The sequence below is a fragment of the Populus nigra genome, chromosome 13 (genome assembly GCF_951802175.1).
Source record: "Populus nigra chromosome 13, ddPopNigr1.1, whole genome shotgun sequence".
Taxonomy (NCBI): domain Eukaryota; kingdom Viridiplantae; phylum Streptophyta; class Magnoliopsida; order Malpighiales; family Salicaceae; genus Populus; species Populus nigra.
In genome coordinates, this window is record NC_084864.1 from 1028333 (window position 1) to 1314711 (window position 286379).

The 286379-nt window shown below is 32.9% G+C and overlaps 27 protein-coding genes, 4 long non-coding RNA genes and 2 pseudogenes across 51 annotated transcripts in view; 16 read left to right on the forward strand and 17 right to left on the reverse strand.

The window, feature by feature from the left end:
- Window positions 1–1890, forward strand: part of LOC133670687 (putative disease resistance RPP13-like protein 1) — a 6876-nt gene extending 4986 nt beyond the window's left edge. The window contains exons 2-3 of the mRNA XM_062091255.1: window positions 1–1105; window positions 1580–1890. The exon at window positions 1–1105 is cut by the window's left edge and continues 2779 nt beyond it. Of these exons, the coding sequence (XP_061947239.1) occupies window positions 1–1052 (1052 nt within the window). The 3' untranslated portion in view covers window positions 1053–1105; window positions 1580–1890. The remainder of the gene's footprint in view (window positions 1106–1579) is intronic.
- An 8216-nt stretch (window positions 1891–10106) lies between these two features.
- On the reverse strand, window positions 10107–11219 carry LOC133671443 (uncharacterized). Its single transcript, XM_062092213.1, has one exon. The coding sequence runs from the start codon at window positions 11217–11219 to the stop codon at window positions 10107–10109; it is 1113 nt and encodes a 370-aa protein (XP_061948197.1).
- Window positions 11220–15939: 4720 nt separating this feature from the next.
- Window positions 15940–19768, reverse strand: LOC133671095 (transcription activator GLK1-like). 2 transcript variants are annotated; one of them, XM_062091734.1, is made up of 6 exons: window positions 18974–19768; window positions 18441–18581; window positions 17712–18047; window positions 17543–17596; window positions 17267–17386; window positions 15940–16350 (listed from the first exon to the last, which is right to left on the reverse strand). In XM_062091734.1, exons 1-6 carry the CDS (start codon window positions 19460–19462, stop codon window positions 16207–16209), a joined length of 1284 nt encoding a protein of 427 aa, XP_061947718.1. In that variant the 5' UTR covers window positions 19463–19768; the 3' UTR covers window positions 15940–16206. The 2 variants fall into 2 exon arrangements, with proteins under 2 accessions (XP_061947718.1, XP_061947719.1); XM_062091735.1 differs by lacking the exon at window positions 17543–17596.
- A 23555-nt stretch (window positions 19769–43323) lies between these two features.
- Window positions 43324–44114, forward strand: LOC133670522 (signaling peptide TAXIMIN 2-like). Its single transcript, XM_062091031.1, has 2 exons — window positions 43324–43495; window positions 43800–44114. The coding sequence occupies exons 1-2, from the start codon at window positions 43398–43400 to the stop codon at window positions 43921–43923; spliced, it is 222 nt and encodes a 73-aa protein (XP_061947015.1). The 5' UTR covers window positions 43324–43397; the 3' UTR covers window positions 43924–44114.
- Window positions 44115–45638: 1524 nt separating this feature from the next.
- LOC133670470 (uncharacterized) lies at window positions 45639–48175 on the forward strand. 2 transcript variants are annotated; one of them, XM_062090973.1, is made up of 3 exons: window positions 45639–46066; window positions 46696–47162; window positions 47488–48175. In XM_062090973.1, exons 1-3 carry the CDS (start codon window positions 45902–45904, stop codon window positions 47921–47923), a joined length of 1068 nt encoding a protein of 355 aa, XP_061946957.1. In that variant the 5' UTR covers window positions 45639–45901; the 3' UTR covers window positions 47924–48175. The 2 variants fall into 2 exon arrangements, with proteins under 2 accessions (XP_061946957.1, XP_061946956.1); XM_062090972.1 differs by having other exon boundaries at window positions 45652–46066; window positions 47485–48175.
- Window positions 48176–50758: 2583 nt separating this feature from the next.
- On the forward strand, window positions 50759–53781 carry LOC133671544 (uncharacterized). Its single transcript, XM_062092317.1, has 3 exons — window positions 50759–51057; window positions 51697–52139; window positions 52713–53781. Exons 1-3 carry the CDS (start codon window positions 50893–50895, stop codon window positions 53149–53151), a joined length of 1047 nt encoding a protein of 348 aa, XP_061948301.1. The 5' UTR covers window positions 50759–50892; the 3' UTR covers window positions 53152–53781.
- Window positions 53782–54754: 973 nt separating this feature from the next.
- LOC133671543 (homeobox-DDT domain protein RLT2) lies at window positions 54755–67203 on the reverse strand. The gene is made up of 18 exons (XM_062092316.1): window positions 66408–67203; window positions 65496–65963; window positions 64520–64605; window positions 63768–64196; window positions 63606–63695; window positions 63361–63525; window positions 63047–63269; window positions 62757–62857; window positions 61679–61765; window positions 61430–61582; window positions 61180–61335; window positions 60057–60266; window positions 59280–59966; window positions 58640–59200; window positions 57624–58253; window positions 57396–57500; window positions 56231–56494; window positions 54755–55710 (listed from the first exon to the last, which is right to left on the reverse strand). Exons 1-18 carry the CDS (start codon window positions 66547–66549, stop codon window positions 54958–54960), a joined length of 5310 nt encoding a protein of 1769 aa, XP_061948300.1. The 5' UTR covers window positions 66550–67203; the 3' UTR covers window positions 54755–54957.
- LOC133671545 (peptidyl-prolyl cis-trans isomerase FKBP16-3, chloroplastic-like) lies at window positions 56636–154001 on the forward strand. 2 transcript variants are annotated; one of them, XM_062092319.1, is made up of 8 exons: window positions 56636–56639; window positions 150517–150564; window positions 150645–150958; window positions 151043–151126; window positions 151946–151995; window positions 152570–152618; window positions 152966–153040; window positions 153627–154001. In XM_062092319.1, the coding sequence occupies exons 1-8, from the start codon at window positions 56636–56638 to the stop codon at window positions 153744–153746; spliced, it is 744 nt and encodes a 247-aa protein (XP_061948303.1). In that variant the 3' UTR covers window positions 153747–154001. The 2 variants fall into 2 exon arrangements, with proteins under 2 accessions (XP_061948303.1, XP_061948302.1); XM_062092318.1 differs by lacking the exon at window positions 56636–56639 and having other exon boundaries at window positions 150427–150564.
- On the reverse strand, window positions 74078–74701 carry LOC133671178 (protein DMP7-like). The gene has a single exon (XM_062091834.1). The coding sequence runs from the start codon at window positions 74699–74701 to the stop codon at window positions 74078–74080; it is 624 nt and encodes a 207-aa protein (XP_061947818.1).
- On the forward strand, window positions 78284–81176 carry LOC133670984 (uncharacterized). The gene is made up of 2 exons (XR_009834188.1): window positions 78284–79308; window positions 80658–81176. It is a non-coding gene; the product is annotated as an uncharacterized LOC133670984 (long non-coding RNA).
- LOC133670773 (receptor-like protein kinase HSL1) lies at window positions 91873–95311 on the forward strand. The gene is made up of 2 exons (XM_062091386.1): window positions 91873–94479; window positions 94619–95311. The coding sequence occupies exons 1-2, from the start codon at window positions 91911–91913 to the stop codon at window positions 95029–95031; spliced, it is 2982 nt and encodes a 993-aa protein (XP_061947370.1). The 5' UTR covers window positions 91873–91910; the 3' UTR covers window positions 95032–95311.
- Window positions 99621–101901, forward strand: LOC133670754 (NAC domain-containing protein 73-like). Its single transcript, XM_062091350.1, has 3 exons — window positions 99621–100129; window positions 100210–100399; window positions 100939–101901. The coding sequence occupies exons 1-3, from the start codon at window positions 99980–99982 to the stop codon at window positions 101496–101498; spliced, it is 900 nt and encodes a 299-aa protein (XP_061947334.1). The 5' UTR covers window positions 99621–99979; the 3' UTR covers window positions 101499–101901.
- LOC133671259 (uncharacterized) lies at window positions 102534–111836 on the reverse strand. 2 transcript variants are annotated; one of them, XM_062091977.1, is made up of 14 exons: window positions 111518–111836; window positions 110771–110932; window positions 110440–110505; window positions 110146–110289; window positions 109853–109966; window positions 109041–109142; window positions 108700–108885; window positions 107257–107346; window positions 107046–107180; window positions 106274–106396; window positions 105614–105699; window positions 104534–105134; window positions 103858–103935; window positions 102534–103723 (listed from the first exon to the last, which is right to left on the reverse strand). In XM_062091977.1, exons 1-14 carry the CDS (start codon window positions 111749–111751, stop codon window positions 102734–102736), a joined length of 3111 nt encoding a protein of 1036 aa, XP_061947961.1. In that variant the 5' UTR covers window positions 111752–111836; the 3' UTR covers window positions 102534–102733. The 2 variants fall into 2 exon arrangements, with proteins under 2 accessions (XP_061947961.1, XP_061947960.1); XM_062091976.1 differs by having other exon boundaries at window positions 103858–103938.
- LOC133670362 (uncharacterized) lies at window positions 113738–119786 on the reverse strand. Of its 9 annotated transcripts, none has more exons than XR_009834062.1 (4): window positions 119030–119786; window positions 116077–116160; window positions 115922–116005; window positions 113738–115178 (listed from the first exon to the last, which is right to left on the reverse strand). XR_009834062.1 is itself a non-coding variant. In XM_062090850.1 (2 exons), exon 1 carries the CDS (start codon window positions 119712–119714, stop codon window positions 119031–119033), a length of 684 nt encoding a protein of 227 aa, XP_061946834.1. In that variant the 5' UTR covers window positions 119715–119786; the 3' UTR covers window positions 113738–115223; window position 119030. The 9 variants fall into 9 exon arrangements, 2 of the variants coding, with proteins under 2 accessions (XP_061946834.1, XP_061946835.1); XR_009834064.1 differs by having other exon boundaries at window positions 115922–115991; window positions 116077–116181; XR_009834060.1 differs by having other exon boundaries at window positions 116077–116181.
- LOC133670363 (homeobox-leucine zipper protein ATHB-52-like) lies at window positions 114054–114776 on the forward strand. Its single transcript, XM_062090852.1, has one exon. The coding sequence runs from the start codon at window positions 114054–114056 to the stop codon at window positions 114591–114593; it is 540 nt and encodes a 179-aa protein (XP_061946836.1). The 3' UTR covers window positions 114594–114776.
- LOC133670675 (zinc finger protein NUTCRACKER-like) lies at window positions 124365–127389 on the reverse strand. The gene is made up of 3 exons (XM_062091243.1): window positions 126911–127389; window positions 126308–126704; window positions 124365–125826 (listed from the first exon to the last, which is right to left on the reverse strand). Exons 1-3 carry the CDS (start codon window positions 127035–127037, stop codon window positions 124923–124925), a joined length of 1428 nt encoding a protein of 475 aa, XP_061947227.1. The 5' UTR covers window positions 127038–127389; the 3' UTR covers window positions 124365–124922.
- Window positions 135920–140172, forward strand: LOC133671540 (protein ECERIFERUM 16). Its single transcript, XM_062092309.1, has 4 exons — window positions 135920–136353; window positions 137158–137270; window positions 138614–138718; window positions 139241–140172. Exons 1-4 carry the CDS (start codon window positions 135993–135995, stop codon window positions 140084–140086), a joined length of 1425 nt encoding a protein of 474 aa, XP_061948293.1. The 5' UTR covers window positions 135920–135992; the 3' UTR covers window positions 140087–140172.
- On the reverse strand, window positions 140640–141356 carry LOC133671541 (glutaredoxin-C9-like). The gene has a single exon (XM_062092310.1). The coding sequence runs from the start codon at window positions 141244–141246 to the stop codon at window positions 140779–140781; it is 468 nt and encodes a 155-aa protein (XP_061948294.1). The 5' UTR covers window positions 141247–141356; the 3' UTR covers window positions 140640–140778.
- Window positions 145854–150084, reverse strand: LOC133670513 (prohibitin-1, mitochondrial-like). Of its 2 annotated transcripts, XM_062091018.1 has the most exons (6): window positions 149925–150084; window positions 149231–149418; window positions 148566–148682; window positions 147705–147875; window positions 146379–146591; window positions 145854–146250 (listed from the first exon to the last, which is right to left on the reverse strand). In XM_062091018.1, the coding sequence occupies exons 2-6, from the start codon at window positions 149405–149407 to the stop codon at window positions 146056–146058; spliced, it is 873 nt and encodes a 290-aa protein (XP_061947002.1). In that variant the 5' UTR covers window positions 149408–149418; window positions 149925–150084; the 3' UTR covers window positions 145854–146055. The 2 variants fall into 2 exon arrangements, with proteins under 2 accessions (XP_061947002.1, XP_061947003.1); XM_062091019.1 differs by lacking the exon at window positions 149231–149418 and having other exon boundaries at window positions 149925–150078.
- A 2628-nt stretch (window positions 154002–156629) lies between the features above and the next one.
- On the forward strand, window positions 156630–158646 carry LOC133670438 (transcription factor MYB54-like). Its single transcript, XM_062090935.1, has 3 exons — window positions 156630–157202; window positions 157400–157834; window positions 158218–158646. The coding sequence occupies exons 1-3, from the start codon at window positions 157088–157090 to the stop codon at window positions 158391–158393; spliced, it is 726 nt and encodes a 241-aa protein (XP_061946919.1). The 5' UTR covers window positions 156630–157087; the 3' UTR covers window positions 158394–158646.
- A 5169-nt stretch (window positions 158647–163815) lies between these two features.
- LOC133671322 (uncharacterized) lies at window positions 163816–172686 on the forward strand. Its single transcript, XM_062092042.1, has 18 exons — window positions 163816–164031; window positions 164128–164274; window positions 164509–164599; window positions 164706–164824; window positions 165048–165238; window positions 165360–165570; window positions 165884–166124; window positions 166297–166724; window positions 167318–167402; window positions 167680–167870; window positions 167980–168329; window positions 168560–168656; window positions 168750–168968; window positions 169583–169822; window positions 170684–170893; window positions 171024–171293; window positions 171426–171626; window positions 172195–172686. Exons 1-18 carry the CDS (start codon window positions 163900–163902, stop codon window positions 172357–172359), a joined length of 3588 nt encoding a protein of 1195 aa, XP_061948026.1. The 5' UTR covers window positions 163816–163899; the 3' UTR covers window positions 172360–172686.
- A 1453-nt stretch (window positions 172687–174139) lies between these two features.
- Window positions 174140–176288, forward strand: LOC133670762 (uncharacterized). 4 transcript variants are annotated; one of them, XM_062091366.1, is made up of 3 exons: window positions 174140–174225; window positions 174330–175143; window positions 175270–176288. In XM_062091366.1, the coding sequence occupies exons 2-3, from the start codon at window positions 174342–174344 to the stop codon at window positions 176088–176090; spliced, it is 1623 nt and encodes a 540-aa protein (XP_061947350.1). In that variant the 5' UTR covers window positions 174140–174225; window positions 174330–174341; the 3' UTR covers window positions 176091–176288. The 4 variants fall into 4 exon arrangements, with proteins under 4 accessions (XP_061947350.1, XP_061947351.1, XP_061947352.1 ...); XM_062091367.1 differs by having other exon boundaries at window positions 174149–174225; window positions 174334–175143; XM_062091368.1 differs by having other exon boundaries at window positions 174175–174198.
- A 186-nt stretch (window positions 176289–176474) lies between these two features.
- On the reverse strand, window positions 176475–181053 carry LOC133670941 (small ribosomal subunit protein mS75-like; annotated as a pseudogene).
- Window positions 181054–182133: 1080 nt separating this feature from the next.
- LOC133671405 (uncharacterized GPI-anchored protein At1g61900-like) lies at window positions 182134–186650 on the forward strand. The gene is made up of 8 exons (XM_062092171.1): window positions 182134–182389; window positions 183389–183526; window positions 183622–184476; window positions 184842–185087; window positions 185206–185220; window positions 185654–185794; window positions 185970–186014; window positions 186336–186650. The coding sequence occupies exons 2-8, from the start codon at window positions 183493–183495 to the stop codon at window positions 186407–186409; spliced, it is 1410 nt and encodes a 469-aa protein (XP_061948155.1). The 5' UTR covers window positions 182134–182389; window positions 183389–183492; the 3' UTR covers window positions 186410–186650.
- Window positions 186651–201547: 14897 nt separating this feature from the next.
- Window positions 201548–205920, forward strand: LOC133671199 (uncharacterized). Of its 3 annotated transcripts, XR_009834223.1 has the most exons (7): window positions 201548–201683; window positions 201770–201826; window positions 201922–201964; window positions 202567–204217; window positions 204926–205013; window positions 205281–205497; window positions 205588–205920. XR_009834223.1 is itself a non-coding variant. In XM_062091868.1 (6 exons), exons 1-6 carry the CDS (start codon window positions 201592–201594, stop codon window positions 205315–205317), a joined length of 1968 nt encoding a protein of 655 aa, XP_061947852.1. In that variant the 5' UTR covers window positions 201548–201591; the 3' UTR covers window positions 205318–205920. The 3 variants fall into 3 exon arrangements, 1 of the variants encoding a protein (XP_061947852.1); XM_062091868.1 differs by having other exon boundaries at window positions 205281–205920; XR_009834224.1 differs by lacking the exons at window positions 201770–201826; window positions 201922–201964 and having other exon boundaries at window positions 201562–201683.
- Window positions 205921–206054: 134 nt separating this feature from the next.
- Window positions 206055–209235, reverse strand: LOC133671200 (peroxisomal membrane protein 13-like). The gene is made up of 5 exons (XM_062091869.1): window positions 208967–209235; window positions 207867–208097; window positions 207460–207779; window positions 206973–207065; window positions 206055–206471 (listed from the first exon to the last, which is right to left on the reverse strand). The coding sequence occupies exons 1-5, from the start codon at window positions 208989–208991 to the stop codon at window positions 206250–206252; spliced, it is 891 nt and encodes a 296-aa protein (XP_061947853.1). The 5' UTR covers window positions 208992–209235; the 3' UTR covers window positions 206055–206249.
- A 3160-nt stretch (window positions 209236–212395) lies between these two features.
- On the reverse strand, window positions 212396–218828 carry LOC133671313 (protein NLP8-like). The gene is made up of 6 exons (XM_062092032.1): window positions 218562–218828; window positions 216806–218048; window positions 215560–215604; window positions 214609–215367; window positions 214372–214495; window positions 212396–214044 (listed from the first exon to the last, which is right to left on the reverse strand). The coding sequence occupies exons 2-6, from the start codon at window positions 217745–217747 to the stop codon at window positions 212951–212953; spliced, it is 2964 nt and encodes a 987-aa protein (XP_061948016.1). The 5' UTR covers window positions 217748–218048; window positions 218562–218828; the 3' UTR covers window positions 212396–212950.
- A 17007-nt stretch (window positions 218829–235835) lies between these two features.
- LOC133671106 (uncharacterized) lies at window positions 235836–239148 on the reverse strand. The gene is made up of 4 exons (XM_062091750.1): window positions 237759–239148; window positions 237406–237575; window positions 236488–237186; window positions 235836–236398 (listed from the first exon to the last, which is right to left on the reverse strand). Exons 1-4 carry the CDS (start codon window positions 238858–238860, stop codon window positions 236126–236128), a joined length of 2244 nt encoding a protein of 747 aa, XP_061947734.1. The 5' UTR covers window positions 238861–239148; the 3' UTR covers window positions 235836–236125.
- A 2418-nt stretch (window positions 239149–241566) lies between these two features.
- On the reverse strand, window positions 241567–246572 carry LOC133671444 (cuscuta receptor 1-like). The gene is made up of 6 exons (XM_062092214.1): window positions 246209–246572; window positions 245920–246072; window positions 245636–245794; window positions 244902–245051; window positions 244195–244344; window positions 241567–243803 (listed from the first exon to the last, which is right to left on the reverse strand). The coding sequence occupies exons 1-6, from the start codon at window positions 246570–246572 to the stop codon at window positions 241582–241584; spliced, it is 3198 nt and encodes a 1065-aa protein (XP_061948198.1). The 3' UTR covers window positions 241567–241581.
- A 12009-nt stretch (window positions 246573–258581) lies between these two features.
- Window positions 258582–260229, reverse strand: LOC133670932 (uncharacterized). Its single transcript, XR_009834181.1, has 5 exons — window positions 259780–260229; window positions 259369–259674; window positions 259159–259274; window positions 258982–259051; window positions 258582–258904 (listed from the first exon to the last, which is right to left on the reverse strand). It is a non-coding gene; the product is annotated as an uncharacterized LOC133670932 (long non-coding RNA).
- Window positions 260230–263527: 3298 nt separating this feature from the next.
- Window positions 263528–269346, reverse strand: LOC133671448 (uncharacterized; annotated as a pseudogene).
- A 13155-nt stretch (window positions 269347–282501) lies between these two features.
- On the forward strand, window positions 282502–284300 carry LOC133670933 (uncharacterized). Its single transcript, XR_009834182.1, has 3 exons — window positions 282502–283186; window positions 283793–283964; window positions 284053–284300. It is a non-coding gene; the product is annotated as an uncharacterized LOC133670933 (long non-coding RNA).
- A 1654-nt stretch (window positions 284301–285954) lies between these two features.
- Window positions 285955–286379, reverse strand: part of LOC133670931 (uncharacterized) — a 3034-nt gene continuing 2609 nt past the window's right edge. For all 3 annotated transcript variants that reach the window (XR_009834180.1, XR_009834179.1, XR_009834178.1), the window contains one exon: window positions 285955–286239. This is a non-coding gene — a long non-coding RNA (uncharacterized LOC133670931). The remainder of the gene's footprint in view (window positions 286240–286379) is intronic.

Consider the following 286379-nt stretch of genomic DNA (forward strand, 5'->3'; position numbering starts at 1 on the left):
GTTGCTTATATTTGAAGTCTTTGCCAGAAAACATGCATTCCCTCCTCCCTTCCCTTGAGGATTTGCAATTGAGATCACTTCCAGAAGTTGATTCGTTTCCCGAAGGAGGTTTACCCTCCAAATTACACACACTTTGCATTGTGGATTGTATCAAGCTCAAGGTATGTGGTTTGCAAGCACTCCCTTCTCTTTCATGCTTCAGATTTACTGGGAACGATGTGGAGTCTTTTGACGAGGAGACGTTGCCCTCTACTCTCAAAACCCTTAAAATCAAACGTCTGGGAAATCTGAAGTCTCTGGACTATAAGGGGCTTCATCACCTCACCTCTCTTAGGAAATTGAGTATCGAGGGTTGCCCTAAGCTTGAGTCCATATCAGAGCAGGCGCTTCCCTCCTCCCTTGAATGCCTTCATCTCATGACACTGGAATCTCTGGACTACATGGGGCTTCAGCACATCACCTCTCTTCGAAAATTGAAGATCTGGAGTTGTCCAAAGCTTGCATCGTTGCAGGGGCTGCCTTCTTCCCTTGAATGCCTTCAATTATGGGATCAGCGAGGTCGGGACTCCAAGGAGCTTCAGCACCTCACCTCTCTTCGCACATTGATTCTCAAGAGTCCTAAGCTGGAGTCCCTTCCAGAAGACATGCTTCCCTCCTCCCTTGAAAACCTTGAAATCTTGAATCTTGAAGATCTGGAATATAAGGGGCTTCGGCACCTCACCTCCCTTCGTAAATTACGCATCTCTAGTTCTCCCAAGCTTGAGTCCGTGCCAGGTGAGGGGCTGCCCTCCTCCCTTGTATCTCTTCAAATCTCAGATCTCAGAAATCTTAAATCTCTGAACTATATGGGGCTTCAACACTTCACCTCTCTTCGCAAATTGTTGATCTCGCATTCTCCTAAGCTTGAGTTCATGCCAGAAGAAGGGCTGCCCTCCTCCCTTGAATATCTTAAGATTATCGATTGTCCTTTGCTGGCCACAAGGTGTGAAAGGGAGACAGGGGAAGATTGGCCCAAAATTTCTCACATCCGCAGTATAAAAATTTCTAATTAGAGGATGAAGAATTATGCAATAACAGTCTCCTGTCATTTGTCCAACGTGCTCAGGTATTTACTAAATTCTATTTAGAGGATGAAGCCTTGCATTTGCTTTGTTTTAAATTCTATTTTTGGACCGTGGCATTTTCACAACAACAGATCTTCACCGCACAGCCCATCACCACATTAGGTAGAGATAGGTTCCCAACAATTTGTTCAAAAACGAAGGCGGGCATAAACAGATCCCATCTTAAGCCGTGCATGATTTACAGTGAATCAGCAAATGCCAGCCCAAGTTCATAATTGCTGTTTTCTTATTCTTTTCTGTTGAGGTTTAAAGTAATTTGAGATTCTGTATTCAAAGCATAGTTATTAAGAAATGAAAACAAGAAGAATAATAGTGATCTTGCTAACATTGTATATCAGTTCTTACTTGATAATTCACTGGGATTTTATGAGATATTTAAAAGAAAAACTTTGATCAGAATATTTAACAGATGCTTAATACTAATAGCATTATATTCTTGATGGCTCTATGTTCAGGATTAAACTCGATAGATGGCTACATGCCCAGGATGAAATGAGGATGATGGCAAAGTGAAAAGAAAAGGTAAAACCTGAAAGAGATAACTGCTGGCCAACGATGCAGCATTTCAGAAATCAGGACATCCAAAATGATATATTTGATCCCAGTGCAAGCAACAGATCCAGAGATCTTGACAGAGTCGGATGTTTGCTTGCATGTGTTGTTATACTTGGAACTCTGTATTGCGAACAAGTTTGCCACCTTTTCGCAAACTTGTTGCCAACAATATAAGGAAATTAAGAAAAAAATTATCTAAATTATTTTCAAAGAGTTCTATTAAGATTTGTACTTTGCATCAAATTTAATCTTTAACTTGATTGCCGAGAAGAAGCTCAAGCAGGCTTGATTTGTAATGCTCATATTTCCGCTTCCCATCAATTAGCTGACTTGTTCGTTAAGGTCACAATATTATATTTTGAAGGACAAGTTTAGTGTTTCTAACAAGCACACTCCAGGGGGCACATTAAGATTTAATCACGCCAATCAAGCAACGGCAATATTGACAAGGATTTTTTCCTCAATCAACCAATGGTCACTATGATGATGATAACATTGACATTTAGATGTGAGTATGTTATAATTAAATTAGAATATGCTATAGATAGATTATATGAATGGCCTAGTAGATCTATTTATAGACCAATAAGATAAATTCATATCTGAAAAGAGATCTAGTCGCACTAGAACAGAAAAATAACTAAAGAATACCATAATTTTTTATCTGATCATTGGATCATACTCAAATTTTTACAAGAGTTTCTGAAGGATGTTTTTCTTAGAATAATTATGGAATCGCTACTTCGACCATCATATCTTTAAATTTTGAAAATCTCATCTTAAGATCTTGAATTTGATAATTTTTGTAATTTTCCTTGTTATTTTTAGGTTACTGTTTATTTCACATTTTATTCTTTTTTCTTTTGTAATTTTAGTTTTTTTTTTCTAGTTGAGATATTATCTATTCAAGGCTTTGTAAACCTTCTAAAAAGACAAACTTTATTATTATTATTTTAGAGAGAATAAACTTAACAGACTAAACATGTTCCTACATTTTTTTTTTTCCTTGTTGTGTTCCTTTATAGTTTTATTTAGTACGCTTTAAAATCCAATTTCATATATTTATTATGTTTAAGAGTAAACACAAGACATAAGCTAAGCCCATAGTTTCATTTCCATTTGGCCAAGAGTAATGATCTCCATTAATGTGATTGTCTCTGCAGATATGATTTCTTAGTTGAAGAGTGTGCAGTTTCAAAAGACGAGCAAAATGAAGAACGTACCAAGCACTTCTCAGGCCATTTGGCCACCAAACCTAAAGTGAAATAGGCTATGTAATCTACCCACCAAAGCTATCATAAAAAAGAGTGCATAAAAGGATTGAACAAAATCGAGGTAAACAAGGTATGTGATATATCCGCCAAAACTAGCATTTAGTGCTTAATTAACTGGTTGTTTTTTTCCCCATTAAAGCCATGCGATCCCTCCTATATATAACACAGCAATCATCAAGAAGAGCCTACGAGATATTTAGAGATATATAGAAACACAAGCAATTTGCATTTGCAATCTAAAACATTTTCTCAGAAACATCACAGAAGATATGGAGAAGTCTTCTTCATTCATGTTGGCTTTTTTGGTCGTGCTATTGCTGGCTGCATCTTGTTAGTCTCTCTCTCTCTCTCTCTCTCTCTCAATTAGCGTATATGTTTTATTTTATACTAGATTGGTGGTTGTTCCATGTGACGAATTAGATTAATTTTTTTTTTAATATAAAAGAAAATGCTAAGATGATAGTAGCAATTAAAAATAAGAAAAATTTGAAACTCGGATCTTTGATTTGATTAGATCCAATATAAGAGTAGTTAATTTAATAATATGAAAAAAAACAATGATAATAGATAAATCAAGCAAAAAATAGTAATAATTAACTATACAAAATACAATGTGAGTATCATGAAAATATCCCTACTGGTATTCTTAAAAGGGTTTTATGATTTTATTTCATAACAAAATAAAATTTAAATGAGAATATAATAACTCTATAGAAAGTAAAATATTAAAAAAATTAAAATTTAATTCTTAGCAAATCAAATATTGAATAATGAAATTGAATTTTTTTTATAATAAAGGACAAAAAACCTACTCGGGTCTACCCAAGTAGCCTGACAAATTCATGACTTGTTCATGATATTGGGATAGCCCTATAGAAAGTAAATTGAATAAAATACAAAACTTGATTGTCAAACCAACCCGATATTAAAGAGTGAAATCTAAATTTTTTTTTAAATAAAAAAAATAGAGCTAATCTGGGTTAACCTGTCAAACTCATGACCTAACACATGAGATTAGGATAACCCCATTAAAAAAAATTAAAAAATAATGAAACTAAATCCTCAACAAACCCAATATTAAAGGATTAATAAAAAAGAACCTAAAAAAGGAGCTAAGTCAACCAAACTAACCTTCCAAACTTGCAATCTAGGTTTCTGAGATCGGGATTACCTCATAGAAGATAAACTTAATTAAATTATAAAACCAAACAAAATTTCATGAAATGAGCATCTCATACTTATATTTGATTAATTAATTTAATTTAATTAAAAAATAAATTCTCTTTAAAAAAAGATAAATTTAGCAAAGAATTATATAAAAAAAAACTTAAGATAATCCAAATCATTTTCAAAATTTGCAAAAAATCATACAGAAGGAAAATTAGAAAAAAACAACGGATCTCAATCTCCAATTAAATGAGTATTGAAAGATGAAATGAAAAAACATGAGTCTAAAAAAAGAAAAAAAAAAAGAAAACCCAGGTGAATCTCTTACATCTAGGCTAATCTCCCAAACTCGTAATCCATAAAATTCTAGACCTGATTTCAATTAAAAAATTCAATTCCCAACCAATTTAATGTTGAAGGATGAATTCAAATCTAAAATAAGACAAATAGTAACCAAATCTAAAATAAGGTTGGAATTGAAGAAAAAGTTCTAATTTTATAAATTATTTAAAATAAGACAAATAAAAATAAAAAAACATGAACCAAATCTAAAATAAAAATAAAAATGAAGGGTTGCTCTAACAATTTTGAGGGTCATGTGCAAAAATCAAGGTGGAGAGAAAAAACAAAGAAAAAATCATCGGTCAAATCGGAGGTCAATAAGCAAGACAAATCTAAAAACATCAACAAACGTCGTTTTTTAACTGTAGTATTCTGTCATATATGTCGTCTATTTACTACGGAGTGATGGTAGCGCTAGCACGTGTGATGCATGCACCAACTAATTTTATTTTATATTTATTAAAATACTGAATATTTCCTTATCCAACTTGATTATAACTAAAAAACCAGAATGGAAATACAAAAAAGCCTTTGAACACCAATTAAACAAAAATGTGTTTTCAAGGTAATATAGTTATTTCATCGTGTTTTTAAAATGTAAAAAATCTACTTATTCCAGGTTAATCTGAAAATAACTAATGAATCTTGTAGAAAGATCATATTACCTCAACTAACTAGTTCATCTTTTTTTTTTTTTTTTTGAAGGGTAAAATAACCATTATATTATTTCAATAAACAATGAATCCTCTCACAATAAATAGTTTAGTTTTTGTCAGTGAATCCCTTTTTTTTCCTAGAAGAATACTATGTTGAGTAATATTTTTGAAACATGAACAATTGTAGGTTCACACATGGGAGCAGCAAGAGGCCCAATACCTGTGTTCAGCTGCAATGTCCCGCAAGACTGTGTGGGCAAAAATTGCATGTGTGGAACATTTTGCACTTGTATATTTAACAGATGCACTTGTAGTGTTTGATATGTGGCTGTAACAATAAACTCAATGTTTCAATAAAGTTCAAGCTACTAAGAATCTTGAATTTGAAGAGAATAGCATGGGAAATTATACTTTTTTCTTGAAGAACTAAGCCATACATTAATTTTCTAATGATATTTTATTTGCATTTTAATTTCCTTTTCTTATATTAATGATCATATTTTTCGAAGTAATTAAGGATCTCCTCTTAAACTATGAAAACTTGAATTTCATGAAAATTATTTAAAATTATTTTTTTATGTTTTTGAATCGTTCTGACATGTAAAAATATTTTTTAAAAAATAAAAAAATATTATTTTAATATATTTTTTAGTGAAAAATATTTTAAAAAATAATTGTTATTAGTTTTACGAGTAAAGAAGCATATTTTCGAACGAAAACTACTAAATAAAGTATATCGGTCAAAAGGCTATATAATTATTTGTAATACTACAGGAATTGATTAATCCGTTTTATTAAACTAAAGGGACTGGTCCATAATTAACTCACTTTAAATATTTACAAAATAAATAAATAAAAGTATTGAATGTTTATAAACACGTAGTATATTAAATAAAAAAAATCTAAAAGATTAATATAGAGAGCTGAGAATGAACCGCCTATCGTGAAATTTTAGGTTTTTATATATATATATAAAATCCAGATTTATTTATGAGATTATATAGTACGAAAGTTTGTGTTGCTTAGATTCTGTTCGAAGACCAAATGAATAAAGTTATGAACAATAAATCTGAATTATTTATGCCAATATTATTTCCATGTTGATCTTTTTTTTTTTTTTATTTGCGTGGGGTGTCCGGGCCAGCTTGCGCGCACCACGACTATTCTGCGGGGGTGACAGGCGTGCACATAGAGGGTCGAATCCGGAACAGGGCTGAATAAGTCACACGATTGACCACAGCAGTTAGACCCTCAAGTGCCCATGTTGATCTTTTGATGTTTATATATGTTGATTGATTTGTTTGACAAGACACATAATATAGGGGTAATTATTTTCGGTTCGGTTTATTTTTTATCAAAAAACAACCAAACCGAATTTAAAAAAAAACTAAAACCAGTTCAAACCGACCGTTTCGGTTCGGTTCTATTTTTTTAGAACAAAACCCGGTTCAAACTGTTTGACTTGGTTTTTTCTGGTTTGGCTCAGTTTTTTTGGTTTGGCTCGGTTTTTTCCGGTTTGGGTTCGGTTCAGTTTGGTTTTTTCAGTTTTAGGCTTATAAAGTTTTTTTCTGGTTTTGTTCAGTTTGGGTTCGGTTTCAGACTTATAAAACCGAAACGAACCGAACTTGTCGGTTTTTTTATGGTTCGGTTTTTTCAGTTATTTTTTTCTAGTTTTCTCGGTTTAATTGGTTTTTTGCTCACCGCTAACCTAATGTACCTAATTCCTTACTGATTGGAATTTGGATTTTGAATAAAAAAGAATTGTGAAAGTTAAAATTTTAGAATTGAATTAAAGAGTCGTTGAATAATTAGAAATTAAAATAATAAAAAAAATACTTGTGCAGAATCAGGGCCATCACCTTGTGATAGCTTGTGCAATCGCATGATGGCTTTGATATAATTTTTTTTTTTTTTTTTTAGTGTTATTGAATTTTTCTCGGTGAGACCGTAGTGTGTTAATGATGATGATGCTCTGGTGGCTGCTTTTTTTTTTATCCTTTTTTATTTTTTTTTTCTCCTCTCTGCTTCCCTTTCTCTTTTTTTAATATTGGGTTGGGCTTGGTTGGGCCTCCTTCTCTCTTGTTCTCATCCAATCTCTCTCTTTTTTTTCTATGTTTTCTTTCTCCCTTCTCTTCAGGCTCGATTGAGCCAAGCCATGTTAGGCTCAATTGGACCCTCCTCTCTCCTCTTCTCCTTTCTTTCTGGATAAAGTAGGGCTTTTTTATTTTGACTCTCTGTCATTAAGCAATATTCAAAGCAGAAAACACAAGCAAGCAACTGACATTTACGCTCTCTCAAGTAGTTTAAATCTTTATTCTATGTAAGCATTTGGTGCTTATTTTTTTCTTTTTTTTCTTGAAGAATACTATAATGAGTAATATCTTGGAAATATGTACAATTGTAGGTTCACACACTTGGGAGAAGCAAGAGGCCCAATGCCTGTTTTCAGTTGTAATGTACCTCAACACCGTGTAGGCAAAAATCTCCGAAGTAGAAGAAATCAGGAAATTGAGAGGTCCATTGGACCGATGTTTCAATCAAGTTCAAATTAGTAAGAATCATTAATATGAAGAGAATAATATGGAGTAAAGGGTAATTATTTTTCTTGAAAAACTTAGCTATACATTTACTAATGATATTTTATATTTTGAAATAGTTGAGGATCTTTTATTATCCCCGTTTAGTATTGGAATAGTAGATCACCGATTAAAAAAATTATCCCGAGTCAACTACAAAAAAAATAAATATAACATCATTTTTTATTAAAAAAATTAATTAATTGATGATTGAGTTTTTGACCTGGATCAAGTGTAGATTAAAGAGGTCACCGATCAATCTAGGTTTTTGACCGGGTCATCCGGTTTTTTTTTCCAACTCAAACTAGTCTAGGTTTCAAGTCAACCCGTAAATTTTGTCTGAATTTTAAAACAATGGTTTTTTTCTTCCGAATAGGAAGAAATGTATATATATATATATAAGAGGACTTTTTGAGGATTTATATCAATTATGGTAGGGGGATTTTGGTTTTAACAAAATTATATTATCGATTTCAATTGGAAATTAAATCAGTGTATACACTTACTCGAATGTTTCTTCCATTAAAGTCATTCGTTCCCACCCATATATAATATATAGCATCAAGGAGGGAGAGCCTAAGCAATATTCAGAGCAGAAAACACAAGCAATGTTTCTTACATTTGGGATTCCTTCTGCTATTACTGTAGACCATTTTATTTTCATCAGAACAGGATTTGTCATGTAATCATGTTGTTGTTATTGTTAGTCCATTTCATATTCTTGTCGTAAACTATCTGCGAGTTCCTTGCAGAATTTTCATCCAAAGTTTTTCAAGATAATCATTCATCAAGAGAATTTTCTTGAATGTTAACCTTAAAGAATCTGTAGCACAGATTGGTCCTAAAATAAACGTTTACTGTGCTCAAGGGGCACCAGGTTTGTCTGCAAGGTTTACAGATGATCACACACTACTAGTTAGTCAATTATTTTATTGACATTTTAGGTTCACATTTTTTTCTCTTCTGCTGGAAATACAGAAGCATACTTGATTGGTAATGTTATGAAGTCTGAACTGCTACAAGACATCCTTTCTCTTTTGATTGCTCTGCAGCTGGGCCATCCCAGCTAGGTATTGCTGCTTGTCAAAAGGAAAAGGCATAACCTGTAAGCTATTTTTCGTCATAAATCGATCACTCTGCTATTAACTGAGCACCACCAGTCATTTTCCTTATATTTCTGTACTTGTGTTGAACAATGCTGTCCATAGCAGGGTGGCCATTATGTTTTGGTCTAAGTTACACCGGCTAATGGCAATGTAGATTCTGTGTAAGCCACAGATTGATGTTAGCTTCTTCACAAACAGAAACGTATGATGGCAACCATGCTTGATGTCAAATTTTCTACACTCTCTTTTGTTTTTCAACATACCTCCATGAGAATTTGAGTAGAATAGAAATGAAAACAAGAGATTACTTTTCTTGGTGGTTCTATGTTCAGGATTAAACTCGAGATATGGCCTATGCCTGAAAGAGACAACTGCACTGCCGGCCAAAGATGCAGCAGATTAGAAACCAAGATATCCAAAATGCTATGTTTTGTCCTCTGTCCAAGCAACAGATCCAGAGCTATAAATGAGATCTCAACAGAGTCAGATGTTTGCTTGCCTGTGTTGTTATATCTGGAATTTGGAACTCTGTTTAGCCAACATTTTGAAACATATTTTGTTCTGTAAGTTGTGTTGAAAGCAGTTGCCAGTGTTCATTACCCCATCACTCGATAAAGTGCATTTCAAGAATTAAAGCCTAATTTCCACTGCATTTTGGTGAATTTGGCATTGTCCGGCTTGCAACACTACTACTGTTTTGGTGCTTTCAGGCTCTAATTGCCGGCAGAAACTAATGCAATTTAGTGTACCTAATCCTGTTTCCATTAGAAGCTCAAGAACCTCGGCACAAATTTCCATTGAAATTAACATCTTAGCTTGGTAAGAAATGCCGGGAGGCTCAACTTGTAGGCAGGGAGGGGGTTTTCAGCTTCTTGGGCTAACTTGTATACTTTTTTAGTAGTCACGAAAGAGTTATTACAACTCCAGCCATATATTATAAGACTCCAACAATGAGATTTGAATGAAAGATTTACACTAGAACAAAATAATTTAACCACACAGAACTTCATTTCATGCATTCATGTGCTAAAGTTTTGAAGAACTCAATGGATGCTCAAATTAAAGATCCTTGATAGTACAATGTTTCACTTGAAAGTGAAAAAATGTAGAATCCTCCATCCCTTTTGAGTCACAAACCATGAAAAATATTGCCAAGACCCAAAACCAAATAAGAAAATGACACATGAAATGGGAAATTGATAATTTGACCTCACATCTTAGCCTTGCTCTCAAATATATATCAAAGGCTCTCCCTCTGTAATTCTTTAACTTTTCTTTCTCTACAAATTAACAACAATAACAGTATTCAAGGTAAAGACTCCTCTTGGCTTTCTTCATATCCCTCCTGGCTCTCATACTCCTCCATGGTGTTGAATTCATTAGGGTTCTCATCATTTCCATATGAACCTTGATTTTGAGTGCTTACCTTCCCTGACACGTACTCGTTAGCAGGATAATAATTCTCATTCTTCACATTGCTATAGTACTTACCACCCTCCATGAACCTTGTGTCACTCATTCCTTGTCTCTCAGTATTCTTCACATTGCTATAGTACTTACCACCCTCCATGAACCTTGTATCACTCATCCCTTGTCTCTCAGTATTCTTCACATGGTAATAATACTTACCACCCTCCATGAATCTTGTGTCACTCATCCCTTGTCTCTCAGTCTCATAGCCATTGTTATTATAGTTTGTGGTATAGCCATTGTTGTTGTTGTTGTTGGTGTTGCCATTGTTGTTGTAGTTGTTGGTGTAGCCATTCTCACTATTTTGATTCTCTGTTTCGTAGCTTTCACCAGCTAGTTTGTAGCCATTGTTGTAATAGTTGTTGGTGTAGCCATTGTTGTTTTGATTGCCTGTCTCATATCTAGCACTGCCAACTTTGTAGCCATTGTTGTTGTAGTTGCTAGTGTAGCCATTGTTGTTTTGATTGCCTGTCTCATATCTAGCACTGCCAACTTTGTAGCCGTTGTTGTTGTAGTTGCTAGTGTAGCCATTGTTGTTATAGTTGCTATTTTCGTACTTCTTGTCGAAGGGCACACCATCTAGTTCTTCATTCAAAAGCTCATTTTCATCAACGGCAGTGGTGGTGGTGGTGGTTGAAGTCTCCTTACGAGGGGAAGTTCCTGAGCCCTCACCGAAAAGGCCATAGCCCTTCTCAATCTCGCCGAGGACCGGTGCTGGTGCTGGTGCTAGTAATGGCACATCTGGTAGAAAGTCTACTGCTGGAGCTGGAGCTGGTGCTAATGTAGGTGCTTGAATTGGTACTGAAGAAATGGTGGATTCTTTCCTACCATTGCTTTTTGTGATGCTATAATGTGTGAACTTACTAAAGAACGTGCTCTCTCTAGCTTGGATAGAGGAGAAAATCACTAGAAAAAAGAAGAAAAACACCTGCTTACCAAAAGAAGCCATTAGAGAAATGACTAACAAGAGATCAAGAAAATTTTAATTAGGCTTCTCTTGCTATGTTTGAAGCTTCATTTCCCGTAGTCTTTTATAGACTATCGAGCATTGTATTTTTAGTAGCCCGCACAATTATGCGTGGATTGAGGGAAAATTGTGGGGTAGAAAATAATGGCATGTAGTGCCATGCTGCATGTGCTTTCATTGAGACTGTCTGGCAAAAGACGGCACCAAATCTTCATTAGAAAACAATATACCCACAGAGTTCCTAGTCAAAAAGCACTTCCTTCTGCTTCTCTAGCAAACACAAAACTTAAAGCACTTCCTTTTGCTTTCAAGGAAGGGCCAGTGTGGTTTAAAATCTGGGGTCCTCGATCTCTTCGTAGCAGTTGAGTTAGTTAGGCCTCAGCAAGAAAAGCGAGAAGCTAAAGAGGGATGGTAGGGCATATTTCATCATCATCATTATTACTTTGGTTTGGTCTGCCTTCTCTACTACGAGTGCTAGCACTTTATGGCTTTGTGCAGATAGTAACTCTTTTCTCCTTTTCTCAGAGTTTACGAGGGAGTTATTGCTTTGGCAATTTTACTTTGGATATGGAGGCAACGATGGGTTTCATGGCCTGTGGGCTTCTCAGCACCAATTCCTCTCAATTTTCTCTGTTACAAGAAAGTGGCACAAGATGATGAATTTTAGTAAAATGTGTCTTGTTTGCTGACGTTAAAGTAAAAGATCAACTCAGATGATATCTTGAGTTTATAGTTATTAAGGCAAATTAATCTAAAAATCTATAATTTTGGATTGATCTGAATATGTTTAAGTTTTAATTTGAATAAAAAAAAATATTGATATAATCGAGCCAAACTTGATTGACTAAAATTTTTTATTTTTTAGAATAGTGTTTTTTTTACTAACGTAAATGTCTGAACCAACTTGCGCGTACCTTAATTAATTTCATGAGCTCTGAAGTTAACAATCATATAAGCTTTCAGTAGCTCTGAGATTTATAAGACTTGAACTGATAATTTCTAAAGAGCAAATATAAAATCTGACTAGTTGAACGATACCCAGAATTATCATGAGTATGTTTTGAAACAGTGAGAAGCACACAAGCTCACAGGATTCTGTTAAACAAGTGAACATGAGCATAATGCTTTGTGTGGCCCAGGTGACCAGATATAATTATTGATTAGTTACAGACATGTTTCACACCGCTCTTTGATTCTGTCTTAAGCAAAGTGAAGAACATATGATGATCGGGGCGTGATGATCGGAGCTCGATTTCAAAGTTTCTGACTTCTTGTCTCTTTTTTGACGGTGAAGGAATAAATTGACCCATTGATTTGAGTTTTGGAAGTCTTCTCCTGAAATTGAGGCAGTGTGAAATCGAGGCAGTGTCAAGTTACGTGTCTCACTTTATGAAAATGGGGTAACTGCTCGTGTGTGTGTGTATAATAGTATTATATACATATGTATATATAAGACTTTTATATTTTTTAATTAAATATATTATATATCTAATACACATAGCGATCCAGATGTAAAAAAAATATTTAGATAATAATATTGTTTTTTTAAAAAAAAATAAAAAAACATGTTACTCGGGTTATTAATTTAACTGAATTTAATAAAATTGAATAACCTGATAAAAAAAATAAATAACTACAGGAAACAAATCATAAAAAAAATAATTAAAAATAATTAACTAAAAAATATGCCACCAATATAACATTTAGAAAAAAAAAATAAAGAAAAGCTTACCAAGATTCATCGTAGCTGCACTGTAGATATCTCTCACCACTAAAACAGAGAATAAAGAAAAAAAAACCAATAGCACAGTGATGAAAATACTCTCAGATACAAGATATAAAAATTTAGACTTCAAGGGTCATTAGGTCTTTTTATTGTGCTCTTCAAAAGGAAAAGATGAAAACGCCCTCGTTTCACGTTAAAGTGTTTTTTTTTTTAATCATAAGAGTAGATAGATTATTTTATTATACAATTTTAAATGAAAATACAAAAAAAAAATTGTATTTTACTGTGCAAATAGAAAGCGAAATGTTTGTCCTATCATTTATCAATTTTAAAATGCCCAAATGGTCTTACTGCACAGACAATTTCACCTTAAACCATCATCTTATTAGTTTTTTTAAAAGGGCAAGATAGTAAAAACACTATTCCTGGGACCAGGCAAGGGAGAAGCACGGGCTGGGTTCTGATTTCTAAGGGTTCATGTATGTTGATTGTGGCTGTGCTGGATCAATGGAAGAAGATATGGAATTTGTCTCAAAAAACCCAATGGGTCCAAGTTGTGGGCCTATTCAGAAGAAGTTTCTTTATACAATGGGCTTTTTTAAAGGTAATTAAAAATATTAAATTTAATTAATAAAGTATAATATTTAATTTTTTTATATTATAGATAATAAATAGAGTGTATATATATATATATATATAGAAACCAATCTACTCATCAATTTCTCATGCTTTGTAAGCTCAGAGACGACATGACGTTTAGAATGCCATGTTCTGGTGCTTTCATGTGGGACTCCTATGCCATGTCACCTTCCTCTTCAACGTTTTAATTTTCTCCTTCTGACTGTAGTCAGAACACCACCGTGCGGCACTCTTGTGGCTGTTAAATTTTCAAGGCTAAAACATTATTTTAGCACCTATAGTTTTAGTAACATTATACTTTGGTCCCCAGTTTTTAAATTTATGCTATATTATCAGCTCTTGCTGGTCCTTCATGAATTCAGCTCTCAATTTTTTTGAGGTATGGAACCAATCAAAGTGTTTTTTTTTAATTAAAACTATAATCTTTTTAATTCTTATAAATAAAAGTGTTTAGAGGTTTTTTTTTTTGAACAAATTAAATAGAAAGTATGAATCTTGATTGTGATTTAAAATTTAGCAAAGAATTGTGTGTGTGTATATATATATATATTAAAAATCCTAAATTAGTTTCAAATAAACCTTATCCTCTCCAGATTGACATATTATTAATACACCAATATAAATTACATCATGGAAATTTTGTTATTTAGAACTAGAAAAAAAGGTCTTACTTTAGTATATGAAAGTAATTTGACCTAATTCTTTTGTGTTCTTAATTTCTTATGACTTATGAAACTGGTAATATGAAACTCAAAAGATTTGGAATATATTTTCCATAACAAGAAAAAAGAAATTATGGCAATACATAGTTACCATAAAATAAAATTTTTATCATTCAATCCTTCATCAACCTTAAAAACTAATTTCTTGTATCAATAACCCTTTTGTGTTTCAACTTAATCTCAACCACACTTTAATAAATATTGTTTTTTCACATTTTTTTTACAGAAAATAACCCTCTAAATTAGATATTAGTTTAAAGCTTTAAAAAGATGGCCATCTACGGTTATTTCTCTCCAAAAATAGTATAATAATTGAAAATTACATTAATGATATTCTAGAATTCAATACACTCAGTAATATGATTTTTTTTGTGTTCGGATAACGAGTAATCACATATTTATGTCAGAATTTTATTCTTAGAAACTGGTAGATCAAAGGATTGATGGTAGAAGCCTCGGTTCTTACAAAACAACCCTTTTATACATGGTTTTAGGACCTTCAAATGATTTAGTCAGTGACTTCTAAAAACAAGAATATTTGTTTTTAGTTTTAGTGTGATAAATGCTATGAGAATATATGATAAGAGAACAAAAATCATGAACCCTTTATCTAAGTAGTTCAGAGGGTATGTATAACTCTTGTACCTTGAATCTTGTTGTTTCACTCATAGGTCAAAAGTCTTTTCCTCTTGAAAATATTAACGAGGGAAAAGATCTCTTATATCAATATTTATGTTGATGAGAATTACTATTTTACAACATTAATACTGATAGAAAAGCAACAGACCTAAAGAAGACTTTCATACATCTTTACATATACAACATTAATGTTGATGAGAACAATTCTTTCATAATATTAATATTGATTGAAATATAATTGGTTCTTAAAGGACTTTTATACACCTATAAGTATAAGAAAATGATTATCCTAAGTACTTAATATGTGTGTGTGTGTGTGTATTCTCGAGTCTGAAATGATTCTAAATTCAAGAATATTGGATTTGACATCTTAGCAGGCCCACATGCACTTAAACTCAGCACGTAATTAAATATAAGGAAGTTGGGTTTAGCATATTGCCTGACTCGTATGCTTTTGAGCTCAGTACATAGCTGATTTCAAATAAGTTTGGTCTGGTATACTGTCATATCCACATGCATTTTAATTTAATAATCCGCCAAACTCATGTATGTTGGATTGATATCTTGCCTTTGACACTTCTAATCATGGGCTTCTTAAGCAAATGAATTGTGTATAAAATATGTTGATTCGTCACACGTCAAAAAAAAAATATAATGTGATACTTAGATTTACTTTATGATATTTGGATAGAAATAGCCAATCTTATTCGGTTTCTAAAGCTCCAAACTAATATTCTAGAATTCAAGTGGGTAACTTTCCTTGAAAATTATGATGTTAACTATTTTGAGAGGTTGATTTATGTAAATCTGAAAATACAACGGTGATGATTGGTATAAAAATTAGTTTTAGGGGTTGATTTGATAATTTATTTATTTATTTGAGTAAATGTTTTAGGATTATTTGATTTGGTATCAAGAGAATTGAGTCAAGTTCATTGGCAAGAATAGATTATTTGATTTTCTATATATATAGAAATATTACAAAAACTATATTTAATTTCCAAGTCGATTAATGAACAAAGTTTGTTCTTGCAAGAACAAGAACAAGAAAGCAATACCCAGTTTCATTTAGTCAAGAACTAATGAAGGGAGGGGGCAAGTTAAGAAGAAAAACTCGCTCATTAGATGTATGTGAACATCTAATATATGAAATGTCGTCGAATTTAGGGGTTTTTTTGGTGGTCTTGAAGGCTGGTGATGAAGAAACTGCCTTGGAATTCGGGATGTTCTCTAGGGTTCAAGCTCACGTTGGTGGTATCTTTGGAACTCCTTGCTTTTGCAGCTCCACTAGAACACTATCAGTAGCTGGAGGTTTCAGTCCAAGAGGGAGTGGCAGCCATGGCTTCGATAAAACATCACCAATAGCTGCATCGACACTCTCTTTTGTCTGTTGCAAAACATGTTGCCATGAATCATTAGACAGTCAATAAGTTCACTAACACACAGATGCTTTTTTATTCAAATCTATAACTGAAAATAAATATATAGGAAAAATGTAATATACTGTTTATATTAATAATTTAATATATACGAGATATATAATGATGAAGCCTAACTCTTCACTGCCAAAGGTTGTGATGTTATAACTCTCTATCCTCGTAAATTTATGTCCATTAACAATAGCAGATAAAAATAACAAGAAGAAATTAAAAAAGAAAAGGGAACGAAGAAAATATTAAAGAGAGAAGGCGAATATGAAGAAAAATCTGTAAATTTTTTAAAAAATATTGTTTTTTTTAAGTATTTTTTATTTAGAAATATATTAAAATAATATTTTTTTAATTTTTAAAATTTATTTTTAACATTAACACATCAAAATAATTAAAACAGTCTAAAAATATAAAAATAAATTAAATTTTTGCAAACCTCACGCTCTTCTAAACAAGTGCATGGATAGTTAATAACAAATATATATAATTCATTATTATTTAATGTGATTATACTTAAGCTAAGCTATGATAGAAGGTTTATAAAACTTGTTTATATTGTTTTCTTCCCGCTGCTATTTTCTTCTTTATTTTTTCCAACAATATTAAATATAAATACACATAAAATATTAAAAAGTTCTTCATTTTATCTGGTCTCAACGATAAGAGGTATGCTCGGATCAGTTTTCTCACATCAAAATTAAGATTCTCGTTAATCGGATTTTTAGTAATCCATCTGAGCTGACACATTCATTGGAAATTATTTTCTCCCGCCTTCCTTTTGAAATTGAACCCAAGATATTAAGGTAAGGAGCATAAACTGAAACGTATAAAAGAGGAAAAAACAAGAATGCTGAGAAGAAGAGGGAGGCTCACCGGATGAAAGTCTAAGAAAGGGTCGGGGCCTGAATTATGTCTGGCTGGAACGCCAGTGCCGGGATCTACTTTGTACATGGCATGAGGTGGGATTCCTGGGACAGGAGGTGCATGAAATCTCTGCAATAGATGATCATTTGTAGATTAGTACCCAAAACTGCTTATACACACACACACACACGCTATTAATTGCAACATATGCTGGTGTTCTATATGGATCCAAAAAGATACAGACAACTTTAAAGACTCCAAAAGAGTAGCAATATCGATGCTTACAGTTGCTGGTGGCTGTGGATAGCATGGTGTCCCTGGGTTTAGTACATTTGGACCCTACTCAAAAAGTAACATAACTAAATTAGAAAAAGGCTAGCTATCCCATTTCTTTTCCTTCTTTTTTCTATCCTGTGATTGATTAAGTAGAAAGAAGGAGCTAATTAGGGCATACCCTTTGGTGGGCGTGGTGGTGCCAATATGAAGGGTCTGGCTGGTTCCATGTAGGTGGCGGCGGCAGCGGTGAATAAGGAGAATGAGCTAGATGTTTAGGCCACATATGCATTAGGGACTGGTCCATGGAGGGATGTCCCCATACATGTAACGGTCTGAAGTGGTGGTGCATGGGGATTATAGGAGGGAACCCCATGGTGGGTGCATGCAATGCACTTATGTCCGTCTTTCCACCTCCACCAGACGCGGCAGCGGTTCCATACATTAGCCGTCTTTGACTCCAGCTTGCTGCCTCGGCCTCACGCGCTAGCAAATGTTTCTGGTGCGATCGATATTTCTGCACACAACAGTCATCAAATCCCTTTAATCATATGTATCAAAATTAATCATCCAATATAATAAAATAATCCCAAAACAAGACTTTATATACAAATTCCTAAAAATTTATTTCCAAATGTCCATTTTCTCAGCTATTAATAAAGTATATGCTAATCCAAATAACGCAAAATAAAAATAGAAAAAAGTACTTATATTTAGACAAAGTTTCTATTGGTCTGCAGTGCCTAGAAATTTCTTATCTTTTGAAAGTAAACGAATCTCAAATAGAGTACAGTCAGGGAGTCAAATTGTTGGCTAATGAAATGAAATGTTGAAGGTATAAGCATGTGAAAAATGTAAGAAAAAATTAAGTACTTAAGAGCAGAAGAATTTTCCAGTGTGTAGTATATACTTGAAGATGGCTAGCAATATTATGGCGAGTGAGACAGTCAATTCCCATAAGTTCTAAAATCCTCGAAGGCACTGCCTTATCCACCCCTAGCTGCTCCACTGCTTGCACGAACCTCCTGTGCAGCTCTGGTGTCCAATCCACCTACACACAATTCAAGAAAATTAACCTTTTTCGCTAAACATAAAAACAAAAATTAATAAATAATAAAAAAGAAAACCAAAGAGATTTTTTTCAACCAAAACAGACAGCTCTTTTGAATCTTATGGATAATTCTCAGTCTCCCATGCATCTCGTGATCTCTTTGGCCCCCATGGAGTTTGCTGAGCAGCCATATTGATTGAGAGAGATTAATATATTTAGTACTTAGCACCTAGTCTAAATATGTCAACCCCATAAAATTAATCTAATTGTTTTTTGTTTATTAAGAATCTTAGTTTTTTTTCCTTCAAAAAATCCAAGTTTTTTGTTTTATATAGATGACTGAAGCAAACCCTAATAAAACTAAATAATAAAAGCATAATCAATTTGTTTACCTTCATTTTCCTCTTCCTTTGATTATTGTTGTTCTTCCCTTGTGTTGTTGGCTTTCTTCCCTTTTCACCATCTTCGCTGGGCACCGGATTAACAACCACGGACTCGTCTTTCTTACTCACAATCTCCTCTCCTCTACTACTCAAACTCGAGTCCAAACCTGAACCTGAAAACTTATCTTCCTCATCTTTCCTTCGAATACTATTGTCCTCCACTTTCTCATTCGACATAGATGTGTTTACATCCGATTCCTCGCCTCCGCTACCACTAACTGAGAATTCAGCAAGGATTTCGGGAACCATCTCCAAATTTGGCAACACATCCTTTTCATTAATACTGACGAAAAGATCATCGAAATCGATGCTTTCGAGCAAGTCCCCATCGCAGAAGTCCGGGAACTCGCCATTGACAATAGTAGAATAACTCTCCATCTGTTCTTGGCTCTCATCCTTGGTGGTTGCAGTGTTTCTGAAGGGTGACACAGCTAGCATTAATCCCAAAAAAGAACTCAAAAGGAACCTTAAAAAAAGGTTAACAAGTCTGCACTCTGTATAGATATATCAAATATACTATGACTATGGTGCAACTATATTGGTATAAATATTGACTGCATGAAGAAATTGAGAGGAGAAATGGACGCTTCTTCTCCTTTTCTTCGAGTGACTTGGAGCTAGGGGGATGAAGAGGAGGGAAACATTAAGTAGTATTTGATATGTTGATGTGAATTTAATTTGCTCTCTTTTTTTGCAGTGCAAGTGGAGAGATTGGATATCAACCACAACTTGTGTTGAGATCTATGGGCGGCGTTTGTTTGTTTTTATGTTTTTGTTTGTTTGGGCATGCTAGACTTAATAATATAATGTTTTTAGTATGTGGATGGCTTTTTTTTTAGATTTGGAAATCTGAAAAGTGCTCGTGAGCTTTATGGATGTCTTATATTATAAGAGAGAGGGAGAGAATTAGGAGAGGAAGGAGGAAGAGGAGGAGAGGAGAGAAGGGAGAGAGGATATATAACATTAATTGCAACATGGATAGTTTTATTAGCTGGTCAAACTAAAGGAATGTGTATTTGTTGGTACAATGAAAAACAGGATGTCAATTGATATATATTCAAGGGTATTTAAAGGTTTAAAAAAATTAGATATTTATAATTATTTTTTTTAGAGTTTTGGGTATTTCGTGAGTACTATTTATTATTTAGATGAAATTATATATATATTAAGAGATGAAATTATATTTATTTTATATATAAATATATATGATATTAATGCATATATGATCAATCGAGTTTTGTATTGGATTTGGTAATATTCAAATTTTATATATTATTTATAAAAAATAATTATCTAAAAAAATTAAAGAGGGCAGCCATTGTTGTTGGGGAAAAACGATTCATTACCTAGTTCATTTATTTGGGGTTTTTTTCCTCTAAAATTTTATATCCATTCTTTGCCAAATTGGATATTGTATATATTGATTGCTGGCAACATTTTGTGGTCATATCCTTTGTAAAATAGGAAGAAATGTCACATATCTCAAATTATATATATAAAAAATAGGATGTACATTCACTATAGAAATATCATTCGTGTAATTTTCTTGAACTTTTTATGTCATTTGTGTGTTGTTTCTAGACTTTTAATGGCATATCTATCCTTTTACTAAATCTTTTGTTGATCAGTTTTGAAATTTCCCTAAATTTCTGATAGCATTTCTGTTGTGTTTTTAACATTTTGACATGAGTTTTTTTTTTAAAATAGATATTTTTATTAATTAATTTTAGATTTTTCTTTTTTTCAGTCTATATTAATATCTTTTTCTAGTTATTTTTCTATATGAAGGGAATAGTTTTCCTAATTTGTTTATCCTATTCAACATTATTATGGTTTTCTAGTTTTTTTTCCATTGTAATAGCCTTTTGGAAAGTGTAGACTTAGATGAATAAAAATTGAATATTTTAGGTGTCTTGCCATAGTTATGATATTCTTGGTTTTTGAGAGTTTTGGCTTGCAACAATCCTATTTCTATCTAAGTCATTTGATATCATAGCCCAATAACTTTTAATGATTTCTGTTATGTGTTGTCAAATCACAATAGTTGAAGGTCATAGAGGACATATATCATAACTCAATAATTTCATATGGTTAGTTATTGTATATTGTTGAATAATCATTACTCAAAAAAAATCGCAATCAAAGTTTCCCAAGAACATACATGTGTTCTTTCCATCTGTGTTAGTTGTTATTATTGGAAGGAGGTTCCCCTTGGAAAAGAGTTTTCCAAGAAATATTGTGTTCTTTCCATCTGTGTTAGTTGTTATTATTGGAAATCCTAATGGTGGAGTCCATAATGGAGCAGCCAGCACAAAGGTATTGTGTTAGAAACCATTCCATCTGTAGAAAAATCATTGACAGTCCACATCAAAGTTGTCTTCATCTGGAAAAAATATTTTCCTCAAAACATCATCAATCAAAGTTCTAGAGAGCCACAGCTACTTCAACTCATCAATCAATGCTCAAATGAATTAAATTCGTATGTACATAACCAAGAACATACATTATGTGATTCCATTAAAAACTAAAGATGCACCCTATTAAAATGTTTCCAGACATCACCATCAGAAGAGTGCACCATAACTTCATCCACTACATCATGTGAATGATATCATATCATGTGTTCAACTGTCTTTGGAGATATGAATAAAAATTGCAGTGTAAAAGTGATTAGGTAGTATCTAAGTTTTTCATGTATAACAAGAGTCCTTCACCTATCAATTTTGGGTTTATAACGAGCAAGCCCATAGATTCTGCACTCGATCAAATTTGCATTTTCAAGGTAGTCAAACATGTAAAAGTTTGGACACATGTTAATTTTCTAGCATCCTAGGTTAAGAGGTTTCATCATGGATTTAGTAACGTAAAAGTTTTATTTTAGCCTATTCCCTTCAAGTAAAATGTTTCTTGTTCATTTGACAATTTTGTCGTAACCAGTTTTGCACTGCCTATACTTTGACTTAATGGTGAGCACCTATACAACGAACGATAATCTATTGTGATTTGTACACCCATCCCATAATGGTTCGACAAAGTCCTTTAAAAGATTAAAAAACTTGGTCGCGTTTTTATTTAGTTCTTCATCTATGATTGAATATTCACATGTGTAACCCTAATTCATTCTTGTTGCATTCATAATCATATTTCTATAAGAATTACTATTGTCATCTACAACTCTATGCATGTTATTATATCAATCCTATATAGAATATTGATGACAACATGTATTTAATTAATTATGTGAACTAAATAAATTAACTAACATTGTTTAACTCAAACGTATTCAATCTATTTTAATAGTAATATTATATCACTATCAATTTTCTACAAAAATTCTAATTCTTTTATATTTACCAAAATTTTCAACTCAACAATAAAATTGATAAAATATGAAATATACCCATTAAATAAATCATTATTTATTTAATTACAAAACACCTAATTCATAAAAACGAAATCAATTTCATCAAATTATAAACAAATATAATTTTTCAAAATCTCAAACAAACCCTAACATGTACAAATCATGCATTCATACAACAAATTCCAATGGAAAAAAGTGATAAAACAAGTAAACATACAAACAAACTACATATACTATATCAAAATGCCATAAAAATTAACTTTTTAAAATTGAGTTCAAACAAAAAAATAGTTACTTTTGCTTACTTAATGTGGAGAATCCTAAAAAAATGAATTAGAATAAGAATGCTAACAAACTGAGTATTGGGTGGCTGGATTTACAGTGATGGGAGTTAAATTTATTATAAAATTAAAGGGTTTTGTTGTTATTTGTAGAGAAAAATAAAGAAAGAAAAAGAAATGAGGCAGGGGAGAGAGAAGAGTCGCTGGCTAGATCATAATTTAAATATTACCGACAAATATTAACTATGAGTTTATTTCATCGGTAATACCATCTATAAGTATAACACATTATTTTTTCTTTTTCTTCTTTTTTTGTTCTTTTTTTTCAATGTAATTCAGGCTATTTTAGTCATTTACTATGATGTTTTGGTGGCATTTTTGTGACTTCCTCAAACTTTTGTTGTTTGTGATAATATTAAAATGACGTGAATACATTTTTTAATCATCTCTTTCCATTTCTCTCTTCTTATTTTTTTGTGTTTATCTCTCTCATATTATAAATATCCATTAGTTGTAGTTACAACGTGAGCAACATAAAATCTTCCCTCCAAAGTGATTCAATATTTCCTATAGTTCATCAATATTCCATTGGAATGCAGGGTCGCCATTGATGTTCTGCAGACTGTAACTTGGAGAAAAATTCACTTTGAATAATTTGGCCACCCTTAGTTGATGTTCAACAATGCAAGCAAATATCCTTGTAATTTACGTACGATCGCTTTCTATCAAGTCTAGCCCTTCTTGTCCTTTTCTATAATGGAAGTTACATCGTTTCACTCAGTTGCTAATCCGATGCTTTGAGCAAACTTTATACACGCAACTACTATTAATTTCTAACATAAAAGAAAACGACATCGTTCGTAATCATGGATAAGTTTTCAAGTATAATGAAATATTTTAATTTAGAAACACAAAGATATTATTTACATTTAATAAATAAAATTTTCCTTTAGTTTATTTTAAAAGTTCTAGCCGTTCAAAACAAATGATTTTTGTTTTTATAATTGTTTCATCTAAATATAAACAAAAAAATTTCAAGACTTTTTTTTGAAGTATTATAAAATTAAAAATTAATAAAAAAAATTAGTTACTATTTAAAAAAGTTACAAAATATTTTAAAAATAATAGAGGCTATTAGTTAAAATTTAATAAAAAGTCTACATCGTGGGTGGGTTATGTATTTATCCAAACGTTATTGGATAAGACCATAGCCTTAATTTTTGACTTCACAAAAATCTTTGATCCTCTATGAACACAGTACTAGTACAATGATTTTCTTTATATATATAATGCATACATACATTATATATATATATATATATATATATATAATGCATACATACATTATTACACTATGGTAAGTCTATTTTCCATGTACTGTGCCTCTTTTTGGTGTACATTTGTTCAATCCCGTGACTGACCCCGCTCTCTATTGGTCTCAATGGATTTAAATGATGCACACCGGGTGTGGATCATATATATACATAGAGTATTTGTACTGTATACTATACTATAGATATTGGGAAGCATAGTTTTTTTTATTTTTTATTTTAAAAGTGGTTGGTGCACGTTAAATCAAGGTATATAGTCATCTAACCTAAAGTTATTAGGTCTAGCTTAATTGTTAAACTCAAGGCTATTAAAAACAATTTTATAGGATACTTTAAAAGTAATTTAAATATTTTTTTATAAAAAATAAAATACAATTATAAAAAAAATAATTAGCATTTTTTTTAGAATACTTCAATGGTAGTTTAATTTTTTTTAATAAAAATAGAAAATATTTATAAAAACATTATTTAGGATATTCAAGGATAATTTTAATATTTTTATAGAAAAAATAAAACAACTTAATTAGAATTTCTATTTAAAATACTTCTAGGATAGTTTAAATATTTTTTTTAGAAAAAATAAAAAAATATTTATAAAAAACTTAACTAGGATTTATCTTTAAAATACTTCAAGAATAATTTAAATTTGTTTTAATAAAAAATTAAAAAAACATTTATAAAACAATTAATTAACATTTCTGTTTAGGATATTTTAAGGGTAGTTTAAATGTTTTTTTATAAAAAATAAAAAAATATTATAAAAGAAATTATTTAAGATACTTCAAGGGTAGTTTAAATGTTTTGTTATAAAACAAATAAAAAAATTATGAAAAAAAAATTAATTAACATTTCTGTTTAGGATACTTTAAGGGTACTTTATATGTTTTTTTATAACAACTAAAAAAATTTAATTAGGCATGGCCACCAGAAACCAGACACTTAAAATATTTTTTATATTCTTAAGATTTTTTTTATATTTGAAAAAAAAATTGTTATTGACTCACTGCAAAGCACAAGTTAATATGCTAATATATATGAAATCTTGTTACTTCTGCACGTGGATGGATGGTTCTTAAAAAACTTATTTAGCTACATTGTACTAAGTACATAGTACATTTCATTTAAATATATAAATATTAACGAAATAAAATAACTATGTAGTGCACTAATATTACTGTGTTAATTACACTGTGTATTTTTTTTCACAATTCATCATGGATTGGAATAATTAGATTTAAAAAGAAAATTAATTTGACTCTCAAATTTTATTTTTGCGCTATTGAGCTTTTTGAGCCCAAATTAATAGTCAATCACATCATTTTTTTGGAAAAGAGGATGAAATTGAAACATGCACACGAGGATAACAAGTGACAGCTTCAAATTTCATCCAAAAACGTTATCTTTTTTAGTTAATAAGTGATCTGTGACATAAATTTGAATTTGGTTTCAAACTTCATTTTCCTCACTTTTCAGTTTCTTTTTATGAGAGGAGAGAGAGATATTTGCTGAAATCCAGTGTAGAGAGAGAAAATCATTGTTTACACCTATTGTGGGCACTAAAATGATTGAAATTGAGGTAAATGGGATCCATTTGATGAGTAGAGTCTTATAATGGTTGCTTTGAGCCTCAATATTGCCTAAAAATCATATCTAGGTCAATAATGAGATATTTTACTCATTGATTTTGCGATTTGGATCCATTTTGGTTTATATTGTTAATAGGTTGTTTTGTTGATGTTTTAAAAGTGTTTCTAAGTGTTTTTTGGTTAAAATAGGCTGAAAATAAGTTTTTTGGATAAAAAATCCATAAATCTAAATTTTTAGCCACCATAGTGATGGTCAAATTCTAAGCTTGCAGACGATGCATCGTCTACCACAGTGTAGACAACGTGTTGTCTGCTTTTTTTATGAAAAAAAAAGGTCGTCTAACCTTTTAAAGCGCAAAAAAAAATTACAGGCCCAGACATGTAGACTTGGGCTTAAACGCCTTTGGGCTCTTTCTTTCACAGGCTTAGGGTGTTGGGTAGTGGGCCCACACTTCTAGATTGTTTTTTGACCTTTTTTTTGTATATTTAGATTAACTATATATTTATGAAAAAAAAATATTAAACCTAGTTGAGTCCATAATCCGGATCACAAGCTTGACGGGTTAAGCCACAACATGTGATCTATTATTTTTTATTTTTTTTGTTTAATGAATTTTTTATCCCTTGATTTAAAAAAAATGTAATTTCACTATTGTTATCAATAATTTATTTTTTTTTCTTTAGCTTAAAACCAAAAGAAATAAATTTGACCCTTTGTTATCAATAATATGCTTTTGTTATCCTAGTCCCACACACCTGTCATGGTTTGTTTTCTTTTAAAAAAAAATATTTCATATAAAAAAATTCTCATGCGCTTTGTTCTCATATAAATTTATTAAATGAAAAATAATTATCGTTATCTTCTTTATTGAATTGATACTCATCAACATCTTCATCTTCATTGACTTTTGTAAAATATATCATTTGACTCAACGACAACATCAATAAAAATATTCTTAACGATAGTAAAATTTGAATTTTCTTCTAAGTCGTTAGATAGAGTAACTCGATATGCATCAACTAACTCATCAATTTAAAAGACATCGTCTCCCACATTTATTTTTCTATTGAATTCCTCAACAACTTGGACATAACCCTTGAGTTTAGTTTTCACTACAGATAACCAATTAATCCTAGAACGTTCCTTTCTAAACGAAAGAGTGTATGTATAATAAACTTGTTGGCATTGCCTAGTAAAAACAAAGGCATCGTTGACATTGCAAATTCTAGCATTTGTATTAATTTTAATCAAACCATGGTGAGGATCTACCTTGATTCCTCTATCGGTAGTATCATACCAATAACATTTGAAAAAAACTTTATTAACCTCGTTATAATATTGCATTTCAATAACCTTATCTAACTTTTCATGATAATCAACTTCAAACTTATTAGAAATTGAATAAATTCAAATAATCATTAGCATTTTCTTCCAATTGATAAACCTAATACATAATTAATACAACCGTTAACAGTGAAAGAGAAAGGTTTAATGAATTAAGTATTATAAGACATGAGAATTATTAAGTTGTACTTACATGAGTTCTGAATAACATTGTAAATTGTTCATTTTGTAATTGAAAAATTTAATTAGAAAGTATCTTAGTTTTCTATATGTGACAAGTCCTTCCCCTTCTAGTTTTTGAGTTTATATCGAGGATGCTCACAGGTTTTGCATTAGGTCAAATCTGTATTTTCTAAGTAGTAAACATGCAAAAGTTTGAAAACATGTCAATTTTCTGGAATCATAGGTCAAAGGATTTCTTCATGAATTTAGCAACATTAAAGTTCTCTTTCAACCTATTTCTTTTAGGTAAAATGCATTCTATGATTTTTTCATAACTGGTCTCGCTCAACCCATGATATGACTTGATGGTGAACAAAAGAGCAACGACTGATAAATTACTGTGATTTATGCATTCATCGTATAAATGGCTTGTTGAAGTTTTTCAAAAGACCAAAAATCATGGTTGCGTCTCCATTTAGTTCTTCATCTACGATAAAACATTCATCTATATTACCCTAATTTATTCTCATAACATCCATATATACACACTCTATAACAATTACTATTACTATTACCTATTTGGATTTTTTTTTAACATTTGAACCTATATCTCTGTAGATATGGTCTATCAACGTAAGTATTAGACATTTCACATCAAATTTTCTTTAGGGTATAAAGTTGTTTTCTTCACACCAAGTAGCATGTACAATACGCTATGGTATGCAATATCAGCCATGAAATCTCTAGAAAAACCTTAGAACCATAAAATGCATAAATAAATAAATAAATAAATTTCAGAAACAAAAGAACAAGATATCCGACAACGTTTCCAGAAGTGATATGAGATAATGTTTAATCTTCTATCCGTCAAAGGGTTCAAACCATCAAGAGTACTAATTACTGAGCAATTTTATTCACTTATTTGAAGAAAATCCGTGGCCACATTTATAAGATATTCTTTAAGAGTTGATTTCTCCACATCACTACAATTTCACTTTCATTCACAAAGAGTTTGTCGCAATCTTCATATTCAAGGGCTTAATTCTTAATGACCAAAGGCAATTCAAGGTCTGAGCTCGGAATATGTCTAATGTCACACTTTTTTTTTTCTAATAACTAAAGAATTTTTTAACTAGTTTTTGATCAAGTAATTAGTTTAAGTTTTTATTTCATATAATTTTTAGTAAATCATTTTTTAAATTCTCTTCTTCTTTTTTATCTTACTAGCTATAACATTAAGTGATTGTTTGATATTGTGATTTTTTTTGCTGTTGCTAATTAAAAATGTAGATTAATGAAAAAACTATAAATTACAACTTTTTCTTAATTAAGATTTCAATTAATATTAAATTGTAGTATATGTTGATTAACTAAGTATTTATAAATTTATGATCGAAGCAAAACGTAGACCGCACTACAATATATCACAAAAATAAACAGAGTTTAAGAGACTATTTGGAAAAGTATTTTTAAAAAATTTTAAAAAATTTAAAATTTTTCAATCATTTTAATTTGTTTATGTTAAAAATAATTTTAAAAAATAAAAAAATACATATTATTTTAAGTAAAAAATACCTTGCGTACACTCCCACCAAAAATTTTCAATTGGATGCAACTTTCATTCATGAATATGGAGCAAACAGTATAAACATTAATGAAGAAAACAACTTTTGTGGTTGAGTTGATAAGTATTACTGAGCACTGACTACTAAAAAGGACATTGATGTCCTCCTGGTAATGGTCATATCATATCATAAATAAGGACAAATATGTTACAAATGGGTCCCTAAAAGAACAATAATGGCAGCTGCTGGAGATTATGTTGTAGATGGGAATCTAACTTTCCCTGTCAAAGGCCTTTTCTGCCAAAGAAAAAAGGTCCCCATTTTTCATCCAACTCTCTAAAACAATCCAAAACCCTACTCCTGCTTGAGGCCCCCCTCCCACAGCTTCTGCAACCCAAAGTCTCCATTGAAACTCTCTCCCTTCCCCCACATGCTTGTTTAGACAATAAATAAATAAATAAAATAAAATAAATTGTGATATAGGAATCCCAATCCCTTGTCTTCGTCCCTACATTTAATGAATTCCAATCTTCTTAAAAACTTTTCTTCTTATTTATCATTTTGGCTTTCATGAATTGCTTTCAGAAAAGTTTAGCTGCATTGACAATTATTATTATTATTATTATTATTATTATTATTATTATTATTATATACTAAATTAAATTGATATTTTACTGTAAACAGTAGTTATATATATATATTTTTAATTTTTTATTGGTACACTACAGTAGTGGTGGAAAATTTATAATTTTTTATAGGAAAGAATTTTTGCTCATATCTTTTTTCCATTATTTTCTTTATATTTTGCATATTTTTTACTTTATATTTCGTCTATTTATCACTGCTTTTTGTTTTTATCTTCATTCTCTTGTAATATATTTTTGAATTTTCTCTTTTTTTCTTTAGAATTTTTTTGGAAAAAAATTATTATTTTTTATTCTTTATACTTGGATATTTATCACTCTACACTTGATTTATTTATCCCTTTTTTTCTTATTTTCATTCATTTGTCATTTTTTTTATTGTTTTTTCTTTACTCCGTTTTTTGACAAAATTAATATACAAAGACTAAAATAAAATTGTATTTCACTATAGTAATTGCAACATTATCTCATTTTTCTACTACGTTAAAACTCTGCTTGAGATCTTACACATTCTTACTAACGTATATGATCTTCACTTTATGTTATTATATATAAACATCGGTTTTTTGATTCACAGTTATATTTTTTACTCAATGTCAAAAAATTCATTAATAACACCTACACATTTATTATTTTGCATTGGAAAAAAAAATTATTCGACCCGCAACGAGGTAAGTCAAATAAATGTGTTAACACTTTTTTTTGCATTTTATTGGCATAGATGATTCTCGATTTATTTAATGAAATGCATGCATAGACTTTTCAATTTATAATTATGATTTTGTTTTGTGAAAAAACACCTTGGAAAAGCCTGTGTATTTATTTTTTTTACTAAAAAAAATATTTGACTTGTAATGAAACACGGATCAAATAACAAGTATATATTAATCACAATAATTGTTCTTAAATTTAATTATGAAGAAAAAATTAAGCATACTAAAATTAATTTATTCATACTAAGAGATGCGACGCACTTGCACACATAACGTGATGTCAGGGTCAAGAAGTCGCCACCTAATTGTTTGGTTTAGGGTCATTATGAGACCCAAGTGAATTAGTCTTATTTGAAATTTCAGGATAAGAGACTGGTTGTGACTAGAGAAGGATTTTTCTCTCTTTTTTATAAATAAAATGCAATTTTTTATAAAGACTGGGTTATATGCAATAAGCAAAAATTATTTTTTAAAAGAGGTCATGTTTGGCAAAAACTCATTTTTCCCTCAAATCAAAACTGTCAAAATAGGCTTAAGAGGTGTTTGTCATACATACCCTAAAGCCAAAGAAAACCTTCAACAAAAACATTGTCAACCAAACAGGGTCTTAACCTTTGATCCAATTTTGACCCGAAACTTTTGATTCGACCATAAACCACATCAAAGTCCACTGGTTAGATTCGAAAAACAAATCAAAACCTAAATCAGAATCCAAAATGAAATCAAACCTTAAAAAAAAACATTGAATCTAAAAAACTTTTTATCAAAACAGAATAAAACCTAGAAAATCAAAGAAATACAAAGAACATTCAACAAGAACCCAACAAAGTAGATTTCAAATCAGACCAGATATTGACTATCATAACCTAATTCTGGGTTTTTCCTAAAATTCACTTTTTTTCAAAATAAAAATCAAAAAATAAAATAAAAGCTGGCAACGTGGAGAAAGCAAGCCGAAGAATCAAGTTGCAATTTTTGGAGGAAATTCAAGACCTAATTGTGCCCCATTATGCCAAAAAATGAAAAAAAAAATGCAAATTCAAGGTTAAATTAAATGATTATTGGACAAATTTGCATAAAAATTAACTCTAATGATATAATTAAATTTATAATAGGCCAATTTGATTTAATCATGGGCCAAATTAAATTTTAATTATGTTTAAGAATTAGTTTAGATCAAATTGAAGGATTTAATTAAGTGTAAGGACTTAATTATACTTTAAATGGGTCAAATTAATTTTATTTAGGGCTTAATTGGTGAAAAATTAAGTTTAGGAGCCTAATTTGGGCTTAATTGAGAAGATTGGAATTTCAAAAGATCAAATTTAATTTTTAACAAGTTAATTGATTGAAATTAGGGGCCAAATTGCAATAAAATTAAAGTTTTAGGTCAATTAGGGGTTAAATTAAAGAAATTGACAGCCAAGAACGTTTCTGTAAAAGGCGCCAAACTATAAGGGTTTAATTGACAAAATCCAGGGGCCAAATTACAAGAAAATTGAAGTTTTGGGGTCAATTAGGGATTAAATTGACAAAATCTGAGCCTAAGGACCATATTGCAAAAAGTGCGTAAATCCGAGGTTGAAGTTGAAGTTACGTTGAGACCAAATTGCATTAAATCAAAAGTTTATGGTCAAGTAGGGATTCTATTGAAAGCAATTGAAAGTTGGAGGACTAAATTAAAACTTAGTCAAAACTCCTTCATTTAAACCAAAACGGCGTCGTTTTTTAGTTAAAAAGAAGAAGAAGAAGAGACAAGGCGACGCGTCGCCTGGTCACTGTTCATCATCTTCCCCGTGAAGCTGTCAGGGTAGTAGTTTTGCAGGTGCATTTAATGCCTCGTTTGTCTCCCAAAATTGACAACTCATGCACCAAAATGGCCACCTGAAATCCGTCTATCCCCGAGTATTATCCGTTCAGGCCTATACACGTCAAAACTACTCTGACGATTGGCCTAAAGTAGCCAACTCGAGCAGCCTTGTTCTGTCAAAATTAGCAGTTCAAGGTGCACACTTTGAACCGACGGCTTAAATTCTTCCAATCAAATCAAGGGCTGTAAATTTTTCCCTCTTCCACCCCTACAAATAGGAGCAGATTTCATGTTTGGAGGATGAAGAAAACCGAGTGTAAAGTTAACAAAAAATCAGTCTTTCTCCCATATTTTCATCTTTTTCTGCTTTCTCCTTCTCAGCCACACCTTCGACCGCCACTATTCTCGCCACTGTCTCTCCCACTACAACCTACATCACAACTAGACACCCAACAACCTCACATGGTAGTTGCACCATCTCTCTCTCTCTCTCTCTCTCTCTCTCTCTCTCTCTCTCTCTTTTCTCTGCGAAACTCTTTTTCCTCTCCACCACCGCGACTCCAGCAGTAGTAGCGACCACCCTTTCCAGCAATTCCCACCCTTGCCAGCAGCAGTAGAGGATGCGACTCTCTCCTCATCCACTCCAACCGCAAGCAACCGCAGCACCGACTACGATAGCAGCAACACCAGCAACTCAAGCAGCAGCAACCCTGGCGGCTCAACTCTCCATCGTTGCCACCGCTTGCACCAAGTCGTCCTCCTCGGTCAGACCACCCTCATGCCAGGTAACTTTCCTCTTCCTCTTCCTCCCCCTCTTCTTGTTCTTCTTCACTACTGTTCACTGCGTGAACAGAAGGCATGAATTCTAACTCACGCCCACTACTCATGCAGTGCACGTTGGGTCGAGCTGTATCTGGCCCAGCCCGAAGTTCTGGGCCAGGTCTGGCCCGACCCCAAAGAAATAAATAAAAATATGTTAGGTCGAGTTCAGCCCAACCATTTTGGGCCGAAATCAGCCTGACCTCTTCTGTGGCTGAGTCTGGCCGAGTTAGCTGGGCCAGCCCAGCCCATGTAGATTTTTATTTATTTTTTATTTTTTTAATAATAATATATTATAATATTAAAAAAAACCAAAAAAATTCCAAAAAAATTTCAAAAAATCCTAAAAAAAAGGTGATTTCTCAAATATTTTTCTATCAATTTTGCATAATATCGGGTTGTATATTTATATTGTAAAATACAAATCCGGTATTAAAATACCTGATTTTCTCCAAAATATTTTTTTAAAAAGAGTGTTTTCATGCTTATGGTCAAATTCTAAAAACTTTTCCAAGCATATTTTCACTAAAAAACCTGCATCTTTTTCATTTTTTGAAAATAAAAAAAATAGATATCATAACTAGTTTATGATCATCCATTAGGGTTTGACCAAAATATCAAAAAAAAAATTCAATTTTTTTTTTATCCAAATGTAGACTTTAATATTCGTGGGTGTAAAATTAAAGTATACCCTCAGGTATTAAAGATATAAGGTATAAATAAATGTGATGCTAAAATTTAGACTTTAGAACGGTTAGGATTTAATCCAATAAGATAAAGACTTTCTCATGAAGAGAGATCTGCCTTGAACCTTAGAAAAGATCAACGAATAGAAACTCGACTTAGAAAACAATCAAACAACAATGCAGCTTACCCTAAGTAGGGTGCACTAGGGGTGTGATGCGTCTTACCCTTGCACAACCAGTCCCTTACCTAGACTCTCGCAGACCATAGGTCCCTAGTTACCATAATACTAAGTGGCGACTCCCAAATATTAATCATAATTTTATGATTAAATCCAAAACCCTTTCCAAACACGCAACACCTTACACAGGAGAAACGACATGAGCCTCCGCTGTCGCCAGACGACATCACGGCGCTCATGCCCCCGCAACATTGACAAACCTAGGACATAGACATGCTGGAAATCATGTAAGGATCAATGATCTAGCATTCATACACTTCAATTCTTGCTCAAAAACCACGATTTTGTCAAAATGGATTTCGGTTCAAAATCAAAACTCTATGATCAAAACCTATTAAAAACATGTTATTGATGTAAATAAAATCTAGATTATTGACTACAAAAGTCATCTGAAGGGTTACGTGCAAATAATTGGACCAAAAATTGTCTAAATCATGGGGATAATATGATGTTCTTTCCAAGAACACGAAGAACACTACCTTAGAACCCAAAAGATATCCAGATATAAAATCAACCACTGTCAAACCCAAAAATGGCATTTTAGACCTTTAAAACATTCTTTTTTAGTTCCAACAAATCACATTACCATAACCAAGCATATTTGAATCAAAAGAACCAATAAACAACATCAAATCATCCAGATTATACAAGTTGTTTCAAATCTAAAAACTATCAACTTAAAACAACCTATATATTCATGCAATATGAATTCAAAATTGGTTTTTCTAGATTCATTTTAGTCATGAACAAACCTGACAAATCTAAGATAAACATCATTGCTTCAATATGCATTACTTAAGTTAAACTAAAATATTATTATTTTATAAAGAAGATACAACTTAAATAAAAGACTTTTACTGTATCTAAAACATCAAAAACATCTAAATAAACTTTAGAAAACAGAATCAAACTATCATAATAACTAATGGGGTAACCACAACATTACTTGTCATGCATTTCAAACTCAAATAGACCATATGAACTCCACTTTTAGATTAGAAAGTAATACCTTCAAATTTCTAGATTAGTTGTTACTCTCTTTGCTTTTCTTTGTCAAGTCTTGCTTCTACAAGCTTGCTGCCCTTTCTAAACTTAATAAATCATTGTGTTAGGCTCTTAAATCTTCACGCTTAGAGTTCCTTAATCTTTTCTCTCTTTTTTTTCTCCTTTCTACTTTAATTTTTCATAGGGGTATTTATAGGGTTTTTGAACGGTTCAAACATAGATTGATCAAAACTTAGCCCTTTGATCAAAATGAGAGGGTTTTAGAGGATGTTTTACAGCTATGAGCTATGTACCTATGCTGGCTTTTCAATGGAGCTTTTTTTTTGCCTTTTAATCTTGAGAGAGACGTGGCTAACATTTGATAAGAACCAATTGGCAAGGCTTGAAGTGTGAATACACAAAAAAGATTAATAATTTTATGAAATGGTTATCATAACCATTGATGACTGAGTTAACCACTTTCGAGGTTTCATCAAAGTAACTCCAACATCGTCATTGTTAAAGACCACCTGATCTTGGTAAAACGGGTGCACACCTTTCATTTTGGTCCAACTTTAATTAATATGGAGGTCTGTAGGTAAATAGTGACATGTCGTCTACATTAAACCCTAGAAATTAGGGTTTGTAATTTGGGATTTGACTGATTTTATTTTAGTTCTTATTCTTTCAATTGCTTTTAATTGTACCCGTAATTGCCTCTCAAACTCTTAATTTCATACAATTTCACTCTTGTCAAACTCAATCATCAACCCTAAAGTTTAGCGTCATTTTAATCTTGGTCGTTGGTTTCTGATTTATGCACTTGGATCCTTAATTGATCATCAAACTTTTAATTTTCTTCAATTTAGCCCCTGATTTTATTACACGCCTTGTTTCAATATGGTCCTTGGATTTGGATTTGTTGAATCAAGTTCCTAATTGCCCATCAAACTTCAATATTTATGCAATTAAGCTCCTGATTTGACCAAATTAACTCTTTAAGATTGCAATTCAACCCCTAGACATTAATTTCTTTTAATTAAATCCTAAATTGATTTCAAAAATTAATTTTTCCTGTAATTAAGTCCTTTAAAATTCTCATTGAGCCTTTACCTATCCAAATTTGTATTTTGTTTTACCTCAAATAAAAATATTTTCACCAATGGGACCTTTTGTCAATCAGAATTGGGTTGCTAATTTTATATGTTTTGATCTTCTAACTTTTCCATTTGTTATTTTGGTCATTCACCACCAACTTTGATAATCTTCTAGGCTTTTTTCATGTATATCCTCTTATATTTTAATTTTTTTTTCTATTTCTTTTATTTTTCTATTTCTTTTTTGTTCAAGGGAGACTTCATGATTTTGAGCTCCTTTCATATCTTTACCCTTTCAGGATTTGAATTAAAAATCTTCAAGTAGAAACCCAATCATAAGTTACTGGGACATAACAATATATTTTACTAAAACTTTTCATTTATCACAAATGTCACTAAAAGTAAATTTTGTTGTATTAAATGTTGGATATAGTATATGTTAATTAATTTTGTGATCTTATAATCTGCAAAGAAGAGAGTTTTCATAGGTCTCGTGATGAAATTCTTCCTCTATCTTTTGATATCAAGGGAAAAAGATATTAAAAAATTATACAATATTTTCTTTTATTTCTGAAGTATTGATTCATATGATAAAGAGGATTTTCTTAGTATATTATTATCTTAAGTTTGAATTAATAAAAAAATTTACCCCTAAAAATAAAAATAAAAAATCATAAATTCATTCATTAAATATAATGCCAACAGCTTGTCTAATTAAAAACCTATCAAGAATACCTTTATGATAAGAAAAAAAAAATAGACTTTTTTTTTATTTTAGTATGTATTTGGTAATGTTATGCAAGATATTTTTTATTTAAAAATTTATTAAAATGATGTATTTTTTTAAAAAAATATAATTTTAATATCACTACATAAAAATCATAGAAAAAAACTTAAAAATATTAATTTAATATTTTTGAAATAAAAAATAATTTTTAAAATAAATTCAACTAAAAAACAAAATCTTTTTACTAAGTGGTATCAATTTTGACTGTATTATAAAAACAATTGGGCATCATATTGATAAGATTTGTACTTTATTTCAATAATTTCGAGCAAAGTCTAACGTGGGGTTTTTTCTTGGGGGGTGTACGTATGAAAGGAGTCGATCGATTACTTAACGCTGTCCCTTCTGAAGTGAGAGCTCGCGGAAAAAATGATTTGCATCTTCAATCATGCACATAAATTTAAATATTCTAAGTATTTTTGCATGCCTGTGGTTTTTTTCTTTTTTTATATAAAATATTTAGATTAATTTATGCGCATCTTGATTAATTTTTATAGGTTTTGAAGTTAACGACTAGGTACATTTTGATTAATTTTTATAGGTTTTGAAGTTAACGACTAGGTAAATCTGTAGTAACCATCAATATTAACAACCACGTAGTTTAAACTAGAAATTATAAAAATAACAAATCTCTTAGTTCTACTATATTATTTACTAGATAATTATGTGATTTTTGTTCTTACATTACCTGACCTGTAACTAGAGGAAAAATACAAAGGTCAAGTTGTGGAAGCATGTTTCCAACAAGAACGTGCAGCCATGAATGCCCACATATTAAAATATTTGTGTAAACTAGTTTTATTATTATCGTCTTGTCATTATTATTTTCTAATTATTTAATGGGTTGATATAAAAAAATTTAATGATGCAAGATCTAACTTGAATCAAATTTGTAATTAGACTTAATCTAATTAGATATAGCAAATAATCAATGAGGATAAAAAGTTGTTGATTAACACAAAATTAATTTTAATATAGATAAATAAGAAAGAGATCAGTCAAATAATATAAAGTTAATACATTAGGTTAGCTTGTTGATTGAATTATAATAACACGGGGCTGTAATCTAATAAGGTTTGACTAATTTTTTTGACCTAATATATTAACCCGTAATATTATAACCTATGGTTTTTATCAATCAAATTTAACAATTATAGTAAATAACTATCAAAGAAAAAATAATTCGTTTCTTAGAAAATTAGTATTTTTATCAAGAAAATACTTTCTGGAAAACAAGTGTAACATTAATTAGCACTCACTACCAAGGTTGTCAATTCCGTTCCGTTCCGCCCGGAATGGCCGAAACATTCAATACCAATTCAAAAAACAGAACAAAACGGAACAAATTTCATCTCATTTTAAATCTCGGTCCGTTCCGGATTTTTCGGCTAAATTCCGCCCGAAACGTTCCTGTTCCATTCCACATGTTCCGTTCCGCTCTTGAAAAGCCATTGAATCAAATTGAACCTTATTCAATTTAATTAATTAAACCACCCAATTATAAAAAGCTCTTTTTTATTACTATTTTCTATAACAATGATATTAATAATAACATTGAAAATTATTATTACTATTTTCATTAACAATGATATTAATTTTTTAAAATTAGATTTATCACTAATATATATGGTTTATATTCATGTTGTTTTTTTCATGTTTATACTTTGTAGGAATTTGAGCAAAACAAGAGATGCTTTAGATTTCATTAGCCTTAATAACATTGACCTAACTTTATATTTAAAATATTTGTGTTAAAACATTTTACTTTCATAATATTTTGATATTTTGTTTAAGTTGAATTACTTTAAGTTAAAGATCTATTTAATCTTGACTATTTAGAAATATTTTAAATTTTAAAATTATATTTGTTTGGCATTGTGTTTGTATTGCATAATTTATAATTAATTTATCTTGAATTTGAATTATATTTGTTGAATATATATATATATATATATATATATATATATATATATATATATATATGAACAGTACAACCCCGAAACGGCACGCCGAAACACTCCGAAACTGAAACATTTCGTTTCAATTGAAAAAATAAAACACCTATCAAAATGGAATTGACAACCTTAATCGCTACTAGTCATTATCTACACATAAATAATCTATCAATCATCAGTAGTCCTTTTCTGTCCATTGAGCTCTACTAGTTAACTGAATCTAGCTAATGCATGACAGAAGATGCATTAATTATCTACAGCAAATCATCTACATATATAATAATAATAATAATTGAATCATGAATCATCCACAGCAAATTTAGAACTACTGTTGCAGACAACAGAACCTGAACTCATGTCATCCAACAACGCAATTTTTCTCTTTTTTATATAAATAAAATGTATTTTTTTAAAGATTTGGTAAAAACTCATTTTACTCTTAATCCAAAACTGTGAAAATAGATTTAGAGATGGTTTAGAAACGAAATTGGAACTATGTTCTTTTAAATTTTATTTTTTATTAAAAATTATTTTTTATATGTTTTCATATTATTTTGATGTGCTGATCTTAAAAATAATTTTTAAAAAATAAAAAAAAATATTATTTTAATGCATTTCTAAGTGAAAAGCATTTTAAACCACAACCATTACTACAATCTCAAACAGATCTTAGAAGCTATTTATCAAACACACACTAAATCTAAAAAAAAAAAACCTTTAGAAAAAACATTGCCAACAAAATAGGATCTAATTAACCTTTGACCCAATTTTAACCTTACCGAGCTGATCTAAAATTTTGTGTTCGACTATAAACTGAATAAAAAAAAATCCACTAATTAGACCCCAAAAACAAACCAAAACTAGAATTCAAAACAAAGTCAAACTAAAAAAAAAACACAAAAACTCAAATACTTTTTATCAAAACCCGGAAAAAAAACATGAAGAACATCGAAGAACATTTAACATGAATTTAGCAACATGAATTTCAAATCAAACTAGATATAGACAAACTAATGACATATACATGTTTGAAATCATGTAAGGATCAATAATTTTACTTTCATGCACTTTGATTGTAATATACTTTGATTATCACTTAAAAACCATGATTTGATCAAAATAATTTTTAATTTAAAATTAAAATTTATTGAAAATATATTATTGATACAAAATAATCCTAAATTTATACTTTATTTCAATAATTTCGAGCAAAGTCGGGGTTTTTTTTCTGGGATGTACTTGTGAAAGGAGTCGAATATCGATTACTTAACGCTGTCCCTCATGAAGTGAGAGCTCGTGGAGGAAATGATTTGCATCTTCAATCATGCACATAAATATAAATATTCTAAGTATTTTTGCATGTCCTGTGGTCTTTTCCTTGCATGCATCGCCTGTAACTACAGGAAAAATACAAGGGTCAAGTTGTCGATGCATGTCAACAAGAACGTGTAGCCATGGATGCCCACATATTAAAATATATATTATATAAAGAGGGTAAAAAAAAAAGCCCAGCCGGCATGTTTAGACTTATTTTTTTAATGTTTTTTAAAGGGATGGATGAGAATGCAATTTATCACTTGTAAACCTAGATTTTAGCCATCACTGTGTTGACCGGAAAGTCAAGGCAACGTCTCTATTGGATTAAAAAATCTAATTTTTAAATCATATCAACCGAAAAACACCTCATTAATACCCTTGAAACATCCACAAACAAATATATCAACTCAAAGTACTCAAAAAATGGTCCAAAAACCTAAAATCAAATTGATTTAGATTTATCTTTCCCAATCTAAATCTATTTTTTCAGAAAATATTGAAGTATCAAACAACTACTATCAAGCTTCTTTCATTTCATGGAACTCGTGGACACATAAAAAATCATTTTGATGGTCAAAAATGGCTTGAACAGTGATTTTTCTCACGTTGCTGGAATCCAATAACTCATCTCTCTTCTCTTTATTCGGAAACTGAAAAATAATACAAATAAACTTTTATATCATGATTGATTTTTTAAAAATAAAAAATAAAAGGATCTAAATTGTATAACTTGTGTTATTTTAAAAGTTCAAAGACCTAAATATTTTTTTTAAAACAATCTATATCACGCCACCTATATTTAATATTTTTTTATTCTGATCCATCTTCTTCCAATTCCAGTATCACATGAGTTCATGAACAATACCAGCCATATGACAACAAGGTTAAGGCCTGGATAATAGATGTTCGATGCTACCAGTTTTGGAATCCTGAGATTGAAGGACAGCAACAGAACGTGCACCTTGAAAGACACAATTTGCCATATCGAAGAAAAAATATATTTTTTTCCGATACAGATTTGGTGCCTTTGCTTCTTCTTCTGCGTTTTCTTCTTGGCCATACATACTATTTGAAGTTAAATAATATTTTAAAAAAAATAAAAAAATCAAACTGGATTTTAATTGATTTTTTTTGGATTTATCAGCCAGCTCTTGCTTAATTTTTTTTATCCGGACCGAGTCAAGTCTTGAATCTCTTGAATCTGGAAAAGCACAACCTCAATAATCAATATCACTCACCTTTGGGCTTTATTAGCCTTAAATTAAGCCCAGAGTTAGGCCCATATTTCCTTTGATTCTACTTTGTTCAATGTCACAAATTGCCTATGAACAGATTCACTTAGCATCCAAGCTTGGGCCTCACACAGTCCACTACAGCTTAAGCCCAATCTAAACCTTTAAGTTTTATTTTCATTTTTTCTTATGAAGGTCGTTGATTTTTTCACATTGAGGTACATTGTATCTTTAATAGAAATAATCCTCTCTAGTTACATAAAATAAAAGAATTAAAGTTACTAAAAAAAATGTTGGTTTTGTATAGATGGAAAACATTTTGTGTAAAATACATTCTCATAAGACATTTTACATAGAAAAAAATTAAAATATTTAATAAACAATGATGTGAAAAACATAATGTTAATAGATTGATCATGATGTATTATGATTATGATGAAGTGGTAGTAGTGATTACGGTAATAATAATATGGTGAAGGTGGGGCTAAAAACAAAAACAATGATAGTGAAGACCGTTTGTTTGCTGGAAAATAGTTTTTTTAAAAAAAATAAATTCCAAAAAAATGCATTCCGGGAAAGTGAATTATTTTCCGATGTTTGGTAATATAATAAAAAATAAGTTGGAAAATACTTTCTATTATTTGGTTATGTCATGAAAAATGAGCTAGAAAATAACTTATTAATATTTTATTTTTTTCAAGTTTATTAAAATAATAAGGAACAAATCTTACAGATTAAAAAGTTGAATGAGAATGAAATTAAAAATATATATATAATTTCATAAATTATCTCAAATAAAATAAATAATAATTAAAATAATAGAGATCAAATTTAAAAAATAAAAAAATTGAAAGATGAAGAAATTAAAATAATAATAATTAACATTTCATAAATTATTTCAAATAAAATAAGTAACAATCAAAAGAATGAGAACCAAATTTGATAGAAAAAAAATTTCAATTAAAAAATGATAAGGGAAAAGCAAATAACGATTATAAAAATAAGGGTCAAAATTAATATAAAAATTAAATTTTAAGGCATAAAATTGAAAAATAAATATTCAAAATAATATATATATATATATACAGCAATAAAAAATTTGAGGACCAAAATTTGATATAATCAGTAAATAATATGATATTTTTAAAATTTTCACAACTTCCGGAAAGTGTTTTCCGTCTAAAATAAAAGGAAAACACTTTCCTAAAAACCAAGTCAAATTTTTCTTCGACTGGAAAGTGTTTTTCATTGACCAACTTTTATAATGGTAAACAAATACAAGAAAGTTTGAAAAATAATTTTTTAGAAACTATTTTCTAGAAAACAAACATAGCCAAAGTAGTGGTTACATTGATAATAGTTATATGGAGTAATGTGAATGTTGTGTTGATGATGGAGTAATGGAGTGTTGGTGGTAGGGTGGTAATTATGACGATGATGATGACAACACTAACAATAACAATGATGATGGTGTGAAGTGATTAATCAGTAAATAATATGACATTTTTAAAATTTTCACAACTTCCGGAAAGTATTTTCCGCCTAAAATAAAAGGAAAACACTTTCCTGAAAACCAAGTCAAATTTTCCTTCGACTGGAAAGTATTTTTCGTTGATCAACTTTCATAATGGTAAACAAACACAAAAAAATTTAAAAAATAATTTTTTAGAAACTATTTTCTAAAAAACAAACACAACCGAAATAGCGGTTACATTTATAATAGTGATATGGAGTAATGTGAATGTTGTGTTAATGATGGGGTAATGGAGTGTTGGTGGTAGGGTGATGACAACACCAACAATAACAATGATGATGGTGTGAAGTGGTGATTGTATAAAAAAAAATGATAATTAAAATTGTTGAAAGATATTTTTATTTATAAAAAATTTTATGAATTAAAAATATCTTTTAATAAATGAATTAACTTACAACATTTGACCAAGCTTTTTTTTATAAAAAAAATCAAACAAAACAAATTCCTTCTAAAACTTAAATATATTTACATAAAACCCTTCAACATTAAAGATAAATTTTTTTGAACATACCAAATATTTTATCTGGAAGAGGATGCATTTTCATGGATTGCTAAAACAAAAAAGCAGAAAAATATATTTGTTTCTTGAAAATAATAGACAAGTCTTGACACTCCAAATTGCAAAGTGAGTTGTAACAAAAAAAAAAAGAAACAACAATGAAGATCCCATAAACTCAATGCCCAAAATACCTTTCACATCGCAAAATAAAAAACAAATTCTAACCTAACCAAATCAAAAATCCCAAACTCCACAAGGGTAATTTAGTCCATAAACAAAAACCACATATGAAGGTAGTTATATTCTTGCTCCCTTATCAGTTAAGGAATCTCTTTATAGCACAAACACATCACATTGAACCACTTCATGTCCTTCTTGGATTAAAATTCAAGAACAAGAAGCACGAATTCAGAGAGGAAGATAATGGGAGATTGCAGGCCATTAGGGTTTTTGTTAGGACTTCCTTTTGCCTTGCTTGCATTGATCTTGGCCATTGTTGGTGCAGTAATATGGCTAATTGGGTGAGTCCATTTATTTCCTTTTGCTTTTCTTAATTCTTTTGCTAAAACATAAGAATTTCAAGAATTCTTGGAGTGTGTGTGTATATATATATATTGATTTCATATAATATAATGTAATAATTAAAAAAAAATAGGGTGGAATTTGACTTATGATTGATTTGGAGAAAACCCATATCATAATATTACATATCTTGATATTCTATATAGTTTTTTCTTCTATTTATTTTCTAATAAATAATTTTTTAGTTGATTGACTAAATTATGTTTTTCTTTTAAAAAAAAGTTGTTTTGTGATGGAATGCAGGGCTATATTGAGTTGCCTGTGCCCATGTTGTGTGTGTTGTGCTGCCCTGGCCAATTTGGCCATGGATGTTGTGCAGCTTCCTGTTAGAATACTTAGATGGTTCATTGATGAGATCCCTTGTTAATACTGCTGATGATCTCTATGATCTCAGTTTGTTTGTTGACTGCACGTTCCCTCAATAATCTTCTGCAATTGGATTTTTTGGTAATTTTTTATGGTTTAAAAACAATGATACTTGTAACTAGAGATGCCCAAACTTTGTAGTCTTGTGAGAAAAATTTTGAAATATAACATCTCAATGTCTTCTTAATGTTAGTCCTTGGGGCGTAATTTATGAGAAAAAAATCCTTACTACATTGCTAGACAATAAAACGAGAAAGGAAGGGATTTGATGGAATGTAATATTATGTATTTTAAAATGAATTAATGGGTTGTAATGTATGGTGTTATTAAAACAATCCGCTACCAGATCGACTTGAAACCAGATATCGATTCGAAACTTACATATTGTATGTTTAAGAAATATGCAATGGTTTAATATGGTAAATTATTTTATATGAAACCATATAAAAAAACACAAAAAAATACATATAAAACTTGTTTGAAATAATACTGTTTTGGATTGATTTAGGTTAATCCATTTAACTTGTGATTCAAATTATGAGCAGGTAATAGGTTGGGACGGTTTGGATATTCTCAGCTTCCATGCATTTCTCTCCTACCCAAATTTTGCTGGATTATGAAAAAGAAACTCTGTAGTGATGGAATATGAGTTTCCTTAGAACGTAACTCTGAACTAACATAACCCTTCAATGCTCCTCAATCAAAATCAAATTCAAATTGGTTATGGCATCTAATCTGAAACATTGACAGAAGATCAATGTTTTTTCTTCTTAATTCCTTAAAGATACCCTTATCTGCATTAAGATGAAATTAAAATCACGTCAACATTTCCAATATGCATGTTCTCCTTATGATGTTGAACACCCTCTATCAGTTCTCTTCTGTTCAAAATTAATCAGAGCTTGCAGGCAACCTTGCTTTCTGCATTTCTATGCACAGTTGCATGATCAAATATTCATACATTTTTATAAATGAAATCAGTCAATTAGGTTAAGTCCAACAACTAAGTTAACTCAAGTGGCAAGTGTTCATTGTGTTATCATTTTGGATTTGAATATAAAAAGAAGATTGCTAGGGAAAAGAAATACTCAATCTTGATATTTGGAAGCTAAATCCCAGCATGACTATACATATATATACACACAGATAACCATGGGCCATAGTCTAAAGGTTATGCCAATTAGATCAACTAAGTTACTAGTGCCCAGATTGGAAGTCATTGTAAGTAAAAGTAAATGACAAGCTTTAAATAAGACGTTGTCCCCTCAATCTCTATTTCATTCTTTATTTCACGTTCTGGAAAAGATTCGGATCAAAAGGTTGATCTCTCAAGTTGATCTTATAATTTAAAAAATAAATTAAAATAACATTGTTTTTAAGAAAAAATCAAATGAATAAGAGCCCAGTTTTGATCCGTCCAATTGAATCAATATATCATTTTTTTTTTCAACTCAGACTAATCCTGATCTTATATTAGGTGTGTCCGAGTCGAACAACGACGTCAATATCGATTTTATAACTATGCTTTAATGGAAATAAATTACAGAACCCACTTGTGCTTACACAGTTACGCTCCTAATGTGCCGCCAAAAGATGAGCCCACAACCCACTAGGCGAAAGAAATGGGAAAGGGCTTGTAGAACAGTAGATGCTCTAATGGTAGATAGACTCGGCAATTTTAGGACACATCAAATTCAACACCTCTTTGTTTACACTTTACAGTGATTTCAGTAATTTGCAAGTAAACTAGAAGAAGTTAAAAAGACACTGTAGTCACTTCTGGAACCTTCTACATGTTTCGCAAATCATCAAAGACAAAAACTCCGCAAACATGAAACTTCCACCATTTCCTCCATCATCACCTAACCAAAAAAACAAAGCAAGCAACCTTTTCTATTATTTTTTTTCAAGAAGAAAAACAAAGGTGAGCAAAGAGAAGAAAAGAAAGAGGGGGGAGAGGAGGAGGTAGCAGCAACACCATGGGGGTGGATTACTACAAGATATTACAAGTTGATAAGACTGCAAAAGATGATGATTTGAAGAAGGCTTATAGGAAATTAGCAATGAAATGGCATCCTGATAAAAACCCAAATAACAAGAAAGAAGCTGAAGCCAAGTTCAAGAAAATTTCTGAAGCTTATGAGGTATGTACCTGTCATTTAACACTTCAAGATTAAATTTTGTGATCTGGGTTTGGTGTAAGATTGTATAATCTTAATGAAATTTGTGGTTTTTGTTCATGTTAAGAGAAAAAAGAAGTCTTTTTTTTTTGGATTTTGTGGTTAAAATTCTGGGATTTGTTGTTCGTTGTGTTTTTTTTTTAACTGTTATGATGAGGAATCATCTGTTTGTCATTTGAAATATATGAATTTGATGGCTTCTGTTCATGTTAGATGAAATAAAGTTTCTATCTTTATTGGGATTTAATGGCTAAATTACCGGGATTTGTAGTTTATTTTGTTAATTACTGTTATGATGAGGAAGCCTCTGTTTCCTATCTGAAGATATGTGAATTTGATTGATTTTTTTCATGTTAGATGGAAAGGGGTTCTTTTTTGTTGGGATTTGTAGTTTGTTGTGGTTGTTACTGTTTTCATGAGGAATTCTCTGGTTCTTAATGACTCAATGACTTTTTAAGTTTGTTTATCAACATGGAAACTTTGTTGCGATAACTTTATGTTTTAGTCTTTAATGGCATAAGGAATTTTCTGTAGAATTGGATTTGATAGTCCTTTGATGGATTTTGTGTTGAAATTCAATGTTTTGGATGCAGGTTCTCAGTGATCCACAGAAAAAAGCAGTATATGACCAATATGGTGAGGAGGGTCTAAAGGGGCAAGTACCACCGCCTGGTGCTGGTGGTGCTGGTCCAGGTGGGGCTGGCCCAGGTGGGGCTGGTCCAGGTGGAGCTACATTCTTCTCCACGGGAGATGGGCCAACGACATTTCAGTTCAATCCTCGGAATGCTGATGACATTTTTACCGAATTTTTCGGGTTTTCGAGTCCATTTGGAGGGATGGGAGGTGGTGGTGGAGGCATGAGACAGACAAGGTTCCAAGGTGGGATGTTCGGCAATGATATCTTTAGTTCTTACAGTGAAGGGGGTGGAGGGTCGATGCATCAGAGTGCGCCTAGAAAAGCTCCTCAAATTGAGAAGAAGCTGCCTTGTAGTCTTGAAGAGCTTTATAAAGGGGCTACCAAGAGAATGAAGATTTCTAGAGACATCGCTGATGCAAGTGGGTAAGTATTGAGAACTTTGTTTTAGTATGTTTAGTAACTACTGTTCTGCTGGTATGCTTCTGAAGGATAGCTCATGTAGAACTTCTCTGTGAATTTATCTGACATCAACTTCTTCCTGTTTGATTTTCAACTAACCATTACCTAATAGAGCCAGATCAAACAATAAATGCTTGTATTTCTTACGATTTCACATGCTGCTTATGCTTGTACATGGTGTTACTTGCCAGATCATTTTACAATCTAGTAAAAGCCTTCAAAGCTTTTGGGGTGAATTTTTGGTGCATAGCATTAGTTGTTAAGACAATTTCACTGACCTTCGCAGCAGGACCATGCAAGTTGAGGAGATTCTAACCATTGACATAAAACCGGGTTGGAAGAAAGGCACGAAGATTACCTTCCCTGAGAAAGGGAATGAACAGCCAAATATTGTTCCAGCTGATCTAGTCTTCATTATTGATGAAAAACCCCACCCTGTATTCACTCGTGATGGGAACGACTTGGTTGTAACACAGAAGATTTCTTTAGCTGAAGCCTTGACAGGTTACACTGTCCATCTCACAGCCTTAGATGGAAGGAACTTGACCATTCCAGTCAACACTCTGATTCATCCAAACTATGAGGAGGTTGTCCCAAGGGAAGGGATGCCAATCCAGAAAGACCCGACAAAGAGGGGAAATTTGAGAATCAAGTTCGACATCAAGTTTCCAACAAGGCTAACTGCAGAGCAGAAGGCAGGAATCAAAAGACTCTTGGGTCCTTGAGATCATCAATGCCAGCATTTAATACACTACACCTCCACAGAAATGGAGAAGTTTTGTGAATACAAATTAGAAAGAATGTAGTAGTTGTGTTGGTTCTTCTGAATCCACAACTTGTTATATATGTAATCACTTTTGAGAGTTTTTGTAGCAAGTATGACATCTTTCTAAGACATTGATGTGCTAAATTTTGAGTGTAATAAACTTCTCTATTACAGTTGCGATAAAAACTGGCTCCAGTCGATTGATGGTGAATCCTTGTTTTCTTTTCTAGTTCTGAACACTGAATGCAACCAAACTTTATGCAAAGATGGTGAATGCAAGTGGATTACTACAAGAACAAGACATGGTTAGTGGATAGGAATCCTAGAGGTGAAGGCTTGAGGTACACGAAAAAGCTCCTACGATTATTTGAGCATGACATTGTCAGGTATTCTTAGTTATAGATAGCAAGATTTGTCTCGATTAGTTGTCTCTCAAGTTCAAGCAGAGCTCTGAGGTTTGGAGCTAGAGGTTGGTGCTCATAACTGCCTCTCATATCAACACACTGACAGAGATATAAGACTAGCATGTGTAATATTAGCATATCAATCACCATTAAAAAATGAAAAATGAAGGTCGTCGTCGAATCACTTGTACTAAACAATGTATTTGTTTTGTGTTTAAAAAAAAAATTTCAATTTTTTTATTTTAAATTATTTTGGATTATTTTGATGCGCTGATATTAAAAATAAAATTTAAAAAATAAAAAAAATATTATCTTATACATTTCCAAGTAAAAACACTTCAAAAAACAATCATTATTATAATCTCAATCGCTATCAAAATCTCATGTAAACCAAATCCACGCACCAACCTTGCTTTAAGAGGATTTGAATCCGACCGATGACATTGATATTATCATTAACATTTAACAAATTCAATAGATATTACAATTGAGAATTTAAATAGTTTCAGAAAATGATGTGATCCATTCCAAGTATCAGAAGGTTGTCCTGGACGAAGGGATGCCGATCACAAGTGATCCACCAAAGAGAGGAAATTTGAGAATCGAGTTTGACATCAGGTTTCCAACAAGGGTTACTGCAGAGCAGAAGGAAAGAATCAAGAGACTCTCTGGTCCTTGAGATCTCCATCTCCTTTGAGAAGGACTGTTGCCCTCTTGCTAAAATCTGTGATGCATGACTCTATGGTATTAGTATTTGATAAGTTCAGTTGTGACATCTTTCTAAGATATGATTAGTGCATGGTTTTGCCAACTTCTTAATTGTGGTTTCAATGAAATTTGATTTCCCTTGTTTGCTCTTGAATCCTTCCTTTCTTGATAGCAAAAGGATTTAGCTTGGAGGGGAAAACAATTTCCCTGCTCCTGAAACCATAGTTAGCCGATTCGGCTTGGAGTCTAACCTGGTTCAAGGTCTAGGGTATTGAATTATTGAATCAACTTGGATTTATTATTTATTTTAAATAAGTCGATTCATTTTTAAAAATTAAATTTAATGATTTTGACTTGATTTAAATTTAATCAAATCAATTAAATTGTAAATTAAAATGTAAATTCATTAGAAATTTGACTTGGATGAATGTCAAAACAGTTTAAAATAAAACTCGTATTAACCCACCCGCGGGACCAGGTGGGATTTAATAATAACTATAGGGGAAACATTAATCACTTTCAGGATTTCCAAATTTCCATTCTAAACCTCATGAGTGAATTAAACTATAAAGCAGAGTTACTGATTCCTCTAAAGATCTTTCAACTGGTTACTTCTCCAGTCACTGAAATCACAAGATGAAGATTATGTCCCCATTTTGCTTTTCATATCTGCCCTGATTCCACCCTACTTCATGACCCTTAGAGCTACGAAAGCTGTTGTTTGATGTAACCATGGAAGCACGGGAACTGTTTCTGCATTGAAAAAATCATTAGCAACACATAGATAAGACAGTCTTCTCAGCAAAAACCGCTACACTTTGGTTAGTATTTCAAAACAAAAAAAAAATGAAAAAAAAACTAATGAAAAAACAGAAACATAAAATAAATTTGTTTTGAGTTAATTTTAAAATGAATTTTTTAAAAAACATGAAACACACGAAAATATGTTTTTTATTCTTATTATCTATATATCTCTTCTATTTTAATTTCAAGATAGTAACTAAACACTGTTTTAAATACTTTAATTATGTTTTTCATCTCAAATCCAACTGTTCAAATTAGTGGAATTTATGGAGTTAACCTTACAATTTGTGGTCTTAATGATCATGACATCCCCTCTAGCTTTTGTGTAATGATAATTGAAGGGCTAGCTTGAGTTCATTTCTATTTTATTACAAAAATTCACCATTAATATCACAAATGTTTCATCGGCTTAAAATAATAAGGATGCGATTGTGCACTTTTTAAAAATTAAGTAACCAAACTGTATTGATGATTATATGTATTTCTTTGAAGGAGGGGCAAATTTGTGGTATGCTTAAGGACTCATTCGAAAACTTATAAACTTAGGGTTCAAGATGTAGTTTTGGTGTTTCTATGTTACTAGTACGTCCGTGCTGCTAAAAAAAGAGAAATGAGGTTAATTGTATATTTCATCCTTTATGATTCAAGATTTGTTGATATAGTGCCTTAACTATTTTGTTTTCATCCATTTTTATGCTCCAAATGCACTCAGATATGGTCCCTCTGTCGATTTTTGGTATAAGGATGAAATTGGGAAGATTAGAGATGAAAGGGACTAAAGAATATATAGTAAGAAATATAACATTAACCCAACCCCTAAACTACAAGGCACAAACAAGCCCCAAAGAATCAAAGATTACTCCTTTCGTCATCACATCACTATATACATATATAAAGAGAACAAAAGCAAGCAGCTAAGCACCCCAAACTAGAAAAAACGAAGATAAGCAAAGTGAAGAAGAGAAAGAGAGGAGGAGGAGGAGGAGGAGGAGGAGGAGGTAACAGCAACACCATGGGAGTGGATTACTACAAGATATTGCAAGTTGATAAGACTGCAAAAGATGATGATTTGAAGAAATCTTATAGGAAATTAGCCATGAAGTGGCATCCTGATAAGAACCCTAATAACAAAAAAGAAGCTGAGGCTAAGTTCAAGCAAATCTCTGAAGCCTATGATGTATGTACTTAAAATTTGACTCCAATTGCTTCAATATTATATTTTGTGATCTGGGTTTGTTGTGAAATTGGAAAATCTTGCTGAAATTTGTGGGATTTGATTGTTTTATTTCTTGTGTAGATGTGTGTATGTATTGCATTGTAGATTTTGTGATCTGGGTTTTTGTTTTATTGGCGTTTTTGTGATATTTTCCTGTGTTGGATTCTAGTAGTTTTAGGATTCTCTATGTGTTTTTTGTCACAACTTCAAAGTTTCAATCTTTCATGGCTTGAATAATCATTAAACCTTGTGGGTTCTGTGTGTTGGATCTGTAGACCATCCAGTTAGAAGCAATGCTGAAGATTCTCAATTCACCGAAATTTGTAGACTGATGGTTTTTTTTGTTCATCCTTAGATAAAAAAGAACTTGCTATCCTTTTGAATTTCTTGCATAAAGTTCTTGAATTTTTAGTTTTGTTGTGTTTTATTGTTATCATGAGGAATTAACTGTTTCTTGTTAGTTAGATGTCCAAAGTTTCAGTCTTTAATGGGCACAAGGAATTCTCTGTAATGCAGTTCTAGACTGCTCAAAATTAAAATCAATAGTAAAGATTTATTCTTTGATTGATTTTGTACCGAGTCAATGTTTTTTTTATGCAGGTTCTTAGCGATCCACAGAAAAGAGCAGTGTATGACCAATATGGTGAAGAGGGTTTAAAGGGTCAAGTACCACCACCTGGTGCTGGTGGTGCTGGTCCTGGAGCTTCATTCTTTTCTACTGGAGATGGACCCACATCGTTTCATTTCAATCCTCGAAATGCTGATGATATTTTTGCTGAATTTTTTGGGTTTTCTCATCCGTTTGGAGGGATGGGAGGAGGTAGTGGTGGTGGTGTTGGAGGCATGAGAGGGGCAAGGTTTCCTGGTGGGATGTTTGGTGAAGATATCTTCAAGTCCTATGGTGAAGGTGGAGGATCAATGCATCAAGGTGCTCCTAGAAAGGCTGCTCCAGTTGAGAATAAGCTGCGATGTAGTCTTGAAGAGCTTTATAAGGGAGCTAGCAAGAGAATGAAGATATCCAGGGAGATTGTTGATCCAAGTGGGTGAGTAGTATTAAGAATTGCTTTTTATGTTTATTACCTTTCTCTTGGTTTGCATCTGACTTATGGCTCATTTTAGTTTTAATATCTCTAGGAGTTTCTGCCATTTTTATCAAATTGAGCATCAACTTCTATCCATTTTATTTTCAACAAGTAATGGCATAATGGGATTTACCAGGTAGATCAACAAATCAAATGCATGTTATTATAAGATATGACATGCTGCTTTCTGCTTTAGATTGCTTTTTTCTGTTGTCAGAGATATATTGGAGTACTTGGCAGATCATTTTACAATTTAGTAAAAACCTTACTGAGTGTTTGTTTTTGAGGCTTGACATGATCAAACTACTCTTTGCATGAAAAAGCACTTAAAAAAATTCAATTTAATGTTTTTTTTATGGTTTTGATATGCCAATGTCAAAAATGAAAAAAAAAATCATTTTGATACATTTTCAATTAAAAAGCACCATGCACTGCATTACCAAACACACACTAAAAGCTTTTTCAATGATGTTTTTGTGCAGAACTCTAGTTGCTAGATCATTTCGCTGAACTTGTGCTTCTCTTCTTTTGTAGCAAGCCTGAGCAAGTGGAGGAGATTCTAACCATTGACATAAAGCCAGGTTGGAAGAAAGGCACAAAGATCACCTTCCCTGAGAAAGGGAATGAAATGCCAAATGTTATACCAGCAGATGTAGTCTTCATTATCGATGAAAAACCCCACCCCATATTCAGTCGTGATGGAAATGACTTGATCCTCACACAAAAGATTTCCTTAGCTGAAGCCTTGACAGGTTACACTGTCAATCTCACAACCTTAGACGGAAGGAACTTGACCATTCCTATCAACACCGTGATTCATCCAAACTATGAGGAGGTTGTTCCGAAGGAAGGGATGCCAATCCCAAAAGACCCCACAAAGAGAGGAAATTTGAGAATCAAGTTTAGCGTCAAGTTTCCAACAAGGCTAACTGCAGAGCAGAAGGCAGGAATCAAAACTCTCATGGGACCTTGAGATCAATATTAGAATGGGATGCACCTCCACAGAAATGGGGCACTTTTTGTGAATATGCATTTTAGGAAATTACCAACCAGAATGCGATGCACTTTTTGTGAATGTTATTTATGGTATCTGCCTTTGATAGTTTCAGTTTTGGAAAATTCTACAATGCCTTACCCTTTAGGGGAGCACATCATGCTTGTAATGCTTTTCTTTTTTCACATAATTCAGTGCTTTTATTTTTTAGCAAAACTTCCACTGAGTTCTACAAAACACTCGATGCATTATGTAATTCAGTAATTTTGTTACCAAATTCGGTGATGTTGTTGCAGAAAGTGATTATACGAATCACCAAGTGTGATGATGACTATATTATGGAATTTGGTGACCAATTTACTGAATTGCATAATACAATTGAGTTTTTTAGCAGAACACAGTGAAAATTTTGCCAAAAGCTCCCCGAATTATGCAAAATGCCAGCAAAGGCTTCCTGGAAAGGCATTGTGGAGGCAGCTTTTTCTGTTTTGGAGTGCACGATGCCTTCTCTTTGAGACAGAAGCGGTCGATGTCAAGGGTGTTAAATGATAAGGTGTACTGAACTTTATTACACTAATAAAAATTGGCTCCAGTTTTTTTTGTGGTGAATCCTTATTTTCTTTTCTAGTTCCCTGAGCATTCAATGTAATGAACTTTCAAGAAAAGTATATGGTTGGTTGATAGGAATGCAGAAGATGAAGGTTTGGAGTATACAAAGCTTGTCATGGAATGGTCTGTACTCTATCCTTCTAAGAATGAGAGGTTAAAAGGGCATCCCCAGTATACAAGGCTCCCGGCTAGGCTAGGGGCAGAGGAGGATCGTCTCCGTATGCAGTCTGTTGCACTTGCGCAAAGTGACTGTTTCCATCACTCAAAGCCAGTGGCCTGCTCGTAAAAAATGAGCTCCCCTCGCACTGCGTCAAGGCTCGCCCTCAATACACAGGAGAGACTGGTAGATCTATATGATTGAGGCTCCCAATTTTATTTTTACTTTTTTCTGATTTCAACATCTAAGCCATAGTGTTATTCTTTAAATGGCATGTGAGTTGCAATTTATGATGTAGAGTAATAATATATGATAGTTTCAGTTGTAAATATATGCCATCTTATCTTTCTTTCTGAGATATATGTTAAATGTAGGATTTGGTCTTCTTAATTGCGATTTTAATAACAATTGGTTTCCTTGGATTGGTGTTGTACACTACCTTTCTTTGATAGCAAAAGGTCTAAACTTGGAGGAAATTTTGCTTCCAAACTTCTGAAACAGTAGTGATTTCTCCGTATATGACATCTTTAGTATCTGTAAAATGCTAGCTGTTGGTTTCCTCGGAATTTGTCGGCCATGTCTCTAATCTTTTATGGCAGGTGACCAGAATTACTTCTATCTACAGGCATATGTTAAGCTGACAATATGGCATGATTGGATATGAATGCTAACCTAAGCAAGATTCCCAGATTTCCAACCCAAAACATAACTATTCCAACGTAATCACAATATCGGAAGCACCAATCTACTAACAAGTAAAACCAGTTGCTGAGAAAGAGGGGCAGCTAAAAAATTGGAGCTTTTGGATCATTGCAATTGCCAATGGACCGAAGTACTATTCATTGATATTCTGTTTTCAATACAGTAAAGGTGCTTAGCTATGCACAGTTGCTGCTTCCTCTATAAATAAATTCACTTCAGTTACTGAGTAGGTCAGTAGATTTCACTAAAGAATACAAATTAAGGAATTGACTATTTCTCATGCATCAGCAATATTCTACAATCGTAAGGTTATTTCTCTAGTCAATGAAATCTGAAGATGAAGATTCGGTACCATCATCTGGGTCCCCGTTAATGTATTCCTCAACATCCAAATCCCCTAGCTCATCTTCATCTTCATTTACGGCATCATCATCATCTTCATTGGCATCCATAATATAATCACTTCCCTCCAGTAAGTCATCAGACTTGCCATTAAAACCACCAGCATAGTCATCAATTCCCATATCATCATATTCATCTCCTGATGCCGGAATATTTTCATTTTCATCATCGTACTCAGATCTTTCAGAACTACTGGCATTTTCAGCATCCTCCACAAACCTTGTTTCATCACCATTCCAGTCATCCCTTCCCAAGCAATTTGTTGACTGTTCACGAATAGTTTCTTGAGGGATCTTTCTCTCAGGAATAAAATCAGCGGCTTGCTTGACTGCTTTTTGCCTACTTCTCACACTGCGACGTCCACGCTTACACCCTCCACGGCCACGAGGTCGTCCTTTCCATGACAATGCCTTCCCTAATCTGTCACTGCTCTTGGCTGCACTTCTCTTGCTGGATACAGATCTGGACCCAATAATCCTTGTTTGTGATCTGCCACCACGAGTGCAACCTCGACCCCTGCCCCGGATCCCTTGTTCGCGGCCCAGTCCTGCTAACCCAATCCCTACATCAACCCAATTATCTTCTTGAAATAACCCAGCTTTACGTGAACTTTCAGTGATTTCATGATCTGGGGTGTTCTTCATGGCAGCATACTTGGATGGAAGCTTCTAAGAAATGGTTAAGAATAAAGTCAGTAATATAGAGCTAGTAAACTTTCAATTTTGAAACGAGATTTTTGTTCTAGGTGTGAAAGTTGCTTGCATTAGAATGCTTCTTTGACAAAATGAAACTGCATAATTACCACCGTTCTATGTGTTTTACAACATGGGATGCTTAATGATAGCTCAGCTCTGCTCTCCCCATCAAATTTATACCTTATTCTACGTTTAAAATTATAACTACATTGTTTCAAGAAACATTAAGAACTGCAGACCTATATCCCTCAGTAATAATATTAGCATTACTTACCTCTGGTTTCTACTACTTCAAAATGCACATTTAATGACATAGAGACATGTTAAGGGAAGCAGGACTTCATGACATCAGCCTAGTGTTGAAAAAGGCATTTGGTCTTTTCCTTTTCTTTTTCTTTTTCTTTTTCTTTTGCTCGAACTAACAACACATACAAGTGGTTTTTGTTTATCTCACATCATCCAGGACAAAACTTCTGATACAAAGACTACTCACAATGAAGCTCCTAGTGCTCCTGTCCTTATGAGCCTCCAGTTTTTGATGCAACTTGTATGAGATTGAAGCATCAAATTCAATGACCCTTAGAGCTACAGCAGCTGTTGTTTGTGGCAACCATGGAAGCACAGTAACTGTTTCTGTATTGAAAGAACCATAAGCAGCACCTGCAGCTGGGTCAGATGATCTCAAAAGTTCACTGCTGGTTTCATAGTTCGAGGAAAAATAGTCCCTCTTCATGCCACCCTCCAATAGTGTCAGAATCTGAGGAAGAGAAATGCACATTTACTTCTTAACAAACCCTCCAAATTAATTTCAATGAGAATTGAAAAGGATAGACAATAAGCAAGAAGGAAAAGGAAGGAACACAATTACCCAGCATAACATTGTCAGACAATGAAAAAAATGGTACAAGTTACACAACATTACCAAGTACATGTTATGTTCTGGCATTACATGTTTAACGGATGTAGATTAGGAATACTCTAAATGCAACAAACACAGTGGCTTCAGTTAACTTCCACTCAACATGTCACCTTCATTTTGATGCTAAATAAAGAGCCTATCCAACAAATTCATAAAAAATATATATTCCAGAAGATGCAAAGAATAAATTTCAAACTCTTGCACCTGTGATAGCAATGTGGTTTGCTTTTCACTATTCATTATGCACTCCAGGAACCAGTTATGCACGGCTGTTTAATTGATCTATCAATAATATTCTGGAACCAATTCAAAATCTTGCACCTATAAAATAATGCGGTTCACTTTCATGGTACATTCCATGGAACCAATCATGTACTCAATAAGATGTGGTGAGATTGCTATATAATCAATCCATCAATGGTATTCTCAAACTGAAACTAAAAGCATATTGTTATAACCAGGCATTTATTCTTTCTGTGGATGTTTCTTATGGAATACCACTTTCGTTGCTTTTAAATGTGTCATCTTTTGACACCCAGTGGTATTTTCAGTAAGAAGAAAAAAATGAAGTTCCTCTTTTGCGTTTTGGTTTCAACATGAAAACATAATCGTCATCATTGGATTTTAATATAATATCAAATGCTAAGCAGTGGTTCCAATATCCCAGGCTCACATCTTCATAATCCAAGTAGATAGGAGAGCACAGAAATTCATGTCACAAGCAAGGCCAAACATAAACCTGAAGTAGGTCTTCAACAGACGATGAGGACTGCAGCTTCATACCCCAAGATTTCCGGTAGTCATTGGTCCAAACAGGTTGGAGAGCTTCTGGCAGAACTGAAACCTGCCAACCAAAAGCACACAAAATTTAAGAAAACACAATGAGTGGCAACATGCTTGCCATGCTGTTATTCATTATGGGCAACAAGCATATATCTAAATCAAAAAATAACATTGAAGTACTTGCCTCAATCAAAGCTAGTAGCAATTTAAGCAATCTGATCCTCAGCGGAAAAGATGAGCTACACAAAGCACTGTCAGGGTCCACCTTTAGCTTCCTTTCACAATGAGCCACGTGCTCAGAGAAATTCAAGCCAACCTGGGAGGCATCATATGTCTTGTGGCAAGAAGGGCAATGGTTGTCTTCAGATAAATAAGTTTCATGACAGTAATCACAAACACCAAGCCGTTGTGTGCATCTTTTCTTCCCATACTTCATGGCACCCAATACAGAAGACTTGAAGCATTCTTTCCACATCCACTTCTCAAAATCTTGAAATCTCTTCAAGGCATGATTTTTTTCAATTTCATTCCTTCCAAGCTCGATTGTGAAAGATGTTGAGGTCTCAGACATATCAGAATCTGGAATACAGACAGTGCTTTGTGGACTATCCATACCAGAACCACATTCAATGCCAGCAGCTGTTTCAACAGCTTCAGCTTTGATTGGGCCTTTACTTTTCCCTTCAGTGCTAGCACGTAGCATTCTCTTCCTGAGAGTTTCCTTGAAAGGCACCTCAATCTTGTGCAGCATTGCATGCAAATGGGATTCCCTAACCCCACGTACATCCAAAGATGACAACAGAGCATTAAAACCCTGCATAAATACCATGCAAATGATGAAAAGAAACAATAGAATAACAAGAAATGGGTTTGTGGTCAGTTTAAAAAATACATAGAGATGACTAGCCATTGTTTCATGGTAAACAAAAGTTTACAATGACTTGAACAGGGAACTTATAAATTTTATTAGCTCTGCAGAACACAATTCTATATGTGGCGGCAGCCTTCATTTACTCTCCTTATCAACACCAATTTTAACAAACATAGAGCAAAACATCGCTAATACGCAATCTTCAGTATAAATCATGCATACTGCACATGAATGATCAAAACAACACCATGTATACATATGCACGAAATAATCCAGTATCATATGACTCATACATAGACTTGTGAAGCCCATGAGGATGAAATTTCTACCTCTTCAGAATCAATAACCCTCCAGCGACCATCGTGTAACTCAACAAAGATCCTGCCACAGCCAGGATCATTGCGGGAAGCAGATGTAGTGAACTGCCAGTACCGATTACGCCTGCGATCCTGACCAAGGGGCAAAGATCTATATACATACATCTCTTCTGCCCTGTGACCAATAACAGATTTTAACTGTGAACGTGACTTTTCATTTGCATGTACAGCTTGTTGATATGGCAGATTATCTGTATCAGCAGACAAATCTTGCATTTGCATGTTTCCTTCAGAAGACATGTTAATCAGATAATTCATGTCACTCTGCTGGTCACTTGATCTTTCTTGCTGAAAAGAAGCATTCACGGACATCCCATTACTTCTGTCATCAACATTTACCATAGGGCTTTGTCTACCCTCTGATGCAGAAATTGTAAGGTTCAATTCCATCTTGTTCCCTGTAAATGATGAATATTGTGTCCTCATGACAAACTCTTCCTTCATACGACGCTTATCAAGTTGTGCTTCTGCCCACATTTGCTTCTTTAAAGCATTTGCTGCTTCTAAGCGTTCCTGAACAATTCTCATCTGAGATTAGAGACAAGCATACTGCATTTTTTAAGATTTCACCAGAAGCAAAAAGAAATGTTACCTCAAGAATGACGCGGATAGAGTTTCCTTCAATTGCCACACCAATCAATGCAACAAGTGCACTAAGACGCTCCTCGACACTCAGATCAGAGTATTCCCCATCTGCAAGTCCTTGAACCCATGGCTCACCAGGGTTGCTTTCATCAATATCTACATCTCCTTGCACAGGAGTAGTGCAGATTTCAGCATCTACAGATCGATCAATGGAAGAAGCAACCCCCCTTACCTCATTAGTGCCTTCAGAATGCAGTGAAGTCAAACCCGCACCAACATTCACAAGGCTGACTTGCGGAGTTTTCAGAACATTACCACTTTCCTTCCCATTCATCGAGAGTGTTTTCCCATTAAATTCATTAACTTCAGGAGAATCGTGAGCCTCTTTCTTAGAATTTAATTCAGTACCTAAATCATCAATGTCAGGATCCTCTGCCACATCACTTTCAGAATCTTCATCTCTTTCAGCATCATCAGCATCTTCTCCATCTACAAAACCACTTTTAAATACCCGAATTCTTTCTCTGGCAGCAGAAAGTATTGCCTCAGCATCAGCTGGGTCCTTCCTATATGGAGGACGTACACAATATGTTGATGGAGCTGTTCTCTCAAAAAGTTTAGAATCCCTTGACAAAGCAGCAGCAATTGATGCTTCAGGTGTCTTGCTTGTTGTAAGATCCCTCAGACCAGATTTCTTTCCAAGATAAGAAAAGGCAAAGTGAACAGATAAGGTAAGTTTATGCGATGGTGAGACTAATACAAACAGCTAGCACTATAAAATTACCTGAATCTTGTCTGCTACTTCTAATATGGTCAAACCCTTGCTCCCCTCAAGAGACAGAACATGAAACGAAGCAAATTTAACAGTACCAGGCGTCAAACGATGCCTAGATCTGCGTGGATTAGAAAATCCCCTTTCTTGCATTATGGCAAAAGCATTTTCAACAGCTGCTCCATTCCGTAAATTGTTGATAACATCTTCACCATCATTACCCTGAATTTTAATACCAGGCAGAGCAAAGAAACAATTCACGAAAAATCACAGGAAAAAAATAACAATAGGAATGAAAAGTGAAATCTTGAAATGCATGCTATATCTTTTGGTATTATTTTAAGAAAGTTAATGCACAAATTATCATTTTCATTTTTATTCTGACAAAACGCTACTTCCTGAAAACAGAATCTGCAACTTAGCGATCCAAAGCATTATGAGATTGTGTTCTTCCAAGCTTCTGAAGTACATAAATTGAAATTCCTCAAGCTTGGGATAAAAACTGCAACTCATTTACACAGGCAACTACGCCATCATGAACATGCAGCATCAAATATCATTAGCGCATGCTACATTTTTTGACATTTCTCAAACAATTGTCAACTTAATCAAAACAACAGCACATCTCAGACCATCAGTTGATAGATGTCAGCATCCCCTGTGGTCAAGCAAATACATTTGATCAACAAGTCAAACAATAGAAGTTGAGCTAACCAACCACAAACTTGAGAGAATTCAAAAACTAAAAAGAAATGAAAATAAGGCCAAGCGCCAGCATATGCCCACAAATGGATAAAGAAAACTTAAGAACCACAACAAGCAATAAACTAAACCTATTTCACAATATAACAAATTAAACCTTAGTATAAACTGTTGACAAAATAAGTCGACCTACATGGATTAGAGCATTCTGAAAAACATGAAAACTGATAATCGCCAGCCAGCCATCTAACTTGTATAAAACTATCATAAATGCTCGTCTTTAGAATCAGCAAGAAATTAAAATTAGAAAACAGTCCAAGCTGTCATAACCCATCCCAGTCCCAGCAATGGATAACCAAACCTTGAACATGAGTAACTGAAGGAGAACAATTACTGCATTGAAAAATGATAACCCAAAGAAAAAAGGAACCACCTCATTATCATCACGGAGATATGCCTGCTCAACATTCCTTTTCTTCAGTTGTGGCCCAAAACCTGCAGAAAGACCGAACTGCCGCAATATTTCAGGCCAAGTTAATGGATTTAAGTGCCGCTGCCAGCTAAGTATATCAAAACCCCATGCATATGCCTGACACAGAAGCCAAAAATAATTTAAGATGAAAAAAGGGAGCATAATTGAGGAGATCAAATTGCCACAGCAACACACAACAAAGAAGACTTACCCCTTCAACAATATGAGGATGTCCACCACCAGGATTAGCTGCACTGTTCTGATTTGGCCCCAGACTAGTTGCCGGTGTCCTGGCAACATCTTCAATATCTTTAATGATGGATTTTAATAAAGAAATGTGTATCTCGCCTAATAGCCTTGGTTCCTGAAAGTAGAGGAAGCAGGAAAGACATCTGAATTCCACAAATGTAGGGCAACCCTATATCAGATACCGGTCAGGAAAAGATTCACAGATACTTACATAATCATGAAAAGCTTGGACAAACTCATCGAGAGTGAATGGCCATATCCCAAGAACATCCACAAAAGTAATTAAGAACCTCCAAACCTATAAATTTACAGTTTCATTCAAAATCTTTGAGAGGAACAAAAATAAGAAAAGAAAGAAATGGCTGTGCATTTGGCATTCTAGAAGTGGTGGAATGATGAATTTTCCTTCCAAAAAATCAACTCCTCCAAAGATTTATTATTCCCAAGTCCAAAAAAAACAAGAGAATGTGCCTAGAAACCCTCTATAGTGGGATTTATAGAAATAGGTGGCATAGATATTCTTGCTTGAAAAAAAGGACACCATAACAATAGCAACCACAAGAAACAATAAAATCAACCTTCAACTATATAAAGGAGAGGTGAGATTTTGGGTTGACAAGAGGGATTTGTTTTAAAGGAGACAAAATAAAACAATGCATTGATAATGAGATAATACATATTAACAAGTAATAAAAACTCATTTTATCTCAATTCATTAACACCACCTACCGCACATAAGGTATTTTCAAAATAATTACTTGAAAATTCATCACCCATCTGCCTACAGAAACCCTGTTATTCATTATGTTTCACAGCTATGCATGAGAAAGAGTGTGAAATGTCCCAACAAAATGAATTTTATGCCTACTTGAAGCAAAATACAATGGCACGGGGAACACTGAAAGAGAGTAACATTTGTCCTCAATGAAGCAGCAAAAAAACACAGGAAACAAAATGATTTTTTAACCAACTTAAACCAAAATACAAATGACACACAAATGATCAATATCTGAAATAAAGAAATAAAATGATATTAAAATATGACTCAAAGAAAAACTAAAATTTCCAAATACCTTCTGTTTTCTATAGAGCAGCCGTCACATTCCGCAAAATAATGGCAAATATGAGATGAGATTATGCACCATGGATGCAACATAAGTGTGCAAAGAAGATCTGTGATCATTTACTTAAGGTGTTCTGTTGCATACTTGCATTCCAGTCTTAACTACTACCATCCTGCCAGGACAGGTAGAGAGGAACAAGAAATAGGAAGAACTACAGAAACTCACCATAAGAAGATTTCCTATATTCTCCTCAGAACCATTCCAGGGTTGAATAAGAAAAGGCCTCTTTAAAAGCACAGATTTGGGAGGGAACTCGGTCAGCTTATCTGAAAAGCAATTTAACATGTCAAGCTCGAGTGCAATGAAAATTGACCAACAATAAATCAAGAAAAATGCATGAGCCTTGTAAAACATTTAAGGAAAAAATTGCATGGCCGTAAATCTTCCAAGGCTGTGACTTAATATTTTGCAATGGTATCAGAACTGTATCCTTGATCAAACTAGACATTACCAACCTCGAAATAAATCTAGATTTTGCAAAGTTTCAAAGTCCAACGGAATTATAGAAGGCAACCCCTTGCTGGAGGCAGCTAGCTCCATGAGTTCCAAGCGTTCATCCTCGACAAGCTCCAGTGATTCTTTAGCCATCCTACGTGCAATTGCCCTCTCACTAGCAGCTTTCTGCTTTGCTGCCTCCCTTTCTCTACGCAATTCTTCCTTTTGCCTCATTTTCTCAACCTGAGTACATAAATGGAAAAAAAAAGTGCCCCATTTATCCTCAAAAGGCAAAATATAAAAGGACGGTCTTAAATAGGGTATCTGAACCTACTCTGATAGACTCCTTCTGCAAGAATTTTTGCCTGCGCTCCAGTTCACGCCTTTGCTCCCTCTGGTATCTCTCCACTTCTCGCTGCTTTTCACGCAACAACCTTTCTTCTTCCTTCCGCCTTTCACGGTCATGTCTTTCCATTTCTTTCCTTATTTGCTCTTCTCTCTGAACATACAAGTGACATAACACTGTCAGTATGACCTTATAGATTTGAAAAGGAAAGGCTTGTATGGTAAGACCCAGACCTTTCGGTTCAAAATATCTTGTTTTTCAAGCTCTTTTCGGATCCTTTTTTCATGGGCTTCAACTTCACGCGCTATTCTTGCCTCCTCACTCTGCAAAAAGTCAAAAAGGTGCATTGTTTACAAGTCTACATTTAAAAAATTATGAAATGCTTCACATAATACCTTGCGTTTCCTCTCCATGCGCAAAGCATTCTCATCATGGGTCACTCTCTGATCAGATGACATAAAAGGATTGCCCAATGCAGTAATTGGGTGGGCACCAATTTGCACATCCATACCAACATTTGTAAAAGGGATTTTTTGTGAAGTATTTTCATACTCTCCTGTAGCAGATGGCAAGAGATGGCCCTGCCTGCCTTCTTGAGGCATAAGACTTAAACTAGGCACCTGACTTGGAAAACCATATCCAGAGGACACTTGTTCATTAGCATGCATGAATGATCGGGTAGCAGATAGTGATCCAGTCTTTGTATTATGACCATCCGCAGGTGAGCCATACTGAAAGGATGGGGCAGCTCTTTCATATGCCTCTGCTTTAACAGTTGGCTGCTGTGGGAGGAACTGGTATTCGTGCAGAGTCCTTGTAGTACCCTGAAGAATGAAACACATGATCATGTCATTTATCATCCATCAAAATTCCTATGGTAAGAGGGGGCAGAATAAATTCCACAGCTTACAAAAGATGATATCACCAACTGAAAAATATCACCATCAAAATCCATGGGGCTAAAGTGGGTGGTGTATAAATTCCACAGTTCACAAGAAGATGACATCACCAACAGATAAGCATCAAAACAAAAGAAACTGGGTGATATAAGTATTGCAAAAGCCAGGGAAAAAAAGAGCAACAATAATGGGAGAAAAATAGTTCTAATTTTCGGAAGTAAAAGGATGGAGTAAGAGTGCATCTTCACCTTGATGGGTTTTACATCAGGTCGCTCGTATAGGTTGGTCTCGAAAATCCTTACAGGTTGCTTCTGCTGCCCTAGTGTTGCTGATCCTAGAATCATATAAAAAGCTCATCAGATGCTCAAACTTGACCATTCTCAGCAATGCTATCAGACAGCAACACATAAAGCAGCAAAAAACTGCAGCAAGTAATTTAAAGTTTGAGCAAAACGAGAGAATGATTGATGTTCAACATGAAACAAGATGTAAAATTGAAATTGGAAGCACAAAAGATGTGCTTTTAACATATATAAATATATATATATGAACATTTCACATAATATTGAATATATATATATATATGAACATTTCACGTACTATATATCCCGCAAAATCAATGTCCTTATTCAAGGAAGCTGACAGAACAAATATATCTATGTTTTGGCAACAGAACTTGTGATGCTACTAGACACATACCAGGCATGGAGGGCATAAAAAAATAATGAACCAGAGATTGAAAGAAAAAATAAAAAGCAGGACCTTGTGGAATTGTCTATTGGTCTTTCTAGTTTAAAAATACTAGCAAAATTTTGCTATACAACCACTTCCACCATCATCTCTAATTAACACTTATTGCAAATTAAGATTTCATGCATTCATACTCCACAAATTACAACTGATTCTAACATCTAGTATATTTATAACTTCGTCAGAGCCAATATATCTCACAATTATTCATAATTCAATAAGAGTTATTTAAAGGGCACAAATTCAATCAATTTGATAAGAGTTATTTAGAGGCTCAAATTCGATAATAGCATAAGATGTGCAAACCCAAAACACTTTTAGCCAGGGAAAACAATCTACAATATACTGATCAGAATTGTCAATTACAGCATATTCAGTAATTTCACAAATTTTTCGCATAGCTGCAAATTTCAACATGTAGTCGTCAAATAAAAAAGTCAGAATCCAGGCAACAAAACTCGAAATCAACATTACCTATAGGTGCACCAAAAGCATCTGGTGGCAAGGGGTCAAACTCCATCCCAAGAATCGGACCATCGTCTCTCAGAGGCTCCCCCAACTGTGCTTCAACAAATGCTATCGCTCTAAGCTCAGCTACAGATTGCTGTGGCTCATAATACCTCTTCATTGGTTGCACATCAGCACTAATTCTTGGAACAGCCACCCCTGTTGACCTCCCAACAGCTCGCCTTGAATCCACGCAGAGCCCAGATAGACTTGCTGACCCTGACCCATGTTCATTCCCCACCTCAGTCCCTACTCCCATTTCCACTCCACCTGGCATCCCTGCTGGGGATGGTGACTCCTTATGTGGGCGCTTCACCAATGGTGCCTTCCTGTCCTTCAAACGCCTATGACAGAACCACATCTGCAGCTGCCGATCAGACAGTCCTAATTGCACTGAAAGCTCAGCCCTTACTGCTTCTGATGGGTATGTATCCGCTAGTAAAATATAACCACAAAGTTACACCAAATCAGCAACAAAATTAATAAAATCACCATAAGGTAATAATAATATATATATTAAAAAAAAAAACTAACAAACCATATAAACAAGTTCTGCAAAAGTAATGAAACAACTTAAGTACAAAACTTAGCATTTTACAAACAAGCTTAACATTTCGGCTTCCCAAATCAAAATAACCCACAAAATAGTTAAAAAAAAATAGTTACAAAATCACAACCAAAAAATGAACCCAAGCTGTGCAAATGAACTAAAAAAGAATGAATGAAACAAATTACACAAACCCCATTAAAAACCCCAACATTTCCCAAGCTACCACAGCTTTTCAACTTCCAAAAAATCATAATAGCCCAAAAAAACACAAATTTACAACAAAATCATAAAAAAAAAAAGCAAAAGTTCAAAACTTGAAACAAACAGACCTGCATAAGTTTTCTCCAAAATCTCAAGCTGAGAAGCAGTTTTCATTTTCCTCTTGGACTTACTTTCTCCTTCCCCTGGAGTCTTTTTCTTCTCCTCCACCTCTACACCGCCGCTTCCACCACCACTACTAGCATCCTCCATTACTCAAGATCACTACAAAGCTTCCAACTTCAACAAAAATACCAGATTCTGAAACAAACCCACTTCAGAAATCAACGAATAGATCCAAACCCACCAATTTAAACTTCAGCAAATCTCAAAAAATCAAACTTGACAGATTGATAATTGGATAAAGCTTCAAATTTTCTCTCTCTAAAAGAAGAGTTTTTAGGTAAAGTTTCTCTCTCCAAGAGAAGAATCAATGGTGGTGATGGTGTTTTTGGTTTTGGCGAGTCTTGTGATTTTGATGTGAGGGTAAGATTTAGATTTGATGAGAGAACAAAAGAGCAATTAATAATAAAAAGGATTGTTGTTTTTTGGTGGTGTTGAAAATGATAATAAAGTAGAAGTAGTAACAAAAAATAATGGTAAGAAGATTGATGTTTTGAGGTTTGATTTAATGTTTGAACAAGTGCTTCTATTGTTGTGTTTCTCTCTCTGGTTCCTTCCTTCATTTTGTTTTTTTTTTTTTTAAGAAATCTTTTGTTCTTTTTATTTGATTTTGAGGTTGTAATAATAATAAAATTGGGTATTTGTAGATAGATGATGCTAGAGACTACTTTTGTTTTGTTTTTTGAAATTCAAAGAAAAGAAAAGAAAGAGAGATTGGTGTTGTTGTGTAAGAGGAAGAGATAGAGAGGAGAATTTTTTTATGTCTTTCTCTTTCTAGCTTTGTTGTTCATGTTTTATTAATGGGTAAACTAATTTTCGGTCCTTGTAATTCTGGAATGTTTCAATTCAGTACTCATAAATTACCTTTTACAATATCAACTTTTTAGGTTCTGAAAAGACTGTTTTTTAAAAAAAAAATACTTTTAAAACGTAAATATAACATCAAATAACTAAATGAAAATTGCATATTTTTTCCCGATCTTTCCGGTTTCTCTCTCAAATTCCACACACGAATAATAGACTCAACAACAAAATACTTAGAAAAAGTGGTATCACAAGAACAAATGGCCATGAAAAAGATATTTGGATGCTCTAATGATGATAATGTAAAGCTTGAGAAATTACAAGGACCAAGTAAGACACTAGAAAATCTAGAAGGGTTAGAATATAAATTATCCATTTTTATGTACTGAAATGGTTGTTGTGTGTGTGGTTGTTTGGGTTCTTGGATTCTTTGGGAAAGAGAGAGAAAGGCCTTTAATCCAAAAACCAGCGTTTTTCTTTGAAGTGGATTGCTTTCAACTTGTGTCTTAACTCTTCAAGTACTTATTACCCAAGAAATTGTTTGTGTCGATAGCTGTTATGCTACTCTACCCTTTGGAGTGCGTGGAAGTTACGCTTTGCTGAGATTATAATTTCACTCTCCTGCGGTTATAAAACCTAGATCCACCCGAAAAATCAATTTAGGATTTAAGTACTGGCAAGCTCATCACTTGAGGTTGAAGAAAAAATAAAATAAAAAGTTAACCGACCTGACCTGATAAAAAATCAAGTCGAATTATGACTTGATCTATTAAAAGTAAAAGTAAATTAAAACTTGTTGATTTTTTAAAAATAATTTTTGTCAAAACAATGTTATTTAATAAAAAAAATAAAATAAAAAATCAACTTGGTTTGATCCTTCCGAAATAAAATATCTTAATTAGATATCAGATAGATTGTTTATATTTACACAAGATTATTGGTGTTTTTTTTAATATTCCTAAGCAACAAGTAATGGAATCAAAAACAAATAAAACAAATACTGAGAGGTGATCAGGTCTTGAGTTTGCTTTTTAGAAATTACTAGTTTGAGTTTCACAAGTCTCGGAATCACTAGAGACTTACATTACTGTTAACTTCAAAACCTATAGAATTAGTCGAAATACAAACAAGATAAATCGAACACCCATGTTAATTTAAAAAAAAACAAATAAAACGCATAAACTATATAATAAATGTTGAGAAACTCACTCGATATTTTATGCTAATCTTGGACTCTATAAATCTTCACAATGAATTGGTTTTTATTTTCATTTAAAGATATAATTTATACTTTTTTTACTCTTGATTTAACATAAAGTTTTTTTAGGAATTTCTAATATAAAGCTATCTAAGATTAAATTAAGCTATAGAATTTTCTCCCATCCAAAAGGCAAACTTTTATATTTAAACATACAACAATCAAAGAACTAAAATTAGGGTTAGGGCACAACAAAACCATGCTTTCTCATGCAACTTTTAAGAGATTTCATTTAACGTGCTTGAAAGAACGAGTGGGTTTGTGCATTCTCTTCCTTAATATGGACCTACCTTCCATTGTATAGAATTGAACATTGGACCCCACGTCATATTTCTTTCTTGTTTTTATTATTAGGATCTCCGAACAAACTAATGTTGACGTGAAATTTAGTAGGAGTTGATTTTTAAAAAAATTAGAATAATGGTTAACTTGGTATAATTTAATTGATATTATCAAAACCTAATTTTATAAAAAAAAATTAAAACAATATTATCTTGATTAATTCTAATTAATATATAAAATTTATTACTTGAATTTCAAATCATGTCATGAATCGGGCAAGTAAAATATGGATGGAAGCAAGAATATCTTAAATTCTTTTTTTTTTTTTACAATAAGAATTTTTTAAATTTTAAATGTGTAATTCTTTTTCTTTTTTCTTTTTTGTTTGATTAGAGATTTATATTTTTTTTAAGATTAAATTTATCATTTATCTAGCTGTTAGCATTGCGTTTCAAAAGTGTTTTTGAAAAAAATTAAATTTTTTTTATTTTTTATTTTATTTTAAATTAATATGTTTTTAATATTTTCAAAATATTTTGATGTATTGATGTCAAAAATAATTTTTTAAAAATAAAAAAAAATTATTTTAATATATTTTAAAATAAAAAATATTTTAAAAAACAAATTACATTCATACTTTCATAATTCTTATACTTTTCCAATCTAGACTACCTCAACGCTCATGACTGCCATGAAATTTTCTAACAAGATTTTCTAGGTCAAGTTTTAATGGCAGGACTTTCTTGAATGAGAATTTTGATTATTTAATTAATGGGTGAAATTGGTAGGCCAACTTGTTGCCTACTTCAGGAGCCATGAAGGCTGTGGTTGCTTTTTTCTTTTTTCTTTTTTCTTTTTCTTCAATTTTTTCTGTTTAGGTGTGGAATGTTGAGGATTTTTAATGCAAGAAAAGTACCTTCCATTAATGTCAAAGTTTCTTTAATTATTTTTCTCCACTTTCAAAGTTGTTTTAATAGCATCATGGAAAAATCTCACCAAGAGCAAATTCCAGGGGTTGGATTCTCTTCAATAATTATTTTTATTTGGTGGAACTACTATTTTATCATGGATAAAACACAAGTGTAGTGTTTTGTAAAGATATTTTTAATTAAAATATTTTTTAGATTTTTTTTTATCTTTGATAGAATAAATATATCAAAATAATCGAAAAATATCTTTAAAAATATCAATTTAATTTTCTTCAAGTGAAAAATATTAAAAAAAATTAATATATTTAAAAAATAAATTTTAAAAATAACCATTATTATCATACCAAACAAGCTCTCAATTGTTGGTTGACTATCAAATCAAACAAAAACTTGTAAGGATTGCTCTTTTCAAGTCATAGCGTGTTGTTTATAGTTTTTAGGTTCAAAATAAGGCTTTGAAATAAAAAAACAAATTGTGGAAGACTTTTCTTTCTCCATTTGCTTGCATGTTATGTCTATGTAATAAGGCATGCGCACATGAAAAAGTGTTTTGTTTTTGATTTTTTCACGATATTAAAGGTTCTTCGATCAAGGCACTATTAGGGAACGGAGTGTAAATTGCATATTTGTAAAAAATTAATTTTAAAAAAAATTAATTTTTTTATGTGTTTTGAAATTTTTTTGATGTGTTGATTTTAAAATAATTTTTTTTTAAAAAAATATAATTTTGATACATTTTGACACGAAAAACACTTTAAAAAATAACCGCAACCATATTTCCAAATAGATCCTAAAATAAGCAGTAAATTCGCTATGTCAGTCCGGATTATATTTTATAAATTTATTCCTTCTTTATTTTTGTAGTTAATTGCTAGCTCAAGGATGAAATGATAAATTTATGATCCTAAAAATATTAATTTATAAGAGTTTAAGTGTATATGTTTCATATATTAAAACAGTATTAACATAATAGGATTTGTCATGTGTTTTTCTTTCTCTCCTCGAATGCAACCAAGATTGAAAATATAATTAATTAATTCGAAATGGTATAAAATTCTCAATTTCACTAAAAATTGTAAGCGATTGGAAGAATCTTGAGCCTTATAATAGATTTTGTTTTTACAAGAAAACATACTTATATCCCACTATCTCCTTTCTAAAGGTTTCTAAACTTTAGTGGTAATAAAATTGTTATTTTTAAGTATTTTTTAATAATTTTAATGTGTTAATATTATAAATTATAAAAAATATCATTTTAATATATTTTTAATTATAAATTTCTTTGAAACATTATCAATATTAAAGAATCATCTCAGTCCAAAAGTTTAAATTGTTAGGTGAGATTTCAAGATATAATTTATATTATTCTCTAACACCCCCCCTCAAATGAAAGCTCTTTGGACTTGAAATTTGCACAGATTCACTTTACCTTGTGCTTAATTTTTATCATATAAATAAAGATAATGAAATTCAAACCCGTCATCAAGACTCTGATATCATGTTAAAGAACCATCTCAGTTTAAAAACTTAAACTATTAGATTAGGTTCAAGAATATGATTTATATTATTTTTTAACAACCAAACACAAAAATACATGGCGTGAGTTTCTTTTTTTATTTATATTTTGCACCACACACCATATATTACAAATATTTTTGTTTAAGAAATGCTTTGTGCAACATATTTAATAAAAAAATATGTATTATATGTTTTTGCGAAGTACATTACTTGTACACTCTTTTTAGTCCAGCAATTTCATATTTGTAGAGTTTATATATTAACAAAAATCATTATTTCGTTAACAGAGCAATGAAATTCATGGCTCAGTTCATTTAATCATGTCATAATTTTCAGTTTAATCACGTAATATTGGGTCCTCTTGTGTACAAAAGAGACTGCAACAGGACCATATATATTTACTCCCGCCACACCTGCACCCTATGCTACTGAGTGGTTCATGTTTAATTCAACCCGCAGGAGATCTAAGAATGAAGAAGAACGGCAAGATTTTGGTTTCGTCCCTGTAGTCTTGAGAGAGTTCCACTCAAGCCCTTATAGTTTGAGGATATTTTATTCTATGAGGAGTTAAATATTGGGGGCTTCAGTATGAAAAAAATAATCTTTTAGGTTTGTCCTATTCAAAATAATTATACTAGGTTTTTTTATATATAGACCAACTTTCCAAAATTACTAGTTAGGTTAGCTTAAATTTCAAATTAAGATGATACTAATAGGGTGCTTGGTAGTGTGGTAGTGGTTGTTTTTTAAATAACTTTATTGCCGAAATGCATGCCAATGATTTTTTTTATTTTTTAAAAATTATTTTTGACATCAGCACATCAAAACGATTCAAAACATACAAATCATATTAAATTTTAACAAAAAAAATTAAATTTTTTTGAGAACACGGTGCAAACCGCGCTCCCAAACATAGTTGTTGTTAAACCTTGCCTGGGTGATGAATTGCCTCAAACAATTTCATGTTTGGAATTTGGTTTGAATTAAATTTTTAATTAGACTAAAAAAGATATTGATTTGACTAAAATTAATTAATTCGGCCAAGTTTTTGTGAGTTAATTGACCCATGCTGTTTGGGCACTGTATTCTAAAATAATTTAATTTTTTTATTAAAAATAATTTTTTTAATGTTTTGGATCGTTTTGATGAACTGATATAAAAAATAATTATTAAAAATTAATAATATTATATTTTGATAAAAAAAAACACTTTAAAAAATTATTATTTTAAGTACAAAATGCTTCCGTTTTAATAAAATGATGAGCTCAAGTTGCTTCGATGACTCAAGAGCTGAACTAATTAGCTATGTTTTTTCAGATCAATTTGTGGGTTGGCCCAATCATCATGGAGATTTTATAATTATACTCTCTACAAGTCATAATTGATAGGTTTAAAATATCATATACGTCATGCCATACACGGCCATCAGCTTAGATCTGAAGAATCACATCCATAGCTTTGCCTGAGGTCCCGTCATGTATATCAGGAATTTGTACACTTAAATTACTTGTTTGAAAATAAAAAATAGACAAGAAGGGTAGCCGATACGAATTTTTTATTAACAAGAATAAATTTCTATTAAATATTTTAAAAATAAATCTTCTAATTCTCGAGATTAGTAGTAATCTCATGATATTGAAAGGGAAATCTTCTCCACATCATTATTAATCCCATCTCCATTAGAAATGAGTGGAAAATTATTATACCGATAATGTTTTAAAATATTTTTTATTTAAAAATATATTAAAATAAATTTTTTTATTTTTTAAAAATTATTTTTAATATAGTATTTATAAAATTATTTTTCTATAAATATATGTGGTGTGAGACAAGTTGTAAAATTAAGAAATACTCCTACTTCTCTCCTGTAATGTAAAATAATTACTTCATAATGTTTTTTTTAATATTTATTCAATTATAGATTAAATTATATTTTTTATTTATTTACTTTTTATAGAATGTTTTAGTATTAATCTTGAAAGTAAATTCGGTTATTTCATGTATTTTTATTTGTCATTTTGTATTAGTTTTTTCAGTAATTTTTTTAAATTGATTTTTTTTCCGATTCCATTCTTCCATGTACATTTTGAATAATTTTTTAAAATAACTTATAAAATTAGAATTTATTTGTAATTTCATCCTCTTTTTTTTTAATCTTTTAAATTTACTCCACATTCTTTTGCTTCCATCCACAGAATTTGATTTGCTTGATTTTTGTTGTTATTTTTTTTTAATTGAACCTCTACTAGAGATCCCTTGTGTAAATTTTAGGTTTGTTACTCACAATGAAGTTCGAGCCTTACTTAAACACAAAACCCTGAAAACTTCCATTAATACTCATCTTGGGATCTTTAAATTTTTTTGTGGGATACCATGTAGCTTGATCAAATGGATGATGGAAATAATAGAGTTGTTTATTGCATCCGATCGGGATACAACTCAATCAAATTATCATTTTGAATTACATTATAATTCATGGAAATCTCGAAGAGCATGGACATAATTTTGATGGAGACAAGAAATTAATTGCATGTCTTTAATTACAAAGGAAAACGAAGGTGCTTTACATGTCCAATTTTTTCTCCTTTTCTCTTTCACCATTGTTATAAAACTTGGAAGAACACGCCTTCTGCAGAATGAGAGGCCTGATTTTACTCTTTCCAAGGCATAATGGATGTATATCTTATGGAACTCTGAGCCAGTTTTTCAAGATATTGTTGGTTAATTAATGTAAATGGTATTTTAAATTTCTTTGAATCTGCTTAGAACATGACTCACATTAAAATTTTCATGGGAATCCTGAAAACAAATGAAGAAAAAGGAAGTACTAATTACGCGACAGAGGGCAGCCAATTCCATGGCGTTTGCTAGGGAATGCAAGAAACAAGATGCTGCAGATGACGCCAATCGTAGCAGGCACAACAATGAGAAGGTCCTTCGCCTCATCTGTTGGTGCTGGAAAGAAGCACTTGGCAACATTCTTGTCAAACAATGAAACTGCACCAAAAACCAAGATAGACATGAAGGCATGCAAGACATCAATGAACTTCAGCTTGTATTTAGCGGCCTCTTCCGGCGAAAGTTCCACCGTTGCATCAATAATCCACAAGCCTTTGAAAGTCACCATTCCATACCGGACCTTGCCTCTTGCGTCCCTGAAGCTATCGGTGAAGCATAAGAGAAAGCAAGCTAGGCCACACACGGCTAAAAGACCTGATGTCAAAGTTTGGCTCGTAACGGAGCGACATTGGCCTTCATGTGTTAAAATTGGAGATAGAATCTGGAATGTGAGGACCGAACCCGTGGGGAGAAGCCTGGCTAAATGCGCCGTGCCTTTGAATGTCTTCCTTATGGCCTTTTGCCCTGGTGTTTTTTCTGGTTTTTGCAGTACATTTTCTAAAAAGGGTTGTGCAATTTCTGCTCCTTCTTGCACCAATACATTAATATCCATGGCCTAAATTCACCTCCAATTTCCCTCGCTCTTTCTGAATTGTATGATCGGCACAGAGTTCTGTGGGGAATTGAGGGATTTATTGTGTTAACGGGATGGCTTTAATTTGCATGAAGACAGATAGAAACACAAAATTTTAGGAGGTGGTTTTCCAGTTTGTTGTTAGCCAGAATAATTTAGCTAGCTTATGTACAAGGTTGACGGGATAAATTTTGTTTTTTTCAAGTATTCAAACCTTTTTCATAACTGTTGTCAAAGAAGTTAAGAGATGCAGTTACAATGAATGAGCTGGTAAAAAAATTTATTGTTTAGGGGTTTCCTTAAAATTACAACCTACTAATTTGACTACTCCTGCCCAAAGTTAATAAACCTGAAAAATGTTAGGCTAGTTAATACGGAAAGATCTAAATGAAATTTTTTTTTTGAAGTTTAAAATATGATGTTTTAAAAAATTTGTTTTAAGCCAAACCAAATTATTAACGGGTTGACAAGGCCATAAGTTAACTTATTAGGTTAATCAGTTTAATTTCTACTTAATTTCTTTAAAATTTAATCTAAATTAGAATTAAGTTTTTAATCAATCTACCTTGCTTAATCGAACCAAACTAGATTTATCTATGTTTTTAGGTGGGTTGTTTTCATGGAATTAAAATTAATTATTGATATTAGTTGTATTGAGTTAATATATTTAATAATAGGATATGATCATCAAAGATTGAATACCTTGTTGCTTAATTAGGTATAAACAGGTCATAAAGAAACTAATAATAAAAAAATAATAATTATGGTGACGAGGTAAGAGTAGAAAGTTAATTATTTTAAAATAAAGTTTTTTTTATCAGATTTTAAAGATAAAGATAAATCATTTGGAATTCGTAAAAGAAAATGGTGGTTTTTCTTGTTGGAAAAAAAGGTTTATTAAATTGGAAAATATGGTGAAAACTGAGGGCGACTCACGGTTTGCCACCCGTTTCTCTATTTTTAAATGTGCTCAATATATATATATATATATATATATATATATATATATATATCGAGCACTCTAGCAGCAGGACTGTCATTGTAGATTCTGCCAGACGGTGAAGGAAAAGTTGTCAAAGAAGTTTTTGCCTTTTCTGGCATAATCCAACGTTTCAGTTCCTTAGTAGCCAATGTACAATTTTTTTTTCTCTCCTCTAACTTGGTTCGTTTGGCTTGCAGATCTAGACAGAGGAGAATATGTATAATTGCTTATGCCAATTGAACCACTGTTCTTGTTTTTGTGATGGTTACGGACTTACGGGCACCAGAAATAAATATTGGAGAATGCGTGGATAAATATGTGAGCCAGACTAATCTCTCAATCCTTTTATCTTATTGTTTATTTTCTCTGCTTTCATAATCTTGAGCTGGAAAGCACTTGGAAAGAGCTGAAGAAGTGCATGTTCTTCTGGTAGCTGGAGACGAGTTTCTATCTCAAGTGGCTCTTGCTTTATAAAAGAGTGTTTGTGCTTATTACTTGAAGGAAAAAGCGTTCACTGTCTATTGGCTAACCTTATGCCTTAGATGCATGGAATAGATAGTTTTTATTTGATTTAGAAGTGGTGGCATGCCTTCAGCCAACTTTCTGAATACAGGAGTAACATGTGAATTCATAGCTTCAAGATGGAATCTTGATGGCATAGAAATGCATTTTCTCTAGAATTGCTCCAATCTAATTTTTGAAGAGCAGCTAGAAATCTCTCATTTTAGTTTTTTCCTTTCTCTGAGAAAAAAAAACGTAAGGGTGAAAAGGTGTTTGGTAAAATTAGGATTTGAGATTTTCTTATAGAAGCACTTCGCTCTCCAAGCACTGAGTAGTTCATTCTGAAGTGTTTTCTTTCTACCATATTGAATAGGAGATCAATGAGATGACTGGTGGGGGAGCAGACTGTTGCTTTAAATGTGTTGGTTCGACAACTTGATGGAGCAAGCATAAGCTTGTTCTTGAAAGGTCTCTCTCTGCCAAAATACCATTTCATTTCCATCAATGCTCTATTATTTCTTCCCAGCCTTTGAAAAACAAGCTATATCTACTCACAAGAATCTTGTTCTTGGCTTCTACATCCCTTGCAGTCAAGGTAAGTTTCAACTTATTCGCTCATGGCAAGCAGCCCCCTCTCCCCTCTGTACATGACCTGTTTTTCATGCTATTTTCCGGTGTTGCTGTATCGATAAGGCATGCACTCTTCCTTTGCTACCGATCTCTTCTTCTTAGCATTGCTTATTTTCTGGTGTTGCTTTATCGATAAGGTGCCCATTTATGTTTTGCAGGAGAATCTAGAGTTTCCTGCTTTCGTTACCTATTCTTCAGGGTGTTTTCTTCTATTGCTTTATCCATCAGGAATGCACTCTTCTTTTGCTGGAAAAAGTTTCTATTCAAGTTATTCCTCAAATGCTGTCACTAGCCATCAATTTCCCTACTCAAAAGTTCCTTCAGGCACAAAGCAAGGTTAGAGTTTTGCAGCTCTGATCATGCACCTTGGGGTGCTTTATCTCTTCATCTATGTATTCATGTGTGGTTTGGCGGGTGCTGCCATTGCTTATGAAATCTCAGGTTGGATCATTGCTTTGGTCTAGGTAGCTTACGCAGTTGGTTGGTGCTAGGACAGACGGAAATGATTGTCTTGGCTAGCCTTCAAGGACATTTGGGAATTTATTCGGCCTGGAGATTTGGTATTTCATGATCATAATTGTTCTTACCTTGCCTCATTTTCTAGCCTCCCTTTGCATTAGGATTATCCATCTCCCTTTCATCTGATGTTGACTCCTCATGAACAGCAAATTATCCTTTATTTACCATCTTACTTCCTCTGCTGCGTGGCCAGTCTGGCTGTCCCGTTGGTTTCAAAATCATAAAACAGTGACTAATCCTCTTTTAAAGTCATTAACATTTTCTTTGATGAGATACTTCACCATGGCAGATATGATTCTCCAAGGAACTTGATTAATAGTATGCAAAAAAATGATCATGATTCTTAGGCTCTGGTGTGAGCTAAAGAATTGACAAAATATTGTTATGCCAGATGAAATTAAGCTGTACTGTAATGATTGATTGCAGGCATCAAGATTTCTTCCAAGGTTGTCAATACTCTTCGTGATCGAATCAACAACATCTTCAACTCCTTGACATGGAGGATTGAATTAGGTACATGAGAAAAATCGGTCAAAATTTTTTATCAGAATGAAATTGTGAATGTTAGATGGTTGAATGCATCTGTACCCATTCCTCATGCTTCGTAAAAATAGGTCCCCGAAGGTGTTTAACAGTAAGTTGTAATATGTTTTTTTAAAATAAAATTTAATTTATTTTGTTTTAAATTTAATTTTTAATGTTTTAGATTAATTTAATATACTAAAAAAAATTATAAAAAATAAAAAAAAATTATAATTGAATTAACTTGTTGAGATGAATGATCCAGTATCAAGGTTTTAATAAAAATAAAAGGAACTTACTTGGTATAATTTAATAAAAAATATAAATTAATATGTGACTAGATAAATTTTTTTAAAATATAATTAAAATCTGTTATTTTTTTAACTGTTTTTCAAAGTATTATTATTTTTATAAAATAAAAAATATATGAACTGAACGAAGAAAAACACAGCAAGTCTGGTCATATAAGACGATGTCGTTTAAAAAACCTAAACCAGTCAAAGCAAGAGAAAACCAAGTTCTGTCTTTCAGTTAATGCAACGGTCGATTTTTTTTTTTTTTTAATAAATCCAGCCTCTCTCTCTCTTAAAATCTCAACATTTTTCAATTTCAAGAGAAAACCTCTCTCTCTCTCTCTCTCTCTCTCGCTCTAGTAAGTAGAAGAAAAGAATTTGTACACTTTTAGCCGTTCAAATTCTATGTAATAAGGTTTGATTCTTCTTGTATGGAATTTCAATTTCGATCAAAGAGAGAGTCTTCATCAGGTACCCATCTCTCAATCTCCTGCTTTAAATATATAATTCTTCATCAGGTACCCATCTCTCCATCTCCTGCTATAAATATATAATTTGTTCTTCTTCTCTGTGAATTTTGCTTTATTCTGGTTAGTCCTTGATGGGTCTTTAATTCTTTCTGATTTTTGTGATTATGTTATAGTAATTTTTATGTAAACTTTGCTACGTTTCCTAGTTTGATGTGTTTTTAATTTTATGTTCATTGTAAATTATGATTTCTTGAATTTTTAAAGGGATTGGATAATTTCCAGAGTTAAAGTTTGTATCTTTTAGATTTCAAGGTGAGTGTTTTCTTTTATTTACTTCTTAAAGAATTAGGATTTAGAGAACAAGAAGCCTTTTGATTGATTGGGTTTTACTTTGTCGTTTAAGATTTTAATTTCACTTTATATTTAATCGGTTATAAATCTTTGAAATTGGTTTCTCCTATTCTTTCAAAAAAATCGAACTCGAATTTTTGTTTATGTTTTCAAGCTCTGTCCATGGCTGGCAAATGAATTCCCTATTAACGTTTCCCTCTTGCTCTTGATGCAGGTTAAAAGACCTAATTTTATGTTCATTGTATATTATGATTTCTTGAATTTAGTAAGGGATTGGAGAATTTTCAGAGTTAAAGTTTGTATCTTTTAGATTTCAAGGTTAGTGTTTTCTTTTATTTACTTAAAGAATTAGGATTTAGAGAACAAGAAACCTTTTGATTGATTGGGTTTTATTTTGTGGTTTAAGATTTTAATTTCACTTTATATTTAATCGGTTATAAATTTTTGAATTTGGTTTCTCCTATTCTTTCAAAAAAAATCGAACTTGAATTTCTGTTAATTTTATATTAACGTTTCCCTCGTGCTCTTGATGCCGGTTAAAAGACCTATGCATATCGATAAATACAGTCAATTGAACCAAAAGAGAGAGATCAAATTTAAAACTTGATTGAAGTGGTACGATCACTTTGTTTCTTGATAGGTCTTCTTTGTTGTTTCTTGATAGGTCTTCTTTGTTGTAATGATCATGTTTCAATTTTTAAGCATAAATGCAAAATTGAGCTACTGTTTTTGTTAATTGTAAAATCATGATTACTCAGAATATTTTACAATTAATTGCAAAATCTTCAAAATTTTATTCCTGCACATTGGCTTTCCTGTATTAGAAGATACAATTTTCAAAAAAATATTCAACTGTTCTCCTAATTTAGCAATGAAGAATCAGATTTTTGATAATGAAGATGATTTTTCTCTTTTGGATTCACTGAATGCAGTTGTAACCGGCCAATACTAGTAAAACTATCACTCATAGTCGTTGTTACTAGACCAACGTTGTTGTATTGCTGTTGGTGTGGCATCAGGGAATTATGTTTGTATGCATTTGTCTCTTCCTTTGAATTCTGAATTTCTGCTCTAGGAATAAAGGGAATGAGAGCTAATGGAGCAACATTTCAATGCGCTATTTTGTCTATGCAAACATAAAAAAAGGAACTAAAATAAATAGCATTTTTTAGTAAAATGATTTCATAAATCACTTCTGTAACATCATTCCTTACTTCAAAGTTGATTGTTGCTTTGGAGTGGGACGGGGTTTTGGGGGTCAGTTTCTTTCTTTTTGCTTTTCGATTTCGATTTTGATTTCGCTTTAAAGTCTTACTTCTGATATTATTTGAAGAAAACCCAGCTAAGCTAAAAATATCATGCTGCTTCTTTGAATTGTGGGATTCTTATTTGATTGGAATAGGCAGTTAGGTTGGGAGTGATTTTTGCCTTGCCTAATTTTCTTAAAGAGTTGATGTCTCATAACTAAACATTGCTTTTTCACTGATATTTATCCAAAATCAATTTTGAATCTTCTACCCATCTTCTTTTTCATGTATTTTTTGGGTTCTTTTCATGTATCTTTTTTATATATCAATAATACTTTGCTTGGACAGTAAAATCATTGAGAAATTCGTAGAACCTAAGAAATGAAGAAGCTAACAATCATCACTTTGCCATTCTCATAGGGCCAGGGATGTGATATGATATTTCTGAAAGACTTGTATTTGGAATTGATTTTTTACAAATACATGATTGAATATACTGGTGAACTTGTCAAACCTCCAATAGATCATGGGAGAAAGCGCACTATATACAATTCATTGGTGGTGCGTTTCTGTTGAGAATGTTGCTGCTGTCCTTACTCTTTGTATGCATGTATTTGTCATCTAGCACAACTACAAACTATCATCCTGAAACTAATGTGATTATTTCTGAAAGAGCTGATTGCTGACTGTGTCGAAGTCCTCTACAAAGCTGTTGAGATCGAAGTTTACCTCTTCTTTTCCTTGTTAATGTAAGGCGTGCTGGGACTTGTATGTTTAGATCAAACTTTTATTAATCATAAGGGTTGGAAGTATTGCTCATCTGATTAATCATCACTCGTGTGGGGGTGTGGTATCATCTGTTCATCCTGTTTATGATTAAGTTTTGACACGTAAATTTCATCCAACTTTATAGCATTTTTCCCTCTTTAACTTTTCAAACTTGCTTGCTTGGAGTTGAAAGGTCACATGGATAATATGCTTCTAATATTATTATTTATAGATACATTGATTGTGTGGATGTAGGGAATTATGTTTGTTGGCTTTTATCTCTTAGTTTGACTTCTGAATTCTTGCCCTAGGAATCATGGGAATGAGAGTTGATGGAGCAACTCTTCAATGTGTTGTTTTTCTATGCAAGCATAAAAAATGGCACTACCATAAATAACATTTTTCCAGTAAAAATAACATTTTTTTAGTAAATTGATTTCATAAATCACTTTCTTGTTTTACCTTAAACTCTAATTTTAAACCCTAAAAACACCCTAACCCTAACCCCAAAAAACCCTAAACCCTAAAAAACTCCAAACTCCAAACCCTAACCCTAAAAATACCCAAACCCTAAACCCTAAAAATACCCTAACCCTAAAAATACCCTAACCCTAAAAATACCCTAACCCTAAACCCTAAAAAACCCTAAACCCTAAAAAACCCTAAACCCTAACACTAAAAATATCCTAAACCCTAAAAAACCCTAAACCCTAACACTAAAAATATCCTAAACCCTAAAAAACCCTAAACCCTAACCCTATAAATACCCTAAATCAATCCTAAACCCTAAACCCTAAAAAATCCTACACTCTAAACCCTAAAAATACCCTAAACCCTAAAAAACCCTAAACCATAACCCTAAAAAGCCCTAAACCCTAAAAAACCCTAAACCCTAAAAAACCCTAAACCCTAAACCCTAAAAATATCCTAAACCCTAAACCCTAAACCCTAAACACTAAAAAACCCTAAACCCTAAAAAACCCCAAACCCTAAAAATACTCCAAACCCTAAAACCCTAAACCCTAACCCTAAAAAGCTCTAAACCCTAAAAAACCCTAAACCCTAACCCTATAAATACCCTAAATCAACCCTAAACCCTAAACCCTAAACCCTAAAAATACCCTAAACCCTAAAAAACCCTAAACCATAACCCTAAAAAGCCCTAAACCCTAAAAAACCCTAAACCCTAAACCCTAAAAATATCCTAAACCCTAAACCCTAAAAAACCCCAAACCCTAAAAAACCCTAAACCCTAATCTTAAAAATCCTAAACCCTAAACCCTAAACACTAAAAAACCCTAAACCCTAAAAAACCCCAAACCCTAAAAAACCCCTAAACCCTAAACCCTAAACCCTAAATCAACCCTAAACCCTAAACCCTAAAAATACCCTAAACCCTAAAAAACCATAAACCATAACCCTAAAAAGCCCTAAACCCTAAAAAGCCCTAAACCCTAAACCCTAAAAATATCCTAAACCCTAAACCCTAAAAAACCCTAAACCCTAAACCCTAAACCCTAACCCTAAAAAGCCCTAAACCCTAAAAAACCCTAAACCCTAACCCCATAAATACCCTAAATCAATCCTAAACCCTAAACCCTAAAAAATCCTAAACCCCAAACCCTAAACCCTAACCCTAAAAAGCCCTAAACCCTAAAAAACCCTAAACCCTAATCAATCCTAAACCCTAAACCCTAAAAAAAGCCCTAAACCCTAAAAAACCCTAAACCCTAACCCTAAAAATATCCTAAACCCTAAACCCCAAACCCTAAAAAACCCTAAACCCTAATCTTAAAAACCCTAAACCCTAAACCCTAAAAAACCCCAAACCCTAAAAACCCTAAACCCTAAAAAACCCTAAACCCTAACCCTAAAAATACCCTAAATCAATCCTAAATCCTAAACCCTAAAAAACCTTAAACCCTAACCCTAAAAAACCCTAAACCCTAAAAAACCCTAAACCCTAACACTAAAAATATCCTAAACCCTAACCTTAAAAAACCCTACCTAAAAATATCCTAAACCCTAAAAAACCCTAAACCCTAACCCTAAAATACCCTAAACCCTAACCCTAAAAAACCCTACCTAAAAATACCCTAAACCCTAAAAAACCCTAAACCTTTAAAAAAACACTAAAATAATATCATAAACCTTAGACCTCCAAAAAACACTAAACTATAAACACTAAAATACCCTAAACATTAAAATACCTGAACCTTAAACCCTAAAACACCCTAAACCCTAAATAATAAAATATCCTAAACCTTAAATACTCTAAACCTAGCCTCAAAAACCTTAAATCCTAAAACACTAAAATATCATAAACACTAACCTTAAAAATGTCCTAAACCCTAAAAAACCCTAAACCTTAAACACACATCCTAAACCCTGAAATACCATAAACAAAACTCTAAACCCTAAAAATATCCTGAATCTTAAACTCTGAAATACCCTATACATTAAAAACCTTAAATTCTAAACCCTAAAATACTATAAATTCTAAATTCTAAAAAACTCTAAACCCTAAAAAACCCTAACTATACCCTTAAAAAAAGCCACTTCTTAAAAAAAACCCTAACTCCTAAAATATGTTAAACCCTAATCCTAAACCCAAAACAATTCTATATTATCGCTATTTTACAATATGCTTGACAAAATTGTAAAGTCTTGAAAAAAAATAATTAATGGCTTCTTGTTGTTGTTTTTTTTAGTGGAAATTATATATCACAAAAGAGGATTAATTTTTTCTTATAGTTATTTCTTTCATTTTTTTTTTATGGATCAAGTAATTAAAAATGTTTTTTTCCTCATTTGGTTTTCTAAGTTAGATCCAGGACCAACATTTTCATATAAATTGACTGGAAAAGGTGAAAATATTCTTCTAATATTGAGTGAATTCTATCTGTGCTGGCGATTTGATAAAATTGAAAAGGGTTTAATTCTAGTTGTTTTATAAAACAAAAATTAGGGTTTGGATTTTAAAATAAATATTTTTCTCTCTTTCATGTTTTTTGGTTGGTGGTGTGCATGTCACTCCTTATCATTTATCTAGAATGTGTTTTCATTTTACATGAAAATTTCTGGTCCATGCCAATACCACAATTAGAGCAATTGGAGAGCTGGCCCCAATCAAATTTACAATTTACAAATAGAGAGTACTGTTATGAAACAAATCCTTAACACATGAGCAAATTGAATAATTAAAAGAAATTTAGGGGGGGAAATGGTAATTTAACACTGATATTGTCTTGCCAGGAAATCAATATTGTCGAGCGTCTCAAAGTCATCTCGGTAGAAAAAGACATAAAAAACATCCCTAAGAGCCTCAATCGACAAGATGAAACCTTCCATTTATTAGTGAAGAAAAACCACAGCAAGAAAGGGCCCTTCTGTTGTCAATGGAGCTAATTTAGGTGAAGAACCAAATAATGGAGCTAATTTCTACTTGGTTGTTTTATTAATTTGACTAGGGACAACGTTGTGTTGTTATTCGCAAAACATACCAAAATTAGTTAAATATTTAAATGTACGGATCTTAAACAATTCATCTTTATTATACTGACACTAGTATAAGTCTGAGAATTTATCTGAATTAAAATTATTAAATTCGATCTAGCTCAAGATTTAGATTATGATTTGGATAAGTTAGCTATAGTTAATCTAAAATTATATTATTTTATTTTTTAAAAAAATTAATTTAAAACCCGGTCCAAAAAATTACATGCGGTGTTGATTTGCCGAGGTGGGTCTAATAATACTAGTCTAAATTTGAGTCCGAAGTGATATATATATATATATATATATATATATATATATATATATATATATATATATATATATATATATATATATATATATATATATGGAAAACGACCTCGACCCTGAATACTTGAGCCGGAGGTAAAAGTGAAGTATTATAATGACAGTATATGAAGTGAAGTCACCATCGATCATTAATTTCAGTGAAGAAACATGAAAGGTGCCTCTGTATGAAGAAAATGGAGCAAGCCTTCATCGATTTTGAGTTCCAGTTTCCAAATCGATGCAAAGTGATGGAAGGAATCACTACTTCAATCAGCATTTCTTTGCCGGCACGATTCAGTGAGCCTCCCTATGTACAAATTTGATAAGAAACATGCTGCACTTTCATTATTTTACTATATACTGGTGGCTGCATCTACAATCCGTTTGTTTTCTAGTTTTAAAAATATTTTTGAAAAGGATTGAATTTTTTAAAAAAATTTATTTACTTTAAATTAATAATTTTTTAATATTTTTATATCATTTTAATATGCTAATATTAAAAATAATTTTTAAAATAAAAAAATATTAATTTGAGTGCTAGAAAAATATCTGTGAACATGTCTACTGCATCAACTTTCTCAAATGAGAGTAGCAAAAGTGTGCTTGGTTTTGGTTTTGTTCAGGTGGCTTTTCAAGATTTTAAAAAAGAAGGGCTTAATTTTCAAATGATGTGATTTTACTGTCTTTGTCGAAATTAAAAAAAACTCAATTCAACAACCTTTTCTTCTTATGTCAAAAAGCACCACCAAAAAAGTTTGTCTTTCTTGTAAGCTGGAATCAAATTTTATATATTAGTATTAAATTTAATAAAGTTGGACAAATGAATTCTATAATTTATAAGTTTAAGACTTAACTCGAGTTAGATTTTATATCAAATTAGGTTAAAAGTTGACCGGATCAAACCTGCTCGACCTAATAAGTTAATTCGTAATTTGATTAATGTGGTCAAAATTTAAACGAAACTTAATTAGATTTTTTTTAAAAAATCAAAATAATATTTTAGTGAAATCCATGTCATTTCGGGTAGACCCGACTACCATGTGAACCAAACCTCGAATCTATAATTATAATTATGCTTTTTTTATACTCTATCCATTCCTCAAGCCGAAAAAAAGCATATTGTTGATTCCAAAATGAGAGATTTTATAATGATTTTACTGTTTATCATAAGACTTGAGATCATGATTTTGTAATTACGACTCATAAAGAAGAATAGATGAATAATTAATTATTAGACTAGTGATTGATTGCTACAGCATGCATGGTAACCAAAATTCAAAAGGTGTGTGGTGTCTATTAACTAACAAAGAAAGTGATTGTCTAGTGGGGTTGCAATGAATTTCCTTGGGATATTTCATTTGATAATTCTTGAGATCTTTTCATGAACTTCAACCAATTAAGAATTTCACAAATTTAAGGATAATTCTTTAATCTCGAGTTCAGAAAATTAGGTTATTTTTCTCAATTTGGTTTATTTTCTATGTAAAAGCTTTAAATTTAAGGATATATTTTATAAAATTAAAAATGGAGGACTAAAATGGATGCCATATCTCCAGACATCAATTAGTTCTGTCCCATCCTCAACTTTTCTCATTTCGAACTCGGAGAATTTTATTTATTTTTAAGTGGGAGGATTTAAAAGAAAATGAGAGATGGAAGATACCATTTTAGATCAATCAACGATTTTTATGATATGATTGGAGAAAAATGGAGCAGATGGGAAATAAAGTTTATTTATTTGTTTTTCTGTAAAAGATCTCGAGGTATATATTCAGATTCATTGGTTCCTAAAATTGTAAAATTATCTCGAATACAATTCCTCGTTTTTTTTATTTAGAGAAAGCAATTCATCTTTTATAATGGAGAGAAAAGTTGCTCTTCTAGAAGGTTTAATAAGATGCTGAAGTGCTTCCTTCTATGCACTGTAAAGGTTATTTGGTATTGCAGCTGCATGCGTTATGTTATTTTATTTTATTTTGAATTTTTTTTATTTTAAATTAATTTGTTTAGTGTTTTTTAATTATTTTTATGTGTAGATATCAAAAATAAATTAAAAAATTATTTTAATATATTTTTAAATAAAAAATATTTTAAAACACAACCCCCGCTACATTCCTAAATATACATTAAAAATAATGCATTTTCAAGGCTTGAAGTAGGAGTGAAAGGGAAATAATATCATCATTTTTATTCAATAAAATACAAAAATAAATGAATGACTCATTCTATCAACTATATATAAGAATCGAACAAGGAAAAATCTTAAAAATACTCATATATATATATAACCAACCAATTCAACCCAAAATTATATATAATTTATATTATTTTTTAACACACCTCCATAAGTAAAAGTTTTTTACGCTTGAAACTTGCATAGGTTTATATTACCTTGTGTTTAATTTTTATCAAATAAATAAAAATGGTGAGATTCAAACTCGTGACCGCTTGGTTATTAAAGCTTTGATACCATGTCAAAAAACCAATTCAATCTAAAAATTTAAATTATTAAATGGAATTTTATATTATTTTTTAACAATTATAATTATATAATTTTACTTGTTTCTCGATTAAAAAAAACAATAAAGCTATATATTATTCCTAACCTACCTTATCAAAATACAAAAGCTAATAGCCCACATGATTGAACATGACAAAATCATATCCCAATAAGTGAATTGCTGTATTCCAAAACCCCACGTTCATGAGCTATCACAGGCTTGAAGGATGGTACTTTGCTGCAAGGGAGACAGATTCCATTCTACAGGGCACTTGCGGACATCGTTTGTCAAAAAGGGGATGAGGAGACCTCGCATGTAATTGGCTCACGGCACCATTTATTCACCAAGAATAATCATAAGTGCTCTGTACAAGAGGGAAAAAGAAGAAGAGTTAGATCTGATTTTCAACAATGGCAGCCATTCCTTTTTGGAGCAAATCTATATCAAATTCACGTGTTCGAGTTCTCTGTACTTGTAACTATTCCCTCACTTTGCTTTTTTGACTAATTACTCCCACTAACCCAACTACTTTTGTCTCGAATCGATCATTACATGACAGGAGGGTTTAATCAAGAAACTTGACTCGTCGACAACTAGTTTTGTCTCAACGTGTTCTCTTTTAATGGTCTTGTTATTCTCAAAAAGTTCTTAAACTTTTAAATTATATTTTTTTATGTATTTGTACATGATTTTAAAAGTTGTTATTAAACTCTGTTTCGTTCAATTCAAAATATGAACTTGGAGGAATCTGTACTGTAAAATAACCATTTTAACTTTCTTTTAATGTATCTTCTTAAATAAAAGTGTTTTGGATTTGAAATTTACATATATTTACTTTACTTTATACTTAATTTTTATCAAATAAATGAAGATTATGATATTTGAATTCATGACCGCTTGGTCATCAAGGCTCTGATACTATATTAAAGAACCATTTCAATCTAAAAGATTAAACTGTTAAGTAAAGTCTTAGAATATGATTTATATTATTCTCTAACATGTAGTAGCTTGGGTTAGGTTTTTTTTTATTATCACTTAGTTTTATCCACTGACTTATTCAAGCTGCGACCCGGTTAATTTCATGAAACTTAAATCAGGTTTGGTGGGATTAATTTTAAAGATTTTTTTGTAATGGTTATATTATTCTGGGATTAACTCGATGATTCACAGGTTGATTCATTAATTCAATAACTCGAGCCCTTAATTAGATTATATTCAAAAAGTTATTATTCACATAATAATTATTTCATGCTAAAATAAAACGCTAAATAGCATAGAAACTTATTATGAGAAACAAAATCAGTGACCATCTGGAACAATATTCAGCAACAATATAGCTCGATGCTTCATAATTGGCTTGCCAAAACTAATCTCATATACAGAAGTATCAATAATTCTTCTCGTGTTGGAGAATTAATATGCATATATCCATTAATATTCATTAATGTATATATATATATATATATTATTGAGTTCCTATGCTCTATCAAATATATATAGCTCATTTAAAATTTAATTTAAAATTTATCTAGAAGTAGATTTATCTTTATGTGCTCGTTTCGTCTCTTTAACCAAATTTTTTTTTCTTTATATATTTTCCACTTAAAACATCTAATTAGAGAAGGGGTTTTTTTTTTCCATCACTGAGAAGTAGGAATGTTAATCCAAGCTTTAAAAACTAATAATTTTTTAAATAAAGGCACGAACTTTTTCACTAAAGCAACTTTGAAGAGAGTTTATTTATATATTATGAATGAAATGCCTAATATAAAGCAAACCAATTAAATGTCATTTTTAGTTCAAAATCTAATATTTCATTAAGTTTTCATGATATTTCATGTTTAGTTTGAAAATCTTAATTGAGGATTAACCCAAGACAAAACTTAAATTCCAAATCAAGAAAATTGACAAAAACATCAACTTCAAATTATTTTTTTTAAAGAATAAAAATGACTTTGTTTTGACGAAGTTTTCAAAAAAAAAAAAAGCCAATATATCGATGGCCGGGTTAGGCTTGGGTTGAGCAAATCAACCCGGGTTTTTGGCCAAATTAGTTATATTTTTTTTTGTTTTTTTTTAGCTCGGATCATTTTAGATCTCTTGATAAGCCAGGTTTCGGTCAACCCAACGTGTCAATCTGCGCTATAAAATACCTTGGTTGATTGAATTCGATTCACCATGCTAATCTGGGTTATAAAATAATAATTTGATGATGAAGACCCAAAATTTACATACATCTATAATATTTTTCTTTTCATTTTGTACCGTTGTTTAATTTACTCACATCAGTTTCCTCCATGCTGTGAAAACAAAAAATTATCATTCCACGAATTCTTTGGCCTTTGAATTTGAAGACGAGAAATTGAAGAGTAAAAAGTGGGTTTTCTTTTTGAAAAACAAACAAATAAATTCTATAAAGCTGTCCCTGCATACTGATGAATGATGACACTAACAGCTGCATGCATAATTTCATAGTTACATGATGCCCAGGCCAGAAAAGTCCCATCGCCATTGTTAAGAAACCCAAGTTTTTCAAAGTTTCAAACTTCGAAGCGTGTGGACTTCATGCAGAGGGCAAGGCCCCAGCTAGCATGCTTTTCATTGTTCTGCTCTCCTCATGCTTTCCATCCCTTGCCAAAGACAGGCATGCATGTTTTTCATTGTATACTCACTCTATTTCACATTGACCCCTCTGCAGTACTTTAATTTACTGTTACAAACTTTCTGTTTAATTTTTTTGTCTTTTTTTTAGAATTTAATGTACACAACTACTTTATTTTTGTATTTTTAAAGTATTTTTAAAAAAATTAAAAAATTTTTTTATTTCAAATTAATTTTTTTAGTGTTTTTAGATTTTTTTAATGTGTTAATATCAAAAATAAATTTTAAAAATTATATTTATGTATTTTTAAGCGATAAATACTTTGAAAAATAACTGATGTTATAATATCAAACGAGCTTTTATAAAACCTGACTAGTCTTGGTAGGTTAACTTGGGATTTGACCCGACCCTTTTAAATAATTATTTTAAAATTTTCTCACTAAAATAACATCATTTTAAGTTTTTTAAAGAATGAACGACTTTATTTCAAGGTTTTTCTTTTTAAAAAAGCATTGACTAGTGGTGAACTCACCCTACTAGTATCCATAACCTTGATTTTTCATGTTGATACATTTTCATATTCCCTCAGGATATTTTTTAAACCTGCCTATGCATCTTGTAATTAAATTCAATATATCTAGAGATTGACTCAAGTTAATTTAAAATTACATCATTTCATGATTTTTTTAAAAGAAGTTAAATATCATTTTATTTTTTTAATATAAACCAAATCTTGATTATATCAACTTAATTTTCATTTGATGGATAAGCTTATAAATTGCGATACAATAAAAAAAAAGGTTAGGAAGCAAATAGTGGGATTGATAATTAAATGCTAACTCTTTAATAAGATTGGATTTAGTGGCACTATTTAGTCATGTAATTGAATATATTTTATTGGTTAACTCCAAACCTAATTCAAGAACCCTAGTCTTCAATGTAGGCATAGAGTGAAAGAAACATCCAAAATTCTTTCTTCTATTGTCTCTCCCATTGACTCCATAGTTTCCATTGATCCCATCAAAATCACCCCAATTATCCCATTTCCAAACCTGTAGCAATCTAGCATGTAGGCCTCACTTTTTGTCCCAAGAAAATCCAAGACCCAAAATCTGTCAAAGTTAATTATAACTTAGTCCCTATAGTTTATCAAAACTAATTTATTAGTCTTCATAATTTTAAAAACTATGTCTTCAACCCTCATGTGTTTTTTTTAATGGGTCTTTGTCTAAAGCGTGGTTGGCAGTGTGGTTGCGGGTGCTTTTCAAATAGCTTTTCGTGCCGAAATGCATGCCAATGATGTTTTTTGATTTTTTAAAAATTATTTTTGACATCAGCACATCAAAACGATCCAAAAAGTACAAATCACACTTAATTTTAGCAAAACACAAAATTTCAAATTTGTTGGGAACGCAGCCGCAGCCGCGTTCCCAAACGCTGCCTTAAGGAACTAATTATGGTGTAACACAACTCTAAAACTATTTTAGGGGTGTTTGCGAGTGTGATAATGATTATTTTTTAAAATACTTTTTTCTTGAAAATGTATTAAAATAATATATTTTTTATTTTTTAAAAATTATTTTTTATATCTGTACATCAAAATGATATGAAAATACAAAAAATATTAATTTAAAACAAATAAAAAAATAAATTTTTTAAAATTATTTTTTAAAAAAATTTTAAAACATAAAAATAAACAATCACTAATTATTTTATTTTAGATTTGGATCATGTGGGATATGAGCTGAAAGCACTGGACCCATGACCCTAATTTTTCAAACTAAGTTAGGTGGGGTTCATGTTTGCCACCTTTGCTATGGGCTATTTAACTATTTGTAATAATATAAGGACTGTTTCATTTGATTTGATAAAATTTAGGGACTGATCTTATAGTTTACTCCATCTTCCCCTTCAAAACCCAAATGTCTCAGAGACTCAAACCTCAACACTTTCCCATTTTCCCTCTCTTTCTCTCTCTAAAATAACAAAGGGCAAGACATGTTTTTCTACCTTTCCGTTCTCTTTCTCTCTCTACTCTTCACATCCCACTCACTGAACCAGGACGGCCTGTTTCTCCAGCGAGTCAAACTCGGTCTCTCCGACCCAGCTCATTCCCTCTCTTCTTGGAACGACAGGGACGACACTCCCTGCAACTGGTATGGTATCACATGCGACAACTCGACTCACCGAGTCAGTTCAGTGGACCTTTCCAGCTCGGAGCTCATGGGACCCTTCCCTTACTTCCTTTGCCGCCTCCCCTTTTTGACGTCGATCAATCTGTTGAACAATTCCATCAACTCATCTCTCACCGATGACATTGCCACCTGTCAGAATCTCGAGAGCCTTGACCTGAGTGACAATCTCTTGGTGGGCTCCATTCCCGCGTCACTGTCTGAGTTGAGAAACCTCAAGCAACTCAATTTGGAGTCGAACAACTTTTCCGGTGTTATTCCGGCGAAGTTCGGTCTGTTCCAGAAACTAGAGTTGATTTCACTTGCTGGGAACCTGCTCACTGGGTCCATACCGAGTGAGCTTGGTAACATTTCCACTCTCCAGCATCTTCTAGTGGGTTATAACCCTTTTGCACCGAGTAGGATACCGAGTCAGTTCGGTAACTTGAGTAACCTGGTGGAGCTCTGGCTAGCTAATTGTAACCTTGTGGGTCCGATTCCTGAGAGTTTAAGCAAGCTAACTCGGTTGACCAATCTTGATTTCTCACTGAATCGACTAACTGGGTCGATACCGAGCTGGCTTACTGGATTGAAGAGCATTGAGCAAATTGAGCTCTATAACAACTCCTTATCAGGTGGATTGCCTCTGGGATTTTCGAATTTGACCATGCTGAGAAGATTTGATGCCTCAATGAACCGGTTAACTGGGACAATCCCTATTCAGTTGACTCAGTTGGAGCTCGAGTCCCTGAACTTGTTTGAGAACAGACTTGTAGGGACTCTGCCAGAGAGCATAGCAAACTCACCAAATTTGTATGAACTCAAATTGTTCAATAATGAACTTACCGGTGAGTTACCAAGTCAGCTCGGGCTTAACTCACCATTAAAGTGGTTAGATGTTTCGTACAATAAATTCTCCGGTAACATACCGGGGAATTTGTGTGCAAAAGGTGAGTTGGAGGACTTGATTTTGATTTACAATTCCTTTTCCGGCAAAATCCCGGAGAGTCTGGGAAAATGTGATAGTTTAGGCCGGGTTCGGTTAAGGAATAATGGGTTTACAGGCGCTGTGCCCGAGGAATTCTGGGGGCTGCCGCAAGTTTACTTGTTTGAACTTGAAGAGAATTCATTCTCCGGGAAAGTGTCTAATAGGATTGCCTCTGCTTATAATCTATCTGTGTTGAAGATTTCGAAAAATAAGTTCTCGGGTACTTTACCAATGGAGATTGGTTTTCTAGGCAAGTTGATTGACTTTTCGGCGAGTGATAACATGTTTACAGGTCCAATTCCGGGGAGTATGGTTAATTTGAGTACCCTGAGTATGCTTGTGCTTGGTGACAATGAATTGTCTGGTGGGCTTCCGGATGGGATTCAGGGTTGGAAGAGCTTGAATGAGCTTAATTTGGCGAATAATAAGCTTTCTGGCCCGATCCCGGATGAGATTGGGAGCCTGCAAGTGCTTAATTATCTTGATCTGTCCGGAAATTACTTTACGGGGAAGATTCCGATACAATTGGCGGATTTGAATCTCAATGTGTTGAACTTGTCGAACAATATGCTTTCGGGGGCGCTCCCTCCACTTTATGCTAAAGAGATGTATAGGAGTAGCTTTGTGGGAAATCCAGGTTTGTGTGGTGATTTGAAGGATCTTTGTCTGCAGGAGGGTGATTCGAAGAAGCAGAGTTACTTGTGGATTCTTCGGTCGACTTTTATACTTGCTGTGGTAGTGTTTGTTGTTGGTGTTGTTTGGTTCTACTTCAAGTACCAGAATTTCAAGAAAGAAAAGGAAGTTGTTACTATATCGAAGTGGAGATCGTTCCATAAGATTGGTTTTAGTGAATTTGAGATCCTTGATTTTCTTAGAGAAGATAATGTGATTGGAAGTGGAGCTTCTGGGAAAGTCTACAAGGCAGTGCTTAGCAATGGTGAGACCGTGGCAGTGAAGAAACTAGGTGGAGAGAGCAAGAAAGGCAATACAGATGGCAGCTCTGAAAAGGACGAATTCGAAGCAGAAGTTGAGACTTTGGGGAGGATTAGGCACAAAAACATTGTGAGATTGTGGTGTTGTTGCAATACCGGAGATTGCAAGCTTCTGGTATACGAATATATGCCAAATGGGAGCTTGGGGGACTTGTTGCATGGCAGCAAGGGAGGCTCGTTGGATTGGCCTACAAGGTACAGGATAGCTTTGGATGCAGCTGAGGGCTTGTCTTATTTGCATCATGATTGTGCTCCTCCGATTGTTCATCGGGATGTAAAATCGAACAACATATTGCTAGATGCAGAATTTGGTGCCAGGGTTGCCGACTTTGGAGTTGCCAAAGTTGTTCAAGGAGTCAACAAAGGAATGGAATCAATGTCTGTTATTGCAGGCTCCTGCGGCTATATTGCACCAGGTATTTCACTTGCGTCCAACAGAATTGTTAATATGAAGTGATTTGATCAAATTAAGCTTAGTTTTCGCTTGCTTTAGCTAATCGTTTAGGCTCCAAATCATTACTGTAATTGAATTTGTTTGAACTTGATTTGATGCAGAATATGGATATACTCTCAGAGTGAACGAGAAGAGCGACATCTATAGTTTCGGGGTAGTCATATTAGAGTTGGTGACAGGCAGACTCCCCGTAGATCCAGAGTTCGGAGAGAAAGACTTGGTGAAATGGGTTTGCACCACCTTAGACCAGAATGGGATGGATCATGTAATCGACCCCGAGCTCGATTCACGTTACAAGGATGAGATTTCCAAGGTTCTCGATATCGGTCTCCGATGCACAAGCTCATTTCCCATCAGCCGCCCCTCAATGCGAAGGGTGGTGAAAATGTTGCAGGAAGCTGGCATGGGAGAGAAGCCTCCAGCCGACAAGAATGACGAGAAGCCCTCTCCTTATTACCAAGAAGAAGTCTCTGATCAGGGAAGTTTAGTTCAAGAATTTTGTGTTCAGACTTGACTGAAGTAGTAGCTAGAGAGCCCCTCTACTGAATCTTCATCCATGGCCTCATGGTGTTTGATTTCTAGGGGCAGAGGGAAAGTGATTGACGTAACTATATGAGGTAGATTCCACATGCCCTAGTTGAAAAGTATAGCTATGTTAAGACCACAGATTAAGATGTCAGAAAGATTGTACCTGTCTAGTACTATTTTAGTTGGTGCTATCCTCTTTGGTTAGGTAATTGTAACATGTAGGGCATGTTTGTGAAAATGTGATAAATGAAGTTTTTTTTTTTAAATAGATTAAAATAATAGAAAATATTAAAATAAAAAATTATTTTCACGAAAAGCAAGACAAATCTGAATACCTAACACCCCCCATGAAAATCAGCCTTGTCAAATTTGAAACATCTTTTCATTAGTAACAGCTGTTCTGCAATTGTACAAATTCGAGGAGATTCAATCTTTTTGTCTCCCATTTGGATCTTCCTTCCCTCTGTTTGTTGCTCGCTACTTCGGATTAGATTGTCCATGTCGAGACTGGAATCAAACTTCGATTACTTTTTTAATTTATCTAAAATAACTTGAAATAATATTATTTTAAAATAAATTCAGTTGAGTTGATCGACTCATAACCCAGAACAGATTTGATAACTAAAGATAAAAAAGGATGCAAAAGACCGAGAAAAAAAAGGATGCAACATGAAGAACATGTTTGGAACACAGTGCAAACTGTATTCCTAAAATATTTATTTATTTTATTAAAATTTAATATGATTTACTGATGTTAAAAATAATTTTTTAAAAATAAAAAAAAATTATTAACATAAATTTCAGCACAAAAAATTATTTAAAAAATAATCATTACCACACTACCAATCACTCTCGAATTACGTTCTCAGTCTTGCTAGGCAGGCCAATTCTCGAGCTTCTCTGTTACCATATCATTTACTTGCTAGCTAGGTAAACCCAGAAGGCTGCCGATTGACATAACTGAAATATTCCAAGCAGCAAGAGACAACTTTGGTAGTTTAATGGAGATAGCTGAGTGAAGGTGCCTGTCATGGCCGTCCCTCATTTAATAGAAATGGGCCTCTTCTCCATTAAAGCAAAGCATTGTAGGTGGGGGGTGGTGGTGAAAGACCGACGACTATGTGCTTCTCGGGAAAATGACAACACTGATTCCTCAAGTTCCTATTTCAACAGGTATTAAATGATGGACCGTGTTTGGACTGCAATGATGCCTTTCTATTATAAATTTATTAATCTTGTAACTCTAAAACGATTTAAGATTTAGATTAAATTGGATTAAATAATTTTGATTTCTAGTTGATTTTTTTTAAATATTTTCTTTTTTTATGCAGTATAGTTTAGAGTTTATTTGATATTGTATTAATATTTTTTTATATAGTTTTTTTTAGAAATATATTAAAATAATTTTTTAATTTATTTTTAATATCAGGAGATAACAACGATCTAAAAACATAAAAAAAATTAATTTTAAATAAACTTTTACAAAAAAAACTTTCCAATTAAAAAAACAAATGGCCCTTAGTCTTCTTTTTCTATACCCATCATTATATATATATATATATATATATATATATGATCCCTATTTTTAAATAATTAACAAAAACTAACGTTAGGTTCCTTAAAAGCGCACAAGTAATTTGTTTTTTAGGCATCTCTAGCCCATTTAGCCCAGCTCTTTTTGTTCATAAGCCCATGTCAATTGTGAAAATCCCAATTTTCTTTAAAGTTTCCAGTAGCTTCTTCATTAAGATCTTGTTTGGCAAGATAGATAGCTGTGTTTTTATGAAAAAATTAGTTTTATTATTTTAAATTAATTATTTTTATATTTTTTTGATGTGTTAATATTAAAAATAAGTTTTAAAAATATTATTTTAATAACCACATCTATAATACCAAAAACTAGCTAAGTATAAACTAATATGATGGTCACTGGAAGTTTACATAATTATTAATTTTAGAGCCCGTGTAATTAGTTGAGATACACGCAAGCCAATCCAGACATCCCATTAATAATAATAAAAAAAAACTAGCCAAGTACACAACTACTATGCCAAACATGCCTGTACAGAAGAAAAAAAAACACATGCTTGACCCTTTTATCTTTCTTTTATTCTTTATTCCAGGCGAACTTAAAAAATGACCATGACGTAGAACATTGACATAATCCTGGATCGTTTGTACGGACAACATTTGATTTTACTAATTAAGCTACCTAACTACAACAATTATATATGATAATTATGGGCTGACATGTTTATAAGCACAACCTTAACCAAATGTAGCATATGTTCTTTTTAGTGAGAAGTTTCATTAATCCATAATGATGCACTTCCCACTTTTCTCAACAATTTAGTTTTCAAATCCTACTAGTTATCCCCCCCCCCCCCCCCCCCCTCCTTTCATCATATCCCAAATAGAATTGGCCACCATACTTAATTTGGTTTCTTATTTTTCAATTAATTAGATAATTTTTTTATACAAATTAAGAATAATTAAGCTACTAGTTATATATCTATGTAAATGTTCGGTTAGTATATCAAGATATATAAGATGAAAATAATAAAAACAAAGAGAAAATATATATCTTTACATTTCCTGTTTTGAAATTAAAAAATTTCACTCAAAAATTATTCCAGAAACATTTATATATACTATTTATTTGGCTCCGTCTCTTCAATCAAACATGTTTATGCTTTTATTGTATCTATTTATTTTTTGTTATGAAATGTTAATTAAATGCAACCCCGTAAATGCAACCCAAGAAACTGAAATATTCATAATTATTTTTTTAATTTCTCATCAGCTAATTAACTTAGGACTTGAATATTGATTTATCAAGATTCAAACCTCAATCTAAGTGAAATTCCATCGTTAGACTAACCCCTTCGAATCAAATAAATAAAGCATCAACTCAAAGTAATTAATTTAGAGTGGGGCAGATGATACCTTGATACTTGGACTAGGAATATTCAAAGGAGAAAATATTGATGTGTATATTTGTACTTAATTATGCACATCTCTTTCACTTTATGCTGTAAGCTGGCAGTATACAACACAAGAATGGTCTTTATGCTTTGATTTTCTTTTCTCACAAGAAGGTAGATAATTGGCTTTTAACTGAAATGAATATTGCTTCAGTTAGAGAATACATCAAGTATCGTAAAGGGCACCCCAAATTCTTACAGCCTCGTGATGCACGTTTTGTTCTTCAAAATCTAGGGGAAATTAATTCATTAATTTGAAGGTCGGATCTGTAGGTAGAGTTTCCTTTTTCTTTTTAATGGAATTTGATGAAGGATACTGTAGCAATAATTTAAAAGGAAATTAAGTAAGTTCCCGGGTTTTGATGGGGTTTTTCTCAAATTAATTGGGTTGCGGATTAACCTGAGTTTTTGAATGGATTATACCAAATAAATTCCTGCTTATATTTATTGAAATTTAGTCTAATCTAAATCCCGGTTATTCTATCCATTAAATAATGAAGTAAGTTTAAAAAAAAAAGAGTAATAAAAGACATTAAAGACGAACTATTTATGTGGGAAGTAGACAATTCCATGTAAGAAATTTGTGTTGTCATTTTTTTATTAAATTGCTCTCTCTTTTTTTACAGGAATGTTATAATACAAGGACATATAATTAATTCAGCTCAATAAATCTTTTGGATTTAATTTATATGTTCTTGGAACAAGGGGCTGTACCAAGTATGGAGCACTGTGCTTGTGTCATGCATGTAGGTAAGGGGCAAAAAAACTAAGGAATTTAGCTGAGAAAGAGGTTGTCAATTTACTGTGATAGATAGGTTCCTTGCTTTACATGAGAAGTCTACGTGAAGAAATGGAATTATATATTTGGTTGGACATTGGCTCTCTTAATATTTATTAATTATTATTCCATTTTATCCTATGATATTAAACCTAACTCCTCTTGAATAATCGGGTTAAATTGATATTTAATTAACTTGATATATCAAGTCGATCGGATCAAAACTTAATTTGATATTTTTAAAAATAATATTGTTTTGATTTTTTTAAAATATTGATTTAGATTAATTTTTATAATTTGAATCATAGTTAGATAAATTTTGAGTTAGGTTTTATAATTATTATTTTACTAGTTTCTTTCTTATTTATATATGTTTTTCAATATTAAGGAGTTTATACATTAATTAGCTTTGTTCACACTCTAGGTTGACATTGGAGCTGAAAGATCTCCCTCCCTCCCTCTCTCTCTCTCTCTATGAGGTGGTGAAATAGCTCTCACGCATCAGATTGCCCCATCTCCACTCAACCCTAACTAGCCATGATTAATATTTTATTTCTTTTTTTAAAAAAAAATTATTAATCTTTAAAACTTATTTCAAGAAGAAAAACATGACTTTGGACGGAGTAAAAAGGACCCTAAAACTACATTTATTGTCCTACAAGTTTTCATAAGCATCCCATTTACATAAGCACACCACCAAACTTAAGATCCAAGCAACCCTAAAATTTTCCTTTCTTTGCAACATACTACTACTACTGCATTTTTGGAAATTACACCATATTTTGATTTTTTAGGTATACCTTTCTCTCTCTCTCTCTCTCTCTCTCTCTCTCTCTCTCTCTCTCCTGAGAAAGGACAAAGAGGTGGTAGGGGGGAGGGGGGAGGAGAGGAGAGGAGAGTGTGCATGTTGTCTCATGCAAAAGTGGAGGAGAATTTAATTCCTTCCCTACCCTAAAGATCAAGAGCTATCTATGTCTTGAAGAAAGACAATACATGCTTTAGAAGGAGACAAATTGCTTTTCCTTCTTTTCTTTTAAGCCCTTCGTGTCTCTCTTCCACACACACACACGCATCATACATAGTCTTTGTCTATTTTTGGAGTAGCAGTTGTCGAGGGAGAGAGCAAGAAAGAAAGGTGTGCAATATATGGGCATAAGAGGAAACCAAAGGAAATGACTTGGTGCAATGACTGCAACGATGTGCAAACAATTGAAAGAAGCTCACCTCCACCTTGTAATGCAAGTGTTATTGCTCAAAGACACAAAGAATGCTTGATTCGAAGTTGCCCTTCATGTGGGCACCAAATCAAATGCCAAGACCAGGTCTTTTGTTTTTAAATAATTTCTTTACATGTAGTTTTGTACGTATAATACTTGGTTGGTGATGTATATACTCTTTGCAGGCAAGAATCCATGACTTGCCAGGGCTACCGGCCGGAGTGAAGTTTGATCCGACTGATCAAGAGCTGCTTGAGCATTTGGAGGGGAAGGTGAAGTCTGATACCCGCAAGGTCCACCCTCTAATTGATGAGTTCATCCCTACAATCGATGGAGAGAATGGGATTTGCTATACACACCCAGAAAAGTTGCCAGGTGAACATTCCTTCAGGAATACAACATTTTTTAGCAAGCTCGTTCATGAGATCCAACTTGATTGACATGCTTGAGTGCTTGCATGCAACATGAGAGATAAGGTCAATTATCATTAGGTCCTCTATTGTTTAAGATCCTATCCAGTCAGGCTAGAGGAGGAAAATCATGATATAAATCTAACTACACAACAATACTCCATTACTGAAAATTCTTGAATCATAGTAGAGTAGTTAACCTGTTCATCTCTTTAATTTGAGGCACCCACCAAAACTAAACGTTAGTACTGTATAGCTTTGTTTGCCATGAGGTCCTAGAAGAAACCCACCACCTAACTCTTGTATATTTGTTAGCATTTGGTATTAGACATGAAGAAACCTCCCAACCAACCCTAGCAATACAGCTATATATATATAATTCCTAGAAGGATATTAGCTTCCCAATAATGGAACGTCATTGCTTGATTAGGTGCAACCAATTACATTTTCCTCACGCATGCATGTTAATTATATTGATGATATTGGTCTTTTGTCACCATGCAGGTGTGAGCAAAGATGGGCTAATGCGCCACTTCTTCCATCGGCCATCAAAGGCATACACGACTGGAACAAGAAAGAGGAGAAAGGTGCACACGGACACAGAAGGTGGTGAGACGAGATGGCACAAAACAGGCAAGACTAGACCGGTTCTTGTTGGTGGAAAAGTGAAAGGGTACAAGAAGATACTAGTGCTTTATACCAACTATGGGAAGCAAAGGAAGCCAGAGAAAACAAATTGGGTGATGCATCAATACCATCTTGGAAACAATGAAGAAGAGAAAGATGGAGAGCTTGTGGTTTCTAAAGTTTTCTACCAAACACAACCTAGACAATGTGGTTCTCTCATCAAGGATTCTGTTTCTGTTCCTTCAAAATTAAAGGTGCAAAGTAGTGGGCATGAGGGCTCTAACCTTAAGAATAGTACCACTCTTGTTGAGTACTATCACCCTTCTTCTTTTATATCCTTTGACCAAAGTGGACAGAATAGATCAACAAACCCTAACCCTCCTCAACAGCTACTCTCCCATTTTGCAGTTCATGATGGATCTTCTTTTATCCCCTGAAAAATAAAGCAATGGGAGTCTATGGCTGCATGATATGGTGGCCTATGTAGCAAAATATAGAGCTTCCAAGTTCCAATCTTTGAGCACTGGTGAAATAAATTAATATATATATATGAACTTAGGAGAGGCCAAAAGGCAGAAGACATTGAGAAGAATAAATATCTTTGGCAAAGAACTAGGAGCCAGATTCTTGAGGGTTAGAGAATTGAAGAATATTTCGGCAATATTAATTCCTTTCTTCTTCTTCTTCACTTTCTTTATTAATTCATGCTTTGTACAGTGTGACAAAGATGTAAATTTCACATGGGTTCTAACCCTTTTTCTACGAGAGAATGTTAACTTTGGACCTGTACAAAGATGATGATTCTTAAACTATAAATATTCTGACAGGATTTGTTTCGTACTTTGTTCTGTAAAACCTCTATAATGATTACTCCTCATCTAAGAATGTAGCTCTCTTTCTCTCCCATGTTACCTCGTGAAGTATTTGTTTATTATGCCTTCACAAATTTTGAGCAAACTGTAAAATCTGGAGCTAGTCTGATCATGTTAACACATTGAACACAGCTAGCTCAATTTTAATGCAGAACTCATGGTCCCTTTCGTTTTTTGATATTTACAAACAGTGAGGTATTCATGGATCCCTTTGATATAACATGGGATTCGCGATCACATGGTCCTTTGATTGACAAGAATTAATCCATCTTTTTTTGGGAAAAAGCTTCATTTAACACAAACCATCCGAGGTGACTTGAATCCAAAGCCTCCCCAGATTTCGAAGTCCTTACCAGTTACCACTAATGTGTGAGCATTTTGATGTAGAAAAAAAAATCATGTTACTGTTTTCCATTTCCATGGCCATAGCATCCTTAAGCAAGCTAGTTTCGTGCATCAAAGCTTGGCCTAGTCTTATGCATAACATGTCACCATCGTTTTTTAGCAAAGAGAGTTATGGAAAAACTTGACCTAATCGATCTCTGTAGCAATTAAGTGATCTAAGTTGATAAAATTGATGAACTTGCCTGGCTCTCGAAGGGATCGAAGTTCCAATTTCATTGCACTAGCAATGGGAGCTTTAGGTAAGAAAAGCCCACAACTGTGTGACTGGCTAATTACAGTATTAACAGACAACATGTCAAAGGACTTCACTAGTCCAACTTCAAGCGAAATTAATAAGTCCTTCTAACTTCCTCTATACAGATAAGAATTCTTTTAGTCAAAACCCAAAAAAAATGTTACTTCTTCAGGACAAGTCTTTTGTATAGAGCATAGACATCTTTCTTCTTGGAGCTCTTCAGCTCAAGCAAATCTCCACCAAAACCAAGTTCAGTGAGCTCCTGCTGCATCTTCAGAACGGTTAACCTAACATAGGACCTTGAACCAGCCTTTCGATCTTCACTGTCTTCATTAGCCTTGACATCAGAATTCTCAATTTCTGTTGTCGTGCATTTTTGCAGGGCCATTTTTGGTATTTTTGATTCCCTTGCTATTTCTTCATCAATATCCATATCCTGGACAGAATCCTGACCCGCACTCAGAACTTTCAGCCTTGAACGTTTCCCCCGAGCAATGGTTTTCATCTCAGAACCCAATGCAGTTTCATTTGAATGGTCAGGAGATAACTCCACCTGTGGTGAAACTAGTTTTCTCTGCTGCAATTCCGCATGCAAAGAAGGCCCATTTGCCATTATATTTTCCCCTAGCATTGAGCTTAATCTTTGTTCGCATTTCATTTTCAATGCCTCTAACTCTTGATCTCTCTCTTTAACCATAGCTTCTAGTAAAGCGACCCTAGATATAGCATTGACTTCTGATATACGCAACCTGTCAACTTCACTGGTAAGATCCACCTTTTGTCTCTCCAAGTCTTCAATCTGCTTTTGTGCAGTTTCCATCTGGGCAAGTCTTTCTATTGCAAGCTGAGAAGCATCCCACTTGGAATTTTGAGCAGCCAGTACATCTGATTGTGCTGTTTCAACAAACTTATTTGCCACCTTAACTTCCTCTGCTGTGACTTTACACCTTTCATTAGCTTCCTCAAACCTTTTTGACTCAGTGAGGTACTTCTGCTCCATTTGGGTTCCGTCCTGTACCAGTATCTGAGCTTGCATCTCCAATGCATGAGCAACAGTTTTGACAGACTCGTACTTATCAGTCAAGTTCTTGAGTTGAAGCTTCAGAGCTGATAATTCCAACTCATATTTGTCCATCTTTTCTTGAGCACCCTGCATATGCAAATGAAGCATCCAAAATACATGTGAAAAGATTAAAAAAAAATATACTGTTTTCTCCAAGCTTCTTGAATTTGAAGGCTACTATACGATAGCCATCAGCAAATGATTAAGGTTTTAGAGCAGACCTTCAAGTCCAAATTCAAAGTGGTTATTTTCTGCTCAGCCTCCTCAAGCTTTGCTATCTTGACCTTAATTTCCTTGTCCTGCTGTTTTAAAACTCAAGGAAAGTTGTAAAGGTTTGTAAATAATGTATCAGCAAAATAATCAAAAGCATTGTTGAAAAAGTAATCCCTCTAAAAACTTTCAAATATCCAAAATATCCTCTTGTCTTTTCAGTTGAATTCAAGTTTTACAGTTACAATCCTCTAAATTCTAAGGCTAAGCCCAAGTATTATCCTATCTTTAGGACAAGTGTCTGTCATTCTCCGGCTTCTTCTCTCTTTCATCTTCTGTAGTTTTTCAGGACATTAGTTGTGTGTATTTAAGAGCAGATGGTCTATGTTATGTAGTGTAAAAATTACAATATAGCTCGCAGGCAATGCAAATTCATAAACAGCTGCTAAATATGAAATAAAAGCTAGCAGATACACACAGATAGACTGCTATTTCTACAACCAATATGGCTGGAGGGCCATTCTTTTCTTTATCAGCTTAAGAGGATGCTGTATTCCCAAACCAATCAAGATGTGGATGCAGCGTTTCCTCTTGTCTATATGGATAGATTTAATATGGATATACTTGTATATATCGTACTAATACAAAAACATATATATTTGTGAGTGGAGAGAGGGAGAGCATCACCTTTTCTGCCAAGCTATCGCATGACTCAGCACTCAGAGCTTCTTCTCTGCAGTTTACATCCTCAATTGGATATTCCAGCAGTACATTTTCCTTCTCTATGTTAGCCTTCAATTCATTAACTGCAATAACATACTTCTCTTTCCATTCATCGGCCTTTTTCCATGCTAACTGAGTTTGTCCATGAGAAGCAGCAAGTCTTGCTTCTGCTTCATGAGCCCCTGACATGGTTCCCACCTTAACCTGGTCTTTAACTGCCTTCTTATTCCATGTCTCTTCATATTTTCTCCTCCATTCCAAGGATTCCTGCTTTGCAGAATCCAGCATTTCAAGTGAACTAGAATACCTCTCCTCCAATGAGCTGCATTTCCTCTCCAGATCAGTTATACGGCTCTTGTAACATTCAGAGACCTTATTCAAGTCATTTATAGCATCTTCATAACTCTTTCGATATTCTGTTTTGAATTTCTCACTTGCTTCCAACTTCTTATGAAGCATTTGCATCTTATCTTCCATTGAGCTGCGTTTCAAGATAAGGACATTTTTGTCTGATGAAGCTTCATCAATCAGCTTCTTAGCATGATGGAGAATAGGACCCTGCAAACTGAATAACAACTCCAGACATAAGCTGGGACACATGAAAATGTTCTGCAAGAGGTTTCATAGTTTAGAAAAAAGGTTGGCATATGCCAGAGCCTTTGGATAACTAGATAGCTTATAAATATGGAAGACAAAATCCTCGAGGCTAAAGATTAGCAGCTAGATTAATTACATCAACTTATATAGTGAAGGAATGGGTGCAAATTGCATTTCAAATAGAGAGGAGTTCACCATGTCCCAAACATCTCATGCAAGGGTGATGATATTCGACCATCCTTTTTTATCCCTTCCTTTAGAGGATTATGGAAACCATTATTTGTTGAGCCTGGATAAGACCTCGGGTCACAACACTACATTCAATTCACAGGGGTATTTGGCAAGGTAATCATCCCGTACAGGGATTTTTACTCACAAGAGTAAATGGGCAAGATTATAAGCATTGGTGTACTACTTGCTGAAAAGTGAAAATCAACATAAACAAACCTCTGTTGTAAGAAGGATGACAACTTCTGCCATTTTGCTGGACCATGAACTGATGCTTCATACTCAGATAGAAGACTATCAAGAACCTAAGCAATACAATCACTCTGGTTATTATTCATATATATAATTCATATAAATCTACTCACTGCCACCTATAACGTATTTAGATTAAGAATTTGCATAGTCAAAACAAACAACTTCACAAACAGCAAATAAGGGAAACTCATAGATTGATAAAAGAAATGCTTTGCAGCGCTTTTGAAGTACAAAGAATCATTATTCCCTTATTATGCAATTGCCAGTAATAGAAGGAATCTTGTACTGCACAAATGAAAACACTGGTTCCAGACAAGGATTTCTTTCTGCCTATCTTCCTTTGTTTATTTTCTATAGTTTGTCAGGAAGGTGAAAAGCACCTGAATCATGTATCTAACCCCTGTCTGTCAGTTTAAATTGGAAATTTATGTCATGGGCAAAGCACACGAAATACTTAAAAGTTACAATAACCATGATAACACAAAACACAGAAGAAACCCTTAAGATATTTCCAATGCCTTGGGGACTTGTAGAAATTGAAGAACTTTAGTTAAGTGAACAGAATGCTGGAATTATATGAGAACTTCAAAATAAATAAATGCAGAAGACTGTTAATGCACATACCATGACAACTCTTTCAATTTTTGCATCATCAACTTGACAAGCTGCTTTCAGCTTCCGTTCCATGTTTTGTATAGCATTTAAACATTGTATATCTGCCTCTATAAATGCATTTCTTTTATAATCCTGCATCAATAGCACCACAATCAGATTTCATCTGGCTTGTAACCACAAGGATAGGCAGTGCCATAACAATAGCAAACTAAGATTCTGCACTATTAGTGGAGCAGCTTTGTATTTGAAAGTAAGTTAGTTTTATCCCATTGAGCCATTTAGAGTACAAACTAGAGAGCAGCATCATAAACATCCCATCCTCAAAGAAGACCTGAGGCATATAGATCTGACAAGAGGGTTATCAACAAGGTATACCTGGCTGACTGCTCTTGTTAAACAAAAGGCATAAGGCAATATTATTTCCCCTGGATGGATCCTTCTGTAAGTAAAGATGTTTGAGAAAAATTAACTATTTTGGATTCTATTATTAGCTTTTCGATCCTAGTACAGCAAAATTTTTATTAAACATTTTGTTTAGGTTTTTCTTTTTTATGCCTAGTTTGCATGTCCTTTTCTCATTTGAATTTAGTGACATTGAAAACATTCTCTTGGTTCTTGTGTGATTAGGCTTTTAGATGTCTGGAAAACCTTTGTAACTACAATAGGATGGGGACCATGGCTTGGTACAGTGGTAAAAGTTTTGGATCTGGGTAAGGTCGCAAGGAGGCATGAGAGAGTTCTATGCATTTCTCATTGATTTTTAAGGAAGTTCAATACACACCTCAAATGCCTTCTTACAGAAATTCTGAAGAAGCACTTCATATTTTTGTCTAGCAGAACCAGCTCCGACAGCACTAGCATTATACACAGAAATTGACTTCTGAACTGCTTCATCATGCACTTCTCGTAGGGAAACCTAAAGTTAATGAATTAAAAAGAAATCATAACAACAATAAATGAGCGATAATAAAATCAAATTTTTTTTTCCTTACTTCATCAGCAAGCTTTGTGCGATCAAAAGCAGACATATAAACTTCAATGGCTGTATCGAATGCCTTTTGGCATTCTGATTCTTCTACATTCTGAAAAGGAAATTAAAATATTAAAAAGCAAGGACTGTAGCTTTTGATTAAAGGAGTGCCAATGTGCAAAAAAGGACAGGTATAGTTACTGAAATAAACTTGGAGAAAATGTTGAACTGATTTTTGTTTTTTAACTATAACCACTACGGCATTGTTTTTAGAGTTAATCCAATTTTCCATCATCCTAAAACAATATTAATAACATCTGCACCAAGAAGACCTTTCTTCCAATTTTCAAGCTATTCACTCATCAAGTGTATATTGAGTTGAGCTGGTCCTTCCATTTCGTGGCAAAAATTAGTTAGTAGAATCTTAACCTAGGTATATGTTTTAAACGTCAAGTTAGCATAGAACTGATAAACCATGTTTAGAAAAGTACCATCCTTGATAGTTGCAAAATGACACTTTGTTAAGTATTCCGCATCTGGTATAAAGTCATCTAGTATACTAGATGGTTTAAACTAGATAGAGAGACAAAGCTGTCCTTGTGTCTTATTGACTAGGCCCCACTTGTTCTTGCCTACAATTTTTAAATTTAAACCCTTCCAAACAATTTTTAGTCAAGGCAAAAATCACCACGTCTCCTTCTACCACAAGACAGACAAATAAGCTGATTTTTTAATCAGCTGGTTCACGCCATTTGGTATACTGGACGATCAACTCTGCATATTTTGAGTTTGCCTTCCATTTTGCTCTCAACAGCTAGTTTTATCCTTCCACCATAAAAAGGCAACTCTTACACCTTTAAATGATGACGCAGTCCTAACCTTTCTATAATTTGAATCCACTTTGAGCTAATTCTCTTACACCTTCATTGATTGAATTTTCAAATTTCCTTAAGAATTGGATCAACCTTAACTAAAGACTTGGGCTTTTAACTTAAACATTCTCTTGAGTGTATGTGAGTTTGAGAACTTGTTTTTCTTGAGTGAAAATTTTGGTAAAATGTAAGTGGCACTTAAAACCATTGGGGATTTGGTTGACAGATTTTGGAAGAGCTAGAGAATGAGAGGTTTAAATCTTTAGCCTTGTAAAAATATTTGGTATTGTAAAAGGGGGTGTCACCCTTGAAGGAGGCTAATTGAGTGATAGTAAAAGCACCAGCTTACTACTTGAGGAGTGGAGGCAGTTAGTGCCAAAATACTATAAATATTCGAGTAACCTCTCTTGCTCTACTCTTTTCATAATCACTTGTTACTTCTGTTGTGATTGAATATTTGGTTGAAATAAGCTAGTTTGTTTTTTGTTGTGATTAATCCAAAAAGATATGAAAACTAGCTTTAGTTTAGAACACCTAATTTATCCCCTCACCCCACAAAATATATAGAAATAGAATCTAAACCAGTCACTAACCTGCCACGAGGAAGATATTGTAGGAACAGCCCCTCTGTTAAGAGCATCCAGAAAGGATTTTGTAATACCAGCAAGAATAGGTCCTGTCATAACAGTGCCTCCAACTTGCTTAGGCTTAGTTCTTTCAAAAACAAATTTTGCCAACATATTGAGCCCCGATAGAAATTCTGGCCTAAACTTGTCCAGCTAGACATGAAACATGTTAAGGTATCAGATGATAAAAAGGGATAGACTCATCAAGTTCTTAATCTTCACACAGGACTATAAAAAAAAGGGATAGGCTCATCAAGTTCTTAATCTTCACACAGGACTATAAAAATAGATCAAAAAGTTACACTAACCAAAACTCGATCAAGATGTTGCAGGTCAGCTTCATTGTTCAAAGGGCTGACAAGAGTAAAGCACTCTCGATTTGGAAAAAGAGCTCGAATAGACTCGCGAATCTGGAATTATTACCCATACAAATCAGCAAATCTGTGGGCATAAAAAACCAATCCAATTGCTCAAATGAAATGAAAAAAATCAAAGATGAACATCCTAGAACTAATTAATTCCACAAAGTATGCTTGGTTTCTTTACCATAATGGATTTAGCTTCAAATGAACAAACAGTTTGGATTTAAAAGAAAAAAAGGTATGGAAAATGTATTGGTTCAGCATAAGGGTACAATTCTGTGGAAAAAAGATCCATGAGACCAATTCTGCAGCATAAATCATTAGGACTTGTAATTATCATTAGCAACTTTTCAGGTTCAATATACTTAATGAGATTGTTGCAACAGAAAACAAATGGATTTGCTATAATCAGTGTTTGTCAAGGTGAAACAAAGAGAGGGATTCCAAAAGGTGGTGCACAATTGAGGCATGCCTTTTTCCAGCCAAAAAGAGAGCAGGTCCGTGTCGTAAGTTGTGTCCAGTGCCCAAGTTCCCAGAAAGGTATTAGCACATCATCCATTAATGTTTCTTTGCAACAAACAAATTAATTCTACCTGGCAACTTATTTTTATATTATACGTAATACTTTGTTCCAAGAGTTTGAGCAAGCAGTGACAACAACTCATTACAATTTGCTATTGTATCCAAGTTCCCAGATTGTTGCTTTTTAAAGAGTTCTAGTCATCTCAAACTACAGTAAGATCAAGCCATGCAAATACCTTATTTCTAGCAGCTGCATCCTTTCCACTATCCAGCACTGGTCTCAAGGCCAGCTCTAGGTAGTTGCAGGGTGTTATTTTTGTATTATCCTCTTTCAAATCCAAGTAGAAGTCCTGAAAGTAGCATTTCAAAAAGGCTAGTTAAATTAAACGTAATGCAAAAAATAATGTTTTTAGGCTTCCAAGGTAAGGGAAACTTATGGTCGATGAATTCAAAATATATAATTCAGGATCATTCATGGAACTATTCACAAGAAATGCATAAAATTTAAATATGATGTCTAAAAGATCACCCTCAAAAGCCAAACAAAGACAGGGGAGAAGTGCCCAAGATCAGGGACAGTGTCTTTTTCTCCAGAAGCTTTGACATGAATATGTTTGGTCATTTCAGAGACCAGAGAGAGACAATCGAATGCAGCTTCATCTATAACCCCCATCTGAAAATAATAATAAAATGAGGGACCAAAATAAGCAGGATATCTACAGTTGGGAATAGATGGCACAGAAAACAAGCAAAAGGTTAACCACACACTAGCAGTAGTTACTGCAAACCAAGTTAAAAGGGCCTTTGGTTCAAATATCCTAACCTGGTTGTAAACAAACAAACTTGATAAGAGGATGGCCAAGGATAATATCTGGGCGCTGTGCGTCCCCTGTCAAAAGGAAGCGATTGGAAAATAAATAACATTACTATAACAATCACCAAAAATATTTGGTTGAGAAGTGGGGGTGGGATAGTGATACAGATAACAAATTATTAGCCAGCTTATTTGCCAATTCTAAGACAACCACAACTGGCTGATGATGTACTCAATGCATCACTTCATTTGCATACAATCCACATCAACCAAGTGAGATGAAAATTATGATTGATGCATCTGCCGAAACATAAAATTACAAGCCAAAGAGAAACTTAACTGTTTGATCATAAGCATCAATCCCTTCACAGTCCAGCAGTACAAGACTGTATTCAGTTCCATCCAATGCAGCTCTCTTCAAAGGTTCACTCCATATCCAAATCCCTTTAGTGCAAGGTCGATGGGTTGACCCAACTTGAAATCCAGTGCTCCTACCAAGAAGCTACAGCAAGTTCCCGCAAGTTACACATTTGAGAATTACGTTCAGTTCACATTCTTCACAGATGATATTCAATATAACAGAAATGCCTTCACCAAAACTCCAAAAAAAATATAAACATCTGTTTCATTTATTGCAGGATAATACAAGGAACCATAAAGGAAAACACTGAAATGACTTTTACACCAAAAAGAAAAAAAAAATCAATTGCAAGCATCCATCTTTCCTTTCCCTAACATAGTAGTACTTCACCCCCACCACCCAAGAAATGCCTAGAACCATGATCAACTCTTACAAGTACATGACCATCACCACCAAACAAGCCCAAAACTCTCCTAACCCCAAAAATCTACAAAAAAACAGAACATCAAGTGTTATCCTAGCAATACTCAAGAACCCGACAAGTCATACATTATCCCATACACAACAAGCAAAAACCCCAAAACCAAAAACATAAAAAAAACAAAAACAAACTTTACAAAAACCCAGTAGCCAAAAGTAGTACTTTTGATGATTTTCTTAGTCATTTTTCCTTTTGGACTAGAACAACAGATGACCATGAAAGTTTCCATTTTGGGTTTAATTTACCTGGTTCAAAAGGAAGCTTTTACCCTGCCTTGCACGCCCACAAACAGAAACAACACCGATGGGTCCTTTAATTTGCATAAGAGCATCAACGGCATCTGGGTGCACTTTAAACTTGCCACTTTCATCATAGTAAATGAACTTTATTGGTCTTCCTGCATTGCTTGGCTCTGCATTGTTGGTGTTGTTGCTATCCTTCTCTGGAAAAGAGACCGGGTTTGTCATCTTTTGCATCATTCTCTTGCAGCGTTTTTTGTTCTACAAAAGTTGTTGTGGACTTGTGGGTTTTACAGCAGTGGGTTTCGGTCATTGATGGTGGTTTGTTTATTTGGTGGGTTTTAAAGAGAGTGAGAGCTTTAAAATATAGAGAGATGCTGACAGGCCCATCTGCTTCTACTAGTTTTCTTAATTTGCAAGAAAGGTTTTTCTGAAAAATATTTTTTTTACATTTTTTATATTTATTGCCTTTTCTAACTTGAGAACATATTTCTTGAACCCGCCAAGGTTCTGGATCATTAAACAATAAATTAATACCTTAATAAACTTAATTTTTTTTCCTTTGAAACTATATGTATTAACTTTTTACATTCTATTCCAAAGTCGGCTTTTTGATCCAATCTAGTTCAACTTGGTTATGATAATGTTAATATCTTAATTATTCTAATTATAAACTCGGTTCATATTGAATCTTAAATAATTAAATTTCTAGATCAAATCATTGTATTATATTATATTGTTTTTGTTAATCATGTTTATGAAGATTGATAAAAAAACATGAGATGAAATTTTACACTAATATTTGAGTATCTATGAGATGGAGTTCTTTGTAATGATTCAAATGTTTTGATGAAAACTAGTGTTTGGTTATTACAGGATGTTGAACATGTTGCTCGAAGAGAATAGGCATAGTCATGCGTTTCCTCATGCAAAACACGCACCAATAAGTATTTATTTTCAATTAATATTTTATGTTTATTAAAAAACTAAAATACTCATGTTCCAACCTGATTATAATGAAAAAATATATACATAATAAAAATTCAAAAAAATGCTTAGACAAAAATTATAGAAAATTTGGCTTGTAAGATATTTATGTCATTTTACTATGTTTTCTAAAAGGAAAAATCAAAACAACCTCTAAACATCAGTTCAATATTTATTGTTTTCAAGAATAAATTAGTTATTTTACTATGCAAAAAAATTCAAAAACAGTAGTATTATCATTAATAGCCATGCCAATTGTTTTTATTGAGATGAGCAAAATCATCATTTCATTGTTTCAATTCACAATACTAATGAGTTTAGAGCTATAATAGATTTGCTATAGGAATTCATAAACTCCTTTAAGTTTCTTTTAATTTACAAGAAAGGTTTTTCTGAATTTTTTTTATTTCTATATTTATTACTTGTTACAGCTTGAGAATATATTTGTTAGATCTATAATTTTAAAACTCGACCCGTTATAAGACCTAGATCATGGGTCACCTATGAATTTTTTTAAAAAATTAAAATGATATCATTATGACATAAAACTTCAAAAAAAAAAAATAGGGTTAATGACCATGTTTTAATCGAGTCAAACTAGGTTTTTGACCAGATTAATCAAGTTTTTTCTTTTATTTTTTCTTCAATTCAGATCGGTTCAAGTCCCGGATCAATAGGTTAATTCAATTTTTAAAACAATGGTTAGATCCTGCCCAAGGCATGAATTTGTCAAGGTTTTGGATTATTAAATCACTTATTAACCTATCAAGTGAGTGGATTGGTTTAACACATTAATTACCTTAATAAATTATTTTTCTATCCTTTGAAACTATGGGCGTTGGAATTAAATTAACATCATGTTTGAAACTCATCCATTTAGATGAGTTCGGGTTAATATATCCCTGCTAGAAAGATGACTGCATCAATACCTAAAAAGCAAAATTTTTCCTTTTTGGGAAGAAGCTATCTTTTGCAACATGACTATAGCAGTCGAAGTACCAGGGCATGGTTTTAACCCTGTAAAAAAAGCTAGAAGTAAATGAAGAGATAGTCCTAACGTCTCAAGTTTAGACTCCAATTTGAAATAGGATGTGTCGGCCCTATCACTTGCTCAAAGAAGAAGCTATGTCATGGACCAGTGAAGAGATCAATTTCTAGAGATTGTAAAGAGCATGAATTCATATCATACATGATGACCAGCTAGAGGATTTAGCATGCATGAACTCGTTCAATGCAGAATTATTCAAGAAGAAACTTTGATAGATTAATACTAGTGAGGCTATCATAGATCAGTCAAGAGATCAATCTGTTTTTCTAGCAGCTACAGTTCGTATTGATCGGTTGAACAAAGTATAGACAAGAACCTTCTACCAATTAGAGACCACCATTCCCCACAATAGCAGGAGCAGGTATATATTGGGCTAATTTTGGCCCATCAATTTTGACCCTAAGATCAAAATGCCAATCCGTACTTGCTGCACCCTATAAAAGGGCACTCGAAGATTATCCTTTGTGTCCACGTCTTGAGTTCTAATCTTCAGAAACACCGAAAGACATGAATTCCCATTTACACCACCAGTCACAAAGCCAAGGCAACCGACCTCTCAAACCCAGAAAGAAAAGGCTTGCTAGAGACCAGCTTAACCTCCTGGAAACAAGTTTCAATGCTAACCAGAAGCTCAAAGCAGAGCACAAGACTGAGCTTGCCCGGCAACTAGGCGTGCCACCAAAACAAGTTGCAATATGGTATCAAAATAGAAGAGCCAGGCACAAAAATGATGCCATAGAGCATGACTACATGAACATCCAGCTAGAGCTAGGTAATGTATTGGCAGAAAACATCAGGCTCGAGAAACAAGTTAGCATGCTTAAATTTGAGCTGAACAAGGTTCAACAAATGATACTTTTTGGACCAACCTCATCTGCTGCAACTCACCCTTCAGTGTCAGGATCTAGTGATGAGCAGGCAAACTCAAGTTCTCCTGGAAACATGATCTGTAATTGGGGAGACGCTGGAAATGATGACATATTTCCTGTAGAAGAGCTATATACTTGTTTGATAGGCTCTGACACTCAGTTATGGCCTCTTAACTGAACCAGCGAATCCTCAATCATGAAACAAGTGATGATAGCAGAATGTAGAACTTCTGAAGTTTTTCCAACAACATTAGGTTGTTTGTATTTTATGGTCAAGTCAAGAAATTTTATTCAATGTTCAATCTTAAAGCAAGTAGAATATCAGTAAGAAAATATAAAATTTGATATTGTTCCACTAGCAGTTACAGTTCAACTCCAACCATGCACTTTTTACTCCATTTCCTTGCCAGAGAGCAAACAGAGCTGAGACTTGTGCAGAATAACCTGGCTGTTCAGATGAGAGCAAGTAGAAATATTTTAATTTTACAAAATTAAGAATGCAAGCTTAAGATTTCACAACACATTACAGATTACAACTCAAGACGAAATCTTCAAGCTTAAATGAAAGTTCAAGTAGAAATACCTGCTCTCTTCAGCTAATTGTAAAAATATACCTACTTCTGTCATTATCAGTTGTGGGGCTAGTTTCCTTCATGATAAAATTTGGGTATATGCATGCACTTCACACTCTGATGACCCATTTCTAGTTCTTGAAATTTGAAAAACTTGGCCAGCTGATGGTACCCATGATGCTTGGTTGTCCCTGAGTCAAATAGGGTCCCACTTAATTTAGTTTCTTCCTTCAGCACTTGTATACAGACATGACAAAGTCCAATCAGTTTGACATAAGCTGTGCAGAACTTCTCAACTTGCTTCACACTGCGGCAAGTTGTTCTGCTATTTGTGTAAGAAATTAAGTTGCATTGCCAATAAAAAAGCAAATTTGACTACCAACAACACTGTAGCTAGATTCAGCTCAATCATAATGTAATCTGACCCAAATACGGCTAATCTAACTCAAACTTCAGAAAGGTGTAGAAGACCACAAAAGTATTGCGCAGAGATAATAGAAAAAATTACTGAAATTCTTAAATTTAAAGGTAAAGTTAGAGATAGGCCTACTTCTGAGGAAGAAACAGATTACATATGACAAACAATCATTTATGACTCCTATTTCATGCTATTACAAAAAAGATAACCATAGACCAGAGGCATGAACCCTGAACTAAAAACAAAAACACGTCCCAATTCCCAGACCAGAAGGGAACTAGACAAGACTAGTTGAAACCATCGGGTGAACCACCAAAGCCAGTTATCCTACTCTATTGCTAAATAATTGATATATGCAGGAATCACAAATTAATTTGCATGATCATCAATAAGCGACAGAAAGAAAATATTGTAACAGCTTTTGGCATTACTTGTAGACACACAATTCTCCTGTTACTTTAGAAGCACAAGATTTCAAGATACAGGATGTTGTTCAGGAAAAGGATCATAACATACCAAAGGCAAGAACCCTGAACAGAAAACAGCACATATCCTGATTTTCCGACAAGAAGGGAACTTGAAAAGACTGGTTGATATCACCTGGATGAATGCTATATTATCCTACCGTAGCAGTAAATAATAAAATATAAGCGTGAATCAAAATAACATACCAAAGGCAAGAACCCTGAACAGAAAACAGCACATATCCTGATTTTCCGACAAGAAGGGAACTTGAAAAGACTGGTTGATATCACCTGGATGAATGCTATATTATCCTACCGTAGCAGTAAATAATAAAATATAAGTGTGAATCAAAATAATTAGCAATGACCATCCATAAAGACTCTCAACAAAATAATATAATTTGGTCCACAGCGGTTGGCGTTGCTTGTGAGAACACAATTCTCCAGTTAGATTAGAAGTTCAAGCAAGAGATAGCTCAAGTAGCACATCATTCACCAATTTGAATGATTTGATATTAATAATAGTCAGATATGTCTGATAAGTTTTCATACAAAGAAAAAAAAAACTCTCTAATGAATGATTCTAACATTTGCAATGATGAACACAGATCGTCCACGTGTGTTGTATTCACAACATTCACAATATTTTCTTATATTAATCAGAGTGTGGGGAACAATACGTCATCTTGCAATTAATGCTCCTAATTTTTTATAGTTTCTCAAGTTTCTTGAAAAATTAAATTTGTTTTAATTATGCTTCAGAGTGCCAAGTCTGAAATCCTAACTTCGGAAACCAAGAACCGATTTGCTACAATCTAATCAACTCAGAACACATATCATACAAGAACAATGAATATCCTGCACAGTAATGAAAGAACTAAGCTCTTAATAATTAAGATAGCTTTTTCAGGGTGATCCTGATGCTAATTGTGAACTTCAAATTCACATGACGGGCATGCTTGCATCTGCACTAATAATATTGTTGAAAATCCCCATTAAGAGTTTTATCCCAGCTAGGGAATTAAAAACTTATTCTTTCCAACTCAGATCAAGCTTATACTATAGAAGCACCAAGCTTTTATTCACAATTTGAGAGTTGGTTAAATCACAAAAGCCACATGCTTTAACATGCAAATAGTCTGCTATAAACACAACTTCTTATACCTCCATAATCCAACAATCCAAACACAAAACAACTACGGCCTCAATAAAAAATACAGAAACTTTCAATTCAAGAAAACAAAGTTTACATATTAAATTCTGTTACGAGAGGAAGTAAGGGGTAAGGAGGCTCGGCAATCAAGGAAGAAGAGATCAATAACAGCCTGTGACAATTAAGAAGAAAATATGCTGAATTAGCTAAAGAGGCAGTGTTAGTAATTGTCATAACTGTAAATAAGAAAAGAGCATGTGATGAAAGTTAGTTGCCGTGTTGAGTTGCTTAGAGTTGTTGATTATTAGTTAGATAGTCAGTTGAGATAGTTAGGAGGCTAGAGTTCATTGTATATAAATCATTGTATCAAGAACTTGTAAGGCAGGTAATGAAGGAATAAGAATTATGCAGTTGCAGTGCTTCTCAATCTCTTTTAGTTTTCTCCTTTCTTCTTCTTCTTCTTCTAATTCTCTCTTCAATTCTTAAGTTCTTTAGCTTTGTTAGGGGAGACCTTTGTTAGCCTTATAACAACCTAAACACATTCATACTTTAAAGTGTCAAGCCAGCAAAAAATAAAACCTGAAAATTGATTTTATACGGAATAGAAAAAAAAGGAAAATAAAGACCAATCCTTTTCCATCATAAAGGAGGGTTAAAGAAGTCAAAATACAAATTAAGCAATAAACTTCTAAGAGAACCAAACATTATACATGTTCCAAGAACATTAAATCAGTCCAAAAATAGTTACAAAGCAGGAATAAATTGTACTGGTCCTCGGTACTAAACTAAAGCAAACCTCTGGGAAAAAAACTCTATATGGATGCCTGTTCTTGACTTCTATTTTCTCTGGGGAAAAAAAGTATGTTACAGTTTAACACCGACCTGTAGATGTGATGCCTATGAAGGACCAAAAATGCCCCTTGACATCAGAAATTGACTAAATACAGAGCTCCACTATGAATAAGAGGGATAACGACGAGCGGATAGTAAAGCCTTTAAACTTGTAGCAACTAATCTTTTGAAAGGTCTGCGACCAATCAACAAGTCCCAGACCAGACCATGGGAAAAACATGAAAGAGGAAGAGAGAGGTTGCTAGACTCATTATTTTTTCTCTTTAAACTTACGTCACCTAATTTGCATTATTAATTATGCTGCTTAGGCACTGAATTTTAAATTTCCATTGCTAGGCAGCCAAACACCAGAGAGAGATGATGGGACAATTAGTAATATGACTTAAGAAGGAGCAACTGATCCTCAGACTTTCTAAACTAAGGGTAAACAATATGTAGCTGTGCTGAGAGATCAAACATATTTTATGAAGCATAGTCCACTTTGACACTTCCCAAATCTCAGAAAGTGAAAATAAAACTTCAGTGCAATAATCTACCCTAAACACCAGACTAAAATCTAGGAGTAGTCACTCCTCAACCATTCTGGCCTAGCTGTTGATTAAGAGTGATCCACCTCCACTAGAAAGTTCTAAATCCATCTCCCTTGAGAACTGAACTATAGTGTGCTAACATCCAATACAGTGATGCTATAATACACACCCACACTACTCTCCGAGCAATTATGTTATCATTCATATGCCCTCCAACATTACACATACAAAATTGCACACAAGTATCGAAACATTTAGTTCAAGATACAAACTTCACAAAGCAGCTATATAGTTTCAAACCTTATCAAGCATGAACTAGAATGCAAGAAAGTAACCGCCAAAACCCCCACTCTCTCCACTTGCCATTACTAAGACCCTTCCCAATTTCAGCATATAAAGAAATCAAACTCAAAACATACACACAAAATGTACTTAAGAGAGCTTATATTTCAAGCATCATCAACCATCAAAATTAAACTCAAAGAAAATAAAATGCAATACAATAACACCCAAATACTCATTTTCTTCGATCACCATTACTCACATTAAGAACCCAATTCATAGCAATACATTACAATCACAAAAACACCAAAACATAACCAAGACTGAAAAGAAAGGAAAAAACCTCATAAATTCTTCTTCTTTTTCCTGAATATAAACACATCAGTCTCCTCATAACAATACTCAGGATGCAAATCCTCTTTCGGAACTTTCTCGATCACAAAAGCCTCTCCACAAATCTCCCAGAACAACTTATCCGCCTCCGGTGATCTCAGTTGATACCCCAACAAAACAACCCCATCATCTTTCACCAACATTTCCATGGCCTTCACCAATGCCCCCACACTCTCTTCAATATAGACAACATCCGCCGCGATTACATAATCAAAGGGGGGATTAACCCCATTAATTTGATCCTCATTACTCCAATAAAGAATCGCTGTCTTCAACATCTTGCCAAGAACTTGTTTGTTTCGCTTTAAGTTGTGTTTCAAAGCAGGCATCACAGGGTGGATGTCAGTAAGGACAATGTCAGTGAGTCCAAGAAGGAAAAGGGCCATGCCAGTGACGCCACAGCCGGTGCCTAGCTCGATGGCACGGCGGTTGTGGAAGTCGAGGAGGGTGGAGTAACGGTTTGGGGTGGTGGTGGGGTTCGTGGACAGTGGGGTCCACCGGTCGAGAAATTTGGAGAGGACTAAAGAACCTGACCAAACTGAAGTTCCCACATGGAAGGAACTGTTGTCTTCTTGGAGAGACAGAGTTTTGTCTTTGATCTTGAGGTCTATTCCAGGCGAGCCTGTGAATTTCATGTTTCTGTTTTGTGCTTTTGCTGTTTCTTGATTTCTTCAAAAAAAAAGTTTAAGGTTTCAGAGGAGGAGGAGTTGAAGTGGAGGTAGGGTTCAAGGTGGTTGGTTTTTTGGGAAACATCAAGTTTAGTCCCTAATTTATATATTTATTTTTAACTGAACCTCAAAACTAAAACTTGTTGTCAATTTGGTTCCAAACGTTTTTTTATCAAAACTAAACTGAGGCTTAGTTTATAATCCTTTTCGTTTTGTAAAAAAAAACTGAAAATGTTACCAAATACTGAAAAAATGACCCAATTGAAAAATTTTGGAAACTATTGGAATCTAATTGATAAACTTTATAGGCTATGGATGCAATTTAGAATGAGCATATATATTAAGGATTAAATTGAGGTTTTCCATTGTGTTTTTCGTTGCGTTTGAGTGCTGACGAGTGACGACGATGGAATATCATTACGGGCTTTGAGTTGACAGGGCAGTTGGTCTGGGCTGTGCAAACTGCTACAAACATATTTGATCGATGCATAGATACCAAGGTGAATTTTGTTTTTGTGTTTTAAAAGTATTTTTTTAAAAATTAAATTTTATTTTTATTTTTTTTATTTTAAATTAATATATTTTTGATGTTTTTAGATCATTTTAATGTGTTGATATAAAAAAAATTTAAAAATAAAAAAATATTATTTTGATATTTTTTTCTGAGTAAAAAACACTTTGAAAAGCAATCGCTACCATACTCAAGATTGTCAAAAATATTTTTTTAACACGACACGAAATATACAATATAAAATCGAATCGTAAACTTGAATCGTAAAATTTCAAGAAAAATATTTTAACTAATTATATATTAACAATTTCAATCAAATAGTAAATAATAATATAACACAATTAAAATAAAAGTAAAATAAATGATACAAATGTCCAAACAACTTAAAATACATAATTCAAATAAAAATTCATATATAATTTAAATAACTTAAAAATACGAAAAGAAAAAAAATAAGATTGAACAACTATGTTTTATTGATAGAGTTTCAGAACATTTTCTAGAGGACAAGTCTTGAAACACATTGCAAGCAATTGGTGAGATGATACAACATTCTAAGGTATATCACCAACTTAAAAAAAAATTAACAGAGACCAATACAGTGAACCCATGACAACGAGAACAAAAACATACAAAATGACATCAATTTAATCTCATGCCACCTCACCTTCCATCTTTTTTATATTAGTAACAAGTCCTAGAAATAATGTCCAAATAATCCACTAAACAAGACATGTATTTCAAGTTCTCTCAGAGTCTTTATCATCTCTCTTTGTAGTTAATAAATTGTTAGTCTAAAACACATTATTTCTCTCTCTATATAAGTATTTCTATCTCTTATTTTACTTTTTTGATTCCTCACCATCTACCTCTGTCTTCCCATGGTTTCGATCCTCCGATCATGCCTTCTCGGCCTAAAATACAGTATAAGACGTTCCCATACCCAAATCATCTAATGCTAGTGTTAGTCTACTAAGATTGAAAAAATGACATCAATTTAATCTCATGCCACCTCACCTTCCATCTTTTTTATGTTAGTAACAAGTCCTATAAATAATGTCCAAATAATCCACTAAACAAGACATGTATTTCAAGTTCTCTCAGAGTCTTTATCGTCTCTCTTTGTAGTTAATAAATTGTTAGTCTAAAACACAATATTTCTCTTTATATAAGTATTCTTATCTCTTATTTTACTTCTTTGATTCCTCACCATCTACCTCTGTCTTCCCATGGTTTCGATCCTCCGATCATGCCTTCTCGGCCTAAAATACAGTATAAGGCGTTTCCATACCCAAATCATCTAATGCTAGTGTTAGTCTACTAAGATTGAAATTTTGAGATTTGAGCAACAAGAAAAAGGGAGATTGGGGAGTGGGGACTATATAGTGGAGTGTCAGGGGACTCGGACAAGGAGGTAGTAAATTTTTTAACTTTTGCAGGTTAAAACTTGAAATCGGTCAAACTCATAAAATCGATCCGATTTTAACCGAGTTTGACCAATTTTGAGTTTTAACCCGATTTGACACGTTATATATATGTTGACTCGTAAAATCGTAAGATTTTAAGAGTCAACTCGTGATTTTAACAACTTTGACCATACTCCTAAACAAGCTCTACCTGCCTGCGTCCAACATATTAATCCGATTAAGAAGAGTTAACTTAGTTAAATTTAAATTTAATTGACACAACGGTCAACCCACAACCTTTAAGACTTGGTAAAACTTTTTTGAGACTTGATTTAACCTTTTTAAAATTTATTTTCTTATTAGAAAAACTTTCTTTAAAGAAAATTCTTAAACAAAAATTTACTTTCAATTGATCTAGTCAATCAGGATTCACTCGCTTAATCTAAGACTCGAGCCTTAAATTGGATCATGAGTGGGTCGAGTTTTATAATTATAATCTAAATTTTAAGTTGAAATGTAATTGGTGTGCTATTATAAAAATTATATTATAAAAGTTAGGTTAGTTCATCTAGCCACGGAATTAATCGATTTAAAATCTGAATCGGTATAAGTTAAATAAAAAATAAAAAGAGAAAAATACTTGGGTGACCCACAACCCAGTAGTGCTAGTCAAAACCTGACTCTCAACTCTTTAATTTTTTCATTAAAATATTTTTTAGTTAATTTATTATTGTTTTAATTTTTTTAAAAAAATCTTGAGGGTAAAAGGGAGGCAACTAAAACCCACGACTGAGTTCTCAAGTTAAATTTTACAAAAATGATTTGGTGAATAGATGAAGCAAGTCCATATTAAAGGGAGGTGGGACAAGCATGAGAAAATATTCAAATTTTAAAAAATAAAAAATTATTATTTTAATATATTTTTGAATAAAAAATACTTTAAAAAGTAACTACTATCACTGTATTAAACATCCCTGTAACAAAGTCGAAACCAATAATTATACGATATTTTTATATTTTCACAATGCATACTATTGTAAAAAAAAGTTAAAAATTAAGATTTAAGAAACTTGAAATCAATGTACGAGAAATATAAAATTATTATTACGACGTACATTTGTTTAAATTTTGTAATTAAATTAATTTATTTCTATAATACTAAAATTTGAATCTCACTAGAGCTTTTAAGTTAAAAGGAACTTTTAACATAAAATCAAAACATAATTAATAATATAAAATGGGTTAAATTAATTATAATAATAAATTAAAGTTTTTAGATTAATTTGGTTTTTCCAGAATGATAATATAAAACTGTTCACGATCCATCCATATGAGAAAAAATTTTATGAGAGAGATGGGGGCAGAATTATTGTCTAGAGTACATGAAGAATATTATTTTCTCCATAAAAAAATGCATTTTCTTGCTACATAATAAGCCAGAAATCAAACCCTATCCAACATGGTCCACAGCTATTTTGCCTGCCCTGAAAACTCCATTATGTTGTTCTTGGCGCTAGCTAGCTAGCACAAAAGGCTAACATGAACACACACATCAAATAATAATATTCCACATCTATATATAGATTATGGCAATATTTCACTTTACTTTGACATTTTTTAACTATATATTATTTTGAATCAAATATATATACCTAGCTAGCTAGCTGTTTGCTACATTATTATCAAAAGCTAGAATTTGGAGGTGAGAAAATGCGGTGTGGATGTAAATTTGCGGTAAGCATTGGATTACTTGTAGTGCATGAAAAGCAAAACAAAGCAATGATCATTCTATCATATCAACTAATAAAGTTGGTAAAATCAAAAGAGGGAGGAGGGGTAAGAACATTTTCTTTTTCTCTTTAACTTTTTTTTTCCTTTTCTTTTCATCTACTTTTATACCATTATAATCTGTTGTCCCACAATTAAGGAAGCTAAACAAATGAATAAGAGTTTAGTTGGTACGATATCATGCGGTTAATTTTGTTGCGGTTGTTTTTTAATATATTTTAAAATAGTATTTTTTTTATTTTTTAAAATTTATTTTTGATATTAGAACATCAAAATGATATGAAAATACAAAAAAATATTTGAAGTAAAAAAATTTATTTTATTTTAAAATATCTTTAAAACGCAAAAACAAACATATTCTAAAAATAGATTATCTGGAATATTCATAGTATTTGAATAGGAATTTTGATATAAAATGGAATACATGTTGATGGATTCATGTATGATCAGAAGTCACTAATCAATAAAATCTATCAGCAAATATATTTTCTTGGCCTGGTTGGATAATTAATGTGTAATTAAGGAAATGCTCTCTTAAGAAAGTTACCAATAAATTTAAAGATCTACAACTCAATTTCTATTAATTTTCTCATTAATTAAAAATATAATTATAATTCTTGATTTTACCTAGCAGGTCGACCGGTGGCTTTCCAACTTAGAGTTAGGTTTTATTTCGAATTATGTTTTTAAATGATATTGTTTTAAGTTTTTTTAAATTAAAAAGAAAATTAAAATAATATTATTTTATTAAAAAAAATTCTGAACGCATATTATATTTTGGTAAAATAAAATTAGATTAACCTGTCTAATCACCGGTTAAGCTAGTTTATATCCTAAACCGGATCTAATTAACTAAGAGGGGGGAAACAAAAAGAGATAACCATATCGATCATGGTGGGACATTATAAGAACTCATGAAATGTGCTTCCCTCTAATTTCTGCTTGAAAAATATAACATAATCTCTTGTTATACTATATAATACAGTTATGCATATAAGTACTTAATTAATTTGCTGATAGAAAAGCTACATTAATTTATTTAGACAATAAGCTAATTATATAAAACCCTACTTTTACGAGAAATTATGAAGCCTTTTGCCATTGGAAATACCCTCACAACAGTGCGAAGCAAGGCAATAATGGAGCTCAAAAGGTGTATAGTACTCTTGCTTTGCTCCCACTACTATAGCCCTCCCTTTCTTTTTTCCCAAAAAAATAAAGGCCATCATGTTAAAGGGATCAGCTTTTAGGGTTCAACAGAATATGCATGGATCTCCTTCCTTCAACAACTACTCTTCAATAGTTTTCTAAGCATAACCTTTTAGCCCTCCATCAAGCACTCATGAATGCCACCTTTTCCTTCCTGCAAAGTTTCCCATTACTAAAATCTCAAATACTTCTCTTTTCTGCTCCATTTTATTGTCAAATTTACTTCCCATTAAGAAACTGATGTCATCCCATATATGAAGTTTAAATCCAGCCGTTGATAGATGATGGGTGGCATATGGCTTGTACACCAACACCAAGAAAGTCTCTAGTTTGCCCTCCTGCAGGACTGTCTTGATCACTTTGAAATATTTTCTGCCTTTTAGGGTACATTTGAAGCTGATTCAAAGAGGAGATCTGATCACTTCCCGAGTTCTCCACGTCACTTGCTGGATTAGTGCTTACAGGGCTTGAACCATATAGTCCACAGAACTTGTTCCCATCTTGAACTTTTTTAGCATTGCTCTTTAGCGCAAAACTTCCAAGGAATGATGGATCAGTTGAAGTTGCACCGATCTGAGCAGCTTTTTGCAGCAAAGCAGTGGCTGACATGTTGGCCGAAGTTGTTTGATGGGACTGCTGTTGTTGGGTGCTATACAATGAAGGAACACTTGCTAGCTGACTTGCAGCAGCTGCTTCCTTAACGTTGGTTAAAGGAAGTACTAAAGTGCTTGTCAGCTCCTCGTGAGCATTATTTGAAGAGATCTTATTTCCAAAAACTGGCCAATTTAACTGATAATGATCAGATGGTGGAGCATGTGAGCATGAAACAGCAAGAAGGTCACCAAACATAGCTCCTGAACTAGTCACAGAGCGAAGTTGATGAATCTCTTGAATGTTATTGCCCATTAATGCTTCACTCACTTGGGGTACTCCTTGGTTCATCCACAAGGAAACTCCTCCCTGTCTTGTTTGGTGATCATTACTTGAAATTGGCTTGAAAATTGAAGAGAAATGTTGTGCCATGTTAGGCCCTAATGGATTCCCCATCAGATGATAATTGATGCTCCCAGCAGTCAAGTTGTTTATGCTAGATACTGCATTTACTCTTGCTGTTTCCTCTGCTAAGGCATCACAGAAGGCCCTGTGAGTGATGAAGCTATCTCTCCTGCTCAAGAAAAGATTTTGAGCATAAAGTTAATTAATATATATGATGAAACCATAACAAATCTCTTAGTATTACATATATAGCTAGTCATAGCATTAGTAATAAAGGGCTAATTAATTAGGACATCAAATTGATATTGTCTTTCCACCTCTCTCTTCGCCTTCACCATATATATCTCCATGCTCTCTTTATTTTCCAGTTCTGAGAGATAAAAAGTGAAGGGGGCCGGTGCACAGCCAAAGATAACACAACCACAAAAAATCATTTTCATGCTCCACATAGTTTCTATTTCGACACGGGTAGTGTTGTTGACAAGAGAAAAAGCGATGCTCTATCACCACTTGAATCACTTTCATGCTTTATTAACTAGTACTCGTTAGTCATTTTATTCTTGAAACCCTTGCTTACTACTACAAATCTGTAGTATTTGAGTACCACCATCACTATAAATTCAAATAAAAATCCTTGCAAAAAATTATACCTTGAAAATAGAGTCCCACAGTCACACTTGTACTCCCTAGTGCCACAAGTCTTTGAGTGCGCTTTCCAATCTGATTGCACAGCGTATCTTTTTGAACATTTTTCACACTTCCACTTCTTCTCTCCATGCTTCCTACAAAAGTGCTTCTTTATACCTGTTAAGTCTCCAAGAGCCCTAGAAGGATGATGATGGACACAGGTCTTTTCAGGGCAGACATAAACACGCTTTTTTACTTCTTTGTTAGTCCTTTGCTTGAGCTTCCATGGAAGGTTGTGTCCTCTCCTATGGAGTTGTAGGTTTTGATCTCTTTGAAACCCTTTACCACATATTTCACACAAGAATCTGTTGGTGGCCATGAGAGTTTTTGGTGATAAAGCTATGACTTCTGCTTCAGGATCTGCATAGAAGAATCAATATTCTCATTTGAATATTAAGGCAATAAAGCTTGATAGACATGAATAACTTTGAATATACTGACGATCATATATGATCATAAAGACAGAAAGGGAAAGGCGGACAGAAAGAATAATAATTAACAACATAAACACAAACACAAACTCAAAAACAAGAAAAATAAATAAACAAGCTGGCTAGCTAGCTTGCCTGGAGTTCCTGGGAGGTTTCTCTTCTTCTTTAGAGCAGGAGGATTGGATCCACCAACAGGGTTTTCAACAAAACCATTGTTACTACTTGTTATTGCTTCTTCTGTTGCCATGATCTTCTCTAACATATCACTCGAGTTTACTCAACGTAGCTAGTTATACAAAACAAAAGGGTCAACAAAGAGAGCTATTACAATTGTGGTTAAGGGAAAAACCAAGAGAAAAGGTTTTGTCTTGTGGTGTCTCAACCCTAACAATATAAGAAGATATATGCAAGACTTGATCTCTCTCTCCCCCACTCTCCCCTTCTCTTTCTATCTCTACTATGCTGCAGACATTTGAATTAGCACTTGCTTTTCAGCTAAGGCTCGGATAGAATAATAAAAAAAATGTTCTTGGGAGGTGGTGAAAAAGTTAAAGTTGAGATAGAGGAAGGGAGAGAGGATATTGCTTGAAAGAGTGAATGGCAAAAACACACAAAGGTGCATGATGACACATATGATGAGCATGGGAGAATGCTAATCTCCCATGCCTTTTCAATTAGGAATGATTATCACATAATTTGCTGCTTTTTGTTTCTCTTATTTTTCTAATCTTTCATCTTTAAATATTGTGCATTGGATGATAAATTAATTGGAGTTAATTAATTATTTCCTAGAACCCAACAAACATTTTATGAAAGCCTAGGTTATCCTATATAGCCAAGATATGCTCAAAAGCAAGTAGATTGGATTGTTTTCTTTGGTTTTTAGCTACTACATAGTCATAATGGAAGGCTCAATTAACCATGCAAACCCATATGAAACATCAACCTACATTATGAGGTCAAGAATGCCCCATTTTTGCAATATGATCCCTATAGACATTTAAACTTTAGGATAGCCCTCTTTAAGGCCATTTCTCCCAGTAATAATGCATATGTCTAACTCATTGCAATATGTGCACTATACATGACAATTACAGCATATACTTAAAGACTAATTAGGAGCACCGCCGACCCTCAAAGTAAGAAGAAAGAGCTTGTATTGTGTTGGAATTATTGCGATATCTATTAATTTTTAAAGTAATTTTTGATATCAGCATATTAAAATAATATAAAAATTTAAAAAATTATATAAAAAAATTAAATTTTTTTTAAATGCTTTTCAAATACAAAAACAAGAAGGTTGTGAATCCAATTCATTATCCAACATAAGAAATTCTCACTATGATTTGAACTATAACCTGGTGATCATACAAAAGCAATGCTATGGACTATATATGTTTGTTTTTTTCAAAAAGATGAACTAACATGACCTATAGCGCTAGACTTGAGGGTGACTAGCACACCCAACCAGTCACATTCCTTTCTTTATGCATCCTCATTTTCAACAAAAGTAAAATCTTTTTCAGTTCCTGGCTACTAGTCAAAATCCCCGTTTTCTTTCAAGAACAAGTTATATTCATCTCGACACACACATTTCGAGTACAAGAAAACAAACAAAGTTATCAAATTTTATCCAGTTCATTATCCGGTTGAAGATTGAAGTCATGGATGATGCAGGTTGATTCAATTAATTAAAATAAAATAAATATAATTTTTTAAAAAAATAAAAAAAAATCAAATTAAATTTTAACCAGGTCAAATGAGTTCATTTATGTTGAATTCTTTAAAACTCAACCCGAGATAAAAGTTGGGTCGGTCGAGGTTTTAGTTCGACATGTTAAGTTAGGTTAAATTTTATAACCAGGTAAAAGCAGTATTTATTTCTTGTAATTATTTAAAAGTCCAAATCTTGGATGGTAATATGTATTTTGTTTGTGTTGCAAAAACTGGCATGCATGTGCCCAACTATGAAGGGAGGTAAAATCCAAAGGAAACGATGAAAGGAACACATAAAAGGGAAAAATCGTCCTGAAGGAAGTAAGAGTCATGACCAGTAGCATTTAATTGGCAATATCTCCCTCAGCTCAAAATTGACTAGATTTGTTACCCACTTGACCCTTTTTTTTATTTTTTAATTTTGATTAATGTGGCGGGTGCTTGTTAGCTAGGGAATTAATGATTTACATGAATATTTATAAATTGAAAAATAAAATATTATTTAAATAAATTGATTAGTGTAGAAGTCAGGTTGGTAGTCTGATCTTGAATGGTAGATGCATGATCAGCTTTACACTTTTATGCTTCAAAGCCTTTTACGTTTGCTTTTCTTTTGTGGATTGTAAAGATGCTTGCTTCATGTGTTAAAAGCAATGGCCATGGATCATGATCAAGGAGAGCATGAATAGTCAAAGAAAACTTTTCTGGTTAATTTCTAATCTTTTTTTCATTTTACTGGTGGCAGTATTTTTAAGACTAGTTTTCGTATATTGTACTAAAGTCTAATATTAATAAGGAGGTTTGTGCGACATACTAACCATATAAAAAAATATTATTTTCTCATAAAAATATTGAGTCAAAAATATATATTTTTAACTTGATATTTTTATTATTTATACGAGACTAAGCATATTAAATCTAATATAAAAAGTAAAATAATTTTTTGTTGAGTTCTCCTTCTTCGTGTCCCTTTTTTTCTCTCTCTCTTTTCTTGATTTTATATATTAAATCTAAGTTCTTCGTTGATCAATCTAAGTAAAATATATATGGGATTTTTTTAAAAAAATGTTACAAATTTAAAAATGATGACTTTAAAGGTAAAAAAAAATCGAGAATCTTGAATTTTATGTACATTTTGTGTTGTTGTTGCATGAGTTAAATTGATATAAACTTTGAACACCATTTAATTAGTTGCAAGGCGTACGGAGCACACATGTAGATAGTAAAAATTGCTTCAGACCTACACGAAATCAATAGAAAATTTCAGGATGGAATATATTAGAGATGCCCTAATGGTGATCTGGCTCTCTCTCTCTCTCTCTCTCTCTTAATCTTAATCTTAATTAATTATGCTATGATAATAGTTTAATGAATCAAAGTATAGCTAGGGAAGAGGTTAAACGACAGCCAGCTGACAAAGGGGCAGTGAATTTTTAGAATTGTGAGCTAGCTAGCGGTCGTCTCCTTGTGGGCTGACTTCTCCTGCTAACCCCTTAATCATACTCTAATCATGTTCTTGCTTTCTGACTTTGTTTAGTATATAATCTTTGGAATTTAGCTGTTGAACTGTGGCGGCCTCAGAATATTCTCTCCTTCTCCAACACTCCCAAAGGCTTCAACTTTCAAGGTCTCGTGAGAGAGATTCTTAATTATACAAACCCCACATCGATCCCTCTACAAGTTAGTTTTACTACTAAAAATAATGCAGCTGTAGTGTTGAAAAGAGAAGCTTTCTAGGTTATAAACCACAGGCAATATTGTTTCAAAATAGAAGGGCTCAGGGAAAAAGCATAATGCTGTCACCAAGGGTACGTTTTCTTTCGTTGTTTGTCTCTTATAGTTTGAAATGTAGCTAGGATATATACACAAGTTATTTTACACACATTTTTAAAGCCCCACATAGTATATTATCGAGTCTTGAGTTAGATGAATTGATTTGAATTTATTTTAGTTAATTTAATTTTTTATTTTAAAAAAAATAAAATAAAAAAACATATCTAAAAAAAAATTAACAAATTTTAACCAAATTTTTTTTAAGGCGACCAGGTTTTAAGTTAATTTGAATTTTTAATTGAAATTTTTTTTTATTGAAACCCGATCCAACCTAGATTTCATGTTACCAGGTAGGGTTGGGTTCTAATACAATAAATTTACATATGATTTTTTTTCTCATATTTCAAGGATACCTCTCTGCCCCAAGTTTTTCTAACTACAAAACGAGTATTTGTTCCTAGTTAGCTAATTCCAACTCAAGGGAAAGGGGATTCTCCCCAAAACCTATATGGATCATGTGATTTGAATCATTCCTATCTCAATGCTGCAATATTGATGTAGATGTACTCAAAAGAAAAAAAAAATTATTTAAGCATAAAATAAATTTATTTCTGACACAATTTTAAAATTAATTTTTATATTTTTAAAAGATAAAATATAGAAAAATATGTCATTTTTATTCTTATTATCTTGTCTTTTTAATAGCAAAACAGTAACTAAACTCTAATTACTTTTGAACAAAATATCCAAAAGAAAGAGCTGATTTGGATCTAGGAATCCTATTCAGAAATCCACATGCTTTGGTTTACAAAAAGTTGGAGAATATATGCACTTTTTTCAAACCCAACCCAATTATCTTTCTTTTTTTCCCCCTTTTCCTTTCCTTTTTTTTTATTTTTCCTTACTTGTGAAAGACATTTAACAATAGCAGAAGCTCATTAGACTGCCAAACTTTATAAATATAAAATATTAGATAATATTTAGTTATTGTTTCGAGATAAAGAAAACATGAATAATAAAGACTAAAACATAGTTAGCTGAGGAGATAAAAATAAAGATATAAAATAAATTTATTTTTATGACAATTTTAAAATGAATTTTTATATTTTTAAAATAAAAAAATACATGGAAATATGTTCTATTTATCTTAATTGTCTCAATTTTTTATATCACAAAACGGTAATCAAATGCTTAATGATATAAATATTCTTTTATTATTTTTTTTAAATTTATTTAGTGCATGATAGTGTTAGAACCTCTCTACCTAGAAGGATGATGGTATAATAGGTTTTGTTCCAATTTTATATTTCTTAGATCAATTTCTTTCTAAAATTATGCAATTACATATATATGTCTCATGAATTTCAATGACAAAAAACCTCCAAGTTTTCATGTATATTCCCTATCAATAGGGAATAGTATTATTAAACTTCACATAACAGGTAACTCTTCAACCTAGTTTGATTTGGGTTAAAAAAATCAATTCAAAGCTGATTTAATCACTCTAGTTAACCTGTGATTTAATCAAAACTTAGTTTTATTTAAAAAAATTAAAATGATATTATTTTAGTTTAGGTTAATCTATCCATCTTATAACTATAATTTTAAATCCAACTAGATTTAATAAGTTTGATTGGGAGTCCTTGCTTGGACTTTCTCCACTCCTCCATTTCTACCATATTTTGGTCTCGCCAGAATGTGATTAGCTGGGGGAGAACTTGAGCGATCTCAACATTAAACTTCTTCTCATGAATCATGAACGCAATTGGCTAATTAAATGCCTTAATTAGATGTCTATAAAAAGGTAGCAAGACACAGTCATTCCACCTGGAGGGCCAGTTGTTTAGCAAAAAGAAAAGGCAGCACAGTTTCGCCTTCTAATGTTTTTAGTGACCAGAGAATATAAGATATCGGAAGAAGGAGACAAAGAGCTCCTCGTAAATTCATTCAACCTTCACATACGAGGAGGTGATGCTCATCAGAAGGGACTAAACAAAGCACCTTGCTAGCCAATTTTTGACCTGGCAGAGGATAATTATGGATTGATGTATTCTTGTTTTGCTTATTTATATATATTGACCAAGCCATTAACACTTCCCTTTGCTTGCTAGGGCAACTCTCGAAAAGAAACTGAATGAGACCACCACTACAAGCTCAATCAACCAAATGATAATGTACTCTTTAATCCAATACCATAATATATATAAGAAGATTAAAGATTCTCTTTTTAGGGTTGGAAAGCAAAGTTAAAGCACCCCACTTTCTTTCTCTATTTATACAATGGATGGTCCCTCTCTTTTCTTACAAAGAAAACCAGGAAACCTATTCATGTTTCACCTTTTGTGCTTTTTTTTTATTGAGATATTTTCAAATCGATTTTCATATATTAATGCTTAATGCATCCAATGTTATAAAACTTGAGCTGTCTTACGTGTAGGATTTGTAAAAATCTGGGTATTAATTTGTCAAATAATTCATTCTCAACCTAATAGTTTAAGTTGTTAGGTAAGATCTCAAGATATAATTTATATTATTCTCTAATACATCCCTTCAAGTGAAAGCTATTTGGGCTTGAAACTCACACAAGCCAACGCTATCTTGTGTTTAATTTTTATCAAATAAATGAGGATGGTAAGATTCGAACTCGTGACCGCTTGGTCATCAAGAGCTCTGATATCATGTCAAAGAACTATCTCAATTCAATAATTTAAGCTTTTAGGTGAGGTTTTAAAATATAATTTATATTATTCTCTGATAGAATTGCCTTGAATATTGACCTAATCAAGGTTTGGTTTAATTTTATTAATTTTTTTTCTCAATATGATATCTTTTTAATTTTTTTTAAATACTAAAACGATATTATTTAGAACTGGCACATGTTAACTTAGATTAACTTGCCAAACTCTTGACTAGTTCATGGCTGAATCAGATTTAATATTTTATTTTCTCATTTTGGTTTTCAAGTAAATCATATATTCATACTTGGTTTTCAAGTAAATCATAGATTCATACTTGTTAGTGAATGGAGATGTATTCACCACAATCTCTTCTAGGATTTGAACCCTAGATGATAAGTTTTGAGAAACAAGTCCACTTACTAGGTAGCTAAGTCGTCTTCAAATATTTTAATCATACAACTTTTTATTTGTATGTGAGTGTGTGAGAGAGATAGGCAGTCCATATAATGCCTAAATTAACAAGTACTCCACATAATGCCCAAACATGCATGGAATTAAGTATTCATATGGAAAAACAGATCTAGAATTATGAATTCAGGAGAAACAAGGTCACCATCAGATTTATGACAAGCACTAAACTCCCACTGAGAAAAAGAACTCTGAATGCAATTTGATAACAATTTGGTTGGTGAGTATATATACATCGTTAATCATTGATATATAATTGGCAAATAGATATTACACAGAGAGAAAGAAAGAAAAGACAAGAACTTGTTCAAACCCATCTTCTCTAAAGGAATTCAAACATGGATGTTTCAAAAGAAAGGCATGCAGCAGGGCCATGTATCCTCCACTCGGTTTGTCACAAGAATGTTATTCAAAGGAGAAAAGCAAGCAATGATGGGATAAAATTTGATCGAAAAGTGATCTTTGTTATCTTCAATAGTGCCCAAATTGATGGTGGTACTCTCCATTGATCAACACCTCTCTGCTGGATTTCTCCTGTTATATATGAAAATCAGTGTTTTCTTCCTGAAAAACGACTACATGGATTCATAATATAGCTAGAGATTAATTCTTGAATAATTAACGGTTAGAATGAACGTAATTAAATCAAAAAAATAAATAAATTCATGCCATGTTTATCTGTAGTTCAATCGTGAGATCACAAGAGGGATTTTTCTTAGAAGCCTGTCAAATTTTGAACCAAAATAGAGGTAGCCCTCCTCCTTTAATTAAAGGATGGATCCATAATAGTCTTTTTTTCCTTGGTGGATCAAGGTACAAGGATTCTGATGAATAAAGTTGGATATATATATATATATATATATATATATATAAACTGATTTTTGCTATAAGATGCATGCTTTTGGAACTTAATCATGATTTTTCCCCTAAGTTTGATAGTATTTTGAGGGTCTCAGGCAATCTTTTGGCTATATTAAGACTGAGAAAAAAATTTATTAAATCCTTTTGATCTTTTCACAGAAAATAAATTTAATTAATTAATTAATATGCAGTAACCTGCAGTTCGCCCAAGTTTCCTCAGGAATTCAATATTGGCTGCCTTAAAAACCAAGAAATGGCAAAAAGCTAACTAAGAATAATATTTGCATGCCTTTGCCAATTGCCATGCACAGCCTGTTGTGTCGTCCACCATCATTTCTATGGATATCCCACTACCATTTTCTTTTCCCGTCTCTGTACGATTGCTTTGAATACTAAGTTTATTTCTCCCTTTTAAGCTCTTCTTTCACTTTCAAGCACTGATATATATTAAACCAAGACTCACAATTCAGCTTAGTGACTTGCTAGTTCGTGATTGAGTTTTAAATTAAATTTAACTATAGTTAATTTGATCAATCTAATCAACCTATAACTTAATTAAAATTGATTTAATTTATTAAAAAAACCAAAATTAGGTTGTTTTAATCTTGAAAATGATATTATTTTATATTAATTCAGATTAACTCGAGTAATCTAATTAACCAATAACTTAATTAAAACTGGTTTAATTTATTAAAAAAACCAAAATAAAATTGTTTTAATCTTGAAAATGATATTTTTTATATTAATTCAGGTTAACTCAAGTTATTAATTTTATAATCTAGATATTTGATTGGATCATAGTTAACACTAGATATAATAACTTTGCTTTCAAAAACTCATTGTTCATGTCTAGAAGTGAAATCAACAAAATCTATCAAAAATTAAACTTGAGCAAATTTTTGGAGTTAATTAATTTTAATATTCCTAATGGCCCATTTTAATAACATATTGTTTTATGATATCAATGTTACATCTAGTTACAAATACACCATCCAAAATATAAATATAAATATGTAAAAAATTATAATAATTAAAATAGTCATGTGAAAGTATTGACTAAAATATACTCTAATCATTAAAATAAAACACACAATAAAAAAACTAGAAGGCAGAGTCTTGGAAACACTTCTTTCTTCTATATTTTAAATATTTTAGATATGTAATAATATGTTACTGCTGTAATATGAAAGAATTAAAATCTTATATCAAAAAATATAATTAAATAAATAGATGGTATGAATCAAATTGAGTCCTATTAATTTAATGAATAAATGGAACCTATAAAACTTCTTCTACAATCATCTTGGGATATTGGTCACCATGCAAAATATTTTTGTAAAAAATTAAAAATTAAAAATTATTTTTTATATATTTTTAGATCATTTTAATTTTAATGTATTGATATTAAAAAAAATAAAAAAAATTAATATATTTTTTAATAAAAAATTTTAAAAAATAATCATATTGTGAATTTGAAGGGCACGGGTTATGAGTCTCAATATTTTTGGACCAATGGGCTTTTTTTTAGCTTCAATTTTATGTGAGCCCTAGCCCCTAATCCTTTGTGCCTTATTATGTATCATGGGCTTAGGCCTCGATTGTGGATGACATGTCGGTTACACAAAGACTTTCAAGAAAGGGAGTTTCTAGTTTCTGCTTTCCGGTCGCTAGAGTCAATAGAAGAAGCAAAATCTCCAAAATCTTGTCACGGAGTAGTGAAAATGGACACAAAAGCATTAGCAAAATCAAAGAGAGCACACACATTACAGCACAACAAGGGCAAAAAACCACACCCAAATCAAAACCCCAGCAAAACCCCATCAACTGGAAACAATCAAAAACCCCAAAAATCTAAGCTTCCATCCAACTGGGATCGGTATGAAGATGACGAGGAAGATGAATTTGGAGTGAATCTTGAAAACCCATCTGGAGATAACAGTAAAAAACCAAGCTTTAAGGATTATGGTGATGGTCTTGCTTTGCCAAAGAGTAAAGGTGCTGACTTTAAATACCTCCTTGATGAAGCTAAATCAAAACCTCACCAAGTTGACGACTTTCCTTTTCTCGAGGGCTTCTTGGCTGGTATGTTTTAATTTTTCATTTTCTTTTATGGTTTGCTGGCATTTTGCTTTTATTTATGTATGATTTGGTGGATTGTGGTTGTCATGTTGTGATGAATTTAAATTTTTTTTCTTTTTTTCATTGAATGTGTGCCTAAGCTTTTGAAAGTTAGGAACTTGAATGAAGAGGAGGAGTGTTCATCAATTTGTAGTTGATATTGCGTTTTGAATTGATTTGCAATGAAATGCGGATGGATTTTTGTGTGTAATCGAAGTTGAAGTTTTTAATGTTTTGGTTGATCAGTTTCAAAAATTATAGGTTCTTTCTTAATCAGTAACTGGACAAAGTTTCAAAGTTGTGTGTGGTGGGGATTTCACTGGTTAATTGGCGTTGTGATTTGCTTTGGTTTGGTTGTGATTTGTGTGTACTTTGAAAGATATTTTCAATGGGGCATCTAAAGTCTTATCACATGTTTATTTGTTGCGAACATATCCCATTTCGATTTGTTTCCATGGCATGTACTTTGCGCTTTGCAAGATCTCTGTAAAGTTCAGAAATTATTTATACCCTTGTCAGAATTGTTTCCAGTTCCTGACATAGCTAGCATTTTGCTTTGTGCGCAATCCAGTTGTTACTCCTTGTCTATCATTATTGACGAATAAATCTGACATTAGTGTTGACATTGTTACTGATCCTTCTGGTGACTAATTTAGACAGCTGGCTTTTGTGTAGAAGAAATGGCTGTGTGAATCCAGGCACTCTGTTTTTTATATTGTTTTTATTTTGAACGTTGGTAAATTATTGACTAGAAATGCTTGGTGACAGAGGAATCTATGCATGGAGTAGGTCCCTTGCTTGCAGTCAGGGGAGAAAGCATTCTATCATGGATTGGGGATGATAATTTTGTTGTGGAAGATGAAACAACTTCAAGTCATGAGGTAATTGATCTATTTATTATATATTGGGATAATTACAAAAACCCTCCTATAGTTTGATCTAAATTTCACTTTCCCTTTATACTTTTATAAATTACATTTTACATTCTGGATCAAACAAAATGCATTGTTGAGGATGTAAACTATTATTGAACATATAAACTACATAATGGAAAGTGTATTTATAAAAGTATGGAGGGAAAGTGAAATTCAGATCAAACTATTGGAGGGTTTTTGTAATTATCCCTTAAATATTATCTCTTGTTCCAATCGCAAGTGCGTCAACTTATCTAATAATTTGGTATTTGAAGTGAGCAGCTTGTTGATATGCTGGAAATTGTTGAAAGTGATTCAGCATCCTCTCTTTTTTTCTTTTCTTTTTTTCATTTTCTGCCCAGGATGTACCCATACCCTAGTTCATGCCAGCAAAACTATAGAGTACCATTAAGCTATGTGCTAACTTTGAGATTCTCTTTTGTGGTGACAGAAGTAACTTAGCTTGAGTTGGGTTCCCCTATTTCTCCAAGAGCAAAACAATCCAACCTTTTTTTCCCTTTTGATCATCCTAATTTTCAATAGTAGATGTTCGTGGAGTTAATTGTCTTGTAAAATTTAGAATTCACTTTCTGCCATTGAGTTGGGCTAAAAGTTACTGATCTGGTTCATGAAATAATTTGTGTGGTAGTACAAGGGTAGGGATGTTATGTTGGGGAACGTCATGTAGGGCTCTCTTCTTTTGTTTTCTTCAATTTCTTTTCCTTTACATGCAAGTCAGACAAATTATTTTTGGCTGCCTAAGCTGTTTTGGAAGTTGACAAAGAAGGAAAGCCAGCTTATCTTGATCCTGGTTCCTTTTTATTTATTTATTTATTTATTTGAGAATTTGATCCTGGTTCTTGTTTGCTTCTTAGCTAATTAAACTACCAAAATATCATGTTTAGAGAAAATGTTAATAACATCTAAAACATATGCTCATCCCTAGGTTGCATTGGGATGCATGAGTGATAATGTTATATTGACACTTAACGTATTTGTGAAGTTCATTGTGTTTCTTGGAAAATAAAATTTATAAGTGCTTTGGTATTGGTATGGTTTATGTCCACGCTTCCTTCTCTAATATGGAGAGAGAACATTTGAAGAGAAGCAGAAGTACCCATAGGTTGAAATAAAGTGGCATTATTGTATATGATAAGTAGAAGTGCTATGCATCATCTTCATGCTAATGCCATTATTCCTGTCACTATCTTATGGGAATGTTACTTGCCTTTGGTTTTCCTTCATATTGGATGTCTTAGCTTATCATGTGCTCGCTCCCTCTCAGTTTTCTTTATCCATTTTTTTATTAGGCATCATTTCTCTCCCTGAATTTGCATGCTCTTGCGGAACAACTAGCTAAAGTGGACGTATCAGAGAGGCTCTTCATTGAAGCAGATCTATTACCAGCAGAATTGGTATGATTTACATTCTCATTTGACCTTTGAATGGATGTGGATTATCTCTACTTTTGGCATCAAGAAAAGTTTGCCCAGTTATGCAAGGTGTTACAGAGCTGGGGGTATTTCAGTAACATCATATTGTTTCAAGGAAAATGTTTTTTTTCAGAGTTGTACTTTATAAACATGTGCAAAATATTCGGTGATTCTAAAAGATATCTAGAAGATTATCTTAGTGATTGCTTGCTAGTAATATTTAGATCAAGTACTGGCTGCTTAAAAATATTCTTCAGTCAGATGTGTCCTCGTTTTACAAGGCACTTCTGCAAATGGTTGATCACTCTTGGTTCTTGTTTTGATTACATTATTTTCAATAGCTCCTCTCTGCACAGTAATTGGTGGGGGCATTTCTTGTTTCCAAAGTTGTCACTGCATGTTGCATAGTAACAAAATAAGTTTAGGATGAAAATTGCATGTCTATTTTCTAGAATTCAATTTTTTATGTTGCGTGTAACATGGTTTATTTGACAATCTGGCCAGGGATCAAATACAAGCAGGAGCCAGGAATTTGACCAAATGCAAACAACAGGATCAGAGGCAAGCAGCAATCATGGACCTAACAGAAAACAAACAACTCATGATAAAGAAACCAAGACAATCTCTGGAGAATTGACTTTTGAAGATTTTTCTGAGAAGAATAAGGCTGTTAATCAAGATGCCGAGATTTTTGTATCAGGGTTGACCATAGGCAACTCAGACCCAATTTCATTTATTCAGGGATTAGATGTTAAGGATAATTTGAATTTAAATCAGCATGGTACATCCAATCAAAGCACAGCTATGGAATCCCCAGCACAGTTCTATGCGGGTTCTGTTGCCCCTAACAGCAGGCTGCCCACGTTCGAAGCAGCAGCTGCCGAGTCTGAATTGGATATGCTTCTTGACTCACTTAGCGAGACCAAGCTACTTGATTCTTCTGGATTTGGGTCAGGTACTTTACCTGTTTCAGAGAAAGAGGCTGCTGTACCTCTGCCACTACTTACAAGAAATGCCCCTGGTTCAGCAAAAACCACTCCCACTGCTGCCTCCCTGGACAACGTGCTTGATGATTTACTTGAGGAAACATCTAATTTACAAGAGGCTGCTGCACCATTGCCACTACTTGCAAGAAATGCCCACGGTTCTTTGAAAACCACTTATACTGCTGCCACTCTAGATGACGTGCTTGATGATTTATTTGAGGAAACATCTAGCTTGTCAAACCAAAACAATTTGCATCAGCCTTCAGAAAAGAAGGCTGCTCACGTAATTCATTCTTCTTCGTCTCAGTCTGTCAACAAGTCAAAAGTTTTGGATGATTTTGACTCATGGTTAGATACAATTTAACGCTTGTAATTTACCAAAACCTCACCCATGTACCATATTTGTTGTGTTTAATGCCAAATACAGGGATGCATGCTTTCAAACTGCTATATGGATTGTGTTTTACTTTTTCAAGTGAGAATATTTAGGCATTTGCCTATTTTACATATGCTGCCAGGGTTTTTAACAACAACTCTGCCCTGCATCTTCTCTTGACACCGCAGATAATCAATGACGTATTTCTCACCTTACCATGAACATGTTGGGTGGCCTGTCATGTAAGAGACGTGAGATATAAATAAGTTTGTTCCATGTGATGTAAAGAAGCATCTCTTTTTCCTTAACCCCCGGTAGAAAACTGTCGCATATGGTACCTAAAACCAGCTGTGCACTTAAACCGGCAAAAGTCAACAAGGGCATTACAAGTCTTCCAGCATGTGCCTCCATTACATCATGAAAGACTAGAAATTGCCAGAGCAGAGGTCAGGCTGGCATCCCACAGAGAGAGAGAGAGGCACAACTTGATCCTCCAATCTGCTTATTGGTTCCCCCGAATCATTGGAAGGAGAAGAAAACATAAAAAAAAAAAATCCACTTTGTATTTCCTTCTTTCTATAACAAATTACAATCTCAAATCTTAAACAGCCGAAAAAAGAAAAAAGGGGAAAAGGGAAATCAATTAGTTAGCTAGCTAGACAAGAACAGAACTGCAAATATCAAAGCCATAAGGCTCCAGCTTCTTTCAAAATAGGAACCAATTCTCCTGAAATATGAGTAGCCATAAGTGTATCCAATCCACCAAACAACTTTCCACCGATGAAAAGAGCAGGGAACTGAACTTTCTTGTTATTATTCCCCTTTCCACCAATATCATTACCAATCATTTCCAGTTCTTCTAAAACACTAATCTCATCAGCCTCATCAATCTCATAAACAGCTGGATTCACACCAAGCCCTAAAAGCAAACGTTTCGCTACATGGCTCATGCAGCATCCACGTCTAGCAAACACTATGATTGCATTCTCTTGTACCATCTCGCTTATATTTCTTGACCCTTTGAGCACTTCTTGAGCTGCAACCACTCCCCCATTGCTATGGTGGCTAATAAGTTGCGAAGGGCTTATGAGAGGCTTGTTGTTGGTGTATAAGGGTAGCCATGACTTGTAAGGTATTGCCTGCTGCATGGTTTACAATATAGGGAGACAAAGAGAGAAGGAGAATTTGTGTATGTTTAGCTATGGTGCCTAGAGATGAAGAGAAGAGAAGGGTATATAAAAGAATTGAGAGGAGGCGAAGACTTGATAAGCTTTGAAAGAGTCGTGCGTCAACGCAGTTAGGCTTCTTCTGTTTTTTTTTTTTTTTTTTCTGGTGTGACACTGTATGGGCGTTGTGGCTGACGTTTAGCTTATGTCATTCTTTCCTATTTGCATCTTTGATTTTATCAAGTGTGGCTACGTATAATTGAGGATGACCCCTTCTTTTTTTGTCAATATTATCAAACCCCCCATCTGGTAGATTAATTAATCTTATCCATCCAGATCTAGGATAAATATTAAATTAAACAGTAATAAAAAGTAAATTATAATCTTAATTAACCTGTCTAACTCCTTCTTCAAATGATTTTAAAAGCATATTCATCTTATCTGTCTAATATTTTGAGTTTTAGAAATCTTGTTCGAGTTTATAAAGTCAGGAAACAAAGCAAATCTGAATCTTTTGGATTGTGTTTTGATGCATGAAAATTATATCTTGATGATTAAAATGGAAACAAGAGATCATTGAGAATGGTATCTCTCTGGAAAAAGAAATATTATGAGTGTACATGTTCTTGATAATCCAGATTGTCAACGGATTTGAAGAAGAAAACACAAATTGGGAAGCTAGCTTGTTGAGAATGGGGATGATTTCGGCGAGATATCTATGACGTTTGCCTAGAATTACAAGAGAAGATCATGTGTGCTTACGCACGTTGTTGCAAGCCATGGAAGATTTTCTTACAACATGGTGTGTCGGTTTACATGTTGCATGAGATAATCTTTTGTTGTTTTTTTAGTTTGTCTTTGGCTTCAATGGAGAGAATTTCTCCAAATTTAGGCTATATCTCGTTGTCTCACTCTTAAAACTATTAATATAAAATCTAGATAGACTTGATAGGATGATTAATTTTAAAAATAAAAAAATATTAAACTAAGTGACCAATCAAAACCTTAAATTAACTGACAAACTAATGAGAATTCAATAAAAAACTTATTGGTTTTTTTTAAAAAAAAATTGGTTTTGATATGTATTAACTCTTCGAGCTTGTGAGCATAATTTTAATATTAATTTAATATATTTTTAAATAAAAAATATTTTAAATTATAATCACTATCATAATCTTAAATATATCTAATTATCCCGGATGGGATTTAACAATTGTGATTAATATTCTATCAATTTATTAAATTACACCCCTATTTGTTGGTTATTAGGCACGGATTTTAATTTGTTTTAATAAAATAAAAAACCCATAAAAGAAAGGGCCGCTGGCGGACGGTGCGCAAGAGCTGACGAAAGCCACGCAGCAAACGTTAGCCTCACGGTTACATCATCAAGAATCCGTGTGACGCCAGCACCTGGGCCCTCCACGTGGATCAGACTGCACTAAATGGTGACGTGTCTTTGTCTCCCTCGCATCAAGTACACCGGCCCTTCCCGCGGCTATGACGCGTGGTAACGTCCAGAATAAATGCCCCACGTGTTTGAAGGTTATCGTCAGTGCATGATTGGGTGCTTCGCGGCTCCTCGGTTCTCTCATGGGGCCCACATGTCGGTTCTTTAAATTTTTGCCAAAGATATATAATTCCTTATGTTTTAAATGGTTGAGTTATGATAATTATTATAATAATATTTTTATTTTTTTATTAATATATCAAAATGATACAAAATTATAAAAAAATTAATTTAAAGTAAAAAAATTAATCTTTAAAAATATTTTTTAAATATAAAAACAAACATATTCTAAGATTCGTTTATTTACTAAATAATATCATGCTTAAATTATATTTAGAATAAAAAAATTATTATTTTTTTAAAATCTTCTATTTTAACAATAAATAGAGACTAAGTTTTTTAAAAGGAAAATCTCTTAATTAGAATATAACAATAGTATCCCTTTTTTCTTCTTTTTATCATATTAGTTTTATCTCCATAACATTTATCTTATACTTGTCAAAGAAATATATATTATAGATTATGCACATACACAACAAGTATTTTCTTAAAAAATTAAAGAAAATATCATATCAAATTTATTTTAATGATATCAATTAAATTAAAAATTATTTGGTCGAGTCGATATAATAAATTCCACATTAATTTATTTTAAAATTCAATTACGATCATATTTGAAAGATTATTCTAATTTAATAAAACAACCCGTAATTTTTTTTTTTGATTTGAGGAAACCCCACTTCCCAGAAAGCGCACTTTGTAGGCCCAGGTAAGTGAGTAAAACCCCGGTTGTCACAGGTTCTTACAAGAGGTGTACGCTCTGACTCGAACTCGAGACCTGCTGTTCAGATTTTAAGCCCTTTGTTACCACGCTACGCCCCTTGAGGACCCCGTAAATTTATTCTATATACCTAATCATCATCATCATCAAAGGAAAAAAACACCATGATGGGTAGATTGAAAGTCAATTAATAACTTAATTTTTCATCTAGAAATAAGTGATTTGCACATGTTGTTGTAGTATTTTAAATGCAAAGCAAAAAAAATAGCTGTCGAAAGGCATCGTTAGCAACCAAAATTGATTAACATTGCCCACTTAGCCAAGTCTTATGAGGTCCTTAAACAAGTTGCTAAAACCTCAATAATCAAGAAATGATAGTTGTCAACACGCAAGGATTTGGAAAATTCCAACCACCTTACATCAGTTTCTTGCATCATCTAATCCTATGTTTATTATAAATTAATCTTGATTATTAAATATTAAACATGCTATCATGGCATGGATGGATAGTGATGAGGCTAGAAAAAATCATCTCGACAAAAATTAGGAGCCATGTTCATGAGTTGATAAACTTGGATCTGAAAGATTTGGTGGGTCTAGTGACACCTGTAAAAAAAATATTTTAATTAGTATAATATCTGTATAGGTTACAATATTTAAATGTTATTTAAATTTTATTTAAGTCTTGTACTGAACTTGTGTTGAATCTTATGTTATTTAAAAAGATGAGCTCTAGTCTTTTTTATGATATTTATTTATATAGACTTTTTTTAAAATGAATATATCAAGAAATATCAAGTTTTAATATATTTTATATAAATACTTCATAAATATCTAATTTATAAGATATTTAATATAAATCTTTTTAGGAGCATAAATGAATATTTATAGAGATATTTATGGAAATGTATATATTATATAAAATATTTTATAGGCCTGGGTCCAAAAATTAAAACTAGTCACATAAAATATGTTATGAGAGAGAAAAAACTACCATCTAAATAATATTATTATATTTTTTATGAATGCATTGTTAAAAATATTAATAATTTATTTAAAATTAAGTGAAAAAGACACTTAATTTAAATATAGGAAAACTGGTTTAAAAATATTCTAATACAATGATATCCTTGCCAAACATAGAGGCAGGACTTGACCCAGATCAAGGGTTTTGGACGGCATCAAATCATCATTAGAAAATAAATAAATAAATAAAAATCCTAAGTAACTACATTTGCTGGCTCAAAGCTATTTGCACTAACACAGGTTTAATATTTTGTTCTTCAGTGCGGCAAGATTTACATATAAAAATCTTGCACTACATACAGGGAATATAAAGTCATATGATAAAGATGTTTTGAACAGCAAAAATAAATGTTATATACATATCTCACATAATTAATAATTTTATATTTAATTAGTGTTTAATTACTCTTTCGAGATAGAAAAAACAAAGGTATTCTAGATAAAAGAATAAACATATTTGTTTTTATACTCGTTTTTGTATTTATAATAAAGTATGTTCTGTCTTTTTTATGTTTGTCTTTTCTGTCCTGAAATATTAACAGACAAAATCTTACTATATTTATTCTAGATAAACATACTTGTTTTTATAGTCGTTTTTGTATCTCTAATAAAATATGTTCTGTCTTTTTTATGTTTGTCTTTTTTATCCTGAAACATCAACAGACAGACTCTTATTATTTTAAATTTTTTAATTAATACAAACTATTTGAGACACTAGACTTTTTATCCAAGACTTTAATTATAAGTAGTCAACTATGCATAAGAATCTCATCATATTATAAATTGAAGAAAAGTTCCACTAGTTTTTTAGGACATTGTATTCATGATTTCACACTAGCTTCATCTCCCTTCTCCATTTTTACATTGAGGATATCTTGAATTAGTTTTCGCATATCAATAATGAATCACTAATTTTTACTCAATTAAATCTTGAATCTTAAAGAAATCGTTGATATATAAATATTTATTATCTTCTTGAAATCAACCTTATTCATTTAATCATCAAAATCTTGAAATAAATCATTTTAAGTTGACCTTTGATTAGAGTCAAATTAAAAATTTGGACTAAACCAGATTAGGCTCGAAATTAGGACAAAAAAAAAAACATTTTGGTCTTAAAATTTGAAACATTTTTAATTAGACCATTCAAATAAAGGATCATTTGATAGAAAATACATATTTTGTACGCTTAAAAATTATATATCATATTTTTTTCATTATTATTTTCAAACGGACTTTAAGAGTTTCCATATGGACACCGCTCCCAAGAGATTCCCTAGGAACTGCATATCTCCATTAACAGAAGCTTTCTCAAGCCAAAATGGAACCCCTTGTTTCAAAACATCCATCAAAAGAGAGTTAAAGATTTGTTTAACTAATTTGTTTATGAGATATTTCCCAATGGACAACAATGAGAAAGAAACAAAACCAAGAGGGGTTGCAGGTGTAGTTGGCATGAGTTCAACAAGAGTCTCTATTTATTCCTAGGGTTCTCCAACTCCATCTTCTGAAGGTTGAGTAGCAAATCACTGGAATCGAGGAAAACTTTGTTGGCTGAATTTGAGATTGTATGTGCAATTTCTCTTGCAGCTTCAATCTTCCTTAGAGTGATGAATGCAGGATTATTGGCAATGGCTTGACCAATGAGCTGAGCACTGGTGGCCTCTCCCTGTCAACCATTCAAGGAAAAATTATTACAATGAGAAGAAGGATGGGGTACGGAATTCCAAACGTAGAGTGCAAGGAACGGAGAGAGTCCTCATTCTAACGAGGATTTTAGCATTTCTTTTGTCTCACCTCGGCTCTGATAACAGCACTCTTCTTATCTTGTTCAGCTTTTTCCACAATAAATTTAGCCCTCTCAGCATCTTGAGCAGCCACCTGTTTAGCTTCGATTGCAGCAGTAAATTCTTTCCCAAAAGTCAGGCTTGTAATGGACACATCATCCAGTGCAATGTGAAAATTGGATGCTCTTGCTGTCAAAACCTTCCTTATTTCTCGACTAACAGCCTATAAAAAGAACCAAATTAGTCAACGCAGGATGATGCACGAACAGCTAAGCACACAAGAAAGAATGGACAATATAATCCTGAAGACAGTGCAAAAGTAATGGAGAAACTAGAGAAAATCCGATCAATATCTTCCACATTTCTCTACTAACAGCCTATAAAAGAAAACTCAAATTAGTCAACGCAGGATGATGCATGAACAGCTACACACACAAGAGAGAAAGGACGATATAATCCTGAAGACAAAGCAAAAGCAATGGAGAAACTAGAGAACAACCGATCAATATCTTCCATATTTCTCTACTAACAGCCTATAAAAGAAAGTTCAAATTAGTCAACGCAGGATGATGCATGAACAGCTACACACACAAGAAAGAAATGACGATATAATCCTGAAGACAATGCAAAAGTAATGGAGAAACTAGAGAACATCCGATCAATACCTTCCATATTTCTCTACTAACAGCCATCACAAAACCAACGTGAAAGCCCACTATCACATTGATGCCCAATGGAAGACTAAGGAACAATATTAATCATCCTAACAGAATATAGAGTGCCAGAGAGTCAACAGAGAATGATGCATGAACAGCAACTCATACACAAGAAAGTGGAGCAAATCTAATCCTGAAAATGATGTAGCATAATAATAAATGCAAAGCAATTGAAAACCTGAGAATACTAAGGAACAATATTAATCATCCTAGCATAATATAGAGTGCCAGAGAGTCAACAGAGAATGATGCATGAACAACAACTCATACACAAGAAAGTGGAGCAAATCTAATCCTGAAAATGATGTAGCATAATAATAAATGCAAAGCAATTGAAAACCTGAGAATAATTTATTTTCTTCCATGAACTGCCTAAACTAAACTAAGGCAAACAATAATATGTTTTCAAAACGATGCTTTGTCAACTGGATACACACAATACTAAAGGAACAATATAATCATAACCAATATGAAAGGTCATTTCAAAATTTCAACAAAATTAAAAAAAGCATAGAGAATCTAAAGCCAAGTTAAACAAAGCACTAGCTCTTGCTGATCATGGGATTGGAACTGGGAGCTTTCAATTTGCACCAGAAATCTGAATTATTAGTTATTATTACCTCTCTCTGAGTAATAAGCTGGCTGGCATTATACTGAGCAACCACAGATTTCAATGTTTCATGAATGATAGAAGGCAAGACTCTGTCATTATAATTTTCACCAAGGGTTCGATAAATTTCAGGTAGCTGGTCTGGCACAGGACGAGTCAGAACTCGAAGCCCAATCTTCACCTGTTAACAAATTTAAAACCCAATTTAGAGAGACGAATGATTTTACTAATGCATATAGATAGAAAACTTAAGTTCCATATATTCACAGGTGAAAAGGCAACTACCATCTATATGCAACTCTTATATTCATGGCTCTAGCATCCATCATAATCATGTTAACCCTAGAGCAATACCCAGAATTGATTACAAAATCACAAAAAAGGCAGTGGGTTCTAAGAAGTTGCATGAGGCACAAGTCAAAACCTTATGGCTATAAAAACTGAGAAAAGGGTGCCTTCGCCTACAAGGACTTCAATGACAGACAGATGGAAACATAAAAGAAAGGAGATATTTGAACTAAGGGAATGAACAAATGAACAAATGAGTGAGACCTGCAGAATCTTTCCAGGGAAATGGAAGCCAGATAAGGATGGAAAGTCGTTAATACTTTCAAGATTTTGCAGTTACAGAATCTATATACATCAATAGGGAAAGAAAAAACAAGAATGACATTACTATCATTTTGACTTCTTTAAGCAATAAGTGACCAATAGGGAAAGAAAAAAACAAGAATGACAGGCCTTGCTATAAAAAAAAGGAACATCAAAATAATTATAGAAGTATAGAAACGGAAGAAGTATTGTCTATCAGATTTCTGGCAATTTCCTACGACAAAAAATTAAAGAAATATGAAAGGTAGAAGAAATCTACCATTTGGAGATCGCGACTTCCTGAAGTACTCTCTACCAGATGGGGTCGTGCACGAACATCATATATGATGGGACGCTCAAACCATGGAATCATGAAGTGTGTCCCCTCAGGATAAACCTTCACATTGAACAATAAATATTAGAGCACATACTAAAATGCAGACATTAAAAAGATTTCTTAGTATCAGGATTACAAATTAAATCATGGCGAGGGGGGAATATGATACAGCATAAGTTTAACACACATTAATAGATTAATTACAAATGTGAATCGAAACCCCAGTTCCGAACAGGTCAAAACCTCTCCCCCAAACTAATCACCACACCATGAGAAGCAGGAAGCATTCCAGAAAGCCTAAGAAAATTGTAACTTGTGAAAAAGGAGATAATGTTAGAGTTTAGACAGCCATGCTGCTTCCTAGAGGCTTTAAGTTCATCTGACAATCAAATCACCGATCAAATCAATTTTTAACTTTTTATGTAAAAGGTATATTGAAAGATGGATATTCCCAAATTCAAAAGACAAAATCAGAAAAGATTGCATGAATTCACCATATGACCTCAATTACACAACATTGTTAAAGAAAATAGATAGCAAATAACACAAAGTAGTGTTTTTAGTTCTTTCAGAAAGCACTATCATGACACACAAAAGAAAGTAACAACCTTCTCTTTGATACCAGCTATACGGTTGAACATTATAGCTCGATGTCCACCATCAACATTGTAAAGACTGTTAGTAGCTCCATACAAACCAAGCCCACCAAGAACTCCTATCTTAATCAGAGTCCCAATGGCACCACCACCTGGCACCTTGGGTACTCTCACATTGTTGAAATTCATCTTCCCAAATTCTGACAACACAAAATCATTCATTCACATTAAGAAGGTCAACAATCAACATCCAAAGCAAACCAAGAGCATGAACTAAAGGCAAACTACAATGTTAACATAAATAGCATCAAAGGGATTGTTCACTTCCCATTTTCACATTTCCTGCTCTACAAAACAAAGCCAGAAAAACCCATCAAGGAAACTCAACCTAGAACACAAGAAGTTTATAACTTTTCTTTCTGGGCACACAATTTTGAAGAAAGTCAGAACTTTATAAAGCAACTAAGCTTAATAAAAGCAGACAAACAAACCCTTTTGAAAAAGGAGAGAACTTAAGTTACTGACTAAAATGAAGCAAAAGGATCAAACTTTAAGCTTTTAGATCTCTTTTTAATTGATTTTAGTTCAAAATGGAAAGAGCCCAGTTGAAATATGATGCCCCAAACATTAATAAACATAAGATAGCATATTTCAAATTAAAATGAGAGAAGCAAAACAAGAAGGGAGACCAAAATGATAAGCACACCTTAGGTAGGGTCTTCTAGCGAGAGAGAGGGGTTTAGGGTTTATAGCGTCGAGAAGAAGGGAGAGAAAGGGAGAAGGGGTTTAGGGCTTTTACCGAAGGAGAGTGAGGAAGCAAGGGCTCGTTTGAGCAGAAGGTCAAGAAAATGGGCCAAGCATACTATGTAAAACCAAGCCCTATGAATATATGATGTTTGATGTCTCAGTAATTGAGAAAAAAAAATCTTCTCATTTTTCTGATTTAAAATTATTGTTTTTTTAAAAAAATATTATATATAAAAAAATTATTTGAAATTATAATAGATAACATTTTTTATGTATTTTTTAGTTGAAAATATATTAAAATATATTTTATATTTTTTAAAATTTAGTTTTGATATTAGTATTTTAAAATAATTAAAAAATATAAAAAATAATTTAAAATTAAAAAAATAAATTCCAAGAAAAAAAGAAGCAAACTTTAATACACGGATGTGACCAAAGAAGAGCCAAGTCAGCAACAGTTAATAACCAACAAGATTTCGTTATCCACTTTCAGACATTGCAGGCTCCTCCTCACTCATTTTTCTCAAGGAAACCAAAAAAAATGGCTTCTTCTTCTTCTTCTTCTTCTTCTTCTCCTTCATCTCTTCTGCTCCCACTTGGTAATTCATCAATCTCCTCTTCGCTTTCTCCACTACTTCGTTTCTGCAATCATGTTCATTTTTCATATTTATTGTGGCAGGTTCATCTTCTGGCAAAACTACTCTACTTACCAAAAGACATGGCATTGTCAATGTCTTTGACAAAGTCCAAGGTTTGATGAACATTAGTGTGCAATGCTCAAACTTGGAACCAAGAAGTAGAGGTTCAAGAGCAAGAGTAAAGAAGGTGGATACAAGTTTGATTAAGAGAAGGGATTGTGTAATTGGGCTGGTATTTGGGGTTTCAACTCTTTGTAATATAGGCTCATTTGATAATGTTGCCAAAGGAGCTGGATTGCCACCAGAAGATAAGCCAAGATTGTGTGATGAAACCTGTGAGAAAGAGCTAGAAAATGTATGGTGAGATTACATGGACCCCTTTTGTTAAAATTGATCATTTTCAAATTGTGGGTTGCATTAATCCTGTTTGTTAATGAAGGTGCCAATGGTGACTACAGAGTCTGGGTTGCAGTTCAAGGACATTAAAGTTGGTCAAGGCCCTAGTCCTCCAGTTGGTTTTCAGGTGTGTAGACTTGTTCTCACTCCTCTGGCACATCTGAATTAGCTAGCCAGCAATTTGAGAAAGAAATGGCATACTAGCCATTGTCAGTCTCTTGCTCTCTAGTGTTCCATCTTCTTCAGCTTCTAGTGTTTCTATGGGGTTCTTTCTGACCCTTTATAGACCTCCAGATAAATTAATTGAGACTTCGGATATCATGTATGCTATGGTGTCTAAGGGCTCTAATGACCATTTCTGGCTTCTAAGATTCACCAATCTATACTGAGGATCAGTCCATATTTGTAGCATTATTTTTTTAGTTCGACGGTGAGGAGTATTCTTGCTACAGCTTGCATGCCAATTGAGATTAAATTTTCTCCTCGGATGTTCTCGTGCATTCAAAAAAAGTTAAATAAATTCTTTTGAACATTGATCCCAAGATTCGAACCTAGAAACTCAAGAAAAGGAACATGCTTCATTAACTACTAGGTGAATCCTTGGATAATGTTTAGTTATTATCTTGGAATCGAAAAGAATGAGATAGCCGGGGCATGTCCTCTTGTCTTTTATGTTTTGAAAGGACAAAAATTCACTCAAAAACAGTTTCATAAATAAATTTATTTTTATGTCTCAGTTTTTATTCCTTCAACCAAACACATTTATATCCCTTTTGTATTTGTGTTTTCTATCTTGGAACACTATGGCATTAGTTACAAGAATTGGCCACATCTAGTGGGTGACTAGTTTGACTGAGATTCCTTGGTCTGCCATGATTACATTGAGAAATTCGTTTGTTCTTTCATTTGTCCACCGCATCTAATGACAGTATCATCATGCTCACAGGTTGCTGCTAATTATGTTGCCATGGTTCCATCTGGGCAAATATTTGACAGGTAATTTATTTTTATGTTTTCTAATGGTTAATTAGGGATACCAATGATAAACATTTGGATGAAAAAAGAAACGAGGATCTATTGCTGTTACATTGCGCAACGCAAGGTGTGCATTCATTTATCACTTATGGAAAGAAAGAAAGTAACAATAGAATGCATATTGCTGATGCTGCTACTGAAAGTTCAATCCTGAAGTCCAATATTCAAGCTGTGCAACAAAGATTGTGCAAATCCAAGTTCTTGAAGGAAGCTGTAATGAAGCCTGGGCGCTCTTAGGAATCTGTCAATTGTGGGGGTTGATTGTAGCTAGATTGTGTCGCTAATTGTTTGATTATTTGCTTGGGATTTGTACAGCTCTCTGTTTTGTAAGCAGGGTATCTCCTGCTAAGTTAATTTTTCCTGATAGAAATTATTCATTCAAAAAAAGAAACTTTTGGATGAAGGGGACAGAGGAGAGTTGGTAGCTGTGGCCAGTTTTCAGCCTAAAAGATTGGCTGTTTTGGTGTTCATTCTTGCACTTGTTAGCAAGGGCAACTTGCTCAACTTCTAAAATTGTTCCTCTTACATTTTGCAGTTCATTGGAGAAAGGGCAGATCTATATCTTTCGTGTTGGCTCCGGTCTGGTAAGCTCCATAGATGGTAATCCATGTTAAGCTCGGGCAGTGCCACTGATCATGAAAGTGGGTTTGCTGTTTTTAGCTTCAAGTGTGCTAACAACTGCAAATTCTGATTTTGTTCTATAACGCACCTATGAATATCAGTTAACCTTTTAGATAGGTTTCGATGCAATGTATCTGAGAGTAGATAGATAGTGCCAAATGTTCCTTACCTTGTTGAATGATCTCTAAATTTCATTGCATGGTAAGCAGCATTGCATAATGTCATATAGACTATAGCCACACTCTGGTGACTGGAATATGAGTCAGGAATGCTCTGTCATTGACTTTTTCAATTTGAATGACTAGAATAGGTGATCAAGGGACTTGATGAAGGGATCCTAAGCATGAAAGTTGGAGGGAAGCGCCGACTCTACATTCCCGGACCGGTAATTTATTCACATCTTACTCATTTTCCAACCAGAAGAAAAAAATTGTAGATAACTGCAGAATGGATATCCCATCAAGCATCAGGTGCATTGGCCTAGGTTTGTTGGATTCTATATCAAACAGATGATGCATCAGCAGACTTTTTCGAGGTTTAAAGAGCTAGTAGCGAATCCCAAAACTTAATGCCATGGCTTCATACATATCGATCCATTTACCTGTAATTTATTCACTTCTTACTCATTTTCCAACCAGAAGGAAAAAAACGGTAGATAACTGCAGAATGTATATCCCATCAGCTGCATTGGCCCAGGTTAGTTGGATCCTATGCATACCGATGATGCATCATCAGACTTAAAATCCAACCCTTCTCTGCTATGCACTTTCTCGAGGTTTAAAGAGCTAGGAGAAAATTCCAAAACTTAATGCCATGGATTTATACATCTTGATCCATGGACTGCCATCGCAAGATGAGATGGTCTGCTGCTGGCCGCATCTTTCAATGTGTTTTCTTGACAACCAAACAAGAAAGTGTATTTGCATTAAGCTTCTAACAATGTTGTTTTCATGGCTTGTTCTTGTTTCTAGTTGGCATTCCCAAAAGGACTCACTTCAGCTCCAGGAAGGCCAAGGGTGGCACCAAATAGTCCTGTAGTTTTCGATGTCAGTTTGGAATACATACCAGGCCTTGAAGTGGAGGAAGAATGAGACTACCAAAATCTTCATCTCCCATCAATCCTTTCAGTCTTGCCTCTCTCCCATTTCATAATTTCTCCAAAGAGGTTTAAAATTTGAGTTCTTGCATTGTATGCCTTCCATCACGCCATTTTTTTTTCTGATACTGTACAATTGAGTGTCCATTTCATGATGTAAGTTGAGTAAACATCTTTCCAGTCACTGCCTCAACTTGTTTCCTTCAAGAATAGTCTACAATATCAAGAAAATTCAGTAACCTTCATTAAATCAGTAAATCCTAAGAGAGTTACTCTGCATAATTATTTTTTTGATGTTACAAAAATAATACAAGAAAGACGACAATCATAAATAAATATATAGTTCTACCGAAACAAGTCTCGATTATAAAGAATCTTGATTTGAATTTTTATTACTAAATATTTTTTCTATTCAAAACTAAATATTAAACTTTTCCGAAGAAAAAAAGTCACAAACCAAAACATGAAAAATAATAATAAAAATTATAAATTAAATAGAAAATAAATTCTAAATTAACCTAAAAATATAACAAATTCCGAATAGAACTAATCTGAGGGCCTTAACAATCTCTTGTGACTTCAAAAACTTAAATCTTGCGGAGAACAAAGCCTCTAAAATACATGTATGATAAAGTCTCACCATTTTCGAAGCCAAAATTAGAATACAACGCCTACCCTAGAAGGCTATGATTTTGGTGTGATTGTTGAAGGTCAGTTGAAAATGTTAGGTAATGTTAAGCCCTAAAATATATCTTGTTTTGGTGAGAGTTGAAGAAACGATTTAATGAGTAGCTAGCCAGTGACGGTTTCTAATCTCAATTGGGAAATGCTTTTCTTGGGATGGAGGTTGGTGTAGGATGAAAGATGGCCTTCCTGAATTCAAGAATATGGTTGGCCAAGGCTCAAAAAAGATGCCTTTCTTTTAACCGATTAAATTTTATGATTTTTTCCGGTTTATTATTCTAATTTTATGATTTATATCACGAGTTTTATTTTATTATTTTTAAATAAATTTTTTAATTTTATCTTTCAATATATAATATGTTTATTGAGAATTGATATTTATATTTTGTTTTTATTTACTTTCTATTAGATTATCTTAGTCTCATAATCTATGTTGTGTATTTGACAAGTTAACTCGGGTTGACTTGAGTTATTTTTTTCTTTTTTTTATTAATTTTTTTCAATTCTATTTTTCAATATTGGATTGATTGATAATTGAGCTTCATAGTTTATTTTGATTTACTTTATATGAAGTTATCATAATCTCATGATCCGGGTCATAAATTTAACAAGTTAATTTAGATTGACCTGGATCAATCCAATACGTTGTCATCTCAATATTTTTTTGTTTTAAAATATCATCTTGAATTTTTGTGAGTTAAACTATGTTTTTACTAATCGTCTGGGTTGCTTTTAGACCCGTTAAGTTATTTAGGTCACATCGAGTCTACTCCCACACAATTTATTTATTTTTTATTAGAAAAATGTTAGCTACACCTAAGTTTTATTTCTATGTTAAAAAAATTGATTCGATACGCAGTATAGCACACGACAACAATCTAGTATATCACTATTATAAAACTTAACCCGGCCTATGATCTTATTCAAGGCTCGAGTCATGAGTTGGGTGGGTCAACCTATATCAATCCAAATTAGTATTGTTTCAAGATGTTTTTAAAGTTAAAATGATATTGTTTTAAATATTTTTTTTAAAAAAATTCAATCCAAATCTTACTTGTGTTTTAACTAAGTCAATTAAATTATGGTTTGATATATTGAATTAATCGGATTTAATTGAGCCACTTCTCACTTAATTCAATATAAAACTCAATCCAAGATAGGTTTTGAGTTGGCGAATATACCAAATTAGTTTAATAACACAGTAAATACAACTTCTTCACAGGGCAATAATGTTTTACTTTTCAAGTAAAAAAAAGGCAATAATGTTCTAGCATGCAGACAATATCAATTTGCTTATTGATTCATTAAAAAATAAATAAACCAAATTGCGTATTGATATATCCACAGAATAAATGTTGTTAAAAATGTATCTCCAATTTTGCAAGTCCAATTACAGTTCTAATTAGGTATTAATTAAGGATTAGTTGATGAAATCGAAAGAATTAAGCTATTAATAATGTATATACCTCCACGTGCGCTTCTGAATTTGGAAGCCAAAATGTCATTTAATTAGGTGGAATTAAGGGTGATCGTCAAAACCTAATAAATCCTAAAAAACCACACCTCATGCCCTTTTAAACCTCACAAAGTCTTAACAAGCTCACCAACCTTAATTTCCTCTATTTGCCCTAAATGGAGTTGTAAATTAAACCCGAGTCAATCCAGTAATTAATTCATCGATTTAAAATCTATTTTAAATTAAAATTTATATATTTTAAATTAAAATTTTTTATTTAAACTATATAGTTTTGATAAAAATAAAAACTATATTATTTCAATAAAAATATAAAACAATTGAATTGACTCCTAGATTTATGAGTTAATTTCGGTAGTTTATAACCCGAGTTTTGAATCGGGTTAGAAAATGAGCTAAATCTTATAACGATACGTATGATAAAATCTCAAGTATTAACCAGCCAGAGATTTCCCTTGAAACACCACCAGATTCAGAGAATGCCATGGCTAGTCAATAAGACCACACTTGTTTTTCTTGCAAGTCAATAATTACCATATTTGAATCTATATTTATATATAACTTGTACGAAGAGAACATAAAACTAACCAATATCTCTTTGCTCAGATATTACTTAATTATATTTTATAGTTTAAGGGGAAAGGAGAAAAAGAATGCTAGGTGGGCTATAAGTAGAAAGTTGTGGCTGCTTAGAAACTTGCGAAGATGATGAAAGGATCCCTTCAACCTCCCTCTCTCTCACAAACGCAGACAACAGATTAAGTTATGCCCACAGGTGATGACTAATTAGAACTGTTTGTTAGCCCAGAAGTTGCATCAACCTCTTGTAAAAGTCGGTCCAAACCTTCCCATCTCTCTAACGAATGATCAAGACATCTCTCTCAATATCCCCATCGATTCTTATATATTTTCTTTCCATACTCGTCTACTTTGCCACCAAATTATTGTTTGATCACCATCTCTGATTGCTTTCTTTTGTATCTCTTTGTCCCTAGCTTTAGAAAACTTTGCTCATATGTATTTGTGAAAATAGAATAACAAGAAAGGAGTTAGCTAGGGTTTTCTAAGTACGTAGATGGTGTAAAGAACCCTAGCTTTGAGCATATATAGCTAGGGTTTTTTTATTTTTCCAACCGTATGTTTTCTTGTTGTATATTAAGGTAGAAGATCTTCATCGGATGAGTACCAGAGGCCATTGGAGGCCGGCTGAAGATGAGAAGCTTCGCAAGTTGGTGGATCAGTATGGTCCTCACAATTGGAACTCCATAGCCGAAAAGCTTCAAGGAAAATCAGGTGAAAATTTAAATTTTTTATTAATCCATGGTTTTCCAATTAATATAATTTATTAGCACTCTTGTTAGGGATGATTGAACCGGTCATGGTTGGTTTTTTATTTAAAAAGAATTTAGACTTGCAAAAACTGGAATATACCTATATATATATGTATGATTGTGACTAGTAACTAACCCAAAAATTGTAAATCAAATCAGGGAAGAGTTGTAGGTTAAGATGGTTTAATCAGTTGGATCCAAGAATCAACAGAAGCCCTTTTACAGAAGAGGAAGAAGAGAGGCTCCTTGCTTGTCAGCAGATTCATGGCAATAAATGGGCTGTTATTGCAAAGCAATTTCCTGGTCGTACTGATAATGCTGTGAAGAACCATTGGCATATAATCATGGCAAGAAAATGCAGAGAAAGATCAAGGATTCATGCAAAAAGAGCAGCTTCTCAAACGTTGTTAGTCAATGAGCACACACATTCTTTCTCAAATCAAGACGTGATGAGGATCGTGAATTGTGAGCCAAGGAACCTTGCCCCATCATTTTTCCACAAATTCTGTGAAAGTTATTGCGATTGTTATCATCGTCCCTTCTGTCTCAACTATCCGACGTCTTTTTGCAATGAAAATACTAGCCATCATGAAGGTAACCAAAGAAGATCACCATCAAACATGAAAATTTACACTCATAGCTAGGTAGAGAATGAAAAAAACTTTGTGCAGGTACTAGCTTTAGTTTATGAAAAAGTATTTTACAGGCCAAGTTCAAACGCATCAAAACTATCTGATTGGTTGGTGTAATGAATCCCATGAATCCATGCAACGTTATTGTTTTCATATATAAGTGCATGGATTTTTGTAATGTATGGCCCGTTTGATCCATATGGACTAGATCATACAGCAATTGTCAAGTTTAATGATGAAATATAGACGTTTTTCTATATCTTAATTTCTCGTGATTATGTACTTAGTTTTCTTTAATCGATTTCTTATTAATGCATGTATAATTTGTGTAAATATATATTGCAGGTAAACCTCTAGAGTTCTATGATTTTCTCCCAGTAAAGACTGATTCTAGCAAAAGCGAAGCCCTCGACAATGCTAGAAGAGATGATGTTGAGGTAGATCAGGAAGCCAGGGAATTACATCAGAGAAAGGCTAATTTTCCTTTCATTGATTTTTTGTCTGCTGGAAACTCTAGTTAGAGGGTTCCCTTCACTTCATATATAATACAAATGTAAGCAGTTATTTACAATCACACTTAATTATTACTACCCAAATGCATTGGCAATTAGGCATATATATATGTTGAAGAAGACAGCATGTGGTAGCTAGGCATATGTACTTCAAATGATCACAGCCATGAGTGTAGATCGTCTTATATCAAAGAAACAGCCATGGCTTAATTAGTTTTCCATGCAGGATAACTAAAGAAATAGCCATGGAAGGTTCCATTAATTTCTGTACATCAACCATGGATGTTCTTCACACATCGATTAACTCTTTGCATGTGCAAATTGAATAATTTCACAATGATAGTCATCCTCCGCATATTCTTTTCGATTCTCCATGGCCTTTTGAGTTCATATGGGAAAAGGAGGCGAGGTTAATTGGAATAATTAGACTAGTGACTCTAAATGATGTAATCAAACACTCCAGAAAATAATTTAACTTCTATTAGCTAACCACCTACAAAGATTCAATGGTGTAATCAAATTAAGATAGATATTTACATTTTGACTTGATTTGTGATTAAACGAGGCATGACATTGACAGGACTTGCAACCACCAAATACATTTGTCTTTGCTTTAGTTGTTCATGCATCAACAAGAGCACAAAAACAAATGTTTTCTTGTCATTCGATCAAATATATACATGTTTTTTTCCCTGTATATGTTGACATTAACTACCTCACTTACGTCAATCTAGCTAGAGGTGTATAACTTCTTGAAGGTGCTTTTAGAGCAACACAACTTTGAATTGTGTAGGTGTTTCATCATACCACGTCTTAGATTGCATCTAACGATATTGTTTAAGACTCAGCTGAAATACCTAGACAGGGAGAGAAAATTCGTGGTTTGAATTTGGGGAGAAAATTGAGAAGGACATCTATCTAGAAAACCGTGAATGAGAAGAATATCAATAAGCCATTTGATTCGCACAGCATTTGATGGAATTCGTTTAATTTGTCCATAATTTTTCCAACTCTCAATGATGTTTTTGATAGCAAAACTTTTGTTCTCGTGTTACAAAAGGTGTAAATTCAAAACATCCTTTGTTGACTGAAACCAATACTAAAAAAAACTTAATATAATGTTGTTTGGACTTTCTTATATGTAAAAAGGGAATTTAAGCAATATTTATTTGAACATAAAAGAAAAATGTTTGCAATTTCTAATAATGTCTCAACAGTTTAATATTGAGATCTTACAACCTGACATCTTATCTAGCATGAACTTCAAAGAAAATTATGTGGGAGTTAACTTGGTGTAATTCAATTAACTTGTTGGATTTAAAAACAACTTGGAAGATCGATAAGATTGTGATTTGGATTTTAAAAAAAAATCAACTTGATATTTGTTTTAATATTAAGATGAACATATTAGATTGATCTATATCAACCCGTGTTAACTTGGTAAATTCACGATCCATGTCATGAACATGACCACAATGAGTTAACTTAGTTGGGTCATGCATCACTTTCTTTTCCTTTCACTTCTCCTCTTCTCAGTTAGGCTTTTATCATGCTTTAATGAGATGAAACTCAGGACTGAATTGAAGAAACTGAATTAAGTGAAGAAGACAAAGAGTATTCGACACGTGTGAGGAAGGCCACCATATTAAGGAGGCATGTGTGGTCTCTTTTGAGCTGTGGTCTCCTTTGAGCTTCTATGAAGGCCTTCCTTTGTGTTGTTATAATCATCTCGATGGAGGCACTCTTTTACGATGGTGCATATTGATGGTGGCGCTCCGACATCACTCTAGTGACTCATTCTTCTTTTCTTTTTTTTTCCTGTCTTCTCCCATTCTCCCATTGATCATTCACATGCTTGCTTTCTTCTTCTTTTTTGATGTAATTAAGTGTGTATTTACTAATGTGGTATAAAATACTTTTTCATAAAAATATTTTTTAATTGAAAATATATTAAAATAATAATTTTTTATTTTTTTATATCAACACATTAAAATCATCAAGAAAATATAATTAATCTTCAAGCAAAAAACAATTTAAAATATACTTTAAAAAATAAATTGAATCGCAAAAACAATAAACACACCCTAATAATCTTACTTTACATAAATATTATTAAGCTATGAGCCTCACCAACCTACAACTTTCAAATAATCCTAAACTCACCTAAACATGTTTGACAAAGTCTTCTCTTAAAAAAAAGATATTCATAGAATACAATATGGTTGTTGTTGACGTTTCAACATAGAATGATCAAATAATTAATTTTATATATATATATATATATATATATATATTCTATGTTTTAACAAACTCACTTCCTACTTAATTTCTTCACAACACGCGCATCCCATAATCAGAGCTGAACTAAGTCTTTATTAGCAGAGACTTTTTGTCTCCAGCTTCCTCTTCATCTATGCTAAACCAGATATTGTATGTTGTGTATCAAATCCTATTAAATTTATACATTAATTTACTCAATATTGCAATGCTTAATTTGGCCTGCCAGAGGGATTCTTGTTTTTGTTCTCTTCGTCCTTGATGCTTGAATTATTTGTATATTTCTTTTGTGTTACGATATTTCTGCTGCCATTCCTTCATATATGGGAAGCGCCATTGAAGAGCTTGAAGAGTTCTTTATTGTCTCATGTACGGAACATCATAGGACAATTATCCATGATCATAATTAGCAGCAATTTCTGAAGCACTCTCAGACCTTATTTTTCGAATTAGGTACCAAAAAGTACCTCCCTCTAAATAAATGTGCATTTAGAATTTCATTTTAAAAGTTAGGATATATACCGGACTAGTTTTTATGTACGGGAATGTTTGATAATATAATAACAGTTGTTTTTCAAAGTTATTTTTATTAAAAAATATATTAAAATAATTTTTTTATTTTAAAAAAAAATTATTTTTGATATTAACACAATAAAATGATATAAAAATATCAAAAAATATTAATTTAAAATAAAAAATAATTTTTTTTAAATAAAAATAAATATGCTTTAAGTTTGTTTGATATTAGGAGAGGTTTTCTATCACAATATATACCTTCCATTAATTATTAACCTTGCTATACAAGAGTTGGGTGTTTAGCCTAATTGGTGACAAGTTCTCTTCCCTGCATCACCATTGTAGCGATTCGAAATTTATGAGAATTAGTAAAAAAGATATTTATAAATATTAATAAAATTATTAAAGAGCATGACTAAATCATTGAAGCCACATCTAAAAAATAATATTTATTAGAATAGTATTTTTTGTTAGTTTTTTTTAAAATTTTATCCTTTAATAAAAGATTGTTTTATGAATTGTGTAATTTTTTTCGATTTCATTTCAGTTTGGTTATATACTAATCTTAATATTTTAACTTTTTTTTAATTGATTTAAACATTCAATACTAGATCTATTGGAAGTGAGTTTTCATATTTTTTATTTATTTTGATTTCATGACCCAAGTCATGAATTTAATAAATTAACCCGGGTTGACTTAAGTTATTTTTTATGCTTTCTAATTGATTCTTTTTTTTTTTTTCATATTTGGATATTAGATTTTTTGGAAATCAGATTTTATATTTTTTTTAGTTTTCTTTCTACAGGGTTATTCTGATCTTATAACCCGGACATGGGTTTGACAGTTAACTCGGGTCAGCTCTATTTATTTTCTGGTCATTTTTTAATTGAATATTTTTTTAATTGGGCATCATATTTTTTAATTTTATTTATGTATGGTTATCACAATCTCATTACTCGAGTTGCTGGTTTTACAGGTTGATTCAAGTTGAATCGGTTTATTTTTTGGGTCCTTTTTAATTATTATTTTTTTCCAATTTCACCCTCCAAAATCTCAATCTTATTCCTTTTCATTTATTTTTTTTAATTTTATTCTTTAATATTAAGTTGTTTGGGAATTAAACTTCATAATGTTGCTTTCTATGGAGTTATCCCGCTCTCATGGATTTAGCTTTTTTCTCAATTGAACTTTCAACAATGGATTTGTTGAAAATGAAACTTTATAATCTTTTTATTTGCTTTTATGAAGTTATCATATCTCATGATTTAGATCGCAAGTTCAACATGTTAGCTCAGTTTACTTTGGTTAAACTCAATTTTTTATTTGCTTTTCATGGATTTATCATGATCTTATGATGTAGGTTGTTAATTTGAAACATCAATCTAGGTTAATCCGAGTAGTTTTTCTTGTCCTTTTTTATTTTTAAATTTATCCTTTAATATTAGATTGATTAGAAGTTGACATTCATAATTTATTTTGATTTATTTTTTATAGGGTTATTACAATTTCATAACTAGGATGAAAGATTAGACAGGTTAACCTTAGTTGATTCAATAACTCATCGTCTCAATATTTAAAAACAAATGTCATCCAAAAATTACCTTTTTAATATTTTAAAAATTATCAATCAATATACATTATATTTTAAGTTTATAATTATTATTTTTATTAGAAAAAATGTTAGCATGAATATATTTACTATATTAAAAATATAATTCAATTGACCCGCAACGCATTCCAGATCAATAATGTATCAATTTGATTAGAATATAATAAAAAAATACTTTATTTATTAATATATACCCCCAACATAGTTTCAAATGAAAAAACAAATAGTGCTTTAATAACCATGGCTGCGTGCACAAAAAAATCAATCTGGGAATTATATATTTTATTTTTTTTAGCCATGCTATAAATAATGTAATGACGGCTTAATCCACCTTAAAAAAGTTTATTATAATTTGTTGATTAAAAAGGTATTTAACCACCAAATAATTCTTTTATTTTTTCAACATTCAAGGCTATTATTGAGCCAACAACTTTGATACTTGAGTCAGTCTAAATTATCAAAATTTAGAATCAATTAGTCTATTCTCAAAAGGATTAAAATATTTACTCTAGTAATAAGTGTAATTGAGTCAATTATCATATATTAATTTTTTTTAATGATTCTAAAGATAAATAATTTTTTCCGGTTCAATTAGATTGAATTTTTATTTGATATGACATATAAAAAAAATCTAAACTAATTTTACTCAAATGATATTTTGAGGTTAGTGAAGGGTTCTCATGAATTATTTTTTTTAAAATTATTTATTGATGAATATATAAATTTTACAAGTTAATTTGTATTTTATAATTTATTTATTGTTTTATTAAAAAAAATATATCATGTGATATTGTGATTCATTGAATGTTTTAATTTTTTAAGATATGATTTTCAATAAATATTTTATATCATATAAAAAATCCTACACAAAACAGAAAAAACAACTTAAATAATTCCAAAAGGATAAATATAAATATAAATCCACGATTTAATTAAAAACAAAAAATCAGTTAAAAAGGACCAAAATTACACAATCGCAAATTACAAATCTGAAACGGCACCGTGTGCCTCCTACACTAAAACCCTACCATCCTACAGTAGCAGTAGCTTATTTCCTCCTCCCAAAACCCTAAAACCTAAAAAATCAGCATCATCACTTCACAACTCCAATCATGGCCAAAATCAGCAGCATCCACGAGCAATCACACAAGCCTCACCGCCTACGGCAAGCCGGCCCATCAAAGCAAACAAAGAAGAAGAAACAACAAGGAGGCGGAGAAGAAGAAAAGAAGCGAAACCCTAAGGTCTGCCATTCTCTCTTTCTTTACTTTTCCCTAAAAGCTGTTTCCTTTATCGTTATTTTGAAAAGTTTTTAGCTAAAGTTGAAATCTGTTTTTTAGGCGTTTGGGTTTAATTCATCGGTGAAAGCGAAGAAATTGCAGTCAAGAACTGTAGAGAAAGAGCAGAGGAAGCTTCATGTGCCTACTATTGAGAGGAATTATGGTGAACCTCCTCCTTTTGTTGTTGTTGTGCACGGTCCACCTCAGGTATGGGAAGTTAGGGTTTTTAGAAATTGTGGAGAATTGAGAGAAGTTTTGTGACATTGTAATTGTTATGTGATTTTGGTGATTGTAAAGGCTTTATGGGTTTGTGGAAAAAGAAAAGATTTTTAATTGTTTGATTTGGAAACTGTATTTTTGTGATTTTTGGATTTACAAAGTGATGAAAAATTGTCTTTATTATGATTTTAACAATTGATTGTTGTTACATTTTGGTGGTAGGTTGGGAAGTCTCTGTTGATTAAATGTCTTGTGAAGCATTATACAAAACATAATATCCAAGAGGTTCGAGGACCCATTACTATTGTATCAGGTTTGTCCTTTGTGAGTTCCATTTAGTATTAGTTGTGGTAGCAAAGGTGGGTTCTTTATTGGTGATTTAGTTTGGAGCTTACTGTGGTTTGTGTGAAATTTGTTAGGTAAGAAAAGGCGGGTTCAGTTTGTGGAGTGCCCAAATGACATCAATGGCATGATTGATGCTGCAAAGTTCGCTGATCTGGCTTTGCTTCTGATAGATGGAAGTTATGGTTTTGAAATGGTGAGATATCTAGATCATGATGTTTGATTCTTTTCATTGTCTTCCCCATTTGATACAATGGATCACCAAATGTTTTTGGGGGTGAAATGCTGTTCTTTTAACTGACAATTGGGTTTAATTTAGACATAAAACCTCTTGTTACATATTTTTGCAAGGTTCTATGAAGTATGTCATGTTCCTGTTCAATCAAGAATGAGAAATTTGATTTTGTATCCCATTGCAGGAGACTTTTGAATTTCTTAATATTTTGCAAGTTCATGGATTTCCAAAGATTATGGGAGTCCTTACTCATCTTGATCAGTTCAAGGATGTGAAGAAACTTAAAAAAACAAAACAGCGACTCAAGCACCGTTTCTGGACTGAAATATATGATGGGGCAAAGTTGTTCTATTTGTCTGGTCTTATTCATGGCAAGTAAGTATCTCTGAGATGCTCATCGTTTAGGATCATACACTTATAGATATGTGGAAAAACATATTCCCTGTGAATATTTCTTTTGAATTGATTGCATTCATCAACTTTTCCTGATGAACAGGTATGTTAAACGAGAGATTCACAACCTTGCAAGATTTATTTCTGTTATGAAGTTCCATCCATTGTCTTGGCGAACTTCTCATCCCTATGTTTTGGCGGATCGTTTTGAAGATGTTACTCCTCCTGAAAGAGTGCGTGTGGACAATAAATGTGATAGAAATATCACACTTTATGGTTATCTACGTGGTTGTAATTTGAAGAGAGGCACCAAGGTATGCTTTCTCTACCATTTGAGTGTGAATTTTGCCTTCTGAAATTAGCAAGCACTCCAAAGTTTATTGGAACTGAAAGTGAACCATTTTTTTTTTTAAATCATTTAGGAGTTGTTCTTTCATGCTTTTCTTATGTGTTCAATTATGGGTCACATCTTGAGAAGCTATGTTGTTTGTGATTGACATACTTTTATCCTGTTAGTTCAGCTACATTTTTATTATCTTCTTGTTGTAGAAATAGGGAGCTGCCTTTGCCTTGATTTTTTCTCCTTAAGTTTCACATTTGTGTTCTAAAACACATTTTATGAAACAGGTGCATATTGCTGGTGTTGGAGATTACAATTTGGCTGGTGTTACAGCCTTGGCTGATCCTTGTCCTCTACCATCAGCTGCCAAAAAGAAAGGATTGCGTGACAAGGAGAAATTATTTTATGCACCCATGTCTGGCCTCGGGGATCTGGTATATGACAAGGATGCTGTCTACATAAACATAAATGACCACTTTGTCCAGTATTCAAATGTCGATAATAAAAATGACAGAATGACACACAAAGGTTTGTATATTGTTGTTGGTTGGAGCTATGTTTGATACTTGGATCTCATGAACACATTTGTCATATTTACTTTGAAACATTTGTATTTGTTTGTATCTTCCACTGCTAAAGGAAAATATTGTCTTTATTTGCAACTACCACTGCTAAAAGTATCTAGTTCCTTTCTTACCAGGGAAGGACCAAGATGTAGGCGAGTCTTTGGTGAAGTCACTGCAGAATACAAAATATTCTATTGATGAGAAGTTAGAAAAGAGCTTCATTAGCCTTTTCAGTCGGAATAATATCTCATCTGAAGCTAAGAATGATGCAAAAGATAATCACAGATCTGTCGATCGTTCATACAATCTAGAACCTAATGAGTTAGGTGAGGAAAGTGATGCTGAGGATCTTGATGGTTCTGAGTCTACAGACGAAGATGAAGCTGCTCAAAAAGATGCTGTGGTAAATGGAGAAAGTGATGGCTCTGATGAAGAGTATGGTGCTGCAGCCAAGCAGAAAGCTGATCCTCAAGATCGCATGAAAGAACAAGTTGAGTTTCATGGTGGAAGGCTAAGGAGAAAAGCAATCTTTGGAAACAACATAGATGATAAGGATCTCAAGGTAATCAATGCTGTTACTTATGTGTCTTTAAAGAACCATTTTCTGACAAGGAAAGGGGCCATAAAGAAAGGAAAAGTGATTATAAAGAAAAATTATTTCAAAGCTATATTTAGATGTTTGATTCTTTCTTATACTTCTACATCTGTCTTTGCGGCTATGCTCTGTCCTTATGTTTGGGAGCCAGCATGAGTATGCTTAGGAAAATAGTATTGAAACTCATGTACTTTTGTGATGCTTCTTTATTGCCTGATAAATTGATCTATAGGTTATAGATAGGTGCTCTGGTTTTTTTTCCTCAAAGCCCAAACCTGCTCTTGCACTTGGTTAGAGTGCTTTCTCTATTAAATGCACATTTTTATTTCAGTGGGCTTTTGATTGCCGCAGCAAGCTGTGAGGTTGAGCTTAGCTACTCTGAAATTGAGCAATAAATTGGATAGCTTTCAGAAATTGTTCATCTTTTGGTCTACATAGGACGTGATGTCCTCAATGTCATCTTAATGATATGTTTAGAATTTCTTGTCACCTAAATATTTCAAGTTGCATTACCAGAATTTACTCGTTCTCTGGAATACTAATTCTATTAATCACTTCAGGATTCTGATGAAGGGAGTGAAAGTGATGACGATGTAGGTGATCAATCATTGTCTGATTCAGAGTTTTCAGAGGAAGACAGAGACGGTAACTTCTGCTTACATAACTTGTGTATGTTGCATGACACGTTTACAATTCAAACATGTTTTTGGGAACCATCTGTTTTCATGTATTCCTAAAACAACATGATTCCACAAACTATGGTCCACTTTCTATCAAAATATATTCAATGTATTTAGGATTGGTAATGGAAATGTGTGTTGGAAGATTAATAATCTGGTATTGTTAGGGTAGTCAATCAGATTTGCTTTCACTTCTGAAGATTTTCTTGAATTTCATACTTATTTTTTTAACTGGTCTCCAGAAGAGGACATGGGAAATATATCAAAGTGGAAAGAGTCACTGGTGGATAGGACTATTTCAAAACAGAATAACAATCTCATGCAACGTGTGTATGGGAAATCAGCATCCACTCCCATTAATGAAAAGCAGGATGGCAGTGAGGATGAGGAAAGTGACGATGAATTTTTTAAGCTAAAAGGAGAAGGAAATAAGGTTTGAAACACAATATAGAGAATGTGTGTTTTTTTAATAAAATTTGTTATTAAGTAAGGTATTCATGTACTTATTAGCCCTTATTTTTCTTGCTGTCTATTTATTGCAGAAATTGAGAGAAGGATTTGATGTTGAAAATGTTGATGCTGATGAATGCTCGAAATTTACAAACTATTCAGATCTAAAAAACTGGAAAGATGAAGAGATATATGAAAGTATTCGTGATCGTTTTGTCACTGGTGATTGGTCAAAAGCTGCCCAAAGGAATAAGCTCCCCACAGCTAATGATGAGGATGATGAGGATTCTGTTTATGGAGATTTTGAGGATTTGGAAACTGGTGAAAAGCATGGGAACCATCAGAAAGAAGAATCTGGCAATGTTTCAATGCAGAAGGAAGATGAATTAGAAGAGCAGCGGAAGCTGAAAAAGCTTGCTCTCCGTGCAAGATTTGATGCTCAATATCCTTTTTTAGTCAAATTATCTCACTTACACTTGTGTATTTATCATAAATGGTTGGCATGCTCGTTGATGATAATCTCCTTTTACTCCTATTTATATCTCTGCACACTGTTGATGGACAACAAAATGTGTATAATATCACAATAGCTTGTACTGGAATGAATCTTCTATGTGTTACATTTGCAGTATGATTTGGAAATTGGCTTTTGTTACCTTAACATTTTTTTACGTTTAATGGGAACGAATCACCAGATGAAGAAGTTGATGAGAAACATGGAGCCAAGTTTCACCGAGGTCAAGCCAATGAAAGTGGCTATATTGATAAGGTGAGCGTTGCGGCGCATGCTAAAGTCAATTTTCTTGGTAGCAAAGGGTTGAAGAGGTAATTTATGCTTGCCTTTCATGCCTGATTCTTTCAGTTGAAGGAGGAGATTGAGATCCGCAAACAAAGGAATATAGCTGAACTCAATGATCTTGATGAGGAAACTCGTTTAGAAATAGAGGGTTTCCAAACAGGGACTTACCTAAGATTGGAGCTTCATGATGTTCCTTACGAGATGGTTGAGCATTTTGACCCCTGCGATCCTATTCTGGTTGGAGGAATTGGACTTGGTGAGGAACATGTTGGATATATGCAGGTTAGAATCTCTGAATCATGTTGTTTTTCGCCTTCATACACCCTGTTATTTTGTGGGGTTATTTGATTGTTTTGAATAAATTAAATTGGTGCTGCTATTTCAGCAGCAATAGATGCATATGCATTTCATACCATGGGAATTGATTTATGGGTTTGGTCACCACCCCAGCAAAGGGTTATATTTTATCTATCAGTTGGGGAATTTAATTAGAATGTGCGAATTTAGAGGCATTAATGTTTTTCTCGAACTCCCAAAGCCAAAGCTTAAGGTAAAGCTGAAGTTAGAGTGAAATTAAAAATTGTTATCTGGCACCAGCTTCATGAACATATTCATATATTTAAAATTTTGTTTGCTTTCTCTGCATTAGTAAAAAATGTCAATGTTTGCTACTACTCCTGTAATCTCTTTCCAACTTAAACAAGCTCTGAATTATATGTGTAAATCAGTTATAAAATCAGAATATGGTAAATTTGACATGCTGAGCAAACAATAATGGGATCTAAATAATTTGATTGTTCATTTTCGAAATAGCCAGTGAAAGCGTACTTTCAGACTGATTTTCCAATTTGGTAAAAAATAGTGGTTCATGAAATGTTTTTATTTCTTATTTCCAGGCCAGGTTAAAACGACATAGGTGGCATCGGAAGGTCCTGAAGACTAAAGACCCTGTAATTTTTTCTATTGGTTGGAGGCGTTACCAAACTACCCCAGTTTATGCCATCGAAGATCGCAATGGAAGGCATCGCATGCTCAAGTACACTCCAGAGCACATGCATTGTCTAGCCACATTCTGGGGCCCACTTGCACCTCCCAACACTGGAGTGGTTGCTGTTCAGAATTTAGCAAACAATCAGGTAATCATTCTTGATTTTCTTCACAAGTTTTCTGATCAAGAAAGGAATCTGATACTTGTCAACTGAACAGCTTTTGTTTTGCTATAGTAAGGGACAGCTTTACTGTTAATAAATTTTAAGAAATTAATCTGTCTTTGAAGTTTCAAAGAATATTGGTTGCTGGATGCTTTTCACCAATGTGAGAATGAGAGCACTTGCATTGTTTTGCCATTGGATGCTGGTAGAATAATGTTTGGTTAGAGAAACACTATTAGATATATTTGATTGGCGGTGATTATGTGCTGAAATGGTATCTATATGACCAAATTTCTGTTTAAACATTCCAGTTAAAAAGCAGCTTCAACTTTATTGTCTTTTGCAGAGATGGGAATGAATATGTCACCTTTGATGTTATGAATGAATTGATTTAATAGTTTACTTAAAAAAAAGGGTGATTTGGTGGAGGGATAAGATAAGGCCACGCACCTAGCAGTCAAAATAGCAGCTCATGAATCTCTGAGCTGATCAAAATGCTATTGGAAAATGTCTTAATGCAGGAATGAATGTGACATTCAAGATTCATAAATAAAATATTTTAATCTGGCAAAGCCATATTGTTTTTGGTCCATGTTTAAGGCATTGAACTTTGTTAAGGCATTGAACTTCGTTTAGCAATATGGTTTAATGAGCATCTTTTCAAGCTGAGAGAATTGTTACAGATGCATACTGGTAAGGGACATTTGTTTTTACCATGGCAAAATGGAACCCTGTTCCTCTGGCTGCTTTAGGGGGTTGTTTCCCCTTGTTGTTTCCCTTTCCCTTTCCCTTTGCTTTTGTTTTTTTATTTTTTTCCTGTCCTGACTGCTTCTCTCTTGATTTTAGGCATCATTCCGAATCACAGCAACTGCAGTTGTGCTTGAGTTCAACCATGCAGCAAAGATGGTGAAGAAAGTCAAGCTGGTTGGTCATCCATGTAAAATTTTCAAGAAGACTGCACTTATTATGAATATGTTTACTTCAGATCTTGAAGTAGCTAGGTTTGAAGGTGCTGCTGTTCGAACTGTCAGTGGGATCCGAGGGCAGGTGAAAAAGGTAGGGCTGCTAGTGAAGAAGCTTATATTCATTCACTGTTATATTGTTTCATGTCCCTAATTGTGTCTTTCATCTTATACTATTCAAAAGCCTGTCTGAAGCCATCTCTAACTGCTTTTAAACTGAACAGGCTGCAAAAGATGAGATTGGTAACCAACCCACAAAGAAGGGAGGGGCACCAAGAGAAGGGATTGCCCGGTGCACCTTTGAGGACAGAATTTTGATGAGTGACATTGTTTTCCTGCGGGCATGGACTCAAGTTGAAGCTCCTTGCTTTTATAACCCGCTGACTACTGCCTTGCAACCTCGTAATAAGACCTGGCAAGGGATGAAAACTGTGGCTGAATTGAGGAGGGAACACAATCTTCCCATTCCTGTCAATAAGGATTCACTCTACAAGGTAATCTATGATGGTGGATGTAGTCTGGGCCCTTAGTTGCTTCCCCACCACCTTTCTTTCCTCCTGAAAATGCTGGAAATGGGATTTGTATTTTAATATTGTTGATAAACAGTGTTTTATGTGTTTTAACAGCCAATTGAAAGGACGCCAAAGAAGTTCAACCCATTGGTAATTCCCAAGTCATTACAAGCAACTCTTCCATTCGAATCCAAACCCAAGGACATACCCAAGGGACGGGCCACACTTGAAAGGAGAAGAGCTGTCGTTATGGAGCCCAATGAACGTAAAGTTCATGCTCTTGTTCAACAACTTCGATTGATTACAAATGATAAGGTATGCAGCTGAACAAGATCCTGAATTTCATAATGACTTGAATAAATGATGTTCAAGTCTTTGAAAATGAATATTGTGGAGTTCAATTGAAAGATTGTTTCTTAAGCGGTCAAAGTTACTGTTGCAATTGGCCAGGTTTTTTTTTTTAATATTTTCTTGGACTTACTGGCCTGGCCTTAGAGTGAAGAGAATTATCTTTTATTTCTAGTCCTGCACTGATTACTTATATGTGGTGTTGCTTTAGAGTTTAAACTCGGTTGTCAGAAATGAGCATGAATCCCACAATAATTGCATTTATCATTATACTTGGAAATTAAAGGGCAAGGTTATGAAGAAATACATACATACAAATTGCTAAGCCTCATCTGCAAACTAGTTCAGGCCTTCCATGGTTATGTTTCCTACCAAAATGAATGGAGAAATGGATTTATGTTCCCGCACTGTAACTAGTTTGCATCATTCTAGCTGTAGCCTGCATATTTATGTGCAGTTTGTCCTATCTGTTCTCATTGCTGAGTGATTTTTAGTGTGGAAGTGCTAAATTCTCCAAAAAAATGTGGCATTACAGATGAGGAAGCGAAAGCTTAAGAAAGACCAGGAAAGAAACAAACTTGAAGCAGAGAAAGCCAAGGATGAGGAACTGTCTAGAAAGCGCAAGAGGGAAGAAAGAAGGGAAAGGTACCGGGTGCAAGAAAAATTGAAGAAGAAAGCTAGGAGAAATTCAGATGCTTGAGGTTCTTGAACAACGTTGTTTCGATTTCCATGGTCTTTCTATCCCCTGGGCACTGAAAATCAGGTGCACAGATTAGATCTCAGAGTGAGCAACTGAGTTCACTGCTGCAAGCTCTCAATGTACCTTATCTAGTGATTGCTCAAGCCCCATCAACCTGAATCAGTTTTTTCTGACCTATAAACTACTTCCAACATTTGTAGCAAAAGGCACCAGCAGCTTTGTCCTGGCCAATGCTGCAACAAGTTGCTGTTATGTGCGTTTTGAGTGTTGTATTGATGGTATTTGATATTTATGTGGGATTTGAATACATGAGGAAGGTTGAAACAATTTTGTTGTAATTAGATACCTTTTGCATACAAAATTAATTAAATTGTTGACAAAGAAAGACATTCCAGTTGGGGTCCATCTCTAATTTTAGAGGCTGTTGCCTGGAATAATGAGTATACAAATTTTTGTTTTTGTTCTTTTATCAACTAAAACTCTTATATATATATATAAATGAACCAATCTATATAATTGAGCAAGTATTAAATATATCCATTTTAAATAATATTTATTATATTTATATATAATATTTAATTCTGTAATGTTTCCCTGTCAAGTTTATATATATATATATATATATATATATATATAAAATGTTAGTTATATATGAATATAATTTTATTTTTTTTATAAAAAAATGAAAATAAATTTATTTTATGGTTGTGTAATTTTGAAACATTTTAATTTTTAAAACGTTTTGAGTAATTTTTTTTTAATATTGTATTCTTATGTAATACAAGAGCAGTTTAGGAACGAAAAATATACTTAGATAACATATAGAAGATTAAAAACAATTAGAAATGTAGGGATAATTTGAAAACTTTTTCAATTAAATTAGAGATGAAAGTGAGTATTTATAGGTTAGGTTTCTATATATATATATATATATATATATATATATATATATATTCATATTCATTATCAATTGAATAAGATTTTATTATCAATTTAGCTAAGATAATTATAAAAAGAAATTCGCTTATTCGAGTTGATTTGAGTTGATTTAGATTGGTATTCATCATCATCGAATTAAATTATCATTCCTAAATTAAAATATAAATTGGTTTATTTACCACTTTTTATTTCTTTAAAAAATAATTACTTTGTATTAATATTTTAAATAGTTGATCCAAGTTTAGAAAATAAAAAATAAATTTTAATCGATATTTATCAACAACAGAAATTAACCAAATTTTTATTCTTTATTCTTTATTATTATTATTTTTATGTTTTTCTTTCTCAAAAGATGAAAAAAAAAGTATTTTTGACTGACTAACAAAATGCGTTCAAAGGCAGTCAAAATTTTACTATTTCTTAAAAAAACAAATACTAGTTTAATACATTATAAATTAATCTTTTGGAAAATGAATTATATAGTCCATATAGTTTCATAATTAATTAATTAATTTGTCCATATATTTTTAAATATATTTGTAAATTGATCGTTTTTACCCATTTCATGTTATTTTAATTTATTTAATTTTTATTAAGAACCAAAAAAATAAAAAAAGGAAAAAGATAATATGGAAATATTAATATTAAAATAATATTAGTTTTTGGAAAACAAATTATTATATTAAACATGGTTACAATAGTAAAGGGATGAATCAATCACTTTTAAGACTAAAGGGATTATATAATTTATGTCACAAAACTAGAGGGACTAATTTATAACTTACTCTACGACCAACCGCCTCTGTTGCCGATAAAGCAAAGCCAAGCCATCGCCCGCCAAATTAGACCACTAAAGTGTTTCACTTTCCAAAGAAATTCAAAGCACGCTCTCTATCTCTGGTTGGTAATCTTTTCTTCTTGTCTAAGGTTTGTTTTTCTTGCCTTTCTTTAGGGTTTTCTTGTTATTGTTAGGTTTGCTTTTCTCTTCTCTGTTTGCTTATTATTATTATTGCTGTTGATTTCTTGCAAAGTAAGTAATAAACATGGCTGCAACACTAATAACAAGGAAAGATCATCATCGCCCTAGGGCAGTGCCTAATCTTCACAATCCAGTTCTTGATTCTGAAAAGAGATCAAGAACAAGTTACATGGCACAGCAGCAACAAGGTGGAGACTATTATCATCGTAATCAACTAGGGCTTCAAGCCAAGAAACCGAGGGTTGATCGTTTTAATAATAATGGGGCTGTCAATTTCGGTCCAAAGATTCAATCTTTTCCGCAGTTTGAGGGCAAGAAGGTGGAGATTAACTATGGGGTTTCTGGTTTCGATGCTAGGGTTCAAGCCCGTAAGCCAGAGTTGATTAATAATGGGGTTTTGACACCAAAGTTCCGGCCTTTGCCACAACTTCATGATCAGAAAGCAGAGGGGAATAATTGGTTTTTTATGCCAAATTTGCAAGCTTGGAAGCCCGAGGGTAATAATTTTGTGGTTTCAAGGCCGTATCCTCCACTTTCGCAGCAATTTCAAGGCAAGAAGCTAGGGTTTTATAATGGGTTTTCAGTGCCAAATTATCAAGTTTCTCGACATTTTCAAGACAGTAGTTTGAAGGTTGATAATTGGGTTTTCAATCCAAATCATCCAGCTATGCAGCAGGATCAAGAGAAGAAGTCAGAGGTTAACAAGGGGGGTTTTATGCCGAACCTTAATTTGTATAGTTCAAAGTCACTAGGAGGCCCTTTGTATTCAATGCCAAATCCTGCCATTGTAAAGCCCATGTTGAATCAAAATGTAACTAACATGTGTTTGCTGAATTCACAATCACATAGTTCTCTTGCGTCTTCTGGTTTGTTAACAAACTCTTCTTTTGTGCTTTCTAATTCTTTTAATGATGATGTTAAAAATATGTATATTAATTCAGCTCCACTGCATTCTGGTTTCTTAACAAATTCTGTGTTGTGTAATAATGCAGCTAATAAAAATGGGGGTTTCACTCCAAATCCCCCAGTTATGCAGCTTAATTTGGTGAATCTGAGCGCTACAAACATGCCTTTGAATTCACAGGCTCAAGTAGCCTCTTGCTATTCTGATGTGCTAACCACTTTGGTTGGCAATGGAATAGTTTCTTTGGCTAAACATGAAGTCCAAAGTAATAATGCAAATAGTTGCAAATTCAATTGTGCACCAAAGTTGCTGGAAACCAGTAACCAACTTGTGGCTAATGGATGTCCTGGTTTGAGAAATTCACTCATGAGTTCCTTGATTAAAAAGGAAGATGATTTTAGGGGTGTCCTTGTATTTGATGCAAACCAACTTAAGGTGAGGCATGAATCTGTGATTAGATCCTTGTATGCTGATATGCCAAGACAATGCTCCACATGTGGAATCAGATTCAAGTTCCAAGAAGATCATAGCAAGCATATGGATTGGCATGTGATTAAAAACCGGACAATCAAGATATCTAAGCAGAGAACCATTTCTCGTATGTGGTTGGATGGTGTAGATATGTGGCTGGCTGCTAGGGCAGATGTTGCTGCAGTTCCTGGATTTGCAAAAGCTGATGCTCCTGTAGAGAAGGAAAAAGAAGAAGATTGGATGAGTTCCACTGATGAAAACAAAGTATGTACCTTGTGTCGAGAACCATTTGAAGAATTCTACAGCCACGAGGCTGATGACTGGATATTCAGAGGAGCTGTCTACCTGAACGCGGAAAAGAAATCAGCAGCTGAAAGCATGGATAGGAGTCGATTAGGTCCTGCTGTGCATGCCAAGTGCAGGCCAGCGTCGAAGTAGTAATGCTAGTAGTCAAATTTGGGTTATGCAATTTGTAAACTCCATTCTATCTTGATGTATTAACCATATGCTAGTGAAGGTCAAGGAAATATTGTACATGTTACTCTCTTCACTGGAGTAAACATGCACAAATGTTCTGTTAATATATCATTGTAATGACAAATTCTCTTCATAAAATTCATCTACTTTTGTGTCAAATTTTATCCTTGCATCAGTGTTATATTTCTTCTAAATTTATATTTTTACATTTCGACAATGGCAATTCAATGTCAAGGCAGGTTAAATTACTGTTATATTCAGCACATTGACATCAGTAAGCAGTACAAACTACAAACACACCCAAAATTACTGGAATTATTAAGCACATAAACTGTAAAAGAAGTATTGAATGAACGTATCAATGTGCATATATTAGATTGTCTTATTTCAACTTGAGATTTGAAGAGTAATAGTTTTAAGGACAAAACAGGTGTAAAAAGTTGGCTAAACACTTAAACTACATTCTATTAAAAACGAAAAACGAGGAGAGCTTCAAATACGGGAGACTCGTCTAGGTCATAAGGAAAAGCATCTCAATAAATGGTAGTAGCTCAAAAAATCTTCATTCGTGCAAATGGATATCCATAGTTGCCTTCAAGTATCAACACATCTTCAAATGGACATCTTCAAATAGACCTAGCTGCTCCAGTTGACCTAGATTCTCAGCCTTGAATAAAGAATCCTTGGCTGCACAATCCTTTGAAGATCTGTTCTAGAAAGCTGCGTGAAATCAATGTCGACCAAACCTTTTTCCAGATTAGGCCAGATTGAAGAAGGGGAAGCTCTCTCATGTTTATCAAATCACCATGAGTTCTGTTTGCTTCAACTAAAAAATCGCTAGCTACAGTATAGAACAAGTTTACATGAAAGGATATCAGTGATGGAGCATATAGGATAACAAATAACTCAAAATGGTGATGAAGAAAAATCAAGTACAACGTGAAGTCCAGCGAAGATGATGACAAAACCATCTGAAATCATTTTATTTCATCTTCGTTTTTTTCCCGTTTCCCCTGAACTAGTAAAGCAGGGCTCAACATCTATTTTAACATCTATCTCACAAGCAAATTTGATCATGGCACAATCTTGTGTCTGCGGCGAGGAATTTCTCGTCTAACATACATTTTCTTGATCTCATCCAGTGGCCGGCTGGACTCATCAGGCAAGCTCACAAACTTCAAGCCACCACCACCACGCCTCCCATTTTCCCCCAGTTTCTCCACTGTGAACTTCCAACCCTCAGAAGGACGCCGCTGCTATACTTGTGGCATTTCATGTCCTGCCATCTGCACAAAGGAAAACCATATATCATCTGGATAATCTGCATGGATTTAATGAAACTTTTAGTTGCTTTCCAACACAAAATTGAATAACATGCTTGCAATTTGATGAGCAGGCATACGGAAAGGAATAAATCCAATGGATTGCCTATGCCAATCCTTAAAGCTAACACCAATCCTGATGCCATTTGCATCCGTGATTAGTTTGGATGAGTCAAAATAGCACTGCATTAAGGAAAATAGATTCATCCTCTCCCTAAAGATTCCTTGGTGGCTCTTCTACCATGCTGCTTGCTGCAGGAATCTCTCCCTCTCTCTCTCTGATATAAGTGGACAAACCGCTCTCCCTGATATTTGCTTTGTCAACAAGACCAAACTATCCAAAGTTTCTGAAAATCCTTAGTCTCAAAGATTAGACAGTAGCTAAAAAAGATAAATGATGAAATCAACAGGGATATGAGTCCATAAACTTCCCGAGTGATAGCTATCCTTTTACCAATGCCATATTGCTTTTCAGTTACCACCTTCTCTAGTCAGCGTGACTTTCATTTCCTATTTCATACCCAGAGGCGAGAGTACATCAGACCTTGCTCTCACCCCAATCTACACGCGCGCGCACATGCATGCATAACAGACATTTGTTGTGCAGTTCTACTGTTTTTTTTTTCCTGATTAAACGCAAGAAGCACATGGGATATACTTTCATTTTGTTGAAGTTCATTTTCTGAACATATTCTTGATAAAGCATCTCATCCTCCTTGGATATCTCATAGTGGACTCCATCTAGATCTTTGATGGTACCACAACAGCCCTCTGACATCACTTTGAAATCAGGCTTACAGGGAAGCAATATGAAAGTCTCGGTCATGAGAATTGAAAAATCTGCAAAAGAATAGTTAGACTTCTATGAGCCATACAAGTCTATTGCTTTAGCAGACACGGTTTGTTTGATACCTGACATGCTTCCATACATTCAGTCCAAATCACATATCTGTACCTTGATCACTGCCTGTGGGTGTATAATGTCAGCTATACTACGAATGAGAATGGTTACTTGTATACAAAGCAAACACAGTTTATAAGAAAGGAAAGTAATGACATAAAAGAAAGAAATCTGATAGTTTTATTGCAAACAAAGAGTTACAGGAAATAAGAAAGAAGTAGCCTCACCACTCCAGGGAATCACTCCCATATTGAAATCACACCAATTACAAAGAGGTTTTCATTACAGCATAACCCACTGGAACTACTAATTTTCAATAAATAGTTTTACAATTAACAGTGACTAAATAACTAGACTTTTAACTGCTAATGCTAATAACTCACATATAAGAACAATATCAGTTATTACTGCCACTGGGATGATAATCCAATAAGATTGACATCAATTATTGGATACCAACTGCCCTCTCTTTCCAACACAAGTGGCTGGAACTTTAGCTTGCACTGAGTACTTCACTCCACTGGAATTTGACTCAGCAAAATCCTTAGCTTTATCACCCCTGTTCCCATTGTTAGACTCAATCGATTCTCTCTGTTTAGTTCTGCTTCGAGTGCTGCTGTTTTGATCACCAGAATTTGCATCAGTGTATCCATGGACAAACATAAAATAAATCCATGCACAGTATAGAGACAACATGTTCTATCCACATAAGTAGGCACCATGATCAATCACGAGCACACAAGTTTGTTTCCATATGAAGCCCATGCTCACATGCATCCAACACATATCACACAGGTATAGCCAATAACATAATATAACTTTCTGTGGATGTAATCATCGACAAACAAATATACATGTACATGCACAAGCACAGTATAGGGACACTATGTACCTTCTACCATAAGTAGGCATCCATGATCACCACAACTCAAAAAACCTCACATAGTCCCTCACCATCATTAACCAGTAACACCTGAAAAGAGAGGCACTAGCTGTTAGGGACAAGTTTTCTCTCAGGATGCTATCACCAGCAGAAAGAAGGAAAGCAGTGCATTTCTTTACTCAAAATGAGGGAAGTTGATCAAAATCCCTCTTGGTGCAGCATAAACTGATGTTATTCTGGAACTTAATCTTTCTTACATTAACGACGCTCAAATGAAGGTGAACAAGGATAAAAGATCATTGCATATCCAAGCAACAATCCTCTATACACAAGGTTAGAATTTTTAAAGCTAAAGACAGCAAGGCAATAACTATAATTCCTTTCTGCAGAACAAGACAACTGGGACTGATTCAAGTCTTTAATCATCAGATACTCATCGACCAAAAACATTTGTGCTAACCAGAAAGATCCAGTTTTAATTCAAGTGTACTATTATATTTACTCCTGACCAAGTAAGACATGTGAGATATACAAAACATATCCAGACTAGCAAATTGAAGCAAGACCTGCTAGGTTGGATCATATAGTTTTGATGGAAGAAAGAGTTAACATGGAACGCATGAAATCATATAAAAAAAAAGCAATAATAATTTGTGACTATTTCTTTGGTTGGTTTTTTGTAAAGGAGTGATGCCTAGAGATCTATAGTCTAGTTCTTTGTTATGGGCAAATTCTAGCTCGGGTTCAAGACAGTGAAACTTTTATTACAGGTTGAAATAATCATGTGCCCCATAAAGTGACTAAACACAAAAACAGAGATAATTAATATACACAAGTCCATCATCATCTCACACTTTCAATAATTTGCCAAAACATGGGAATAGATCAGACATTCGAAATAGACGGGTATATTCTCAACAATCTATATCTTACTCTGCGAAGTTATCAAGCAAGAGTTCGGTAGAAACATCCAAAGGATGACCAAGCTTCTTCTCCTCTTTCTCCTCAATCTCTTTCAACCAAAGAATTGCATGCACCCTTTGCCTCATAATACTGTAATCCTTAGCAAGAGTCTCAACAGTGTAAACTCCAGGAATCTCCTTATGCAACCGATACATCTCTGACTTCTCCGAGTCCTTCAAGTAAGAACCTCCTGCACCAGGCTCCCTTATTTGCTTCATCAACACACTAAGTTCGTCAATCCTCCTATCCCATCCTTTCAAAATGGCCTCACTCCTTTTATTCTCAGCCTCCAATTCATGTATCCTATCTTCAATCTCTTGCAAATCATAGGCCAAAGCATATTAAGACGCATCTGTTGTTCTTCCATCTCCATCATCTTTCCCACTATCAGTACTAGAACTAGTAGTCCTTTGACTCACCGATGCCACTCCATCAAAATGATCCTTAGTCAATCCAGTTGACCATGACGAAGCAGAGTCCCAACCCAGATCATCACTCTCCCTACCAGACTCACCAAAAGATCCACCAACTGCACTATCCCAATCATCTTCACTGTCACTTCCTCCTGAATTCACTGAGATGAACCTAGACCCAATCACTTGAAAAGTATCAATCCCATTTGTTAATGCAACCCCTTTGGCATTTTCAAAAGTGATGAGAATCATCAAGTAGCACACATGATAATTAGAGGTGTCAATTATCCTTATGAAAAGGTCAAGAACCACAAAAATTAAAGATGTATTTAATGAGTTAGTTCAAAATATTTAAGTCAAGTCACACATCAAGAAAAGTTCAATAAATAATTATGCTTTAATCGATATAATCCGCAAAAAAAAGAGAGAGAGAGAGAGAGCGGGGAAAGCCTAGTAGCTTGCAAATTAGATAAGAAATCTTGGTAGCTCGCCGATTAGACTAGGAGAAGCGGTCTTGAATTTTTGTTTGCATGCATAGTTTTACATTAATAAATATAATTTTTAGTCTGATTGTTTGTTGAATAAGATTAAATTTTTGTCTAAAAAATTTAAAAGTTTTGTTTGTTAAAGGATTAAAATTATATAGCAATCAGAGTTCATGAAGGTCTTATAATAAATCCTACAAGCTAAGCTATTGTATATAAATTATATTATTTTTCTAGTTAGTTCAGGATTCATTTTATTATTTTATTTAAAATTTTTTTGTTGTTTTTTAGAATATTTTACCTAGTATAAATAATGTTATTTAACTTGTATTTAGAATGATTGTTTATTATCCAGAAATAATATTTTGTGCGGAGAGATTGCTCATGCTCTTCAAACTTTTCAAAAAAATTTAATATTTATTGGAAATTAACTATTTTTGTAGTGTTCTTATAATATCTCCAATGGCAAAAATCATTTGTGTGTACTCTAATGGAAAAAAATATTTTAACAACCTATTTGTATTTTAATATATTTAATATTAATAATTTTACCTAGTTGTAAGTTTAAGATATGACTTGATGATGTATCCAAAATATTCAATCAACTTATAAGTTATTATGTTGATTCATAATTTTTTTATCTTGTATTTAAATAAGATTAAAATCATTTTTTTATTTTCGATCCATTAGATTAGCCTAGTTTACTGATTTTTGCTTGGATCAATTGCTTGTTTGATTCAATTAAATTTCTTATTTATTTTAAGTATTGTAATTTTGTGTATAAAAGTTAATGTTTTTTCATTAAAAGTTGTGAAGGTTTTGAAAAAAAAAACTTTGGGAAACTCAATTGAGACAAAAAAAAAAACCCCGTAGGGACTCAATCAAGAAAACGTCCGTAGTTAGAGGACTTGTTTAGGGTTCGCCCTTGAAAAATTGGATCCGGGTAAAAAAAAAAAGGGAAGGGCTCAGTTGACCCGGAAATAACAAAGACAAATCGGGTCGGGTTGAGTGTCTTAAAAAAGGTAAGTTTTTTAGGCTACGCTTTATCCACCACCAACAACAACCACAGTTACAATCACAGAGTCAGAGAGAGTTTTCAACTTGAGTGACCTGAAAAAAAAAAGAAAAAAGAAAATAAAATAAAGGGTCTGATTTAGGGTTTCTCATCAAGAAAGCTCTCTCCTTTCTTAGACCAAATCGATCCATTTCTAAAAAGGATTTGATATTTATGTGTTTTTTCTTGTGGGGCGGCTTGAATCACTAGAATTTGTTACATGGGTTCGTCATTTTCAGGTGGGTCACTTTTATTTTCTGTTTATTTCCTTAAAGTTGTGAACTTTATGTGTTTGGTTTCTGAGAAAATAGAAGTCGGGGTCTTAGATTTTGCTTTCTTGTGGTTTATAGGACTGTTTTTAGCTTGATTTAGTGTGTGGTTGTTTTTCAATTATTTTTTTGGGTTAAGAAATGTTTGATTCTTCTCTTTGGTAGCTGAGAAAATTGAAATAAAAAAGTACAGGAGTTAAGATGTTGACCCTTGCGTTCCTTTTTTTTTTTTTTAATAAGCTTGATGGGTTTTTCTTATTTTTTTAGGATAAGAAGAACTTGTGGGTTGTTAAGCCTTTTTTCATTTTAGCTAATATTTTTTAAAAAAGTAATTTAGACCATAGAAGTGGAAATTTTAGCTTTGATCTTGCATTTGTTTCAGCAAAGGCTTACTTAGCTGAGGTGGTGAAACTGTCTAGCTGAATCAAAAAGACATTTTCATTTTTTGGCAACTAAAATATGATGGTATTGTTTAGCTGAAGTAACGAGATGATTTTGCTCACACGTGTTGAATAATTAAAAATATAGTATGTACTAGGACCTGTAGTGTAGTGAAATACATTATGTACTGGAACCAATCGTGTAGATTAAGTTTGATTCCATGTATAATAAACCTAATAGTTAGATTGTGAAGTTAAATGCTCTGTAGATATAATAAGTTTGTGGTTGAAGCCTAAGAACACTACTTTGGTATTGAACTAAGCAAATAAGGGATTCTTTTAATTGCACAATTTAGGAGCTTTATGCTTCCTTAGCAAGCTAATAATTGTCATAATTTAGTATGGTTGGAGTAGGTTGGTATGTTTCTGTTTTTTTTTAGTCTCAAGCTACTCATCATATGGAAAAAACATGCATCTAGCTTGGTTGCTCCTTAATATGCAGTGGTATGTGTGGAGTGTGCCCTTATCTAGTCTTAATTGTTCGGCCTTATTTTTTAATTTATGCTGTTCAATCTTGTACTTTGTACAGGTATTCTTGCTTGCTGCATCATCGTGAACAAATTTAGGGTTATGATTTAGTGCTGTAGGGTTTTCCTTTTCCAAAATTCAATGGTGCCGGAAGGCTAGTGAAATATGGAGGGTTTACAGACTATCAGTTGTCTAAAGGGTAAGCCATTATAAGTAGATGAATTCTTCAAATTTTCTTTCCATAGAGAAAGATGAGTGTGTTGGTGCTGATAGCTGTCTGATGACTGGTTGCAGGTTCACTAGGCCATCAGTTCTTGTTATTTATTGTTTGGTTATCCAGTTTCCAAGTAGCTGTGGCATTGCAGACCCTGCTTGAGCCTAATCATGTTTCCTCTACATCTGAGCTAGGCACTCCACCTATTTCTGGACTTTTTGGACCTATTGAAATATCACCTTCTGTCTTCCCACGCTACCCTTATCCTGGTGAGAATTTAGCTCCTATGTACCCAACTTTCCCCACCACATATGAGCCAAATTTAACCGGGAAATGCCCTGTAAATTTCACTGCTATGTCAAATGTCATAGACAGAACCGCATCTGATTGCTCTCAACCCTTGGCAGCTCTTGTAGGAAATGTAATATGCTGTCCACAGCTTGGTAGTTTGCTCCACATTTTCCAGGGTTATTTCAGTGGCAACTCTGATAAGTTGGTTTTGCAGAATGCAGTGGCTGATGATTGTTTTTCAGATATCATTAGTATACTAGCAAGCAGAGGGGCGAATATCACTATACCTACACTTTGCTCTGTTAAATCGTTAAATCTTACTGGTGGGTTGTGTCCTGTGAAGGATGTTGTTAACTTTGAGAAAATAGTAAATACAAGCAAATTACTGGAAGCCTGCAGTACTGTCGATCCTCTTAAAGAGTGTTGTAGACCAATTTGCCAATCTGCAATCATGGAAGCTGCTCTTGAGATTTCCGGGACACAATTGACAATCAATGATAATAAAGATTTGGTGACCGTGCCTAATCATAATGATCCTCTTAGTGATTGTAAAGGGGTGGTATTTTCATATATCTCTAGGAAGTTATCAGCAGATGCTGCAAATAGTGCATTCCGGATATTATCTGCCTGCAAAGTTAACAAGGGTACAGTAGTAATGATTTTCCTTCTTTATGAACTCTTCCTCGGTTTTTGCTGGACTGAATTTCATAAATGCAATGCCAATGTCACATCAATAATTTCCTGTGCATATATTGCATCTTCTGGGAGGTTCTCCTGTGTTTTAGAACTTTTCATGATGGAATGATGCAATAGTTGAAGAGAGGACAAAAGTGTTGGCAATATGTTATGAGTCTAGATCATTTGTTCAGCAAATGATGCTGCTTTTGAATCTATCTAGATGCTTTGTGTTACTTGCACACATTTCTGTGCACATAGCTTTATCATGAATTTGTGGAACTCAAGAAGGATCCGTTATTTTTTTTTTGTTGACTCAATGTTTCATGTGCAGCTTGTCCTTTGAATTTCACACAGCCATTAGAAGTTATTAAAGCATGTCGAAATTTAGCTGCTCCCAATCCCTCCTGCTGTAGCGCATTAAATACATACATTGCTGGGATACAAAATCAAATGTTAATTACAAACAAACAGGCGATAATCTGTGCAACAGTTTTGGGGTCCAAGCTACGACAAGGCGGGGTCATGACAAATGTTTATGAGCTTTGTGACATTGACTTGAAAGATTTTAGCATACAAGGTTTATTTCCTCAGTTTGATACCAGTCTTTTAAAATTTTCACTCCATTTCATCCTCTATTCCATCTGATATCTATTACTTCTTTTTTTGTGGATTGTGTGTTGGTGGATGCCAAGCAGCATATGGACAACAAGGTTTGCTTCTCTCTCCCTCTCAACAATAGAGTTTATATACTGCAATCACATTTTTAGATTAAAGTAAGATTTCTTGGATACATGCGGATGCCCAGTGCTAAAAGTGTGAATGGGATGTAGGGCATGATTTGTATATTGAATGAAAATCTCCCACCCAAACCTGGCAGTTGGCTTCCTGGAAGTTGTGGGTTTTATTTGTGTATTTAGGATATTTGATGAAAACTTCTGGGTTGTGATCTAACTGAGGCCTGGTGAGATGATGGGTGTCGAGTTTTCCAATTTGCTTGAGAATGGAAATAAGGTTTTGTTCATTTGACTACATAAAAGAAAGTGCTTCTTAGAGTCTGTAATGTAACTGCTCTCTTTTGCAGCCTGGAAAGAAATCAATATTGTTGTTGTTGTTTATAAATTTTTCTTTTCGATTTAATTTTAGGTTGTCTGCTTCGAAGCTTGCCTGCCGATGTTATATTAGACAATTCGACAGGGTTCAGCTTTACATGTGACTTGACCGACAACATTGCAGCTCCATGGCCATCATCATCCTCCGTGTCATCCGTGTCTCTTTGTGCCCCAGGTAATGTTAAACTACTCAAGAAAGAACCAAATCTTACCTTTTCTTTATATTTCTGAAAGAGCACGAGCAATTTGATATTTCATCTGGAAAACACACACACACACACACACACACACACGAATATGCTGCTTGTTCTCAAGTTCTTGTTCTAACAGCTCCTGCCATAATCTTGCAGAGATGTCCTTGCCTGCCTTGCCTACATCACAGATCAGAAACCCAGGTGTGTACCTTTGCCCCATGCAATTCCTAACCGAGCAGCTTAGACTTGTTCTGCTACTTGTTTGTTTAACAATGTCACAATAAAAACACACACAGAGGCGTGCACATTAGTAGTTGATTGTTTTCACTCTGAGTGAACAAAGGCATTTTTATTAGCATGCTGATTGCTGAATCATATATTAGTTAACCAGCCATAGTGTAAGATCATTCGTCATAAAGATTCAGCTTTGAATGTAATAGTGCTTGTTCTTGAACACAGCAGTTTCTTTTTTCTTTTCGTTCTCCCTTCGTTTCTGACATCTGTATTAATGCTTCAACGCAGGCAATCGTGGTGGTGAGTTGGAGCCGCTGGTACCCATTTTTTCATTTTTTATTTTCAGTGCATTGTTGTACTGAAGAGATTAGTCAAGGGCTTGAACCGGTTTGAAATAGGTGGTGGTGTCTCTGGAAATTTGACCTTGTGTGGGGATTTTTACTTGTATATTTTGATGAGCAGCCTCCTTCATGTATAGCAGTTTTTCATTTTTGTTTTTTTTTTTTCCTTTTATTTTTAAAGCTATTTTTGTGTCTATTTTTGATGGTTATTGTTGAAAAAGACTTTATTGATATTTTCATGGAAAATTTTCTGTGGGTGTCATCTGTTAAAGCATATTGTGTGATTATCAGACAGCAGGTCATCACTGGCAGCCACTATATTTGTGGCGCGTGTTTCTACGTGCATCCCATGCAAGTAAAACAAGTCACTCATTTTGCTGTTTTGCAAATAGTTGTCAGACTCGACTCTCGAGACGGAGTAAAAAGAAAAGTTTGGGCTGCTAGGTTATCGGGTATCGGGTTAAATTCTGTAAGCCCAAGTGAAAAATGATATTGTACACAATTTATTTATTTATTTATTTATTTTGTCTTCATCTCTCACTTCTTCCACTTAAGAGACCTAAAGCAATGTTAAATAAAAAAACTTAGTAGCCCAACACTATTTTACAGAGGTGGTTATTTTCAATTTGGTTTGGTTTTTATTAAAAATAAATAAATAATAATAACTAAACTGAATTTAAAAAAAAAAACAAACTGAAATCGGTTTAAACTGACTAGTTTGGGTTTGGTTTGGTTTTTTAGAATAAAAACTGGTTCAAACTGGTTGCCTTGGTTTTTTTGCCTGGTTTGGCCTTGGTTTTTTCGGTTTGGGTTCTGTTTTTTTGGTTTTAGACATCTAAAACCAAAACCGAACCGAATTGAACCGGTCAGTTTTTTAAAATTTTAATCGGTTTAATTGGTTTTTTTCACGGTTTGATTTTTTCGGTTAATTTTTTTTATTTTCTTGGTTTTTTTATTTTTTCAGTTGTTTTACTCATTCCTATTATTTTTATAAATAACTAGTTGATTGATTAAATGACTATTAGATATTATTATTTAACTCAGTAAAACAACTTAAATTTTAAAAGTTTTGATTTTTTGTTTAGCTCGGGTTTTAAATTAAATTATATGAAAGTTGTTTTGATATGATTTTATCAACTAGGCGGGTATAGAGAGAAAAAAAAAGAATAGTTTTATCCTAGTTAACTTGTAAAATTTATGACTTGGATTATAAATTTTAAATTGATTTTATTTTATTTTATTTTATAATAAAAAAACATGAAAATTGATTCATTGTTAATCTAATATTAATTAATAAAATCAAAATAAAAATTTAATATTAAAAAATGAGTAAAACTAAATGGCCTCATTTAAAAAAAGGACAAAAATAAAATTTAATATTAAAAAATAAAATTGAAAGGAAAAAAAACATAGGATTAATTAAAAAAAGTAATGGCCAGTCATAAAGTAAAAAATATTGAAAGATAAAATTAAATAAAAATATTACATTAAAGGATGTAATTTAAAAATAAAAATAAAATAACTTAAAAAAAAAAAAGAAGCGAACCCCAAGAGCAAATAAAAATACATGTAGGCCTATTACAACAAACCTCGTATGGGGAGGGGAGGGTCACTGGCCTAGGCTAGTATTTTATTTTTATTTATATAAGGTTCGGTCAACTGCCTCTTTCTTTTAATAAATAAATAAATAGATAACTTCACACCTATCTTTTGGAAGAAAATATTACTGCACGGTGAAATCAAACCCACGGTCTCTAGCCACTCGCCTACGTGATAACCAACGAATCTACTCCATGAAGTTGTTATCAAAATGATTAAAAAACTTATATTAAACCAATTTCTTATTCATATAAATAATTAAACCAACTTCTTGCCTTTTAGTTATAGTTATTAAACCCAGAGGGTTAACTTGACCAATTAAATAGGTTTGGATTACATAGATTGACTTGAATTAACTCAAAAAAATTAAAAAAAAATATTTAAAATTTTAATATTTCACATGGAAAAGTTAAGAAACAATTTATATAAATATATGATATATATATTGTACATAATAAGTGTTAAAATAGTAGTTTCGGTTTAAAAGATAAAAACAAATTATTAAAACCATAGCTATCAAGATTTATTTAAAGATAATGTTATTTAAAATAAAAAAATAAAAATTGATTCGATCAAGTTTATGTTTTGTCAGATTAATTAAATTATGAATTAACTTGTTACATCATTTAAGTTTGATCGAATCAACCTCTTAAACATGTTAAAAACAAACCTGATCGATGCTGAACTCTGAGTTAGCGAGATTACTGGAAACTTGATATCTATGATTTGATATTCAATTAGACTAAATTAATTATTTTAGGATCCTAATTCATGCAAATAGTACTAACTTCATTTTTCTTGTGTAGAAAATGTGCAACTAGTATTAAATCCGTAGGAATAGGACGGCACCACAGAAGAAAATATGCAGCATTGCATCTCTTATTGCCAAATTCTTGAGTAATTGAAGCTGAAATCTCTTATTGCTACAGTCATCATCTTCTTCTCAAATCCTAGGCACTATATATGCCAGCAATGCCCAAATAAAACCAGCTGAAGTCTTCTTAAAGCTGCAAGCCTGATCATGATGATCTACAATTCTACAAATTACCCTATCCAAGTTCAGTGGGTTCCCATGGCTAACCTGATTTTATTTCCCTTTTGTATTCATATATTCCCCAATTTCCCTTTAGTTTTCCAATTTCCCGAGTATCTAGGCAGTTGTCTTGATATATATATATAGTTCCTATTTTATGCAAGTAGGAAAGTATTAGAAGAAAATAAAAATCATAGCTGATAAAACAAGAACAAAATATGTACGAGGAACACAACCAATCTTATCCATTTTATTGTCTTCTTCCCCAAACCTCCCACTACCCTTCAACTACAAAATCAAAACAGAAAATAACGAGCATTGGTCATGATACACATGACTTGATTACATATTAGCTAGAAGTTGATAGGACGTTGATCACATGATTCTGATCATCAAAAGCATATCCCCATTGGATATAAGCATCCCATAGAACCGCAACAGTCCATAGGGCTGAACATGCAAAACCCACCTTTATCGATACAATTAGCTTCACCTTGGGCATACATAATGTCTGAAAGTGGTGGAATCAGCCGCATGGCTAGGGTGGAATGAGCAAAGGCAGCCATAAATGTGAAGGCCACTATCAGCATCATCAAACCACTAACCTTCTTGCTGATAATCTCCATGCACGATTTCTGTATTACTAGCTAGCTCTCAATCAAATCACTTCTAGTGTTTGTGTGTTGCATGATACCTCGATCTCTTGAAGGGTTCGTTTTATAGTGGTGCAAAGGAGTTGACCGTACGTCAAATCTTGTGCCAACACATTTCTTACTTGTGTTTACTCATGGCGTGTCTGTCAATACCACGGTTCATTTGCTCATTAACAAAATCAAACATGCAAGCATCTCTTCTCAGTTACTTACACATAAGCCTTTTGACATGTCTAGCACTTAGTGAGCAACAATAAAATTTACACAGCATCCAATTGATTAAGTTTGTTTTTGAAAATTTCACACACCCAGCTCCTGCTGTAGCTCATTAAATACATACAGGCGATAATCTGGGCAACAGTTCCGAAAAGAAATCAATTATTTAACAATAACAATAATAATTTTTCTTTTCCATTTAATTGTAGCGTGTCTACTTCGAAGCTTGCCTGCCGATGTTATACTGGACAATTCGACGGGGTTCAGCTTTGCATGTGACTTGACCGACAACATTGCAGCTCCATGGCCAGCATCATCTTCCGTGTCATCCTTGGCTCTTTGTGCCCCAGGTAAATGTTCAACTACTCAAGAAAGAACTAAACCTCACCTGTTCTTAATTTATATTTCCGGAAGAGCACGAGCAATTTGATATTTCATCCGGAACACACACACGTATATGCAGCTTGTCCTCAAGTTCTTGTTCTAACAGCTCCTGCCTAAATCTTGTAGAGATGTCCTTGTCTGCCTTGCCGACATCACAGATCAAAAACCCTGATGGGTGCCTTTGTCCCATGCAATTCGCAACCTATCAGCATAACCCTGTTCTGCTGCTTGTTTGCTTAACAATGTCACAATTACAAACCCACGCACATTAGTAATTGATTGTTTTCACTGTGAGTGAACAAAGGCATTTGTAATGGCATTCTGATTGCTGGATCATACATTAGTTAGCCAGCCATAGTATAAGATCATTCACCATAAAGACTTAGCTTTAAACTGTTTTTTTTATATAAAAAATAAGTAACAGTTACTAGCGTGGTTTTTAGCAACAAGAATTGCGAATTTAAAGTTTGAAATGTGCTTAATAAAATTGAAGCTTCTATATATGTACTAATATCATCCAAATGATGGTCCAATGTTTTATTTATAAAAAGAATGGTTTGATGACATTTTTAATATAAACAAGTCAAATTGAGTTAATTTTTCTATTATGTGACTTAGTCATAATCAAACAACCTTGTTTTTAAGTTAGTTTTTTTAATAGAAGGGATTTACAATCTTAAAAACATGAGATAGGATCCTAATCAAAATTTAAATAAAAACAACAACGCAAATAAAAAAAATACAAAAAAAGAAGGGTTCATCTAGAAATTTGAAAGAAACAAAGAAAAAGAAAAAAAGACAAGGTGTTTCTAGGCCTGGCAAGAAACCCGAGTCCAGGTGTGCTTGAGCTAAAAGTTTTCCCATCTAATAAGAAGTAGGCAGTACTTTTTTTTTTATTAAAAACAATGATGCATCGTCTACTCTACTGGAGCAAACATGTTACTTAAAAACCCAAAATTTGGTCATACATATGGTGGTCAAAAAATTAGGAGAGTTGGGACTTTGGCTAAAAATTTAATTTAACGTATTTTCATAAAAAAAAAAAACCTCAAATAAATACCATACAAACATGCTTAAACCACCAATAAGCTCTAAAACACCATAAACCATTAAAAAAAAAAACTGAGAATCAACCGGAAAAAAACCCAATCTATATTTTTGGGTATGTTTAAAGGAAAAAACCACCCACATCAAACTCATGTCGTTGAATAAGAGCCGTTGGTATAAAGATTATCCATTTTTATCATTGGATTATGGAGAATTTATAACTTTTTTTTGGTGTTGCTGTAATCTAACGACCTTTCTCTTTCTCTCATGCCAGTGACTGAAAATGAGAAACATAAAATTTAGAATTAAAATGAAACATCCAAAAAACAAAGTGATTAGATAAGATGAAAAATTAAAATAAAGAGATCAAAAGGAACTTTGTTGTACTAATTTTAGATTGGTTACCACATTTTACCACCTTTCACACTTTGTTCCTATATTTTTTAATTGTGTTTCCTATAAAAAAAATATAAGAAATCAATAAACAGTCGGAGAAACGAAGGGTGCAATTGAAAAACAAAGATTGATCAACAAAAAAAATTCATTTATGTTCCTTTTCCCTTGTTCTTTTAGTTTATGTTAATGTAATAGTGCTTCTTCTTAAACACAAAAAAACTTATTTTTTTCTTTTCATTATCCCTTCATTTCTGACATATCTGGATAAATGCTTTGACATAGGCAGTCACGGTGGTGAGTTGAAGTTGCTCTTACTTTTATACCCACATATATATAAGATAAGAAACAATATAAATAATGCATGCCACGCATCATCTATTTATTTATCCTTAAGGGACATAGAATTATGGGAATATTACAGTGATCATCGTAAAGTTGTTGAAGTCTTTTCGATGAATTTCATTAACATTAACTATCGAAATTACAGTTTTTGAATTCAAACTCGTTGACTTTAATAAATCTTTTGTATTTCAACAATTATTTAGGGTTATTTCATTAATTTTGTTTTGGAGTACTTTTCCATTTTCAGAATTTACCCGTCATGTAGTCAAGTTTAGAGTTATTTTAAATCCCAGATGGAAATCATTGACCCCTTCACTAAGATAATTTCATTCTAAAAAGAAAATATATAGAACACAAATTTCATGAAAATCCTTACTTCCTGCGAACCACATCACATAATGAAAAGCAAAAACATAAAATTTAACAAGCTAGGATGAGATTAGAGTGTGGCTGCATTAATGAAAATACACTAAATTGATAGTTTCTGCAAGTGCAACAGGACAACCACAGTAACAAGAGGGCCCTCCCTTGTTATCTTTATTCCTCCAACCTTCTTCCCCACCTTCACAGCCCTTCAGCTACGACATCAAAATGAAAAGAGAGATTATAGAAGCATGCATGGCACAACTCTGTGCTAGCTGCAAGCATAACTTCCTAGCTAAACGACAACACAGATCTTATTCATCACAATATTAGACGATTATTCATCAAGCCAGAGAAAGCTGACATGACTGGTTAATTTTAGCAATCTGATCCAAAGCAGATCCCTATTGGATATAGGCATCCACAGTTTCCGCAGCAACTCTTTGGTTTGGGAAAGCACCAGCCTCCACTAGGGAGACAACCTAGGTTACTTTCATCTTGCAGCAATATGTTTGAAGTCATGAGCAGTGGAAATTGCCGCATAGCAAGGGCGGACGGGGCAATGGTGACGACAAAAACCAAGGCAACCATCAGCAGCAGAGTGACCTTCTTGATGTCCATGATCTCTGTCTTACTCTTGATCTATGGCTACTTCTCTTCCGAAGTTGTTAAAAGCTTGTATGTTGCATGATACCTTGGCTTGAGACTTCAATTTATAATGGTGGGAGATATAGACGCTTTAGCTTTATAATAATTGAATATATATCTGCATATATGCATGGGGTTTCACCTCATCACCAGTAATTAATCCCTACACTGAGAGATAAAATCATTAATTATTAATATAAAAACATCTGAGTGATGTGTATCCAATCAAAACCCGTGGTTCTTATCAATGTTTCTATATAGTATATTAAAAAAAAAAAAAACAAGACATGATAATATATATATAAAAAATCGTTTATTTATTTATTGTATATAAAAATAATAGAACAACCAAATCTCAGCAGAAAATCTCACCCTTCATTGGACCTTTCAATTTGATCACGTGTCACCACGTGCCACGATGCCATCTTCCAATTTTTAATAAAGTGATTTGTACCTCGTACAGTTCACGATAACATAAGAAATTAATTAATGCATCCTCAAATCAGGTTGTTCGAATATATATATATATATATATATATATATATATATATATATATATATATATATCAGCCAAATACATTAAATCATTCTTGTTATAAGAATTTCTTCAGAAATCTCAAACTTTAACATTATCCGTATGTTAGTTTTTGTATCAACGCTCCCCTTGTATTTATTTATTTATTATATGCTAATTTGTTTACTAATTTGGTATCCATATTGAGTTCATAATTCAAGTAGCATTTTTATTGAATTTAATATATGAAAGATTTAAGATTTGTGATGTTCAGTTTTTTTTTTTTAATTTCTCATGTTATTTTGTTTTTTCTTTGAATTCATTAGGATTTGAGGTAGTTTCTTTAATATTTCCTTCATAGAATTTAATATATGAAATTGATGTAAATATATCAATAGGGGTATGGCAGAATCGATCTAGGAAAGCTCAAGGCAGGATTCTACACTAAAATCAAGAAAACGTATGAAGGGATATTGTCTAATTTACCTTGAAAGCATAAACATAATCATATTAAACAACTAATTAATAAATATAAACATAATCATCTAATTAGTAACATATGCGCGCGTCACAGTGCCCCGTGCCTCGGCATTTTAACTGCAATAATAAAATATCAAGGAGTACTACAAATTAATATTAAAAATAAACAAAACTCTAAAATTCTAAAATTAACATAATCTAAAACTAAAACAATTAACAGATATATTTATTAAAATTACAATCATAAGAATTTTAATTAAGATCTCCATGCAACCACTCATCTATAAATAACTCAATCTATGTTTACATTTTCTTATCAATTTATTATATAAATTTAGTCTAGATATCTTTGTGTTTTTTCAATATTTTTTTGCACATTTAAATAACACTTATATTCTTAAAAGCAAAAAATTAATAATAATAATAACTCATTCAACTGGCATAGACGGACTTATTTATCCTTTTAATTTTGTCAATGGTGAAGTGATTGAATTGACCTTAAAAAACATATAAGGCCCCGTTTGTTTGCAGGAAAGTAGTTTCCTTTTGGAAAGTGAATTCCGGGGAAAGTAAATTCCGGGAAAGTGAATTCCGGGAAAGTATTTTTCGATGTTTGGTAGTGTAATGGAAAATAAGTTGGAAAACACTTTCCAGTGTTTGGTTATGTTATGGAAAATGAGCTGGAAAATAACTTATTAATGTTTTATTTTTTCAAGTTTATTAAAATAATAAGGAACAAATCTTACAAATTAAAAAGTTGAATGAGAATAAAATAAGTAAAAATCAAAAGAATGAGGACCAAATTTGATAGATAAAAAATTTCAATAAAAAAATGACAAGGAAAAAGCAAATAGCAATTATAAAAATAAGGACCAAAATTAATATAAAAATTAAATTTTAAGATATGAAATTGAAAAATAAATATTCAAAACAAATTATATATAGCAATCAAAAGTTTGAGGATCAAATTTGATATAATCAGCAAATAATGATGAATTTTTTTTATTATAATATATATTCATACATTGCTTATTTTATAAAATATAACTATATATGTCATATCATATTATATAGAAATAAGCTTGAGAAATATTTTTTAAGTAAAACCTATTACTATATTTTTTTCAATTTTAAAAGCTTAAAATAAGTTTTTTTTTCAAATTTATCCATATGTAACAAATATAATTAAATATTAATCATGAATTAATCAAAAAAAATAAAACAAGTACATCTACAAATATAGCAAAATAAAATAATAATTGTGGCAAAAAAATGTGTACAATGAAAGAAAAGGAAAGTGTTTTCCGGTTCTTATCAAAAGGAAAACACTTTCCTTTGTTGAAGTTGTATTTCCTTTGTTGACCGGAATTAAGTTTCCGTTGACTAGCTTTCCATGTTGTTGCCAAACATGGAAAAACAAGGAAAGTGAATTCCAATCAAACACAGCCTAAGGGTAGTTTCAAGGGTATTTATGTCTTTTTTATTATTTTTTTGTGATTTTAAGATGGTTTGTTTGGTAATTTTATAAAATGAAATATTATTTTAAAAAAAAAAAACTATTAAGGCATCGACGCCCCCACCCTTCAGGCATTGCAATGAAGTTAGAGAATTTGAATAATTGATAATTAATATATAATATAGTAAATTAACATGATTCCATTGAAAATTCTATCTTTAATTGGACCTATCAATTGTTCACGTGTACATGCCACCACCCACGCATGGCTGGATGCCAACTTCCAATTATTAATAGATAATTAATGACTGTCGTGATAAAACAATTAATGATATGTTTCTTTCAAATTCTATACTCCTTATTCTTCTAATCATACTAAAATTACATTAAAAAAATAGTGATTAATCTTTATAAATTTGCAAGTCCAAAATCTTTTTTTTTTCAAGAATTAAGTTTAAAATGATTTCAATTTAAAAAGCACGTGTTAGAGTTAACACAAAATCCTTCTTGATGTTTAGCTATAGTAAGTTATTGACACACATGTATAAATGTGAGGTTTCAATTTAAATATTTTTTTTAGGGAAGAGTACATTAATTGTAGAAATTATCATATATTAAAGTAATATAAATTAGTAGTTTACGTTAACATACATTAAATTAATTAATTAATTAATTAAATATGAGAGCACTGGAACCAAATTAACTTACATACGACACCAGTAATTATTAACATATGATAATGTTAAAGTTTGAAATTTCAGCAGTTTTTATAACAAAAATAATCTATGCACAAACAACTCATACACACTTAGGCATTAATTTTTATTTTTTTTGGGTTATCCTGACAGTCTTTAATTATTTATTAATTAAACTTTGGAAGTCGGCATTGTGGGATGTGGTAAAACGTGATCAAATCAAGCGATATATTATATATCTCTCTTATCGAGTAATTATTAATTATTTTTAAGTAACATAGATTTTCTAACTTTGTCCATGATCTTAAGAAACAGATTCGTTGATGAAATTTAGTTTTTTAGAAAGTACTTTGGTGTATAAACTATAATTAGTAAATATTTATAATATAAGAGATATCAAAGGAAAAATTATATGTATTCCTTATAAAAATCTTTAACCTAATTAAATATTTTTTTATCCTTGTGTTTATCTTTATCTTATGCATAAGTATCCATAAGGATTAATACAAAAAAATAGACATTTATGGATATAAAAATGATTGAAAACGAATTTATCATATAAAAATATATTGTGCTATTTATAGATCTTTAGTGTTCGCTTCAAAATCTTAGAATTCTTATGGTTAGATTTTGACATTTCTAATAAATAGATTTTCTAATTAATGATTTTAGTTTTAAATTATGTTAATTTTAGAATAAACCAATGTAAGATAATTATTTATTAATAAGGCCTATTAATGTCCATACAGTCATTTAATAATACATATTTTTTCCAATAAACGCCTTCTTTTTTCTTAAATCCTTCCACATATATTTTTTATTTTTAAAATAAGAAATTGAAAAAAACATAGGAAATGGATGAAAAATTATAAATAAATTTATAAATACAAATATAAACATGCAAGACCATGAAAATCTATTAATAAGTTTATTGAGTTATAAGAATTAATTTACAATTAACTAAAAATATATGAATTGTTTTTTTAAAGCTGATGTGGATCCACATCCACATCCTCATCCACATCAATAAACAATTGTTCAAGGACGAAAAGATAAAGACAAGGCTTCTAATTATCTCAGACAAGACGAACACCGACAATATTTTAAAAACATAATAATAATATTGCAACCTAATTTTGGCATTAACTATGATTGTAAAATCAGGCCGAGATTTGGGATCCCAAAACTCAATTTTTAACATGTTTTTAACATCCAAAACATATCATTATTTACAACGTTAAAACACCTTATAATTATTCTAAAAAATTAAAATTAAATTCAGTAAAAAAACTCACCATTTAAAAATTAAAAAAATACCAACTGAGTATTTTATTGGTGTTTAGAAAAAAAATTTCTTTTGTAATTAGAACACCGATATAATTACCTATATAACCATGTCATTAAAAAATTTCTTGTTAGAAATTTTATATATATAAAATATTCACATTAAAAAATCAGATTTTATCGCACATATTTTATCTGGGAGTCCATCAACAACATTAATTCTTAATGGACTGTGGCATTGTTGAATCCATAAAAAAAAATGATTTTTAATAAATTATTTCATCATCAATTTTGTCAAAAATTCTAAAACTTTATATTACTTTTTGACAAAATTTGAGCACACTTTACAGACAGAATCGTTAACGTACATGCACCTTAATTCCCAAGGACTCTATATATATATATATATTAAGAGTAATAAAGTGATTCCACTTTGCTCAGAAAATGTAAACATAGATTGAGTTATTTATAGATGAGTGGTTGCATGTAGATCTTAAAATTCTTATGATTGTAATTTTAATAAATATATCTGATAATTTTTATTTTTAATCTGTACTGTTGATGTTTTATTGGAGTTAAAATGCCGAGGCACGGGGCATTGTGACGCGTGCATATGTTATTAATTAGATAATTATGTTTATGTTATTAATTAGTTGTTTAACATGATTATGTTTATGCTTTCAAGGTAAATTATACAAAATCCCTTCATATCTTTTCTTGATTTTAGTGTAGAATCCAAGCCTTGAGCTCTCCTAGATCGATTCTGTCATACCCACATTGATATATTTACAAAACAGTTTCTTCCAGCATTTAAATCTAACTTCTTAAAGTGAAGAATAAACTCTATAGTCATAGTTATGATCATCTTTGTATTTATATTTTAAAAATATTTTTAAAAAAATTAAATTTGATTTGATTCTTTTTTCAATTCCTTTTTTCCCCTTTTCTTCTAATACCCTAACCCTTAATTTATCCCAAAAACATTCTAAAACACTCAATTTCTCTTTTTTATTCCTTATTTAACTCATTAATTCTGTTAATTTTGAGTGGATTTGCAAATAATTTTGAAAGAAAAAATTAATTTTCTTCCCCCTTTCTTTGCTGGAAATGCCGCCTACCATGAGAAGAAAATTGGGCATTTATATTGCCCAATTTTCTAATTTTACCCATTGACCCCATAGTGAAAACTTATCATCAAATAAAAATGTGAAGAATTAGATACAAATATAAAAAAAATGAGAAATAAAGAAATAAATGAAAATGATTTATTTCTTTAACAAAAAGAAAACAACAAATAACTATATTTTTTTCTCATTAATGATAAAGCCAAATTATCTCAAACTACACCATTAATTATAAGAAGATCATAAATTTCACATTCATAATTTTATTGATAACACATTTTTCATTAGATTCTAATTTCTCTATTGGCATGTTCTAAATTAATATTAAATATTTGATAAAGGAGAATATTTATAACTAAATTCTCAATTTTATTAATTTATGACAAATTTCTATTAGTATAGTACTTATTAATTCAGATTTTTCTTATTTTTATGATAAAGGAGAATAGGAAAAATGGATTTTGTTTTATTTGTATGGTGTAATGTTTCTTTAATATATGGGAATTGGAATTCAAATTCTACCATTCTGTTAATCATATTAAATTAATTTTTTATGTTATCGTAAACTGTACGGAGGTACAAATCATTTTATTAATAATTGGAAGATGGCATCGTGGCACGTGTTGACACGTGATCAAATTGAAAGGTCCAATGAAGGGTGAGATTTTCTGCTGAGATTTAATTTGTTGTTCTATTATTTTTATATACAATAAATAAATAAACGATTTATATATATATATATATATATATATATATATTATCATGTCTTGTTTTTTTATATATACTATATAGAAACATTAATAAGAACCACGGGTTTTGATTGGATACACATCACTCAGATGTTTTTATATTAATAATGATTTTATCTCTCAGTGAAGAGATTAATTACTATTGATAAGGTGAAACCCCGTGCATATACGCAGATATATATTCAATTATTATAAAGCTACAGCTTCTATATCTCCCACCATTATAAATTGAAGTCTCAGGCCAAGGTATCATGCAACATACAAGCTTTTCACACCTTCAGAAGAGAAGTAGCCATAGATCAAGAGTAAGACAGAGATCATGGACAGCAAGAAGGTCACTCTGCTGCTGATGGTTGCCTTGGTTTTTGTCGCAACCATTGCCCCGTCTGCCCTTGCTATGCGGCAATTTCCACTGCTCATGAGTTCAAACATATTGCTGCAAGATGAAAGTAACCTTGGTGCTTGTCTCCCTAGTGGAGCCTTTTGCTTTTTCCAACCAAAGAATTGCTGCGGAAACTGTGGATGCCTATATCCAATAGGGATCTGCTTTGGATCAAATTGCTAAAATTAACCAGTCATGTCAGCTTTCCTCTGGCTTGCTGAATAATCATCTAACATTTTGATCATGACTAAGATCTGTGTTGTCGTTTAGCTAGGAAGTTATGCTTGCAGCTAGCATAGAGTTGTGCCATGCATGCTTCTATAATCTCTCTTTTCATTTTAATGTCGTAGTTGAAGGGCTGTGAAGGTGGGGAAGAAGGTTGGAGGAATAAAGATAATAAGGGAGGGCCCTCTTGTTGCTGTGGTTGTCCTGTTGCACTTGCAGAAACTATCAATTTAGTGTATTTTCATTAATGTAACTCATCCTAGCTTGTTAAATTTTATGTTGGTGCTTTTCATAATGTGATGTGGTTTGCAGGAAGTAAGGATTTTCATGAAATTTGTGTTCTATATATTTTCTTTTTACAATGAAAATATCTTAGTGAAGGGATCGACCATTTCCACTGGGGATTCAAAACAACTCTAAACTTGACTACACTGGGGTAAGTTGATGAGTTTGAATTCGAAACCTATCATTTTCGATAATTAATGGGTATCAAATTCATCAAAAAGACTTCGACTTTATATGATGATCACTGTAATATTCCCATAATTCTATGTCCCTTAGAAATTATATTGAAGATAAATAAATAGATGATGCGTGGCATGCATTATTTGTATTGTTTTTCTTATATTATCTTATATTATATGTGGGTATATATAAATTATTCTTTCATCTTTAATTAAACTAACAACATTTACGTGCAATATTATTAAATTAAAGTTGCGCAAAGCTTCAGTAAGTTCATTTATCTTCAAATGGGAGATATTGATATGAATTGAGACAAATTAGGCTCAATATCAGCTACAAATCATGCTAGAAATAAATGGGTGTTTTTCATGAAGAGATTTAGGGATTTTACCAAATCAACAGGAAAGAATCATAGTGTTTGCTCCCTCATTTTACCTATAAATAGAGGGAGTCGTAAGAGAAGTAGACACATAATAAAAAAACATGAAGTGATAAAGAAAAGTGAGGTGAAAGTTATAATTTTTTGAGTTGAGTTGAGAGAGTCCTCTTTAATTGGTATTATTTTTTGTTTTTATTTTAGGAGTAAAAATAATACAAGTCACAATTAAAAAAAAATGAGTTAAAAATGTTAACTTTTAATTAAAGCAAAAAAAATTACTTAATTCTAAAATAAAATTTTGATTTAAATCAAAATTTATTTCCAATAAGAGATATTTATGACAATTTCTTTTAATAAAATAATTTTAAAAAACATTCTAATAAAAAAGATTTATGACAATTTCTTCTAAGAAACAAAATTTGAAACTAAACGCAAATAAAAAAATCATTTAAAATATAAGCATATAGCACAAACGGCATTTTCTCATTACCAGGTATCATTTGGAAGCCCTACAATTTTCCTACGATACCCACTGATTATGGGCCCGGTCTCCATTTGGAAGCCCAAATATCTATCTATTAGCCCATGCTTTATTGTAGGGTACGTGGGCTTCCTGTATTACCTGTTAAATACAATGGCCCTGACTAGCCTACTTCCCTGGCCCACGTAATTGTTTTTTCACTTTTTTTTTTCTATATATATAAAACAACTCTCTCGCCCAGCTCCCTTGTGCTAAAACCTCAAAATCAAAACCCCTAATTTCTAATGAATGGAAGCCAAATTAGGGCTTTACCGAACAGATGGGGAAGCTATAATTACACATGAAAAACACAAAGAGAAGATTCTTAAGCTCAAAAGAAGGTCAGTTTGCTTCCAATTCAGCTTCAAAGATAAAAACTTTTTCAACTTTTCAAGCTAGTAACCAAACTGGGTCTTTTGAAATGCAGGTGGTTATTAGGACTGCCTTTTTCAAAACCTGAAGACAAAAATTTTCATAAATATGTGTAAGTCAGTTTCTTTTTTCTTTTTTAACATTTGGTTACTTTTTATTATTTTTTATTATGATAATTATAGTAATAATTTGTGTTTTTTTTTGTAGTGTTTCTAGGTTTGTGCCTGAATCTTTGCAAAGGGATGATGATGTAAGTTGAATTACAAGTGGGTTTTTGTTTTTGTTGGAAAATATTTAGTGTTGAAGTCAGGGGATTATATCAATAATGAGTAATTAGAAGTGGGTTTTTAGTTTCATTGAGAGTGTTTGAGTCAGGGTTTATATTAATAATGATAATTTGCAATTGGGTTTTTAATTTTATTGAGAAATAGTTGGTGTATAAGTCAGGGTGATCATATGAACAATGAGTAATTGGAAGTGGGCTTTTAGTTTTATTGGGAAATAGTTAGTGTTCAAGTCAGGGTGATATGTAGTTTATACACTTTATTTTTGTTGTATTTGTGTGGAATTTCATAGAGCTTTGTAGAATTTGTTTTTCATGGTCTCCATGTGAATGGAAAGGAGGCATGAAGGGGAAATATGAATTGCATATTGTTCTGTCCGTGTTAATTAATTGGAAAAGAATTTGGACTTTAAGATGGTTTTAAAAGGTGATGATTTTATCTTAGTTGTAGATGAGATTTATATTATCTGCGAACCCTTGAGCATGAATATGTTTTTCTCTCTAGCTTGTGTGGCTTGCCATACATCCTGAAGTTTTGACATTCATATTTTGCATGTTTTGTTCACCAGATATTCTATGAGAAAGTAAAAAGGTATGTTGAAGAAGCTTTTGGCGCATGTAATGCTAAAAGAGAGGCTCATGTTGCTCCAGACTCTAAACTCTTATTTGACAGAACCAAGATGAAAAGAATGCTCTTATCACGCTTGGATGCTCTGAACAATAAAGGGCTTCACCTTATTGCTATGTTACTTACAGGAGGTGCAGTCAATTTTGAAACCACTCGTAAAAAAATGAAAGAGGTGATTAAACAATCAAGATTTCTTAGGGATCCAAATTGCGATCATGACCAAACAGAAATTTTGATGCTGCTGTATCAACTAATCAATAGCCCTCAAAATTTTAGAGAGAATTGTTTGGCAGTGGTGAATTCCACATTTCAATCTCATCATTCTGCAGCTATTCAAGTACTGGATAGACTAGAGGACTTGCCAACTGAAGCCCTGCTTGCTATGCGCAGAAAACTTAGTGGTGTCCCAGCAAGCATTCCCCGTTTACTGAAGAAGAAATACAATCGCTGTCGAGATAGTGTGATTCATTACATAAGGAAGACTAGCGAGAAAATGCTTTCAGAAATTGGTGGAGGGGATGAGCTGCAGGAACCACTAGCCAAAGCACTTGGGATTGCAGGTTTATCTGTAAAGCTAACATCAGGCTCTCTAAATTCCTCTTTGAATGACTTCTGTCAATTCTCTCCAGAAATAAAAGTCTTGCAGAATGAGATATTGAAGGCTCTCTGGTTACTAGGAATGAAGAAGCTTAAATTACCGGAGGTGCAAACCTTGCAGCTTCTGCTGGACCCAAAGGCTGATGTTCCAAAAGGAAGTCTGCGAACAGCGATGAATAAATTGTTAACAGAATATCTTTTCGAGTGCAGTGAGTTTAGTACTGTTCCTAAACCTTTAACAGAAGCTCTTGCTATTATCAACAGGAGTTCTTGCAAAACCCGGAGTGGATGCTACCCGAAGGAGCAAATTGAAGAAGAGGTGGAATGCATTTTAGGTTTAAGTTCTGAGATAAAGCAGGTGGTTTGGGATGTTTTTCCTCATCATGAATATGACGAGGATTTTGCTGATGCTTATGTGGAAGAGTCGGAAGAAAGTGATGGTGGAGATGATGATTTTGTCTCTGGTCATCACAATATTGGTGAAGGTAAATCATATTCAATTGATTGGAATTACCAAGAAGAGAGTTGTGGGGAGCATATACCAATGGACTCCTCTCCACCTATCTCAAACCCTGACACAAGTTGTGGTCCTACTCTGTTCCATGAAACAAGAAATCATAATGTAGATGTCAGTAAGTTGAGCATAGCAACATTTGGGACATCTAGTGTAGATGAAGATGACTTGTCCGTGCACCATTCTCCAAATGGAAATTCAAAAGTCCATTCTTCAATTAGAAATGAACCTGAAAAGGGTGCTGCAATTGATCCAGGAAACTCTCAGGATGTATCACCACCTTCTACCTTCTGCTTGAAAGGGAAAAACATGAGTGGTAACCTATACCTTCGCATCCAAGAGATCTGTGATGAGACGAGTATGGTTGCTTACAATCTCATTGGTTACTTAATGGAGGGGCTGGCACGGAAAGAGGGCTTGGATTTAGATTTGGGAGATATTTCTTATCTCAGAGGTGATAAGTCAAGCAAAGAAAATCAAGGTAGTGAACTTGTTTTTTCTTTTTTTCAAATATGCATGCTCCACTAACTATAGAAATTATCCCAGAGAGAACATAAAGATGGTGCTATTATGGTTGTCACTCTGGTTAAATTTTACCCTGTATTGGAAGTGAACTGACAGAAATGTTCGAAGTCTTAGAAAACACATGGTATCTTTAATTGTAAGAGTTAAAATCAATCCTCTTCTGACAAGCGAAGTTTGTGAGTCACACCTTTGCTCGTCTCTCGGTTAATCATGCTTTGGGAGAGACTAAAAATTGCTGCTTCAAGTATCAATATTTTTTTCATGTGTCCGTGATTTGACAACTCACCTTGACTTGTTTTTTGTTTTTTATGTTGTATTTTTGGTGTGCAATCTGCATACTAAGTAAAGCAAATGCCACTGGGGTACCCGTTAAATATCATTAACCATATCACCTTCGTTTTTCCTTCCTTTCTTTTGTCTGCTTTCATTGCACAAAATTCTAGAGGATAGAATCTGCTATGGAATATTTTTCCAATATTTGTCTAATTCATCATTTTAGCGATCTGGTTTACTTATTTTGCATTTTTTTTAGAAACAAATAGTTAGTAGGTAAACCTATTAAGGAATTGATTGTGGAAGTATGGTCCACCTGGTATTTACTCTATGATCCTATATTGCCTATGCTAGGAATGCAATTAATGAGGTCTTCCATTTGTATTTGCAGAAGAAAGAAAGAAATCTTCTGAGAATAATGTGGCTGGTTCAGATATTGCTCAAGTTGTTGAAGAGTTACTACCTTCCCTCCCGAAGAGGTACGTAGCTTCTTCTCTAAATTGTACTGAATAATAGAATTTGATTCTCTTTTTCTTATCACTTAATGCATAATACTGGTGTGTCCAGTCCACATTTTGATGCAATACTATAAGTTATAGAATGAAACTGAGCGTTTTTTCGATACCGGGCTTAAATAATGTTAATAAATGCAGCATTAGGAAGAAATAGAATTATGTAAAATGAACTGTAATGTATCTAGATCTTTTTTGTCGATAGCATTGATATTTGGGATCTTGTGACTGCAGTGAGAGCACAAGGTTAAAGGAGATGATGGCCACATAGCAGAACTCTTCAAGACTTTCATGGAACATATCAGAGCATTCCAACAACAAAAGAAAAAAATATAAGCAGCTTGGTTTGTCATTCAAGCTTGCAATTTTAAGATTTTCTCCATTCTTCCCAATGTTTAGCAATGAGTTGTGAACTGCCAAGGAAAGCCATTTTGGACGGCAACAAAGATGGGTAACACCCTCATCAATTATGACTGGTCATTATACAGAGTTGCGACAGGATTTTAATCGCCTGTTCTAACAGCCATGTTTTGTGATCAAGGTTGGCTAGATGAATCATACCCGTGCCCCCATCCAAGAAGGATTTTGGACAAGCTTACTCGAAGACAGCAACTGCATAGTCAATTTTGACCAGAGTTCAGTGAAGCTGTTACAATTAAAATCACACGATGTAATAACCATTTGCTGTTCGTTGATCTGGAACAGCTAAAATTTTGCCTCAACATGTGTACTTTGACATTGCAGTCAAGTTACGAGAAAGAACTAGCACGTTTGTTTTGTATCTTCCCATTTTCCTTACATTTTGATTTTCTAACCCCTGTGGAAGCTGGAAATATTTATATATGATAAAAGACTGCCAATATTGAAAACTCCATTTTCTTGCATTGTTGAGTTGTACTGGTTTTTAGTGCCCCTTCTTGTTCCCCATCAAGCGTAGATAAACCTTTCAACTCAAGTTCACAAATTTGATGAAGAACCTTCACAGTTAAATCCAACATCCAAACCAAGTTGTCAGCACACCAATAACTGTTCTCGCTATTAAATTTAAATTAAATACAACTTGTTTTTGCTAAGGTTACAAAGATTACATTTCATTTCACACTGAAAGTTCCATGTGCAAACCATGTCGCTGAGGATTACACCAGAGATGTCTTTTCTATCAATAAAGAATATCAAATTCACTCCATAAGAGATGTTATTTCCTCATTTGCTAGCATCATTCTCCCAAACATTGTCCCAAGAACCACTTGGAGCAGCCTTTGGTCCTTCAATGTAGCGAGAGTTCGCATTTGTACCTTCAGGTCCTGGAAAAGGAAGTCCATTGGGACCTTGTGGGTTGACCATTCTGGGCTTTGTTCTGATCCCCAGCAGCCTCAATACAAATCTAGCCAACTCTCCATACAACATGCCTGAGCGATCGAAAAGCTGACAAAAGAACAAAAATTAACTAAGGATTTGGACAGCAAAAGACAGATGTTCCTTGCGCTGCAGTTCAAAGAATTTTGAATTTTGAAGGATGGCCGTCTAGAAACTTTAACTCAGAGAAAGTGAGATACTATGAAACACAATAAAAGCCCTCCAGCCATTAACACTGCACTTAAATATGAAATGGGAATTAAATACATGCACTCTCACAAACAGTGGAAGAAATTGCTTCCGAGTGTAATGCATACCATGAAGTGATCGTGATCACACTCAATTACAGAACTTACCACTAAGGTTAACACCTTTGCAGTAGGTAGCTTAAGTGAATGAGAACTAGTTAATACTATCAAGTTGGATGGCATAGGTTTGTTCATGCTCAATGGCATATCAGAAACAGAAAGAAGCTAAAGTGTAGAGAGCTAGAAAATGTAAGCAAACATTTGATTGGAAATCACTTATCCAGTAAATAACAAAGTGCAAGGAAAAAGATAGGGAGAACACCTGAAGAAGCGCAGTCATGAACATGTGAAAAGCCTGTGTATTCTGGTCTATGAGAATTGATAAGCGGCCAAAAAAGTTCACCACTCCTTGCAACTGCCATCATTGAGAAAATGGTGAATGTCCAGAGAAGAATGAAATCTATTTAACTAACTAGAAATGTTGGTGAACTAATTAATAACATTGTAGCAATTTGCAACCATGAAAAAAGAGTTCAAGAGTAAGCAGTAGACAATCTTAGTACAAGCAGCAAAACAATTTTATTGCCTCATACAAAGCTGCAAGTTTTTTTTATTGATGCAACCAAGTAAAACACAGATAAAAATCCATTAGACTATTGATAATCTAATTTGAAGAAGTCTCAGGTCTTAACCAACTATGAGTTTGATAAACCTTTAGCTAGGCCAAGTCTATTAATAAAATGTATCTACACCTCCAACCATTTCTCGAAACAGGATATATAACTAGTCAAAAGAAAACCATGTCTTACCACTCGAAGAAATGAAATCCAGAACCCCGGTGGAGATGGAGGTTCACCAAATGGATTATTAGGGTCTTGAACTCCATAAGGACCGCCCATGCCCATTCCATAACCACCCATTGCGCCTCCAAAACCACTATTGTACATTCCACCACCATTCATCCCAGAACCATAAAGCCCACCATACCCGCCTCGATACATGCTGTTTCCATACATCCCTCCACCATATAATCCTCCAACCCCACCATATGATCCTCCAACCCCACCATATGATGAGCCATAGGTCCCCAAACCATATCCAGAATTATAGTTCAGAGTGGAATTATAACCTGAGTCAGGTTAAGAGAAAAAAAAGTTAAAAAAAATTCAACCATTAGACCGTAGAGTAAAACTTTATATTGCTAATCATTACTCACCTCCATAGTTGCTTGTGCTATAACTCTGCTCCCAAGGTCTTGCAGGAAGAGGCCTACCAACAGCATTTGTGTTATTTGTGGTATTACCTAAACTTTGAACAATTTCTCCAGGTCTTGCAGTTCCTGAAGCTTCAACAACATCACTTGTGCTGCCAGCTGATGGTGGTTTAAAAGGTGTAGCACCAGAAGAACCACCAGATTGCTCCCATGGTTTTGGAGGAGGATTGTTAGCTGCAATAACCAACCACATGATTATCTCACAGAAAAAAATCTTACAAAGTAAAGCAAAGGAAAATTAAAATACACCTAAAAGAGTTAGCAAGGCCAAAAGATTGTATGTAGAGAAGATAAATGACATGATTTTTACAGAGCTAATAAAAAGCATATTGGCAGTTAAGTTCAGCTCAAGGAAAATACATTTTCAGCATAATCAACATTTCACAAAATGAATCACAGCAAGTTGAGACATTCAAAAAAGATGCAAAAAGAGAAGGCAGTGATCAAAGTCAATGCAAGAGAGAAAAAGAAAGAATAAACTTTTACACAAAAAGCTAAAAATCATGTTTCCTAAGCATCTTCCAAAACAACTCGAGCATAGCTTAGAATCAGAACAAGTCTCCACATGATTACAGAAACTTTTGGATTTCACAACTTCAACTCATAGTCCTAACAAAAAATCTGAAGAAATTCTATTCCATCATCAAAGACAAAATCCCATAAAAGAAGTTCACAATTTTCTAACCTAAAAAGACCTTCAAACTATTATTGTAACTGTCACCAACACCAAACCCAATATTCCTTTATCAAATAAAAAATACCCCATTTCTTCTTTTCTTTTCTTTCACATTTTTCTCACCTACCAAACACAACGCAACTTCACAAAACCATAGTTACAATCAAAAACCCATAAAGATCCCATCTTTAAAACCAAACAAAACCTCCCATCATCTCTTGATTACTAATATCCCAAACCCATAAATCAATCCTCTTTCATTTCAACTACAAAGATCGTCTCAAAATAAAAAGGGTAAGCACATAAAGCTTAAATCATAATTTGAGAGAATCAGAAAGATGGGTTTTTGTTGTTTTTCAAGACAAACCTGATGGCTGAGGATTAGATGCCATGTGAGTTGAAGAGACAAGGCATCAGCTATTGGTAAGACCAAGGCACCGGCTACTGCAAAAGCATAACCAGGAAAAGAGTAGTCTTTATTTTATTTTTGTTTTTATTTCTTTCTTTCTTTTTTTAAATTATTTCCTTTTTATTATTTCGTGATTGTTATTATTACATTCTCTTGCCTCTCCGTTACAAGGATCCAGTAGTGCTGATTGTAGCTTTTATGTTGCTGACATGGTCGTTTCCTTTCCTATTGCCAACAGACTTGTGGAAATCATATAGTTATAAAACTCAACTCATTCCATAATCAATCTCAAAATTCATTGCCTGGTTCAAAGCCTAGGCCATGGATTAACCTCGTTAATACAAATCAACATTTCAAGATTTTTGTTGGAAAAGTAAAAAACGTTGTGGTTTTGAAAACTCTTTTAAAAAAGTCGAATAGGATCTCAGCTAGGTATTGACTAAATTATGAAATAATTTTTTAGGTTAATATATTTTAATTAAGCTAATTTTCAATATAAAATCTAGCCCGTGTTAAATTTCAAGTCAATAGATTATCGAGTTAATCTATTAAACAAAGCTAAATTTAATAACGTTAGTCAAGATACATGAAGATAAGAATTAAACTTAAATCTAATTAATATGTATTTGAATAAATAAGTTTTTTATAGTTATTATTTTGAGTTGGATAAAAAAAATTACATTATCTATTTGAATTCAAATGAATTGATTTGAATAAATGAGTTTTTTTATAGTTATTATTTTGAGTTGGATAAATAAAAAATTACATAGTGTTATTACATTTATGAACTTAATATATGTATAGGTATTTCTGTATTTTGATGAATATTACCTAATTATTGCATTATGAATTATCATTAATCTATGTATTTATTTAACCCAAACAAATTCATGATTATAAAACTCTCGGAGTTAGAGAAGGTTTTGTACGATTGGTTAATTCCATATCAAGAATGTGTGAATATGATTAGAGAACTAATCATGAAAAAGACAGAAGTTTCTGAAAAAGATGAACTATGTAAATATGCTAGAATTCTATTTTTTTTCAAAGTTGACTCGAGTGCTTGAAATCAAGACATAGCATCAAGATGTATCATCTTTTTGGAGGAAGTGATTAGGTTGATAAAAGCTTTTGAAGAGCAATTTGCAATCTATGAAAAAAAAAGTAGATTAATTTTTCTTAAAAAATGTTTTTAACTTAAATGAAACAAGATTATTTTATAGGTTATAACCCTGTCATTCTCTTGCAACAAAACAATTTAAAGGTAAGAAACAAGACAAGAAAAGACTTACAATTATTATTTGTTGTAATAAGGATGTAATGAGAAAATTTCCTTGTGGTTCATTGCCAAGTATGCCAAACCATGATTTTTCAAGAATGGGAACCTAAATAGTATGATTTGTGAGTATTATGCCAACAAACAAGCATGAATGATTGTGATTTTATTCCAAGAATATGTTCAATAACATGGTAGAAAAATGGTTGGAAGAAAAATTCTCTTAGTTGTTGAAAATTATCTTTCTTGTCTAAAAACTATTATTTGAGAAATATTGAATTGTTTTTCTTGCCACACAATATAATATCAAATAATTAGCCTCTATGATATAGGGATTACACGAGCTTTCAAAATGTATTATCATTGTTGATTTTATCAAAATCTTTTAAAGAATTATGAAATTAAAATCTTAAATTCAAGAAAGATAAATGTTTTAGATGTAATTTCAGCTTGGATAAAAATTATTCAAGCAAGTATAGTTATAAATTGTTTTCAACATGGTAAAATTAGGTATATAAATAATGTGGCTTAAGAGAATTTAAATCAACAATAAAATGAAGACATTCAACAATTGTATGTTCTAATAGAATAGTTGAAGTATAGTGATATAATAAGTATTGAATATTTTTTGAGTTATTTCTGAAAAAACAGGGCAACTCTAGAGTTATTAAGTAACAAGTAAATTATTAAGAACAATATAAAAAATGACAGAAAATAAAGTTAAAGACAATAATTTTGTATTGGAAGTTGTCTCATGCCAAGAAGCATTGAAAGCAATAGTTGCATTGCATAAATTTGTATTGCAATACAAAAACACTATATAATAGTTCCATAATGAACTAAGAAAAGTTAGATGAGGTTCAATGAAACTTAACTTTTAGAAAAAACAAGTAATATTAGAGTTACATTTTACAAAGCCTTTTGATTTAGTCATGTCTGTGTATAATTTTAATTTATAAAGAGATTATTAATTTATATTTCAAGTGAGATTTATATGTTTCTTTTTATATATTATCTTATAAGTTGGTGAATTATTATTAATTTATCATAGTGGTGTAAGTCGAGACCAATAAAAATTATTATTTAATCAAGACTAGTGAATTATCATTATTATAATGTAACCAATCGTTTATATTATCTAGGAGAAGCATTTGAAAAGTTATCAAATTATACCCCTAAACATGGGTGAGCTAAAAAACCAATTAAATTATCAAATCGTAAAAAAAAATTAATTAAACTAATTAGAATATTTAAAAAACCTGACTGGTTCGGTTTCATAAACCTGAAACTAAAAAATCAAACCGAATCAAAATTAATAAAAAAACCGAACCGAGAAAACCGAGCCAAACTGAACCAAACCTATTAGAAATTACAAAAAAAAACTAAAAAAAAACAATATAGTTTTTTGTTTTTAATATAAAATAACTGAATCGAACCAAACCGAACCAAAACCAACCCAAACCGAACCAAAACAGTTGGTTGGGTTTTGGTTTTTGTTTTAAAATAACCAAACTAAATCAAAACCAGTTAATTTATACTAGTTTCAGTTTTTTTTTTAATTCAATTTGATTATTTTTTAAGATAAAAATTAAACCGAACTAAAATGATAACTTTTATCTCCAAAGCATCATGCCTCATTTGTTAAATCAGTCCAACCCACTTTCCCAAAAATATTCGTTCCCAAAGATATTAGAAAGCTTTTGCTGCTTCTGATTTCTTTTCTTTGGGTTTGGTAATGTCGGTAGAATACTTATAAACAATACTCTTTAATCATAGAAAGAACCCTTTAATCTTTAAAGTCTCAAGTATTTCAAGAATTACCAAATCATAAACCCTCCAGCCACAAGGTGGAGCTAACCAGATTAAATATAATCATACATCAAATGCAGTTGCTTTGTGAAAATGCTTGTGCACAGTGAATGCTTGCTCAATGAGTTCCATTGATCTGGTCAATCATTTTGACGTTTATTGATTATCTAGTAGCTTATACACCTATAAAGAAGATTGCAGGAGTGTGCATTTGTGCTTATCTGTGTAATGCTGTCATGTCATGCTCCTTCACAAAGCTGACAGACAAGGAAGCTTGACAGCTATAGTAGAAAAGGAACACCTTCAAACTTGAACATTGCCACTGTCTCATATTGATATGTAATCCCTGTACAATCTAGATTCAAGGGCTCCCCAGTACATAACATAAGAATACAGTGCCCCGATTGTTTCTACAACTACAACCTCCTTTGCCACTACTAGCATATACAGCACTACATATTAACATATAATATTTCAAACAAAATCATATCTCCTTTACTTTTTCCTAGTTTTATCCCCTCTCTTTCTTTTCTGGAATTCTGACAACCAATCATAGAAGATAAGTTTGTGCTGGGACTGTTCAGCTGTACTTTTTGGAAGTCCAGCGGCGATTCAACGCCAAAGAACAGCATGTCTTCCACTCTGTGACTGGTTTTTATAAATTTTGAAAGAAAGAAATGCAGAGAAAGTATAGCCAGTTCAGATTCCCCATTCCAACTTCCCTAGTTTTACTCACCTAGTATGTGCAGAACCTGCATAATCATGAAATCTCGGGAAAAAGCAAAACACTAGCTAGAAGGTAGAAGAAAGACACAAGCAAAAGTCAGAGATGGCCCATGGAACGCATCACCCATGTGCTAGGAGCTTCCTACCAAAAAGCTATTGCTGCTGCCAGAGCTTCCCATTACAAAAGGCGCAACAGCATCACGAACAAGGAACTTCACATTACGAGTCCCAACATATTCCATTATCTCCAGACACTCCTGCAAGTCAGAGTCACTCACCAACAGTACCCACTCATCTTCGTCATCTAGATACTTGAGTTGGAATGTTCCAGTTTGCAATTTGAACCTATTTGATACTTCTTTGTAGAGCTGCAAACATCCCGCTGATGGATCAAACTTGAAGCGGATTATATCTTCCTTGTAACTGGCTTTTACAGTAATTTTTAAATCACTATCACAAAAACTAGTTCGCACTTTTGAATGCTTCCTCTCCTCAAAGCTCGAAGAGCTTGATATACTGCCATGCATCATTGAACCAGTGCCATTTGATGAGTCAGTCATGCTTGAAGAAGTAGGCTGGTTATGTTCTACATTTCCATCGTCACCCTCCATTTTGGTATCCATCTCCTTGGCGAAGGAGCTTGAGCTTTGAGACACAAAGTGAGAGTCCAAATTCTCTAGTACAATACCACCACTTTTCATGCCCCATTTGTTGCCTGCTTTTGCAAGAGAACCCGTGATGTCATTTTCAAGACAAGCCCAAGGTCCAGAGCCAAAGTTAGCCTGCTCACATAATTCAGCATCCATTGCAGCTGACTTGGCATCTTCACTACAATCAATCACATGAACGCAAGACTCCTTTAATACTCCCCCGCTACCTATATGACATTCATCATTTTCTACTTTAACAGTAGAATTATTACCATCAGTACAAGGAGCTGGACGTACAGAAACTACATCATGGTTAGCTGGATCAGAATTTCTATTGGACAGATTTTTCTCTTGAAATACAAAACCATTTCGAAGATCAAATTCTTGCATCATGGCTCCCCCAGCAATGAAACCACCTGCGGTGGGATCAAATTTCAGCCCTCCTTCTACCCCCTGAACAGTGTCAAGCACAGTCTGTATTTTTTTTAATGAGCGGTTCACCTTGTTTATCTTGCGGGATGGCCATCTGGATATTCCATGTTGTCTGCAAATTCTTTTCAGTGTTGTGGGGCAAACTACACAAGAAAGAAATTTAAAGATTAACTACAAATTCTTCTAAAAGATGGCAAAAAGGCTATCCTATCCTAATAAGATCTTTTGACAAAGGACTTTGGGAAAAGAAATAACACAAGGTAACCACCAACACTTCATCATGAATTACTAGTTTCATCAATACCAGGAATAAAAGAATTAATGAAGCTAAATGATCTAAAAAAGAATTTCAATAGTGGAAAATGACAATTTCTTGACTCAAATGAGTTTTTCCAAAAGTTTAGATATTCATTCAGAAAGTTTAGTTACCAAGTCTGATTTAATAATTATATACATGGCATGGAGCTCACCACCAATGCTTTTGGCAGCATCCTTGAGACTTCCAGAAAAGTATTGCTGAAGAACACTCAGGCTCACAGTTTTCTCTGCTGTGCTTCTCTTTTTCTCCACCTGTCTTCTAGATCCACTCATTTTCTATGCAAAATATTCATAAAAAAAGAGTTAGAAATCAATACAACAAGCATGCTATTACTACTTTTTCAGGAAAGTAACCAAAAGGGACAGAAATATGTCTTCAAGGAAGTTACCTGTTCGTTAGAGCTATTTGATTCTGTTTGATCATTTTTTGAACCAGACATAGTAAAAAGCATCTTGGCAGCCGAATTCAAGTTTCCTTCTGATAATGCAGTTTGAGAGCTGCCCTTTGAAATGGACATTGGTCTGACGCTTGGAACTAATTCTTTTGGCAAACCATCTTCAGAACATTCCTGCCTAACAAATTCTGTCTCTGAAACTGTTCTCAAACTCTTACAAATTCTCTGCATGGTACCTGAGAGATTGTTCAACAGGAGTTGTTGGTCTGAACTGCCCTCTATATTGACAGGGAGAAAGAACTCTAAAATATAGTCCTCATCACCAGTGTAGGTGCTTCTTAGCCTGATTGCAACTGCAGCATTCAGACCATACTTGCGTGCATGATGAACAAGTGGATACTCAGTTATATCATATGCCTTCACATCAGAGAAGAAGAATGGATGATTTGATTGTAGTGCTTTTCCAGCTATACCTTGCCCTTCCTCAATGTAATGTTCGGCACATGCATGCACAAAACCTTGCATTTTTCTGTCATTAACATAGCAAGCTGTATCTTCAATGCACAATACACATTTACCACTTGACCTTGAATTGGCTTCCCTGACACGCACTTTTATGATTTCATCAAGAGCTTCCTCGTTATAATTGCAAGGAATCCACGTGAGAGCCAGTGGCAATCTATGTGCATGGCATACAGCTCGTAGAACATCAGCTATTTCAGACAAGGCAGCTCTTTTGTTGCTTGAGAGACACTGAAAAGTAATAATTTCCCTTAGATTAAGTGCTGAGTGAAAACAGAAGAGTTCAAAGCGAAAGCCATGTCATCTTTTTCTCTTAGTTTATTTAATTATCAATTTGCAGGTATGAGGTTTCCCCACTTTCTTTTGGGTGTGAATGCTAGAACCATCCAATAAAAAAAGAAAAAGGAAGTTGCTGATAAATACCTGAGGAAGAAGTCGAGGAGGTGCAGTGCTCCGTAAGTTCACAGCCTGCAAACCATCGAGTCAACAATTAGGGTACCATCCGAAATATATTTGCACATAAAAGTTGGGATTCTGATTCATATGGTAGCCACATAAAACAACTGGCAAGCTTTAATCATTGGTGCATAAATTTCAAGATGCAAAAATTGTCCGAGTGATGAAAATAAAGAACTTTAAGAAGTAAGATGCTTCAAGGAAACCAAAAGGCATAGACTTCCATACACTCAACTAACTCAGGAGAATCCTTAGGTTGCATTTGGTTCAGAGTTGAAGGTTAGAGGTTAAGTGTTAAGGTATGAAGTGTTAATGGGGTAAGAAAATGGTTGAAGTGTGAAGTGTTAAAGGGGTAAGAAAATGGTTAAAGTGTTAAGTGTTAAAGATGTTTGGTAAGTGTATTAAAAATATAAGATGGTGGGGTTCAATAAATTTTTAAATTAAAAATTTATAGAAAATATAATTAAAAATTAGGAAACGAAGTGTATTAGTAGGGCCTAATAAGGAAAATGAAAAGAGAAATTGAGCGGTGAGGTGGAGGAAGAGAGAGAAATGCACAAAAATAAAAATAAAATTTTTTAACCCCTTTAACAAAGAAAGTTACCAAACAAGATTAATGGGGGTAAAAAATTAAGCCCCTTTTTGGAGGTTAAAAGTTTACCAAACAAGATTAAAAGGGGTTAAAAGTTAACCACTTTAACCCATTTTAATCTAAAATCAAAACCTTAGATGTATCAGTAATTGTTTTAGAAGTATAAAAACAAAATCCAGGTAGTTAAAGATGTATTCCCATCATATGCAACAATTTTGCTTGCGTCCTTAAATGATGCAGAATATTCAAGATAACAAAGTAATTCCCAGCAGAGAAATCTAACATTTTCTTCATAAAAATGCATCATATTATGGTTCTAAAACATAATAGCAAGGGAAAGGAATTTATCCGTCAACAACATACCAAGAGTCTGTGCTTGAGTCCAAAGATATTGCAGAAGCTAGAACAAGAGGCTTCCAAAGGGAGAAACTTATTTATGATCAACATTTTGTTCTCACTCCAGAACAAACAATTTCTGCCCTTTCTCTCTTTTATTAGATTTTTTAGTGGAAAACAGGTTGCTAGGCAAGTTACATAATTTATCAACTAAATTGAGGAACAGAGACAGATAAAGGAGAACAAAAGCTTCTGTACTAGAATATGTAGTAAAATGAAACTAACCTCAAGTGCATGGCAAACATTTTCCATCTCTGAATCAAAATCCGGTTTCTCCTTCACAGTGACAAGTTCCAGAACAGCACAGCAGGACATCTCATCAGGATCAAAGATCGGTAATGCAAAAGAACCCCGTACTTCATGATCAGCTGCCTGCTTTGCTCGTAAGTATTCACCCTTGTTATAATAAATTACATTTGAGGTCCACTCTGGAACTTTGGAAATGAATACACGACCAGGAAGCCCTAGAGTCAAACCAGGCTTCACTTCTGCAGGGAAGGTAAATGTTCTAGACACCTCTCGGAACCCTGCTAGCATTTCGTCAAGCAAGTATGGTTGCTCTGTAGTGCTTAACATGTATTGATTCCCAATCCTTCTGGGAACCCACACTTGTGCCAAAAAACCCCCTCCAGATGAAACCTTCAACAAGGATAATGCCCTTAGCATCCTCTCATCAAGTGATGGTGCAAGTGGCCGAGCAATAATATGATCTGTCAAGTTTGAGAAACGATTTTGTTGACCAGCATCGTTACTGTGCTTTGCACCCAAATCATCAGTATCAATTGAATCTGAGGGATAACAAAAATGGGAATTTATTTGCTGAAGCACCACTTTATCCCCACCATTGTAAGAAGTCCCAGCAGCATTTGTTGTATTCTGTACAGGAGCAGAATTTTGTGCTGCAGAACTTCCTGGATCAAAGGATGGATAGGATGTTGATGGAAAGGATGGCATTCCAAATGGGTCAAGCATTTGATCCATAGCTGATGGGTTGTTGCACAATTCAGCATAAATATCAAAATTCATAAGCTCTGAAAAATTGTTGAATGGATCCTCGAGAAGTAAATTCCTCGGGGAACCATCTAAAGGAGTGACACCATCCATCTGAGCTCTTGGAGAAGCCCAATAACCCGTCCCCTTTTCTTTTGACGAGAAGGGGTTCTCCATTTTTATACAATCAAGCACTCTCCTAATAACCTCTCCCCTCTTTTCAATCAGAGTACCATCCAAAGGAACTTAATTGACCTGATCCTTCCTCTTATATTACTACACTTGAACTCAACCTTCAAATCCATTAAGGTTTCCCTCTTTCCACTGATTTTAAACAAAACAACTCGATTTCATCTCTTTTAACCTTCTTTGTTTTTTATTTGAACAACTAAAACCAACTCAGGTACTCTTAAAAAAGCAAACCCTTTACCTTTCGCCCGCAATAACCCACAGAACTAAATCTCACCTCCTTCCAATCCTGCATAAATATAACAGCACAAGACCATAAATCAAGATATACAAGCTTTCAGCAACCAATAAACACATGTCACTACATGCGCGGTCTAATTAATACATCACTCAGCAACAACAATCTAATAACATGACATCCAAAAATTTTGCAATCTCCAAAGCTTCCGTGATTTACTGGAGCACAAGTCCAGACTCCACAATCAACAATAACTAACGAAACCCACCTCCAAGTTTGTCCCCTTTGCGCAGATAAGAACATAAACATAACTAAATATGAATAAAGATTGTGTCTTTTTTATGCATATGTGTATAAAGCTTGAGTTTTTTTTTATGTGGGTTTGCTCAGAAATGGTCAACAAAGGCACTGAATGATTGAATTCAATGTAAGAGAACAAAAGTGAATCAAGACCACAGAATGATTGAAATCAATGTAAAAGAACTAAACTCAAACAAGACCACATACATAACATCAAACTTAACCTTAAAAGAAACAAAATTGTCATAAAAAAAAACCACTTACAAATCCCAATCTCCTCGAAACTTTGCGATTTGTTTCAGTATGGAAGAAGCCAAGGGAGAGAATCAAGTTTTGAAGGGTGAAAGAGGGAATGCCGTGTATGAGTAATTACTAAAAAGGGAAGCCCTGGTGAGCAGGTATGTAGCAGGTTTGGATTTGGAGAGCTGATGCTGGTGCTCGATTTTTCTAGGCAGAAGACCTCGCGTTTACAGAGAATAGAAATGTTGGTTTTCCTAGTAAATTCTAGTAGTAATAGTAGTAACCGTAATGGAATAGAGGAGTTAACCATGCGCAAAAGACAAGCGAACTTAGAATATATTTTCTTTTAGTTCACTGTTTTATGTTAGAATTTTGAAAAGGGGTAGGGTAGGGTAGTAAATCTTAATTTTTATTTGATTAATAAAAGTTAATATTCCCATACAGCTTCAAAGGACGGAAGAGGCTGTCTGGTATTTCAGAGTGTTTTAAAAATATTTTTATTTTAAAAAATATTAAATTAATATATTGTTTTTAGTATTTTTTTCAAGTTTTGATGTCTTAACTCTTAATATTAAAAAATAAAAAAATAATTTTAATATATTTTAAAATAAAAACCACTTATAAAAAGTAGTATATATCAAATACACATTAAAGGGCTAGTTTGACAATGATTTCTACCTCATTAAAAATATCAAAATGATATTTTTTTTAGGAATTTAAAAATATAGTAATGGTTGCTTTTCAAAATAATTATTTTGTTTAGAAATATATTAAAATAATATTTTTTTTATTTTTTAAAATTTATTTTTTATATCAAAATGTTAAGACGAGTTAAAAATATAAAAAATTAATTTTAAATTAAAAATAATAATTTTTAAAAAATATAGTTCCAACTAGCCATTAGAATGCAAATATACAAATGCAGGTTGCATCCAAAACATACTGAGATTGTGGATACGGTCGCTTTTTAAATAACTTTACATACTAAAATGCATGATAATAATATTTTTTATTTTTTAAAAATTATTTTTAATATCAGCACATCAAAACAATCCAAAACATATAAAATATATTAAATTTTAATAAAAAAATTTAAATTTTTTAAAAATACAATTTACACCACATTCCTAAATATTTCTAAATTAAAAAGTACAAAAATAGTTTATACCAGAGAGGGTTAGGAAAATATAGTGATTGCAGCTTTCTCCATATCGAGAAAAAAAAGAGAGTTCAAAATGGTAAAATTCCTCAATCGTTCATAATGAAAGAGACAATCTCATGATTCTTGATTTGTAAAGATATTTTGTTCGGTACTTTATTTTATTTTTCTATTCAAATCGAATATAAACATATAGTCGAGAGATAGTTATCTATATAGTGATAAATAATATATATCTATATAGTTATAAATAATATATAACTTCTAGGAAAAAAAAAAGGAGTCACATGCCTTTTTTAATTGGAAAGCAAATTTTTATTTTAAAAAGTATTTCTTTTTTCAAAGTAAATTTCTAAAAAAAATGAATTATTTTCTGATTCTTGGTGGTGTCGTGAAAAATGAATTATAATTTTTTTTCAGTGTTTAGATATATCATGAAAAATAAGTTAGAAAATAACTTTTTAATTTTTTTTTAATTTTATTAAAAGAACGAAGACTAAATCTTATAGAAAAAAAAAAGTTAAAGGATGAAATTGAAAAAAAATATAATTTCATAAATTATTTTAAATAAAAAAAATTAAAATTAAAATAATGAAGAATAAATTTGACAGATAAAAAAGTTGAAAGATAATAAAATTAAAAAAATATATAATTTCATAAATTATTTTAAATAAAAATAAATAGCAATTAAAAGAATAAGAATCAAATATGATAGATAAAAATTAATTAAGAAAATAATAAGGTAAAAGCAAATAACAATAAAGAAATGAGGATCAAAGTTGATATAAAAATTAAATTAAATTAAATTTTAAGGGATGAAAATGAAAAAAAAATCTAAATAAAATATATAACAATAAAAAAAAATAAGGACCAAATATAATAAAATAAAATTTACAATTAAAAAAGTAATAAGAGAAAAATAAAAATTAAAGATCCAAATTGATATAGAAATCATGCGTGTTTAGCAATGCGATGCAGTTAAACCATAAAAAAAACACATAAAAAGAATTAATTTGATGTTTTTAAGGAGAAAAATAATTTGAAAAGCAAGTTAAACCACAAAAATAAATACTTCCTCCCTTTGTTATGTTGAAGTTAAAGATTAAAAAACAATGAAATTTAACCCGATCCAAGTTTAAGTTCTGAATCATAAGTTGGATGGATTAATTAGAATCAATCAAATTGATGTAATTTTAAATTTTATTAAAAAGCAGGGTTCAAATAATAGCTTAATATTTTGTAAAAAAGAATCAATAAAAGCTCATTATTATCCTTCCCATGCTTCTCCCGTCAGCATTGCTGATAGCCTCACCTTTTTGAAAAGAAAATGGTGCAGTCCAAATGATAAGTTTACATTTATATTATTGCAACTAATCAAATTTCCAGCCTCTTAGTTTAAAGTAAAAAAAAAAAAAAAACGCAGCCATTAAGAAACCAAAGGCATAACTTTGCAAATCGCAAGGCAAAGAAGCATACCTTTTAAAAAATAATAAAAATAAAAATAAAAAATAATAATTTATTTAAGGCAAATAAAGTCATTGCACGACTAGGAAAATTGTACAAAATGACATAAATTTCAAAGATAGGTTGATGTTTTCTAGGGAATACTTCATTTTTACCCCTATTGTTCTCTAATGTTGCACATCTATCCCTAAAAGTTCATGTGCTCCTCCTAGTTGTTTAGATAGATAGGAAAGGTCTTTTATTTTTCATTGTTTTCTTGTACTACTTTTGTTCTACTTATATTTTATTATGTATATGAGATACTTTTGTTCTAGAAAAGTTCTATTAAAAAGCATTTGGTTATTGTTTTGTGATAAAAAAAAAACAGAGATAATGAAAACAAAACATGATTGATTAAATAAACAAATACATAGATATAAAATAAATCTGTTATTGTGATAGTTGTGGAATGAATTTTGTACTTTTAAAATGAAATAAAAAAAACAGACTTGTCCCCGATCTCTGTATTTTTTTGTCTTGAAATAATAATTAATTGCTATATTAAATCCACCTAAAAATTAAAGAAACAAAGGTTCAAGTTGGGATTTTTATTGGCTAGTTCATGATAATGATCAAAATGGAAACTTTTGAAAACTCTAAGAATAATATTAAAAGATTTTAAATCACATGGATGAAGATAGGAAATTGTTGAGCATGTAAGGGTATAAAATATAGTTTACGCTGATTTCCCCTTCTCTTTTAGTTTATGTTAACCTGGTGCCAACATTTTGCCACGGTGTTGAACTATTTTTTTTTCTTTATAAAAAATGATATTTAAATATTAAGATAAGGTGAAAAGAGACATAAAGAACTGATCATGATAAATCTATAACAACAGTAATTAGAGTCGAGCTAACTCGAAATATCTAATCAAATTCATGACTCAGATCTTAAATTAAAATAATTCAATAATAAAATAAAAAGAATTATAAAAATATCTTTTTAAAAAAGTATATTAAATTTTCAAACTCATGACTCGATTTATAAAATTTAAAATACTTGTAAAATCCGAAACACGAAACTTATGCCAAATATAGAAAAGAGATTGGCAATGACATGATACCATAGGCATAAATTCTCGAAGAGAATTAGAAAATAATAATTAAAAAAAAAACAAAGAATACTATACAGCAACATGATTCTTGACCAAAAAGCTTAAGATTGATCTCTCATACAATGACGATGCAAGGCCGTAAAAAAAAAAAAAAAAAGGGTTTTAAAAGGGACAATGCAGTCATCAAGCATCCCTAGAATGCCAACCAGACTTTTATATATATATATATATAGCGGGGGCGGGTGGGGGGGCGGGGGGCGACTGCGACGTGTGGTAGAAGCTTATAAATCAAGAATTAAGAGAATCATTTACTGTTCATATAGTCTTGAGCCACGAGAAATGAAAAAGACGAATTTTTTTTTAATGTTTTTCCTTTTTAATATTGAAAATAGCAGCGGCGATTTTTTTTTTATATAAAAATAACATAGTTGTGAAAAACCATTGCTGACACACGTGATGTTTTACTAAAAAAATAAAAAATCATAATTTTTAAATCTGGACTGGCCCTGTAGTGGATCCGGGACTCTTTCAATTTGAGACCCGGGATTGGAAAATAAAAAACTTAGTGTGACCCGACTGACCCAGCGGGTTGACCTGGCAAGACCTGGTAAAAAACTCAATTGCAACTCGTTAATTTTTTTAACTAAAATAACATCATTTTGATTTTAAAAAATTTAACTTGAATAACCTGGTCAAAACTCAAAACCCGAGTCGGTCATGGAGCCGGGTCTAAAACCTATGAAAAAAGAAGTCATAAATAGGAAATACAGTATATACAGAGGGGGCGGGAGGGGGGCGACTGAGACGTGTGGCGGAAGCTTATAAATCAAGAATTAAGAGATCATGTAATGTTCATGGAATCTTGAGCCACGAGAAATCAAAGGATGAAGGTTTTTTTTTTTTTTCCTTTCTAATATTGAAAATAGCACCGGTGATTTTTTTTTATAAAATCATAACATAGTTGTGAAAAACCATTGCTGACACATGTGATATTTTACAAAAACAAAAAATCATAAATAAGAAATACAGTATTTTGAAAAATAAAAATATGGCATTTAAAAAAATTCTATCCATGTTTTTTTAAAAATCATTGTTTTTTAAAATAATATCATAAAAAATTAATAAAATAGCACATTTTAAAAAATATTTTAAAAAACTACATAAATCTATAAATTGATATTTAAGAAAAAAAAAATTGAATAGCAGGTGTCACGTGGTTATGTGATAAGTACTAACATTCGTTGAACATAAAAAGCACCTATTACAACATACTCTAAATGGTGTGGGGGAATCACTGTTTCCCCGCACACATTTTGTAATCCACAGTGATTCTTCCCCACTTTTTTTTTTCAAATTTTTTTTTCAAAATTACTTTTGTTTTTTCAACTTTCCTAATTTTTATTTTTTTTTCATTTATTTTTTCTTTTGTTTTTTCCAAAATTATTTTTGTTGATTTTACTTTTTAAATATTGACCTGGTTAAAATTTTTGCTTTGTAATTTTTTTCTTGAAAATACTGTTGCGATGTTTTTCCACATAGTTTTTCTATTTTATTTCTTTATTTTTTAAAATTATATTTTTTGATTTTTTTTTAATATGAAGCTGATTGAGAATTTAGTTTTGTATGGTGTGGGGGAATCACTGTTCCCCCACACACATTTCACTGTAAATTACAACAGTAATCCACATTTCAAATTTTTTTTTCAAAATTACTTTTGTTTTTTCAACTTTCCTAATTTTTCTTTTTTTTTCATTTATTTTTTATTTTGTTTTTTCCAAAATTATTTTTGTTGATTTTACTTTTTAAATATTGACCTGGTTAAAATTTTTGCTTTGTAATTTTTTTCTTGAAAATACTGTGAATTGTTGCGATGTTTTTCCGCATAGTTTTTCTATTTTATTTCTTTATTATTCAAAATTATATTTTTTGATTTTTTTTTAATATGAAGCTGATTGAGAATTTAGTTTTGTAATTTTTTTTCTTTAAAACATTGTTTATTGCTACAGTGTTTCTCCGCATGGTTTTTTTTATGGTTTTCTCTGAAATTATCTTTTTTTATTTTATTTTTTAATATTGAGCTAGTTAAAAATTACAGTTATAATATGTGAGGAAATCACTTTAACTTTCCTCGAAAATTACTGTTGGTTGCTATAGTGTTTTTTCCCATATGGTTTTTTTCTGTTTTCGTTATGTTTTTTCCTAAAATTATCTTTGTCAATTTTATTTTTTAAATATTGAGCTGGTTAAGAATTGTAATTACAAGTAAATACAAGTTTTTCCTCAAAAAACACTATGGATTGATACAATTTTTCTTCACATAGTTTTTTTCCAGTTTCTTTTGTGTTTTCTTTTTTTGTAATATTTTTTTTCAAAATCATTTTCATCGATTTTATTTTTTAAAATATTGAGTTAATTAAAATTTAACTTTGTAATAAAGCTTAATCAGGTGGGGAAAGTATTATAGCTTTGCTCATAAAACATTGTGGATTGCTACAGTGTCTCTCCGCATATTTTTTTTGTTATAATTTTTTTCAAATTATCATTTTCAGTTTTATTTTTTTAATATTGAGTTGTTTTTGAATTACAATTACAAGTCATTACAAATAAGGCTAAATCATGTGGGGAAGCACTGTAGCTTTCATCACAAAACACTGTGAATTGCTACAGTGTTTCCAACATGATTTTTTCCCATTTTTTTGGTGTTTCTTTTTTTTTTTCCTGAAATTATCTATGTTGATTTTTTTTAATATTGAGCCGATTAAGAATTTAGCTTTGTTATTTTTTTTTCTTTAAAACACTGTGAATTGTTGCAGTGTTTTCCCATGTGAATTTTTTATGATTTTTTTCAAAATTATCTTTGTCAATTTTTTTTTTAATATTGAGTTGGTTAAGAATTATAATTACAATAAAGCTAAATCATATGAGGGAAGCGTCGTAGTTTTTATCACAAAACACTATGGATTGCTACAATATTTCTCTAAATAGTTTTTTAGTTTATTTTATTGGGAAAAACGCTATAGTTTTCCTCACAAAACATTGTCAATTACTGCAACATTTTTTCTCATGGGTTTTTTTCCTTCCAAAATTATCTTTGTTGTTTTTTTTTTTAATATTAAGTTGGTAGAGAATTTAGCTTTGTATTTTTTTTTTGCTTTTTATTAACTGAAAAGCTAAATCATGTGGCGAAAACACTATATCTTTTCTCACAAAACACTGTAGATTGCTACAAATTATTTTGTTCAGTCTCTAAGTTTTTGATCACCAACACAATTTTTTTTCCGTCATGAAATATTTACTCCATCACACCTTTAATTTCTATTACGTATCTAGTGCTGGTTCATAATTATAATACTATCAAGTACATTTGTTTTATAAGCTCGCGACAGCGCGCGGGCAAGTCATCTCGTCCATATGTATAATTCGTGGCTTGAAACTAAACCACCATGGTAATACGAGGTAACAGACAACAGGACACGTGTCCTCGAAGGAAATTGATTGGTAGCAAAATATATATCTTAAAAATGACAAGAGCAAATTCCTGAGATGAATTATTGTATGAATAGCTTTTGTTGTGATTGTGATTGCTGTGTAATTCCTTGAACAATTGGTTGAAAGCAATATTAAATTAAAAGTTAGGAGCTTATTCCCAGGTCTCTGTTTAGCATCATCGAGTTTCTAACTTGTTTTTTTATTTGGATTTTATTTTTTTAAAAAAAATTAATTTTTTCAGTATTTTTAAATTATTATAATGTGCTGTTATTAAAAATAAATTTAAAAAAATAAAAAAATTATTTTAATATATTTTCAAGAATAAATTACCAAAATAAAACTGACTAAATTGCACGCGATGAATTATTATATCTATAACTTTTGTCATGATTGTGATTGATGTTTAATTCCTTGAAGAATTGTTTGAAAGCAATATTATCATAAAATTGACGACCACATTCCCGAGTCTCTGTTTAGCATTATTAAGGTTGAATTTATTTTTTGTTATGATTTTAAATTAGTTTATTTAAATTAGTTTTTTGAATAATTTTAGATCATTTTGATATATTGATATAGAAAATAACTTTTAAAAAAATTAAAAAAATATTATTTTAATGTATTTTTAAAAATAAATTACTGAGATGAGATTGACTAAAATGTATGTCATGAATTATTATATCTATAGCTTTTGCTGTGATTGTGATTGCTGTTTAATTCCTTGAAGAATTGTTTGAAAGCAATATTATCTTAAAATTGACGATTAACCAGATTCTCGAGTCTCTGTTTAGCATTATTGAGGTTGAACTTATTTTTTGTTATGGTTTTAAATTATTTTATTTAAATTAATCTTTTAAATAATTTTAAATCATTTTGATATGCTGATATAGAAAATAATTAAAAAATATTATTTTAATGTATTTTCAAAAATAAATTACTGATATTAAATTGACTAAAATGTATATCATGAATTATTATATTTATAGCTTTTGCCGTGATTGTGATTGCTATTTAATTCCTTGAAGAATTGTTTAAAAGCAATATTATCTTAAAATTGACGATTAATCAGATTCTCGAGTCTCTGTTTAGTATTATTGAGGTTGAACTTATTTTTTTGTTATAATTTAATTTTTTTAATAATTTTAAATCGTTTTGATGTGCTGATATAGAAAATAAATTTTAAAAATATAAAAATATATTATTTTAATATATTTTCAAACAAAAAAATATTATAAAATACAACCTCTGCCACCCTCAAAACCTCTATAAACAAAGCAGATGTCTCCAGAGTGCATGTATGGACGTAGATGCATGAATGGTTGCATTCATGGCTTTTTGTTGTGGTTCATGTTTCCTTAAAATTATTTTAATATATTTTTAAGAATAAATTACTGAGATGAAACTGACTAAAAGTGTATATCATAAATTATTATATGTATAGCTTTTGTCTTGGTTACGATTACTGTTTAATTCTTTGAAGAATTATTTGAAAGCAATATTATTTTAAAATTAACGACCGACCAGATTTTCAAGTCTATGTTTAGTGTTATTGAGGTTGAACTTATTTTTTGTTATAATTTTAATTTTTTTTCAAATTAATTTTTTCAATAATTTTAGCTAATATAGAAAATAAATTTTAAAAAATAAAACAAAATATTATTTTAATATATATTTTTTAAAAAAATTATAAAAAGCATCATCTGCCACCCTCCGAACACCTCCCGAACAAAGCAGACGTCTCCAAAGTGCATGCATGGACGTAGATGCATGAATGGTTGCGTTCATGGCTTTTTGCTGTGGTTCATGTTTCCTTGAAGTTGAGGCTGTTCGGAGCTCTGCTAAAACGGTGGAAAGCATGGAAATCATAATTTTTTTTATCTCCGCAACTTTTCGGTGCGAGAAATTTAGTGAAGTGTTTACACTAGAGAAGGAGGTTCAGTGTACTTGAGCACATTTCCACATACATTTGATCACCTTTCGTAGAGTTCTCATTTGCCTATGGAACCCTCGGTGGAAAGCTGGCGCTGCCATATTCACCTAGGGTGGCTCGATGGTCTGAAAAGTCGGGAAAACTATGCTTGTTTTTTTAAAATATTTTTTATTTGTTTAAAAATATATTAAAAAAAATAAACCCTTCTTTAATGCATAAAAACTCAGCTAGAAGTAAGTATGAGACATGGATTTTCCATCGTGTTCGGTCTGTATAGTAAAATGATAAATACAAAAAGAGATTGATTGGAAAAATAGGAATAAAAATATATATTTGGAATAATTTTAAATTGAATGTCTATGTTTTTAAAATATAAAGTATAAATTGACATGTCTCATTTTTTTCTACTATTATAAAACAAAAATACTTATAAAATTATATATTTTTCAACATATACACACACATTTATATAAAATCAAGTTAAAAGTAAAAACACACGAGTTTCAAGAAAAAAAAAATTGACAATAAACTAAATCATTATTCATCACTTACACGAGTTAATTTATTAAAAAAAAGATATGATAATACTTTTTAAAAGTATTTTTAAATATGAAAAGGTGTCACATGCATCGAGAAGTGTGCTTCAAGCACCTCACCTTTTATTTTATTTTTTATATTTATTTAAATATTAAATTATTTTAAGTTGAATTAATAATAATAATAATAATATTGTGAAAAAACCAAAAAATCTTTTAACCCTAGGTTTAAAATTCTTATTTTTAAAGGTATTTGAAAGCACGCGAAAAGATGTCAATTCACTTGATAGGTTGTGTTTCAATTCTCTTGATAGCTAGCTAGTGTACTACATTGTTTTCCGAGGGATATTTAGCTTATTTTATAACATGTATAAGAGTATGATTTTAGTTGTTTTTTAAAATATTTTTTATATTAAAATAAATATTTTTATTTTTTAAAATTTATTTTTAAAATCAACGTATTAAAACAATTTAAAATATAAAAAAATAATTTTCAACCCAAAAAAATTAAATATTTATAGAACAGTGCATTAATAACGAGGATATGATCCTAGTACTTGTAAAATTGAGACTTTTTAGTTAAGCTACGAAAAGTTCGATTCTCGTATCAAACCCATTATTACCATTTGAAATCTCACTTTCTTAGCTAACTTTTTTTCTCTAATGATAGAACCTTGTCCTCATCCCAATAAATGCATGCCTTTCTGTGCGTTTGTATAAATAGCGGGTCTCTACAATGCACAAATATACATGTCTTGACTAGATTCAATTGTAATGAAAAATAATATTTATCCATTCAGCATTTAACCACAATTTTAAAATCTAATCCAATGTAAAGTCTAGATCACAAATTAAAAGAATCCTCTTCTAAACTATTAAAAAAAAATTAAAACTAAGTTTCTCTAGCATGAAAAAAACATTAACAAATTAACGACCATTAGATTTTGACCGGGTCAGATCTAGATCATGATATCAACCGAATCTTAAATTTTTAACTAAATCAACCATATTTTTTTTAAACCCCGAGTCAACTTATTGGGCGGTCCAAGATTTAAGAATATGTATTGAACACCCAAATACAAAATATTATTACCTAGGTAGTGTTTGTTTTTGCAATCAAACCGCGTTTTTGAAACTTGTATTTTATTTTTTTGTTTTAAAATAATTTTTTAGGTTTTTTGGATTGATTTGATATGCCGATATAAAAAATAAAAAAATATTTTAATACATTTATAAGCAAAAACAACCTTTAAAAAACAACTATTATTATAATACCGAACTCTACCTTGGTATGTTACTAGTGGTCATCAATTAAACCAATGTTTAGACATGTAAGTGCCCATCTTAGAGCTTCCTATTACTTGCATTTTGTGAATTAACAATCAAAATCAGGAACAATTTATAACTTTAATTAGCTTATCATTGTTTTGCTCCAGTCAATGATCTTGTTCGTGCCAACTCGTAATGGATCGAACGAGTGGTATTTTATTAATGACACACCAACTCGATTATTTTCTTGTTAATTAAGAATAACTTGCAACATTAATTAAATAATACAGCAAAACATTACATGGTAGAGCTAAACAATTAGTAGTCTCCACTGAATTTCTGCAGAATCTATCCTCTAAATAATGCCTCCCACACATCTATATGCCTTCCCACTTGTGCTTAAAAAGTCGATCAAAGTCCCCTCTAGCTCTAGGTATTACAGCTTCTAAGCCTTGATTATTGAAAATAAATCATGTTTAGTTACGAGCATGGATGTGCCTAGCACTTGTAGGCTTCGGTCTATTGAAAATTATGCTCGTTTTGAGCACTTTGTCTAGGTCACGGTATCCTTGAATATGATTCACCTTTTTAAAGAATAGTTTGTTTTTTTTTCACGATCTCTTTTAAATATATCGATTCTCTCTCTTTTTTTTAAGTTGCGAGTGTAATTATTTGGGATCATTTGTAATATTATATGGACTAAATTTTAACAAAGTTATTAAATAAATTAATTCAAGTTAATCAGATTAATTAAAATAATTATTTTATTTAAAAAAATTAAACTAAATTAAATTAAATTGTGAATTAACTTATTAGATTGACCAAACCAATTCAGATTAGTTTTACATTGATGTTTTTTAAAACTTAACCTAGATTATAGGTTAGGTCGACTTGCAAAGTCCTTCAGTCTAATTATTTTAAATTTAATAATTATTAATTTTAAGTTAAAATAAAAAGAATTAATTGTTTCCAATCCAATAACCATAGAACTCATATTTTTTTCCAAGGGAAACGTCCCATTGAATGGCTAAATCCCCCCCCCCCCTCCGCAATTTGAAGGCTCTCAAAAAATTCAATTTTTAAAGAGAAGCATATTTTTTTTTAATTAACGTGAATGTTTAAGTTAGTTTGTGTGTATCTCGACTAATTCCACGGGCCCTAAAGTTAACGACCATATAAGTCTCTAGTGACCATAAAATTTGTGAGACTCAAACTGGTAATCTTTATGAAATAAATCTAAAATCTAATCAGTTAAATTATACTCCTTAAAATTAATGCACATGGATTTATAAATGAAGATCGACTACCCTCCAATTTCCATGTGAAGACCTATTAGCCTCCCAATAAAATCCAGTAAAAATTAATTAACTAACAATCATTTATCAAAAGCAAAGGTTATATTGGTCCAAACCACTTCCAGATGATTATTATTATTATTATTATTATTATTATCTGGCCCAGTTCAATTATACCTTCTAAGGTACACATTGACCCACCAAGTATATATTTTGTTGGAGTAGGTATAGAATAAGTGTGATAGTCGCATTGGATTCTTCCTAAGATTCAGATTCTCTTCCAAGATTTCTTGCTTATACAAATTAATTTATTATTGATGCTAAACATATCATTTGATCGATCGTGTCCCCTAGATTCCTTCAGCAAGGAAATTTGTTCCCAGGTAAATCAAACCTAGCTAGGGCAGCAATTATCAAGAACCTCTTAAACAAATCAAGAAAAGAAGAGAAGAGTTAATTCCAAATATTTCTTATTAAGGCAAGCTCTATCTTTGAGATTTTTTTTAAAATAATCGAAAGAAGAAGAAAAAGTCTTTGAGAATCATCAGCTACACATACTTGTATGCAACGTACTCCATTCTTAACTCTATTAGCATGTTGAATTATTATTTTAGTTCAATCGCCTTCTTTGTTCATTCAACAACAAAAACAAATCATGTTGTTAAAAATCGTTTTTTCCCAGGATAATCTTAGTTTGATGTGTATATATTCACGTGGGGTGTTCGGGCCAGTTTGAACGCATATCAATTAATCCTCAGTTCCTGAAGTTAACGATCACGTAAACTTTCAGTGTTTATCAATATTAGCAACCACACGGATCGAACCTGAGATCACAGGAGAAACAAACCTCTTGATCCCAAACTCTCACCATTGGATCTCCTACTAAAAGGTTAGTTTGATATATTTTATTTGGCTTGATAATGCGATATGTAATATTTAAAAAAATATATTTTTTAATTAAAAAAACATTAAAATGATTTTTTTTATATTTTTGTATTATCTGTTCAAGTAAAAAAAACAATTTATAAAGAGGATGTACAGCAATTTAAGCAAATAAAATAATTAAGCATATGAAATGATCTTCTTGGCACAGAACGCACGCAAACAAAGAATTTATGTTATTATATGATCCTTTTTTCAGCTCCAATCCTTGCCAACATATATAGACGTTGGAGACTGATCTTTATCATATTTATTGGATAATTAATGGCGACGACTTTGTATCTATTATAAGCTTTATTGAAAAGCAATATTATGGTTTTAGTTAGTTCACATTATTAAAACAATAGTCTAATCCTTAATTATCTTCGTGATTGGAGACTGTTTAATTTCATAATGTACTGATAGATATTTTATGATTATCTCTTACGTAGGCAAAAATGACTGTCCAATTATTTTATTTTTCTCAAGTCTTCTGCTGCCACGTCCCTCCCAGCTTCTTTGTTAATGACAAAAAAGAAAAAAGAAAGAGATTTGTGGCCTCAATGAGCTACATGTCGTTTTCGCACCTAGTTGTCAACTCACCGCATCAAATCACGGTTAAGAAGACTATTTGATTCCCATCGATAAAATCGAGAGAAGAAAAATGGTGCGTTTAATGGAAGATGACATAAAGATGAGTGTGAATATATGGATGCATTGACTGTTAATTTAAATAGCAAGATATTTTCATCCTAATTACATCATCTTGAAAACTAGTTGTTTCATTATCACTTGGTAATTGATTTGAAAACTTATCTATGTCAATATTTAATCTGATCAGATTGAGTGAATCGACTAGTGACTCAATTGATTTGGTTCATAATTTATGCTAAATTTTTTAAAAATAAATTTTGAGCTGATATAATTGATTCAACTAGTTAAACTTTGACTTGGTTAAATTTATTGATTTAAAAAATATAATTTTTTTTTAAAGGAACATAGAGTATATATACTAATGGGTTTCAAATACCACATTTGAAAAAAAAATCGGGTCTCGTCCGGGTTCGCCTGGGTCATGGGTTGATCTGTCGGGTTGTCCGGGTTTTGCCGGGTTGTTGTCCTGACCGGTTTTTTATTAAATCCGGACTGATCCAGCCATCGAGGTGATAGGGTCTCAGGTCGACCCACTGGTCCTGACCAGGTTTAACAACCGGGTTTAAAAGAGTAAATTTTGAGTTAATTTGATTGATTCAATACATCAAATTTTAATTTGGTTAAATCTGTTTTTTTTTTCAAATAAAAAAATTTAGTTTGACTGAATTATTACCTCAATCCCGGATCTTATCGACAACAAATTCAAATTAATAATTAGATGCATACTAATATTCTATTTTGATATTTATAGCTTTACATAATCATTGTTACATAAACCTAGTTGACCATTGTGGAGGTGGAGATCTAAATTAATATTGCAAATTAATGGAGTACAATTTTGGTAATGTTTGCATAATCAGGAATTAATTAAATAGCTAGCTAGTTGACTGTTATGTACTTGATCCAAGAATATCATTAAGTAGGACAAGCAATCTTCCATGAATTATTAGATAAAATACACATTTTAAAATTATTATGATTTTCGCAAGTAGGATTCACTTGATAATTGTAAATAGTTGTTACATGATATTCTTGGGGAAAATCCCATGTTAGTTGCTAATCATCTTTCAATTCTCCAATTGGATCCCTAATATGATTATTTTCTCAATTAAGCCCCTATTGTATTGGACATCAGTTTTTTAATCTAGTCTTGGGTTTTATAATCTGTATTTTGTACCATAATGGTGAATTTTTTTTTTGAAGAGAAATTGATATTTTCATTAAATAGTTGCCATCATTCAGAAGGAAGAACCCAATTGAAAATGCTTGATATGATGTGGATGGACTTGAAATTGACTTGAGAAAAATCAAGAAAACGCAATATAATATGGTGTGAGAATGAGGTGTTCCTGTTTTTTATATACTTAGAGCTCCATCTAAAGGCACATATATTTAAAAAACAACTATAGTATTTCTATTAATCACTAATGAATATTCGAGGAGTTAGTCTAGTCTCTTCTTGGCATAAGAAAGATGAATCTGGCCACCAGCACAAATTTGAAATTTGAGAGGCTTTTTATAGGGAGTGTTTGCCAGATGTTTTTAAAAATTTTAAATTTTTTTTATGTATTTAAATCATTTGGATGTACTGATATCAAAAATAATTTTTTAAAAATAAAAATAATTTTATTTTGATGCATTCCTAAATAAAAAATATTTTAAACACTCATCACTATCATAATTCTAAAGAGTCAAATTTCTTGCAATCACACTGAATTCATTGCCAAAGGACCACGGGCTGTGTTTTCATTTTGGTTAGTTGTAATAATTTAGCTTGGTTTCAAAAGCTTGGCAGGGAATGTTCTTTGGATTTATGATAGGATTAAATTTCTGGGTTTTTCTTGAGCCTTGCACTTCGAGTCCTATGTATCAGCTGAGACTGTCCCATATACTTAATGAAACTATAGTTTATTTATTAATTTGGAAAAATCAAGCACTAATTTCTACACCAAATATGTTTTAAAGCAATGCTAGAGATAATATTTCTTACCATTAATTCGCCGAGGTGAGTTCTATGGTAGAAATACATATGGGTTTAATCTAACTTCTGGTGCGAAAGTTGCAGCTTATGGCCAAATAGAAAGGATCACGTTTCAAGCTGGGCCTTAAGCCTATTCTTTCTGTTCACACCCCTCAATTTCTGTATCTGGGACTTTTTTTTTTCCTGATTAAATATAAACAGATTGAATCTAGGCTGTGCTTAGGATTTAACAAAGCAAGAACATGAATAAATAAATGGGAATTCTGTCCCTGTTTTGAAGTTTCCCACGTAGTTTCTTGCAAGGCCGCTCTTGGCAGGAGGCCCGATTGAATATTATAATGATGTCCGATTCTTCATTGCGGGAGTGAAAGCATAAAAGGTTCCAGCTTCGGGCCTTCCGTGGATTTTTATAATGAGAGGTCCGATTCTCTAATGTTAATTTAATATCACTCGATGCCCATCAAATCATATAATTAATGGATTAAGAACTAAATATTAGATATTATAAGAACTTATAGTGTATCTAAAACACCCATCAAGGTAATTTTACCATCGAAGATGTTAGAACTGTTTATTACTATTTAGTTCACTTATTTCCTATGATCATTGAAAGAATTATTTTTATTTTTTTATCTTTTTTTTTTAAAAACCAAGTGAAATTATCACTAGCAGGGTTCTAGCATAATAATAGAGCATACAAAGAAGTCAGGATTCTATCTTAGGATAGTGATTATGAAAAATCAAGGTTAAAAAACACTGAATAATATTTAATTACTTTCTTGGAATGGAAAAAACTATAACAACAAAACAATAAAAATATGTATTTTTTATATCTTTAAATTATTTTAGAGACATTATTTTATGTTCATATCTCTATTTTTTCTACTAAATACATTTTTGTTCTTGATGTCTTTATCTCTTTTATTATGAGATAGTAACCAAAATTAAAAGGACATCAATATCTTTTAATGTTGGGATTAAAACAATACACCTAAGCAAGTTAAGATAAAATAAAAATACATTCAAGTCCAATGACTTTTTACCCTTCCCCTTTTCTTACTTGGTCCCACTATTTTTGATTTTGGGCATATTAGTCCTTCTACAAAACTATCATAGACATAGAAGGACTAATATCTATGACATCTTAAACTTTGGGGGTCATAGGAGTAATTTAAACAAATTACTTTGGGGACATGAACATCTGACCGGATTTCAATCGGACATCCTCTGCTTCATATAGTCAAATTCCTTCATCTACGTACACACATATATATAGAAGCAAATTTCAAAAGTTTTCAAGCAATTCCATACTTTTCTTCGCAAGCTTTCTTAACAAGGGACTTTCATGGCAATTTCAGCATCATCCATCCTCAAGATTTTCTACCCTTGTGTTTAATGAGACTTTAAAATATAATTTATATTATTCTATAACATATGAACATGAAAAGAAAATGTAGTGTAAACTCCCAATCTTGATTTTCTATTTTCTAAATGATATTAATCAGCCAGATTTATTGATGAAAAAAGGGTTATTAGATAGATATCAAAGAGTCACATGGTCTAGCAAACACAATACAAGGAGGCAAGGAATCGAGGGCAACGTCACTATCAGGAAATCTCAGTTCTTAACTAGCTGCAAATATTGCAATGACTTTATTCCTTTGAAAAACATTTGATAGAATTTATCAATCACCACTTCAATGCAAAGTCCAGTGTATTATGTATAAAACACACTGCGTTTCTTCAAATGTATAAACTTTTCAAGTTTTGAAGGCAAATGATGGTTCTGCTTCATCCTTCTTATTTCTTCCCTGGACATGATCTTAGGTGTTTGCGCAGATTTGTAGTTCCCCTTGTGCTTTCCCCTCGATATTTAGTGCTACAACTCCTGCATTTAGCCCATACTTCTCCATCTTCTCTAACCTCATCGAAGTATTGCCACACCTCAGATGTCCGTCGTCGTTTGCTAGCTCTGCTTGTATTGATATGAGAATTGTCCATGCCTACCAGCTCATCACTGTCTGGGAACTGATAAGCTTGAGGTCCAAATACGGAATTTTGTTCCTCAAATTCCTGTGAAGAGATAGCCAAGTAGAAGACGTTGACTGCATGGAAAAAAGTAATCAGAGCTGCATGAACAACAAATGTAAGCTATCGAGTACCTGATCATGAGCCTCTAGCACTTCCACTCCATCACCTGTCGGCTTAAAAATTTTGCATAGTTCCCTGATTTGACTTGAATTCAGACTACCAATTTCTGATAATGCTAGCGGTGGGCTGTCCGAAATAGCTGCCGGTCTGATGTTACTCGTTCCAACCTCCTCCATCGTGACTTCAACTTCAGAGCTAATATTAAAACCATTTAATTCCTGAGTGCAGACTTTCCATGAATTCCTGGAGTTCTTTTGCAAGATATTTGTGATTTCATTTATCAAAAGACGTTGCCCTGAAATTCCTTTCATTTCAAGAGGGAGAAAAAATTCTACTACGTAATCAATGCTGCTCACGTAGACGCTTTCTAGCTTGATTGCAACAACACCACGAAGACCAAAATCCCATGCTTCGAAAATAAATGGATAATCTTTCACATCAAGCTTAGAGATGTCAGAGACAAAGTACATGCTATTTGATTGAAGTGCTTTTCCAGCTACTCCTTTCCCTTCCTCAAGATGGTGTTCTCCACAGGCCTCCATAAATTCGACCATTGTCGAGTCATTCAGATAGCAAGCACTCTTCTCCAAGCGAAGAATACGTCTATCTGACATCCATGTGAGAGCCAGGGGCAGATAATTTACATGACATATGTATTCCAGCATGTCAAATATCTCAGCAGAAGCAGCAACTTGATTAATTGAGATACACTGCAACACGAATAACGGCAATGTTTTCAAAAATACTCGGAACAAATCCATGTGTAATAAATGCGCATGCTGTTTCCTAAATAATTAGCAACAATTCTCTCAACAATTTCATATTTCCTGAATGTTTCCTAAACAAATAAGGCGCATGCCGTTATGTTTTCACTAGTTATAGAAGAAGCGAATAGTAATGAGATAGCGTGAGGCCTGCAGAATTGATACTTCCGGAGACCAGACTTTTCCTTCCATTATTATGTGTTCATCATCAGGTTGGTCTTCAAGAAACGCAGAAGAGCTCACCGTCCCTGACAAAATTAGAAGGCTCGAACTTTCAATTTGCATTATGTTTCCATCTCCCATTGCAGATTCCTGATTCCAGTTGTCCAATGACTCTGCATAATCAAGATTTCACCACAACCAAAGAACACTTGATAACAAATTACAAGCAAATATATAAAACAGAAATATCAAATTAAGGTGGATAAGATTTGAGGAAATGCTTTGTACAGTTGTGGCAATGATATCTATCCAATCTTGCCACAACTGTACATAGCAGATACGATGAGATTATTCACCGCTATTGAGCTGAGTTGGATAAGATTTCCAAGCTGAGGTGAACAGCAATTGGTCGTCATGCCTGTATAGCACAGGATGGCGATTCTTTTCTTCTATGTGGTATTCAGGCAAGTGACCAAAGAAAGTTCCCTTAAACTGGTTCTGTAAGCGAACATGACGAAACCCAGAACGACAGAATCTGTCTCGCCACTCAGCAAATGTCTGATGTCGTACAATCTGGTCAGTGCCTTCTTGTGCCACCAAGTTACTAATCTGCCGCCTAAAGTACATCTCCCACAACACTTTGCTATGGTTGCCGAGTTCGAAATTGTCCTTGCCAAGCGAGTCAAAAATAATAGAGTGATAGCGAAATGACTTGGTGAAACATTCCAAGAAATCCTGACCATTAAGGCTGGCTTCTTGTTCAACAACTATCATGATCTCTGGTTTGAGTTCTTTCAATTTAGACAACACTGTCTCAATTGCACCTGGCAGTGCAAGCAATTTGTGGAGTTCAAACTCCCATCTGACAACAATCGTCTCATCCTCACTTGATCTTTCGAGTTCGAGAGCAGCTTCAACCATTTCAGCTGGGCTACTAGCCACCATATGCTTAACCTCAAACTCAATAGGAAGCTTTTTAGCTTCTTTGGGGAGTTTCTCAAGTATCTCATTGAGATAGTCACCTTTTTTGGACAGAATTGGTCCGATACTAGTTAAATGGAACGATATAGCATCACTTGACTGCTTTAGGTAATCATCAAGCAAAAGGCACCACCGCCGGCCGTTAGCCATCAATGAAAAGTCAATAACTTGGACTCTTTTCTTTCCGGTTAAGGCATCCACGATGGAGTTACGGGTTGTCAATTCTGAAAACCAGAAGAAAGGAAAAAACTGGTAATCCATGTTGCATCTCAAATCAGTGCAGGAAGGCACTAAAGGTCTGGGATTTCGAGGATACAGTTTATAGACTCGTCGAACTAGAGCTTCAGCAAAGTATTTGACAAGTTTGTCATCATTGTCCGTCAGGATATCCTTGATGAGTGAATCAGCAAGATGCAGGTCCCCAACTTCAATTGCCTTGGCACAATCCAACAATTTGTTGAAACCAGGAGTAGCCATTTTAACAGATAAGTGATCCCTTGATTTTTGTAGATGGCTTCAGTTCAAGCACCAAGGAGTTTCTGGTTTAAGTTCTTATGGAGAAACCAGCTCCTCTAGATGCTATCATTTGATCAATGTCCTCTCCTAGTTTACTTCCAGAAATCAACAGGAAAATGTTAAGAGTTTGGATACAAACATCAACTGTTTCAATGAAAAACTCCACCCCTTTTTGTATTGTAATTAAAAAAAAGTAATTATTAAATCATTACAAAACAAATCATACTAAGAGACAAGAGAGGTTTTCCATGGAAGGACTCTTACGTTTGTCAGGAAAACAGACAATAGGAAATTACAAGGATCAAATAAAGGTGCCATAATTTACAAAGGTAAATGACTCAAATTAAACTACCTGAATTTTAGGTCATTTTGAATTTGGTTATTGAATTATAATCTTTTTGGTTTGAGCATTGTGAAATATTTTTGGTAAAAAATAGGCCTTGTTTTCGTAAATTTGTTAATTTTATTTTATTATTTTTTCCAAGTCACATATTTTCACAACAAGTGTCGTGTTTTTAGATTATCATTTATGATCAAAATTAACATAAGGATCTCCTTTAAAAGAAAAAATAGTTCGAGGTACCCAATTTTAAAAAAAATAAATTTCTAGGTTTTAATTTAGTTGGACAAATTAAAAATTCATAATATTTTGGATCATTTAGTCTTTACAGAAATCGAGGTCTCATAATTTATTTCTTTTTTATTTTATTCTGTATTGAAGTAAGGTTTCTTTGTCCTCTCACAAGATAATTAATTTTTTTTATTAATAAAATAAAAAATTTAATACTTCAAATCCTATAGTTTGTTTTTATATTATAAATAAAATCATCTCAACTAATTAAGTTAAATATTATTCATTTAATTCAATTAGTATTAATTCTCAACCAATGAACCGATTCTTTTATTTTTCATAAAAACTGAAATCTAATTTATTTTCATTGTAACTTTGGCACTTCACTTCATTAACGAAGGTTTGGATTTGGTCATATTGATTTTTTTTTCTCTACCTACTTAGCTGTCTTCGCATCCTGTTTTCCATTTCCTCTAAATAATAATATTATTTCTCAAATTAGTCTTCTTATCCTATCCAGCCATTGCTTTCCAAGATTCAGTTGAAGCGTGCATCGGAGAAGCTTGCTCATGCCTCCTTTTATTAGATTTGAATTACATCACTTAGTTGTAGTTCCCTCAATTTAGAAGGTCAAGGATGATAGCCTTCAATTATTGACGGCAGTTGCCGACCTTCTTTATACTACCACCAACTATTTGTATTTATACTTGAAATTTGATTTTTTTATACTTACAATTTATTTATGAATAGATTAGTAAGTTTATGTTATTATGTATGGGAAATAAAAGAGAAAAACACTACAAAAAAAAGGATTGTGTTTGAGAGCTTAACAATTTATGTAAGCTTATTGTTTATGAAATAAAACAATGTGTTTTAAGCCATAATTAGTGGTTTTTTCCATCAATAATTGGTATTAGAGCAAGCGATGGCCTACACGCACCGCTTGAAGATTATCCATTGTCGTCCATGCGCATCCCAAACACCCAGAGGAAGAAGATGATTGAGCCATATGTGCACCATATTTGAGCCGAGCTGAGTTGCCAAGCCATTAGCTGAGCCGAGCCGTGCTGAAGAAAATTCATAGAATATTCTCGGTTCATCTCTAGCGAACCGACCGACGTTTAGAATCAGTTCAGCCTATTTTTGATCCATTATCAACCAAGTCAGACCGGTTCCCTACTATTTTGACAATTCCAGATTCATCCGCTGGGTCCTTTTTTCAAAATTCAAAGAATAAAATGATTATAGAAAATACACAAACACTCATTTTGAAGCTGACCAAAGACAATTATGATAATTAGTGTATTAGATTAAAGGAATTTCTTGGTTCATAAGAAAGTATGGAGATTGTGATTATAGAAAATGCACAAACACTTATCCTAAACTTGACCAAAGATAATTATAATAATTTATGTATCAGATTGAAAGCATTTCTTGGTTCATAAGAGTATATGGAGATTGTGGAATATGGTTATGATAAACCAAATTCTAAAAAAGCAGAAGATTCTCTATGAAAGGCATAAAACAAGTTCTTAAAGCTAATAGAAAGAAAAACAACAAAGCAAAAATCATCATTTATCAAGGTTTTGACGGGGCACCACATTTAAGATAATTACTTTTGCAGAAACATCTAAAGAAATATGAGTGTATTTTCTTCACATATTATTAGGGATATAGTAATATGAGAGTGTATTTGCTGTCCTAGACCTCAAGTGCTGGTATGATCCCTTGGTTCTATCAATTATTTTTTATAATTGAGAGAATACGATACTGTAAACTATCACAATTGTGAATAAATTCCATATTATTAGGGATATAGTAATCACAAGAAGCCAAGAAATATTGGGTGGTTGCTCATTCTCCAAATCTAAGAGCAAAACGCACAAAATTAAGACATAGCAAACAAATATGGATACAAGCACAAGGACAAACACAAGTCACGTCAAAACAGAAAGGCTAAGCAACAAGAACCAGACACTTCGACAGAACACTTCTCACAGGCAAATTGCTAAACATGCAGTGAGCAACCCTTGGTTTGGAATGCGACTGCATCTTCACAGAGGATTACAACAAATTCAGAAAGCAGCCCACACGCTCATGATAAGACCCAATCACCTTCTGAATCTGAACTTGCGAAAGTTTATAGCCAAAAAGCAGTAGCAAGTGTCAATGCATTCTTCAATGAAGTAAAACCACCTGCGTCGCCAATGCGGATTTATGCACAGTAATGCTGCAATTGTCAACACCACAATTATGTAAAACACACCAAAGCTGGCATAGAAACTGTCCATGTCTATTAATCCATCATCTCCGTTGGAATCGTTAGGCAATCTCGCTGATGGTGATTCTGTTTTATCGCAACTGTTTTGCAATGGAGGTCCAAAAAGAAGAGGATTCCCTTTATAACTGCTCTCATCAAAGGTAGCAAATTGATATTTCATCTCCGGTGTTCTTCCTGACAAATTATTGTACGACACGTTGAAAACTGCTAGAAAGTTCAGTTCAACGAGTTGTGCAGGAATTCTCCCATTCAAGTTGTTGTGAGAAAGATCCAAGCTCTCTATATACTTCAGATTGGAGAAAGATGAAGGGATCAATCCCGTGAGATTATTTTGTGACAGATTTAGAGCGAATATGCCACTTAAGTTTCCCCATTCTGTCGGGATTTCTCCAGTGAATCTGTTACAAGACAGATCCACAGCAGACATGTAACGAAGGATATCGCCCTCGTAAGTGTAGAAATTTTTCTTTGCTGTAAGCTCCACAGCTATTTTTACATCAATCTCTGGCCACACAGTTTGTTCTTGAAGATAAAAACCTATGGATGCAAATATTTCTTCCCGTTTTTCAGCATCTCGTGACATCATAACAGGTTCAACCGAAGTTTTTTCATCTGATGCCGTAAAATTTAAATTGCTCAAACATGAGGGTAACAGACCAGAAAATTTATTTTCTGAAAGATCCAATATGCTTAATTTCCTTAACAAGCATAACTGTTGAGGAAGTTTCCCATTGAATTGATTAGATTTGAGAACAAAAATGCTCAATTCCGAAAGGCTATCAATCCAATTTGGAATGGGCCCAGTTAAGTTGTTATCGCCGAGATCAAATATAACCAACGAAGAGAGATTACAAAAAGCATATGGCAGTGGACCGCTCAATTGATTTCTGTAAAGGTGGACATAGCGTAAATCTGATGCATGGAAGCCCAACGGCAAAGACCCAGACAGATTGTTTTCAGAAAGATCTAAATATTCAAGAGAATCGGAGTTGAAATATTCTATTGGAATGGTACCTTTAAAATGATTTCTGGACAAATCAATTGCCTGAGCAAAGCTGTTTCGTGAAGAGTTCCCAATTCCCCTTGGAAGCATGCCTGACAAAAGATTGTTACTGATATCAAACCACGAAAATGATGATGCAAGAGAAAAGGTACCAGATACTTGTCCTGCAAATTTGTTTCCATCGAGAAAGAGGTACGATAGGTTAGTCATGTTGAACACAGAGAGTGGTAATCGCCCTTTGAAATTGTTATTGGACAGCTTCAAAAACCACAACGAGGAGCCTACTGTTGGCAAATTATGCCCAAGCAGTTCACAAGACATGTGATTGTTGGAAAGATCCAAGTATCCGAGAGAGCTCATATTCCCAAAACAAGGAGGAATACAACCTGTGAGGCTGTTGTTAGCCATCACGAAGTTCTTCAAACGTGGAAAAATCGAACATATGTTTCTTGCAACTTGACCATGTATGTTGTTGCCAGACATATCTACTGTCTGAAGGTTGGGTGTTGGATGTTGTGGCAGCTGCAAAGGACCACCTATAAATGAGGTGTCTCTCAAATGTAGTCGATTTAACAATCTATTATTCTCAAACAGCCAAGATGGGAAAGGTTCTCCAACGAATTTGTTGTGGGATAGATCAACAAACACCAAATCATGTTGGCTACGCAGGAAGTTTGGAAATCCAGCTTTGAGTGGTTTTGAAGTACAGTTTGAAGCGCTAAAGTAAAGAAGCTGGAACTTGGGAGCTGAAGGCTGAAAACTGGGTGCAGCTATTAGCTCATTGTTATCGCATGCAATGACCTTGAGGTTGGAGAGGTTCATAAATGAACCAAATGATATTGGAACTTGAAAGTAGTTATTTGAAACTTTGAGGTCTTCAAGCTGCGTAAGATGGGAAAGGTGACTAAGGGCAATATTTCCCTCCAATTGATTGCGAGATAAATCCAAGATTTGTAGAAATGATAGATTTCCCAAACAAGGAGGGAGCACGCCCTTTAGATTGTTTCGTGAGAGATATAGCTGTTCAAGATTCTTCAGTTCACACCAGCCTGCAGAATATATCAATATGTTCATGTTAAGGGAATAGGAATATATCAATTATGTAATTGCTAAGTGAGGTTTTAAAGTTTTAGTTGAATTTTGTTTCATTAGCTAAGTCGGTTTTAGATTATATTTAAACAGTTTTGCTTGCTTGTTTTTTTCAGAGATTAATTAGCTAGCTAGATTATTGATATTCATAATTTTTTTAATTCAAAGTTTTTTCTATAATTCATAATTCAAAGTTTTTTTAATTCAAAGTTTCACAAGCAATCATGACATCCTATACATTAGGAGTAAATTTCTAGTATAATAAAACATAGATATAACACAAATATCTAGTGAACAACTGTTATTTGGATTTCAATACTCTTATATATAATTGTTCATTTGTAGAATTACCTTGAGCAGGTAGGGTGCTATTGAAGTCAACTCCGCTCAAGGATAGGACTTTAAGAGTAGACAAGGGTCCAATGTTCCTAAGAAAGCTTGCTGGGATATTAGAAGAACCATCGAGGAACACTTCTTCAAGGCTAGACGAATTACACAACCCTGTGGAACAGATCAGATAAATCCATTAATTAATGAAAGTGATATATATATATGTATATATATATATATATTCCAAAACTGTCACTGACCTTTCCCAAAGTGTTTAAATTTACTAAAACTTGCATGTAAGATCTTGAGGGATGGCAACGCTCCCAATGACTCTATCAAAATGCTTTCCTTGAAGTCAGTTGAATCCAGATACAAGGTTTATTCTAATTTCTTGCGTGCGTAATCCTCCTACCATTATATATATACTTCCCCACATGCATCATTACACGGTTCATTCTATTGTTAACTAACTCTAACCGACTCTTAACAACTTCTAACACGTGTCCATGCATCTGCCAGCTACCCCTTAATCTGCACTAACAGTGACCATAACAATACCTTTAATCATCCTAATTGTCAAAAAGTAATTTTTAATCATCCTAATTTTGATACCAGTATATCCTGTCAGCTGATTGGCTGACAGATCCAAAGACTTGAGAGATGAAAATCCACTTAGACATGAAAAGATGCTATCGTTGCAATGATTCCAACTTAGGTCAATAATTTACCTTGAGCGGGCAAGGTGCCATTGAGGTCACATTGGCCAACAGACAATACTTTAAGAGCAGGCAATGCTCCGATGTTCTGGAGAAAGTTTAATGGGAGAGAACTACCATCTAGATACAATTCTTCAAGGGTGCTCGAATTGAAGAAAGTTCCTGTGAAAAAGAAAGAAGAAAAGGTATGATGAAAATAGTGCATGGTGGTACATATATAGTAACCATTCCATTCAATATTATTAATTAAGATTTTAAGAAAATAAACACTGATTAACCAGTATGTATCCTTGAGAGAAAGGGTCTTGAGGGATGGTTGTATGCCTTAATTAAGTTGTTAAGAGGAGGATGATTCTGTTATTTCTTGCGTGCGTAATCCAACACGTGCATATATACTTCCCCACATGCATTACACGATTTATTATATTGTTAACTAACTCTACCCGACTCTTAACAACGTCTAACACGTGTCCATGCATCTGCCAGCTACCGTAATTAATCTGCACTAACAGTGACCATAACAGCTGCAACATTAATACTCCCTCAGTACTTGTAACATCATCCTAATATATATATATATATATATAATAGATTGGAAGCATGCATGGGTTTCTTACAATAATCGTCAACAAGTCATTTTTAATCATCCTAATTTTGATCTCTTCCCGTCTTATCAGAAAAACAATTTATAGATATAAATCTTTAGAGATGGAAGTCCTCAATTTTCGTAAGAGAATGTAACTTACTATTGATACCAGTAGATCCTGTCAGGTGATTGAATGACAGATCTAAATGCTTGAGATATGAAAATCCACTTAAAAATGAAAAAATGCTGTCGTTGTATTGATTGTCACGCAGGTCAAGGTTCTCCAGATTTTTCAACCTTGATGACAAGACTTTGAGACCTGCATGATGTTTCTCAAAATTAAGCATATTGGAAGGAAATAAACGCATAGAGGCTAAATCATACGACAAGGAGAAAAGAAAATGTTTCAAAGCTAAATAATTAAACGGTTACCATAGAAGCTACCTGATCCTGTCACCTCAATGTCTGATAGGTCCAAAGACTTGAGAGCGGAAAGCCCATTGAAGCATGATAAAAATCCTTTATCATTATTAAATCGGTTCAGACTTAGGTCAAGTACTTCCAGTTTCCTCAGTTTTGATGATAGGACTTCAAAGCCTAGAAGAGAAACATCAAAGCAAGATAATTGACATTAAACACCAGCTAGCCACTTCATCAGCGTAATTTCAGTGTAAGATTCACACAATGATATGAATTTATTTTATGATTATAAGAACAGAAGCATTGTACCGACCCTCATTCTCAGAGCAACCAACTAATCCATTAGCACTCAAATCAAGACTATGCAATTCCTTAAAAGGCAGAAACAAAGATGCGTTGAGAACCCAATCGCCCAAGCGCCAATCACTTGCAGCCCAAAGAGAGAGTCGGATCACTCGCCTTGTAGTGTTATCACACTCGATCCTAGACCACTCACAACAATTACTACTGTCCACCCAATCTCCCAAGGAAAGGTGATTTGGCTCGATCAAAGCTTTGATCTCCAAGAGACCAATTCTCTCTTCCTCCAAACACCCATAGCAACGACCATACCACTCGCCAACCAAAGTCAATAATGTGACCAAAATCCAAACCCACAATATCTTTTTCACCACCATCTGAGATAATTCTATGAAGCACTACAGTTTGTAGAATATTGTTGTTTGTTATGTGAGTTTGGGCAACCATAGAGGTCCTCTTTATAACACACTTTGTCCATTTCCATGACTTTTATCTGCGTAACTGGTGCCGATTCTATGTTTTGAGATGTTTTCTTTATTTCATTTCTTTTTTTTAATATTTATTTCTCATTCTCCGAGCAACCAACTAACACTTTGTGCCTTCTAGAAGAGTGTGATTCTTATTATTTTTTAATGAAATTTTTATTTAAAAATACATTAAAATAATATTTGTTTAATTTTAGGATGTGTTTGAGATTGTAGTTAGGTATATTAAACGAACCTTGAAAACACGATTAAAACAATATTTTATACAAATTTGATTTTTTTATTAAAATTATTTTTTATATATTTTTAGTTAGTTTATAATGTGTTGATGTAAAATATAAATTTTAAAAAATAAAAAATATATTATTTTGATATATTTTTAAGCAAAAACATATTTTAAAAAACAACCACTATCACAATACTAGCCATTTTCTTATACATATTGATGGTCTTCCATAATCTTTTTCCAAAAAACCATCATTAGACCTGGTTCAGGGCTGACCTGAAATAAGGCTCACCTGAAATAAGGCTCGTGTCATGATTTTTTTATTAGGTCACTAGATTAACTTAGATCAAATCAAATACATATTCAATGAGTTGCAATTAGGTATTTATTCAGGTCGGGCTAATCATTAACCGAGTTATTTGGATTTTTTTTTTTAAAAAAACTCAGTCCGGTTTTGATCCTTAATCAAACGGGTCTCATCTCGATTTATGTATATGTTAAATTACTTGATTAACTAAACTTAATCTTGTAATATTGAATTATTTGATGAAAACATCGTCTAAAACATGATTAATCTTTCTTTTAATATTAAAAATTATTTTTCAACGTAAACTCTTTAATGTAAAAATTTAACATAATTAAAATAAATCGTGATTACCGTTTTAGCAATTGATTTGATCTCGGGCCCTACAATTATTTTCATTAGTCTGTTAATGTTTTTCTTCAAGATTGTGGAACGGGGTGTTCCTCCAACTTGTTGTGTAAGCTACTTTGCTTTTTTCAATCACAAGTTGAACTTTCTTGTATGGCCGGCAGAGTGAATTAAATTCTGCACTGTTCACTTTTGTGAAGTAAACAGTGCAGAGTAAAGTGTTGCGCATTGGTAGTAAATAATTTTCCTTTTTTTTTCTAATTTCTAAAATATTTTTATTAACCATGTTATTTAAAAAAAAAAAAAACTCTGATTTTCTCTACTTCTCAGAGATTGAGGCAGTGATCATGGATAAATTATATATTGCATTATTGGGTTACGATTTTTTGTAAAAGGTTTTTTATTTTAAAAAACAATTGATAAAATATAAAATAAAAAAAACATGTTTATTAATTGGGAATGAAAATTATTTTTTCAATTCTTAAATTTTTTTTAAAAATTCAAGAGCACTAAAATAGTTTTTTTTTTAGAATTCTTTGCTATAAAAATAAAATTCGTGTTTGGAAGTCCTTAATTTTCCATTTTATTTTATTATTTAATAAATATATTTAATATATATCTTTTTTAATCATTTTATAACTTCAATTTAAAAAAGCATTCTTAACCAAACGTATTAAATTACTTTTTGTTTAACCTCAATTTCAATCGTTATTTTAACCAAACATATATAAATATCAAACTAACTTCAATTAAAAGTTTTTTTTATAGAATAATTTTCTTAAAACCAGAAACACAAAAGCTACCTCAATACCAAACATACAAAATCAATGCATTTTCTTCCTTCTTCCTTCTTATATATATATATATATATATATATATATATATATATATATATATATATATATATATATATATATATATATATATATATATATAAGTCTTCCAGGCATGTAGATATCTTAATGGTTGGGTTTTACAATTTACACAATTCTAATTTATAAAACTAGGAGTAAATCACACATCATATATTTTTTTCTTACCCCAAATTCATTTTGATGGGATAGAGATTGAAGAAGTAGATAATGGTGGGTGCTTATGTATTTTATTGTTTTTCTCTCAAACAAACTTGTTGTTTTGATTTATAATTTTGTATACATGTTATGATTTGTTTTAGATTTTATAAAATTAAAACTTATGTCAAATTACCGACTTAGATGTTTTGTGATGAAATAAATAATGACTTGTTTAATGGGTCCGTTTTATATTTTATCAATTTTATTGCCGAGTTATAATTTCCGTAAATTAATGTGTATAAATTTGTATGTACATAAATAATTAATAATGAATATTTATAAGAGAAGTTTGAAAGTAAGTTGGATAACCTTAAGCTAAATCAATATTTTTTACAAATTTATTTATTTAATATAATTAATTAATATATGTTGTTATTATTATTTGATATATGTTCCACAGCGTAGAGGCAGTGTCCCTTTATATTTTCATTTTATTGGCCCACACCGTGTCTATTATAATCCATGGTTTGCCTGGGCATTCCTTCAATCACAGAATATATCAGAGTATAAAATTAACGGATCATGTTATCTGGTTTCTTAATAATGTTTACCCTCTCATTTCCTTCTAATACTAATTTGCAGCAGCAAGTCGAATGCGTGTCCAAAAATGTTTCTTATTGACACTCTTGTTCAGCTGTGACCAATAATTGGGATCAAATATCAGCTGGCATTAATTCAATCAACAGAGAACTAATCCACCAAACCTTTAGGCTGATATATTAGCTTAGCCATGGCGTGATCTGTGGTGAAATTTAAGCATCAATGGACAACAACTTAGCTCTGTTTTGGAAAGTCACTATCTTTCCTGTAATCATGGTTGTAAGGTTTGGTTTCAGCCATGAAAAGATGATTGATAACAACTTAACCAAGTGCTGCATGTTGCTTGAAATGTCAAAGATAAATTATGATTATTTGCTTACAGAAATTTTATTTCTTCCACCAAATTAATTAGCAACAATTGATGATGTTGATAATATATTGGGAATCTTGACCCACTTCACAAGTCTACGGAGAAAAAGAAGTGCAAGTGGATGATGAAGCTATCGGCAAATCGCTTCATTCCATGAAAAAAGTTGAGGAAGAAATTTTTTGATTCCACAAGATCAAATCAATTGTTCAGAACACATGACTTTCCAAGTCTATATATATATATATATGAAGAAAAACCAAAGTAGTTTACACAACAAGTTGGAGGAATAGACTAGTGACAGTGATTGTGGCCCAACTATGCCCTTAGACTTGATGCATGCATCTATTGGATCCTCATAAATAAGAAAAAAGACAACCACTCACATTGACGTGGTGCATCTAGTGGAACCTAATATGTCAAAAAATAAAATAATGAATTTTCTTAATCACAAATTCACATATGGCTTTTTTTAGTACTGTTGTTTTTTTTCCAAGTTTAATCACAAATCCACAGATCAGTGGGTATATTTAGTATTGTAGTTTAATCACAAATCCACGGAGTAATTTTTTTATTCATTTTTACTATGTGTCAAAGTCAATTGACTGTATGAAGAGAGCCAAAGTATACAGTATTCACAGTCCCAAATACACATGACACTGCTTAGTTCTCGCTACTGTGCTCATTAACATTAACTATTTATTGAAAAGTTGATTTAAATTGAACAGAATTTATATGTCAAACGTAGTATAAATAGGACCTCTATGGTTGCCCGAATGCACATATTGACTTTGACTTTGTAACGTACAAGCAGAGTATCCAACTTTGAGCCATGAAGACAGTCTGAGGCGAATTAAGTGATATAATTCGCTACAAAAATTAAATTGGAATTTGCTCAAAGTTCTTATTAAGTTCAACAGTAATCTGACAAATGGAAGCGTAAAAAACTGAGGATTGATTTGGAAATTGACACATTTTGACACTATTTCCTTTTAAATCAAACGGTTTCGTTTTGACCACAACATCACCGTTTCATACGCTATTAAAAAAAAAAAAAAGAGAACAGAGTCCGCCCCATGACACCTTACCCTGCGTTTGGAGAGGATAGTGTGGCTACCTCTCCCCTCCCCTTAAAAATAACAGACGCTGGGGACGTTTTAAAGGAGGAATGGTTTTGGGGAGGTAAATGAGACAGAGGCAGAGACGAAAAAACAGGAGGGGGGCATTTTGAGAGTTGGAAGAAAGACAGGGGAGAACAGAGGAGGGGAAGAGAAGAGCAAAGAAAAAAAAAAAAAAGAAGAACCAGGAGGGAAGAAACAGAAAAGAGACAAGGGAGTGGAAAGAATAGAAAGAGACCCGTGTGTCTCTGCACGGTGGAGGAGAAAGGGCAGCAACCACCGCCTGTCGCCACCAGCTCCGCAACGACTACAACTGGCCGCTCGCCGTCTTAAACGGCCTGAACAACACCGTGACAGCTAGCTACAACCAGGTTGCCCCCCCAACTTTCTCTTCTCCCCTTCTCTTTTCCCCCTATTTCAGTCCGCGCCTGCATGCAGAATTCATTCTGCATACAGGAAGGGTGGGGGGGGGGGGGGGGATAATTAACCCCCTGTCTTGGGCCGATCAATTCTGACCCCTCCCGAATGGCTGGGCTGGTCTGAGCTCGGCATAAAAAAAAAATTATTGGGCTGAAAATGGCCCCTCAGCTGGGTCATCCCAGTTAACTGGGCCAGACCAGGCCCCCAATACATATATATTTAATTATAATAATATATATTATATATTAAAACAAAACAAAATTCAAAACATTATTTCAAAAAATTTGTGATTTTTTCATGTATTTTTTTTATCAATTTTGATTAATATTGGTTTATATTTTTATAATATAAATATACAAATTCGGAATTAAAATATTATGTTTTCTTTGAAATATTGTAAGAAATTATATAGAAAAAAAAATTTTGTTTTCATGTATATAGTAAAATTTTTTAAAAATATAAAAATTTTGATATCATATTTTTATAACTGCTTGAATAACCATGTTAATAATAATTGACATCTTAGAAATTTATTTAAATTGATCGGAATGAAGAGTAAAATACATAGATCAATCATTGTGTTTGTTGTCAAATACGTGTTTAATTTAGGTCAAATATTTAATGAAATCTTACAGATTACAATCCCTAATCATAAGTTGATTTTCTTTATGGTTTGACATGAACCTAGACGACCACCTTCCTAGACCTCAAATTGAGTCATGATCACTTGATCAAAGTAAAATGAACTTTGAAGTCCTTTTTCTTATCATTTTCTCTTAAATAAAAAATTTTCTTTCTTTTATAACTTTTTTACCTTTTCTTTTTCCATTTTTTTTGTGTTACAAGGAGGAGGGATATGATCCCTTGGTTCGATGATGATTTGCCTCCTGCAATGTTAAGACTACGGGAAAAGATGGAAACAGCGTTATCGTTGCTTACAGATTCTTTAGGAAGTATTGGTTGTTTTTTGGCACAATTTTGGGCTCGAGATGAGTGTGGAGTCGCCCTGAAAAATCAGCCTTACCCTCACCTGTGCGTCCCAAATTCTACGCTACTTGAATATCGTCAACTGGCGGGTCAGAAAGGGCTTTCAGGTCCAGACATTTTAGCTCGGGTATGGCAAAATGGATTTCCAGAGTGGACTTCAAATGTAAGTTATTACAGACCAGATGAATACTCAGACCTATCAGATGCCATCTCTTGTGGAGTAAGGGGTATTATTGCCTTTCCGGTCTTTGATTCTGATCAAACCGACTGTTGCTGTGCTGTGCTGGAGCTTGTGACCATGGAGGAGAAACAGGATTTTGATTTAGAGAGCGAAAAAGTTTCACAGGCTCTTAAGGTTTGTCTTCATTATATATATTATTTATTTTTTTCAATCTGAATTTGTTGACAATAGCACTCAATTTATTGTTGTAAACTCTACCACAAATCAATTCACTCAAAGTATCTGAAATATCCTTATTGAATTCAAAGCAAACTGTTGGCATTACAAAGAGATAAGATTGAGACAAAACAACCCACTTCACTTTTTATACTGTAAATAGTTACAGAAAACAGTTAGAAGACTAAGTAGGGATTATTAACTTAATGAAGTTTGACAATTTCAACAATAACTCTAACAACCTAACAGCCCCAGCAATTATTATCAGGAATTAGGAGAATAAGAAAGAGATGAAAGAGAGTAGTTTTCCTTAGCATATCTTTAAGCGTTCGCATTTGCTAGTGTTCTTGAAGTGAAACAGTCTTTAAGCTTTCTGGCTGAAATAAAAACTATGAGTAGTTTCATCATTTCATATATACCATGTAAATATTATATAAATGCAAACTGCTATGGACCTATCTATGTAATCTGAAAATTTCAAGGATGATCCAAGGACTGCGTAAATGCAAATTAGTTGCTCGACCTTACCCTTGTCAATTCATTGCATTGAGGACAACATGGTATACGCAACAATTTTGGTTGTCATCCTTAAACGATGCAGAATATGCAAGACCACGAAGTTATTGCCAAAATGCAGATAAATCTAAATTTTTCCTGTACAAAATACAGCATATTATGGTTCTAAAACATGGTGGCAAGGGAAAGGAACTTATTTATCAACAACATACCAAGAGTGAGTACTTAAAGGCTGGACTCCAATCCAAATATATTGCATAAGCTGGAACAAGAGGATCTTAAAGGGAGAAACTTATTTATGAACAACATTTTGTTCTCTCTCCAGGACAAACAATTTATGCCCTTTGTTTCCTTTTATTAGGCTTTTAAGTGAAAACAGGTTGCTAGTCAAGTCACATAATTTGTCATCTAAAGATACAAGAGAACAAAAGCTTCTGCAATATAGTATACAGTATAGTGAAGCTAAACTCGAGTGCATGGCAAACATTTTCATCTATGAATTAAAATCTGGTTTCTCCTCACAGAGACAAGTTCCAGAACAGCACAGCAGGACATCTCATCTGGATCAAAGATCAATGCAAAAGAACCCCGTACTTCATGATAAGATGCATGCTTTGCCCGAAAGTACTCAGGCTTGCTATAATAAATTAAACTTGAAGTCCATTCTGGAATCTTAGAGATAAACACACGACCAGGAAGGTCTAGTGGTAAAACATGCTAGCATTTGGTGAAACCAAGAATGGTTGCTCTGAGGTGCTCAACACGTATTGATCACCACTTCTTATGGGAACCCACACTTGCACGTAAATAACCCATACAGATGAATCCTTGAACAAGGATAATGCCCCTAGCATCCTCTCAGCAAGTGATGATGGCCCAGTTGGCTGAGAAATAATACAATCTGAGGTGTTTTGGAAATAGTTTTGTGGACCAGCGCCGCTACTGTGTTCTGCACCCAGATCATCAGCATCAATGGAATCTGAGGGATAACCAAGATACTCCATATATTGTTCGACATGATCAATGCGCCTTTGATGATTTTGTTCTCCGGTGTGCTACTCCATTTATTCCGTTTACTCCTTATTCTCAGTTTCTGTAACAATTTGATGGCAACCTGTGAAAGCCAGCAAATCTTTTTCATATCTCCAATCGGTGCTGCTTAGTTAGCAAGATCTAGCAAGGTTATCGTGTCATGTTTTTTCAGGTGCCTCAAGGGAAGAGCCATGAACGGTCGACCATCATTCTTGAGTCTAACCACCTTTTAGATTTTCAATTTCTTCTGTAAACCTAGTCCTTCATGTATATATATATATAACATAACTGACACAAACGTGTTTTACACACACACACACACACACGCATGTTCCACTCCACTAGCACATCTTTCACAGCTTCATTCATTAATCATGTTCTATACTCCTGAAAGCCAAAATTTGCTCATTCATCCTCCACCCATCATCAATAAAATGCATGGTCAAACGGCAAGACATCTTGTTATCACCGTATTACTGCAAATCAATTGTTAAACTGAATAGAGATGAGAGATTATCAAGATATTTCATTAGTTTCTCTTTCTATTGTCTGTAAATAGAAAGAGCATCAGCCTGAACAGTGTCTTGTGAACAGTTGAAACTTTGGCTTCAGATCGCAGACAAATGTTTTGAAGAACTCATTTTGAACCATATCAAATGGACATCCAAACTTCATAATCATTCTAGCAAGGTTAAAGCGACTCCTTTCTTGATCAAATACAAAATTCCCTCCCAAATCAGAAGACAACATATATTGTTTTGCATCTCTCAGTTTCTTTTCTAAACAACTGTTTAAGTGCTCGTGCAGATTTGAAGTTCCCTTCTTGCCTTCCCCTGGATGCTTCTTTTGACATCCTTTACATATGGCCCATACTTTATTTTTTGTCTATAAACTTATCGAAATCTTTCCACACTTCAGATACCTTTTGTCGTTTACCATCAGGATCTGGAGCAGGTTCAATTTTATCATTTTTTTTATTAGCTTCCTGCACGAGAGCCAGAAAAGGTAAGCTAATAAAAAAATCCCTTCTGAGCCACCAAGCTAATACATCTGAAACCTTATCCCGGTTTTCCAAAGGCTCTCCTAAATACCGATTAAGATCAAGTTTTTGTGAATCAATCACATCGCCATCATCTTTCTGCTTATGCCACTCATTCAATCCCCGGAACTTATCATCAGAATCTGGATCATGTGATGTCAGACAACTGGTATCCTTAGAAGGTGATGCTAGATAACTTCATTCTCTTCGCCATTGAACAAACATATTTGTTTTTGCATCTCTTCGTCTATTTTTTGAATCACTTTTTAAGTGTTTGTGTAGATTTGAGGTTCCCTTCTTGCTATCCCCTGTATACTTGTTTTTGCATCCTTTACATATGGCCCATACTGCACCATTTTAAGTGCTTGTGCAGATTTGAAGTTCCCTTCTTGCTTTCCCCTGGATGCTTCTTTTGACATCCTTTACATATGGTCCACACTACACCATTCTTTTCTTTAACCTTGTCGAACCATTTCCACACTTCAGATACCTTTCGTCTTTTATTATTAGCACATACGGTGAACATATTACCATCAGCATTTGGAGCAGGTTTCATTTTAGCATTCTTTTTACTAACTTTAGAACCTTGTTCCCCGACTAATTCTGCTTCTGAAAACATTCTCAAGCCGTAGTTTAAGCTTCGGGTTCGTAACCAAATCTTGCTGCTCTAAAATATGTCATGAGGACACGGAGAAAGAACTCTAATATATAGTTACAACCAGCACCAGTGCTCCTTAGCAGGATTGAAACCGCAGCATTCAAATTATACTTTCGAGCATGATGAGCAAGAGGATACTCGCTTACATGCTTTTCCTTCACATCAGGCTCAAAGGAAGGGAGACATGTTTCACAGGCTTGTCCAGCAGCACCTTGCCCTGTGTTCAGAAATAGTTGCTCACAAGCATTCACAAAGCCTTGCATCTCCTCATCTGAATAACAAACTGTACGCTCTATTGAAAGTTCACATGTCCTCAAAAAACCTGAATTACATAATCTGACATGAGATTTTGAAATATCATTAACAGCTCCCCAGGTATAATCACAAGGAATCCATGTCAGAGCAAGTGGCAATCTGTGTGTTTGGCATACAGCTCTGGTTTTTTTAAAATATATTTTGTTTGAAAATATATTAAAATAATATTTTTTAATTATTATTTCTAATATCAATACATAAATTAATACATTAAAATAATATAAAAATATAAAAAAAACATTTAATTTAAAATAAAATAATTATTTTTTAAAAATACACTTTTAAAATATAAAAATAACAGAACACCAGAATTGTTCATCTACGTTGAAATCAATCATTAGTGTTTTTTGAACACCTTATAAGAAAACCCAGAAAAAAAACCCCTCAAGCTTTATACACGCGCAAAAAAAGGCAGCGTCTTCACTTATATTTAGCTTTATCCATGTGCTTATATGTATAAAGAAGACAAATTTGGAGGTGGGTTTGGTGTGTTATTGTTGATATTGGAGTGTGGAAGTGAATCGCGAAGGCTTTGTATACTGAAAATTTGTGGATGTCATATTACTGGATTGTCGTTGCTACTCATAGAAAGGAGGTGAGTGATGTACTAATTAGACCTTGGATGTTGAGATATTTATTTATTGGCCGCTGAAAGCTGATATATCTTGATTTCTTGGTGTGTGTAGGCAGCTATATGTATTGCAGGATTGAAGAAAATGAGGTTTTGCTTTCTGGGTTATTTCTGTCGAAACAGGTAAAAGGTTCCGTTTCTCAAGTGTAATTATTGAGTTGTTTTTAGTTATTCAAAAAAAAAAAGGCTAAAGAGAGGAAATTGAGCTGTTCTGTTTTGCAGGTAGATAAAAATCTGAGAAGAAAGAGTGAAACTTTGAAAGATTTGAAGTTATGCAAGTTAGGGAAGATATTAGGAAACGAAGAATTGAGTCAATTGAGTTCTTTGTATGGTATTCTGAATGAAAAGAGGGGAGAGTATTTTGGTTAGTTATATAACTAACGACAATGGAGAACCCCTTCTCGTCGAAAGAAATATGGATGGGTTATTGGGCTTGGCCAAGAGCTCAAATAGATAGTGTCCCACCTTTCGATGATTCTCTTAGGAATTCATTGTTGGATGACCCATTCAACATTTTCTCAGAGCTTAGGAATTTTGATATGTATGCTGGATGGTGCGATAGCCCGTCAGCTATGGATCAAATGTTTGCCTTCGATGGGATGCCATCTTTTCCATCAACATCCTATGTGCAGAAAGTTTTGCAGAACAAACTTCTGCTCCCTTACTGGATAAAATAAATGCTTCTGGGACTTCTTACAATGGTGGAGATAATGTGGTGCTTCAGCAAATGAATTCGTATTTTGGTTATCCCTCAGATTCCATTGATGCTGATGATCTGGGTGCAGAACACAGTAGTGGTGCTGGTCCACAAAACTGTTTCCAAAACACCTCAGATTGTATTATTTCTCTGCCAACTGGGCCATCATCACTTGCTGAGAGGATGCTAAGGGCATTATTCTTGTTCAAGGATTCATCTGTAGGGGTTATTTACGTGCAAGTGTGGGTTCCCATAAGGAGTGGGGATTAATACGTGTTGCGCACCTCAGAGCAACCATTCTTGGTTTGACCAAATGCTAGCATGGTTTACCACTAGACCTTCCTGGTCGTGTGTTTATCTCTAAGATTCCAGAATGGACTTCAAGTGTAATTTATTATAGCAAGCCTGAGTACTTTCGGGCAAAGCATGCATCTGATCATGAAGTACGGGGTTCTTTTTGCATTGATCTATGATCCAGATGAGATGTCCTGCTGTGCTGTTCTGGAACTTGTCTCTGTGAAGGAGAAACAGATTTTAATTCAGAGATGAAAATGTTTGCCATGCACTCGAGTTTAGCTTCACTTTACTGTATACTATATTGCAGAAGCTTTTGTTCTCTTGTATCTTTAGATGACAAATTATGTGACTTGACTAGCAACCTGTTTTCACTTAAAAGCCTAATAGAAGGAAAGAAAGGGAATAAATTGTTTGTCCTGGAGAGAGAACAAAATGTTGTTCATAAATAAGTTCTTCCTTTAAGAACCTCCTGTTCCAGCTTATGCAATATATTTGGATTGGAGTCCAGACTTTAAGTACTCACTCTTGGTATGTTGTTGATAAATAAGCTCCTTTCCCTTGCCACTATGTTTTAGAACCATAATATGCTGTATTTTGAACAGGAAAATGCTAGATTTATCTGCATTTTGGCAATAACTTCGTGGTCTTGCATATTCTGCATCGCTTAAGGATGACAACCAAAATTGTTGCGTATACTATGTTGTCCTCAATGCAATGGATTGACAAGGGTAAGGTCGAGCAACTGATTTGCATTTACGTAGTACTTGGATCATCCTTGAGATTTTCAGATTACATAGACAGGTCCATATCAGTTTGCATTTATATAATATTTACATGGTATATATGAAATGATGAAACACCTCGTAGTTTTTAGTTCAGCCAGAAATCTCCACAGGAATGTGCAACCAGAAGAGCGTTGAGTTCCTTTCTCATTTTATGTCTCTGCCAATTATACTATATTGTTTACAATAATGGCCATTCACATCTGATTTGATGAGCGTTGAGTTCCTTTCTCATGCAGCCCACATTCTCTGGTAAGCTTCCCTGAAGTTGAATTCCTATATGTTGTCTGAATACTTTCTTTCCTATCGATGATTTATGTCTTTCATATTCTCATTTCTTGCCAAAAATTCTCAATGATTGCCAAACCTCTGCTCCTAGTATGCCTCAGCCTTAGAAGCCAAATTATTCCTGTATGAGTTGACATCACTCGCTAGCAATCTTAGTACCACTTCCAACCTCTCGTTTTCACTGTCGAACTGCATGTTGGCTAGATAATTAGAAAGACTGTCATACCTTTATCTTCAGTAAGGGCACATTAATGTTAAAATCTTACCACAAAATCAGGATTTGTCACTTCTTCTGGTGCTAGCATAAACTTGATAACATACACACCACAGTCATGTCTGCAAAGAAAGAAATCATGTCAACTAATGTGGCTTACAGTATTTTAAAGGTACTCAACATGTAACCTAACTACTTAATATATTGTGGATCATAAATATACATGTACCCATTTTGTTGCTGTGGGACATTCGATGGTCTTTCCACTCTGAAATCTGTGAAGCACCAAACTTTTTGGTAGTTCTGATCTATATCATCTTTGAAAAGGGCGTCCAGGCTAACCAACTGGTTTGTGAAAATGTTTTGGCAGGAACAAGTTCATAAAGCCCGTTAGTACAGTGCTTAACTAAGGTAGCTCATAAAGTATGCAGCCATTTACCAAGTTATGCAGTCGCCTGTCAACCCAATCACTCTGACTTGATGCAGCTAATGAATCCCATATCTCAACAACTTGCTTTTTCAATTGTAGTACAAATAGAAAGAAATGCCTTCTTTTGTTGTCAAACACAGGAACAAACGCCTGCAAATATAGTTTTCACAGCATAACTAAGCATGGGATGCATTAATTGGACTAAAGAAAACCAAACTTCACCTCTTCACAGCACAAAAGATCTGACATGTAGTTTTCCTTGATCCTGTGCTTTTTCGCGAAAGAAATACACTTAGATGGATCATCTGCATTCTCCTGTACAACACATGAGTAAAAGGAAATTCTGTTTTTTCATGTAGTGGACTTGTAAAATTGAACAGAATAAGATGTCAATTGTACAAATATGGTCTTGGAACCTACCGCAAAAACAATTGGCAGATACCAATTTACAGAATCTTCCATCTTCCTCTTAACTAAAGTCATGGCATCAGATATCGTAGAAAGGACGTTATCATCAAGCCAGGCCTTCGGTCTCAGAGAGTATAGTTCCCTCCGAGATAAATGATAATTCTTGCATTGAACAATAATCTCACTAGCAGAAACAGGTACAGAATAGGTCAACTGGTGAACTTAAATGCATTCAGCTAAGCAAACAATAACTTGGGGGAAAAGAATCTGACCTCTCACTCAGTGAAGAATCAAAGACATATTGGATTAACTTTAAGTCCTCTGGACTGGTAGGTTTGCTCACTGTAAACGGACCAACCAAATATTTAGACATTTGCTTCCCAGGTGAGTCAAATCTCACATCCGGGAAGACCAGAGAAGGACCAGGCTTCCCTTCCTTGCTGCTGCAAATATGGAAGACAAAAAACAAATTGAGAAAAATGATAATCCCATAAAATGTGAACATTCAATTTCAGGCGATGAAAACTATAGTTACAACAGAACAATCACTTTCACATATTGTAATCTCATAGGACTTGTGCTAATACCTTGAAAGACAATCAGGATAAACAAATTGATACTGTAATTGAAATTACAAGGTTGCACCATTAAGCTTAGGAAACGCAAATCAAATCTTAGCATAGTTGATCTTGTTAATAATCATCACAAGGGAAGTGAGGGACTTTTTCTTTCTGCACTTTGCAGACCAAATTTCATGAAACAAATAATAGTAGAAAAAAACAGGAAAATGATTTTCAGAAACTCAGGAAACAAATCATTTTGAAATTACTTGTCTCTAGACACCGATCTATTATACAATATACTAAAAGAAATTAGTGCCTCAACTACTGTTTATCTAGATACAAAACACTATGGATTAGAATAGTGTAATGGCATAGTTGCCCTTGCCACAGAGAATTGAAAGGATAGCAGGGGGTGGGGTTGCCTTTTCAGTGGGATACATATATCATTGAAGGGATGGTTGAGGAGAAAATGGTCAGTTCTGATTTTGGTGGGGTTGCAGGCCCTAGGTTGCAGACACTTGGCGTTGGGGCTGACAAGCTCTGAGCGCTAAGGTCAGACCTACGCGCCACGTGGGGCAACAGGCCTCAGGTTGCAGACACTTAGCGTTGGGGTTGCCCTACCCTAGGCGCTAGGGCCGACCGCACGCATGGTTGCAAACCAAGGCGAGCGGGTTTGGAGACCCACGCACTTAGGGTCTGCAAAGCTAAACCCCCCTCGGGTGTTCCAGGACAGTGCGACTAGGTCAGCAGACCCACGCACCCTGATTTGCCTTCGTCTGCTAATCGGCGCTTGGGTCTGCAGACCACGTAGAGAAGAATAACAAATTTGAAAAAAATTGAAAAGATGAATAACAAATTCTAAAAACAACCACATTTTATTTGAAAGGTAAATGTATAAATTATCATCATCATCATCATCATCATCATCATCATTAATAAATTTGAAATAAAATATTATTGCTACTAAAGAAAAACCATCTAGTTGATTTGAGAGATAAAATTAAAAATTATTATTATTATTATTATTATTATTATTATTATTATTATTATTTTTTGTGCTATAAATATTATTATTTTGTTATAATTGATGGTATTAATATTAAAAATAGTATTATTTGTGGTATAAATATTATTATTTTTTATTATAATTGAAAACATTAATATTAAAATACTATTATTTGTGTTATAAATATTATTATTTTATTATAATTCTCTTGGGTCCAGCGTTAGGATCCAATTCTGCTAGGTCCTGTGTCAGGACAAATTAGCCTTGAGTCCTGACGTAAGATCCACGTCTCATGGGTTCGAATACCGGACCCAACAAAATTAGGTCCAAACACAGAACCCAAGATTAATGGATCTAGACGCATGACCCAATAAAATTAAAGATCTGACCACTGGACCCAAGGCTAATAGATTTAGATTCAGGACCGTTAGACTTGGGTTTGATGTCAGGACCAATTCCTTACTTTTGTATTAAAAAATAAATTAGAAACGCTTGCTCATTTCCGTGTGCTGAATCATGAAGGTTTTGTATTAATATTTTTAGTGTTTGGTGTGTTAGTGTACTACAACAGCATACATTATTATTCCATGTATCGTGTCTTCTAATTATGTTGAACCTTACATCATGCAGTAAAAATATTAAATTTTATTTTAGAATTAACAAAATCTATTACATGCTTCAATCTCAGAATATGTTGTTTTTTTCACATTTGTTTTTAACCATTTGGTTATGGGTTTTTTTTGTCTTTTTTTTCAAAAAAAAAAGTCCAAGGACGTTGTTAATATTAGAAAAAAAAACTTGAATTTAATTTTAAACATAAAATTAAAAACTATAAAAACTTTTAAAAAAAATTAAATTGAAACCCACGCTGTTTTAAACATGACAATCATCCATATTCAAGGTACTAGGACTTTGTAGCTGGTCATAAATATTGTTACGCTGCTATTTCATTGGAATGCATATAGCATTGAAAGGATGGTTGGGGAGAAAATAGTCAGCTCTAGTTTTGGTGCCCTAGACTACAAACACCTGGTGCTGGGGCTGGCAAGCCCTGGGTGCCCGCCCGCCCGCCCGCCCGCCCGCCAAGTAGGGTTACAGGCCCCAATATGCATACACATGGCATTGGAGCTGTCCTGGGTGCTGGGTCAGACTCGCACGCATGACTGCAAATCCAGACGAGCAAGTTTGAAGACCTGTTCAAGCCGTCTTAGCCTTGGATCTTGCTTCAGGACCCAATGTTGTTGGGTCCGGCATCAGGACCCATTGCTCATGGATTCGGCAATAGAACTCATTTCGTTGGGGTCCTGCATCATGACCTAGGTCTCTTGGGTCTTGTGTTGGGACCCAATCCTCTTAGGTCCTTTATCAAGACTCAAGGTTTTTGGGTCTTGGGTTTATTTATAATTACTTGTGTTATAAATATAATTATTTTTCTTATAATTCAAAGTATTCATCTCAAAAATATAATTATTTGTGTTATAAATATAATTATTTTTCTTATAATTCAAAGTATTCATAGAAAAAATATTATTATTTATGTTATAAATATTATTATTTTTATTATAACTCAAAATATTCATAGAAAAAATATTATAATTTGTTCTTGAAAAAAAATATTATTTTTATCATAACTCAAAGTATTCATATAAAAAATATTATTATTTGTGTTATAAATATTATTATTTTTCTTATAATTCAAAGTATTCATATAAAAAATATTATTATTTTTCTTATAAATATTCTTGGATTTCTTGATATAATTATTTGTGTTATAAATATCATTATTTTTCTTATAATTAATAATATTATAATTAAAAATATTATTATTTGAATTATAAATATTATTATTTTTATTATAATTAATATTATAAAAAATAATTAAAAAATTAAAAAAATACATTATTATTATTATTATTATTATTATTAAATTTTAAAAATAGTATAATTACTATTGAAGAAAAACCATCATTTTTTTAAAAGATTAAAAAATATAAGAATTTGAGTAGACAAGTTAAATATTATTGTTGGGTCTGGTGTTATAGCCAGACTCAACGCTCTTGGATATGATGTTGCAAACAGACACAACACTCTTGAAGCTTAGATTCTTTTTATATTTTTTATGAAAATAAAAGGTTGGTTTGCTGTGTAGCACAGCGTAGACCACCAAACTAGTAATAAACTAAAGAAAGCACTTACTTGTTTTCTGGGCTTTCCAACCAGTCCTGTCCACATATAAAAGCCTCTATGTTCTCTGGCCCCAAACCATTGAATGCTGGATTCACCTTTGTAGCTTCACCGCTGATAGTAGACTTTGATAGAATAGCTGATATTGGAATTGCTAAGAAATCACGAGCCATTTTACCAAGTGCTGGAAATCTTGGAGTATTGACTCGCCACCAAGCTAATACATCTGAAACCTTATCCCGGTTTTCCACAGGCTCTCCTAAATACTGATCAAGATCAGATTTTGGCGGATCAACCTTAAGCCACTCACAGAATCCCAAGAACTTACCATCAGAATCCAGATCATATGATGGCAAACAACTGATGTCGCTGGCAGGTGATGCTATATAACCAGTGTCATTCGCATAACTGTTGTACATACATGTAAGTTTGCTACGAAATTCCTGCAAGTATTTGCTAGCATCACTGCCATACATCAGCAAAAACCCATACTGCACAAATTTAAGTTTACAGCGCGGGTCCAGTACTAATAGGATTCCAAATGCAAAACTCCATTCACTCCAATGCCTATCAAGATTCACCTTCATTCTCTTCGCCATTGAACAAACATGTGCATGCTCACTCTTTTCCCACGAAAGCAAGTTCTTATATATATAGCAAACATCGAGGAAGCATGCATCTATGTTTGATGAAGAACTGCCTAAAGATTTGTGGATCACTTTTAAACACTCACATACAACCATTAACTTCTTCCACTCCTCTGTGGATGGATTCACCTTAAAATCAAAATCAACTTGCTCGAGTTGAGTAAAAGCTTCTCTTAATTCCAATGCACTCCTGAGCATGACAAATGTGGTCTCCCATCTGGTAAGATCATCATGAGAGGCTGCTTTCATATCTTGCAATTTCACATGATTAGTTGCTTTCAGAAACTTATCTTGGTTAATTGGTGTTGCATTCACATATTCAATACAGCCCCTAATCTTGTTAAGCACATCTTTTATCTCATAAAACCCATCTCGAGCAAGAAGTTCAAGAGTTTGTGCGTAGCAAGAAAAACATAGCAAGTCCCCATTCATGTGGGAATTGACTGACAAGCTTACTTCTGAATTCTCTAGTCATTTGACTGTTTGGTGGAGCAATTTCTGCAAACATAAAGTGCACTTTCTTAATAATGTTCCACTCCACAAGCACATCTTTCACAGCTTCATTCTCCAGTTGGGGATATGGAAGAAATCGTACAATTATGAACATGGTTCGTAGTATGTTACTGAAGGGAAAAATGCCGAAGAGTTTTTGGCCTGAAGCAGTTAAATGGAGTGTTCATATATTGAATCGTTGCCCTACGTTTGCTGTAAAGAATATTACACCAACAGAAGCCTGGTGTGGATCTAAGCCTATGGTTGATCACTTCAGAATCTTTGGGTGCATAGCATATGCACATGTTCCAGATGCCAAAAGAACAAAGCTGGATGACAAGGCAGTAAAGTGTGTATTTCTTGGAGTTAGTGAGGAATCAAAAGCTTACAAGCTTTATAATCCAATCACCAGAAACATAGTCATCAGTCGTGATGTTCAGTTCGATGAAGAAAACACATGGGATTGGAAGAAAACATATGCAAATCTGTTTCAAGATTCTGACCTGTATGAAGATGCAAGCTACGGAACAGAAGAGGGTTTTATTGGTGATCACAGAATTGAGTCTCACATTCAGCCACCTAAATGTGAAATTCACACAGAAGAGCAGCTGCAAGTTCCTATTCCACATGAAGGAACCATTGTTCCACATGGTGAAGGGACATCCAACATACCTCAACGGCAAAGAACAGCTCCTGCATGGATGAATGACTATGTCAATGGAAATGAATTTTCTGATGAAGATACCTTTGCTCAGTTTGCTTCATTTGCAGGTTCTGATCCTATCAAATTCGAAGATGCAGTAAAATAAGACAAATGGAGAAGAGCTATGGATACAGAGATTCATGCCATCAACAAAAATAACACTTGGGAACTTGTGGATCTTCCAAGAGGACAGAAAACTATTGGTGTAAAGTGGGTCTATAAGACCAAGTTAAATGAGAATGGGGAGATTGACAAGCACAAGACTCGTCTAGTGGTAAAGGGTTACAAACAGCAGCATGGCATCGATTATGATGAGGTATTTGCCCCAGTAGTCAGGCATGATACCATTCGTGTTGTAATTTCATTGGCAGCACAGCACACTTGGCCTATTTTTCAGATGGACGTAAAGTCTGCTTTCCTGAATGGGGACTTGGAAGAGCAAGTTTATGTTGATCAGCCTTCTGGATATGTGAAGCAAGGATATGAGGAACAGGTCTACAAATTGAACAAAGCTTTATACGGACTGAAACAAGCTCCTAGAGCTTGGTACAGTCGTATAGATGCGTTCTTCACTAAGGCAGGTTTCAGAAAATGCCCACATGAACACACTTTATTTGTTAAAACTGCAGGTGGAGGTAAATTCCTGTTTGTGTGTTTATACGTGGATGATCTTATTTACACTGGGAATGATGGGATTTTGCTTCAAGAATTCAAAGACTCCATGAAAGCTGAATTTGAGATGACTGATTTGGGTATGATGAGTTATTTTCTTGGAATTAAAGTCATGCAATCAACAACTGGAATCTTCATTACGCAGAAGAAATATGCAAAAGAGATCTTGGAAAGATTTCATTATCAAAATTGCGATCCAGTCAAGAATCCAATTGAACCAGGACTGAAGCTATATAAGGATCTTGATGGACAAAGAATCGACAGCACCTATTACAAACAAATGGTTGGGAGCTTAATGTACTTAACGGCTACTAGGCCGGATGTTATGTGTGCAGTGAGTCTTCTTAGCAGGTACATGGAGTCACCAACAAGTCTGCATTCCCAAGCTGCGAAGAGAGTGTTTCGTTATTTACAGGGAACAATTGATTTCGGTATACACTATAAGAAAGGAGAAGCTTCAAGACTCATTGGCTATGCTGACAGTAATTACGCAGGTGATTTAGACGACAGGAGAAGCACTTCAGGAAGCGTGTTCATGATGAATTCAGGTGCTGTGTCTTGGTCTTCAAGAAAACAACAGGTGGTTACTCTATCCACAACCGAAGCAGAGTTCATAGCCGCAGCAACATCAGCATGTCAAGCCATATGGCTGAGAAGAATTCTTGATGATCTGCATTTTCAGCAACATGATCCTACAATAATTCACTGTGACAGCAGCTCAACAATCAAGCTTTCTAAAAATCCAGTCCTTCACGGGAGAAGCAAGCACATAGATGTGCGATATCATTTCCTTCGTGATCTTTCAAATGAAGGGACCATCGAATTGGTTTACTGCCGAAGTGAAGATCAAATCGCAGACATCATGACAAAGGCACTGAAATTGGATGCATTTGAAAAACTGCGTAATTTACTTGGAATGTGTTCGTTTTAGGTTCTTGAGCAAGGAAATTGATGACAGCAGCTATGTTGTTTGTTTAATAAAACTGCTATGATGAAACCTATGAAACCTCCATAGTAGTACCATCTTAAACTGGTTTTTGCAGAAATCAATTTAAGGGAGGGTGTTAAATGTTTATTGTTTATTTGTTATTTGATTTACTCTGTATTTGAATAAGTTTCTATTTACCAGAACCAGTCAATTGTTTACCTATTCCTTAGGAAAATCCCAGCTGACTAGGTGACAGTTAGTCATGGGATAGATGCTGCATATTTTTCTACTTATCTATTATTTGTATTCCTATTTAAGTTGAACTCTTCTTAATGAAATATATAATGTTGCACTTCCCGTTTGTTGTTACAAAGCTTTAGCTTCACTGTTACGTTTTCAATACAAAACTTTAGCTTTGAATTAGTGCAGAACACTTAGTGTTCAACAGTTTTGCATCTCTCTGTCTCTTTTCTGAACAACTTCTGAAGTGTTTGCGTAGATTTGAAGTTCCCTTCGTGCTTTCCCCTGGATACTTCTTTTGACATCCTTTACATATGGCCCATACTGCACTATTTTCTCTGTCTATAACCTTTTCGAAATGTTTCCACACTTCAGATACCTTTCGTCGTTTTGTACCACCACATATGATGAGCATATTACCATCAGGATCTGGAGCAGGTTCAATTTTATCATTGTTTTTACTAACTTTCGAGCCTCGTTTCCTGATGGATGGTTTTTGTGAAAACATTGTCAAGCTCTTACAAGTTTGCTTTATTGTACGCTTCAGTTTCTCAACCAATTCTTGCTGCTCTAAACTCTCTTTCACTAGGATAGGGAGAAAAAACTCTAATATATAGACACAATCATCACCAGTGCTCCTTAGCAGGATTGCAACCGCAGCATTCAAATTATACTTCCGTGCGTGATGAGCAAGAGGATAGTGCTTTACATGCTTTTCCTTCACATCAGGCTCAAAGGAAGGAAGACATGTTTCACAGGCTTGTCCAGCAGCACCTTGCCCTGGGTACTGAAATAGCTGCTCACAAGCATGCACAAAACCTTGCATCTCCTCGTCTGCATAACAAGCTGTACGCTCTATTGCAAGTTCACCTGACCATCAAAACCTTAAATTACCTAATTTTAAAATATCATCATCTCCCCAGGGAATCCATGTCAGAGCAAGTGGCAATCCGTGTGTTTGGCGTACAGCTCTGGTAACATCAGCGATTTCAGTTAAGCCAGCTCCTTGAACCTCATTAAAACACTGGGAAAAAAATTCTATTAGACAAAGCAAAAGACAACCTAATTTTGCATAGAAAAAACTGTAAGGTACTACTGATACATACCTGAGGAGGTCGAGGTCGAAGTACTAGTAAATTGGTCTGTAAATTGGCAGCCTGCAAACAGTTGGGCTTATAAAGAGTTTAAAACACCATCAAATAAGACAAATATGTCTCTTTGCACATACAATTTAATGGCAAAAATAATTTGGATTGAAGTTGTAATAAGGAATGCCTCATGAGCTGCAATTAAAAGCTTAAAGACTGTTTCACTTCAAGAACACTAGCAAATGCGAACGCTTAAAGATATGCTAAGGAAAACTACTCTCTTTCATCTCTTTCTTATTCTCTTAATTCCTGATTATAATTGCTGGGGCTGTTAGGTTGTTCGAGTTATTGTTGAAATTGTCTTCTAACTGTTTTCTTTAACTATTTACCGTATAAAAAGTGAAGTGGGTTGTTTTGTTTCAATCTTATCTCTTTGTAAGTCTTATATTTCAGACAATTTGAGTGAATTGCTTTGTGGTAGTCTTCTAACAACAATAAATTGAGTGCTCTTCTCAACAAAATCTGATTGAATATATATATATAATGAAAACAAACCTGGAGAGCCTGGACAACTTTTTCCGTCTCTAAATCAAAATCCTGTTTCTCCTCCATGGTCACAAGCTCCAGCACAGCACAGCAATAGTCGGGTTGATCAGAATGAAAGACCAGAAAGGCAATAATACCCCTTACTCCACAAGAGATGGCATCTGATAGGTGTGCGTATTCATCCGGTCTGTAATAACTTACATTTGAAGTCCATTCTGGAAAATTAAACCCAAAATTCCATGCCCGATCCAAAATGTCTGGACGTGAAAACCCTTGCCGACCCTCCAGTTGACGATATTCAAGTAGCGTAGAATTTGGGACGCACAGGTGAGGGTAAGGCTGATTTTGCAGTCCTCCAGGCTTACCTAGAGCCCAAAATTGAGCCAAAAAAGAACCAGTACTTCCTAAAGAATCTTTAAGCAACGATAACGCTTTTTCCATCTTTGCAGGTAGTCTTAACTTTGCAGGAGGTAAATCATCAACGACGCAAGACAACTGTTCCACATCCATTTGTATTTCGACAATGTTTTTAGCCACAAGTCTTCTCACTCCGCAGATCTTCTCACATAGTGGCTGGAAAGTGGAACGATGAGGAGGAGGTAAAGGCTTGAAGGAGGTTGACTTGTTGACTTTTGGCACTGTGTCTTAAAACTAACTTATTTTCTGTCCCTTTAAATTCACTGATATTTTACCTCTATTCTGATAGTTTAACTCTTTTCAATTTCATCCTTGTGTTTCTCTTGACTAAAAAAATGCTTCCTTATATCAGCAGAACTGGCTGAGAATTTCAAGTGCATTTGGATTGTCCTGTCTAAATTTATAAGCTCAATCACCATCTTGTTATGTAATCATTGAAAAGAGAATAAATTTGAGAGAAGTTCAATCATGATTTGATTTCTAATTTTGATAATAATTAACGAGGAAGCTTCCTCTGGCGCACTTTGCTGGTGTGTTTCCTCTATTAAATTTTTAAAGTATTTTTTATTTAAAAATATATTAAAATAATATATTTAATAAAAAATATATAATGATAGAATTGGAAGAAAGTGGTTGATAGATATGAGGTTGAGTTCTATTTCAACAAATCAGTTCAATTAACATTTATATGTGTAATATATTGTATAGTCATTATTAAAATTGTTGAGGAAAAAATAGTTTTGATAAAAGATTTAAACATATTTCTTAATGGAATATAAAAGAAAAGGAGAGAAATTCGAACTTTTTTTTTCATTTTTGAAGTCATGAGAGAAAGAAAGAAATTTCATCATGAGTCATAATTAGAGAGAAAGACAAAAATTTTAAATTACTACTTGTTTCATATAAGAAATCATTCTCATGAATTATCTTATTATATTTTCTAGCAAGGTGATGAATTTGTTCAATTTTCGTTACTGATTTTTAAATAAATTTTTTATTATCTCTATATATTTTTATTTTTTCTTTCAAAACAATCATTCCTTTGTTTTTCTCTACATCTTGCAACTCCTTCTGAGCCAAACCATAAGCTATACCCATGGTTAATATATTTTATTTTCACCTCACATAATACATGCATTTGACTCACCAAACTTTATATTAAGTTTTCATGTTTTTCTTTTTTGTTTTTTTTTTAACCCGGGATATCCGGGCCAGCTTACGCGCACCAAAACTAATTCCCGGATCCACTGAACACCCTGCAAGCCCAGTAGGCATGTAAGACACCGTGGGGGTGACAGGTGTGCACCCTAGGGCTCGAACCTAGGTGACAAAGACAAGGAAAAAAAAACTAATCTTGTGGGTCTAGAAAATAAAATATAGAGGAGTATCAATGGGTTATTGCATGAACAGTACAGACATAAAAAAACTAATCTTGTGCTTTATTAATCATAGCTTGTTAATCTCTAGGTTTATTTTAAATTTGTCTTTGTAATGTATACTTTCTTTTTTCATGAGGTTGATTTTTTAAAATTTGATTTTTTAAATATTTTGTTTATTTTAAATTAGTATTCATGATATGTGTTTTTTTTAGGATTAAAATGATAAGAAGATGAATGGATGTAAAAGATTAAATCATATTGATGAATATGAAATCATAAGGATTTGTCACTTCTTCTAGTGCTAGCATATACACCGCAGTCGTATGTTCAGTAAGGGCACATTAAACAAAAAATATATGCCATGTAAAGCTCGTGTCTGGTAGCAGATATTGCAGATTGCAATAACAAGCAACGAAATGGGATAAATTATCCAATTAGCCCAATTGACACCATGGGGGAATGGGATTGAAATGGCGATGAAAAACATTGTGGCTGCCAGGAAAACTGCAATTTTATCCAACACTTTGGATGTCCTCAGAAACTTGGTTGGGTTGACAAAATGTGAAACAAAGAGACAAGAAAATGGAATGGCAACAAAAATAGATAGTATATGCCAGGAATCGAGTTTGGATTGGGTAGTTTTGTCACAATGAAGGGATATTTCAAGTCCTGATCTGAAGCAGATGTTCATAAGCATCTTTTACCATTCCATTTCCTGCTTAGCTTGGAACATGTTCATCAGCTCTTCTTCTTGGTTGATGGTGGAAGGTGGTAGTTGCCGTGATGCTAGTTGTCGTGCTCTATGCCAGAGTTGGGACACAGATTTTGGAATGGAAAGAATAAAACCCTCGATAACCTGTGCAACGTTCTCCATGGTTTTCCTGGCTTTCCTGCTAGAAAGCTCGTGGAGACTTGAGAAAAATTTTATAACAAACGCAAAAAAACTGTGAAAATAGTATGGGTCTGCAGAAAATCATTTTGTTGCAACTAACATTTTTAAATATACCGGATTTTGTCAATTAGGATATATATATTTTTTACCCTGATGAAACTTCTTGTTCTTGTAGCCTGTAAATGCGACACCCATGTAAAATATGGAGATGAAAACTGATGGACATGTTCAGAATTTCTTTTCCTCTCATTCAATCCTCACATGATCGGCTACTCATGTCCCTTAATCATTGATATTTCTTTGGTAATTTTACATGATTTCATGTTCAAAACAATTTATAGTAGTTTAATTAACTTTATTCTAACAAATTTTACAATTCCCTTAACTTTCGTTCAAAAACTCTAATTTACAAAATTTGAAATTGGTGAACAATTTCTAATCAAATTTTAAATTAGCTTTCACAATTAGATCTAGGGTTCTTATCTTAAGAAAATTTGGATTTCAACTTAAATTTGGTTGAAAATTTTTAGCTCCTTGCATGTATGTAGTCGGCTCTTCTCCTCTTTTCCTCACAATTTCTTCACTTGTTTCCTTAATAATTTCTTTGTCAATGTATGTTCTCTCTACTTAGTAGTTTAAAGGTTTGCATGTCCTAACAATTTGGTGTTTTTCTCTCAATTTTGGTGGAGAGCAATATGAAATCTTCCCCCTCCTTCTTGCCTTGTGTAGTTTGCCACATGGAGGAGCGAACATGGTATTTATAGTTTCATTTTTTTTTAATTATAGTTTGACCCATTATTTTTTTTCTTTTATAATTTGATCATAACTCTTTTTTTTCTTTTTAAAAATCTCTCTTTAGCAATTTAATTTATTTGAATTTTTTTTTGTAGAGTTTTATTCTCGGGGTTTTACAATATAGATATTGCTAAAAATTAATAAGTAAAGACTCTGCCTTGATCGTTTTTTTTTCCGTGTGTATAAAGCTTGAGTCTTATGTTATCTGTGTTTGCTTAGACTTGGTTTAAAAAGGCACTAATTATTGATCTCAATGTAAATGAAATAACCTAATCCAGATAGATAAATTCTGGTGAAAGAGATTTGATATTTATTTAAAATGAGTGTTTGTATTTTTTTTTTTTCCTATACAAAGTGATTCAAATTAGAGATTTGATGTTTATTAGATTGATGATATGTCAGCAGACTTTAAGAATTTAACCTTAAATAATACAAAATTATTGGAAAGAAAAAGAAATAGTTATTGCTTACTAATTGCACTTTTATTTTTAATCCTCATTGATTATATTTATAACTAATATTTTAAGTTTAATCTTCTATGAGTGGTTGTGTTAACCACTAATATGCTGTCTCTCAACTGAGTTACATTAATTAAAAAAATTAAAGAAATAGTGGTTGTGCACATGCTTATAAGCGTCTTTTGCCATTCCATTTCCTGCTTAGCATGGAACATATTGACCAGCTCTTCTTCTTCGTTCATGGTGGGACGTGAGAGCTGCTGTGATTCTAGTTGTCCAGCTCTATCCCAGAGTCGGGACACAGATTCTGGAATTGAAAGAATAAAACCCTTGATAACTCGAGCACCATCCTCCATGGTTTTCCTGTGCTGTATGGAGAAGACTAGGAAATAATTTATAATAAATGAAAAATAACTGTCAAGAAAGTATGCTTGTGATGCTGATATTACCATCTTATTTATACCAGCAGAAAAGAAAGAGATGGAGTTTGTTGATAATCGGATTCGGACCTCAAGATGAAGTCATCAACCGAATGTTGGAGCTTGAGAAAAGTCAATCGGACTTGTAATTTTTTAATCTAAAATGTTGGATTAGCTATTTTATATAAGAGTAGATGTTGATGAAGAAACCTTAATAATCAAGCCATTAATGTTATTGATTACTCTCTTGGATATTACTTGATTTACAATTTCATCCCATTGAAATTAATTATCATTGATTTATTTCATATTTAACAAAAAAAAAAGTTCTTAATCAAGTCCTTCCATCTAAAATTATCACAATTGTTTAGACGAAAAATGTTAAGTTTGAGAGGCTTTTCTAGTCTCTAGCACAAAATATATTTTAAACTTAAGATTCGATATGATTGAAATTATATTTTATTTCAATTATAGTCTTGAAAATATTTAATTAATTAATACACACTGTGGAGAGAAAGTTACTTACCTTGTAGTCTTGAATTTATAATTTAGTTAATTAACACACACTATAATTTTATTTTAATTATATTCTTGAATTAATTTTTTCAAACCGTAAAAACTACTATAATACTAAATTGTGTGGAGAGAAGGTGACTTACCTTGTAGCAAGCACACTGAATTCATTATCCTGTACAGCACACGGGTATAAGGAAATTCTATCTTGCATGTAGTAGACTTGGAAAATTGTACAGAAAAGGATGTCAATTGTACAAGTAGGGTCTTTGAACCTCCTGCAAAACTAATTGGCAGGTACCAATTTATAGAATCTCCCATCTTCCTCTTAACTAAGGTTATGGCATTAGACATCAGAGATCTCCCATTCAGTGAAGAATCAAAGACGTATTGGATTAAATTTAAATCCTCTGGACTGGTAGGTTTGCTCATTGTAAACAGACCAACCAGATATTTAGACATTTGCTTCACATTTGAGGAGACAAGAGAAGAACCATGCTTCCCTTCCTTGCTACTGCAAATATGGATGATAGACATCCTTCAAATTGCATCTGAGTTTTCACATTCAAAATGATTTTATCTTACCTGACATTCTTCATAAAAACTATAGTCCTGGATGTGCGTATAATTTAATTTGAGCTATTGAATCATATGATTTATTTAAATCTATAATATAAAAACAAAGAATTATGTTGCATGTAGGATTTCAATTCAATTTTGCACGTTCGGATCAACTTGCTTCCCTAGAACTAGAATTTACAGTAGTCACTAGTGCCAAAAACGTTTCTGACTATAAGGATCATCTACACTTTGTTCTTTTTCTCATAACTCTCACTAATGATTTTAAGCATGTTCGTGCATCTCTTCTTCATCGAAGTCCCTTACCTACTCTGGATCAAGCTATTACTTAACTACTCTCTAAAGAAACTCGTCTTAACACTCTCAAACCAACTCATACAGATGTTGTCTTTGCCACTCTCGAAGGACCTTAACCCAATATAGAACACAAGTCAATCATATGGATATTCCAATAAAATTTTCAATTACTGTAAGAAACCATGACACGTTCTTTTGGAATGCCTAGTTCGAGCTTGCCGATTTTATCACAAGCAAGCTCCTAGTCATCTTCAGCGTGATTGTTTTCAAAACCCTAACAGATATTCCCAACAATACGTATCTCGTGGTACTTCTTCTAGAGTCGCTGCCAGTACCACTGGAGGTTCATCATCCACTGCTCCCTTTGAAAAATCCTCTGCTTCTGAGATAGAACAAATTCTTAAACAAGTCCTTGCATATTATGGTAATCCACCCTTCTATGTCAGTCACACCAGGTAATTCTTCTAGGTTTTTTATTACTCTGCATGTTGCAATCACATGACACCTGATTCCACTCTTTTTTCCACTAAACATCATGATAGTTATACTCCATTAATTCAAACTGTCGATGGTTCTCCCATGACTGTAACGTATACTGGAACAATTTCAAAATTAAACACTACTCTTCCTAATACTTATTATATTCCCAAACTCACTTTCAATCTCATATATGTTGGTCAATTTTGCGAGTTTGGTCTAATTATGTGCAGGATCCAAAGACGAGACAAACTGTTGGGATAAGCTGGCCCAAGAGTTTGAGAAAAGTCAATCGGACTCGTAATTTTTTAATCTAAAATGTTGGATTACCTATTTTATATTAGAATAGAAGTTGATGAAGAAACCTTAATAATCAAGCCACTAATGTTTTTTTTATTACTCTCTTGGATAATACTTGATTTACAATTTTATCCCATAGAAATTAATTATTGTTGATTTATTTCATATTTAACAAACAATTTTGTTTTTAATCAATTCCTTTCATCTAAAATTATCACAATTGTTTTGATGAAAAATGTCAAGTTTGAGAGGCTTTTTTAGTCTCTAGCATAAAATAGGTTTGATGAAAAAAGTATTTAATTACTTAATAAACACAATAACTTTACACGGATTCCATTAAAAACTCCCTTAAAACTTTGTTTATAAAAAAAACTATAATTTATAAAAAAAAATTAATTTATTTTTTCAAACAGTAAGAACTACTATAATACCAACCATATAATTAAACTGTGTGTAGAGAAGGTTACTTCCCTTGTAGCAAGCACACTGCATTCATTGCCAAAGGACCACATGCTGTGTTTTCATTTTGGTTAGTTGTAATAATTTAGCTCATATTTTGGTTTCAAAAGCTTAGCGGGGAATGTTCTTTGGATTTATGACAGGATTAAATTTCTGGGTTTTTCTTGAGCTTTGCACTTCGAGTCCTATGTATCAGCTGAGTCTGTCCCATTTACTTAATGAAACTATAGTTTATTTATTAATTTTGGAAAATCAAGCACTAATTTATACACCTAATATGTTTTAAAGCAATGTTAGAGATAATATTTCTTACCATTAATTCACCGAGGGGAGTTCAATGGTAGAAATACATAAGGCTTAGGTGTGTTTGGGAATTCCCTCAATTTAATTCTTTTCAATTTCATCCTTGTGTTTCTCTTGACTAAAAAAAAAGCTTCCTTATACCAGCAGAACTGGCAGAGAATCTCAAGTGCATTTGGATTGTCCTGCCTAAATTTTAAAGCTCAATCACCATCTTGTTATGTAATCATTGAAAAGAGGATACATTTGAAAGAAGTTCAATCTTTACTTGACTTCTAAAGACTTGAAGGAGGTTGACTTGTTGACATTTGGCATTAGGTTTTAAAACTAACTTATTTTCTGCTCCTTTAAATTTAGTGATATCTCAGGTTTTACAACATAGATATTGCTGAAAATGAGTAAAGACTTACTAATTGCACTGGGCTCCTATAATATGATTGACTCATCTTCATTGATTAGGTTTATAACTAATATTTTAAATAAATAAACAAAGTTTTCAAGGTTAAGGATAGCATGGGTGCCAATTACAATTAAGGATTAAGGACATGTTTAGAATTGTGTAACAGTTGCGATTTAAAGTATTTTTTTTAAAAAAAATGTATTAAAATGATTTTTTTTAATTTTTTAAAAATTATTTTTTAAATCAACATATTAAAATAATATGACAATATTAAAAAAAAATTAACAAAAAAAACATTTTAAGAAACGGTCTCTAAGAATTTTGTCAATCATTGGGTTTTGTTAGCCCTCATTCATTTGTAGAAGAAGTTTGCTCTTAGTCAAAAACAGGCAAGACATAAGATAATCAGGCCCTATCCAGGCTGAGCCCAGCAAATTCTCCAATCGAAAGATGCAAGCCCATAAAAAGTTTGAATTTCCCTTGTTATGTTATATTGATCACTGGTTATATATAACACCGTGATCCGTGATTACACTGAATTTCAACACCTTTCAATTAAGGTTGTCAATTTTGTTTTGATAGATGTTTTATTTTTTTAATTAAAATAAAATATTTTAGTTTTAGAGTATTTCGGTGTGTTATTTCGAAATTATATTGTTCATATATATATATAACAAACATAATTCAAATTCAATTATGCAATACAAACATAATACTAAACAAATATAATTTAAAAATTTAAAATATTTCTAAATAGTCAAGATTAAATAGATCTTTAACTTAAAGTAATTCAACTTAAACAAAATATTAAAATATTATGAAAGTAAAATGTTTTAATACAAGTATTTTAAATATAAAGTTAGGTCAATGTTATCAAGACTAATGAAATCTAAAGCATCCCTTGTTTTGCTCAAATTCTTACAAAGTATAAACATGAAAAAACAACATGAATATAAACCATATATATTAGTGATAAATCTAATTTTAAAAAATTAATATTATTGTTAATGAAAATAGTAATAATAATTTTCAATATTATTATTAATATAATTGTTATTGAAAATAGTAATGAAAATAGCTTTTTATAATTGGATGGTTTAATTAATTAAATTAAACAAGGTTCAATTTGATTCAATGACTTTTCAAGAGCGGAACAGAACATGTGGAATGAAACCGGAACGTTCCAAACGGAATTTAGCTGAAAGATCCGGAACGGACCGAGATTTAAAATGAGATGAAATTTGTTCCGTTTTGTTCCGTTTTTTGAATTGGTATGGAATGTTTCGGCCATTCCATACGAAACGGAACGGAATTGACAACCTAGCTTCCAACATTAATTAATACTCTAAAACGCGCCCCACGCCACATACTTCTTTTTTTTCCCCCCAATTTTTTTTTGTTTTTTCTCTTTTTTTTCCAAGATTGTCTTTTTATTCTTCTTTTTTTTTTCAAAATTATCTTTGTCGATTTTTTTTAACATTGAACTGGTTGAAAATTTAGTTCTGTAGTTTTTTTAAAAAAAAACATTATAGATTACTACAATGTTTCCCTACATGGTTTTTTTTTATGAATTTTTTTCTTTTTTTTTCCAAAATGGTCTTTGTCGATTTTGATTCGTAGGTTTTTTTAAAAAAACATTGTAGATTGTTACAATGTTTCTCCACATAATTTTTGTTTTGCAACAGTGTTTCCCCACATGTTTTTTTCCAAAATTATCTTTGTCGATTTTTTTTTAAAATTAAGTTAGTTAAGAATTCAGCTTTAACTTTCTCTACATGTTTTTTTTCTTTTTTTTCCCAAAATTGTCTTCTTCTCTTTTTTTTCAATTTTTTGTGTTTTTTTTCAGAATTGTTTTTGTTGATTTTATTTTTTTAATATGGAGCTGGTTGAAAATTTAGCTTTATAGTTTTTTTCTTTAAAACACTGTGAATTGCTACAGTGTTTCTCCATATAGTTTTTTTTTATTATTATTTTGTTTTTTTTTCCAGAATTGTCTTTGTCGATTTTATTTTTATTTATATTGAGCTGGTTGAGAATTTAGCTTTGTTCTTTAAAACATTGTAGATTACTACAGTGTTCCCCCATATGATTTTTTTAAAAATTATTTTATCGATTTTACTGTTTTTAATATTGAGCTGGTTGAGAATTACAACTGTAGATTTTCTCATGAAACACTATAGATTGCTACAGTGTTTCCCTGCAAGGTTTTTTTCCTTTCGTTTTTTTATGATTTTTCCCAAAATTTTCTTTGTTCATTTTATTTTTTAAATATTAATCTGGTTAAGAATTTAGCTTTGTATTTTTTTCTTCAAAACATTGTGGATTGCAATATTTTTTCTTCATATAATTTTTTTTTTCACAAGTCCACGACAACGCACAAACATGTCACCAGCCTGCGGCATCGCGCGGGCATGGCATCTAGTAGAATACTCTAAAACGCGTGGGGAAAGTATTGTAGCTTTCCCCACGCCTTTCACTTTTCCCATTATTAATATATTATATTATTATAATTATTATATTATAATTATAATTATTATATTATATTATAACATATACCAAGCCTTTCACTTTCCCCATTATTAATATATTATATTATTATAATTATAATTATTACATTATATTATAACATATATTAAAAAGTAAATGAAACGTTAAACTATCTTTAAGAAAAAAAAATTTGTTTTTGTCTTTTAATAATTTTTTTTGTTTGTTTAGTTTGTTAATGTTAAATTTTTTTATTTAGTTATTAGACTTTCATGATACGGATCCCGGGTTTGATAGGTTAATGTGATTTGACGAATTAACCTGATTTTTTTTTCTTTTTAATTAATTTTTTTCGTTTAGTTTAGTTTGTTAATGTTAAATTTCTTTCTATTTCATTATCAGATTTTCATGACACGTGTCCCGGGCTTGACGGGTTAACTTCGTTTGACAAGTTAACCTAGTTAATTCTGGGTAAACCCGTCAAATTTTTTTTTCTATTAAGTTATCAAACTTTCATGATGTGAATTGTAGGAAACGACTGGTGTGGGCTTAAATTAACAATGGTTTTGATATTAGAGGCTTCTATTTCATTATAATTTTTTTTTCGTTTTATGCCTTTCACTGTGAATTGCACAATGCAGTTCACGGTGAAAAGGCTGATATCTTCTTTTTTTTTTAATTAATTTTTTTATTTAGTTTATTGATATTAATTTTTTTTCTATTTAGTTATCAGACTTTCATGACATGGATCTTAGGTTTGACGGGTTAAGTCAATTAATTTTAATTTTCATTTTCTTTTTCTTCATTTGTTTTTTTTCTTCTTATAAGTTTTTTTTCTTTTTAATTAATATTTTTTTATTTAATTTAGTTCATTAATATTATTTTTTTTCTATTTAATTATCGGCTGATGCCTTTAGTTTTTTTTTTTGCCGTTTTTATGCCTTTTACTGTGGACTGCACTGTATAGTCCACAGTTAAAAGGCTGATGCCTTTTATTTTTTTTGTTTTTTATCCTTTTTAATTAATTTTTTTCATTTAATTTAGTTTGTTAATGTTCAATTTTTTTCTATTTAGTTATCAAACTTTCATGACGCTGATCCTGGATTTGACGGGTTAGCCCAGTTAATTCGGATTTTTTTCTTTTTCTTCGTTAGTTTTTTTTCTCTATGTTGGTTTTTTTTCTTTGTTTTTTTTTAATTAATCTATTTAATAATCACACTTTTATGACATGACCTTACAGTCAGACTCATATCCAAGGCTATTATGTCTGGTGTTGCAGACAAACCCACTTAAACTTGAGTCATGCAAGTTTAATGTTATTATTAATATTATAAATATTACTCTTAGGTTAGATGTTGTAGTCAACCCCAAGACTCTTAGTTATAGCTTTACAGAAATACTTAATATTTTTAAATCTTTGTTTTTTTTGATTAATTTTTCTTGGCTAAGTTAAGGTCCGATTAATTGCCAGCTCATTTAAGGTCCAATTGACTTTTCTCAAACTCCAACATTCGGTTGATGAGAAACTCCATCTCAAATAAAGGTCCGATTAATTTTTCTTGTCCAAATAATAATCATATATTGACCTTATCTACTATCTAGGTTGAATTCAATTAACCCAATATAGGCCCAATAAATCATTCTTATACATGATTTAAGTTGTGATTTATTTTAGAGTTGTTAAATCATCAAATAATTAGGAATGATAAAACCAATCAGATTTTAGAATTTTTAATCAAGTTTAACTCATTGCATTATATTCATTATTAACCTATAAATAACAACTGGTAAATTAAAAAAAAAAGAAGTAGAGATGAGTAAAAAAATTTGAAAAACTAATTAAATCAAGAAAATAAAAAAATAATTGAAAAAGATCATGAAAAAAACCGATTAGAATATTTAAAAAGAAATATTCAATTCGATTCAATTTCGGTTTCAGTTTCATAAGCCTGAAACCGAAAAACCTCAATCGAACCGAACCAATTTAGTTAAAAATAAACTGAACCGAACAAAAAAAAAATAAAAAATAAAAAAACAAACCGAACCGAAACAAAGCTCATCAGAAAGTTCAAAAAAACCCAAAAACCAATATAATTTTTTATTTTTAATATAAAATAACCAAACTGAATCAAAATGAAATTGAATAGAACCAAAACCAGTTGGTTGGGATCGGTTTTAGTTCGATTTCGGTTTTATTTTTTGTTTTCTATAAAATTTTAATTTAATTATTTTTATAGATAAAAATTAAAGCGTGTCGAAAATCATCACCCTATAAGGAAATATGATTTTATTGCTTTGGGTACAACAGAGACTCTGCATCCAAAAAGAAAAAAAACTAGAGGAGGAAGGAGGAGGAAAAAGGAGGAACAACATTGCCTGTGTTTTTGGTCTTCCTGTTGAACTGATAATCAACGTAAGTGTTTTTTCTTTTTTTTGGCTCATTGGTTTGTAATCCATTCTCACACCTTTCTTTGCGTCGTACTGTAGGCCTAGAAGAATTGAAGATTTATTATCAACATTTGAGCACATTGAGTTTTGCTTTCTGGGTTGTTTCTTTCGAAACAGGTAAAAGGTTAGGTTTTTCAAGTGTAATTATTGAGATGTTTTTAGTTATTCAAGAACAAAAAAATGGCTAAAGAGAGGAAATTGAGCTGTTCTGTTTTGCGGGTAGATAAAAATCTGTGCAGAAAGAGTGAAACTTTGAAAGATTTGAAGTTATGCAAGTGAGGGAAGATATTAGGAAACGAAGAATTGAGTTCTTTGTATGATATTCTGATTGAAAAGAGGGGAGAGTATTTTGGTTAGTTCTACAAGTAACCAAAATGGAGAACTCCTTCTCGTCGAAAGAAATACGGATGGATTATTGCGCTTGGCCAAGAGCTCAAATAGATAGTGTCCCACCTTTCGATGATTCTCTTAGGAATTCATTGTTGGAGGACCTATTCAACTTTTTTTCAGAGCTTAGGAATTTTGATATGTATGCTGGATGGTGCGACAGCTCGTCAGCTATGGATCAAATGCTTGCCTTCGATGGGATGCCATCTTTTCCATCAACATCCTATGTGCAGAAAGTTTTGCAGAACAAACTTCTGCTCCCTTACTGGATAAAATAAATGCTTCTGGGACTTCTTACAATGGTGGAGATAATGCTTGCCTTCATTCTCTTCGCCATTGACCAAATGCTAGCATGGTTTACCACTAGACCTTCCTGGTCGTGTGTTTATCTCTAAGATTCCAGAATGGACTTCAAGTGTAATTTATTATAGCAAGCCTGAGTACTTACGGGGAAAGCATGCATCTGATCATGAAGTACGGGGTTCTTTTGCATTGATCTTTGATCCAGATGAGATGTCCTGCTGTGCTGTTCTGGAACTTGTCTCTGTGAAGGAGAAACCAGATTTTAATTCAGAGATGAAAATGTTTAGCTTCACTTTACTGTATACTATATTGCAGAAGCTTTTGTTCTCTTGTATCTTTAGATGACAAATTATGTAACTTGACTAGCAACCTGTTTTCACTTAAAAGCCTAATAGAAGGAAAGAAAGGGCATAAATTGTTTGTCCTGGAGAGAGAACAACATGTTGTTCATAAATAAGTTTCTCCCTTTAAGATCCTCTTGTTCCAGCTTATGCAATATATTTGGATCGGAGTCCAGCCTTTAAGCACTCACTCTTGGTATGTTGTTGATAAATAAGTTCCTTTCCCTTGCTACTATGTTTTAGAACTATAATATGCTGTATTTTGAGCAGGAAATTGTTAGATTTATCTGCATTTTGGCAATAACTTCGTGGTCTTGCATATTCTGCATTGTTTAAGGATGACAACCAAAATTGTTTCGTATACTATGTCGTCCTCAATGCAATGGATTGACAAGGGTAAGGTCGAGCAACTGATTTGCATTTACATAGTACTTGGATCACCCTTGAGATTTTCAGATTACATTGACAGGTCCGTAGCAGTTTATTTACATGGTATTTATGAAATGATGAAACAACTCATAGTTTTTAGTTCAGCCAGAAATCTCCACAGGAATGTGCAGGAGGGGCAAGGCAACCAGATGACTGTTTCCCATATTGCCATTTTATCCCTATACCAATTATACTATATTGTTTACAATAATGGCCATTCACATCTGATTTGATGAGCTTTGAGTTCCTTTCTCATGCAGCCCACATTCTCTGGTAAGCTTCCCTGAAGTTGAATTCCTATATGTTGTCTGAATACTTTCTTTCCTATCGATGATTTATGTCTTTCATATTCTCATTTCTTACCAAAAATTCTCAATGATTTCAAAACCTCTGCTCGTAATATGCCTAAACCTTAGTAGCCAAATCATTCCTGCATGAGTTGACATCACTCACTAGCAATCTTTATACCACTTCCAACCTCTCGGTATCGCTGTCGAACTGCATGTTGGCTAGGTAATTAGAAAGACTGCCATACCTTTATCTTCAGTAAGGGCACATTAATGTTAAAATCTTACCACAAAATCAGGATTTGTCACTTCTTCTGGTGCTAGCATAAACTTGATAACATATACACCACTGTCAATCTTTTGTCTTTCTGTGCTAAGATTTGATTTGCATTTCCTAAGCTTAATGGTGCAACCTTGCAGTTTCAATTACGGTATCCATTTGTTTAACCAGATTGTCTTTTAAGGCATTAGCACGCGTCCTATGAGATTACAACATGTGAAAGTGATTGTTCTGTTGTAACTATAGTTTTCATCTCCCGAAATTGAATGTTCACATTTTTTCTCAATTTGTTTTTGTAATCCATATTTGCAGCAGCAAGGAAGGGAAGCCTGGTCCTTCTCTGGTCTCCTCAAATGTGAGATTTGACTTACCTGGGGAAGCAAATGTCTAAATATTTGGTTGCTCCGTTTACAGTGAGCAAACCTACCAGTCAAGAGGACTTAAAGTTAATCCAATTTGTCTTTGATTCTTCACTTATTGAGAGGTCAGATTCTTTTTCCCCAAGTTATTGTTTGCTTAGCTGAATGCATTTAAGTTCACTAGTTGACCTATTCTGTACCTGTTTCTGCTAGTGAGACTATTGTTCATTGCAAGAATTATCATTTATCTCGGAGGGAACTATACTCACCAAGACCAAAGACCTGTCTTGATGATAACGTCCTTTCTACGATATTTGATGTCATGGCTTTAGTTAAGAGGAAGATGGAAGATTCTGTAAATTGGTATCTGCCAGGTAGGTTCCAAGATCATATCTGTACAGCTGACATCTTATTCTGTTCAATTTTACAAGTCCACTACATGAAAAAACAGAATTTCCTTATACTCGTGTTGTACAGGAGAATTCAGATGATCATCTAAATGTATTTCTTTCGCGAAAAAGCACAGTACAGGATCAAGGAAAAAATTTATAACAAACACAAAAAACTGTGGAAAATAGTATGGATCTGCAGAAAACCCTTTTGTTGCAACTAACAGTTTTAAATATATTGGCTTTTGTCAGTTAGGATATTATATTTTTTATTTACCCTGATGAAACTTCTTGTTCTTGTAGCCTGTAAATGTAACACCCATGTAAAACATGGAGAGATGAAAACTGATGGAGCAAAGTGTGCCCGAGGAAGCTTCCTCGTTAATTATTATCAAAATTAGAAGTCAAGTCATGATTGAACAAGATGGTGATTGAGCTCATAAATTTAGGCAATCAATAGTTAGAACTTGATTGCGACTTGACATTGCGAATAGTTCTAACTATTGATAAGGAAAGGTGAAGACATGACCTCTTATAAATATACAAGCCGTGTGTGTTGAATATCAATGAATAAAAGCTTAAGAGATGTATTTTTTTTCTTTCTGAATTCTTGAATTTCCTCGAGAAACAAATTGTGTTTTATCCTTTTTCCTTTCTGATTCTCGATCTGTCTCTTTTTTACAACAATAATTTAAGGTTTTTTGCATTTTTTCCTGTGTGCAAATATTTCTCTCTGTGCTGTTGAGTTAATTTGTTTCTCTCTGTGAAAAAACTAGAAAAGAAGAAGAGAGAGGATTTACCATTGTTTATCTACGTTTCTCCATTTTCTTAGTTCTTTTCTGTGTACATCACTATTACATTCTCCATTCTACCACTTGTAGACTTTGAAGCTTTACTGCTGCCAGTATTTATTCTTTAAAGTATTTTTTTATTTAAAAACGAAAATTTTTTTCGTTTCTTATAAATTATTTCCCAGTCTTTTATAGCATACAGCACAGGAAACTCATGGGGAATGGTGCTTCCGTTATCAAGGATTTTATTCTTTTAATTCTAGAATCTGTGTCCGCACTCTGGAATAGAGCACTAACACGTCTACGAGAAGATCTGGTCGACAATCCCCATGATGAGCAGGAAAAGGAATGGCAAAAGGTACTTATAAACACCTGCTTCACATCAGCACTTGAAATAGCCCTTCATTTTCACCAAATTACCGATTCCAAACTCGATTCCTTGCATTTACTCTGTTTTCTTGTTGCAATTATCTTTTCTTGCCTCTTTGTTTCACATTTTATCAACCCCGCCAAGTTTCCGATGACATCCAAAGTGCTGGGTAAAGTTGCAGTTTTCCTGGCAGCCACCGCGCTTTTCATCACCATTTCAATTCCATTCCCCCCTGGTGTCAAGTGGGCTGCTTGGATAATCTATGCCATTTCGTTGCTTGTTATTGTAATCTGTAATCTCTGCTACTAGACACGAGCTTTTACATGACATATATTTTTTCTGTCAGTGTTTGTATCTGTTCTTCGTCGCAAGGCTTTACATTTGCATGTTGGAAGGTGTTCAAATTCAGTGTAATCACGGTGTTACATATAACCACTGATCAATAGAACATAATATGGGCCATTCAAACATTTTATGTAGTATCTATGAGCTAAGAATGCAGAAAGGACGTTATCATCAAGACAGGTCTAGGTCTATGGTCTCATGGGGCATAATCCCCGCGGAGTTAAATAATAATTATTGCATTGAACAACAATCTCACTAGCAGAAACAAGTATGAAACAGGTGAACTTAAAATCGTTCAGCTAAGCAAACAAGAACTCTTAGAAAAAATTCTGACCACCCATTCAGTGAAGAATCGAAGACGTGTTGGATTAACTTCAAATCCTCTGGACTGGTAGGTTTGCTCACTGTAAACGGGCCAGCGAGATATTTAGACATTTGCTTCACAAGCGAGTCAGATCTCACATTTAAGGAGACCAGAGAAGAACCAGAAATCCCTTCCTTGCTCCTGCAAATATGGATGACAAGAACAAATTGAGAAAAATGATCATCCCATAAAATGTCAACATTTTATCGAAATTGGTTTCATGTTCAGTGTCCTCCATTCAATTTCCGGTGACGAAAACTATAGTTACAACAGAACAATCA

Excerpts from the sequence above, each read along its gene's own strand:
- LOC133671443 (XM_062092213.1), bottom strand. The coding sequence starts at position 11,219 with ATGGCTTCTTTTGGTAAGCAGGTGTTTTTCTTCTTTTTTCTAGTGATT.
- LOC133671095 (XM_062091734.1), bottom strand. The coding sequence starts at position 19,462 with ATGCTAGCTGTGTCACCCTTCAGAAACACTGCAACCACCAAGGATGAG. Across the intron at positions 17,597-17,711 it reads ACCACCACGCCCACCAAAGG|GGTCCAAATGTACTAAACCC; the intron begins GTATGCCCTAAT and ends CTTTTTGAGTAG. Across the intron at positions 16,351-17,266 it reads CTTTCTTAGACTTTCATCCG|ACAAAAGAGAGTGTCGATGC; the intron begins GTGAGCCTCCCT and ends GTTTTGCAACAG.
- LOC133670522 (XM_062091031.1), top strand. The coding sequence starts at position 43,398 with ATGGGAGATTGCAGGCCATTAGGGTTTTTGTTAGGACTTCCTTTTGCC. Across the intron at positions 43,496-43,799 it reads GCAGTAATATGGCTAATTGG|GGCTATATTGAGTTGCCTGT; the intron begins GTGAGTCCATTT and ends GATGGAATGCAG.
- LOC133670470 (XM_062090972.1), top strand. The coding sequence starts at position 45,902 with ATGGGGGTGGATTACTACAAGATATTACAAGTTGATAAGACTGCAAAA. Across the intron at positions 46,067-46,695 it reads AAATTTCTGAAGCTTATGAG|GTTCTCAGTGATCCACAGAA; the intron begins GTATGTACCTGT and ends TTTTGGATGCAG. Across the intron at positions 47,163-47,484 it reads GACATCGCTGATGCAAGTGG|CAGGACCATGCAAGTTGAGG; the intron begins GTAAGTATTGAG and ends TGACCTTCGCAG.
- LOC133671544 (XM_062092317.1), top strand. The coding sequence starts at position 50,893 with ATGGGAGTGGATTACTACAAGATATTGCAAGTTGATAAGACTGCAAAA. Across the intron at positions 51,058-51,696 it reads AAATCTCTGAAGCCTATGAT|GTTCTTAGCGATCCACAGAA; the intron begins GTATGTACTTAA and ends TTTTTTATGCAG. Across the intron at positions 52,140-52,712 it reads GAGATTGTTGATCCAAGTGG|CAAGCCTGAGCAAGTGGAGG; the intron begins GTGAGTAGTATT and ends CTTCTTTTGTAG.
- LOC133671543 (XM_062092316.1), bottom strand. The coding sequence starts at position 66,549 with ATGGAGGATGCTAGTAGTGGTGGTGGAAGCGGCGGTGTAGAGGTGGAG. Across the intron at positions 61,583-61,678 it reads TCCAAGCTTTTCATGATTAT|GAACCAAGGCTATTAGGCGA; the intron begins GTAAGTATCTGT and ends CTCTACTTTCAG. Across the intron at positions 59,967-60,056 it reads AAGTAGCAGACAAGATTCAG|AAATCTGGTCTGAGGGATCT; the intron begins GTAATTTTATAG and ends TATCTTGGAAAG.
- LOC133671178 (XM_062091834.1), bottom strand. The coding sequence starts at position 74,701 with ATGGATATTAATGTATTGGTGCAAGAAGGAGCAGAAATTGCACAACCC.
- LOC133670773 (XM_062091386.1), top strand. The coding sequence starts at position 91,911 with ATGTTTTTCTACCTTTCCGTTCTCTTTCTCTCTCTACTCTTCACATCC. Across the intron at positions 94,480-94,618 it reads CTGCGGCTATATTGCACCAG|AATATGGATATACTCTCAGA; the intron begins GTATTTCACTTG and ends GATTTGATGCAG.
- LOC133670754 (XM_062091350.1), top strand. The coding sequence starts at position 99,980 with ATGACTTGGTGCAATGACTGCAACGATGTGCAAACAATTGAAAGAAGC. Across the intron at positions 100,130-100,209 it reads AAATCAAATGCCAAGACCAG|GCAAGAATCCATGACTTGCC; the intron begins GTCTTTTGTTTT and ends TACTCTTTGCAG. Across the intron at positions 100,400-100,938 it reads ACACCCAGAAAAGTTGCCAG|GTGTGAGCAAAGATGGGCTA; the intron begins GTGAACATTCCT and ends GTCACCATGCAG.
- LOC133671259 (XM_062091976.1), bottom strand. The coding sequence starts at position 111,751 with ATGATGCAAAAGATGACAAACCCGGTCTCTTTTCCAGAGAAGGATAGC. Across the intron at positions 110,933-111,517 it reads AAAGCTTCCTTTTGAACCAG|CTTCTTGGTAGGAGCACTGG; the intron begins GTAAATTAAACC and ends AACTTGCTGTAG. Across the intron at positions 110,506-110,770 it reads TTGATGCTTATGATCAAACA|GGGACGCACAGCGCCCAGAT; the intron begins GTTAAGTTTCTC and ends TCCTTTTGACAG.
- LOC133670363 (XM_062090852.1), top strand. The coding sequence starts at position 114,054 with ATGAATTCCCATTTACACCACCAGTCACAAAGCCAAGGCAACCGACCT.
- LOC133670362 (XM_062090850.1), bottom strand. The coding sequence starts at position 119,714 with ATGAAATTCACAGGCTCGCCTGGAATAGACCTCAAGATCAAAGACAAA.
- LOC133670675 (XM_062091243.1), bottom strand. The coding sequence starts at position 127,037 with ATGTTAGAGAAGATCATGGCAACAGAAGAAGCAATAACAAGTAGTAAC. Across the intron at positions 126,705-126,910 it reads AAACCTCCCAGGAACTCCAG|ATCCTGAAGCAGAAGTCATA; the intron begins GCAAGCTAGCTA and ends TCTTCTATGCAG. Across the intron at positions 125,827-126,307 it reads TGTGGGACTCTATTTTCAAG|GAGAGATAGCTTCATCACTC; the intron begins GTATAATTTTTT and ends TTTCTTGAGCAG.
- LOC133671540 (XM_062092309.1), top strand. The coding sequence starts at position 135,993 with ATGGACACAAAAGCATTAGCAAAATCAAAGAGAGCACACACATTACAG. Across the intron at positions 136,354-137,157 it reads TCTCGAGGGCTTCTTGGCTG|AGGAATCTATGCATGGAGTA; the intron begins GTATGTTTTAAT and ends GCTTGGTGACAG. Across the intron at positions 138,719-139,240 it reads ATCTATTACCAGCAGAATTG|GGATCAAATACAAGCAGGAG; the intron begins GTATGATTTACA and ends CAATCTGGCCAG.
- LOC133671541 (XM_062092310.1), bottom strand. The coding sequence starts at position 141,246 with ATGCAGCAGGCAATACCTTACAAGTCATGGCTACCCTTATACACCAAC.
- LOC133670513 (XM_062091018.1), bottom strand. The coding sequence starts at position 149,407 with ATGAATTTCAACAATGTGAGAGTACCCAAGGTGCCAGGTGGTGGTGCC. Across the intron at positions 147,876-148,565 it reads GAAGTCGCGATCTCCAAATG|GTGAAGATTGGGCTTCGAGT; the intron begins GTAGATTTCTTC and ends ATTTGTTAACAG. Across the intron at positions 146,251-146,378 it reads GTGCTGTTATCAGAGCCGAG|GGAGAGGCCACCAGTGCTCA; the intron begins GTGAGACAAAAG and ends AATGGTTGACAG.
- LOC133671545 (XM_062092318.1), top strand. The coding sequence starts at position 150,507 with ATGGCTTCTTCTTCTTCTTCTTCTTCTTCTTCTCCTTCATCTCTTCTG. Across the intron at positions 152,619-152,965 it reads TTCGTGTTGGCTCCGGTCTG|GTGATCAAGGGACTTGATGA; the intron begins GTAAGCTCCATA and ends TGACTAGAATAG. Across the intron at positions 153,041-153,626 it reads GACTCTACATTCCCGGACCG|TTGGCATTCCCAAAAGGACT; the intron begins GTAATTTATTCA and ends TCTTGTTTCTAG.
- LOC133670438 (XM_062090935.1), top strand. The coding sequence starts at position 157,088 with ATGAGTACCAGAGGCCATTGGAGGCCGGCTGAAGATGAGAAGCTTCGC. Across the intron at positions 157,203-157,399 it reads AAAGCTTCAAGGAAAATCAG|GGAAGAGTTGTAGGTTAAGA; the intron begins GTGAAAATTTAA and ends AAATCAAATCAG. Across the intron at positions 157,835-158,217 it reads AAATACTAGCCATCATGAAG|GTAAACCTCTAGAGTTCTAT; the intron begins GTAACCAAAGAA and ends TATATATTGCAG.
- LOC133671322 (XM_062092042.1), top strand. The coding sequence starts at position 163,900 with ATGGCCAAAATCAGCAGCATCCACGAGCAATCACACAAGCCTCACCGC. Across the intron at positions 164,275-164,508 it reads TTGTGCACGGTCCACCTCAG|GTTGGGAAGTCTCTGTTGAT; the intron begins GTATGGGAAGTT and ends TTTTGGTGGTAG. Across the intron at positions 171,627-172,194 it reads GATTGATTACAAATGATAAG|ATGAGGAAGCGAAAGCTTAA; the intron begins GTATGCAGCTGA and ends GTGGCATTACAG.
- LOC133670762 (XM_062091366.1), top strand. The coding sequence starts at position 174,342 with ATGGCTGCAACACTAATAACAAGGAAAGATCATCATCGCCCTAGGGCA. Across the intron at positions 175,144-175,269 it reads TAGTTCTCTTGCGTCTTCTG|CTAATAAAAATGGGGGTTTC; the intron begins GTTTGTTAACAA and ends GTAATAATGCAG.
- LOC133671405 (XM_062092171.1), top strand. The coding sequence starts at position 183,493 with ATGGAGGGTTTACAGACTATCAGTTGTCTAAAGG. Across the intron at positions 183,527-183,621 it reads GACTATCAGTTGTCTAAAGG|GTTCACTAGGCCATCAGTTC; the intron begins GTAAGCCATTAT and ends GACTGGTTGCAG. Across the intron at positions 184,477-184,841 it reads TGCCTGCAAAGTTAACAAGG|CTTGTCCTTTGAATTTCACA; the intron begins GTACAGTAGTAA and ends TTTCATGTGCAG.
- LOC133671199 (XM_062091868.1), top strand. The coding sequence starts at position 201,592 with ATGGAAGCCAAATTAGGGCTTTACCGAACAGATGGGGAAGCTATAATT. Across the intron at positions 201,684-201,769 it reads ATTCTTAAGCTCAAAAGAAG|GTGGTTATTAGGACTGCCTT; the intron begins GTCAGTTTGCTT and ends TTTGAAATGCAG. Across the intron at positions 201,827-201,921 it reads AAAAATTTTCATAAATATGT|TGTTTCTAGGTTTGTGCCTG; the intron begins GTAAGTCAGTTT and ends TTTTTTTTGTAG.
- LOC133671200 (XM_062091869.1), bottom strand. The coding sequence starts at position 208,991 with ATGGCATCTAATCCTCAGCCATCAG. Across the intron at positions 208,098-208,966 it reads ATCTAATCCTCAGCCATCAG|CTAACAATCCTCCTCCAAAA; the intron begins GTTTGTCTTGAA and ends TGGTTATTGCAG. Across the intron at positions 207,780-207,866 it reads TAGCACAAGCAACTATGGAG|GTTATAATTCCACTCTGAAC; the intron begins GTGAGTAATGAT and ends AACCTGACTCAG.
- LOC133671313 (XM_062092032.1), bottom strand. The coding sequence starts at position 217,747 with ATGGAGAACCCCTTCTCGTCAAAAGAAAAGGGGACGGGTTATTGGGCT. Across the intron at positions 215,368-215,559 it reads CTCCTCGACTTCTTCCTCAG|TGTCTCTCAAGCAACAAAAG; the intron begins GTATTTATCAGC and ends ATTACTTTTCAG. Across the intron at positions 214,045-214,371 it reads TGCTGCCAAAAGCATTGGTG|TTTGCCCCACAACACTGAAA; the intron begins GTGAGCTCCATG and ends TTTCTTGTGTAG.
- LOC133671106 (XM_062091750.1), bottom strand. The coding sequence starts at position 238,860 with ATGGCTACTCCTGGTTTCAACAAATTGTTGGATTGTGCCAAGGCAATT. Across the intron at positions 237,576-237,758 it reads TCCAACTCAGCTCAATAGCG|AGTCATTGGACAACTGGAAT; the intron begins GTGAATAATCTC and ends TTGATTATGCAG. Across the intron at positions 237,187-237,405 it reads GAAAAGTCTGGTCTCCGGAA|TGTATCTCAATTAATCAAGT; the intron begins GTATCAATTCTG and ends TTCGTGTTGCAG.
- LOC133671444 (XM_062092214.1), bottom strand. The coding sequence starts at position 246,572 with ATGGTGGTGAAAAAGATATTGTGGGTTTGGATTTTGGTCACATTATTG. Across the intron at positions 245,795-245,919 it reads CATTGAGGTGACAGGATCAG|GTCTCAAAGTCTTGTCATCA; the intron begins GTAGCTTCTATG and ends AACATCATGCAG. Across the intron at positions 245,052-245,635 it reads AGGATCTACTGGTATCAATA|GAACTTTCTTCAATTCGAGC; the intron begins GTAAGTTACATT and ends TCTTTTTCACAG.